The sequence below is a fragment of the Colias croceus genome, chromosome 22, assembly GCF_905220415.1.
Source record: "Colias croceus chromosome 22, ilColCroc2.1".
Lineage (NCBI taxonomy): Eukaryota > Metazoa > Arthropoda > Insecta > Lepidoptera > Pieridae > Colias > Colias croceus.
Window position 1 is genome coordinate 7,477,475 of NC_059558.1, and position 243,793 is coordinate 7,721,267.

Genomic DNA, 243,793 nt, shown 5'->3' on the forward strand with positions numbered 1-243,793 from the left:
TTAATGTGTTTTGAAGGTAAATAAATGCTAATATTTACTTAAATGTCTTTCGTTTTTATTCGTTAAGGTTTCTTCATTTAAATTTGTTAATTTGGATGACTAAGAGAGCATAAGAGAATCGCAAATTGGGTTGACGTAGAGTATCTTATCTCGTGTTTTTGTATCTCTATATATAGCCTTCCTCGATGAATGGGCTATTTAACACTGAAAGAATTTTTCAAATCAGACCAGTAGTTACCGAGATTATCGCATTCAAACAAACTCTTCAGCTTTATAAAATTAGTATCTAGGTGTACATAGGTATAATAAATCTGTAGAAGGGTCAATTCTGTACATTGAAAATATTGAACAAATAAATACCAGGGGGTGTTACAGGATCGATACCAAACCCAAATATGTGTTTAAAAAAATTTTTGTCTGTCTGTCTGTATGTGAAGGCATCACGTGAAAATTAACGGTTCGATTTCGATGAAACTTGGTATAATTATACCTTATTATCCTGGGCGTAAGATAGGATACTTTTTATCCTGGAAAAATACGTAGAAAAAAAATTAATCTTAATTTTTCAGTTTTATCCATAGACGTTGTTCTGTAGAACCGCGAACACACGTTGCGTATTATTTTAGGCCTCGCCGTATTTGGGTCCAATAGATATTTATAAGATATCATTGTCAGAGTTACTCAAAATGAAGAAATAAACCATCCACGCGAAGACCGACATCCGCGCGGACGGAGTCGCGGGCGGAAGCTAGTATAGATAATAATATAAAAGTGACAAAAATATTGACCTCCACATATGAAGAACGAGAACCTTCTCGTACTTTATTTAATCGAATTCCGCAACATTTGCTGCTATTGTTGTGAATTACCTGCCATTTGTTAGCTTTGGAAAATGTTTCAAAGTGAAGCGAAGTCAAACTGAATTGGGTCATGGTTATGTGTCTATATAACTAAGTAAATATATTTCATGGTGTTTCCTTTAACACGCTTTTATTTATTTATTTGTGCTTTATTGTACATACATACCAGGGCAAATAAACTTAGACTATAATTTTTTACAATAATAACACACGGGCACATATGCATGAAAAGACGGCCTTAATGCTCAAGAGCAATCTCTTCCAGGCAACCCTGATTGTAAGGAATGTTGAACGAGTACGCGCTTTTATTAGCTTCACCTGTATGTTTGTATGAAACCGACTCTTTTAGACTTTAAAAATATACGAATCTGTAAAGAAAGTAGGAACTTAGCAAAGATTGGTGTTAATAATATATACTTGTGGTTATTAATTTGAATATAAGATACTAATAATTTTATATAGCTGAAGAGTTTGTTTGTATGAACGCGCTAATCTCAGGAACTACCGGTCCGATTTTAAACATTATTTCGGTGTTAGATAGCGCATTTATCGAGGAAGGTTTATAGGCTATATTTCATCACGCTAAGACCAATAGGAGCTGAGCAATGCGTGTTAAACCGCGGGGCAAACCTAGTCTTAGCTAATAGTCTAAACATGACTTCGACAACGCGGGTGAAGCCGCGGGCATAAAGCTAGTATAGCTATAAATCCAAATAATAGTGACAATTTGGTTCCCAAATAGCCATACTTAAACTAAATCATTGAAACACAAGGGACAGTTTAACAATCAACTGCCAATCCGACTGAATAGTAAGTAGTGACGTCACCAATTTGTTCATTACATCGATGGAAATATACAGGCCGTTAAATGGATAGAAAACGCTGTGTCAACTACTATTATACAAACCAACTTCTAAAATAGTATTTACTATATAATAGGTACTAGACTCCGTTGTGTTTTCTTTAGCTTCAGGAACAATTACTGAAATCATCTTCGATTGTGCATAAGAATTTAAAAAAATTAAAACTTCAATTTTTGCGTTCTAGCTGCTGATAAATTTTACTACATGACCGAGTACTTTTCGGTGTGTATAAAATTATGAAATGTTTATAAGTCAACAACAGTGGGACTGATTATCGTGATAGTGTAACTTAAAGTTAAAGCGTAACATAAAAATATTTGTAGGAAAAAAAACGAGCTTTGTTACAGTGCATTTACGTTTAAAAAGCGAATGCTCATTCTAGCCCCAATGCCAAATTCGATTATTGTAAGCAGGCGTAGAGCATTATAACGTTGTTCTCGTCACGTTGTTAAAGCGTTAGAAAAGATTCTATGCAATGTTCTAATACTGAACAACACTAAATATGAGTTTGCGTTTACACTAAAACAACACGATATAATGCCCTCGTGGAAATAAAGCAATCCGTTCAAAGATATCTTTGAGAATAGTGTGCGAATCTCAGCTGATAAAGTATATAAGGTCTGTATATGTATTGCTCAAGCAGTCTAGCTCTATGTTCGTTTGATCTAAATGCACCGTAAGATTGGAATTTGGAATATAATCTTCGTTCGACGTTCAACTAATTACCATTTTTATAAAACAGCGTCACAAATCCGAACTCGATCTGTATGTTTTCAAAAGCGATATCGAAATAATACTTAGTTCAGGATACATCGCCCATTTTTGCAAGTGACTACTATCAAGCTGATTTTCCGTTTGTAGCTTTATTTTGATGAGACACCGAATAATTTCGTGTACGAAACTCTCGATTGTGATAGCTAACAGAGATAACAAGGATAAAATTTTTTGATGTGATGGTTCTCAAATATTTATTACGCAATTTGTAGGACAATATGTCTGTTGAATTATATAAACATTAACTAAGTGAAAACAAAAAAATCAGCTTGTTAGTAATCATTTATGATGACCCCGTTATCGATACACTTTGGAAAGGGGGACTCTTTGAACAAACCATAGATTTTGTAGGACAAATATTTTTTCGAATAATTTAGGTAATTATCTTGAGATTTAACAAAAAAAAAATCATTCAGTTAGTAATAAATATTTGAGAACCATCAAATCAAAAATTTTTATCCTTGTTATCTCTGTTAGCTACCATAGCTACCACAATCGAGACTTTCGTACACGAAATTATTGGGCGTCTCATCAAAATAAAGCTACAAACGGAAAATTAGCTTGATAGTAGTCACTTGCAAAAATGGGCGATGTATCCTGAACTATAATGCAATATCCAATTTAACAGCCAAATTCCGCAAAACACTTTGAGCGTGATTTTGGTGCTATCTGAAATATGAATCTCGATGTTTTAACCAGAGAGTGAGAGGCTTTATTATAATTTTAGTTGATCCTTAGCTAAAAAAGTTATTTTCTTGTTTAAAAAAAATAATTCAGAGGATTTAGGTAAAGTGTCTAACTAGAAATTCACAGAATATTACAATAAGATTACAATAATCGTCTTGTCTATGAACCAAATCATTTTCTGAATTAGACTTGAAATTCTATGTTCAGTAGAGTGAATTTGATTCAATTTGTTTCTTTATTTAACTATTTTCTTGAAACTAGATTTAATATAACATAATAATTAATTAATAATTTAAATACTCATCAAATAAATAATTTACCGAAGTTATTCATCTATACATACATATTATAAATCTGTAGAAGGGTCAATTCTGTACATTGAAAATATTGAAAAAATAAATAGCAGGGGGTGTTACTGGATCGATACCAAACCCAAATATGTGATTAAAAAAATTTTTGTCTGTCTGTCTGTCTGTATGTGAAGGCATCACGTGAAAACTAACGGTTTGATTTCGATGAAACTTGGTATAATTATACCTTATTATCCTGGGCGTAAAATAGGATACTTTTAATCCTGGAAAAATACGTAGAAAAAATTAATCTTAATTTTTCAGTTTTATCCAGAGACGTTGTTCTGTAGAACCGCGAACACACGTTGCGTACCTATTATTATAGGCCTAGCCGTATTTGGGTCCAATAGATATTTATAAGATGTCATTGTCAGAGTTACTTAAAATGGAGAAATAAACCATCCACCCGAAGACCGACATCCGCGCGGACGGAGTCGCGGGTGGAAGCTAGTTATAAATAAGTTATGTTCAAACCTCGCGCCAAATCGGATCACGGATGGTACTAATGACTTTTTACCTAATAATTGTGGTAATTCAACAACACAATTCGTTCACAATACGTCCTTAAAATATACTTAACTAAGAACGTATCAAAATGGATTCCAGTACAGAAATAGAATACATCCCTTATGTGACGGTTATTTACGTGCCCGCAGCGATGTAATCTTCCATCGTAAAATATTTTCTAACCAAGTATTTTATTCATATTTGTCCCGAATATTATGTAATGTGAAAATCCAACGCTTCTTTAAGGAATAGGGTAAAGACGGAAATTTAATCTTCATGTCAGTACTCTAATATAAAGGGAAAATATTTGTTATTATATAAATGTTTGTTGAAACTCAAAAAATACCTATTTGACGTATATTGTATTGGAATAAAGAAATATTCACGTTTCCTTTCAACATTAGAAACGCCATTTCTGAAGCCTTAGAGCTATTTTTCATACTTTTTTCTCAGTTCAAAATCAAAGAAATCTATAGACCTTATATACTTTATCAGCTGAGATTCGCACACAATTCCCAAAGATATCTTTGAACGGATTGCTATATTTCCACTAGAGCTAGGAAGCATTGTGAAGCATATTCCCGCTACAGGGACAGAAGCCTCCTATGGTTTAGAATACGCTATATACGCTGGGTTATAAAGAATTTTCAGATTTCACTAGTCGCCAAATTATTTACAATTTTGACATGCAGGTTACCTAACGAAGCTTTCTTTTATCGACGTTACTTTTAAATGATAAAAACCCATGAAAAAAATTTCATCCCTTCGAAGTATAACAAACAGACAGACGCACAGACAATAATACTGTATAATACCTGTAAATTTTAATGTAATTATTTATATAAATGTAAAACAATTAAAAAAAAACTGATAGAGGTTAATACGAGAAAAGATAGTACGTTCCTGTTAGCACATTTTTAAGTGAAACCCAAGCAAGATGTTTAATATCAAAAAGTACTTTTACAAACTGTATCAGCTACAGAAAATTAACTTCTACGTGAGCTAATTTAAAGTTCCAATTGCATTGTACTTGCAATATCATGCGGGCAAAATAAAAAGATTTAATTTCGGCGCTGTAGACTTTCGATATGCGGGATGGTTTTATGCAAAATTATAACAATACCTTCTCAATAAAAACTGTAATTTTAATTTTGCAGGTAAAATGCAGTGATGGCTCTGTGGTGAGCACCTCGGACTTGAAATCGATAATTTGAGGGTTCGAGACCAGACGAGCGTGCAGGATATAAATAAAAAGGATTTTTTCAATCAATCATCATATTAATAACATCACCACTGCTCTAAACGGTGAAGTGGGAGGATCGTGAAGAAACAGACAAGTCGAAGATGTCGAAGAATCAAAATTTCGATGACATGTGACATTTACCAACCCTCAGGCCAGCGTGGTGGAATATGAATGTATGTCATAAGAGGCCCGTGTCCCAGTAGTGGGAACATATGCATATATTATGGGCTGATGATGAAATTTATAAAATCTAAATCTTTTATTTATAAGAATCGGATTGAGAAGAATGCACTCAAATGCCTGAAAATAAATGAAGAATAATATTTCAAAGTGAAAGTCTATGAGACTACGTAACAGATTCTCTAAAAAAGGCAAGCGAGCGTAGGAATAAATTAAATTGTCCTAGTTTTCTAGGACACATAATGCTAATCACAAAGTTACATAAAGAAAATCGATCAGTGCAACAGCTGTAAAATAGATTTGCTCTATATTACATAAGGTAATACATCACTTCTCCAACTATAGACAAAGAAGGAGGGCTCAATTCCACAGTATTTTTGGTTTTTAGTCGAATGGGTGCCGATTTTGATGATTATTTTTATTTGAGAAGTGATGCCTTCCGTTTAAACTGGAAGTGTAGTAGGTCCAGTTCTAAAGGCGGTTTATTTTTTGATAAAAACTAACTGTTACTTTAACTTTTATATTAAGTTGGATTCAAGTTTATTTGTAAACAAATGTGCGTATTTAACTGATCAACAATCATATTTAAATAGACAAAATAAAAATTAAACTACGCCACTTACACTAAAATTGCAGTTTTATTGTAATTTGCCCGCAGTTAAAACATTTCGTTTAAAACCTATAAAAGCCTTCTAGTTTCCACTGTTGGCTCCTACCGTCCAAGCGAAACTACTTTTTGAGTGCTTAAGTGCGCCTCCGGGCGTCTGATTGGAACCAATAAACTTTTTGAAACTCCTTCCCGTAGTTTTTAATCTTGTTACATTTCATTCGACTTACAAACGAGTTGCGATTTTGTAAGATTTGCTAAATTCAACATGTTTTACACTATTGGACTGTTTGGATATTGTTGCGTATTTTTTGAACGTTGAATTATGGCCAGAAGTGGTTGTCTGGTAGAATTTGCTGCATAGCGATAAGACCGCCAACTGTGTATTCTTCTAACATTCTCGGAGAAATAAAGAATAAATAAATAAATAAATAAAGATATGAGGTCAGTATTTAGTTGTTCATAATGTTTTTCTTATAAGTTTTCTGCCTAAACAAGTTTGATTTTGAATACGAGTTAGATCATTGGCCAGAAACTATCAAATAAAACCAGATTTCTAAATGATCACAATACGAGATATTAAGGTTCACAAATAAAATTTATTTAAAATATTTTATTTATAACAAATAGGTACATTGCTACGTATTCACTCTGTAGATCTATCAATGTCAAACACATATTAGTCTGAGTGTCGAGCATTCGCAAAGAATAGAAATTGTCTCTAAGGAATTTATGTGTTTCATTTGTATTGTAAGAAAAGTTAATATTACACCAAGCTATATTTATTAATATAAGTCTTTATTATTTATTTACATTTCTAATAAGTTCTATTTCAACTAGCTGTTTCACGCGGGTTCGTTCGCGGGCAATATCATATATTTCTATAGCTTTTAATTGTTATCCTGATACCTATATTACTGATTATTACTGTACAGAATCATCCAAATCCGTCCTGTAGCTTCTTCGTTATACATACATACATCCTGACAAACTTTCGCGTATACATATAGTAGGATAGTGTTAGAATAGGATAAACACTTATTAAAAATGAAGATACTCTATTCATTATTAAAACTAATCCATTAAAATTAATTGTGCACGAGTCCCTTTATTCCATTGATCGTTCTAGAAGGTTCTAGAAGGTTCCAGAAGCTTCGAGAACCTTCCAGTGTCGAAGATTAAGACGTCGCCTAATCCAGGGATAAGTTGGTCAACTGCGTCCATCGCTGTATTGGTAGTTAGGCCGATCGTTTAATTAGTAACCTCGGCCAGGCCTTAATTGTTATTGGTGTGGTAATTGCATGTCCGCCAATTTTATTGAACTTTCAGCAATTCAATGTATTTCTATTGGATACGGATATACGGTGATCCCTGGATTCCTGGTAGTTAATTGAAGTTTTACCGAACTATTAAGTACTCAACTCCAACTCAAACTCAAACAAGTATTTATTCAATTAGACTTCTTTTAGAAGCACTTTCGAATCATCATTACATATTTTTAACATTTACCTCAACAGTTATAGGTAGCTATATGATGCCATTGGCTTTTTTATACGTTTAATAGAAGATAAATATTTTGCACAGGACATGATCTGTGCATACTGCAATATGTGTTTAGAATACAAGATTTTCTATGAGTTGTAAAATTTACCTTGTGTAATTATGAAATAAGACAGTAAGCATTATTGTAGGCAATTTAAAAACGTAATTCATACAACAGCAGTCCAGCCTTTCTGTAATTTAGTTTTCGTTTTTTTGTTAATAAATTAATTTTTATTCGGAAAACCCAATACCAATTGCGTTGTTTTTTATTTGTTCTGTCTTCTGGAGTTTATTTCTTTCTCTGCAGAATTTTTCTGAAATACGTACCTAAATGTTTTGTCATACAGAATCAGCTATCTGTCACTGAGACAAGATAGTAGAGTTAGATAAGTAGGAATAAACAGAAAGACAAGCAAAATACATTATTTATTCTTTACAACTGTAAATTAGTTTAATTATCATCTAGAAGCTATTATTTGACATTCTAATTAGCCACTCTATTTTTAGACGAAACTAATCAGATTTTCGTGTTATTTAATATTTTTTAATAAACATTTAAGCAAAGTCAAGCTTCAATAGACATTCGTTCTTTAACAAAACGCCGTTAAACAAAGGTTTAGCAATTAACATGAAAAATTCTGCTTTAACCCTCTGAAAAGCGTCGAAATTTTTATTGGCTTTTTTTGCCCGTGTTATAATTATTATTTATTGTAAGTATAATAATTGTTTTTGTTCGTGAATACCATAAAGCAATACTGCGGATAATTAGGTGATTTGTTGCTGCACTTTTAAAAATGTATCTAAAAATTTTTTAAAGAGGTAATTAATGTGTGATATTTTCCAAACTTTTAAATCCTTAGGGCGGCCGTACACGGACCGCTTCAAGCAGTTGAGACCCGACGGCTTGAAGCCGCGACGCGGTGAAAATTTCATTCACTGCCGTACACGGACTGCTCGAGCAGTCGCGACCCCTTCAAGCCGTCAACTGCGCGGTTTGTAGCGACAGCTCGAGCAGTCAACGACTCTCTATAGGTATAGGGGGATTACCATGATGTCCTATAGCAATATTATTTCTAGTATGGAAAAGTGATGGCGCTAGACGACCTATATATCGCTGTCATTTTTGCACACTGGATATAAAACTGCTTTAAGATATCATGGTTATAAGCTGATAATATTATCAGAAAAATACCATTTTCTTCCTAGCATTCTATTTGTACAAATTATAAACCTATATTTTTGAATAATAATGAATGAAAAAATAATTGATTGATCTGAATTCCGTCTCCCAATCATTATTTTCCATTGTTGCGCATATTTTCCAAGCTTTGCTTAGTTTTTGAATAAACAGAATTGTTTGTGAGTATTTTTAATTATTTGTTTGCGAGAATTTTATATAAATTCTTTTATTAAAAGTAAGTTTGTATAGGTACTATATTCATAATACATAGAAAAGCTAAAAAGTAATCAAAAGTAAAAGTAAACACATCTCTATAAAATATGCTTTATGCAAATATTTTGAAAAAAAAAATAATACTCAAAATTGGCTTATGCTATAAAAATATACGAAGTAAGTACACTTAAAAATTGGTAAAAATACCTACTTACATACAAAATACCCATGACAAATAATATAGCAACATTGTAAGTCTATTTAAAGGACCTTTTCAGAGACTTCTCTATAATAAGAGTGAAATATAAAGTTTACATTTAATTTCTGCATGTTGTCTTGAGGACATTCGGAAAGTCTGATGCACTCTTTTAGTATGCAAGGGGCGGGCTGTGTACTACGAAACAAAGATGACGTCATAACGCGAATTTGAATTTGGAACGAATATTTTAGTTAAATGTTTTATCTGTGGCTAGTTTTTGTTAGTTGTGCACAAAAGTAGTATATTTTTCAGTAAGTATATTATTATCTACGTTTACAGTTATACATAGTGATTTTTTGTTTCGTGGTTACACTAGTAGATGTTCTTGTATGATTTCTTACTGTTCTATAATTATAATTGTAAGTTAAAAACAGGTAACATAGAATAAACACGTGAGTATATTCTTATTCAGTTGAACAAGAATATATACAATCAATTTCACATACAACAGCTCAATTGGATTTTATTATTGAAATTTTAATTTGGCAAAAAAAAGGTAACTAACTTTAATAATTATTATAGTTTATTATTTAGTGTGGATGTTATGTTTGATATAGATTTTGGTTAACTTGTGTTAAATTAAGTAGATTGATTAATTGAAGTTTGCGAACAAATTCACGACCTTTTTATTACATTAGATACCCAATATTCGTACTTATAAGGCTGTACACCCAACTTATATTTTAATACAACGGTTCTCTTGGGCACACGGCGAGACAATGTAAACCTAACATAGTTAAGTCTGCTATATTATGAAGATTTCAATAAAAACTAAAGTTCCAAGTAATTACACAGCTGGCCAAATTGCCTGAAATGTTCTGAGTTCTGACGAGTGCTGACTTTTAAAATGATAATTGTAGCTTTTAGGGTTTCAGTGTGCTCTTTATTGTAATAATTGTATGCAATTTTAAGCATATAGTCTCCTATATTGAAAACTAACTACTCGGACCGGCTTCGCCCGGGATGATATTTATTATAAGTTTTTCTAATGTAAAAGTTTCAAATTTATCCCTGTTAAGTTCGTTCGTGTGACTGACTAGCCCCCCTAGACAAGTGGCTTTCTATTAGCGTAACGTTTGATAGAATAGATTATGAATGTATGAGATTGACGTAAGGTGTCGATACATTTATCTACAGCTTATGTCAATCTCATACATTAATAATCTATTCTATCAAATGTTACGCTAAACGAAAGCCACTTGTCTAACCCCCAAGTTAAGTTCGATCCTGATAGATGGCGTAGTACCATCGTAGTACACTATACAATTAGACGTTAAAAAATTGGTTTAAAAAAATAATAAAAGAAGAGATCCCCCATCGTAATAAACGTTAATTCTTGTACACAAATCTGAAATTCGTTTTCATTTAATAAGCTCTGAATTAGCCTTCGAGTATCCATTAATTAGACAAACGTCCCCGCTGGGATCTTACGCAGGTGTGTCATGGAATGGGACAGAAAATTGGGTTTGACGATGTTTTGGTTGAAAAATAATTAAAATTCTGTATACTCTGTAGATGTATTTAAAAAATAGTCGCGTAAAATTAAACACATGTAAATAAAGGCTACAGGTATTTTTGAACTTTTGTCCTGGAGGTCATTGATTGAAACTCTACTACTGGAATGAAGAGTCATTTATCGAAGATAGTAGTTTTTGTTGTTTCAAAGAAAGTAAGAAATTCAATTACGTAATACGTTTCAGTTTTTTTAATAATGGTCTCAATGGCATACAAAATTGGACAGACATTTCGCAATTCAGATTTTTTTTTTCTATTTTTTTCCAAATTCAAAACTATCTATTTAAGTATGTGTAAACCGCTCAACCAATTTTTATGAATTCTATACATCTATTTGTATCTACACAAATACTTGAGCCTTTTAATATTTTATACACGCTACTCTCATCAGACAAAATAAAATAAATTATCCTACAAGTTGGTATATTTATATAAAGTGCTTAGTAAGCGTTTTAAGGGACATGGGGTAATGAATCGGAAAGGGACAAGGGTTGAGGGTAACAGGGATGACATGTACGGGATTTACAAAAATACTTTGTACTACATGCAAGAAGAATTCGCATTTCGCTTTTAGTGTACTGAATATTTTACTCTGTGGATTATTGTGTGGTTATCTGCTAACTCAAATTCGAACATTCGTTCATTTATTGAATAAAGATGCGGGCACGAGTTCGGTTCCTACATCGTGAAGATTTTTTTCTATTTTTTTTTAAATTTATATTTACACATTTAATTAAGTTTCTTCTCAAAATATTCAAACTCAATATTATATGCACTCTTGAATCTTCATTTCATGGATTTATACTTAGCTTAACCACCTTTTCAATTTCTGAAAAGGAGAACTCTATAATCTGTATAAACTTATGCCAATTTTTTTGGGTTAAATTAGAGATACTCGAGTTCTAAATCTACAATTTTATTCTGAACCAAAAATGTATTTAACTATTTATTTATTACGTTTAATAGTCCTAAATTTCTAACAGCATACTAAACTGAGTAAAATTAAACAAAGGCATATACTAAAAAAAACATTTATTCATAGATTATCACACATAATAATATAAGATGCACAAAAATTGTAAGAGTCCACAGTTAGTCCCACAGTAACGTCAAAAAGTCTGATTAATACATATTATTACATTATCTCTGGTTAAAACCATGCAAATCCATAAAAAGCCACCTCTTTCATTTGTTACAGACCACTTAACATCAGTCTCTTGCTTGCCATAAAACACACATTACTCCACCCAAGATCTACGGAACCCCCAAATAAATACCTTGTCTAATTAGTGTCAAGCGGAGTGTCGCGAGAGCGCTCCACGCTCTAATTGCTCTCACACACCTCGTCTTGACATAACTTCTTTGTTTCCATTGTTCCGTCTTGGCTTTTTATTTAGGTCTTCTGATTCGTAAGGAAACCTAATTAATGGCTATTCCGGGATGCTAAGTAAGGACTATTCAATGGGAAATTCTTTGAAGGTATACGAAAGACTGATCCGGGCCATGGTTAGCCTGTATAGATAATGTGAGTGAAGTCTTTTTCATAGATTTGTAGAGCAGAAACATTAAGGTAGATAATATTAATTTAGAAAATAAAGAAAAGTATTGAAAATACCTACTTTTAATTCTGCTATAATAAAATGTATGTATATCATATTTAACGGTAACATAACGTATAGATGTGTATAGAATAATTTTTCAAACTCGAATAAACATTCATAACTCTTATTTGCAAATAAACAGCGAACACATTAGGTACCATATTTTAAAAACAATACAATAACATTTTCATACTAAAGTAATAAAAATAAACATACTTAACACTAGCAATTCCCATTTATTACATTAGTGTTCCATATTTAAAAATGGCGCGAAATAAAATTAGCATAAAGAAAAATAAAATAAAACCTCCCATTCATATTTAAGGAGAAGATAAAGCCTGCCATTAACAGTCGTACATTAATAACAAACAATTACAACTTACAGACGCAGTATATAATTCGATTGGATATTGGAATAAATGAACTCTATCTCAAGGGAAAAAGGCGTGTTATCGCATGGCATGTCACTGTATGCGATGATGCATCGTTGCAGACGTCTGTGATTCAATACTGCAAGGAGTGCGTTTTTTAGCGAGACCACCGAACAAAATATTTCAGTTTTTTGTTTAAAGATTTATACAAAATTAAATGAATCCTGTATACATTGTAGATGTATGGAGGAATAGTAATACAGATAAATATTATATTTCAATATAATATTATCATGTCAAATTGTAAACAATTTATGCAGAACTTTTAAAAGCATAGAGTTGAATTCTGAAATTCATTATTTAGAAGAATAACTAAGTAGGTTGATATCCGAGGAGTTACATCTTTATGTGCTCACTGATTTATTATTTCTATTGGGTTAAGGGCCAAGATGCTATTAAAATTTACAACATTCTGAAAAAAAAAATCAATCTTTCTAAACTATCATGTCTTTGCATGGGGTCTTTCGTACGAGCAATCGTACACAATTCAAACAATAATAAAAATAATTATATTTTATATATTCGTATCTTTTATCACATACTTATTTATTCATATAAAACATATCCTTCTGTTCATAAGCATTCAAGCAAATCGGGCAGCCATGAGTCAGGTCGAGGGTCTTCCCTTTGAGAGAAAAACATCCTTCCTGCACATAGACTATATACTTATAACAGAGATTCCTGCACATACAAATGGTTAAATACAATATATTTCTATTTAATCGTTTGTATATATATTACGTATCAATTGTTGTGATTGGTAAGTATTAATTTAGGCAATTATTTTAATTTTAAGTCGAGTTCTAAAAATAAGTTATATACTTGCTGGTTTTTTTTTATTAAATAATCGGTATTCCGTATTAAAATTAATCAAGTTATGTAATTCTCTAAAACAGAAGGCGGTTGGTTTTAATGACTCACTATAATAATAATAATCAACGGTCCCCAATGTAAAACAAGCCTACAATATAATAAAATGTGCCATAACAGATAAATTTGCTTATGATACTGAAAATCAGCGCTTCACAACAAGTGCAGCACATGCTGAGTAGCGACCCTTTTTAGCACCACACTGATTAGGAATAAGTACTATTTTTTTTCTTTTTTAATTTGTTGCTTTTGTTTTGTGTTTTTTTTTTTTTTCCTTTTATTATGTGTGTGGTGTTGAATAAACTTTTCTTCTTCTTCTTCTTCTTCGTGATATGGCTTAGATTAAAACCGACTTTAAACTCCAACACAAACTATAAAAAAATAAATGTAATGTGTTCGAAACGTCGGGTTAAATAACATTATAAATAAATCACGTTTCCAATCCATAAAAAGTTTTTAATTACTACTTTTACTACAGTTTTCCAATCTAATCCTTACACGAAAAGTACAACACTATACTCTTTTATTACAAGTTTATTACCCCAAAAACCACGTTAGTAAACACATTAAGAGCGCGGGTGTTGCCATGACAACGGACAAGTCAGACCTGCCAATTCAATAGATTTATGGGGCAGAAATATCGAGCCACGGTGTAACACACACGGACAACACAAAAACTAGCTGAAGGCACACTTTTGCAGCCATTATTTATGCTTTTCTGATTATAGTTTTATGTCTGTAGTAATATTTTTTTCGCGCCGTGATAGGTTATGCTGTCCTTGTTTCGGTTTAACTATTAAACAAAGAACTAAGACTGCGAGGAAATTTTCTGAATTTCACATGTTCGCAGACATTAGGTACTGGATTCAAATAATAGTTCATAAGGAGATAAACAAAAATTGGATCATTAATAATAACTTTTAATTGCATCTAGAACCATTAATTTTGTACCTGTATCGTATTTTTACAATAGAAAAATCTCATAAATAACGTATTGTCATCACATGCGGCATCCCCTATATTTAATTTGCATTTTTTCCTCATAATACCTTCCTCAAAACTCCGCGTCAATTTCCTATAGAAGCTGTCAAAGTGACATTTGACGTAAGCCGCTACGTCATTCCGCTATGGCGCCAATGTAATATGAAAGTATCTATAGGTACCTCAGATTACAAAATAAAAGACGGATGGAGCGTTGCCGAACTAAACCGAATGATTTATCGTCATTTTCAATAAAGCTATGTGTGCTGTCATTTCGCCGCTGCACTGTACGCACAAGGTGCTTCTGTGTGCGTGTAATGTTACCGGATATTGAAAAATTTCCCAAATTTTTCCCCGACTACGGAAAAAAGAGGGTTATGTTTTTCGAGTTTATGTATGTATGTATAATATTTCTTTGACACGCCCTGCAGTATAAACCCTTGGACCGATTTTGAGTTGTGAGGTTTCATTGCAATCATCTGAATTATTATGTTAGTGGCAGTAGTGACGTAGGCTATATACATAAATTAGCAGTCAAGTTTTAATTTTTATTTTAATATAATTTCGGGTTTATGATATTTTTTTCATAATATTTTAAAAATTATTTTATTATATAAAGTACCTGCCTCCTAAAGTTATATATGGACAAAATAATTAAATTCAATTTTTAATTAAATAAATCACATAAAAAAGAGTTTCAATATTAACTATAATAATTATATTATTTTTTATTTTTCAAAATATATTAATGCGAATAGCGGTAGTTTTTAGTCGAGAATACGGGAAATTTTATTTTCATCATGGAGTTCACATAAATTAAATCGCTAGCGAAAACGACTATGACGTTTTTAAGCTTTATAAAAGTAACAAAATAATGTATTATGCTTATTAAAATAATCTAATAATGATCATGAACCTTTAGTGCACTGTACAAATAATCACATTCACGATCGAAAAATCCAACAGCATTACCCTGAAGATCTTATAACCAATTTACCGTTTTATAATAATAATAATAATAAAAGGGCGTAGGGATGTGACGACCCCATCGCCCACGGTTGGGATATCTATTGTTTACGTGATAATAGATATTCCACCCGTGCAATCAGTCACCCGCAGGACACCTTGTGGCGGGGTGTCGGGGAGTAGCGACCCCGCGGGAACCGAGTGCTCCCGGGGGAGGCCCCTGTCTTCATCTCCGGCTTGCCTTCACCGGCCGGTCGGAGTGAAGCCTGACGAGGACAGGACCCCCACCTCTGGCTTGCCTTAACCGGCCGGCCAGAGTGGAGTCGCGAGAGCTTTTAGCTCGAAGGGTGGATGCGAAGCGTAAGTGGCGAGTGGGCACGTGATGCTGGACCCTCAGGGAGCGCGTGATCGTCGTTTAAAGTCCAGGGACGCCTCTCCACCCTTAGCTGCTCACAATATGTTGCCCCCTTGTCGCACTATTGCAGCGGCTTATTTCGGGGGCCCATACAGTGAGAGGGCGAGTCACCACCTGCCAACATATTTTTACTTTCTTTTAGTAGAAAGGCAGGTGCCATAGTTTCCAATAGTCCCCAAATACCGGCCCATTTAACATCCCTCTCCATAGCCCAGTTTATTTTGTTTTCCATATCTCGAAATAGTCCTACATCGGCCGCGGACTGCCTAGGATTGTATCTCTATAGTGCAGTCATGGGCAGGCTGCGGCTGGTGTCCCACAACACAGTAAAGTTCTCTAAAGGGCCTCTGCGTGTTGGATCCGTGTCCCCACGTAAGCCTTCCAAAGGACCGGGTACCTTCCTTATGATGGTACCCGAGTATTATAGAATGAGATACACATAATAATAATAATAATAAATTCTTTATTTCAGAACAATTTAGTCCCATAATTTACATGAATACAATTTTAATAATTTTTAATACAGAAAAAAAAACCAATGAACACATAAAGCCAATACTTAATTAAATCATAATAATTGAGATCCAAGTTTTATACATACTACTAGTTATATTTCTGTCAGCCAGACTGCGTACAATTTTATTTCTACACTTGTCAACTCTGGACAAAAATGTAGCAATTCTGTGTCTCTGGATGGCATTCAAGGAGTTTACTCTAAAGTTGGTATACATCTCCGAAGCGCTGCAAAATTTGTCGAGCCCCATCAAATATCGGAAGATGTTATTGTGCTCTACTCGAATGCCATCGTATGCTTTTTTGGTGTAATTAGTCCAAAGTTGACAAGTATAGAGGGACTGACAGAAGGTCTTAAATAAATGAATTTTAACGGAATTGGATGCCCTACGAAATTTCCGGATGATCATATTGCCGACGACACAGAGTGCACGTCGTTGTCGTTCAATATCGGCATCATCTTTTCTTTTGGATGTAACAATGTGGCCAAGATACTTAAAGCTATCTACTATTTTAATAGGGTGACCGTTAATGCAGATTGGCGGAATGTTATCCGGTCCCTTACCCGATCTGAATATCAACATTTCTGTTTTCTTTACATTGTACTGTAGACTATGTGAAAGAGCATATCTTTCACATATGCCAACAAGTTTTCGAAGCCCTTTGATTGAGGGGCTGAGCAGGACCATATCATCAGCATAACTCAAATTATTGACATATCTGCCATCTAGTTTAAGTCCAACTTCAGTCCTACTCAGCTCCACAATCAAATCATTAACATATAAGTTAAACAGATCGGGAGAGGTTACTCCGCCCTGTCTAACACCACACGAGAGAATATAGCTGTCGGACAGAGTACTGCCCCACCTAACGCTGTTCGTCTGATTATCATACCAATATGTAAAAAGACCAACAACGTCAGAAGAAACATCACTGCTGCGAACTTTTTTCCATAATATCTCATGGTTCAAGGTATCAAAGGCACGACTTAAGTCTAAAAAACATGCATAAACACTAGTATTCTGATTATTATAACAGTCAACAATTTCTTTTAATGTATATATAGCCATATCAGTTCCCAATTCAGGTCTAAAGCCGAATTGGGCATCGTCAATATTAATATATGGTGACAACTTGGAGTGCAAAATTTTTTCAAGTATCCTGGCCACAATTGTTGCCAGCGAGATAGGTCGATAATTAGCCACGCTCGAGATACTACCGGTTTTATTCTTAGGGACAGGGATAACTATAGTTTTAATTAAATCCTTAGGTAAATAACAATGTTTGAGACAGAGAGTATAGAATTGAGCCAGAACAGGGTAGATGTTTTTACCAGCATATAAAACGTGTTCCATATTAAGAGCATCATGACCCGGTGACTTACCGCGCTTCATATTTTTAATCACCTGAGAAACGTCCTTAGATGTTATGATATTATTACTTAGCTTACGTTTCTCAGTTGATCGTACGGTCTCAGCTGAAGTTGATACATTACCATTTGCATTAGCTATAGGGTTCGTATTAAACTGTGCCCTGAAAAGATTAGCTATAGCTTTAGGGTCTTGTTGTCCATCTACGCATGCAGGTAAAACGTTTTTGTAGTCCATTTTCTTAGTTTCCTTCCAAAATTCAATAAAATTACCGGTAGAATGACTTTGAGCTAAAATATCTAACTTTATTTTGTCTTGATTATTTTGAACATACTTTAGTGCAGTCTTAAATTCTTTACGTGCCGAGAACATAGCATCGAAATAGTATCCCGAACGCGGCTTACCGTAGGACACCCATTCCAAGAAAGTTTGCCTAGCGAGTAGATGAAAATGTTTAACGTGAGCATTCCAACCAACTATTTTATATTTACATTTTTTCCTATTATTAAAACTTCTTTCAGCTGATGATTGCATAACTGAAATAATATCACAGTAAAATTGATCCAATAGTTTAAAATGATTCTTGTTTATACACTTGCTATCACAGTCTTTACATATAAAATTACATTCATTATAATATTTATTTTGTATATTAGTAAATTTTAGTTCACACATTTTTGTATAAATAGCTGTATGCTCTTCATCTCGTATACCCCACATATATTTAATATTATGGTTCACATAAGTATCACATTTCTTAGGTGTTATCACATTTAAATTACAATTTAAGACTAGAGGTAAATGATCTGACCAATAGGAGTCATATTTAATATATATGTTAGTGACTAGAATTTCGGCAGCCGCCGTTACAAGACAGTGATCGAGCCATCTACACGATCCGTGAGATTCGCTTATGTATGTATATGAGGCTGGCGGAAGCCTCTCTATATCTAAACACTGCAGCTCCTGTTCACTACAATAATTTGACATTTCTCTGCCGAATCGTGAGTCAGGATGTGCATTATAATCCCCACATATAAATGCACATTCGGTGTCAGAGGCCTCAATTATTGTAGTAATCAGTGCCAAACATTCAGTAAATATTGGTAGATTTTCTTCACTGTCTGTTGGCATATAGGTTTTACCAATAAAAATGGCAAATTCATTTTCAAAATACTGGCAACATACGTTGAAGTTTTGTATTCCTTCATATCTGTAAAATTATTATTCGTATAAAGAAATAAATCAGCCAAATAATCTACAGAAAACCTGTGAAACGATGTTTCATCTTTTTTTTTTGTTTTCGGGAACAAATTTTACAGCGTTTTATTATTACAAGACAGCATTTTTTTACTAAAATTGCAAACCCATTTTGACGTATTGCATGACATTATATGCGCTATAGCACTGGTGCAGCGACGTATTTGCTTTTGATTTCGTATTTTCTTTGACAAGGGCGACGGGCGGTTGTCATGCTCCATCTGTACTTTATTTTGTAATCTAAGATCTATACATATAATAAATCTGTAGAAGGGTCAATTCTGTACATTGAAAATATTGAAAAAATAAATAGCAGGGGGTGTTACTGGATCGATACCAAACCCAAATATGTGATTAAAAAAATTTTTGTCTGTCTGTCTGTCTGTCTGTCTGTCTGTCTGTCTGTCTGTCTGTATGTGAAGGCATCACGTGAAAACTAGCGGTTCGATTTCGATGAAACTTGGTATAATTATACCTTATTATCCTGGGCGTAAAATAGGATACTTTTAATCCTGGAAAAATACGTAGAAAAAAATTTATCTTAATTTTTCAGTTTTATCCATAGACGTTGTTCCGTAGAACCGCGAACACACGTTGCGTATTATTATAGGCCTAGCCGTATTTGGGAATTGGGTCCAATAGATATTTATAAGATGTTATTGACAGAGGTACTCAAAATGGAGAAATAACCATCCACGCGAAGACCGACATCCGCGCGGACGGAGTCGCGGGCGGAAGCTAGTTAATAATAAAATGTTACCGCTTAGAAAATAAAAACAGGCATAGGATAAAAAGAGCGTGTGTGCCGAGCACACGTGTCAGAAATGAAACTTCTTTGGCAAAATTAAAAGATACCAAAATCGTCGCCTTACTACATGACGTGACGGTATTGCCAAGACGCGATCTTGAAATAAAACTCTCAACCCGCCCTAAAGAAGTTTCAGTTTATTAGGTACCTAAGTACTTGTATAAATAAATGTATTTTCTCCCTTTTTTTACTTGTGACTAACTTTTTTATACAAGGAAAAAAAATGATGAAAGTTCATATGACTAAGTAATTAATGGTCTTACATTAAAACACGAGCGAAACCGCGTGTTAACATTAGTATATTTAAAGCGGCATTCTCTAAGCGAATATAATCCAAAGTTATTTCTTTGTTTGCACACACTGCTACACAACACTCGAAACGGAAACATTGCAATTGACGACGCTATTACCTGGATATAGAGACTTCTAGACGTTACCAAATAAATATAATTATAAATTATTTTATATAATCGGTTTGCTCTATTCTGTGATTTATAAATTTGCATAAAATTTTTCAAAATTTTATTTTATAGGGTCATCTGAATTCTGACTCTTTAACACGCTTGGCTCGATTATGAGTTATGGCCCACTTTAAACGGACAGATTTTATTTAAAATTTATCATACTATTGTATCAAGTATTGATGTTAATACAATAATATAATGAGTTTATAGTTTATATTATGACGTAGGTACCTAGGTATCTTATCTATATGACGCAAACGCAAAGCTTGAGTGGTGCTTATTAAAATTGTATCTATTTATATGCAGTATTTCTTTACATTTAATAAATATTCTAATACTTTGTTCTTTGTTTTAACCGCTATACAATTTTATCACTTCCCTACCTTTTGTCTTCGCGATATTATTTCGCGGATCTCCAAAAAGCAACTAAACGGGATAACGAACGACATCAGCTGGATATGACACGTCATAACATTAAATAACATTTGAAGAGGTCCCCGACGATAAAAAGCCGCGTCTGGCAAATTTATAGATATTCATTTCTTTCGCGTATTTCATGAAGGAATACATTATTGTGTTATTTTTTAAAGTATTACGCTATTTTAGCTTGAGTGAGGTGTTTAAAGTGTTTTAAAACGTATTTTATACGTATTCATTCTAATACGAATGTTTTATGGACTGTTCGGATTTATGCAGGATGTTAAGCAATATATTATTGAGATGTTCAAAGCTTTTGTATTAGTGCAATGCATTATGTTTTTAATTTTATTTTCTTCGTTTTCTGTTTTTTCTTGTTGCTTTACTGATGGAAGCCACCGTTATTTTCTTCTGTTAATATATTCAAATGTAGTAATTTGAGAATCTACACTCGCATTGAATCTATACTAATATTATAAAGAGGAAAGGTTTTTTTTTCACGCATAAACTACTGGACCGATTTTGATGAAATTTGGCACAGACCCTGAGAAAGAACATAGGCTACCTTTTATTGCGAAATATGTACCACGGGCGAAGCCGGGGCGGACCGCTAGTGAAATATAAAATAAGAATTGGTCTTAACAAATTGTATTGTGTTTCTATCAAATTGTTATTAAATATGTTTGATAATTATGCCAAATTAATAATAAAGTATTCAATATTTAGTTTTAAGGAAACAAGGAAAACAATTTTTTGACCTTTTCCTTTATGCTATAAAATTCCCACCAATTGACATTTTTTTTCTATGTAAAGATTTTATTAAATAGCGTATGACATGATTATTAATTATCCGTTTAAATCGAAAAACAGAGCAATTATGTAGTATTTCAAAGCTGTATCTACTATTTGGTAGGGTTACGCTCATGGAAAAATTCTACCATACCCGTGGCCCCGTCGTTGATGCGGCTTGACGGAACACAGTGGGGTTTTGGTCGGTAGGAATCCGACATAACCCACGGCCCCTTCCCCGGAGGCCGTGGGTATCTATGCAAGATTTCCCCACTTAGAAAAAGGGTTACGCTCTACTTCTTTAATAGTAGGATACAACACGAAAAACATTTCACGTACGAACATTATCACACTATCAGAACATAAAAGCACACGCCATAATCCGACGGATTCCCGAAATCCCGGGGGAAATTTCCAGAAGCAATGACATTGAATTTACTACCTGCATTGCTATGCAACGACGAAATAGTCGGTACTATCCTTCTACGTATCTAAGGGTTTAAATGTTTATAATATTTAAATATAATAATGTTTATAACATTTAAATATCATTTAAATAGCTTTTTTTAAATATAATAATATATTTAAAAAAGTTGTTTTTAATTGAGCAAGAGTTAAATTCATTATTCACAGATTTATTAGAATGTGAATTTTATTCATATGCCTATGTAGATGAAATGAAATGAAATGAATGAATGTGTTGTAATATTTGATACAAGTTTAAATTTTGAAAAAGAAACTAAAGACATTAAAATAAACATTATTGTAAAAAATATGTTGTAATGCATCCCTGGTGGGGATCGAACCCACGACCTTTGGATTAGAAGTCCAACGCGCTATCCTCTGCGCCACAGGGACATGGGTAGCCGTCTCGAAATTACCGTATATTACAATTTATGAATTCAATTTGTGAGCAAAATATTTTTTTTTTTTCGAATTACGTTATTTACCTTGTTTCATCAGCATTTTTTACTATGACATAAATATTAAAAACATAATCAAGATCTAAAATACCAAAATCGGAAATACTATTTCATAAAATCCTCCTTACTTAGGTTTCTATAACATTCTTAGATCTCTTTAGTTACATAAAAATTTAAGAATACAAAACGTTACGACTATAAAATATTTTTAATTTAAGGAACAGTCAATATAACTGAAATTTCGGAATCCACGTTAAAATATTATGATATTTTCCATATTGACAGGCTGACATGGCACGGCTTATTTTGCTTGAGTGGTTAAACCGGAAAAAATAAGCCAATTTAAGAGCCTTTATTTACCAAATAAAGTATACGAATACGAGATAGCAGTTAATTTTATTGCACAACAATAAAATATACTTATATTTAGTTCACATTCTTAAATAAAATATAAATATAATAAACTCAAGACATTACGTATTTGTTTAAAGTCCTTTAAATTAGTTCTCAATTCATATTTTCTATATATATATAAATACCAACTTGGGCACTAAGTTGATCCAGCCTGACTGCCGTGCATTCCTGACTCCACCTTTTCCCCCATATTACTCGACTCCGGTTGCATAGATCTTGCCCGGAGTGGCAACGGCGCAAATGTTTGGGCGACGTTGCCAAACGTATTCATGGAGAAATTGATATACTCAACATTTTCATTGCTAAGATCTCGAACTGAATCGACTCCGTAACGGCCGAAATTGAGAAACCCATAAACACTTGTTGGTTCCGTTTTATATACCAAATCCAAAGTCGTATGTTGATCAGATCCATTTATATTATCAAAATTACAGCTTTATTTGATCCGACAAAACGAAACTGTATATTAAGTAACGTAGATTAATTTTTCGTAAACACTACAGTATTTGTTGGCTCCGTACACAAACATATAATAGTTAGGTAATGTTCCATACATTGCTAAATCCGCCTAGACTAGACGAACTCGACTCAGTAACGGTTCCAATTTTGAAATGCTCAAACACTACTTGACTCCGTTGTATATACCAAATCATAAGTAGTTTGTTGATCTGTTCCATTTATATGCACTTGCATGACATTGACGTGGGGATATGAAATTAGGGCTAGCAAAAAATCTCCTGAGTTTTATGGAAGTTGAAGAAGTCGACCGTAATTCAATTGAAACTTACAGAAAACGTTGTGAAACTAAAAATACGGAATCCTAAAAAGATAGATATTTGGACGAACCTTTCGTCATACAGCGACGGTGATAATTCTCAAGTAGTATGCATCCTACAAATAACAACCTACCTCTTGAATCATCAGTAAATATCAAGATAATTATCATAATATTTATTGACGTGTAGCGTTCGCCTTTGCCCTGATTCTGATATCAATCTGATAAAATAATTAAAATGTTAGATTTAGGTCAAACAAATGACGACTCATATTCCTGCACAAATTATCCATTGCGGAGTAAATATGAGTGTACGCAGATCGCCAACACGTTTAACCAGCAGTGGTGCAGTGGGTACTGCCGGTGGATCGCATCCCAATCTATCGAAGCTAAGTTCGTTTTCTACGAGTTCTATGCCAACTGATACTCAAATTACTTACAGAAAACGGAAAAAACCGCTAGAACAAGATTGCAGATGTAGTGATGATATGAAGGATATTCGGTCGGAGTTGAGCCGTATTAGTACATTACTTGAAAAATATGTATGCTCAAATGAACAAATAGTAAAGAAAATTCATGAAAACATTTCTGAGGTAAAAACACAAATTACCGAAATTAAATCTTCCAACGAACAATTCTTGAATTTAATTCGCCAAAATACGAATCAAATCAATGAAATTAAGTCATCAGCATGTATGATAATTACTGAACAAAACATATTGAAGAGTACTATTTCTCAATTAGAATCCCAGATCAACCAGGGTGAGAGTAAAATAAAATCACTGGAATGAAATCTTCAATCAATAAATCAGTCAGCCAATCCATCGGGTTTTACGTCTAAAAATCAACTTCATATAAATGAACACTTAATCAAGGAACTACGGGACAGAAAGAGCCGCGAAAAAAATCTAATTTTTGCTGGTTTCCCAGAATCGACATCTTATAACTCAGAGGAGAGGATATCTAAATACAACTACGAAATTTTAGAAATTACCTCACTAATAAGTTCAGACCTACCGAAGCCAGTAAAAATATATAATTATAAATAACCTTAATTCAAAATGTAGTACAGGTCTTGATGGTATTACTAAGTACAAAAGCAATTAAATGCATCAAAGAAAAATTAAATCATACCTTAAGCGACTGTTTTAACCAAGCCATAAATCAAGGACGTTTTACGGACTCTTTAAAAATAGCGAAGGTAACTCTTATCTAGAAAAGTGTCTCAAAATTTGAACCTGGTAACTATAGGCCAATTTCGGTTTTGCCAAGATTTTACACACGAGATTAGAAAAATATTTAGACTCATTTAATTTTATTTCAGTGCGTCAATACGGATTTCAGCCAAAAAGTAACACTCTGTCAGCGACTATGGACCTAACTATTAAAATAAAACAGAACATTGACGCAAACAATATAGTTTAGGGAGTGTTTATTGATCTACAAAAGGCCTTCGATATCGTTTCTCACGAACTTTTAATAAAGAAATTAACATCCATTAACATTAATGGTAAAGCACTAGATATGCTGAAATCATATTTAAAAAATCGATCACAAATAGTTAAAATAGATAACCACGATAGCATTCCCTTACCAATTACATGTGGCATACCACAAGGTTCGATTCTAGGCCCATTGCTTTTTTTAATTTATATTAATAATTTACAAGATTTAAAGCTAAATGGTCACCTAACACTTTATGCGGATGACACCTGTCTGTTTTATTTTGGTCCCTCTATACATGACATGATAGCGCAAGCACAAAATAATTTAAATAAATTAAATAAATGGTTTCAATGCAATCTACTTAAAATAAATATATCTAAAACATGTTGTATTAAATTCAAAGCTCAGAAAAAAATTATTCCACCACACGCTCCACTTAAAATTAACGGTGTTGTATTAGAACATAAAACCCACGAGAAATACCTAGGTTTGCGAATCGACAGCTCTCTAAAATGGAATTATCACATCGACCACCAAAAAAATAAATTATGAGCACTTCTTAGATCTCTGCATAATATCACTTCTTGCATTCCTCATAAATTACGCCACACTATCTACAGCACGTAAGTAAAGCCGTACCTAATGTATTTAATAGAAGTATGGGGGAGTGCTTACAAAAATAAATTAGCGCCACTTCAAATTTTACAAAGTAAAATCGTTAAAACTATCTTTAACCTTTTTTAACTAAAATAATGAATTTTAAATAATTATACTTTTATAATACGTGTACGTACTACATAAAAACATAAATACAAATATTATAATCTCAACATCAAATCGCCACTATCCTAATAGACGAGCTAGCTATCTTGCCCTCCCGAAGATCCGAACAAATTATGGAAGGCGAACGGCAACATACGTTTCTATAACGGGAATAAATGTCTTTAAACCTTCAAATGGCTAAGGCCGCAAGCGACCAATGGCTGAGCTCGGTGGGCTCTGATTGGCTCATTTGAATCGGATCAACAAGAGCTAAAACGCAAAAAAGGTGGATTTGTATAAAAAGCACGTAATTATTATTATTACTGATGGTGACACTTGTGGCTCCGTTCGGCTCCACATACGAACGGTGGTGTGGCAATGGATCCACAAATACCAACCGGATCAACAAGTGAAAACGGATCAAATAATTACTAACTATGGAGATATCTATATATATATATATATATATATATATATATATATATAGATATATATATATATATATATAGATATCTCCACGGGCACTATGTTGATCAAACGTGCCATATAGTTAGTAATTATTTGATCCGTTTTCACTTGTTGATCCGGTTGGTATTTGTGGATCCATTGCCACACCACCGTCCGTATGTGGATCCGAACGGAGCCACAAGTGTCACCATCAGTAATAATAATAATTACGTGCTTTTTATACAAATCCACCTTTTTTGCGTTTTAGCTCTTGTTGATCCGATTCAAATGAGCCAATCAGAGCCCACCGAGCTCAGCCATTGGTCGCTTGCGGCCTTAGCCATTTGAAGATTTATAGGTAAACCAGAATCTGATGGCAATTAGGGAAATCAAAATTTAGAGTGTGCAACCCTGGGGAAAATGGACTGAACGATCTTGATACTGCTTATTTTTTATTTTGATCTCAATATAATTAGTCACATTACATAAGTGGACAATACTGTTCTTAATAATGAGATATCCACTTAATATTATGTAGGTACATACTTACATGTATAATATACAATTATACATATTACTTTTATACAGGTAATACATATTATTATATTTTACACATACCTATATTTGTATATTCATTACCAGTATGCCATGTGAAAATATCGATATAATGATAATGTAGATCAAAACTGCTTATAATTTTTTATAAAATAAAATAAAAATAAAATAAAACTATGTTTATTTTCGTAAGTATTAACAGATACACACATTATAAAATTGACTTGGACAGCTTGGACTTGACGAATAGCCGTATTGGAAACTCCTGTAATAAGTTTTCATAAAATTAAATTCTAATCAACAAACAATATTATAGTTACCTACATATAATATTTTGTAATTTAAAGTATCAAAACGGGTAAGTCCAATTTACCAATAAAATCTTCAAAATTGAAAATTGTGATGTGTTTGACCCTTCTTCATCGAATGTTTTTCTATAGACATTATAAACAAGACCTCTTGCTTGTGATCGCAGCGGCTTTTTCGACATTTTCGAAGATTTTTTAGACAAAATCCTAAAAATTATTCATCAACTGCAAAAAAGACAAATAATTTGACAAACAATTTGATAGTTGTCAAATAAGTTGCCACATGAAAATCTTTTATTTCTTAAATATAAATATGCCATCAGATTCTGGTAGACCTATAAAGACATTTATTCCCGTTATAGAAACGTATGTTGCAGTTCGCCTTCCATAATTTGTTCGGATCTTCGGGAGGGCAAGATAGCTAGCTCGTCTATTAGGATAGTGGCGATTTGATGTTGAGATTATAATATTTGTATTTATGTTTTTATGTAGCGCTTTGCGGATGAACATACACGTATTATAAAAGTATAATTGTTTTAAATTCATTACTTTAGTGTCGTCGTAGATTTTATTTGTAGAAGTTAAAAAAGGATAGTTAAAGATAGTTTTAATGGTTTTTGTAAAATTTGGGGTGGCGCTAATTTATTTTTGTAAGCACTCCCCGATACTTCTATTAAATACATTAGGTGCGGCTTTACTAACGTGTTGTAGATGGTGTGGCGTAATTTATGAGGAATGCAAGAAGTAATATTATTATGCAGAGATCTAGGAAGTGCTGATAATTTATTTTTTAGGTGGTCGATGTGATAATTCCATTTCAGAGAGCTGTCGATTCGCAAACCTAGGCATTTCTCGTGGGTTTTATGTTCTAATACAACACCGTTAATTTTAAGTGGAGCGTATGGTGGAATAATTTTGTTATGAGCTTTGAATTTAGATACATTTATTTTTAGTAGATTGCATTTTTTTATCTATTTTAACTATTCGTGATCGATTTTTTAAATATGATTTCAGCATATCTAGTGCTTTACCATTAATGTTAATGGATGCTAATTTCTTTATTAAAAGTTCGTGAGAAACGGTATCAAAGGCCTTTTATAGGTCAATAAACACTCCCAAAACTATATTGTTTGCGTCAATGTTCTGTTTTATTTTAATAGTTAGGTCCATAGTCGCTGACAGAGTGTTACTTTTTGGCTTAAATCCGTTTTGACGCACTAAAATAAAATTAAATGAGTCTAAATATTTTTCTAATCTCGTGTGTAAAATCTTCTCCAATATTTTTGACAATACTGGCAAAACCGAAATCGGCCTATAGTTACCAGGTTCAAATTTTGAGCCACTCTTATAGATAGGAGTTACCTTCGCTATTTTTAACGAGTTCGGAAAACGTCTTTGACTTATGGCTTGGTTAAAACAGTCGCTTAAGGTATGATTTAATTTTTAACCGACTTCAAAAAAAAGGAGGAGGTCATCAATTCGGCCGATATGTTTTTTTTTTATGTATGTACACCGATTACTCCGAGGTTTCTGAACCGATTTACGTGATTCTTTTTTGTTCGATGCGGGATGGTGTCGAATTGGTCCCATAAAAATTTTATTCGGATAGGCCCAGTGGTTTTTATTTTATGGGCATTTTTGTCTGTATTTGTAAATGTTGCAAGTGCAAGTTTGAAGTCGGTTGTTTTTAACGCAGTTATCTACTTGTTCTTTGATGCATTTAATTGCTTTTGTAGTAATACCATCAAGACCTGAACTACAGTTTGAATTAAGGTTATTTATAATTATATATTTTTTTAATGGCTTCGGTAGGTCTGAACTTATTAGTGAGGTAATTTTTTAAAATTTCGTAGTTGTCTTTAGATTTCCTCTCCTTTGAGTTATAAGATGTCGATTCTGGGAAACCAGTAAAAATTACATTTTTTTCGCGGCTCTTTCTGTCTCGTAGTTCCTTGATTAAGTTTTAAATTATATGAAGTTTATTATGATTAAAGATTTAATTCCAGTGATTATATTTTACTCTCACCTTAGTTTATCTGGGATTCTAATTGAGAAATAGTACTCTTCAATATGTTTTGTTCAGTAATTATCATACATGCTGATGACTTAATTTCATTGATCTGATTCGTATTTTGGCGAATTAAATTCAAGGATTGTTCGTTGGACGATTTAATTTTGGTAATTTGTGTTTTTACCTCAGAAATGTTTTCATGAATTTTGTTTACTATTTGTTCATTTGAGCATACATATTTTTCAAGTAATGTACTAATACGGCTCAATTCCGACCGAATATCCTACATATCATCACTAAATCTGCAATCTTGTTCTAGCGGTTGTTTCCGTTTTCCGTATCAGATGGCGTAGAACTCGTAGAAAACGAACTTAGCTTCGATAGATCGGGATGCGATCCACCGGCATTACCCACTGCACCACTGCTGGTTAAACGTGTTGGCGATCTGCGTACACTCATATTTACTCCGTAATGGATAATTTGTGCAGGAATATGAGTCGTCATTTGTTTGACCTAAATCAAACATTTTAATTATTTTATCAGATTGATATCAGAATCAGGGCATAGGCGAACGCTACACGTCAATAAATATTATGATAATTATCTTGATATTTACTGATGATTCAAGAGGTAGGTTGTTATTTGTAGGATGCATTCTACTTGAGAATTATCACCGTCACTGTATGACGAAAGGTTCGTCCAAATATCTATCTTTTTAGGGTTCCGAATTTTTAGTTTCACAACGTTTTCTATAAGTTTCAATTGAATTACGGTCGACTTCTTCAACTTCCATAAAACTCAGGAGATTTTTTGCTAGCCCTAATTTCATATCCCCATGTCAATGTCATGCAAGTGCATATAAATGGAACAATCAACAGATCAACATACGATTTATGATTTGGTATATAAAACGGAGTCAAGAAGTGTTTGAGCATTTCAAAATTTGAACCGTTACGGAGTCGAGTTCGTCTAGTCTAGGCGGATTTAGCAATGTATGGAACATTACCTATGTTTGTGTACGGAGCCAACAAATACTGCAGTGTTTACGAAAAATTAATCTACGTTACTTAATATACAGTTTCGTTTTGTCGGATCAAATAAAGCTGTAATTTTGATAATATAAATGGATCTGATCAACATACGACTTTGGATTTGGTATATAAAACGGAGCCAACAAGTGTTTATGGGTTTCTGAATTTCGGCCGTTACGGAGTCGATTCAGTTCGAGATCTTAGCAATAAAAATGTTGAGTATATCAATTTCTCCATGAATACGTTTGGCAACATCGCCTAAAAATTTGCGCCGTTGCCACTCCGGGCAAGATCTATGCAACCGGAGTCGAGTAATATGGGGGAAAAGGTGGAATCGGCAATGCACGGCAGTCGGGCTGGATCAACTTAGTGCCCAAGTTGGTATTTATATATATATATATATATATATATATATATATATATATATATATATATATATATATATATATATATATATATATATATAGATATCTCCATGGGCACTATGTTGATCAAACGTGCCATATAGTTAGTAATTGTTTGTTCCGTTTTCACTTGTTGATCCGGTTGGTATTTGTGGATCCATTGCCACACCACCGTCCGTATGTGGAGCCGAACGGAGCCACAAGTGTCACCATCAGTAATAATAATAATTACGTGCTTTTTATACAAATCCACCTTTTTTGCGTTTTAGCTCTTGTTGATCCGATTCAAATGAGCCAATCAGAGCCCACCGAGCTCAGCCATTGGTCGCTTGCGGCCTTAGCCATTTGAAGGTTTAAAGACATTTATTCCCGTTATAGAAACGTATGTTGCCGTTCGCCTTCCATAATTTGTTCGGATCTTCGGGAGGGCAAGATAGCTAGCTCGTCTATTAGGATAGTGGTGATTTGATGTTGAGATTATAATATTTGTATTTATGTTTTTATGTAGCGCTTTGCGGATGAACATACACGTATTATAAAAGTTTTAAATTCATTATTTTAGAGTCGTCGTAGATTTTATTTGTAGAAGTTAAAAAAGGATAGTTAAAGATAGTTTTAATGATTTTATTTTGTAAAATTTGGGGTGGCGCTAATTTATTTTTGTAAGCACGATACCGATACTTCTATTAAATACATTAGGTGTGGCTTTACTAACGTGTTGTAGATGGTGTGGCGTAATTTATGAGGAATGCAAGAAGTAATATTATGCACAGATCTAGGAAGTGCTGATAATTTATTTTTTAGGTGGTCGATGTGATAATTCCATTTCAGAGAGCTGTCGATTCGCAAACCTAGGCATTTCTCGTGGGTTTTATGTTCTAATACAACACCGTTAATTTTAAGTGGAGCGTGTGGTGGAATAATTTTGTTATGAGCTTTGAATTTAGATATATTTATTTTTAGTAGATTGCATTTATTTATTTAATTTATTTAAATTATTTTGTGCTTGCGCTATCATGTCATGTATAGAGGGACCAAAATAAAACAGACAGGTGTCATCCGCATAAAGTGTTAGGTGACCATTTAGCTTTAAATCTTGTAAATTATTAATATAAATTAAAAAAAGCAATGAGCCTAGAATCGAACCTTGTGGTATGCCACATGTAATTGGTAAGGGAATGCTATCGTGGTTATCTATTTTAACTATATGTGATCGACTTTTTAAATATGATTTCAGCATATCTAGTGCTTTACCATTAATGTTAATGGATGTTAATTTCTTCATTAAAAGTTCGTGAGAAACGGTATCGAAGGCATTTTGTAGGTCAATAAACACTCCCAAAACTATATTTTTTGCGACAATGTTCTGTTTTATTTTAATAGTTAGGTCCATAGTCGCTGACAGAGTGTTGCTTTTTGGCTTAAATCCGCATTGACGCACTGAAATAAAATTAAATGAGTCTAAATATTTTTCTAATCTCGTGTGTAAAATCTTCTCCAATATTTTTGAAAATACTGGCAAAACCGAAATTGGCCTATAGTTACCAGGTTCAAATTTTGAGCCACTCTTATAGATAGGAGTTACCTTCGCTATTTTTAACGAGTCCGGAAAACGTCTTTGACTTATGGCTTGGTTAAAACAGTCGCTTAAGGTATGATTTAATTTTTAACCGACTTCAAAAAAAAGGAGGAGGTTATCAATTCGGCCGGTATGTTTTTTTTTTTATACTCCGAGGTTTCTGAACCGATTACTCCGAGGTTTCTGAACCGATTTACGTGATTCTTTTTTGTTCGATGCGGGATGGTGTCGAATTGGTCCCATAAAAATTTTATTCGGATAGGCCCAGTAGTTTTTATTTTATGAGCATTTTTGTCTGTATTTGTAAATGTTGCAAGTGCAAATTTGAATTCGGTTGTTTTTAACGCAGTTATCTACTTGTTCTTTGATGCATTTAATTGCTTTTGTAGTAATACCATCAACACCTGTACTACAGTTTGAATTAAGGTTATTTATTATTCTATTTTTTTTTACTGGCTTCGGTAGGTCTGAACTTATTAGTGAGGTAATTTTTTTAAATTTGGTAGTTGTCTTTAGATTTCCTCTCCTTTGAGTTATAAGATGTCGATTCTGGGAAACCAGTAAAAATTACATTTTTTTCCTTCGTTGTCGTTCGTTTGTTCCTTGATTAAGTTTTAAATTATATGAAGTTGATTTTTAGACGTAAAACCCGATGGATTGGCTGACTGATTTATTGATTAAAGATTTAATTCCAGTGATTTTATTTTACTCTCACCCTAGTTTATCTGGGATTCTAATTGAGAAATAGTACTCTTCAATATGTTTTGTTCAGTAATTATCATACATGCTGATGACTTAATTTCATTGATTTGATTCGTATTTTGGCGAATTAAATTCAAGGATTGTTCGTTGGACGATTTAATTTCGGTAATTTGTGTTTTTACCTCAGAAATGTTTTCATGAATTTTGTTTACTATTTGTTCATTTGAGCATACATATTTTTCAAGTAATGTACTAATACGGCTCAACTCCGACCGAATATCCTTCATATCATCACTAAATCTGCAATCTTGTTCTAGCGGTTGTTTCCGTTTTCCGTAAGTAATTTGAGTATCAGTTGGCGTAGAACTCGTAGAAAACGAACTTAGCTTCGATAGATAGATTAGGGATGCGATCCACCGGCAGTACCCACTGCACCACTGCTGGTTAAACGTGTTGGCAATGGATAATTTGTGCAGGAATATGAGTCGTCATTTGTTTGACCTAAATCTAACATTTTAATTTTTTTATCAGATTGATATCAGAATCAGGGCATAGGCGAACGCTACACGTCAATAAATATTATGATAATTATCTTGATATTTACTGATGATTCAAGAGGTGGGTTGTTATTTGTAGGATGCATACTACTTGAGAATTATCACCGTCACTGTATGACGAAAGGTTCGTCCAAATATCTATCTTTTTAGGGTTCCGAATTTTTAGTTTCACAACGTTTTCTATAAGTTTCAATTGAATTACGGTCGACTTCTTCAACTTCCATAAAACTCAGGAGATTTTTTGCTAGCCCTAATTTCATATCCCCATGTCAATGTCATGCAAGTGCATATAAATGGAACAGATTAACATACGACTTATGATTTGGTATATAAAACGGAGTCAAGAAGTGTTTGAGCATTTCAAAATTTGAACCGTTACGGAAGTCGAGTTCGTCTAGTCTAAGCGGATTTAGCAATGTATGGAACATTATACCTAACTATAATATGTTTGTGTACGGAGCCAACAAATACTGCAGTGTTTACGAAAAATTAATCTACGTTACTTAATATACAGTTTCGTTTTGTCGGATCAAATAAAGCTTTAATTTTGATAATATATATGGATCTGATCAACATACGACTTTGGATTTGGTATATAAAACGGAGCCAACAAGTGTTTATGGGTTTCTGAATTTCGGCCGTTACGGAGTCGATTAAGTTTGAGATATTAGCAGTAAAAATGTTGAGTATATCAATTTCTCCACGAATACGTTTGGCAACATCGCTCAAATATTTGCGCCGTTGCCACTCCGGGCAAGATCTATGCAACCGGAGTCGAGTAATATTGGGGTAAAGGTGGAGTCAGGAATGCACGGCAGTCGGGCTGGATCAACTTAGTGCCCAGGTTGGTATTTATATATATATATATATATATATATATATAACATTATAATATCAGGATAGAAAGTCATAATATGTACAAATACGTAGGCAATAAAAGACTGTAGCAAAGCTGGGTTGGTTGCTTGTTATGGGTGTACACATAGAGTTTTAAGTATTCATCAATTTGAAAAAAAAAACTGCGTCTGGAATTTTATAAGTATTTTTTACGTAATCAGCGTATGCAAAACTATAACCTCCTTTGAGCTTAGTATAGCAATAGTGGGACACCCTGTATATAAAATATATAGTCTGCACTAACTATCACTCCATAGAAGCACATATAACAGTCATTGTTCTCACTCTGGTTGCTGGCCACCGTTCAAATGACGCCATACATCACTGATCCGAAATTAATAACAGTATATTGAAATAACATGATCGGGAGATTTATGGTGATCTTATTTGAGCTTTTTTTCGAGTTTAGCTGCAACTTCACGCGCGTGTTAGCGTTGTTATATATAAAGGAGACTATGTGCTTATCAAAATAAAACAAAAATTTAAAACAGGATCTATAGATGTTTCTGACTAAATAATTAACATCGACCCATTCTCACACACTTACCCGTTTATAAATTGCGATTGTTTACATTTTTATACCTGTATTCAGCCCTATACCTAACTACTATTATTTCCTTAGAGTTTATTTATGCTATCCTACCTGGCATCCTGTTAGTGTATATCTGTTAGAAAAAATATCAAATAGCGCTTAATTACACTCCAATATTATACACTTTTAGATTCATAAAACTAGCAGTTATTCGTAACACAAAACATATCTATTGTTGTATTTTTATTTTTTATATATGTGCATTGCAGGGATGTTGCGAACATTCGCAATGCACTGCATTGTACAATAAAGTGTTTTTTATTTATTTATTTATATCTACTATCTTCTCAACCCCGAGTTTCAACACGTGAATTTATAGTAATCATTTTATTATCCATACTAATGCGAAAGTAACTCTGTCTGTCTGTCTGTTACTCAATCACGCCTTAACTACTGAACCAATTTGCATGAAATTTGGTATAGAGATATTTGGATACCCGAGAAATGACATAGGCTACTTTTTACCCCGGGACATAGGATAGGTTTTGAAACGTAAACTATGCGGGTTTTTCTTTGAAAACGCGGGTAAAGCCGCGAGCGGAAAGCTAGTGTACTATAAAATAGCTCACAAACTTGGCACCCTAATTCGCATCAAATCATGATTGTTAAGAATGACAAGGGTTGAGCTAAGGGTAAGTTTTGTAACAGCCATCAGTCGGCAGTTGCTCCGTGATTTGTGTTAACGAGACCTGTGTTATCTTTTGCTGACAAGTAAGGTACTTCCTTAGTTATAGTGTTTTTTTATCATTGAAACCGTTAAATACATATATTGATTTGTCACGATGCTAAATATTATCAAGTGAAATGTACTACCTGAATTGAATTGTATACATAGGCACTTTAAGAAGCTATGCCTAATCCTACTAATATTATAATCGCTGAAGTTTTTAAGACTAAATGGATGTAGGTATGTTTGTTACTCTTTTACCCGAGAAGTTTTGATCGGATTTTGATAATAATTTTCATCGCAGTGGTGTAGCTTATATACCAAAACGAAACGTAATGTAGAGAAATACTTACTTTGGCTCACTAGTGAAATAACGTGGCACAGCCAGTAGATAATAAAGGTGTATGGATATTTTATACATAACTACCAAACAACTAAAGTAACAAACAAGTAAAGTTATATATCCGATGACAATTCAAAGTTCATCGTAGTGGGTTCGGAAAAGGCCGACAAAATTAACGACATGGCCGGGCCCAGAAGACTGATCACCTGCGTGCCCTTAAAGAAAATCAATCAGTGAAACACGTCTGAATTACATCTATACCATAAGCCACTAGGGATCGCGTAACTTTTATTCACATTATAGGAACACATACACATACTTATACAAACATATTATACATATTATTATTTACGAGGGACTCTATATCAACTGATAAAGTTCCTTTATGACAAAATAATGCCACAAATATGGCACTACATCGACTGACATATAAATTATAAAGCTATTCTCACAGAAACACTAGGTACTTTGATATTCAGTTCCTGTAATGGCTTAAATGTTATGTAATACTCAGGTGGTGTATATGGTTGTTATATAAAGGGTGTCCCACTATTGGTATACTAAGCGCGATGGGACTTGTAGTTATACATACACTGATCACGTAAAAAATACTTAAACAACAAAATTACGTCAAAATTTTTTTGCTAAATTTTTCCTGAAAATCCATGTTTTCTTCTCTAGCTTCGCGCAACCGGCATATACCGTGCATATACATACCGGAATAAACATTTTCAAAAGTGAGCATTTTGTCTATGAAAACATAATCTTAAACGATAGCTCACGTGCGGGTGGCAAAGTTGGGTGGGTTGCTTGTTATGGGTGTAGACATAGAGTTTTAAGAATTCATCTATTTGAAAAAAATGCTCATGAATTTTTTACGTACTCAGCTTATGCAAAACTATAACCTCCTTTGAGCTTAGTATACCAACAGTGGGACACCCTGTATAGAATATAAATATAGGTAGGTATATTGATCATACACAGAATACACAGGAGTTGAATACTAAATACACATGATAAATAAATAGAACGTTTATTCAAAGCAAAATACATTTATATTACATGGACTCCACATCTATTCAATCACAATATTAACACAAAACATCTCTACAACGCATTTACTAATATATTAAGCTCCATTCTCAGCTTACACTCCACATAAGACTTCACAAATTCTAACACATCGCATAATTACTACTAATCAACTCTACATCTATCGCTAGAACTCCTTACACTGAGCATAAAACCACAGATATAGCTCTACATAATATATAGAGCTTCACTAAGACTCTACATCCATCTCTAGAGCTCCTAACACACCATAAACCACAAATACTCTACATATAGAGCTTTTCTCCGTAACAGGACTTAAATATGCTCCAAGTATTCCAATAAATTATGGAATGATACAAAATAATTTCACAATAGCTTAAAGGTTACAGTCAGGTGGTTACAATATGGTTGCAATATATAAGACGGCCGTAACGAGCTGCCTAGAGCGGATTTATAACGACGGGCGTTCGCTGCTGTCCTCATTTACACCGTAATGAACCTCTCGAATGTTCTGTAAAATAAAAATTACATATCATTATTGAAATTATTGCATACATCGCTGTTATTGTGTTACTTATATTGATGTTATTTATTTTATTAAGGGCTGATTTTTCAATTCTTGGTTAAAACTTATTCATCGAATAACGTATTAAACTACCATTTCAAAAATGTATTTTAATTGTCCGTATGATAGTTTACAGGTGACATTTTAAAATGTTCGTGTAATAATAGGTACTTTATTGGACGGATAAATTTTATCCAAGGATTTAAAAATCGGCCCTGAAAGTTTTAATTTTGATATCTTTTTTCGATTTACAGTGTATCAATAAAATTGACTGCCTTCTTGTTGTAGTGGTTAACGCATGAGCGTAGAGCGGTCCTGGGTTCGATTCCCGGTGTGAACGAAGAAAAATAATTCTCGGTCTGACAGGACACAGATAATCTTGTTCAAAAAGAAAATCGATCGGTGAAACAGATGTATGCATAATGCATCTGCCCCTTACCCCGCACTAAGGCACCACGGGTCTTCACGTATAAAACAAATAGCGTATAAAAATAATTTTTCTACTAGAATAAACCTATTGTGAATTCACAGTGAAATAACACCAGTTTTTCCGACATTTTACTTATGCAAGTATCACAAACCTCAGATTAAACTTAGCAGAAAGAGACATGTTTATTGTACCTATGATTGTACCATTATAAAATCTCATGCACATTGCATTTGTTTCAACTGCATAGATACGCATTCATAAAAGTATATTTCTAGTTATTGCTTGCACAATCTTGCTATGAGTATATTGTGTGTAAAATTTATTCTTAACAAAAATGTTGATAATAAACTTTTATGAAAAAGCGTTGGCCCAACAAATGATCTTCGATGTTTGCCGCCATTACGGCGATTATAAATACAATGACGGCCGATCATAGAGAAGGCCCTCTACACTATCGTGATTGCCTCTACTGGCGAGTACTCTAAAAAAAGAGCGTTTGTGCCGACCACACGTGTCAGAAGTGAAACTTCTTTGGCAAGATTCAAAGATACCAAAATTGTCGCCTTACTCCATGACGTGACGGTATTGCCTTGAATTTTTTTTCTTGGATATTGGCTTGAAATTTTTCTCTCAACGAGCCTAAAGAAATGAAATTGTTTTATTAGAATTAGGCCAGTTACACAACAGTGTAACACATGTCCACTCTCGATGGACCGATAACTATCTACGCCGCGCCGTAGCATGCAATGTAAACTATCCTTTCCGATTCGCATATTGTACATTTTATGAAAATATTCAGCTCTGGGAATACACGAATGTCGATAGAAATTGTAGGTATGTCTTTGGCTAGAAGCATCGTGTAAATTATTGGTTGAAGTACTGACTTTTTGTCATTATAATGATACTAATACTATGCTATCATTTGCGTCTACATTATATTAATTGCGGGAAGATCACTTTGGTTCAAGACAAAAAAAATCGAGGTTAGATCTGTCAATCAATAATTGTCTAAATTGGTTTATAATTTCGCCCATGAAATTGTGACAAAGACACAGACATATATTTCGTAATTATAATTTTTTAACGAGTACGGAGTAATAATGTTTGTTTATATGTCCTGTCTATTCACTAGGTAAATAACAAAACAAATAACGTGAGATTTAAAAAAGACAAAGACTAAAACTTTCCAAGAACTGCCAGTGACATAACACTTAAAAGAAAACAGGAGCACAAAATTGTCCTAATTACACATTCTTAGAACAATTCTAAACTCGACGAAACTTTTCCGTTTAACGACTCTTATAAATTCTTCGACAAATTTATCGAAGACACAGGACACGAAGATACAATTTGTGGTAAGTTTGTGGTATTCAAACAGCTATCAATCATCCATTGACGCTGTAAAACAATCAATTTAATATCTTGTTCGAAGTTTTTGATGGGTGAAGAATGCAAACAATGTGAAAGTTTTGCGAAAAATCTGTTCGCGTTATCAGAGAGTGAAAATCACCAAAGAAGTTCAAAAATACAAAAATCGTCGCCTTACTCCATGACGTGACGGTATTGCCATGACGCGACCTAAAAAATTTACTCTCAACGCGCCTAAATATACACTTCAAAAAAAAATACGCTTTTTCTTTACACACTACAACTGCATTCAAGAGATTATTATTATTATTGATAAAAACGCAAGGATAAAACAACATTATTTTCTCTACATTTTCATACTACATTGTATTTGTAGTACAATTGTACATAAAATAGGTAATCATATTAGTCAAGCGTAATACCATCAAATCTTTTAAAATACACACACAATTTACGTTAATATTAAGTTCGCACCACAAACACTACGTTCATTCAAAATGTTATTAACAAAACAATAAATGTTAACAGCAGCTGCGTCCATAAAGACCAAGTATACGTCCTCATGTGTCTCCCATAACATAATTAGATAAACACTCCCAAACAAACAGAGGCCAATTTAAACAGCAAATAATTAAATTTCCACTCATACATTACAATCTCACGTTTTGTACTTTAATTAAAGCAGCTAAGATACTGAGTGAAGGCAGGGAGGGATTTGACACGGGGCTCTGGTAGCCTTTTCGGTAGCGTATCTGTGTTTAGTATTTATTTTAAAAGCGCTGCCTTATTCCACATAGTATATATCTGTCAACTGTGCTTATTCCATACATTTTCAGCCAGTAAAATATAAGTTTAAAAATACTCGTGTCGCGGATTACCAATTCTCATGCAAATTTATTTTTTCACATCGGGTAGGTTCTCGGACTATGAATCGGACAACATCAATTTTTTATCCTCTAAATGATTACAGTAAGGCTGAACAACAATTGCCGGGCTAGCTAGTCCTACTAATATTATAAATGCGAAAGTTTGTGAGGATGTGTGTGTGCGTTTGTTACTGTTTCACGCAAATTCTACTGAACCGATTACAATGAAATTTAGCACACATATAGAGGGTAACTTGGATTAACACATAGAATAGGTTTTACCCCGGAAATCCAACGGGAACGGGAACTATGCGGGTTTTCCTTTGAAAACGCGGACGAAGCCGCGGGCGGAAATCTAGTAAAATATAAAATTTACATGGTTTAAAAAGAGCAACCACAGATATTGGTGCCGGCACTTCGCTGTAGATACTGCTTTCCGAAATGTTTTGAAAATACAAAAGTGCTTCTAGAAGAAGAGTTATTTAATATTAAAAAAATTGAGTTTCAGTATTACATATACATAATATTATTTGTAAAGGTTTCTATCTGTCTTCTACTAAGTGTGGATATATTTTCATACATTTCCTATAGACACAAACTATTTTCCAAACGGAAAGAATATGTTGGGCTTCTAAGAAAGCAAAAGGTTTAACCAATAACAAAATGTTGTGAATATATCAGTTGAAGCACCAAAATACCCAAATTTTCCATACAAAAACCAGAAAGTTCTCCGCTCGGAAAGTTGTTTGTAAATAAGTCGTATACCTTATTTAGTTATTTACATAAAAATATGGACAATTTATTTGATAAAGTCGTACTTTGAAAATAACTGAATTGTAACCATGGATATCGATAGGCTTTAAAAATTATTTTTACATATTCGTAAAAGATAAAAGCTACGACACTATATATAATACTAGCGGTCTGCCCCGGCTTCGCTCGTACATGTTTACGTTTTCTCTCCATAAGAACCGTCCTTGTACTTCAAGGAATGTTATAAAAAAAGAACTAACGAAATTGGTTCAGCCGTTCTCGAGTTTTGCGCTTACCAACGCATTTAGCGATTCCTTTTTATTATATAAGATTACATAATAGAGAAAAGCTGCCATCAACACATATTTATTGGACTCTCGTTCACGTTGCAGCGTTGAGCGAGTAGAGGCAATCATGATAGTGTAGAGATGTCGTAGATGTTTATTTATAATGGCTATTGGCGGCAAACATCGACTATCATTTGTTGGGCCAACCCTGCCCATTATGAAGAGGGTCCATATTACATTCATAATGCCCCAAAATTTCGGGGCGCCATTTTTTTACGCGCCATTCCAAACCTGTGCAGATATTTGGACCTCGGCCAGTGTTTCAAGGATGCTAATTTATTAATGCTGTAATCGCATTTGTAAGTTTTTTTCACACGGCAACACCATTACAGGACATAACTGCTGCGTGGCATTTTATTAAAAGTTTTAATAAAACGCCACGCTGGTACTGGGCCTGGCTGGTACTTTAATAAAATATATCTTATATTAAAGGAAATTATTAAAACTTTGAACATTTTTTTTTTATATTTACTTACAATTGAGAATTCTTCTTGTCAATGTATGAGTGTAGAAAAGTGAAGTGAATTCGAGTCCTAGGGGAAGACAAGGAAAGTGGTTTTCCTTAGTTGTCCTCAAATACATGCTATTCAAACAAATCATTCTATGAAACAGATGTGATGCATTGGTCCAAACCCTCAGAAGGATTTCACAAAGTTATGATTTTGGAGCAGGGTACTTACCCTTTTCTAAAATCATACGGGACGTGTTTTGAATCAGAATTTGAGAATTAGAAGTCAAAGACAGTTTTATCTTCTCAAAATGTGTCTATTTCAGTTTCTGTACTTACCCAAATAAACTTTATTCATGTTAATACTGTCAACAGTCCTTTTTGAATTCTCGCGAAAAAACCATGCACATGAAATAAGTAAATTAATATTTTTTAATCTGAAAAACTTATGAACTCCAACACAATAAAAATTCGAAAAAAAAAATTCCGGACCATGTATTACAGAAGCACTTTTTAATCAAAACTAATATTTTTTTTAAGTTAAGACGTTATGCCATAAACTCAAACTCAAACTCAAACTCAAACATTCATTTATTCAATTAGACTACTATTTAGTAGCACTTTCGAATCGTCATTACATAAGTAATTTTAACATTTACCACCGATTCGGAAAGCAGTATCTATGGAGAAGAATCGGCAAGAAACTCCATAGTTGCTCTTTTAAAATCATGTCAATATTACATAATATGTAACTTATATCTTTTTTTTTTTTTTTTAACGTTGGGAAATGCCTTTACGCATCCCCCTCGCCAGTTTTACTGTCCAAGGGGGTATGTGGGACTCGCACGAAGCCATACCCACTAAAACCCAACGGTTGCCGTCTATCGTCTTGAACGGCGGGGGTTAACAGCCAGGCCTTGTACCCCCGCCGTCTGTGGCGACTGCCGCTTCTTGGCGGCCCTTCGAGGTCCGGAAGTGGCAATGAGCGACGATATTAAATAATATCGTCGTTTCATTTTCGGACCTAGCCACCTTACGCCGCGGGGGGCTCTGGTTTCCTTGCCGCGAGCATAACTATAGTATGCGCGTATCTACGGAAACCTCCCCCCGCGCTTTTTCACTAAGGTAGTTTACGGCTGGCGCTGGTCATAAAGACGCCTACGCCTGCCGGGTCTGCGCCGACGCAGAGGATCCGCCGCTGGGTCGTTCTCTCGGGCCCTTTCGGCGTCCTCCTTTCTTTTCATAACCGTCGCACAGAAAGTGACGACGGTCTTCCATGCACGGTCGGTGTCACCAGTGACCATAGTCTCTACAAGAGCCCGCAGGGTCAGCTGTGTGTCTGTCCCTAGCAGGCTCTCGAGAGACCTACGCTCGTCTGTCCATGCTGGGCATTCCGCAAGCGTGTGCAAAGCCGTGTCTTGAGGGCTGCTACAATGATGGCAGGCGGGAGCCGGTTCACGACCGATTCTGTGCAGGTAACTGCCAAAGCAACCGTGCCCTGACAGAACCTGCACAAGCCGGTAACTGACCGACCCCCACCGCCTATCCACCCATTCCTTGAGCATCGGGCTGATTGCGTTCAAAGTCCAGGCCCCCACGCAGGACGAGTCCAATTCTCGACGCCATCGGCGAAACACCGCGTCGCGAGCTTCCTGTTTCCATCCTTGGAGCATTTCAGAGGGCAGGTTCTCGTCCCTCTCTCTTGCCTCAGTTCTGCGCCAATAAACTTGTGCCAGGGCAGCGGCTTCAAGATGCCAAGGAGCAGTTCCGGCAATGACACAAACCGCATCATAGGAGACGGTGCGATACGCCCTAGCAACTCTTATGGCTACCACTCGTTGGGACCGCCTTAGCACGATTGTGTTACGCGTCAACAGTTTGTCCGCCCATATCGGACACCCATACAGCGCTTGTGATCTTACCACACCAGCGAACAGTCGGCGACACCCCCAGCTCGGCCCTCCAATATTTGGCATAATGCGGCAAAGAGCCGCTGCCGTGGTGCTGAGTTTGGTGGCCAGTGCCGAAAAGTGGCCCTGGAATGTCCATCGCGGATCGAGCACCAAACCGAGATAATTCAGTCTGGGCCCGATTCGGATGGGCACCCCGCTCACCACGATCTCTTCTCCGGGTGGTGGAGCTCTCCGGTGGCCGTGGAAGCATATAGCCTCAGATTTATCGAGGGCTACTTTTAGCCCGAGGCTTTTGATTCGGCCAACCACTTGTGCCACTCCTGCCGTAGCTCGAAGTCGCGCCTCCCTGAAATCCCGGCCCGTGGACACCACTAGGGTGTCATCAGCGTAGCAGATGGCGCTAACTCCTTGCGGCAGCCCTCCTCGTAGCACGTGGTTGTACCCGATGTTCCACAGAAGAGGCCCCAGTACGGAGCCCTGTGGAACACCGCGTGCAACGCTATGGCTACCCCAACCATTTTGCCTTGGGAAGGCAATTTTGCGTCCGTAGAGATATGAGTGGACGATACGGCGGAGATAAAACGGTAGCTGGTGTCGGGCGAGGCCGTCTAATATTTTGTCCCAAGGCAGGGTATTAAATGCATTGGAAATATCTAAGGATACTGCCAGTGCAACCCCACCTTGGGAGACGCATCCTTCACAGATGTCACGAAGGCGAGCTATGGCATCCACTGTGGAGCGTCCCCGCCTAAATCCGAATTGCGCGTCCTGAAGGTCTGGTCCTATTCCTGTCAGGTGAGTCTGAATGCGGCTCGAGATAATGCGCTCAAAGAGCTTACCCGCTTCGTCGAGGAGGACAATTGGCCTATATGCTGATGGTGAGTCTGCCGGTTTGCCACTCTTTTTTAGCAGAACTAGGCGCCCCGTCTTCCAACGCTCCGGAAACCTCCCGCTCTTAAGGCATTCTGTTAATAAATTACAGAAACGCTGGTCCAGTCCATACGACAGGGCGAGGGACAACACTTTACCGTGCACTCCATCTGGGCCCGGTGTGGTAGTCTTCCTTTTCAGACGGTCTACTGCAGCCTTCAGTTCGGCTAGGGACACGTCCGAAAAAGGTTCATCGCAGTTCAACTCTTCCTGTTCGATGCTTCCAACTCGGCTCGCAAGATCGGTGGCATTAAGACTACAACCTGGGAATAGGGTGGTCACTACCCTTTGAAGCAGCGATGGCTCTAATGTAGCTGTTAGCGGTGGTGCCCAAGGGCGCAGCTTATTCATTACTAGCCTGTAGGGGCGTCCCCAGGGATCCAGGTTCAGCGTGTCTAGCAGTTCAGCCCAGGCTCTTTCCTTCGCAACCGCGATGGCATCTCTGAGAGCCTTTTTGGCGTTCTGATAATTGCTGTATCGTTCGGCCTCCTCAGCAGTAGAATAGTCAACGCGTCTCCTCCTTCGCCTATATTTCGTATATCGGCGTCTGGCGGTCACACAAGCAGATCGGAGCCGCGCATGTTCCATCGACCACCAGTAGACTTTGTTTCGTGGGAGAAATTTTCTCAGCCTTGACATCGCGGCATCCGAGATTTGCGTCATTGTCTCGGCAAACCATTCCGTTTCGGCATCTACATTTATGGTATCGGGTTTCGGACACCACGCCCTGATTAAGGATGCTAGCTCTAGTAGGTGTCCATCCAGGCTCTTAAGGGACCACCTCGGATTGGTCTCGATAGTCGAGTAGGTATCGAGGTTTGTATTCCTCGTAGTGCCTGTCGTAGGGAGAACCTCGAATCTGATATATTTATGATCAGATAAGGTCTCGACCTCCGACAGGACTCGCCAACCTTGGACACGACAGGCAAGAGAGGTGCTCGCGAAGGTCACGTCCACCACTGAGCCACCCAGCATGCGCACACATGTGTTTTCGGTGCCTTGATTCAGTGAAACCAGGTTTTGAGCCGCGAGCCATTCCACGAGGATATCTCCACGGGCATCTGAAGCTGAAGAGCCCCAGGCCACAGATTTAGCGTTCAGGTCTCCAGCTACGATGATTTTGTTAGGCCGACCCCATTGAATCAGGGTGCCCACTTCTCCCAAAAACGCTTCAAACTCAGGAAGAGTTTTATTCGGCGAGAAGTATGTTGCGATAACAACCGTGTCGATGAGCCTAACCGCCACGCATCCATGACCCTTCATATGTTCGCGAATCGGAGGTGAACCTTCCGCTTGTGTCACCACTATGGCAGCCACTTCGTCGAGGTCTCCAATCCAATTATCTCGCCCGCCGGGTACGGCGTAGGGTTCCGATAGTATTCCAAGATGTACTGACCACTGTGCCAGGCTCTGAATCAATAGGTCCTGAGCCCTGGCACAGTGGTTGAGGTTTGATTGCAGAAACAGTAAGGCCATGCTATACTGTAACGGTTTCTACAATCTCCATAATATCTGTTCCTTCTCTCTGGGAGCCGGCAGTAGGTTTAATGGGCCTCCTTTTGGGCGCCTTGTCCGTTGAGCAGCCGGTGCCACCTAAACGGTGGTCTGCTTTCCTGCCAGCAGCCGCACATACTATGCAGTTTGGCTTAGCGGTACAGCTGGCGGCTTTATGGTCTGGCTGTCCGCAGCGGTAGCACAAATGGCTGCGGTCGCATTCCTCAACGCAGCGGTTAGCAACGTGGCCAATTTCGAGGCAGCGGAAGCAACGTAGCTCCCGTGGCATTTGCACCATTACCCTCGCCGCGACCCATCCAACTAGGAAACGTGCCTCGCTGACTTTTTTAGCCGCTGTTACAGGGCAGTTTACCCAGGCTGCGTACAATCCGGTTTTGTCCTTTTGTAATTGGCTCACTCTTATTTGTTCAGCCGAGCATTCGCCTTTTATAACTATAGCTTCCTTGAGGTCGTTCACTGTCACAGACGCATCAAGACCTGACACGCGTAAATCCGCCATTTTTACGGGCCTAGAAACCTTGATGTTTTTGTTCTTAAAGAGGGTCTTCAGTTTGTCTGACAACAGATCAGCCTTCTCGTTGCTGCCAGGTCCAGAGATCTGTATGACAGTCGCTCCCGTGACCGCTTGGCGAAATTTCACGCACTCGATTCCGGCTTCCTTCAGGTCAATTTTGGATCTCGCCTCTTGGATAGCCGTAGCGTACGTTACCCCGTTGGTCTGGGCCTCGGTTGGGATCGTCAGAACGACTGCCGCGGACCTCGGAGCTCTTAATTTAGGTTTTGCTAACTTAGGTGGTTGTGACGCTTTTCGCGATTCCACCGTGTGTCTGGTTAGCCCGGCCTGTTGCACTTTGTTTGCTCTCGCTCTGCCCTTCTTTGTTACAACTGACCATCCCTCCCCAGAGGAGGTGGCTGTAGACACCGCAGGGCGTTCCACGTCAGGACGTGTGGGGACCACCACTGCTGGGGAGAGAGCAGGAGGCGGTTCTTCCATCCGTCTTTCTGAATCTTTTCCCTTCTTTTTATTCTTCCTGTCTCCCTTTTTTTTCTCCTTAATCTCCTTAATTTCTTTGTTTTTTGTCGCATCCTGAGTTGTTTTCGTTTTAGTTCCCCTTAGTCTTGGTCTCGTATCCTCTGAGACTTCAGGACAACTCTCCTGTTGGATATCGGCGATTCGACTTCCTCGTCTATCCACCGCAGTAGGAACGCGGGATCGCGATTGAGGACTTGGTTGAGGCTCTAATTTCTTAAGCCGCGCATCAATCAGTTCTCCCAGTTGACGAATCATCCTGGCTTCGAATTCCTGCGACAGCTCTGCTGGTTGTGCAGAGGCAACCGGGCCCCGTTGCATGAGCAGTCGCATTTCGCGCATCTCATTTTGAAGAAAGTCAAGCCTTATGCGCAGACGCTCATTTTCTGCACGAAGAGCACTTGTTTCATCAGTTAGCGTCCTAAGAGCAAGAGAATCGGTATCTTCTCTTATCGCCTTAGCAGCCTTTCTTAGGTCGGCTACATACGTGGTTTTTAGATGATTAGACGCTTTGGCTATCTTTTCTACGGTCGCCAGGTTGGCCTCGATCCTTTTCCGCACGTCTTCAGTCGCAGTGTTTGCGCCAGCCGTATGCAACGTCACGGCGGGTGAACGCACAGGTTTTGGCTCTGGGTCTACTGAGCCTGATACTCTGGGTTCAACTTCCGCTTGACTATCCTTCTCTGCCCTCAGCGTCTTGCGCAGGCCTGTTCGTGGTTTCCTTCCAGAGGAGGACGCGATGGAAGTGTCACTAGAGCTTCCATCATCCAACCGAGAACGCTTTCGACATCGCCAGAAACGTGACTCCTTGTTCGGGGTGCATAGAGCCTCCCGACGAGTCAAGGGACTCATATTTGTTCGCGAGTTGATGCTCACCATAGAGTTGGAAGAGTCCGACTCTGCGGCCGCATCTGTTACCACAAAAGAGCGGTTGACAGTTCCACCAGTAGACGTTATAGGTGTTGGGGTAGCGCCTGTCACACGTTCCAACACAACGTTACATCTTTTAACCGCCGATTCACTCGGCATTCCTCCTTCTACTTCAAGTTGGGGTTTCATAGTGTACTAGGTAAAGTCCCACGAGCATGGGGGATGTATTCGGTCCACCCGGGAGGTGCCCCCTGTTCCCGGGTAACCCTATTACACCCCGGAGGGCGGGCGGTATCCGGGGGTTGGCCACTTCGACTTGATCCACTCGCCAAGCCACCTGCCACCCAGAGGGAGGCAGGAATTCGACGCCGCGCTTAGGCCCCGTGGGGCGCCCCAACGCCGAATTGGAGGGGTTTTTTCTGAGGTCACCTTCCTCTTGGGCCAGCCGATTAAGGCAAGCCCCCTGGTCTCTACCGTGCCGCTAGACATGACAACGTCACACGTTAGAGGTAACAGTTTGCCCGGCGGAGGGCCAAAGCCCCAATGCCCAGCAAGAGACATCCTCCAGCTAGGCCCGCCGCGCCGTGGTTCACCAACCGCCATCCACCGCTGTATTTCAGCCGCTGGTCTCTAAGGACCTCCTTCAGTGATGCCCATAGGCATTCCGTCAACTCGTGATCTTGTTCGGGCGCATTCATACAGGCGAGCGGAAATAATGGCTCACCACCACCTGCCTGTTGGATGAGCCTACTCCAGGGCCGCATCCCGTATAGTTTTATAAAAAACGAATCGGGAGCGGCACGTGTGTATTCCATATTAGCTTCCCCAAGATGCTGGCTTGCAACCCAGGTACTGAGCCCCCCCGCCACGACAAGGCTTGGAACGATGGGAGGGATGTAACTTATATCTAACTTATACATAATATGCCAAAGAACCGGTCTTTATCGTCCATATATTCCTGAATACTGTAGTACGCTCTCTGAACTAGTACATTTTTTATATAAGTTTTAAATTTAGAACTACTAAACTCTTTAATATTGAGAGGAATTCTATTGTATAGGCGTATACCTTGACCCATAAACGAATTTTTAACTTTAGCTAATCGGAAAAATGGCATTTCAATTCTATTCCTGTTCCTTGTGCCATAATCGTGTCTATCTCCTACTCTTGTGTGTAAGTCGGCGTTTTTGTGAACATGCAAAATATTATTAAATATATACTGTGATGGTACAGTAAGGATACCAGTATTCTTAAAATGATCTCTTAGTGAGTCCCGAGCACGTAAATTATATACATATAGAGCGAATGGCTCTTTTCTGTAAGATAAATATAGTTTCTATATCTGCAGCCTTGCCCCACAGTAGAATTCCATACGACATAATGCTATGAAAGTAGCTGAAATAAACCAATCTAGCCGTATCTTCATCGGTGAGATGCCTTATTTTTCGGACTGCATATGCAGCTGAACTGAGCTTACCTGCAGCGGTGTTGACATGGGCTCCCCACTGTAGTTTCTCATCCAATGTTAACCCTAGAAATACAGTAGACTCAGTAGGATGCAATACCTCCCCGTTCAAGGTAATATCTCTGTTCAACTTTTTTACATTAGGAAGTAAAAATTCAACACAAGTGGTTTTTTTGGCATTTAATAATAAATTATTGGCAGTAAACCATTCAGATATGTGTAAAAGAGCACTGTTCACTTCGTCAACATTTGGGTCATGCCTATCCACATTAAAAATTAATGAGGTATCATCTGCAAACAGAACTATTTCACACCTATCCTGCAAATAATAGGGAAGATCATTGATATATACCAAGAACAAGAAGGGACCTAAAATGGACCCCTGTGGAACACCAATGTTAATTGACGCACCGCTAGAACGTTCTCCATTAACAACTACAGTCTGTATCCTATCATGCAGGTATGACGCTATGAGGTTCTGGGCTTTTCCTGTAATTCCATAGTGATTAAGTTTACGTAACAAAGTACAATGTTCAACGCAGTCAAATGCCTTGGAGAGGTCACAAAATATCCCCAGAGCATTTTTTGAGTTTTCCCATGCTTTATAAATATGTGTTAGAAGTGCAACTCCAGCATCTGTGGTTGAGCGCCCCTTTGTGAAACCAAACTGTTTGGTGTGCAGTAAATTATTAGATGCAAAATGACTACTCAATTGGTTTAATATTAACTTCTCGAATACCTTACTTAATGTTGGTAAAATAGAGATAGGTCTATAATTGTTACAGTCTTCTTGATCGCCCTTCTTAAATAGAGGTATAACTTTACTAAGCTTTAGTAAATTAGGAAATACATTACATACATTTGAAAAACTATAATATCATGTCTGTAGGTAATTAATAATAATTAATGCATTATAAAAACATTGATATCACTACATAGTATAAAGCAAAGTTGCTTTCTCTGTCCCTATGTCCCTTTGGATGCTTAAATCTTTAAAACTACGCGACTGATTTAGATACGTTTTTTTAATAGATAGAGTGATTCAAGAGGACGTTAAAATGAGTGAGTACAAATATAGAAATGTAATGCAGACATCACTGCGGTTAGTAATGGTCAGTGTTGGAATTAATGTTATTATCTCAAGCAATTATATGTGGCTAATCAGTTGACACTACTATACGTCACGCGATCAAGTGAAACGGTCTAGACGTATTGTTAAATGTTAACAGCGTGTCTTTTATTTATTTATAAGAAACTTGCTTTCCGCCCGCGTCTTCGCCCGCTTTGTCTAAAACCTAATAAATTACAAAACCTTCCTCTTGAATCACTCTATCTATGAAAAAAAACCGCATCAAAATCCGTTGCGTAGGTAGTTAAAAGATTTAAGCATACAAAGGGACATAGAGACAGAGAAAGCGACTTTGTTTTATATGTAGGATTTACCTATTATATATGACTACTATTAATTTAGTTTACCTATTATATTATACATAGGTATCAGCGCGATTAATTTAAAGATAAAATTATATTTTAAAAGTAAATCAATTGATGAACTAATTAATTAATTTAATAATAATTAAATTGATAATCATTTAATTACCAAATAATAATAATATTACCAGTCATATTCAAAATAACGATCAAAACAACACAAACAACACCAGCACCTGTAGTCTCGACACATTAGTCGGTAATTACCGACAACTAATTTATAGACCCGTCTTCAGCAATGAAAATGATGTCGCTTAATACCTCTCCCCAATTTGATGGAAGCATACAATGGATACATATTTGTTTATAATTTTTATTCTTCACAAAACTTTCCGTTATGCGTCAAAATATTTATATAATAATAGCCTTGTAGTAATGCATTTTTATCTAAATTAATAACATCATTATTTCAATTCCGTAGATATATGAACAATAAATAAAATATAGATTTCATGGATTTGGAAAATCATTTCTTTGCAACACATTCGAATGTTGTCAAAACAAATAATACTTTGACGTTGTCAATCGTTATGATACCGACGTTTTGATCTCGACAAGATCTCGATAACTAAAGACCTTCTCCCATTACGATACTTCTAGAATAGGTACGATACTCGAGTAGAATACTAGTAAGATATTTTTTCGCTACCCGATGATCGCATATTATGCGACTGAAAAATGACTAAATTCATCATTATTGTGCCTCGTTTTTGTGGGCGGACGTTATATAATAATAATAATTCATTTATTTATTGTAACAACAGTTAGGTCGTTATGTCGAGCAATCAGCGATTCCAGTGACGAAGAAGCTCTTGCAGTTTTTCTTTTTTATAGAAATAGAAGACGGCAACATAAGAGTAGGAAGTACTGGATTCATCCATATATTGAAATAAAAATAAATTGTAGAGATTTGTAGCCGCACGAGAACTACAACTCATGATGATTAGAAATTTTTATTTTTCTACCGAAGAGATACGCGGGAGACGTGACGCAAAAGCGACCAACACGATGAGTCGTGCGATGCTAGTCGCAGACGTGTAGTTACCGATAGCGTAGTGTGCGAGCCTACATACAAATGTATGTGAGTTACTCCGCGGCGACTAGTCTCCGAGACTTACAGGATACTTGAATCGCCTGTGCGTATCTTAATGGGAGAAGGGCCTTACGGTTTGTGTGGGTTTGTAGATACGGTTGAAAATATCGGAAAAATTATAGATTATTATAATCTATATACATATAATAAATCTGTAGAAGGGTCAATTCTGTACATTGTAAATATTGAAAAAATAAATAGCAGGGGGTGTTACTGGATCGATACCAAACCCAAATATGTGATTAAAAAAAATTTTTGTCTGTCTTTCTGTGTGTCTGTCTGTATGTGAAGGCATCACATAAAAACTAACGGTTCGATTTCGATAAAATTTGATATAATTATACCTTATTATCCTGGGCATAAAATAGGATAATTTTATCCCGGAAAAATACGTAGAAAAAAGAAATCTTAATTTTTCTTAATTTTTCCGCGCGGACGGAATCGCGGGCGGAAGCTAGTTTTATAATAAAAAAGATATTTCACACTTCCGATGATGTCCTAGGTATATGATTAAACGCAATAATTTTTTCTCTTATTTAATGTTATTGCAATTAAAATAAAATACACAAATAATGTTTTATTTTTAAGATGGTTTCAAAATTTTATTGAAAACTAGCGGTCCGTCCCGGCTTCGCCCGTGGTACATATTCACGTTTTCTTTACATAAGAACCATCCTCGTACTTCAAGGAATATAATAAAAAAAGAATTAAAGAAATAGGTTCAGCTGTTCTAAAGTTATGCGCTTACCAACACATTTTGGGATTCATTTTTATATTATAGATGTTAAGAAGCCTCTTATATTACTTATATTAAATAAATATTAGAATAGTTTACTGCTATCTGCATTTATTCAGCCTAAATATTCGATAAATTTCTTTCTGAACTTCTAAGATAATAAAATTAAACAGATGAATACAAATAAAATGAAAACGATCCAATTACGAAAAAAAAATTATTAGAAAAATTTAATTTAACAGTTTATAATAGCGTAGTTGAAAATTTGGCTCAAAACCTCTCTCATCAACATAATTCTAGTAACTTGTACATCTGTAAAATATAAAATTTATAGATAAATATTTATATTTAATAAAAATAAATATTTACATTTAAGTAAATCAATTACGTATATATTCATCCTTTGCTTATTAACTGTAATAAAATATACCTACAATGATGCACATAATATTATTGTATAATAAGACAAGCTAAAAATACAAGTGATACAAATTATCCGTTCCGTCTTTAGTTTTAGTTCCGTCCGTTTATATGATGTCTTAAAGATTTTTCGAAAGGCTTCGAATTGAGCAAAATTATCTTGTAGAGCTTTTAGAGTCTTTCGATTAGAATGTTATTGCACTTCACAAATAACGAAATATTACTAAACTAAAACTAATAGCTTTAACTATATAAAAACATAACGCAGATTGATATTTTCTTAGGATATTTGTTATCCAATAGATTTATAGGATTTTTAAGAATATAATTAAAAATCATCCTCTTGAAAATACAAAATTTATATTTATTTTGATTGATTGATGTCAAATGTCAAAAAAGTAAATAAAGAGATTGCCATACATGGAATTTGGATTCCATGAATATGTAATAAATAGAACATTAATTAAACGATTGATATAAAAAATATCGAATTTGATTAAAATTAAATTAACTGCCATGTTTTTTGTGCATAACATGTGCTTTTTTCATATGCAATTGTATTTGTAATAATGCGAAAAATTTATGTAACTAATTTTAATTTACTATATATTCCATAATATCAAGGTAAATTTCTTGGAAAATCAACACTAAATTTTTTAGGTCCATACTATAGATACTGAAAATCGTTAGTTACCGACCGATTTCGGTCGACATCGATGTCGATTAATGTGTTGAGACTACAGGTACAGCGCTGACTCATACAGTCACACCACTCGAATAGTTGTTTTGATCGTCGTATAAATAACGGTCGTATGCAGTTGCGAGTCATTCTTGTCTTGACTTTGGTCGATTAAAGATGTCTAGGAAATATTATATCAGTATTTAATTACGTAATACAACCACGCTTTAACATAGGTACTTTTATTTACAAATAAATCGACGTTAATTCAATCAATCTTCATCAACGAACCGCAGCGCTGTACCGCTCTCGCTTAAACACGGGATCTAGTATAGTATTATAATAGATTTCCGCCCGCAGCTTCTTTCAAAGAAAAACCCGCATAGTTCCTATTTCTGTGAGATTTCTGGCATAAAAAGTAGCCTATGTCTTATTCTGGGTCTTCAGCTACCTACATACAAAATTTCATTGTAATCGGAGTAGTATTTGCGCGAAAGAGTAACAAACATACATCCATCCGCACCAACTTTTGCGTTTATAATATTACTAGCTTTCAAAGAATTAATTATTAATAGGTTTTCAAAGAAAAACCCGCTTACTTTGCGTTCCCGTGGGATTTCCGGGTTAAAACCTATCCTGTGTGTTAATCCAAGTTCCCCTCTATATGTGTGCTAAATTTCATTGTAATCGGTACTGTAGTATTTGCGTGAAAGAGTAACAAACATCTATACTCACAAACTTTCGCATTTATAATATTAGTAGGATTATCTGTGACGGGATTTAGCGTGGCTTCGATAATCTGTACTCGTCGAACAAAATTAATAAATGAGCTTGAAATATTCGACGATTTTGTGCAATGCACTTTGTATAATATCGTGTGATTAGACTAGTTTAACTCTGATAAAGGATAGCGTCAATTATAGGTATTGATGAAATTCAGTTTAAATTTATTTGCAAGAATATACCTGATATAAAATATAGTTGTTATTACAATATGGTATGAAAGAAAACATAATTTGGGAGTTAACATATTGTGTATAGTGAAGCGTGATTTTTATTCCGTAACTAGCTTTCCACCCGCGGCATCGCCCGCGCAGTCAAAGAAAAACCCGCATAGTTCCCGTTCCCGTGGGATTTCCGGGATAAAACCTATCCTATGTCCATTCTCAGGTATCAATATATCTCTATACCAAATTTCATGCAAATTGATTCAGTAGTTAAGGCGTGATTGAGTAACAGACAGACAGACAGAGTTACTTTCGCATTTATAATATTACCTAGTATGGATTGGATTGGTATGAAAAACACAATAATGCATTTGTGTTTGTGTCGAACAAGAAGATTGTTTCTTCTTCCTATAGAAACAATTTTATTTAATGATATTTCATACAAATTACAATATTATGTTAGCCATAAATTTCCGTAGTATGGCAAACAAATTATATTGAACGGTGTCATTCTAAACATTAGAACCTAAAACGTGTTGCAGTATCTTGATGAATTGATTAATAAATAAATAAATATTTTCGGGACTCTTTTCACACAGGGCACGATCTGATCCCATACTAAGCTTTCGCTTGTGTTATGGAAACCAGATGGCTGATAAACATACATATATAATTTGAAATAAATACTTATATAGATAATTAACACCCAGACACAGAGCAAACATCTATGTTCATCACACAAATATTTGTCCCGGGTGGGAATCGAACCCACGACCAGTGACTTGGAAGGCAGGGTCACTACCAACCAAGCCAACCGGCCAGTCAATAGTACTAAAATTCACTTCATAAGAGTACCTTTATAATATATTAAAGCAAATAATGATGAGTGAAAATGATATTTTATGATAAACGAATGTAATTAAATCATGATTACTTAGGACTTGTACAAATCATAAATCTAGACAGTCATATTTATACAGGGAAGAAAGATCATTTGCTTTGGTTGTAATTACAATTATTTTCTATTACAATGTTTTTTCTTTTGTTAATAGAAACAATAATAATCTATCCATTTATTATGTTAAGACCAAGAAGACATAAAAAATTGTATTTTTTTCAAGAAAGTGTGACATTGATTAGTTACTTATTAGGGATGCTACTAAAAAAATTACAAGCTTCGAGACATTGTAATTATTTTAAGGTATATTTTTCGGTGTATTTTGTGTGTTTCCTATTTATAATGGAAGTAAGATAAGGATATCTTATGAAAATTTAATTAAAACTTTTAAAATTATAAAGCTTAAAGTGCATGCTAATATGATGTAAAAAAATTAAAAAGAACATTAAGTGTTGGATAATAATCTATTAAGAGCTATGCTTTAACTACCAGTAGGATAAAAATAAAACCATAAAAAATAAAAAAAATAAATAAAGTATTTAAAAAAGCCATATCTACTATACTCTATACGAACAAACTCACAAGCATAAGTATTATATCCATACCATTACCATTACCGAGTAAGAGACGGACAGACTAACAAATCTCATACATTCCACCCAACGGCGGAAGCTGGATGGCTCCCATTCATCACACCCCATGGTTTTTACTTGAATCCCTGAAAACAATGGATTTTCTGACGTGTTTCGGGAATTCTTTGTTAGCAAGAACCGAAGTGAAATTCACGTTTAGAGGATACCTACAAGTTTTAAAAATACTTTTTTAGGATCAGAAATTCAACATATTTTATTATTTATTTATTTTGCCTCATATTACCTGCTCTGTTCGCTTTTTTACCTTTCCTCTCGTGGTTGCCTGGTAGAGACTGCACTGTGATAAAGCCGCTCTTGGAGCTTTATATTTAATGTCATAATATATTCATTATAATTATGTCATTGTATTCATTATAAATAGAAATCAATGCATTAAAAATATCCACACATATTTTCATGTTTGAACTCAAAAATTACATTTAGAAAATTCATGCTTATAAATTGATTGAAAAAAAGAACAAAATCGATCACGAGGCCGGATTTGAACCCGCGGCCGCGTCTTCAAATCGATTTTTTTATATTCTTTATAATTTTATATTAATAAAGCATTTGAATGCCATAATGTCCATAACAAAACTAGATTTCGAAATATAGCACTGATAAAAACGTATTTACTTTTACAAGCTGTATTAATTCGGATTGTTTCTTCTTGTAAATTCATATCTAGGCTACACCATTTTTGTATTTTAACGGGTTTTAATCTCCAAATTACCACAAAATCAACTGTGAAAAAAAGCAAACAGAAATATACATGCCGAATTGATAACCTTCTCCTTTATTTTTCAAGTCGGTTAAATATCAAAAAGTAACAGCTATATACTATACGTCATAATTTCATGGGGGGGCTTAGTTTCCTAACTGTATGTACGTAGTACATATCTGTCAACTGTGGTATAATTCTCCAAAAAACAAAAATGACATAAATTCCCAAAAGTGTATAATTGATGTGACAAATGAGGCCACTTGGGACACAATATACAGCTTGGGATTTGATCATCCGTTAATTATAAGCTTTGTCACGTCTATATTCAATATTCCACCCTTTGGATCTATTAAAATACACTCTATAGAAATAATTTGGTGAATTCAGTAATATTTTGTGTTCTAAAAACATGTATGATATGAAAAATAGCGTATATACAATATTATAATAGAATCTTTTCATGCGGTTTTTCGTGCTATCAACTTTCATTGTACAATATTCTGTTTTCTATTTCGCTCCTATCACTGTTTATTTCCCCGCCTAGTAGCTGAAATCTATCTCTAAATTTCTATCTATTTAAATAAAATTCATCAAAATATAATTATGTAACAGATAAACACAGAATTTGCTCCCTTCTTAATTATAAAATTAACATAATATGATACTGTTTTGAATATAATATCTTTCTCAATAAAATACCACATCCAAATTTACAAGCTCCATGTACTAACCCATCTATGGTACCTTAAGCTATATCTCACATAAATGGACTGCTCATATTTTTTGCTTGTTTTATTGCCTCGTTGTGCACCTTGTTGACTGCCATCTTTTATAAGATTTATACAGAATTTACTCAAAAATATACGCAACATTTACCTCGTGAGAAATGATATATGAAATACTTGGATATGCGCGATGTATTCATCTCAGATAAGTTGATAAGAATATATTTTTAGGTTGTTTATAAAGAATATGCATAATATCAGAGTCGATAAGAAATTATATTTGACATTGTGTCACTCTATTGTTTTTTCAGTCACAATTAGTGAAAGAAAGAGAAGAAAGAAGAAGTAAAACACTGGAGAAACTAAACTTATACATACTTACGTATGACTTTAAAAATGACTAGAAAAACACTATTTTTCTCGAAATTGAAGCTAAACGATAACATTGATGAGATGCAAAATATTGAAATGGACCATAATAAGATTTTTTACTATTAAATTTTTTATCTTCCAACACACACAAACGGAATGTGTTTCCGTACATTTTTACGCAAAAGCACTAAATCGTTTTGTATAGGATTTAAATACGATAAAGCTTAGGAAATAATCCGCAGTGTGGTTCCGCGTAAATAAAAATACGTATTGTCTATTTCAAAGGTATTTGCTTTATCCCTTCAATATCACTACATAGTATAAAACAGTCGCTTTTTCTGTCCCTATGTCCCTTTGTATGCTTAAATCTTTAAAACTACGCAACGGATTTTGATCCGGTTTTTTTTAATAGATGGAGCGATTCAAAAGGAAGGTTTATATAATTTATTAGGTTTTATACATATTATTTTATGTATAAAGTACTATGTTAGAAATAAGTACTATGTTATAAAACCACAAAACATAAAGTTATGAACTTTAGAATAAAAAGTCTAAAAAAATATCAAGACGAAATATATGAAAATGTGACGAAAATAACATTCATGAATGAAATTATTAAATAACATATGAAGAAAATAGACTACGAATTGAAAACCTTCCATCATTTTTGAAAAGTCGGTTAAAAAGAAATGACGTCATAATTTTCTTTATTAATCATTAGCTTTCCGCCCTGGGCTTTGCCCGCTTTGTCATAACTCAATAAATGATATACTTAAAACCTTCCTCGACTATCACTCTATCTATTAAAAAAAACGCATCAAAATCCGTTGCGTAGTTTTAAAGATTTAAGCATAAATAGGCAGAGATGTAGGGACAGAAAAAAGCGACTTTGTTTTATACTATGTAAGAAAGAAGTGAAGGTCTGTGTAAACTTAGCACCCACACAAGTACATTCGTTTATTAATTATATTATAGTATAAAAAATGAATGCAAAGAAAATCTTATTAAATAATAATATTACGACGATCCGAAAATAATTTCATTGAATTCCATCACAAACGACTTCAAACAGATTTTGATCTTTGATGAGATTAACTATTTGTTCAATATGATTGAATTATTATTAGGTATTTCTTCATTTTCCTTTATATTTAAAGATTTTAACCGACTTTCAAAAAAGTTGTCAGAATTTGTATTCCAGAATTATAAATACCAATTTGGATAGTATTTAGACATTTAATACTTTGAATAGGTTACCTACTTACATTCGAAGGTATCTTTTTGTGACAAAAAAATTATAATTTTATAGAGACCATTGTTGTTTTATTTGCATGAAAATTATTGTAAGTACCCAATTTCTTATTTTAACCCATTGAGCCCCAAGCGGCCCGATCGGTCCCAGACACAATTATAGATTTTCTATTTTGTCTGTGGTTCCGGGGCCTGAGTTATTAATTATTTAGTAAGAAAGGCCTTACTTTATGCAAACATATGAATATTGAATTTACACAATTTGTCTGAATCTACAAAACATAATCATAAGATTCATTAAACATTACACTTCTTCGGTCGTCAAGTTAATCCAACAAAAACCTCATATTTTTAAGTCAGTAATGATAGTCACATAACAATTGAATCTCAGAAATCATTTATCAAAGCCAAAGATTTTTGTAAAATATAGGAAAGCTTTTGAAAAGTTTCGTTCTGTTCTCACGCGTCCAGCGCAGATGTTGTAAGTTAGATTATAGTGTAGGAGCTGGGGGAAGAAATTTACAGACGTCATAGCAATAAAATAAAATATTATTGAAAACACACAAATATAGAGACAATAAGGAGACAATGTACTATTGCATTTTTTTGAACTGGGTTTAAAACAGTTTATCAAACACTTTGATTTCTTTTCATTATGTTGAAAATGTGCTGTGTGTTTTGTATTCATTGTCTTATCTCGAAACATCAACATTTTGATTGATTGAAATCATCAAAGGAATAAAATATTGAAGGCAGCAACTGCGCTGCGCAGACTATAGCCACTCTTCCCAGCTCCGTCTGAGTTGCTGACCTGATATTAAATTTAAAAAATATCTGAAATAATGTAAACCTACATCTAACAAAATCCGTATTTTTTAGTTTATCTGTCACAACTTACAATCCTTCAAAATCTATTTTCATGCTATTAATATAAATTAATAGATACTAAGAATTCTTACCATAAGCATGTTTGTCTCTTTGACAATAATAACCATTTACGAGCTCGATCACGTACGCAGTCACTGTGTCCAATTTAGAAACTTTGCATATATTTTGTTAGCGTTTTGCGAAATGCACTGAAAATGTTTAAAACAAACGTGAAATAAATATAACACATTATTGCAAAAGTTTTGCTTTTCACACGATAAAGTAATGTTTAAACTGGGTTTTATCTGTCTGTCTACGTGGATTCATTTTATGGCTAGTCTATATCTATTTAATTGTCTGAATCTTCTCTATATAGTATAAAACAAAGTCGCTTTCGCTGTCTGACCGCCCTTATGTATGCAAATTTTACTAAGTATATGTAAAATTATAGATATGTATAGAACATTATAGAATTGACGAAAAACTCTATTAGACAATATTGACTTTTTCTGTTGTTTACGCTCTGTATCGTATGTCTTCAGAATTTGTTTCATTGTTGCTACTTGCTATGTCATATAATCTAAAAATAAAAACTTTTACTTTTTGTATTTGAACGAATATTAATCATATAGCTTTTACCTTGTTAGTACACATAAACTAAATTATTAAAAAGCATAAGGTAAAACAACAAAATAAAATAAAAAGCTCAATTGAAACTGAGAAATATTTCATGAATAGAAAAAAATCGATCAGGCATGACTCGAATCCGAAATACGGAAGATAGACGTGGGTTCGAGTCCCTTGTGATAGATTTTTTTCTATTTTTCAAAGGGAACTATATTTTCTATCACCAAAATTTATATTTGTCATCAAGTTGTATCACCTAAAAAATAGATCTATCACCACGAAATATTTTCGTTCTCAGATAAACACTTGCATGTTGCACTTTGTTCGAAAGAAATAGGATTCAATTCAGAGTCATACACAATCGAAAACAATTCGAGCGGTAGCTGACGGTAGCCTGTCAGTCAAAAAATTCAAAAATCCGTCAGTCGTCTTTATATATCGGTGGTAACCGCACGTATTATCTCTGTATGGAATTATATAGAGTTGCTGTTACATACCCTTCTTAGTTTTGTTTCTAAGTTGAATTTTCCGATAAAATGATTATTTACACAGGTAGCAGATAGTAGTGGGGAAAGTGAAAATTAATAAGAGCATAATGAAAGTTCTGATCATTCTACGATATCAGAAATAGAGATAATCCCTGATTTTGTAAATCCTTTGGACTGAGATTTTAATGATTAGATTTCTACAATTTAAATGTAAACCAGTGTTTGAAAATATTTTTTTTAAATATAAACTTTGTCTTATTTTAACCTTCCATACATCCATCATTACGCCAGCTTTAGTAAGACACTTTAATAGTTCTAAGTATAGAATTTTCCAAGTAAATCAATATAACAAATATGTATTAGCAATCGTGTAGCTTATCCTCGCTATTAACTTACTTTAAATTATCGAAACAAATTTCGTTACTTTTCTCTTTTACCATAAAATCGCAATAAAACTCATAATTCTAATAAACTATGCATGAAGAAAATAGATTTAACCACTCTATATACATATCGTCTTCGGAGGCTCGGGGAATATGACAGTTGCCGAACAGTGACGAATTTTTCTATGCGCATTATTAGTTTGGGAGTACTGTAGTAACATTTTATTTCGTTCAGATATTAAATTAATAGTTTTAGTTACCAATTTAATACATCAATTTATAATTTTAATGAAAAAATGATCTAAGGGGCGGAGACTAAATATTGATTATTTTGACTTTAATTATCTACTATTCTGCTAGCCATAAGCCAGCTATTTTAAACCAGCGCTGATTTTTCAGTGGTAATTATTTTAAACAATAAATATTAAATATTGATTATTTTGACTTTGTTTTATTAACTACTCTGCTAAAATTTTTATTTACATATAATTTATACTACCAGTGGAAATTTAGAACCTTGGGAGTCTAGTTAAGTAGCAGAATCTTTTGGTTGAAACGATGATGACAACCCTAATTTTTTATTTGAACTTAATGCAATTTTCTAGTAACATAATATGATTTATTGGTGATCTCTTTAAATTAGTTTGCTTGAATACTTATTAGGACACACCTATTATTATACATACAAAAACATTTATTTGGTACTAGACCTTATATCTCAGGATTTTAGGTGATTTATTGTGGAACTGATTTTGCATTGTTTGGTGACTACATTTTGGTGACAGATCTACTATTTTGAGGACAAACCCTATTATTTAAGAAACACAAAACTAATTAAATTGGTGATAGCTTAAATGATACCCTTTTTTAAACAATTCTTAGTTATAAAGAGCATTTTAATTCTATAAAACTAAACACTTATCAATTTCAATTGAAACTTCCATTTAATTAAACAAGATCACACAAACTACATAAGTAATTATACTAGTATTAGTACATACAATTGTGTTGCAGTGAAACTTCCGAAACAGATAATTGCAAGTCTGCAGGGGACGCGGTTAAACTTCAAAACGGCTGGGTTTGTTCAGAGCTGCGCCGCGACATAAGTGGCAACTGTATTTGGTGAATTAAAATTGCGAAATTACGTATATTGGCTTTATTATAGCCTATAATTTTAAAGTTTTACTCTATAATTTAGTTTCAGCTCGCATTGACTTCCTATATCACTACATAGTACCTATTCATTTCCTATATTACTACATAGTATAAAATTAAGTCGCTTTCTCTGTCCCTATTACGCAGAGGATTTTGATGCGTTTTTGTTAATAGAAAGAGTGGTTCTCGAGGAAGGTTTAAGTATAGGTATAATGTATTATGTTTAAGATAAAGCGGGTGAAGCCGCGGGCGGAAGCTTTATTAATATCTTTCAAAATTCAAATTTGCTGATCGAAAAATACTTACCACCAAACTTATAGGCCGGTTGCAGAGCTTCACCGACCATCATGACAAGCGCAACTGACGTACGCACTGATGGTCGGTAAAGCTCTGCAACCGGCCTATAAGTTTGGTGGTAAGTATTTTTCGATCAGCAAATTTGAATTTTGAAAGATATTAATAAAGCTTCCGCCCGCGGCTTCACCCGCTTTATCTTAAACATATAATACATTATACCTATACTTAAACCTTCCTCGAGAACCACTCTTTCTATTAACAAAAACGCATCAAAATCTTCTGCGTACTAGGGACAGAGAAAGCGACTTAATTTTATACTATGTAGTTGTAAACTAATATTTTATAACAAGACGGATGAAGATTTCACTCTGTGTATTGTTGTCACAAAAACAAAACAAGATCGATTGTATGTATTTTTTGTTTTCTGTTTTTCTTCATAATAAAGCGTGCCTAATAACTAGATTGGAAAACCTTCCAATATATATTTACTCCTAGCATGTTTTAGTACCTATTCAAGAAGTACTGGTAAAATTAGATATAAAAACTATCTAAGATATTCCACCATTTAATTTACAGGAAATGGACGTATTCCCATAAATTTTAAAAATGTAGAGACAGTTGCATATGAGCGTCTATATATTTCTATACTGTTATCAAACTTCTATACTGTGCAAAAATAAAGTGGTTTTTCAAGTGGTGGAAGCTGAAAAGAATATTTAGAGCAAATAGTCACGTTACTAAATAAGCATTTGACATCATCGGTCCTTCATTAATTTTTATTTTGTCGTGTAGCAAATACGTGATTGTTAACGAAAATACTTGCTCCAAAATGCTAACACTAGCAATTAAAAACTTATACAATGCTAAAAACTTAAACAATGCTAACTTAAGTCTGAATTCCTTTAAGAATTATATTCGGATAAGCGAAAATAGCTTTCTTACTTTCAAAGTTTCAAAGAGATGATTGATGTTCTCAGAAGATTATAATATATTTTAAGAACTCACATATATAATTATATATTCTACGTATCTATTTTGATTTAAAAGTTTTACTAATATTTGGTACAGAATAAGGAAGGTAGGTAGGTACATTACGTACGTACTTAAATTATGTTGATTTATTTTTAATATATTTCGCGCTTTGATTATTCACGGTTTAATAATTGATTTTCTTAAAAGATTTGAATTGAATTGAATTTGAAATTATTGGAATTCAGTACCTTTGTATATCTACTAGATACTTTACTGTGTATTTTTTAAACATATCTATCTCCAAAACCTACCCGAAATAAATCTATGAAATGAATTCATATTCCCGTTGCATATTCCAATGAATTATGCTTCGTTTTCAATCCAAGTCCTTGCAATAAAACATTTTACCGACTCAAAAATCCCATGAAATCATCGTCCAAACACCATAACACATAAACCAACAAATTGAAACACATAAAAACACAAGACGGTTCCCTTTTATGTCCTACACCTGCTGTCTATTAATTTTGAGCGAAATTTGTCTTACTCGGAAACTCTGTTACAGGGTAACTCTGTGGGTATATAAAAGAAGTTATGTGTGAAATTTTCAGTCTTTACATGTTTAAAACTTACGTGATAAACCCAAAAATACATATTGTATTTAGTTTATACAATATGCAATAGAATATTATACAGTGTGTGTGTGGTGGTGTCCCACTGTTGGTATACTAAGCTCAAAGGAGGTTATAGTTTTGCTTACGCTGAGTTCGTAAAAAATACTTATAAAATTCCAGACGCATTTTTTTTTCAAATAGATGAATTTTTAGAACTCTATGTGTACACCCATAACACCAACTTTACCACCAGCACGTGAGCTATCGTTTAAGATTATGTTTTCATAGACAAAATGCTCACATTAGCGAAGCGGTGTATGCCGTATGCGCGAAGCAAGAGCAGAAAACATGAATTTTTAGGAAAAACTAAGCAAAAAAATTTTGACGTAATTTTGTTAAGTATTTTTTACGTGATCAGTGTATGCTAAACTACAAGTCTCTTCAATAGTGGGACACCCTGTATAATTAGTTTTTGTGTTTATCGTTACGTAGATATCATCATCATGGTGTGGTATGGTATGCAGAACCGATTACAATGAAATTTAGCACACATATAGAGGGTAACTTGGATTAACACATAGGATAGGTTTTATCCCGGAAATGCCACGGGAACGGGAACTATGCTATAACTATGCACGAACTATATATTTCCTTTCAAAACGCGGGCGAAGCCGCGGGCTCAAATCTAGTAATATATATTAGTAGATTTAACAGGAAGAATATAAGATAGGATTAAAGATATTGGCCTAGTTGGATTGCTTTGTATTAGTCTTTGAAGCAATTAATTAAAGCTGAAAGCTCGAAGCTTGAAGATTATCGATATTTAATAAATTATTAACTCATCCAGATATTAATCACTTATTTAATCGAGAGGTTTTTTAAAAAAAGGAACCAGCTTATAAGTTTTAATTTTAAATATGAAAACTTAATTAATATACTCGTCGTTGAAGTTAATTAAATAAGATTCATTAAAGATATTAATCCAAAAACTTCTCGCAATGTTTCTCTATTTCAAATTAAATAGGACCATTTTGAAGAGCAATTTTAAACGATAACAATTTTTAAAAACGTCCTTTTCTTAGTTTTTCGGGTTATTAAAATTCTCAGAATAAAATCGAATTGAGAATTTTCTTTTTCAGATCGCTCTAATAATAATTAATTAATGAACAGTCATCATTACTTTATTACATACTTTGCTCGATTTTATTGTATTCTGAATCCTAAACTATTGAACCGATTTTAATAAAATTTTGTCATTTAAGAAACAATAGTTTATATCTCTACTAGTGGTCCGCCCCGGCTTCGCCCGTGGTACATATTTCGCAATAAAAGGTAGCCTATGTCCTTTCTCGGGTATCAAAATATCTCCATACCAAATTTCATGCAAATTGGTTCAGTAGTTTAGGCGTGATTGAGTAACAGACAGACAGACAGAGTTACTTTCGCATTTCTAATATTAGTATGGATTACGATAAATAATAGGACTACTTAAGCCGTGATTAGCAACTAGTTAACATTATAATTTATAGTATCCTATCTACTAATATTAATATAATTGCGAAAGTTGTCAACACGAATCATGTAGATTTTTTTTACTTCGCGGGTGAAACCGCGAGCGGGAAGCTATAGTATACCATAAATTTGTAAAGCCCATCGAATTACAGTGGACGCATTTTGACTTCCCTGCGGTTGCGGTTAAACTCAACAATTCAGTTGTTAATTTCAACAATATTAATAAATGTATGTATAGAGCATTTCGAACAATACTGTCTAGTACTAGACTTCGCAAAGCAAATACAATGCAAGTTTCAAATGCATGTACTATGGAAATTCCATAAAATTACCTAAGTGATAAACATATTGTAATGTAAATAAAGCTGTATGAGCATAAACAACAGAAGTAATATAATATGTTTTTGTAAGAAATTTGTATAGAAACCAAGCCTTCAGTAAAAAAATATATTATAATATGTCCATTATGTAAGTACTTAGCTATAATTTTTAAAACAATACAGATAGTCTAAAACCATCAAACAGTTTTTCACTAATCAATTATTATTAAAAAAACTCGAACCAACAAAAATTACAATTATATTGACTACTAGCTGCACTTCGCGGTTTCACCCGCGTGGCTCCGCTCCTGTCAGTCTTAACGTGATTATAGCCTATCCCTTCCGCGATTAATGAATGGACTATCTAAAACTGAAAGAATTTTTCAAATCGGACCAGTAGTCCCTAAGATTAACGGGTTCAAACAAACAACAAACTCTTCAGCCTTATAATCATATTAAGTAGGTACCTATAGATCTAGAACCAAGAGATTTTTAAAGCAACTCACTACCAACGTTACAAATTAACCTTCTTAGCCTATTGCAGAATCCTTTCCTAACCTTTATTTAGATTTTAGAGTAAAGATAATTTACATCTAAATGGCTCCCCGGAGCAGTGTTCGTTATTTCTCGCATCGACGATCTGTCCGGGGGTAACGAAGTTATACAAACTGCGCGGTATACTCGAATGCAGAAATGGGTTTTGATGAAAATATTTTTGGGTAGATAGTAAGATAACAAATAAACTGATTAACAACAGACGTTAAATTATCATCATCATCATCATCATCATCAGCCCATATTATACATTCCCACTGCTGGGACACGGGCCTCCTATGAGGGTACAGGCCATAATCCACCACGCTGGCCAAGTGCGTGTACACAAATATAATTAAATTATACAATACACTATTAAACATAGACTGTTAAAATACACAAAAAGTAAATTATAAGCTATAATATTTATTTTGGGTTAAATAATAGGTATACGTTTTCCATCATCTTATTTTTATTAGATTTGTTATATTTTCAAACTTTTTGTCGATTATCTGACGTAGTTTCCCTTTATCAACCAGTGTGGGTAATATTCAGATTACTTGAACAATTTCATTTATACACGCTTTTCTAATCTCAAACGAATCATTTACCCTATGATTCCTCTGTTCACTTCTATCTATCAGTACTGAAAATACTTACCTTTTTAAACAAACATATTCCGAATACGACTGTACCAAGTAAAGCCGACTCACTTAAATGGGTCGAAGCTATTAAATACACACCGGTTCGCTCGCTAAATACTATAATAAGTCTTAGCATTCACTCAGCTGAGATCAACTTCATTATAACCAATTCTGTTTTAGGCTTCAAAGCGGTACTACCTATTATTATTTTAATATATTTGTGTGAAAGGGCCTACTGTAGATAATTAATTATGGAAGGTGGAAAACCTTGGTTGTTGTTAGAATTTTCCTATACTTCTATAAGAAAATTCTTAGGTATCGTATTATTTGAAGGGTAAAAATACAGATTCTTTAGGAACTGCTCGACTATCTAAAAGAAGTCCTATGCCCGTTTTCACCAACAACCCGTAAAATTTAAGTGTCACCTAAGTCAATTTAGGGGATACCTAACGTAAAATTTGCTTTCACCGACAGATAAGTGTCACCTAAATCGTTAGGTTTGGTAGTGATTTGAAGGGTCCCTTAAACTAAGGAACCCTTACTTAGGAGACTGTTTAGGGGTTATTGGTGAAATCGGGCACTAATATTTTATTTTACTAATCATAGGACATTTTACGCAAAATTTGCTAAATTATTTGACTTAAATTTACTTCGCAAATGGTTAATTAATGGTTTAACTAGTCTATTTTATAATTATAACGTCAAACTTACAGTCAGTAAATTTCCATATTATGCTGAGAAAACTGACAACTTAGTTATTAATCAAGTTTATATTATTAACGACTAAGTATAATGTACTTTATATTGCTATGAACTGATCCCTTGCCGTATTTACTGATCGATTTTCTTTACGAGCAAGTAAGCTTTTTGTATTTCCAGATCGAAATTTATTGACTGAGTAACCTACATTTTTAATTGTAAGGGATATCGAATTGCTCTTATAAAGAGGATATTTAAAAAAATATTAAAAGAGACATTAAATAAATCGTTAAAAAGATGCTGCACAACAACTATTTGTAAAAAAATATTAATTTATATATATACATAATAATACAAATAAAACCATAGAAAACAGCTTATCCAAACTGACATTACAAGCGTAATTCAAAACTAATTTTTAAAACTATCAACACTGCTACTTCTTCTTAAAACTGCTCGTAATGAACTTATTAATAAAACTAAACGCATCAATATTCAATACAGCTAGTTTCCAATAACATCTTTCAATAAACAGGCATCTAGATAGTGACGTTCAATTGAAGTATTTAGGTCGCAGCATTAGACTCCCATCGACCCACTTATAAACCTTATCAAGTAAATGGTGTATTTACATTTTTAATTGTTTCTTGGGCAGAAAGAAACGCTATTTGATAATATATTAAATATTTGAACGCAGGATTCGAATCTGTTGTGTAAAAAACAGAACGTCATTTATTAATTTAGCTAAATATCTATTTAGGCACTTGTAAAAGAAAGAAAATATTACAAACAGTTTATTTATTAAACTTAAATTAAGAAGGTATAACAGGTGATCTTATCGCTTTAGAGCGATTGTTTGCAAAATGTAAAGAATTGAAATTTTTTTATTAAAAGCGGAATTCGAATCTGTATCCTTCGCTTTACTGTGGCGCGTAAGACCAATGGGCATTCCTCAAACGAATTTCTTCTACTCCTTCGCTTTTAACTGCTTGTAGAATACTTAATTTACAAAATAACGTAGAATAATTATTTAATGTTAGAAAACTAACGTTGTTATAATTTACGTTGACACAGATAAATTTTGGCACCGTAGCAAATAGTACCATAGAGAATATCTTTACGTGCTCAGTTTTTGGATGGTTCCTGAAAATCTTTAAAAATAGAGTCTAGTTGGAGTTCTCTGAGTGTTCATAGGTAACTGGGAAGCAAAATATAACATTATGATAAGTTTTAAAAAAGAAAAGATACCTTTTCGCTCTATTATTATTATATTATATATATTGCCTGAATCTGTAGTAAATCTTTCTAGAAAAGTCGGACATTACAAACCTAAATATTAACGTTTGAACACACGCATGAAAATAAATAATAACTAATTAATTTTTCGTGGAAATGACAAGTTTTCTCTGTCAAATCATCAAAGTTTTTCAACATTTACAATTTCACTTACTCCAATAAAAACACAAAACTCAATTGAGCATGCGTAAACTTAACTCAGTCACGTCAAATTTTTCCCAAATGACGTCATAATTTTCCCTTCGGTAATACCCACAACTTCCACGCTTCATTAGTCCAAAAATCCATTTAAACCGCTTTATTACCGCATTAAGTGTTTCATTTTAACTCGCTAACTTAGATCGTTTCGAATTTACTGTTGCAAAAACGATATCACATAATATAATATGTGTAGGCATATCGTTTATTTTTATTAACTCTACTACTTAGCTGCGTCCCACGGTTTTCATCGTGTTTCCTTTTAATCATAATGTTCCCAATCCTTATAAAATAACGGAATAATAGTCCTAAATAATTTTATTACATCAGCTATTTATCAGTTTTCTCGGTCTAGCTGTTCCAGAGATTAATCCCTACATTTAAACAAATAAAAACAAATGAATTCTCATGTCATTCACTGATCCTAAATATTTATATGTAACCTTTATGTAACACTAGCTGTGCCGCGTGGTTTAAAACCCGCGTGGCTTCGCTCCTGTTGGTCTTAGCGTGATGATAGCCTAGCCTTCCTCGATAAATGAGCTATCTAACACCGAAACAATTTTTCAAATCGGACCAGTAGTTCCCGAGATTAGCGCGTTCAAACAAACAAACTCTTCAGCTTTATAATATTAGTATAGATTTTTGATACATGATTTATTTGAAATATTATAATCTTCAAGCTACTTAATATTACAAGTGCTTCTTGTAAAATATACACTTAAAGGACGGAATAACTCACGAATGAAGTTCTACTTTATCCCGCTGTACAGTGCAAGTCATAAAAAAGTTATAAATCCTCTGCAATCAAGAACTAAGTCGTGGACTTATGTTCTCGTCTGATAGAAAGCTACGTTTCGCAAGCCCTAAAGAAACATATTTAGGTGACTTGTTTGTGAGAATCGCCGAAAAATGCTTTTTTGAAAGAACGGTTTGGAAATTACTGTAAAATAACGGTCTTTAAAAAATATATAATAATACTGCTCAGGGAACGTGCTATTTTAAAACACAATATGTACTAAAACTAATAACTTCGCTCGACCCAACGTCGAAAAAACCCCGATAACTATGATATGATATGGTATTTTAAATGTATTGTTAAGTAAAATTAAATATTTTTATAGATTAACTTAATTTTTGCGTAAATTTTGTTCATTAAATTCTCCAGGGAACATGCTAAATTTCGAATTTATGACGTGGACTCCTATAGGTAATTAATAAAACTGATACATCGCGCTATTATGATATTATAGAGCTTTTACGCGACCAATATCCTGGTAGATTATGTATTTTTGAGCGTCTTCTCATTATCTTTTAAGAAAAGCAGATATCTAAAATATTAACAATGCCCTAATTACAAAATATTGTTCTGAAGCGACACCACATTACATTCACGCTACGATTGAAAATTGCTTTCTCGTAGATTTTTACTTCAGTGCTTCCTGTATTCTTTTTTTTTTGTCTTTGCTTTACTTGGTTGGGTTACCTGGAAAAAATGGCTCTGTAGCCATAAGGTCGCCTATTGTGGAATTTATGTGTATTTCATGTATGTAATGTCTGTAATTTAAAATAAAGCTCTCATTCATTATTTCATATGTACATATAAAAAGGCAAAATAAAACTACGTGGTTTATTTTGTAACTTACTGTGGTTGTAAATTTTACTTCATAATTTTCATGTCGAATTTAAGATATCTTAGCAAAACATCGCAATCTATAGAACAGGTGCATAATTTCACTTGAAATCGTAAATTAAACCCGACTCTAGTGTAAGTGGGTTTTAGGAAGATTTAAATTAATTTTTTGTCCGTTAGAATATGGAGATTTTAATAGAATAACTAGGGAATGGTCTATAAAATTTTAGCATTAGGTAGATATGTAAATTTAATAAAGTAACCCAACGTTATTTAAATACAATACTTATTTAAATTATTTAAATACTAATTAAACAAAATTATATTTATTTCTTTATGTAAATTCAGTTCATATTATGTACCTATAGGTAAGTGATAGATATTATTTAAGAAATACGTGTTATGCAACGTTTAAATTTTTTATACTATTAAATTGTCTCTCTTCATAACATAGTATAAAACAAAGTTGCTTTCCGCCGTTGTGTGTCTATATATGCTTAGATTTTTTTCATATAAATTTTTATATATTTTGGTAAGTCTTGGACCAAGTGGGCGCGAGTGGAAAGCTAGTCTTACTAAAAGTTATTTAATACATATTCATTATTCACTACATAACTCGACAGGAACATTCAACCAATTCATTGTAACCAGACATACAATAACCTATTTTAACACATCGACGGAACTAAATTAGAGTCAAACGTATGTACTTTAAATTTATTAACCATTGGCGTTGAAATTATCCCGCGTAATGCATATGGGGTCCTTATCCTGTAATATAATTCTCGTAAGAGGACATAAATATAACCTACAGGCACTAAAACCTTATAGCTGGCGGCGTTTTACGGTTATTTAAGGGTAAGGCACATTTGGATATGATAGTGACGTTAATGGGTAGTGTGTTGAAAACAATATGTTAAACTAACTGCGCCTCGCGGTTTTACGCGGCAAAATCAGGTAATTCTATAGCTAGCATATGTTATTGCGTATATGCGTTAAAAACAACCAACTTCAAACTTGCACTTGCAACATTTACAAATACAGACAAAAATGCTCATAAAATAAAAACTACCTACTGGGCCTATCCGAATGAAATTTTTATGGGACCAATTCGACACCATCCCGCGTCGAACAAAAAAAGTATCACGTAAATCGGTTCAGAAACCTCGGAGTAATCGGTGTACATACATAAAAAAAACATACCGGCCGAATTGATAACCTCCTCCTTTTTTTTGAAGTCGGTTAAAGAAATAAGATACAATAATAACCTCATGAAAACAATTACCGAGAAATTGTTTCAATTAACGTTTATTTTTAACGGAAATCTTTTCATTCGAACTTGGGGAATCCTGCTATAATTTTAGCTTTTAACCCTTTTAAATGTATCTGTTATTTAATTCCTTCTTGCAATTCGGAACAAAAAACACCCGGAACACCATTTATAAAACTTAATTAAGAACGTTTAGAAACAAAAATCCACTTAAACAACAATGGCGCCATTTACAAAAATAATAAACAAAATGTACTCTATTAAGATGACATTTTCATAGCTGAATACAAATTTAGTTTGCCCGTACTGAGAAAAGCTTTTAGCGATAATCCGTTTGAAAGACACCGTGACGTCTTACCGTAGTAAGGTTTATATAAACAGAGCCCGGTACGATTTAACTGCGTACAAAAAATCGCATCCTATTCTTTAGAGTTTAGATTATTACTAACAAGTATGTTACTAACTATTGTGCAGTGGTCAGTGGTGAGAACCTTGGACTTCAAATCGGGTGTTATAACCCATACACGTATCTGCACATGTTATAACATCATCACTGCTCTAAACGGTGAAGAAAACATCGTTAGGAAACCAGCATGCAAGAAGTTGGCCAGCGTGGTAGATTATGGCCTGATCTCTGATAAGAGGCCCGTATCCCTGCCGTGGGAACGCATATGGGCTGATGATGATGATGAATAACTATTTTATAATCTGCGTGGTAGCTTTGTCGCACCTCTTGCCTGAAAATCATCTTTAGTGCATATTATTCATTGTGGTACCGTTAATATTTGGCACCCCTTTCTTCATAAAATCATGGCTTAAAGATCTTCATTTAAATAGACATTAATGAGGAGAGCTTTCCATTATGTTATACAAATGTAACATACTGAATACATTATCCGACTCCTTTGTTATAATATGTTTGTTTTATATTCAATATGCACGCCCCGCGTTAACGTTTGTTTAAGGCCAATATTATGAATTTAGCTCGTTTTAAATATTTTCGCATTTTCAGGAAATTAATCTTATTATTTTCTTTAATTTTCAATTATTTTCATGATATAAACTATGTCGAAAAACGCAATAAAATTGTTATGTTTGCAAACGCCTTAATGGCGCTCAATGGAAGCTTATTGCGATAAATACCTCTTAATTTACCCATAAAATATGTATAATGAACTTTACTCGATTTTCCCATGACCCCAAAAAGGTTTAATTCGTCACTGGGGTAGGGATATCTAATTATTTATGTATGTAAAACCAGAGTGTTTTGAAAATTTATCAGTAAACATGAGATACCTAAATATTGTAATTACATGAATTTCGTTTATATGTATACAAGTATCACTGTTTATAGAATGCATATTTATATACCTAGCTATCATATCCGCTTAAGCATTAAGTTATTTGTATCCTTATTTTTACAAATTTTAGAGATTTAAATTCACTTTAAATAAAAAATATAAACTTTAATTTCAACTCACACAAACACAACAAATAATATTGATAAAAATGATAAATTATACAGGGTTATTTGTAAAACACCGGCAACCTCGCAGGACAAGATAGCTAACATCATAAGTAACAACATTTGATCTACGACTTTTGGCATAACGCAATAAATTATTTTTAAATGATTTTTTAAGCTTTTATTGTACTCTCCTAACATTTGTAAGTCTATGTTCTATTCATTATCGAAAGGACGACGCGACGCCCCCTTTCCCCTCTCGTTCGCTTCTTGTTTACGTAAGTTTCGGAATGCGCGTAGAGTTTATATCAAACGGAAAATTAAATGAATATTTATTTTTGTATGAAAATAAAATCTAACAAATTATCAAAAGTCGTAGAACAAATGTTGTTACTTATGATGTTAGCTATCTTGTCCTGCGAGGTTGCTGGTGTTTTACAAGTAACCCTGTATAAAATTATTCACACAGACATTAGTTGTGGTTTGATGCGCAAAAAATACGCCCTTCAGGACATCTGAAGTATATTCTAGACTAGGCACTAATTTAAGTATAAGATAACGAATTTCAACAATTGTAGATGCATCATCCTCAACAATAATATCATCGCGATAAGTCAAATTCTAGGAAATTAATATCAAATACCGATTAACCAATTCTACGCTTCATGGGATTTGTTAATTAAAGTCACTTCGGCTTAACATTTATACAGAATGCAGGCAGACATAACTAGCGTTCTAGTATTCATAATATTTATTAGTTTTTGCGACAGCTCAATTCTTCGAATAAATAATTTACCCAATTTGAAATTAGTTGAAGCATTGATCGCCAATTTCAATAATGAACAACCTAATCTTTTTATCATAGCTCAACACAAAAATAGAAAAACTGATTCCGAAGAAAGAAATCAGAACGAAAATCTTCATAACTTTAACAGAAAAAAGAAACTTATAAGAAAGATTGTACCACATACTGAAGATGAAGGTAAAATAGAGTATGATTACAAATTGAATGCATTTTATAAACCAATACTTAGAATTCACAAGAAACGTATAAATGACTTAAATTTTGAAGAGAATAACAATGATAATGCATACGAAAACTTATTTCAAGATAATAAATTAAACAAGGATGAGGTTATTAATATTGCGACAAATGTTTATAAAGAACTAGAAGAGAAATATGATATTATTGACAGTGATGCTGAGGAAGACGTTGTTTTTAGAAACGACAATGTAAACGTAGGAAGTATAACAAACCATCAGAATTTTAAACCAGTAAATCCTCATTTCGATGAACTAAATGATGGTGAAATTCGAATAACGAAACAGGTGAATAAAAATAAACAACGTCCTAAATACAACAATGTTAATAACAACGAAGTGTTACAACAATTAGAATTATTAATAGATATTTATCATCACTTAAATAAAATACATTCGAGATCACGAAAACTGAAATCGTATGGAAAAATAATGCCAACTTTGAAGAAAATTGATTCTTTAAGAGCTCATTTTGATAAGTCTGGAGAAGCCAATGATCCTTTAGCTCCAGGTAACGAATTGGGAGAAGATAAACCTCAAAAGGAAACGAAGACTTGGATGCCGTATTATCCACCTTGGAACTATTGGTCGGTAAGTTGATTGTTAAAGGGCTGATAGACGTACGAACTTTAAAGCCGCGGTTTTAAAGTTCGCGTACTTACTCGGCTCGCGGCGGTGACAGACGTGCGAGCCAAGGCGGGCTTCGAGTAAAAGGGGTGACAGACGTACGAGTAAGTACGCGAACTTGTGGCTCGACGACCTTTTTCGCTCGTGTGTCACCCCAAGTACGCGTACTTAAAAACCGTCGAGTAAGTTCGTTGACGATCCAACATGTTTGAAATTTTACTCGAAGCCCGCCTTGGCTCGCACGTCTGTCACCGCCGCGAGCCGAGTAAGTACGCGAACTTTAAAAGGGGTGACAGACGTACGAGTAAGTACGCGAACTTGTGGCTCGACGACCTTTTTCGCTCGTGTGTCACCCCAAGTACGCGTACTTAAAAACTTAAAAACCGTCGAGTAAGTTCGTTGACGATCCAACATGTTTGAAATCTTACTCGAAGCCCGCCTTGGCTCGCACGTCTGTCACCGCCGCGAGCCGAGTAAGTACGCGAACTTTAAAACCGCGACTTTAAAGTTCGTACGTCTATCAGCCCTTTAAAACCGCGACTTTAAAGTTCGTACGTCTATCAGCCCTTTAAAATTTCAAACATGTTGGATCGTCAACGAACTTACTCGACGGTTTTTAAGTACGCGTACTTGGGGTGACACACGAGCGAAAAAGGTCGTCGAGCCACAAGTTCGCGTACTTACTCGTACGTCTGTCACCCCTTTTAGAGAAAACAAAAGATTTTTGTTTCGAGACCGCGCCGTCTCCACCATGGTAAGAATTAAAAATATATCTACGTACCTAATACGTACGAGCGGTAATTTGTTGTTGTTAATCCATACTAATATTATAAATGCGAAAGTATCTCTGTCTGTCTGTCTGTTACTCAATCACGAATACGAAATTTGGTATAGAGATATTTTGATACCCGAGAAAGGACATAGGCTACTTTTTACCCCGGGAAATAGGATAGGTTTTATCCCGGAAATCTCTCGGGAACGGGAATTATGCGGGTTTTTCTTTGACTGCGCGGGCGAAGCTGCAGGTGGAAAGCTAGTAAAATATTATTTAAAAATAAAAACGGTTAGGTATTACCTTCTTACAAAGAATTATTGATTGAATGGAAAAATTGTATTGTACATTGTACAGATATCTACGTTAACAAGACTTAAATTTTCTATATTTTGCTTTATAAAATATGATAATGAATAAAAAAATGATTAAATTATTTCAACAGTCGAAATCTTCCAGCACACAGGCTTTATTTGAGTGTATTTTTAAAGGGAATTAATAATTTGATCATATTAATGTCTTTTTTGCAGTACAAGAAAACTATACATCAGGATATATGCCCCGGGAACCAAATACGAGTAGATCACATGTGCATTTGGATGCAACCGCATTAGGATAGGTAATACAGCCCTATTCCTTTATCGCAATTTTCAATTCATCATTTTAAAAGAAATAAAAATTTGAATGAAAAATCTATTTTTATAATCCTATCTTGTGTTAATGTAAAAAAATAAGTATATTTGCTAAACTTAGTTGCTAAAATAAAGATTCATTTTTCAATATTTTTTTTTTTATTTCGTCTCTACATTCAGAAATAGGTATACGCTAAAAATAGACTAGATAAAATAGACACTAGATTCAATTATACGCAAAATTTAGAGCAATTATCGACAATCTAGATAGTTTTTCATGCCAGAGATATTAGTGTTTATTATTTACATAGGTATGTAAATGTTTTTAAAGCACATAGTTACTTTAATATCAATATATACATTCTGTATGTATCCATGTATAATACAGTTGATCATAACACAGATATTTATTTTTCAAAACTAAGCTCGTTCAAAAAGCATATTGTTAACACTTTAAACAAATTGTATAAAATTTAAGTTTTTACTTTTTAGTTTCAATCTATAATTAAATTTTTATGAAAAATTGCGTAAATAGTGCGTAAATTGCGTAATACTAATGTTTATTTTAAGTTAATTTTGAATTGTTTGAACAAAAAATTTTGTATCTATATTTTTTTAAATGAAAAATAAATAATATTTTTCACAGAACAGTGATTAGCTATCGGTTTAAATGTGTGGGTTTAGCGACAGTGGTTTTCATACTTTATTGCACTTCAATTGGTTTTTACTGTTCTGTGATATTTTTAGTATCTTACGAGTGCGGTCTCTTTGGGTTGTCTCATAAAATAAAACTCAAATTTTCTATAAAGAGTTTATTATACAAAATAATTCTTAAACAAGTAATATCATGGAATGCTGCGAAATGAAATTCGTTTTAGAGATTCAATAGTAACTTAACATAGTCTATGAAATCTAAATAATAGCATCTACAAATTTAATAAGTTTTTCATATATTGTAAAACAATTTGGTTTCCCTACCAATGGTTAGATCTCTACTATTTATTATTTTAACAATTAAATCGGTATTTTATAGTTATAGATGAAATTTTACGTTTTACAATACAGTAAACATTAGCAAGCAAAATGTATCATGCCAATTATCATGCAAATCTATGTGGTGTATAATTAGCATTATCTCTAATCTCAATGATGCAGAAAATTATTAGTTTATCAAGTATTTTATTCAGTTTCTAAACCAAAATTAAATGATGCATTTTCCTTGCGACAGTTAAGTTTTAATATTTTTTATACAAAAAAAAAATTAAAAATGCCACATGTGCATAAGAAAAACGAATCATATGGCCTTACTAATAAAAAGTTAAACAATGGATAAATTTCTACCATTTTCTACCATTGCTATGTCCTGCTCTTGCTCACATGAAACGTCAATCATAAAAACAAGACAGGTTATTGCAATAACTAATCCATTGCATAGCGAATGGGTAACATTTTATTAGTAAGACCGTTAGTGTTTAAAATTTTATAATATTCTCTGAAATACCACTTCTATCACTTTTTTAAACTACAGAGTATTTTATACATATATGAGCAATTTTTTTAAAGTAACGTTATATGAAAAAATATATAGTTAACCTATTTAAAAGCATTATAATATATAAAACTTGACATTTGAAATACTAAAATGTAAAAGCGAGCGTAATTTTGCACTTTATTTATTTTATTAAACTAGAAAATTGTACTTAAATTTATAACAACTTAAAATTCACAGGGATATACAAACTTTTGCAAGACCTTCATAATCTCTTATAGATAGTAAAATAAAATAAGTGGTCATATTATGTTTTATGTTGAATTATTCTACCCGCATTTTCAAGTATTTAGACATTTTTATAACTACCCACATTTATTCAATAATATAATAGCATTCTCTTCATTCCACATAAAACTGACCACTTATCATTACAGTATTTTGAAGTAATTTCACATTAGACTTTCTTTATTCATAATATTTATGCCCCAAACTCACTTAAGGATACCCTAAAACAAGTTTTCGAGAAAATAAACTTAGTGACTTATTCCCCTCTAACTTAACTCCCATAAGTTTACCCCCTTGCTCGTAAACTTAGCAACTTTCTCCCCCCTTTTATTAACTTACAAATCCCCCCTCCACCCCTCACTTATTCATTCATCTTAACTCCCGTAAGTTTACCCCCTTGCTCGTAAACTTAGCAACTTTCTCCCCCTTTTTATTAACTACCAATCCCCCCCCCTCCTTATTCATTCATTCATTCACATAAGCACATAAGTAGGAGCAGCCTGTACTCCACAGTTGTCCTCCTTCATGCTCATAAGCACATATCCATCGTTGCCCCATAAATTGGACCAGGAGTTCTTGATAAGCCAATACTTTTGCCCGTTGAGGATTCCATAACCCACTGCGAGTACAGCATGGTCGAGCTCTTCTACCTTGTTCTTGCTGTAATCAAATAATTATATGGTGAATTAAATTTTATTTCAAGCACACAATCAAAAATATAGATAAACTAGCTGTGCTGTGCGGTTTTACCCGCATTGCCTATGCTCCATCTTAACATGATGATTTGTAGCCTATTTTTATTTATTTGATTTATTTCAGATAATTGCAATATCCATATAATTGTTAGTATTTTGTTACCTTAAAAACTATGTTAGTATTAAAATTCCACAATTAATTATTAACAATACTATATTAAATCATAATGTGCTTGAGGGATTTTAATCCAATGTCTCAAGACATTGTTTTCCATCTGTCCACGAAGAGTCTATATATTGACCCAACCTGTTACTTTTTAGTCATATTTTTATGTAGGTATGAAGATAGTTTAGACTGTCTTATATATAAATCTTATATATAAAATTCTCGTGTCACAATGTTAGTCTGCATACTCCTCCGAAACGGCTGGACCGATTCTCATGAAATTTTCTGTGCATCTCGGGTAAGTCTGAGAATCGGCCAACATCTATTTTTCATATGTACCACGGGCGAAGCCGGGGCGGACCGCTAGTCTATCTATATTATACTTTTTACCGCGGTAAAAGTTCTAATTTTTCTCGGAATTTCCGATGACAGTGTTTTTTAAATTTACATTTATTTACATACATATAAAATGTTATTTACTATATGAAAACTTCTACTTGAAATGCCAGTTGTTTATAGGTTCTATTATATTGTGTGCATAAAAATAAAGTTATTTCGTATCTTAAAACAATAATAACTCACCATTTTGGCTCATAGTACACTCCGTTGGAATAGAAGCTGAAACTCTTGTGACTCGCGTCGATGGCCACTGAAATTGGACCGTGCTTGAAGATTGCCAACTATAAATAAATAAGAGAATTATATTTTTTGGTTTTTATGGCATTCAAATGCTTTATAAATATAAATTTATAAAGAATAGAAAAAATTCGATCACGAGGCGGGACTCGAACCCGCATCCTTCGCGCCATTCCGGGGCGGATGCCTCACCAACTCAGCCACTCGTGACCCGCCTGAGCAATCTAATTTATTCTATTCTTTCAGTTTTATGTGTCTTAATGTGTCTTAATTATAAATTTATATAATAAGAGAATTAATTAATTTATTGTATTATTAATATATTATGTAATGAGAGTTACTTTAGTCGTTGCTAATTTATATTTGTAATTTTTATTATATTTTAAACAGTCAAACGTCTTTTTTTTTAATCTAATAAAGGATTTTTTATTTTTTATTTTATATAAAATGTTTGATATAAATAAAAATCAAAATATTTTTATTATTTTTGGGGGCACATTCATATATAAATTGAATTAAATTAAGTAATAAGTAATTTTGAGAGTTGTAAATTCTTATATCAATTGAATAATATCGAATCTAATATATATTATAAAGGCGAAAGTTTGTATGGATGTATGGATGTTTGTTACTCTTTCACGTAAAAACTACTGAACCGATTACAATGAAATTTACCACACATATAGAGGGTAACTTGGATTAACACATAGGATAGTTTTTATCCCGGAAATCCCACGGGAACGGGAACTATGCGGGTTTTCCTTTGCAAACGCGGGCGAAGCCGCGGGCGGAAATCTAGTAGTAAATATTACTATACCTTAAGTGCATTCTCATTTTTAGTGGTGACATTAACCCATCCCTTGATTGATGTTATCAAAGTTGTATTGTCAATGTGACAATAGCCATCCTGTAAACAAAATTTAAATCCATATTAATATTATAAATGCGAAAGTAACTCTGTCTGTCTGTCTGTTACTCAATCACGCCTAAACTACGGAACCAATTTGCATGAAATTTGGTATGGAGATATTTTGATACCCGAGAAAGGACATAGGCTACCTTTTATTGCGAAATATGTACCACGGGCGAAGCCGGGGCGGACCACTTATCATAAGATGCTTTTTTATTAGATAAACTCATGAAATTTTTATAAATGTTTCAATAAAACTGTATATATTATATCGAGTGAGTCGGTTACATTTATATGTATGTTTATTTATACATATGTCATGTCGACGACGATTTATGTATCTTTGAATCTTGCCAAAGAAGTTTCACTTCTGACACATGTGGGTCACACTCTTTTTATTATAAAACTAGCTAACCGCCCGCGGCTGCGCCCGCTTTGTCTTATAACTTATAAATTATATACTAAAACCTTCATCTTGAATCACTCTATCTATTAAAAAACACCGCATCAAAATCCGTTGCGTAGTTCCAAAGATTTAAGCATACAAAGGGACACAGGGACAGAGAAAGCGACTTTGTTTTATACTATGTAGTGATAGTAGGATTTATCACCTGTCCAAGATATCCGCCATAGTCCTCCTCAGTCGGCAAACCATGCTTCATGATCCACTGATAGGCGCGGAAATCTTCGCCGCCGTCACAACCGTTATTACCGAAACTGTAAAGAAAATACAATATAACTCATATAACTTAATAGACAATATTTATTTTATATATAACTCAAACTCAAACATTTATTTATTCAATTAGACTTCTTTTAGAAGCACTTGAATCGTCATTACATATTTTTTACATTTCGATCGATTTAAAAGCTAGAAGGGCTTTAAGTTATTAATTGTTATTAACAAAATGACTGCTGGTTACTTGAATAAATGAATGAATCCTACTAATATTATAAATGCGAAAGTTTGTATGGATGTTTGTTACTCTTTCACGTAAAAACTACTGAACCGATTACAATGAAATTTAGCACACATATAGAGGGTAACTTGGATTAACACATAGGATAGTTTTTATCCCGGAAATCCCACGGGAACGGGAACTATGCGAGTTTTCCTTTGCAAACGCGGGCGAAGCCGCGGACGGAAATCTAGTTATTAAATATATTTGTATCACGTACATAGAATAATTGATTTGTATTATATTTCCTTTTGATCGAGCGTATAACGTACATGAATAAAATCAAGCACATTATTACACACATAAAGAATACAATACTACTTCATTCTCTAATAACATTTGAATTTGAATTTCGAATATCGAATGTCGAATGTCGAATGTCGAATGTCGAATGTCGAATGTCGAATGTCGAATGTGGAATGTCAAATTTCGAATTTCGAATGTCGAATTTCGAATGTCGAATGTCGAATGTCGAATTTCGAATGTCGAATGTCGAATGTCGAATGTCGAATATCAAATATCGAATTTGAATTTGAATAAACTCACCCCCAAGAACAATCAACGAGCGCTTGCTGGCTCAGTCTAACCAAGTGACCTCCGTTATGCAGAAATAGGGCTCCTTCCACTGCACCCACTGTACCGAAGGACCAACACGAACCGCACACCGATTGATCTGGAATAGAAATCAAATCAAATTCAAATCAAATATAGAAAAATATATTCGAGTTGCACTGAGATGTATGTAATAAAATTAAGCTATTTTTAAACCATTATTTAACCATCATTCAAGCCATTTGAAATTGAATTTCTTTTAAATTCATATGTTAAGGCCGGTTGCAGAGCTTCACCGACCATCAGTGCGTACGTCAGTCGCGCTTGTCATATGTATGGAAATACGCGTGCGTATGATCGGTCAAGCTATGAACGGTTTTATGTATTTCAATTCGCGCTTGTCATATGTATAGATATGACAAGCGCGACTGACGTACGCACTGATGGTCGGTGAAGCTCTGCAACCGGCCTAATTATTTCAATTCAATTCTATTTTTATTTCAATTCAAATAAGAAATAAAGAAATATTATTTATTTGAATCCACAATATTACAATAAACACAATGACACACAAGTTACATTAAATATTACCTTTGGACTAGGTTTAAAATAATGTTTTATTCATAATATATATTTTATTATTTACCTTTAACTGGTGTAACAGCACCAAACAGCCTCCAGTCGAATTCTGGGGGCAGTTTCACGCTCATGTCTTCTAATTCAGCACTGCCGTATGGAAAAGGTAGACCTGTTAACAGAATAAAAAAATAATTGCCCCTTTTTCGTTTTTTCTCTCCATAAAAACCTTTGCAGAATTAGTAGAGCCCTTCTTGAGTTTTACGCTTAGCTAAACATATTTTGGCGATTAATTTTTATTATACAGACTAGCTGTGCTCCGCGGTTTTACCAGCGTGGCTCCGCTTCTGTTGGTCTTAGCGTGATGATATATAGCCTATAGCTTCATCGATAAATGGGCTATCTAACACCGAAATAATTTTTCAAATCGGACCAGTAGTTCTTGAGATTAGCGCGTTCAAACAAACAAACAAACTCTTGAACTTTATAATATTAGTATAGATTCCTTTACGAATATTTTTGTTCTTGCGTATTTGTTTTGGGAATATATGTGTTGTTGCTTTTGTATTTGTATTGTATCTTACTATGTATTCGTATATAATATACATACATTCATACTAATAACTTAGTTGGACAGTAAGACAGAATAAATCATAAGTTCAACCTAGACGGTCGTGTCATTTGCACCAGCTCCCCACACCTCACTTGTATTTATAGATTACTAGCTTTCCGCCTGCGGCTTCGCCCGCGTTTTCAAAGAAAAACCCGCATAGTTCCCATTCCCGTGGGATTTCCGGGATAAAACCTAGCCTACCTCAGTGAAGATGCAGCTTTCTAATGGTGAAAGAATATTTGAAATCGGTCCAGTAGTTTATGCGTGAAAACCATACATACATACATAATTACAAACATTTCCTCTTTATAATATTAGTATAGATAGTAAAGGTTGACACTCACCAGGGTTAGGCCCGGAGTACTTGCGTCCTCGTAGCGCAGACAGTTCATCATCAGTTCGATCAGCCAAGTGGTTCACTGATAGTGTGAAACCACGACGCATTCTGTTGTTTGAGTGAATGTATCTGTGTAAGGGAAAAGAGATTATTAAAAAAACGACGTGTGTCACTCGGGGACTGCCGCGGTAAAGCTATTGCATGCTATGCCTTCAAGCCACACCTCCGCCCGTCGGAGTGGGGAGCGTGAGGTTTTTTCGTTACGGAATTTCTCGATTCGGTCCCCGCGCTCAAGGCCCGCGATAGAAGCTATGCAATAGCTTAATTAATTACTTTTTAACGGATTTTAAACACGATTTATTCATTTTGTTTAACTCAACGTTGCGAACGTTTTTTTTTTACAAAGTTTTTAATAAATTTGCAATCTTGCACAGATAAATACTGTCAAAATGTACATTACGAACTGCGATTATTTTTACGTATATTTTATACTTATACAAATTACAACTCAAGCCTTGACATTATATCAAACTAGCATTCCACCTGCGGCTTCGCCCGCGTTTTCAAAGAAACACCCGCATAGTCCCCGTTCCCGTGGGATTTCCTGGATAAAAACTAGCTTATATTACTAGTGGATAATGTAACTTTCGAAAGGTGAAAAAATTTTTAAAATCGGTCCAGTAGTTTATGAGCCTATTCATTACAATCAAACAAACAAAAGTTTTCCTCTTTATAATATTAGTGTAGATTGAATAATAGTACTTACTTAGAAATATAAACAATAACTTACCTAAGGTTCTGTCTGAATATATTCAATCTCTTGGCGTGTTCAATTTCACTGGCATACTGTTTGCTGTGTTTCGTTTGGAATCTGTAAAAAAAATATTATATTTTATTGAAACAAAACATTCACATATTTCATGAAACTTCAGAAAAAAAACATATTATGAATAAAATATAGTGGTGTCGATAAAACATGACTTGATGTTGCAACATCGTACATTTCATATTTTTAGAAATTTAAAATTATTTTGTTATGCGATAGGATAAATAACTTTAGTAGAATCGGCCATTAGGAGGATATAATATAATGACCAAATGAATGTACGAATAAAAAAACGAGCAAACCTATCGAACTCATCATCAACATGTACATCGTGTACGGGATGTACGAACTCCTTCATCGTTGAACGTAGCGTAGTGTTTGTAGTAGAACTAATAAAACTAGTAGAAAAACTAGTAGAAAAATTTGAAAGATAAGCAGAAATCGTAGGATTAGGATCGTTAGGATTTAGGATAATAGAAATAGTTAAATATGATAGAATTAATGAATGAAAAAACGAAGAAATAAATTTATAAATAAACGATTGTAAGAATGAACGAACAAACCTATCGAACTCATCATCAACATGTACATCGTGTACGGGATGTACGAACTCCTTCATCGGGTTGAACGTAGCGTAGTGCTTGTTGCCGGGGCCCGGGAACGACGTGCATTTGTAGCCTGGAAAAACGATTTAATCATTATATTATATAAGAAAATTTATTGAGATAAGACAATAAAATAAAATAGAACATAATTTGAATGTAGGTACATACATTTTGACGTGACAACGTCTTAAATTAGGTTGCGGCTGGGAGTCACTTATGAAAAAGTGTAACGCTCGGTAACGTTACGATAAGTCACCGAACGAGAGAGAGACGTTGTCACGTAAAATCTTCGCCCGTAAAACCGACTTTACAGGCAACCATTTTTTTTAAATACTATAATAGAATATGTTCATAATGGGTATTCATAATAACTGAATATATTATAGATGTTATAATCAACAAGACTTTTTGATATTTGGAAGGAAATAAACGGTAACTACTTTTTTTACACTGAAGTCGGGATTTCAGCAAGTTACTACATGAATAAAACAATAATTTCATTTAAAAATTACACTATATTATGAAGAATAAAAATGTTACCAAATATAAGATAAGAAATTCGACAGAAAAATATAATACTTAAATACATTGAAAATAAGGATTAATTTTATTTTTAGTTTCCATCAGAAACTCACTTGGATCAATTTTGAAGACATCTTGATTAATATCATCCACATCGTAGTCGGTGTAGTCAATGTAATAATGGTCGTAGTGTGAACCCAGGAGAGAGTTGTAGCCTTTCATTTCGTACCTAAAAGGATAAAAAGTTAATCAAAATCTATACTGAAGCTGAAAAGTTTGTTTACTTAAACGCGCTTATCTCAGGAACCACGGGTCCGGTTTGAATAATATTTCACTGTTAGAGAGTCCATTTATAGAAGGCTATAGGCTATATAATATCGTCACGCTTAGACCAATAGAGCGGAGCAATGCAAAACTCTAAATCGAATCATAAATCGCCTATCGAAAAAAGATCGTCCAAAAAGGTCAGCGCCATTAAATTAAATATTCATTGAAATGAACACCTTATTTCGTGCAATTAATGTTCAAAGTCCATTGTAGAACTTATAAGTAAACTCTGCCTCATAAACGCATAAGCAGACTTTTCCTTCAGACAATTATTGAGCGCGATTATGCCTTGAATTGAACTCGAATCATTTAAAAACCTTATTATACGTATATATTATATATTATATTTGTAGTAATAAACTTCTTTTGATTTCTTCTTAATTAAAATATAAATATAATAATTAATTTTTTCGCTTAAACATAGGTTTTCTTGCCTAATTACTAACCTCACAGGTATAGGTAAGACATCCCCTCTCAAGCTTTTCCTGTACTTCACCCACATTGTGTATTTGTTCACTTTATCGCCGATCGTGTTCACCATCCGCCATTTCGACGTGTCCGAGTCTTGCATCGTTTCGGTGCCTACAAGATTACAAATTATAAGCTACGAGATATTAGTACATATATGCAAAAAATATAATGGGCCCTCATCACAATGGGCAGTATTGGCGATTAGAGGCAATCGCGATAGTGTAGAAGGCCTAAATGTCTATAATCGTCCTCATTGTGGATGTTTTTTCATAATCGCCGTAATGGCGGCAAACACCAATCAATTTGTTGGGCCAGCGCTGCCCATTGTGAAGAGGACCCACTAGAGTGAAAATATATATACACTTATTGGTAAAATAAATTCTAAAAAACTCAAATTAGGAAAAATGACTTGAAATAAGACTTAAAATGCAAATAGAAAGAGATGAAATATCATCACAAAGGAATTGTATTCACTCTATGTCAATTGATTGATAAATATTCTATAACTAGCTAGTCTCACCATTCAAATCCTACGTAAAAAATCAGAGAGCAAGGAATCAGTTACATCCTGAACCCCATTTTTAATATTTAATTAAAAAACCTTCAAATAGTTTGCTTATATCAAGCAACACTGAATAAAATTTAAAAGAGCAACTAGGGAGTTTCTTGCCAGTTCTTCTCCATAGATACTGCTTCCCGAATCGGCGGTTAATGTTCAAAATATATAATGACGATTCAAAAGTGCTTCTAGAAAAAGTCAGTCTGAATAAATATTTGAGTTAAAAAATTGTTTGAGATAGGAATTCATTAAAATATTAAAAACTAGCGGTCCGCCCCGGCTTTGCCCTTGGTACATATTTCGCAATAAAAGGTAGCCTATGTTCTTTCTCAGGGTCTAAAGATTGTCTGTGCCAAATTTCATCAAAATCGGTCCCGTAGGTTATGAGCCTATTCAATACAATCAAACAAACAAACAAAGTTTTCCTCTTTATAGTATTAGTGTAGATAATTGAGGGTAGATTCATCTTGTTTACTTACCGACAAATTTGAAATCTGTCATATCAGGCAACACCGATTGGACGTTGATACTGTTATCACTGCTACCGTTCACTTGTAGGCATGTCTGTTGGTTCAGCACTTGCTCCGTGGTTATTGGTGCTATCTATTAAAGAAAATAATGGAAACTTAATCACAAAATAGAGATGGAAGAAATAGCTTATAGCCAATATATTGTGTACCAACTAAGTACTTTATTTTTGACGAGATTTCCACCCGCGTTTTCAAAGGCAAAACCCGCATAGTTCCCATTCCCGTGGGATTTCCGGGTTAAAACCATCCTATGTGTTAATCCAAGTTACCCTCTATATGTGTGCTAAATTTCATTGTAATCGGTTCAGTAGTTTATGCGTGAAAACCATACATACATACAAACCTTTCCTCTTTATAATATTAGTATAGAAGTATAGACAACTTAACTCGGTATACTTCTTACTACAAAGAAATTTAGAATGTAAGTACTTAGCTGAAGACCCAGAATAAGACATAGGCTACTGTTTATCCCGGAAATCCTACAGGAACAACTATGCGGACTTTTCTTTGAAAACGCACGCGAAGCCTCGGGCGGAAATCTAGCGTTGTTATTAATTTCATAAATTAATAACATACTAGCTTAGTTTCGAACAGAAATACGATAAACTTCTATTAATACAAATATACATCAAAAACAAAATAATCAATGAACACAAGTCGATATTTCCGGTATAATAGATATTAATTAATTAATTATTAAAATGATAATACAGAAAACTACACGTGTTTATGTTTTAAAACAAAAACAAGCAATATTGTAATTATAGAAAAGTCCTGTAAATTACAACATTAATAACTCAAGAACAACCAAATAGATTTCAATTATTTTTAATAAGCTACATTTTTGTCCGTGGTTGGTCGGTGGTTTCAGGATAATTACTTAAGTAATAATAGACATTACGTAGTAAATAAGATTTATATATTTACAAAAAAAAAATTCCAATCTCCAAATATGTAAAACACGAGAACGGCTCGACAAATTCTGCAAAACTTTCGGAAAAAATGTGAAAAGTAGAAATTTATAGTTATGACAGAAAAAACAGGTTTATACAGAACCCTCGGTGAGCGAGTCCGACTCGCACTTGGCTTTTTTTCTAACGTTTATGATAAAGCACAGGGATTGTAATCAACGCATAAAAAAGCAACTAGTAATTAATAAAAGATACAATACCTTGATGGAAGTACCAAACTCCGGGAACACGCTTGCCTCCAGCTGGTACGTCTTGACCATACCGCCATAGTAGTCGATGCGAGACTTGGCATTCTTACGGTCGTACCTGTAATTCATAGAATAAATTAGATTTTTTTTAACTAAAGTACAAGTCAATTCTATTAGGTGTAGCCGATCCGAATAGCTATTAATTTATATCAAACGTAATAGACCTTTTTAGATTGCAAAAAATCTGCAATTTGGAAACTATCTTTTTAACCCATTGAGCCCCAAGCGGCCCCCGATCGGTCCACGACACAATAGATTTTCTATTGTGTCTGTGATTCCGGGGCCTGAGTTATTAAAATTTTGAATACATGATATTTATAAATAAATTATGTATGTCCGTATTAACTATTTGTATTATAATTTTGACTTGAAGTCGTTACAAATTAAATAAAATTTATATTTACGCATATATTTCATCTTCAACATCCTTTACCTTATTATTTATCGTCCTATAAGTGCACGAGAACAATCGTGCATACATTACCTACAGTAAATAATTATCTATTGATTCAAACACACTGTTAGAAAACGCTAAATACAGTTAAATGCCTTGACCTATGTTCAATAATCTTTAAAATGAATGTTGCATCATTCATAAATATTTGTAACTAGCTGCTCCGCGCGGTTTCACCCCCGTGGCTCCACTCCTGTTGTTCGTAGAGTGATGATATATAGCCTATAACCTTCCTCGATAAATGGGCTATCTAATACCGAAATAATTTTTCAAATCGGACCAGTAGTTCCCGAAATTAGCGCGTTCAAACAAACAAACAAACTCTTCAGCTTTATAATATAAGTATAGATAGAACGAAAATTATATTCCGTATGGATTATAAGAACAATTTGTAGAAATACAAAATTTTTAAAATAGTTTGGCCCGTGCCGGGTGTGGCAAACGAGTTCTTAAAAATCTTGAAAGGTTCTATTTCTTTAAAATTTTTACATCTCCAGTATTTAACAGGGTCCATAGGAAATTTCCACCCAGTATATGAATTTAAGTAAATAGAATAATTACTTCGTTATTCAAAGTAGGAAATTTCAATCATATCGCGAAAATATTTGAAAATTTTACGAGCTTTTTATCACAATATGTGAAGCTAAAAGTATGTTAGAATGTAAATTATTTATTATATTTTATTCCAATTCCTATCATTCTCAGATAATCAGTATTTAAAAAATAATAATGGTATATTTTGGGAGATATTTTCAGCAGTGCAGAAATATTCATTTTCTATTGAATACTTGAAATACATTGAGTATTTAATGTAGATCAAAACTAAAATTATTTCTATGTTTGCATTGCCGCAATATTAATTATAGGTATTATGTAGAATATAGGATAGCCTAAAATCTACAAAAAAAATTATTTAGCTATTCAGGACACCCTGTACCTAAATATTTTTTTGTAGATTACACTCACTATCGGTATACTAAGCACTATCGGTATACTACAAATCCCTTCGATTTGTAGTTTTGCATACACTGATCATGTAAAAAATACATAAGCAACAAAATTATGTCAAAAAATTTTTGCTAAATTTTTCCTTACAAGCCGTGTTTTCTTCTGTAACTTCGCGCAGCCGGCATGTACCGCTTCGCTATTGTGAGCATTTTGTCTATGAAAACATAATTTTAAAAGATAGCTCACTTGCGGGTGGCAAAGTTAGGCGGGTTGCTTGTTAGGGGGGTACACTGTACACATAGTTTTAAGAATTCATCTATTGGAAAAAAAAATTGCGTCTGGAATTTTTAAGTATTTTTTGCGTACTCAGTGTACGCAAAACTATAAACTCCTTTGAGTTTAGTATACCAACGGTAGGACATCCTGTATAACATTGGTACAAAATATAATACAGCTTCAATTGATAATTATTTTTGATAAAACATCAAAAAATCTCTTTATAACATTTGTATAGCCTTACAATATTTTGCCACTATTCAAATTAAATCCATACTAATATTATAAATGCGAAAGTAACTCTGTCTGTCTGTCTGTTACTCAATCACGCCTAAACTACTGAACCAATTTGCATGAAATTTGGTATAGAGATATTTTGACACCCGAGAAAGGACATAGGATAGTTTTTATCCCGGAAATCCCACGGGAACGAGAACTATGCGGGTTTTCCTTTGAAAAAGCGCGCGAAGCCGCGGGCGAAAATGTAGTAAATAATAAATGTAACTCTTAATATTCACTACAACACAGTAATGACACAATTTCAGGTCGTAGACCGTAATAAATATCATAATACAATATTTTGTTTATTATTTGTTTAATCAGCAAATCCATACGCCTCATGTATGTAAATAACTGCTTATCATGTGACCTTTGTATAGGTCAATACAAATAATTATTGAAATATCTGCTTCGCTTCAATTGATTTTAAGCGTTAACTATTTCTTTGTTCTTTGCCAATTTTAAAATAAAGTAAATGTTTTCTATGTTTACTTTATTAACTCTTATAATAATTTTAACATACTTTTATTTATTTTGAGCATCTGTTAACTATACCTACTGTATTGTTTCATTGACTTGATAAATCAAATTAAACATAATTATAAAGTAAATTTCACTGAAATATTTGTGAATAATCTTTTTTTTTTTTCATTAATAGAGTAGCCATTCATTTCAATTAAAAAATAAAACTGAAACAATTACATACATACTTCTTCTAAAATTTATGATTCTGACACCTAAAATTACTGTCTACTCGTTTTACTGATTAATTATCTAAAAAAGGAATACCTAGATGCCAAACTGTGAATACAAAAATTATGATACATTCTAAATATTCATAATAGGCATCTACAATAATTCTTACTTTAAAAAATACATAATATCTAACATATTAAAACTATGTGATAAATTCAATATATATTTTTATACTAGCTGTGCCCGCGACTTCGTCCGCGTGGAATAGTGACTGCATAGTAAGTAGTTACTACTTATCTTAAATTATTGAGTAAACACAGACTACCATAAATAATTAAAAGAACTGTAAGTAAAATTTATTACTAAACTGAGCTAAACAATACAAAAAAAAATGCCTTATTAATTTTCTACGTAAAATTTCTTTTAAATTATGTCATATTATTTTTAGGCACCAGGGGGGAGGGGAGCAAATTTCTTTTCCTTCCTTCCTAGTATGGATGTTTTTAACTATGTATCGTGCAGCAACTGATCAGCTTAATCGATACTCAGTTTTTATCAAATCCAGCACAAAATCCAAATCAGATCTTTCCTGAATCCTGTCTCACGCCTGTAGTAACTAAACCGTTTAGACCGTGCAATAAAAATTAAATTAAAAAAAAACAGCGCTACGAAGAAAAGTGCATAGAAAAAGGAATAAATAATTTCACAAACTTCCCGAAGATTTTTAAAAATAAATACCATTTTAAATATTTATAAAAAAAAAACAAAGTCGTCGGGGCTGCCATGCCAACATCATCATAATATACCTCATTATCAAAATATTTGGTACTTAATTTTAAAGATCGTCGGGAAGTTTGTAAAATAATTATTTATTCCTTTCGGTTTCTTATTTTCATGTAATATATTTTTCAAGTGAGCGAGACCTCCATATTACATTCCTACATCATATTGATATCTATAGGTAAGTTTGTTGCTCCTTGACATCTTTTAAGTTGGGCCGTAACCGTGCACAAATTGTAATGGACCACAGTGGCAAAAGAAGTGGTATACTTAGGAAAAAATATTGCCAAGGGCCAGGCCTATGTAGCTTTGAGTAGAGTTCAAAATTTCCAGGGTGTGGCTATCCTCTCGCTCCCGTATCCCCTCTTCTTTCACAGACTTTCAACACTTCCCTTTCCATCCCTAGTAAATGGCAGAACCGATTTTGATGTAAACCATATGTAATTGTACCTATATGTACACGTCATATCCTGTAGTTTGATGCTCCATTTGGTTTATTTATCCCCACTGTCACCCCTAAAAAGCCCTAAATGTAATAAACGGATGAACCGATTTCGATAAAATATGACTAATTGTAATTCACACGTTGCCCTTTCATATTTTGATATGCCGCGTGAGTATATTATTTGACCACATTCGATTATTGTTCATTCCCACTTTTACCGCTGTAATCTAATAAATGGATAAACCGAATTGGATAAAAATATAACTAAGTGTACTTCACCCGTTATGCACTTTTATTTGATATGTCACTTGGGTATATTTGACAATATTCGTTTTTTTTCATTCCCACTTTTACCCATAAAAAGGTATAATAAATGGATGAACCGATTTTGATAAAATATGTCTAATTAAACTTTACACGTCATGCCCTTTCATTTGATATGTCACTTGAGTATATTTTTGACAAATTCATTTTTTTATTACCACTTTTATACCTATATCAAATAAATGGATGAACCGATTTGTTACTGATAGGTCGTTTGATTTCATTTAATATATCACTTAGGTACTTATATTTGACAACTTTCGTTTTTTTCATTCCCACATTTACCCCTATAATAATATACCTAGGTATAATAAAGGGATGAACCGATTTTGATACACTTTATCTAACAACCAGCGTCGGAAAATATGCTGCCTAACTAAAAAAACCGCATCTAATTCGGATTACCTGTTAGCGAGCTACGGTGGCACAAACAGACACACACACACAGACACACATAGCAGTCAAACACTTATCACCCATCTTTTTGCGTCGGGGGTTAAAAATATAATATGACATATGTAATTTAAAGGACATTAATTTATGTATAAAATTTACCTAGAAGTAAGAATAGTTCAAATTTGACCCCCCCCCCCCCCCCCCACCCTTGGGCACTTTCGATATGATCACTTGGACATTTACAGGAATAATAATTGTAACAGATAACTTACGTTTTATCGTACAGTGTATAGAATGCCTTAGCAAATGTTCGCCGTGAATACTTAAATGGTCATAACTTTTTTATTTACGAACCGATTGACATGAAATAAACACTAAATGTTAAATGAAGATTACCACAATATATTAGTGAAAACCGCATCTTAATCGGATAAGCCGTTTCTGAGATTAGCGTGCACGAACATACAGACAAACAGACAAACAGACAAACAGACAAAAAATTTTTTAACTGCAGTTTTGGGTTTGGGATCGATTTAATAATAGCACCTGCTAATTTTTTTTTATATATTTTGATTGTACAGACACGACTTTCCTAGAATTTTATTATATGTATTGATTATTTATCCATAGAGAGTATGAAAACAAATCAAATAAATATCTTTTATAGAAGCCCTTACATTCTATAAAACTATTTCTTCGCATTTAGTCCTAAAGAAATACTATCGATCGACTAGAACTACAATTAATAAGAAAAAACTACCTAGGTACTTACCACGCATAAAACGGTTCGTGTAATTCCGCGTAAGGTATGTTCAACAGACCCTTGACCGTATAAACGTCGTTCCATTGTGGTGGCGAATCTAATTAAAAATAAAACAGAAGCTATGCTTTAATTTGGAACCAATAATATTTCGCTATTTTTTTTTTAGTAGCATACAATGAAACTTCGAATTCTATGAAACAAAAAGAATAGGTAGTGGGTAATTGGATGTAATTAAATGCGTACTACGTTACAAAAACTTGGCACTTATATCAAAATAAAATATAGAAAAACAATAATTAAATGTTTACCTTTGTTGATAAAGCCTCCCAAACAACCGACGAAGAGACATAGAAATATGAACAAAAACATTTTCAAATAGGACCGGCACAACCGCCTCCGATTGCGTCCTAATGAGAATGACAAATGTAAAATGACAACATTGACAACTGACAGTTCATGTTCTTTATTTTAATTGTGACTACACGAAAATATGCGAAAAGTATGCAACGCCATGTAGGTAGGCAAATGGAATTTGGGGCATGAGACGCTAATCGTTTTCCTAAAACAAAAGGCAGAATATTTTAATAATACCCGTGATTCACATTCAGTCGACAAAAGATGTTTACTTTAAAATATAAGATATTAAATCGAGCAATAAGGTGAATCATTCCATTTTTTATTGTAAATTCTATTGTAGGTATTGAACACGTATTGAAGTGACCTACATGCTAGTATACACACTGAGTATACACTTGTGAAGTCTCAACTGAGTCATAACATAATTATACTAGATCATCTTCTTCATAACTCATAGTGCTCATAACCTATCAATGTTCTTTTTTGCAGCCTTAGTTTGCAGCAGCAGCAGATGAGTAAGTGAAAAGTATTGCGTAGTTTGTTTGTTAGTTATTAGTTTAGTTAGTTTGTTTCTAAAATCCAAGCATACATAAAAAACAAATAGAGACAGAAAGACCACGGAAATCTATCTAACATCTATTTAGTTAAATCACAGTTAAATGTAGACTTGATGATTATAATATAGTATTTTGATTTTGATAGTTAGCCTGTGGGCATTGGGTATCATTGTGTCAAATAAATGTCAATGTTATTGTTATACGCAAAACGTCATTACGTCAAATATTTATAAACAAAGTGCCAATTGCCAATTGCCATTGACCCACAACTTGACCCACAAGCAGTGTGTTTTTTATTAAAATCATAACAATGGTTTCTTGTATAAACCCTAAATAGTATAGTATTTTACGTCTAAAGTATTAATTGTGATCGTGCATGTTTGATTTTGTATATAATTCGTAAACATAAGAATAAATCAAACATGAGTAAGAAACCGATATCTTTCGGCAAAATCACATTAAACTTTCAAAAAGAAAAAAAAGACAATGAATCAACGTCGGGCTTCGGTACTTTCGGGCGCACTCCGATACAGGAGCAAAAGGAAATTGAAGAATTATCAGATGACTTAGAAAGTCAGCATGTACAAAAGGTTATGGGTATTAAAAACTTCGGTAAGAAGGCAAAGAACTTCGACGTGGAAGAAATGATGGAACGTGCGAAGAAAACCGCGCAAGAAGTTGCTAAAAAACAGGCAGAGCTGGAGCAAAAGGCTAAAGAAAATGATGAAGTCATAGGTAAGTTAAAATGTTAACTACATTATGACCTCCTTTTACCTAGAACTTTTAATGCAGTATTCTAAATCTCGGAAAATAACTATAGGGCAAAATATTTTCAATATAACATGGGACTCATACTCTATCTAAGTATCTACTATAATATAGAAAGAAATGCCAGAAATGAGATACTAGTATTGCAGGCATTAATTCTCTGACTTGATTGTATTAGTATTTATTTTTAATTTAATTAAATTCCTTAAGAATCAAAATGTAGTTATTTGTATAACATGGTATTGTGATATGAAGATAACTAAAGATTTGCTGCACCTTTTTATGACCTTTTCTATATAAATTGACTCAATCATGTTGAAGAAATATTGATTTAAAGTTTTTATTAATGTATTTTTTATTTAGGTCCCTTACCACCAACCACATCACCAGAAAGTGACAATGAAGAGGTAATCGGTCCTCCAATACCAGACAGTATATTGAAACCACAAAAACAAAACGATGACAGAGATTCTGACGATAGTTACAATGAGCTAAGCGATTCTGACGATGAGGAACTTAGTTTGGATAAACGGATACCTAATTCACATGAGGTAAGCTTATTTAATTTGTGCTTCTTTTATTAATATTACTTGTAATATTGTACTTAAAATGGCATTCCTGTAGTGTATGAATTTTATAGCATGCATAGTTATAGGTCCCGTCCGATTAGGGCCCTTCTGGCCTCCTCCACTCAAGCAACAGCCCAAGCCGAGGTTCGAGATTCCCGTCAAGGGGGGACGCCCTTGTGCATGTCGCTACCAGGGTGAAGCTTCAGTTCACCCCCGCGTCCGCGTTAAAATGTAAAAGCCCTTCTGGCTAACATTGAGAAACACCTTACAAAAAAAAAAAAAAAAAAATAGTTATAGGTTGATTAATTTTATTTTTTGTAGATAAGGGTAATTTTTATTGGAATTCTGTATAGTTCCTTATCACCCTCTGTGAAAAGGAGCTATACAGAATTAAAACCCAAAAGTTGTAACAATGCTTTTTTGCTTTCGACATCTCAAGTTTTAAACATAAAAAACACAAATTTAAAGTTTTAATGTGTAGTCTTTATTTTAATATTAAAGTATTAATATTCCACATGCAATTGCCAAAATTTAATCTTCAAACAAATCATTTGTTTTTGAATTCTTGCTAAAGATGTTGCTTATAGGTAGAAATGTATCACGGCACAAAAGCCGTAGTGGCACTAGCGGTGGACCCATCAGGTGCTCGTCTGGCGACTGGCTCTGTGGATTATGATGTGTCGTTTTGGGATTTTGCTGGTGAGATGATTTTATAATGTTTTATTTTATAATAATAAACATAGTTGAGGTCTATTGTGCATCCTTTCAAGATGAAAGATAGAAAAAAAGAATTTTTGCATATTATAGCTCTGTACACAATTTTTTTAATATTAATTTGCGGCAGAAATGAAGGTATACATCATGGACCCTTTAACATCCATACTTTAATATTATAAATGCGAAAGTAACTCTACGCCTAAACTACTGAACCAATTTTCATGAAACTTGGTATGGAGATATTTTTATACCCGAGAAATGACATAGGCTACTTTTATCCCGGGAAAATGACGCGATCCCGGAAATCCCTCGGGAACGGGAACTATGGGGGTTTTTCTTTGACTGCGCGGGGGAAGCCTCGGGTGGAAACCTAGTAGGAAATAAATCGAAATTAAGTAAAAACACATTACAAACAGGACAAGTGTTTATATTAAAAATATGAATGATCATGTCAACCTGCACTTTCCATGAAAGTCGTAGTTTTGCGTGTGCATTTCTTAGCTCCAGAAATCAAATACATATATTGTATTTTAATTAATCACCTCTCTATCAACTATTTAGAACCTAATTATTTAGTTTTGCTTTTTGTATTAACCACTAAATAATTGTCACATTAATGAATAAAATATTCCACTCTTCAGGTATGGACTCTTCAATGCGTTCGTTCCGCACCCTCCAACCGTGCGAGAATCACCCAATACGTGCGCTACAATATTCAGCAACTGGGGACTCCATTTTGGTTGTGAGTGGTGCGGCACAGGCCAAAGTGCTGGATAGAGACGGGTTTGAGGTGCTTGAGTGTGTGAAGGGAGATCAGTATATTACTGATATGGCTAGGTAAATATATACTAATATTATAAAGCTGAAGAGTTTGTGTGTGTATTTGTTCTCACTAAGACCGCGCGGCACAGTCAGTAATTTTATAAATTGTTTCTACGTAAACATGCTCCAACTTAGAACGCTTTGTCACTTACGATCAGGTGAAACAACGGCCAAATTGTTAACTATCTATGAATAAAAATAGTGTTGTTCTGAATATTATACGCTCAAATGTTGCGGATCACGATTTTTCAATATATTACAATTTTGCGAATAAGTTTATAATATAAAGATTAGTATTCGACATTTTTTAGACAGTGAGTAAATGTTTCGATCATTTACCATTTTCCGCTGAAACAAAGCTAAATAAAAAATAATAAAAAATGTATATCTAAATAAATTTATTTTCAGAACAAAAGGTCACACAGCAGCGTTAAACAGCGGTTGCTGGCACCCGCACGTCCGCGAAGAATTCATGACTTGCGCACAAGATGGCACCCTCAGGTTATGGCTCACAGAAAACCCGAAACAACACAAAGCAGTCATAAAACCCCGACAACAGGGCGGATTAAAAACGAACCCTACATCCTGTGCTTTCTCCAGAGATGGCAATACAGTGGCCTGTGGTTGCTACGATGGGTCCATACAAATGTGGGACCATAGAAAGAACTTTGTCAACACGTCAACATTACTCCGAAACGCACATCAAAAACAGTCAGAAATATCCAGTATAGCGTTTTCTTACTTGGGGTCCTATCTTGCTACGAGAGGCAATGATGATACAATGAAAGTCTGGGATTTGCGAGCGTTTAAGAAACCGCTCAATGTATTTGGGGGTCTATTCTCGAGGTATGAACAAACTGACTGCGGTTTCAGTCCAGATGACAATATGGTGTTTACGGGCGAATCATTACAAAGGAACCAGGATGTAGGGAGACTAATATTCTACAATGTTAAAACGTTCGAAGAAGTATCGCATATAGATGTGACGAAATCTCACGTGATCAAGGCAATTTGGCATGCGAAGCTAAATCAATTGTTTGTTGGTTGTGGAAACGGTGTTGTGAAATGTTATTACGATAGCAAGAGAAGTTTGCGCGGTGCTAAACTGTGTATAGTGAAAACACATAGAAAGAAACAGTCTATAGAAGTGGTTAGCTCGCAGCAAATCATCACACCACATGCCTTACCACTATTCAAGCAAGAAAAACTACGGACAAATAAGAAGAAATTGGAAAAAGATAGGTTAGATCCGTTGAAATCGCATAGACCTGATCTACCTATAACCTCTGGTCAGGGAGGAAGGGTAGCAGCTTCTGGAAGTACTCTAAGTTCCTTTGTAATAAGGAATTTGGGACTTTCCAAAAGGGTCGATGATGATCAGGATCCTAGGGAAGCCATTTTGAAGTTCGCTAAAGATGCGGAGGAAAATCCCTTCTGGGTTGCTCCAGCGTATAAGAAAACGCAACCGAAACCGATATTTTTGGACGATGAAGACGGGCCATCTGATGCTAAGAAACCGAAGTCGGATACTTGAATAAATCATTACAAACATAGTTTTTTAATTATTTTCGTAACTACTATCCCATTAACTGACACCAAAAATAAGTAATAATATTTTTAGAAAAGTACACGGGACGCTGGGTTCAATGTTAATTTGAACGTAATAAGAATGTACTTTGATTCTACACAACTGCCTAATTGATGTAGATAGTTGATAACAAATCACAGCTAGTCAACGACTATTAGAAATGTGCGGGTAGTTGGGTCAAACGTCGAATAAACAACATCCGAGCCCCTAGGTACGATTCGTACGAATGCGCCAAGATTCAAAGAAAAAGCTGCATTTTATAGCATTCAACAGTTAGCTGTTGAATGCTATAAAATGCAAGCATCTTCGGACAGATATTGACAACTATTCATCCACGCAAATATTAAATCGAAAGTTACGTCTAACAATAGCTTATATCGCTCAGGAGTACCCAAAATAAGTCCCATACTTTTATAATTCATTTTTTACAAACACACAATTTGACAAACCTTTTTACATGTGGGTCTGTAAATAAAACAACAAGCGAATTTGAACAATATTTATTTCCTTACATCTAAAACTACAAAATTAAACTAAATTACGCTGTAGCCGCTGCGCTCTGGGGTTCCCGCGTGTCTAGTGGGTTTATTGGCGATCGAGCAGAATTCTGAAAAAAACATCATTACAGAATTTAAAAATAATATTTTTGAAATTCAAATGCAGAATAAAGAAGTCATAAAAGATATTCATTAACAGTTAATTTCTAACTGAAAAAAAAAGAATTAACGATTGAATTCGTTATTTGTTAATTACTTGTCCTATCTGCGCGGATTGAACAGCTGGGATAAAAAAAAACTGTTTAAACATATAATATTACTGCAAATAATATAATGTATGCGAACTTTTTAATGTGATAGTGTCTAGAAGCATAATGTTACAATCTCAAAAAATGACTTACCAATTTCTTAGCTCTCTCTGTGAGAATAGAAAACGCAAAGTGGTTTAGAACAACTCCAACAGGCAAAGCAACACCTTGAAATCTGTATAATTGCTTCACATCACTGTCTGGTGATCCTAAAATACCAAAAAATATTAGAATAATGTAACGGTAATGTATTTATTTGTTTTTCTTTGTGAATCAATTATTGATACATAAGTTTTTTAGAAATTGAAAACAAATAAATTATAACTTAGAAATAAAAATGGATTTTCGAATTGCCACTATAAAAAATAATCGTTGGTTCGCAACCGTCTTCTTGTGGATGTTTGAAAAAGTAAATTCTGTAGTCATTTAATGAACGCGCTAGTCGTTCAGTCAAATAGCAGATTTAACCAGATGGCGTCGATGCCTCAAACCCGACAAATATAATGTATATAAATTTATAAAGAATAGAAAAATTCGATCACGAGGCGGGACTCGAACCCGCATCCTTTCGCGCCATTCCGGGGCATTCAATAGATGGCGCACGGTGTGTCCCTTCAGCCACATAAACTGAAAGAATAGAATAAATTCGATAGCTCGGGCGGGTCACGAGTGGCTGAGTTGGTGAGGCATCCGCCCCGGAATGGCGCGAAAGGATGCGGGTTCGAGTCCCGCCTCGTAATCGAATTTTTTCTATTCTTTATAAATTTATATTTATAAAGCATTTGAATGCCATAAAACCAAAAATATAAATTCAAATATAATGTAACTCACCAGCAATTTTATGTACAGAAGTGATAGCAACTTTGCCGATCTGCGCTGTGTTACTAATCATTGGTCCTTTCGATATATCCACATACTTTCCTATTTTGTACAATGTAACTTTACCTGCAATATTTTATTAAAATAATAAATACAGAAGTGAAAGTATCAGATCATTTTTTATTGATACAAACCATAATTTAGCACTGAGTGTTTTCTAACTTAAGTACATAATCTATACATATAATAAAATCGTAGGAAAGTCAAAACTGTACATTGAATATTTTTTTAAAAGAATACCTGGGCCGTGATCTATAATCGATATAGAAGCCAAAAACATAGTTTTTAGAATTTTTGTCTGTTTGTCTGTTTGTCTGTATGTTTGTCCGAGCTAATCTCGAAAAGTACTGCATAGATTTACTTCAAATTTTGCATGAATATTACTAACAGGACGGGTGAGGCTATAGGCTACATATTATTAAGCTATCACCAACGGGGGAGGAGCTGTGAACCTTTATTTTTCTTACGTATTCCGTGTATTACGACAGCGTACAATCTAAAGACTCATGTTTAAATGTTGGTTTCGAGTAAGCCATGCTATTATCTAGCTTTACAAAATAAAAACTATGTCATTTACGTAATTTGGGCAGAGAAACAGTTAATTAATGAATTTAGTAGTATAAAGACAAATTAGAAACAGCGCCATCTATTAAATGTTATAAAAATCAAATCAATTTACACGTTAACTATTGGAAATTAATAATCAAATGACGCATATATAAATGTTGTTTGACAATATCTAGATTGACACTATAAAAATTATGCCATTTAAGTAACTTGGGAAGAGAAACATAGCTTAAAGAATGTAAGTTGTATAATGTTAATTTTGTAACAGCGCCATCTATGAGATTTCGTAAAAATCAAATCAATTTACATGTTAACACTACTGAACACAATGTTAAAAATTAATAATTTAAATATAATTATGTTATTTATTTATTTAACTCTTTAACCCATATCTTCCGTTCCCTATAAGATATATTTCGTGTAAATAATAAACTACCTACATTTTTTTTAAAGTGAGGGTAGATGTTTATTATTTTAAGTAAAAATAGACACCATTATCTACAGTTAATCTAATGATTGTGTTCCAAAGAGTATAGTAATATATTGTTGTGTTCATTAGTTACAATTTTAAAAATCTTCGTGTTTTATAAATTTACTAGCTTACCGCCCGCGGCTTCGTCCGCTTTGTCTAAAACCTAATAAATTATGTACTAAAACCTTCCTCTTGAATTAGTCTATCTATTAAAAAAACCGCATCAAAATCTGTTGCGAAGTTTTAAAGATTTAAGCATACAAAGGGACATAGGGACATAGGGACACAGAAAGCGACTTTTTTTATACTATGTAGTGATATTTATAAAGCAATTGAATGCCATAAAACAAAAAATATCAAATGCAATCTTCGTGTTTTGTGAATTTTCACCGTCATGCGTTCCCACAAAAGGTAAGTTGTTGTTGTTTGTTGGTAAGTTGTTAAATGAAATGAAATGAATGATTCTTTTATTATTTTGAGGTGCATTGGGAACAGAAGTTTTTGATAAAATTTTATTTGTAAGTAGCTTTTTTTATAGATTTACAGTTAACTTTTGATTTTTTTATTTACAGATTCAATGCTAATAAAATTATATCGCCTTTGGAAGACGATTTCTGCTGATATTTTTACTACACCACTTGAAAATTGATGATTTGATGATAAAGACAGTAGCAGCGAGGATTAAGTGGAAATTAGTAATCATCCGCTTCGTCAATTTTTGACTGAAGTTAATGTCCAACGTCCAATGGTTCAATCATTGGAAGTATCTCGGGAAATTTTGGAGGATATTTTTCAGGAAGGAGAGGAGGGGCAGCCAACCACATATCAAACTACTACGTTTTAGTACCGAAAAAAATGTTATTGCCAAATGAAACGTAAATTTTGCACTCACAACTCAAGTAATGTTTTGAGTTATCAGATAACCGCAAAGTCAAAATTTTATTTTTATTTTGACTTTGCGGTTATCTGATTATAATATTTATCGTTATGGCTATCGACGTACCGACCGTACTGGGATCAGAGTAGGTTAGGTACATGATATACATCAGTAGTTCATCATCCAGGATTGCTTAGAGCATTTTCACACTGAAAAAGATGTTTTCTTTGAATTGTAGTTGCTTCATTTATTTATTTATAATCATTTTACATAATATGTTTTATATTTTATAAATATATCATTTTAATTATTTAAGTAGATAAAATAAATTATGTAACGGTTTTATAAGAAAACACATTATATTTGTTAGGCGACGGTGATTTCTTCCAGGCAAAAGATATTCATCAGCTCAATAAAATTGAACAGTATGTTGTTAGTTATTCTTTAGATTCACAATTGTAATGAGCATTTCCAACAAAACCCTCAAATTTTTTAGTAGAGTTGAGCAAGATAATTTGAAAAATGTGCCGTGTTAAGTATTTTAAAAAAGGTTAGTACGTTGGTAATTATTATTTCTTCTTCATTTACATGTTGTTAGTAAAAATAAACTTTAACTTACAGTCAAAGTAGTCAAAGTATATTTTAACTAATACTACTTAATATCTATTATACTTATGTTCAGTATTTATCTGTATTATTATTGCTTGACAATTAATATATTTTCATGTCGTATACCAAATTATAAACATAAGTTTAATGTGTAATTAGCTGGATTTATTTTTACACACTCACAGACTTATATTTTATGTTAAATGATAAAAGAGTGTTAATATGTAGTGTAAATCATAATACATTTTTTCACAATTAAAAACTTTACTTACTCAATATGAAGACCGTTTGACAAATGATAGGGTGCATCATAATAAGATGAACATGAGCATAAGCAATGACTAGAGTAGGGACGCGAATATTACAATTATATGAGACAAGAACGATTAATAAGTTTGTTTAATGAAAGATTAAGAATTGAAACTATTCGGTCTCTGGAAACGTACGAATAGCGAGAGGCCCGTCTTACTGCAGACAGATTTCGTCATAGTCTTAATGTCTTGAGGTAAACAATCTACGAATTCGGTGGTGTGGTCTGACAAATATAAAAGTGGGTTTGCTTATAACCTCACAATTGATTACAGATCATCTTCTGTATAGGCGATATTAACGTAGTATGTTCTTTTTGTAATGCTTTAAAGTGTAGTAAGGCGAGTCGGCTTTCGTTTGAAGATACACCGGAACCTTTGAAATCACTACTTTTAGAGGAACATACTGTGCAATTAGCGTTTAGCTACTATTATGTATTCTGTGGTGCAATGTAAACTGTTATTAGACAATATTCGCTCTTATAGTAGTGCGTTTCAAATGATCCTTTGGTGCTCAATAATTATCAGAAGATCCGTTCATGCTTACTTTTAAGATACAAGGTCAAGTTTACCATTTGATAGGATCCCTTTTGCCTGAAGGCCAACCTAAGTTTGTTTAAATATATTTTGTATTCGACTACAACGAATAGTGGAATACAAGAAATCAATATTTCTCAAATTTAAAACTGAACTCATTTCACAATTTTAGAACAGGTTAATTCGTATGTATGCAGTTTTAAATCGACATTAGAAGCTTTTCCTCAAGATGGTGATATCGGCACTCAGGAACTCCCTGGACGTGTTATAACGCCCAGGCCACAGTATTACAATTTTTCCTACAGTAGGGCGACGAATGTATTTTCGCATAGCAACGGAGGGGAACTCGCGGGGGGTCAAGTGACGCGGGCCACGTACCACAAACATGCTTAGTTTGTGGTATCGAGCGCGAAAGATAGTCATCGTGTTTTTAGTAAAGTTACTATGTAAACTAACGTAATTTAATACTTACGTACATATTCTATAATGGTGTGCTCAAACTGTTAATCTACATTTAATTTAGATTATTATTTGATATATTTTTTTTATTTATTATACTTTATTGCATTAAAAAAATACATAAACACATATAACAAAGACAATTTTGAAATTGATACTAAGTAATGTAGAATTTAAACCACATTCATGTTTTCTTCAGATTTTAAGATTTTCTTATCAGAGTGTTCAATTTTAATGTAGTTAAATTTTATAAGAGACAATAGGTAATTAAGAAAATTTTAAAATAAAGTGTCACGTATTTTTTTTAAACGACGAATGACGAAAAACGACCTAATCGCGGACGAAGTCGCGGGCAACAGCTAGTAATTATTATAAAGAGAAAGGGATTGATTGATTATTTGAAATTATATAAAAATTTAAATAAATAAAGTAAAGATTAACTATAATTACAGAAAAGGTGACCTTATTTCTACAAAACAATGCAATAAAAAGATTTATTTATCATTTGATAAAAGTTAACTAAACAGTGTTATTTAATAAACTGCCTAGGCTATTAATAAAACGGCTGATTCAAACAGGTAGCTGTAACCCTCTTGCGACAATTGGATATAAGCTGTCACAGTTTATTCTATCATTTCCATAACTATACCACTGCACTGTATGGGTAGGTAACCTTACTTACCATTGCCTGATGCAATGCTCGGTATTTGTCCAGCCTTGTGCTCATCCTTAAACATTTCTAGCGCAAGCTGCTCGCTCACATCCAGCCTCTGGACAGGCAGACCAGCTCGAGTTAACATTACGAACTCCGCACTGAGTGTGTGCAACTCTTGTTGAGTTGGTTTCCAGTCAGGTAGAGTTGGTAAGTCAATGTCATATATGAATGAACCGCTGCGTACTGGAAAACGAAATAGAGTTATTTAGTGTTTAAGGTACAATAAACAACTAGATTTTCAAGCAATAATATATATCCTATAGCAATAAAAACATTAAAATACTTGCCAAATAAAATATACATTGCAATAATTTCAATGTTCTGTTTCAACACTCATAAAAAAGTATCATTCTAAAAAAATATACTAAATCAATCAGTAACTTGTTTATAAACAACTCTTTCTTCAAGATTTTTAACACATATTTTTCTAGCAATATTAATTGAATCCTAGTTGGTAAGCAGACCTACAGTCAACAACCAATACTCACCATCTGGACCAGGAAAGCTATGCAATTTCACAGGAACGCTATCTTTGAAAGCTTTCATCGCACAGACGCCAAGCACCATGGAGCATGTCCTCCAGAATGCCTTGTTCACTTGCTGTGGCTCCGCTACTGTGAAGTTTTGTAACTGAAAATAATAAAAATATATGAATTAATATTGGTGAATGGAAAAGTTCTGTATTTTTCATGAAAGAGTAAGAGGTAGGCATGCAAACAAGCACTATTATTCCTTTTTTAAATTGTCTCGTATTTTAAACAAATGCTTATGACCGAACGTTTCTGAAAAAAAATATACAACAAAAACAGCTGATGTAGGTATAAAAAATTTAAAAGAAACAAGACTTATAAAAGCAAATTAATGATAAACATTGAAAAAGAACAAAACAAATTCTTAAGATAGAAATATAATTCTAGCGATTCCTAATAATTCATCTATACTTAATATTATAAAGCTGAAGAGTTTGTTTGTTTGAATGCGCTAATCTCGGGAACTACTGGTCCGATTTGAAAAATTCTCGGTGTTAGATAGCCTAGCATTAATCGAGGAAGGTTATAGGCTATATATCATTGCGCTACGACCAACAGGATTGGAGCCACGGGGGTGAAACCGCGCGGAGCAGCTAGTTATGTATAAAATAACTTACTTCCAATGTACAACTCTCTGTAAGAGGTTTATGCATGTCCCAATACACCATACCATCGAGCAGAGCCAGAGCACTGCTCTCTGCATGCCATTGACTTAGATCTGAAAGCATTTTACGTTTTATTAGCCCGGCCGAACATGGACTGCTCAAGCAGTTAACGGCTGAGCGACGTACACGGACTGCTCGAGGAGTCGGTTGTGACTCGAGCAGTCCGTGTACGGCAGTGAATGAATGTTTATAGCTAACCGCACGGTCGCGGCTTCAAGCCGTCGGTCTCAACTGCGTGCAACATATAGTTACACTTCACTATCACTATGACAATACAAATATGAATTTACGCACGGAAGATCGAAATCGCAAATACAGCTACTATAATATATTTATGATATGCATGTTTTTAATAAATAGGTAAAAACTTACGCCTAGCACAGTCATACGGCGTAGACATATCTTTATTCATGACCAGTGTACAATCTTTAGGGATACCCTTGTAGTTTACTTCAATTTTCTCGATTCGCCCAACATTTTCTACCTGTCTTTTCTTTTCTAGTTCAAATAGGTGGTGACGGCGTTCAACTGCTTCTTGTGTACTTAATAATCCTATAAATAAAATAAATGAAGTGCAAATTATCAAAACAAAATTGTTCATCGAAAGTTTCGAATTTTTACTTACTTATAGACAAAGGAGACGTCAAGTTTTTATTATATAGAAGAGATTTTGATAAACAGCGTAAATGCTGCTTCATTGTGTCTTATTATATTAATTGCACTATTCTCTAAATAAACAAACACTCAGGTTATGACATGAATTATTAAAATTTGAGGTTATAATAATTTTTGACATTACGAATATAAACTTGCCAGTTAATAAGTAACTAAAAATGAAGTCTTAAAAAATGTAATTTGTATATCAAATCCATACTAATATTATAAATCCGAAAGTAACTCTGTCTGTCTGTCTGTCTGTTACTCAATCACGCCTAAACTACTGAACCAATTTGCATGAAATTTGATATGGAGATATTTTGATACCCGAGAAAGGATATAGGCTACCTTTTATTGCGAAATGTGTACCACGGGCGACGCCGGGGCGGACCTCTAGTAAATAATAATATGATGATGGCCCCTTTAAATAAATTGATTGTATTGGATAACGTGAAAATTTGATAATAACGTGTGCCATACACGTACAAATGCACGGTAAACTATACTCAAATAATATACTTATTTCTACGAAATTAAGTAAAAGAGTAAAACGTTTAGCTATAGCTTTTTATATTGAAAGATCTATAATAAAAAATATTTTATTCTAAGCATGTTATGTTTGTTATTTATTGTAAAACTTCAGTTATTAAAATAATAATAGTTTAAAAAAACTAAAACACACGCTTTTTATAGAAAACCGAACTAAAAAATAGAAAATTTTATCAAATTAGTGTATTGTCATCGGTCCTCAATAAATCTACAAAGTTTGAACGAAATCTGGTCGTTTAAAGTGGGTCAAAATCGCGCCCAAAGAAGTCGGTTACAAACATACAAACATACAGGTGAAGCTAATATAAAGCGTGTAAAAACATTTGAGCCTCAGTTATAATAATTATAACAAATTATTATCCAATAAGAATTTATGTATTGTACACATATTCATTGTTTATAATTTATATGAATAAGACCATATTATAATATAGTTTCCTTGGTAACCTTTCTTTAAAAGGTAATGATTTTTATGGTTATAAAATGAAATTACTGTAAATTATAAAACATATTTTAATACAAAAACAATATACTATCCAACCATTGTCCTCTTTCTTCCCCTGGCTCTTACTTCTTCAAACTTGCTTATAATTTCCTTAATATTACTTTTACTATAACTTTTATAAGCATCAAAGATTTTTGAAAATAGATCAGGACAATCATTGTGTGTACTAATTAAGGCTCTTTCTAGTACATACAAGTCCACACCTTTATCTTCTGCACTAGAATCTACATGAGATAAGCCAAAGTCAATCATTACTAACTCAATATTATCATGATCAAGCCAATTTAATTCACTTGCACTGGGATTTTTTTCCACAAGCAATATATTAGAAGTGGTCAAATCTCCATGAATAATATTGTTATCATGCAGTTTTCGAACGGTTTCACCTATTTTTCGGGCAAGAGCATCGAGGCTGGCAACATCGCCTGTTCCCGATTTTTTTATTTGTATGATCGAATCTTTTGCTGTGATGCTATTTTCAAAATGCTGCATATAAATTCTTCGTCGTTCGAAATCGACTAAGTATAAAGTTGGCGTTTTAACTCCAGCCGCTTTAGCACGCACGATGGATCTCGCTTCGTTTTTTATTCTCTCTTTAGTGATGGTCTCATCTAGGTCAGGATGCCTGTAGTTCTTCTTGAATCTCTCCTTTATTAACGCAGGTTTTCCTAAATAATTACAAATATACAACTTCGCTTCCGCGCCTTGTTTTAGTATTTTCAATTCTTGACACATTTTGAACAAGATAACCTTTATAAGTTTACGCTTTCTTCAATACCCGGCACAGAGCGTTATGTTTGATATATATTTACTTAGCATTGCCTGGAGATCATCATCAGGCAGTTTATACTTTATATAATTAGGTAGGTACTTTACAAGCTTTTCCACGCTTTTTCTTATTATTTATTAATAAGTTATATTTACAAATTTGCCGTCACACTTACCGATACGATTCTGTCATTTGTCAGTTGTCACTTGTCACTGTCAGATACCATAAGTATGCTCATTACCACACGCAAAATTATATAACCAATAGGTATTATTGATTTTATTTTTAATTATTAATATAAATGAAAATAAAAATGATTTACCTACTTCAAAGTATAATTTAATTCATTATTTAATTTTAAGTATTTATGAAAAATATTAGAAGAAGGTATTAATTTGCATAAAAAAGATATAAGTTAAGCCGCACGGGCCGCACCTTTCAATTAAAAACAAAATTATACATACGGATGCTAAAATTTGTAAAAAAAATACAAAACCATTTTATTAATGAAGATGTTTAATATTTCACCTTGAAGAAAGCTCTATTTCATTAAATAGTTTATAATACACTATAATAATATGTACTTCATGAAACTTCAATACCATTATACCAACCTGCTTAATTCCCGCCCTAAATACCCATTCCTGTTGATGTTGATGAAATTTATTAAATGAAATTTTTTAAGCCATAAATGTAATCATCAAGCAAGAACGAAAAATTCCATTCTTCTGCATCTTTTGAAGTGAACAACTTGATCCAGGAAGCTTAATTTAAAATAATTACTAACTCAATGGTTTTTCAAACGCAAAGTGATATCAATAAATACCCAACTGATATCAAGAAATGTTCACATTTCTCTTGAAAAAAAATGTAAGTACTGTATATTATTAAAAAAAATAAAGGTAAGGGTAGTTTAACTGTGGTTTAACAAGGGTTTAACCTTTGTTTGAAAATACAGAGTGTGTAAAAAATATAAAAATAACGACGTATTCCTGTAACTCATGTAAAATCGTATGTTCAATACTTATCATTTCGATAAGATTGTTTCTGGTAACAGGTTTGCCCGCTCGTAGAATTTGATGCATGCACTTGCCGTGTGTAGTGTGTAGTCATTCACTGGAGAAGGGAGTCTGTGTAGACGTAGTGTGTGGGCGTCACATCGGTTGTTGCATTCGTGCCTGTCGGTGGCGCGGTCATTTGGCGTTCAATTCGACGAATCGAAATTAATGGATACAGTGATTTAACAAATCGTTTAGTGTTCTAACGTCGACGCGACGCAGCCGTAAAATATTTTTTACGCTAACAATCAAATCGATACAATTGCTACGTGCGCCTTAAAACAGTGATAACTCCTTGGTGTTTTAAAAAATTAAAAAATGTCAGTGGAAGGATTGGAATACGAGACCATCGTCCAAAACGGACCTAAAAAAGTAAGTTATATTTTTTAAAATTTGTTTGTACCTGGCTGAATTAGTATTAATTAAAAAATTAAGAAAAAATAAATATTGTAGCGTGTGTCTGCGTCTTTAATTAATTTTTTTATATAATTTTACTATTTTATAATTTATTGACTTTCTATTATAATGAATATAGTCTAAAATATTCAATAAATCACGTAAAACACGCATGTTAATTTGTAAAATGCGTTTAAGCTTAGTCATACATGCCCGCCTAGTAGCTATTGAGACGTAAAGGGGGTGAAGTGGTGTTCTATACGTCTGTCTGGGTGCATTTCGGTAGGTATATATTCAATGGCACGCCTCCCAATACCAGGCTAATGTGATAACCGTCTACTACTGTTCTTTATGGTGTAAAAGGCATGGATGCGCTGTTTTGAATTGAAGATGTTGTTTTACATGAGATTAATTTTAATTGAAAAATGTCCTATTTAGTTATGTGATTATTATAATGCTTATGTACATTTTTAAATTGTTTAAATTAAAAATTTGACTTAGCTAGTTAGGTGCTTAAATAATAAAAAAAATACATTTAGAGATGAAGGTTTGACAAGTTTTAGTTGTAGAGTGCGACACGAAATAGGTATTGTGTTTGTAATAAATTTATTAATATTACGATTTATTAGCAAGTGTGATATAAATTCACCGTTTTCTAGAAGAACATATAATAGGAGAAAACTAATAAAAAGTAACCACTCTTACATACTTGCAGAGCCGTGCAGTCGTAAAATATTTAACTAAATGAAACGCACAATTTTATTGCTGTGTTTTATAAACACATCCGGCTCTCGGCTTGAAATTACACTTTGTTAATTTATATCTTGATTTTATAAATCATTTATACTTATTCTAAGAATAAAAAAAATGAATTTTATATACAGGCAACTTAACAATTGCGCTAATCACAAGAAAAAAGAAAAAAAAATCACATTCCATGTACAAAAAAAAGGTGGAAGAAAACACACTCGTAGTTAGTATAAAATATATTTTATAAAAAAGTCATTTCAATTTAAAAAAAAATAACGAAAGTAACTAAGAAGATCTAATTAAAAGTAAGAAGCTCAGTGAGCTCGAGTTTTCGGTAAGTTTAATTAAAACTGTAATAAAATAATTATATTTAAAAACTAGCCTCATCCCGCCATTTTAAACTCACCAGCTGGTATAAAAAAAGTCTACACTCTACAGGATTTCGAAATGACATTATGGACCTACATAACAGATAAATTATACAAATAACTTTATGAATAAATAATAATTAAAAATGTGCAGCTTTCTTTACCAGACAACGCATGTGTTTCTACGAAGTAGCAGTAATATTTTGCAAACGTACCTAGAGGTTATAACCAGCATTGTGAAGTTATCGATTATTAGTTGTTGCCTCGTCCGAGTATGTAATAGAATGACATGTGGCAGTTCATGTATTCTTTAGTTGCTACCAAGAAGCTTAGTTGCTACATAATCGTAACCATTAATATTATCTTGCTATCAGGAAAAATGTAGGCGATCCTTACAATAATCAAAGCTGCCTTGACTCTGCATTTGTCAGTGTTTTACCATCAAACATCCTTACCTACGTTCTATTAAAAAACACAAATCCTTTCTTTCTTTCGGTTACACATACACAGATATTATATAGGTATAATTTACTACACATTCACAAAAATGACAGATTACACAAATTCAACATACCTACCTAGCTTGTGACAATATAGCGTTCTTTTACGCCAAAGAATAAAAAAAATATAATTTTCCAGAATCGGCAGTTCATTAAAGTTTTGCTATAATCTTTTAAGTAAAAAGCTACTGAATTAACATTATTAAATTTAAAACGAAAGCTTGGGAACTATTCGAGTATTCAAATTAAACAGTTACCTAGCTGACGTTGAGATTATTGCGCGGGAAAACAATAGGCGATCGAGATCACACATGACCGTTACTTTCTTTAAACTAGAGCCTTCCTTGACTTCGTCTGAATATATGTTACTTATAAATTCGTTTCTATAAAAACATCCAACATTATTAGTAAGAAATAGGATAATCAAATAGACATTTAAAAATCAGTAACCTCACACACGGTCATAGAGATGAAGATTCAAATGATTCGGGGGTCAATGACCGTGCCGTATGTTAAATTTGTTGTGCCTATTCAAAGATCACCTCCATTTATTATAAAAACTACCTGACTAACTTCGATTATTCCTGTTTAAATGTTAATGTATTTAGGATCGATAAATTATACGAACTGATAAAAATTTTAATTTTGTGTACATACTTAATTATTAATTACTAGCGGTCCGCCCCGGCTTCGCCCGTGGTACATATTTCGCAATAAAAAGTAGCCTATGTCCTTTCTCGGGTATCAAAATATCTCCATACCAAATTTCATGCAAATTGGTTCAGTAATTTAGGCGTGATTGAGTAACAGACAGACAGACAGACAGAGTTACTTTCGCATTTATAATATTAGTATGGATTATTTGTTGATTTATAATTTACGTTAGGCGTGACGTTTTTATTGATTCATTATACAGTATGTCTATACTAATATTATAAAGCTGAAGAGTTTGTTTGTTTGTTTGAATGCGCTAATTTCGGGAACTACTGGACCGATTTCAAAAATTCTTTCGGTGTTAGATAGCCCATTTATCGAGGAAGGTTATAGGCTATATATAATCACGCTACGACCAACAGGAGTTTAGCCACGGGGGTGAAACCGCGCGGAGCAGCTAGTTATTTATAAAGTTATACCTATATATCATATAGTCCATCACTAGTCCATACATAGAAGTTCAACTTAGATCTTACTAGTTATTTTTTGTTAAAAGCTTACTAAGTACTGTTTTGTTAACGAAAATTTAAATAGAAATGAAGTTTATTTCCTAAATAGATAGCAAAACATTGACACAATAAAATAAAAAAACTCAGGCTTTTACTATCCCAAACAAGATCCCAAAGGATTTATGACATCCATTCATTCGTTCAAAAACTTATAAATCGAAATATTTAACTTTTAAATATAATTCGCGAATACTTTTATAGCCAAGTGGCACTTAATTTATAAAATTAAAGCGATTATAAATTGCAATCTTGAGTTATATACCGCTGTTACGTAAGCATGACCTTCCAAATGACCGTATTGGGATCTGGAAGCGGGTCAAGATATACTGGTTTTTGTGAAGTATTGGACAATAAGACTTTATTAAAAGTTCCTATTTGGGATAATGAAGGCCGCTCTTCTTTTGAAAGGGACATTTTTTAATTTTGTTGCTAAGGGCTATGTACTAGGTAGAGCCTGCGGCTTCGCGTGGTATCTGGATTGATAAAATGCATTTTTATATTATCCTAGGTGGTAATCTATGGGTATTCTAGTTGTAGCTAATTAGGTTCATTAATTTTTGCATGTCAGAGCAACAAACATATCAAATTCAATACAGACTTTTATATTTGCAGTTGGTAACAGTTGGCCTTTTAAATTTGCAAGGGTAATGAATAATAAGATTACATAAGTAAAATCAATTTATGTATAAAAAAACATGTTTATTAAGCTCTTATCATGTTTACAAAAAATTGCAACACTTCTTTGCTTTAATTTTTTACACTATACATATCTTTACTCATAAAAACAGGAATTGATCAACTTTATTTGAATTGTGTATGTAGAACTTGAAACAGACTTGCAAATTATCAAAAAAAGTAAAAATCTTTTTTTGTTAAGGATACCGCCGAATTCATACGAAATCTCAATTATTTTCGCATAAAACGAAACAAAAAGTCGACCTCGAAAACATCTGGATTGTGGCCAGTATATATTTTTACTCCTTATGGCTTGAGTCAGACGGAAGTACTTTATTTACTTTTGCAAGTCACTGCTATTCACTGTCCCCTTGTATGAATATCTAATACTTTCTTATGACGTGATAACTTTGTCTTGGATTTGTTCTTTTGTGATATAAAAAAAGAAGTTCCACTGAGTATTTTCTATTAGAAAATTATGACTCTAGCTTTGATATAGTTTTAATTTCGGTGGTAGTAAAACAAAGAAAAAAAAACAGTATAAATATTTATAATTTTTTGTCGGAACTATTAAGCTTATATTATCATTAGAGAAAGCACAGTAAAGCATAACAGTACTCGAATAAATTAAATGCAACAGTATTGATGTAGCAAAATTTGAAGTTTACATTACACTAGAAATTAAAATTAATCGTAACTTAACTAGCCAGCATTTTACATCCATTTTTCATAAAATCTATGCAATTTGTTTTTTTAGTATAGTCTGTTTTACGTATAATTTGTATACAATGGACAAATCGAGAAATGTTCCGATTCTGCGGCCGTTTTTGAACGAAGATACTTTTTTAAATGTTCCATTCCAAGAATTATGACAATGGATTTTTTATAGTCTGTGTATTTCCCGCGCTTTTGCGATTCAGCTGATTTTTTCGTTTTGTTTCCGAAATGTATGCTAGTATTTCAATGGTGGTATAAAAATTGTGAATGAAAACGTAAAGCAAAGGATAGCCTTGTTCTCACAGTTTTTATTGTTCGCGTGTTTTGTGGGAAAACTGATGTCCTTTTAATGGTTATTAAAATTTCTAAAAATATATAGATCTTTATCTGTATACACATGACACAGGTATGTATTTTATTTCCTTCGCATATTTCATTATCGATAAGTAATTGATATCGGATTCTGATATTGATTTATGTTGCAAAGTCATAATATATACTTATAATATGGTAAAATAATATAATATAAATAGAATCATTGATTAGTTATATTAGAATTAAATATCTATAGGTAAGTAGGCATGTAATTTTTTGGCTAAATTTTCATTTATTGTTTATTTAGTTCTTAGGTTCGTACTGTTTCTAGATCCTGCGGTCTCATTTCTAACAATTACCTAGGTCCTAGTGCATACAGACTAGAGTCCTTCACAGATAAAAGATGTTTGTCAAATTTGACATTTAGCTTTGACGCGGGTTCTTCACTGAAGGACCCTCGTGTCATTTGACGTCAGGGGGACTTAATTCCTTGAAACCTTGCTTGAAACAATGCAGCTTGGGTGTTGGTTCATCTTTGCATTATATTTTTATAAGAAAATTTAATACGTTATGTACTTGCGTGGCGTTGGATTTATATACGTATTCTAAGCTTCTTTTAAAATGATTGCAGTTTCACTTGGAACAAGTTTTTAGTGATTTTCATAGCCCTATAATTAGGAAATATGCCAGAAAGTTCATAAATAAATGTTTGAGTTTATTAATACATATTCGGAAAGAAACACAGAATGATGGTAATTTTTTCATATACCAAAACTTCAATTACTACGTATCTATGGTATCTACATCCTATTTCAAAAATAACAATTATTCTGAGTAACTGTAATTACCTACGCCTTAACACAGTAAAAAAGAAACAATGAAGCGTCGCCTTATATCAATAGAATAATTTGAAGTGACAGATTATATTAAATCTTGAATAATTAACCAACACACTTATGAATTATCTAAGGCCATTGATTTGTGAGTAATAAGGTCGATGTACTCGGGGGCGCATATTTTTCATTTGAAGACGAGAACTGAAGAGTTGTTATTTTTTCAAATCAACGTTCATGTTCGATTTTTTTTTTCATCTTTCGTTATAATAACTTAGTTAGTAACGTATTATTTTTGTATGACCATTTCTGCAACCCATGTTCTGTCAGGATGGCCTTGTTTTAGGGATATTCAAATAGTTTACGAAAATATAATCTGAATTGACGAAAATACAAAAAAATAATAAAAATAAATATGAACTGTAATGAGAAATTACTACTACTACTAAAAAGATACTTTCCGGTTCCATCCAAATATCTAAAAAAGCGAGCACTTAAAAATCCCTGTTCCCACAAAAATCTGGGTCATCTCACCGAACAAAGATTTCCTTGTGATCCACATGTGAGAGCACTTCCTTCTATACAAGAATGCTTTTATATTCCAAATTTGGATCTCTGGTTATTGTTAAATATTTGAGGATTTTTTTTATTGGATAAATGGAGTCTCATTTCTTGTAGAAATGACAAAGTTGTTTAGTACATTACTCTTACGAATCTAAAAATATGCACTTTACTGTTATTAAAAAAAAAAAAAAATTTAAAATTAATTATTATTAGTGATAGTTTCACAATACATAACTACCTACATTGGAAATCGCACGTAATATTTTCTTGTATCAACATTTCGATCGATAAGATAAAAATAAATAAGTATGATTCAATCTCTATAATACTAATTTAAAGATAATCAGTAATGACTAGGTAATGAGTATTAACAAATAGTCAACATTTTATATGGAATTCCCATGATTCATCCATTTTATAACACTTTTCTTTTAACCTAATTAATTACCCTACCTACTTTTATTTTACTATAGAAACAAAACAACAATAAAGCTAATAGTAAAATGTAGCTATTATGGGAACTATAATATTTTTTACGTATGAAAATATATTAAACGGTGTTTTAATTAATAACGAATCCATAATAATTGTTAAACAATATTCATTGTTACCTACCTATTCAGCTGTACCTTTATTCCGAACCAATTTCGAAATAATTACAACCATAGTGTATGTTATTTTGTGAAATCAATTTTGTCTGTTAAAAATATTCGTAAAATATTCTCAAATTCTGGCGTTTGTTATCAACATGCGTAGGTTCCCTAAATTAGCGTTAGCTACAGACTACCAGACGTATTCTGCGCCTGAAGGCAACCTAAAACCCAACCTAATGCCGGTTCACACATACCTACGTACGAATACCAATACGACGCACACCTCAAGTTTAGTACAACATTTGAAAATGTAAAATTTTTCGTATATTTTACAATTTTTTTTTACGCCAGGAAGTGTAATACATCGTCAACCATATCCCTCATAATAAGCCATTTTGTGAAAATATTACCTCACAAATGTCCCGTATAATAACTCCAATTATCCACTCTGTACAAGAACTTAATATTTAAGAGTGCTATTTAAAGGGGTGCATATTTTAAATAGTTTTTGTCAACATTCCACATTGCAATACAAGTGGTCGGATTGCGTCGTAATTTTAATTTTTTTTTGCGCCTGAAATCTCTGCAATCATCAAAATATTTTGATGAAAATTTAAATTCATTTCATCAGTATTTTATCTGTTTCATTATTAATTTACGTAATTCATTTAGTAAAGAAAAGTATCTATTTGAAGAAAATAAGACGTAGTTATATAAAAATAATCCTTAGGATTCATTAGGTAAAAGCTTATCTGGGCTATTAGTACCTACTTTACTCTCAACTTATTTTTCGTAGAGCACAGCCAGGCATGTACACATATTTTTATTTTTTTGCATTTCTTATTTATAATTATTGATTTAAAATTAAGTTTAAGTTAGCGTTTGAGTTTGTGAAACGCGTTATCTCTTACTAGCCACAGTATTTCATCCACTTCTTTATTTGGTGCTGGAAACAATGTAGATCTATTAAGATCTATATTGCTATACACTGACATTATATCTTGATAAGGCAATGATTTATAGACCGCTATTGGTTTTAATTTAATTAGTCTGTGCTTATGTTTCTAGTTAATCTGTAAGTAATTTGTTAACTCTTTTTATTTCACCCACGTTTTTAATACCTACAAGTACCCTAGTTATAAAAAGTATAAGTAATTACCTAATAAATATTACGGTTCGTGTTAGAAGAGAAAAGAAATGTGAAACTATGCAAATATCCACTGTATTGGTACCTACTTTATTATTCTTCTCTTAAAAAAATGACAACACCAAAAATTATGTTATTTGACATTCTAAATTCAAATGACGCCGCGCCGCGCCATAGAAAATTCGTTCTATTGAGACCAGTGTCACAATATACAGATACATACAGTAAGGAAACTTCATACAAAATGTTCGAAATGGCTCCCCCCCCCATCAAGCGTGTTTTCGAGGGTATTGAGGGGGATCGATAGTAGCGGGTGATACATCCATAGATTTTGAATATAGTATGGAAAAAAGTTTAAAGTGATGTCAATGTACATTAAATAAATATCGATTGTTTCAGTTTGTAGCCCTTTCAATAAATATATTTGTAAAAAACGTATCTGACTACAAGTTAAAAAGAGACTATTTTTTAATTTCTATAGATATGGCAGCATGAGTTTTAAATTAAGTTGACATATTTTCTACCAAAATGATAGCTACAAATAGTCACTATTAGGAGTCCAGTCTGTTTAAAGGTCGCATCTATTTTTTACGCAATCTAGAAGAGCACGAAAATATAAAAAAAAGGAAACCTTAAAAAAATCTTGTTTAAATTTATGTGCATAATTACGTAAATATTAGGGAAGAAAAGATAGATATTATAATTATTGTATTTTTATCGATACGTGGCGTCTCCACTTTGTCAAGCACTAAGCCTGTCAAACTATTTTCTTTTTCTTCCTAAAACAAAAAGGTAGAGGTTCTATGCTCGTATAATAATAATTTTAATTTATTTTTGCATATTTTGTGTTTTTTAATTTAATTCAATTTATCGTTTTAAAAATAATTTAGTAGGTATACCTACATACAAGTATTGTAAATTCTGGTTTAAAATAATTATTGAATATATGTATAATACAAATATCAAGCATTATAAATAATTTAGGTACATTAAATAGCCTTCGGCGTCCATAACAAAACTAGATTTCGAAATATAGCACTGATAAAAACGTATTTACTTTTACAAGTTGTATTAATTCGGATTGTTTCTTCTTGTAAATTCATATTTAGGCTACACCATTTTTGTATTTTAACGGGTTTTAATCTCCAAATTACCACAAAATCAACTGTGAAAAAAAGCAAACAGAAATATACAGGCCGAATTGATAACCTTCTCCTTTATTTTTCAAGTCGGTTAAATATCAAAAAGTAACAGCCCTATAGCTATACGTCATAATTTCATGGGGGTGGGCTTAGTTTCCTAACTGTATGTACGTAGTACATATCTGTCAACTGTGCCAGTGTAGAGCATTGTTTATTTAGCATTCTCACTTTTTAATTTTGTAAACTAAGGATGAGTTCGCACGATCCTTTCACCACGTGAAAACTAAATTCTCTAAATACCCGTTCGTTCAACTCGCGCGCGTCACATTTATTTTTAATTTCTCGTCTGTTGACCTTCAATCCTTCAATATGGCGGGTGGCGGGAACTTAAATAGCTGAGATTAAGTTCAGGAGTCAGATAAATGGTAAACTAAGTAGTTAGTTTTTCTTAATTCTGTTATTCTGGCATCAATTTTTGTTAATTTTGCCCCCAGCTGCGTTCGCGTTGATTTTACGTTGGGCGAAAGCTCAATATTCTTTCATCCCCGTCGGTAATTTTTTTTGCATACGACCGCGGATGACGGACATCTACATAAATAAATTTAAGTAGTATTTATTCTTTACATGATATTAGTTACCCATTAAATATCAATAAATATACAAAAATACATATAATCAACATGCGTTATCCTCAAGTATCAAAATTTATGTGAAAATTATGATAATGTAAACAACGTAGGTAATCTATATTATCTAAATCAAAACGTTCAATACGTTATTCCATCTATTTGCATACCAAAATTAAGGCTAAATTCAATGTTAAAAGTTTATTGTGATTAGTACTTAAATATCTAAACAAACGTATTTTTTTTATATCCAAGTTAATTATAATATGCAATTTTCTTTAATATATTAACGTTTTCTTCAGAACATAAATGCTCTGTAGATACATAGGTATTACTTTATAAATTCCATAATTCCAGAATTTACAGAGAACGAACTTCCAATACGTTTATTGTAGGTACCTACATCGTTTGGAAGTCGTCTACGGTAATTCATAGGAATACCTGTTCACCTTTATCGAGTTTTTTAAGTATTTATTTTCCAACTATAGTGGTCCGCCCCGGCTTCGCCCGTTGTACATAATACGCAATATAAGGTAGCCTATGTCCTTTATGGTATAAAAATATCTCCATACCAAATTTCATGCAAATTGGTTCAATAGTTTAGGCGTGATTGAGTAACAGACAGACAGACAGAGTTACTTTCGCATTTATAATATTATCTAAAATATCACAGAACTAATCAGCATTGTATAAATAACATTTAGCATTGTAATAATTGTTTGAACAACAATAATTGACATAAACTAACGATTTTCAAAGGATAACAATAGATGTTTATAGAGCCTGATAAATTGTTGATATATTGTGACTAATCTAATGTACATATACTATTCAATTGTTATAGTTTTATTGATGTTTAATAACTTGTTTAGAAGCATCATTTTGTTGTCTTTATAAAATACCTACTTTGTGTTGAACGACGAAGTTAGGTAATTTGAAAAAAAGCCATTTTAATTTTAGTTCAAATTATTAACTACCCACTTTCATTGCGAATTATAATTTTATTAAATTCAAAACAGTAAAGGATTTTCGTAACATTGATTCTTATTTTATAATAATAAAAGTTAATAAAGTTCCCTCAAGTTACAAATTGCAATATCCACTTAATAGGTACCTACATCATAAATATTCTCTTATTTTCAATTTACAATATTTTTTTTCTGAAATAAAATAACTAATAACTAACTGTTTCATAATTTACATAACTAGTACCTATAATGTTTCGAAGTTAGCTACAGAAAATTACATATTTTAAGATGCTTTCGGATGATGTAACATTTTCACTTCAGCGAAAGTGTATTCAGTTGAAAAATATTAATTTTACGCTTCAAGTACTTCCTTAGAACTGCCACCGAGTCTAATTAAATTGAAATAAAGACGTGAATACATTATAAAAAGGGGTTTTACATTGTAGTTTTAGTTTTACTGAGAGAAAGTTTTTACTAGACATTATAATTATTGTATTTTTATTACAGGTAATGAAGCCCGTTATTATTATGTTATTTTTCATGTAAGAATTGCATAAACAATGTAAAACCCGATGGTATATAAAATTATTGATTTGTAGTAACTATGTAGTTAAAAAATAATTGTCTGAAAATATCAATTTTTTAAGATCAATCTGGCCGATATTCGATAAATATTTTATTACGAGAAACTTTCTACCATTTTCTACGTAAATATTATATATTTCATATTCCATAATTTGTATGTAGGTATTTAAGTCAATATGCATTAAAATATAAAACTTAATAACATACACAAAGTTTCTATTTGCGAACAAAAAATTGAAAATCTTAGACTCTATCATGTCTGCCTCTATCAGCCTCTATCATTAAAATAAACCCTGTCAAATGTGCAATAGATAAGAAATAATTAAATGGATAGTGTAATACAATACCTAGAATCTAGATTAATATAATGTAACCAACGGTGCTAAAAGCTAAGTGTTCTACTCTATTTTATATTCACTTAAACAATTACCTACTTGTCAAATATGTTAAGAAAGCCTATTAGGTATATCATTCGTGAATATGTATTGGATTTATTGAAGTGAAACCTCTTTATCGGAGTTGGAAAAAAATTGAGTGTAACATTTTTTCGTTACGCGTGACATTTTTCCGTTACGCGCCATCTTTTTCTTATCCCTACCACGCGTGATTCGAATTTCTGTAAAGTTTCATATACATATTATAGTAAATTATTTTTTGAAAAATAACTCGACTTTCTGAGACGATGATTCCTAATTTCCCTAAAATATGACGGTCCAAAGAATCTTCTAAGAGAAGTCTGATTAAATAAATATATTTTCCAAAATGAAGAAATAAATAAAGAAATGACCAGACAAGAAGGTCATTAAGCTTAAGAAGGATTCCCGCCCAAAAATTCCTTGCAATCTAGATAAATAACATGGAATCACAACCAGTCGTTTCCTTTTCAAATGATGCGTATATGAACAAGAATATAATTCGGTCATATTTAATTCGGGTTAATACTCCGAGTTTCCTGTTTGTTTGTGCCTTGTATTAGGGACAGAGATGACGTCACGATTTATCTGTAGCAGAATATAGATGGTCAAAACATTATGCGTAATTTGTCTTCACTTTTATTACAAACAAATTCATTTGAATCATGGTCATTAGAGCTCAGGGCTCGGGCGCTAATGAATTGAAACTAAAAATCTTGGTATCAACTAAATCGAGTTTTAAATTTGAATAAAACTGGAAGAAAAGATCTTCAATATAAAAAAATATGCAATAAATATTATTATTAGGAAGCATATAGAAGTGGTTCTATGCCCTTTGAATTGGTCCATTTGACCAATGTCAAGGCTATTATTGAAGTTCTATTAGCCTCCATGTACAATCTGCAATGTAGAGGATAATGAAAATATTGTATTTGCTATAATTATTATAGAGAAAAAATAAGACGTTCTAAAAAAATTCCGACTTTTATAAAATAACCAAAGAGGTAATCTAAAAATAATCAAAGCGAAAAACGAAACCACATGACAATGTCCGTGTCACATCGACACGGCAGTTTCGATTTATTCCAATTTATATAAATAATGCAATAATAGAAAATATAAAACTCAAACTATGACCGATCCCATGGAGGGCAGCTACAGAAACCTGCAGGATCATATAGACAAACTGACAAACAACCAGAACAGTATAATAAATAAGTTCGATGTTCTGTCTCGGAATGTTGATGAGTTGAGGCGGATATTAACCCAGTGTTCTGAGAAGCTGGTAGGCTTAGAAGATGCTGTAACAGATAGACGGAAGATGAAGAATGATGTAAAGGTTCTAAAGAGCAGGGTAGATGAGCTATATGCTATCGTGAAGGAAGGAAAGGAAGATGTGTCTGTTAAGAGCGAAGATGTCCAGGATATTGAGTCGTGCCATTCCGGCTTTTCTTGCTCCTCCAAGGTAAAGGCAAGTTGACTTCAATATCGGATATTAAAACTACTTATAATATACTAGCTGCTCCGCGCGGTTTCACCCCCGTGGCTCCACTCCTGTTGCCCGAAGCGTGATGAAATATAGCCTATAACCTTCCTCGATAAATGGGCTATCTAACACCGAAAGAATTTTTCAAATCGGACCAGTAGTTCCCGAGATTAGTGCGTTCAAACAAACAAACAAACAAACAAACAAACTCTTCAGCTTTATAATATTAGTATAGATTTTGTAGAAAGGTAGTAATTATCTATTGTATTAGAAAATGTGTTCTGGATGCTGACCCGCTTTTCTTTACCTATAGTGGGATTAACTAAAGTTGGTTTCAGTTGATTGAGTTTGATGAATAGGTATGCGCAATTTCAGAACCAAATTATCTAAATTACATACATAGGTATACTATTAGATAGTATTATATTATCTGCGCTATTAGTAAGTTAAGAGTGTTTTAGTAATTAGTACGAAATATAAAATTAAACATTATATCTAATCTCGTTTGTAGCATTTCACTAAATAGACATATGACGGCTTTTACTTGGAAAAATTACCCACGACACGGTGTATGCGTGTTGCCATCGTAAAAATTATTTTTACACGGGCCGCCGCGTTGGGGAATTAGAGGATTAGATCATAAACAAATTTTATGGATACGTCATGTGTTTTAAACATATTGATGAGCATTAACTTGGTACATTCATATGGTTTTCATAATTATATTTAAAGTACGCGTGGTACTAGGATTAGAAGCATGTGTCATGCCAATCAAGATTATAATCTATACCTATCTGTGCTCAATTTTATTAATTACAATATTATGTTCTTTTTGAGAATAACATAATAGTATGTTTATCCATTCATACATCGTTTCCTTGGCATTTATAATACATACTTCTGGAGAATATAAGATGGAGTTATAATTTACCTTCATTAAATAGTAGGAAAGAATGTTATAGTTAAATTTAATTTATTGGCAAGTTATAATAGATTTTAAAATACAATGTAACGTAAAATACTTGTAGTAAGTACATGTTTAATCTTGTGCATCTAACTACAGGCACTATGATAAAAAACTGCAACGTATGCATTATTGGGAAAATATTTTTTCCTTGCGCTAAAAGAAACTATAAATAAAAATGTATGTCTATTGTCTATGGAAGTCTTTTTTTATGAATAACATGTGAAGGCATTTTAATTATAATAAAAAAACAGCAGTAATAAGATGTTTAACTTTTTCTTAAGGAAAAAAATTCTGAATTATTGAAAAAAAATATGGCTGGTAACCCTACATATTCGGATCACCTCTCACTGCGCGCACCGTAATGGCGTCTTGTTAATTATTACAATTAAAGCTTAATACTGTTATACAAACTACAAAGGTACTAAATACTTTCTTGTTTGTACTTCGCGAGTTACGCGTTGAAAGAAAATATTTTAAAGATTTAAAACAGGCTGCGTAAATCATTTGTTTTCTAATGAAAACAAAATATGATTTAATTATAAAATATAATGTCTTCAAAATGTGATTTTTAAAGTTTTGTATTAATATGGTTATCGTGTCATCTCTTATTTGTTGTAATTACTTATTTATGAAATTTCTATGCTAATTTTATGTATGTATCTGTAATCTGTATCTGTAATCTGTACTAGTTGATACCCACATCTTCATCCGCGTATTTTTTTTAACAATCCTCAATTGTTTTTTCAAATGAAGTAGAATAAGTTACTCCTGTTATTATCAGCTATCTTTAGTGAAAGTCACATTCTTTCAAGTACAGTTTTAGTGTAAATGAGAGCCAATTAAAAGATAGTGGTGACAAGCCAATTAATAGCTTCAGAGAAAGGCGTGGATAAAAATAAATCTACTTAACTTCTAACTAATAAATATTTAATGTTTGTGTTTAATTTTAATATAACAGCGTTTTATTGACACACAAACTACTTATAAAAACTAAGAATAATAGGTATTAACGAAAAGTTCCCAAAAATCTTAGAAAGATCACTATACCCATAGCCTACTTATATTTAATAACATAATTCTTTGATCATTATTAAAGTATGTATTATTTAATAATGCACTGACTATTATTATTATTCTACGTAAACTGAAACTGTATGCTTTGAAACCATAAATGGTATATTTACGAAAGTACGTGATGGCATGTATTGGTAGGTAACTATTCTTGTTTCTACCATTCTATATATGGAGTGTGTGGATTATACAAGGGGTTCACCCAGCTTCATCTGTGTTACATGGTGTATTTATAAAATCATGTATATAATGCCTACAGGCTAAAATACTTAACCTTCATATGGGTATTTAGGACTTTTACATTTTAGAAACATACCCAGGCTTAAGCTGTTTCTTTCGCTAAAAAATTATCCAGGAAAAAGTAAAGTCGTAATAATTAAAACTGTCCTTATGAACAAATAGACAATCATAATTATTTATGCAAAAAATTGTAATCTATTCGAATTATAACTCACTTTACACGTACGTTCTCACATCCTAATCTCGGTACGAATTCAGTCGAAGTTGGCGCCAACAAAACGTCGTTTAGTCGATAAGTGAGATCGGATAATTGACTGAAGCTATTCGTATTCATTATACAGCAGAGCATCTTCAGATTTCACCACTCTAGAACATGACAGCCGCTTTTGATTGGTAAATGGAGCATAATCGATCAGAACCATGTTTCACGTTGTTTGTGATCATGACACTTTCAGTGGTGCTTTGAGATTTGAGAAGTGCATTGGAATATAGAGTGTAACTGGTACATTTATATAATATGTTCTGTATGTGCAGCAGTTACACTCTATATATTGATGACTAGCTGTTCCCCGCGGTTTCACCCGCATTGCTCCGCTCCTGTTGGTCTTAGCGTGATCATATATAGCCTATAACCTTCCTCAATAAATGGGCTACTAACACCGAAATAATTTTTCAAATCGGACCAGTAGTTCCTGAGATTAGCGCGTTCAAACAAACAAACATAAAACTCTTCAGCTTTATAATATTAGTTTACTATGATTTATAGTCCAAGATGACGATTTTCTATAAACTTCAGTCTATACATACAGTAACATATGTATTTTACCACAAGACACACATAATATTATAATATAATCATGATTCCAGCAAATATTGTTCAAAAGTTGCATTCATAATTTAATAGCATTCGTATTCCTGTCCCTACAGCGTCAAAATAGTTTTTAACCATAGACAAGGAAATCAAATCATCAGAGCAATAGATTGCCGATTCACGGCCGATAAATTCTTTTTTAGCTCTATGTAATTCATTTAAAAACTATGTTGAACACTTGAACATTAAACGGTTTATTTATTGTTTCTTTTTTTTTCAGGTAGCCATGACCACCGGTATAGACAGAGACACGATACGTTCAGCATATGAAGACGTCAGATCTGATGCTACTCCCACCGAATGGTAAGATTTAGAGCTGGCGCGCTAGAGCAACTTTTGTCTCCGCAACTATTTTGTCTCTCCCATCAACTCTATAGGAAGAGGAAGTTGCGTCGCTACGTGCGCGCACTTTCTTACTAGCCCGTAGAGTTGATGGGAGAGACAAAATAGTTGCGGAGACAAAAGTTGCTCTTGCGCGCTAGCTCTTACCCAATTTAGAGGAGAAATCAGCCTATGAAAATCTATAAGTTCCATTGAGCATAGTACACGGAAGGTAGGACACCTGCATAGTGCCATGGTCTTTACAAATAAGGGTCACTAATATCCAACTGTGGTCTGTGAAACATTTATTGAATACGGTCTAGTACATCCTGAGATTAGCACGTTTAAACTAACACTTTAGTTTTATAATATTACAAGCTGCGCTTCGCGGTTTCACCCGCGTGGCTCCGCTCCTGTTGATTTTAGCGTAATGATATGTAGCCTATAATAGCCTTACTAGATAAATGGGCTATCTAACACCGAAAGAATTTTTTAAATCTGACCAGTAGTTCCTGAGATTAGCGTGTTCAAACAAACAAACTCTTCAGGTTAATAATATTAGTAAGTATAGATTAGTTTCCATAGATACAATGAAACATCTTATTTTTTATAAAACTATCTGATAAACCGAGCATTTTCCAATAAACGGTCGACACAGTAACAAGAGTTAACTCACTCAAGTATCGGACGTCAATTACAATATAAACACAGCATTGAATGAAAATTAATGAGCGAATGAACGTTTAGCGCATTCCCGGCTCCTAATCGTGCGTATTTGTTAACGGACAACAAGTACTATTTGTTTAAACTTGGCAACTACAAAATGGATTATGTATAAGGTTGATTTTAAGGTCGACTTGGGGATTACCTCCCAAAGTTTGGTAGCGTCAAAGACTCAAAGTCCAAAGAGATATAAAAAATGATAATCTATTTTTTCAAATTTATTTTTTGACCAGATACTTTCGGATGCATTTTAGAATATTCCGATTATATCTTACAATAAAAGAAAACTAAGTATTTTTTCGTATGCTTGAAGAAGAAGGTTACTCAAAAATAGATCGCACAAATTTAAAGTTCCTTATAATTATAAATACTGGGAGCATAATTGTTTTCTTTGGATACTCAATCTGGCATCTATTTTAAAAATAAAATCAACCCTTAGTAAATGTTTGTTCATAAATAATTGAAATGTTTTATTTGCAGGGCGGTTTTCAAATTCGAAGGCGCCAGGATAGTCTGCTCAGCGCGAGGGAGCGACTTCACGGAGTTTAGGACTCAGTTCTCTGATGACGAGCGGGCTTTTGGGTATCTGAGGTAAGGGCATTTAGAAATTGTTTATAAAATTGTAATGTAAATATTTGAATTGTTTATTTGGTGAGTGCGTACGTAATTTACGATTTGTTATAAAATGTAAGCTACTGCTAATTCGAAGGAATATGCCATATAATCGTTTGATTTCCTTAAGATTGTCTTCAATATATTTACCTAACATAACTAGTAGAAGCGTGTAGTATACAATTTTATTATGTTATTTAATTATAACAGATCAGTTAAAATATTTTTATATCTTCACATAATAAACAGCTCTCTTATTACTATAATAGTTCCACACCATTTTTTTAGCAAGTTTTATTCCACAGGCTGCAAATGGGAGACGAGATGTCGAAACGCAAAAAGTTCATGTTCATGACGTGGGTGGGCCCCAACGTGTCCGTCATCAACCGCGCCAAGATGTCCACAGATAAAGCGATCATCAAAGATATTATATCTGTAAGTATTTTTTTCAGCCTCCATGGTACAGTGGCTGACGCATGAGCGTAAAACCGAGGGATCCAGGTTTCGATTCCCGGTGGAGACGAAAAAAAAACGACGTGTAGCACTCGGGGACTGCCGCGGTAAAGCTATTGCATGCTATGCCTTCAAGCCACACCTCTGCCCGTCGGAGTGGGGAGCGTGAGGTTTTTTCGTTACGGAATTTCTCGATTCGGTCCCCGCGCTCAAGGCCCGCGATAGAAGCTATGCAATAGCTTAAAATTCGGTATCTTAGGACACAGAATTTGTATAGTGCATCTGCCCCATATACCCCACTATAAGGGAACACGGGACTTCAATAAGTATTTTATTTATTTATCTATGGTCTATAAACATTTGACGTATCCATGACGTATCACTTACGTAGACAACTATTTAATATCTGTGGTATTACATGGATTTCTATCCGATTACCGGGAAGCCAAATAGTGTTATAACTTTATAGCAGCTATTTATGTATATACTAGCTTCCGCCCGCGACTCCGTCCGCGCGGATGTCGGTCTTCGCGTGGATGGTTTATTTCTCCATTTTGAGTAACTCTGACAATGACATCTTATAAATATCTATTGGACCCAAATACGGCTAGGTCTATAATAATACGCAACGTGTGTTCGCGGTTCTACAGAACAACGTCTATGGATAAAACTGAAAAATTAAGATTATTTTTTTTCTACGTATTTTTCCAGGATAAAAATTATCCTATTTTACGCCCAGGATAATAAGGTATTAATTATATTTATCATTAATTATACCAAGTTTCATCGAAATCGAACCGGTAGTTTTCACGTGATGCCTTCACATACAGACAGACAGACAGACAGACAAAAATTTTTTTAATCACAAATTTAGGTTTGGTATCGATTCAGTAACACCCCCTCGTATTTATTTTTTCAATATTTTCAATGTACAGAATTGACCCTTCTACAGATTTATTATATGTATAGATGTATTTTTATGTTTAGAGCCTGAACCACTTATTGTGAAACACATATTCTATACAGTTTGTCAAATTATAATTAATTTGACAAACTGTATAGAATATCATCATCATCATCAAATAAATAAATAAATCATCATCAGCCCATATATACGTTCCCACTGCTGGGACACGGGCCTCCTATGAGGGTACAGGCCATAATCCACCACGCTGGCCAAGTGCGTGTTGGCGGATGACAACGTCATGTCGTCGAACTTTTTAATTCTTCGACATGTCGGTTTCCTCGCGATGTTTTCCTTGACCGTTCGAGCAGTGGTGATGTTACAACATGCGCAGATAAATTGAAAAATCAATTTATTTCCTGCGCGCTCGTCTGGTCTTGAGACTCGAACCCCGGACTTATCGATTCGAAGTCCGAGGTCTCACCACTGAGCCACCACTGCTCCACTGCGTATAAAATATAGATTATTATAAGCGTCTTGTTCGCAATCACGGTACAATATCTGTGGAAGTAAAATGTTGCTATTTAGCCACATTTAGACGTGCACTCCCGGAGATTTAATAAGATATTAGCTACATCCATTTACTTTTAATATAATTAGTATGTAGTACCTACCTAACTTACTAATAATATTGTCTTTTTAATTTTGAAGAACTATCATTTCAACCTCTTTATTTAATTTAGGTATTGGGGTGGTTCATGCCAAGAAAGAAAACTTATAACTTAAGTATTATTTATTTACCTACATACTTACATCATTAAAATTAACAACTCCAATGAGTCACATTATTAAATTAGTTACAGCCGTGCGCTGCGTTCAGGAAATATTATTACATATTACAAATTTTCTGTACCTACAGACATGCTATACAATTTCCAATAAGATAATTTTGGGCCTTTGTAAACAGCGAATTCATACAATTTGTCTGCAGTATGAATCAGCATGATTTGGCGAATGGCGAAAAATAACAATCACGTAAATCGGTTTAGAAACCGGCGTAACCGGTGTACCTACATACATAATACTTTTTTTGAAGTCGGTTAAAGATGGATATCAATTTAATGTAATCTTAAATCAAACCATAGAAAAAACAGAAATGATTATAAAAATTCTCAGTATACAGCACTTATGATAAAATATTATTTCATGAAAAGGTTTATCAATATGAGTAAATATTATCTTAATCCTTTAAAAGCACTTTTCTGCAATAAACATTATCTATCAGGCCACAATTAATCAGTTTCATTTAATCTGAAAACTATCTTTGCCTTTATAGAAATTTTCCATCAATAACATAACTGGAAGAATGAATCAAAATGTATTTTTAATACCTATTAAGTATAGTAATATAGGTACAACAAACTAGCTGTGCTCTGCGGTTTCACCCGCATTGCTCCGCTCCTTTTGGTCTTAGCGTGATGATATATAGCATATAGCCTTCCTCAATAAATGGGCTATCTAACACCGAAATAATTTTTTTATTTGTGTGACCAATATACATCTAAACTAGACTAATTAAAATGTGTGAAGAGTTCTCGTGAAGAGCTTACTATAGAAATGATCCTATGAAGTAAGGTCTTTATGTGTGAAACTATCCATCAGACATAATAAAACAACTAAATGATTGTAATATTTTATTTCCAGTTATAAAGTATTAAATAAAGTCGTACAAATACTTTCTAACATTAAAGCCAACAGTTTGTGCAACGGCAGATATAAAATCGTAGCCAACAATGCATTTATACTTTGAGGAGTCTAAATCTATTTCCTTATTGCCAGCAATAAGTTTTAGTTCAACCAGAGTAGCGATCTGTGCTAATAAGTTACTTGTTAGACCAATTTTTTCTTCAAGTATTGCATAGAATATTGCCAAAAGCCTATCTAGGGTGAATACTTTGGGACCAAGCTGTGTATTTAGTTTTTCAGTAATTTTTGCTTTCGCTCTCACTTGTTGTAATCTCTTTCTCTGTTTTCCATGATTTTTCATGAACAAGCGCTTGTCCTCCTTTGGAGGGTTATAGCTAGCCAGATATGCTGCAATCAGGAGGTATTTAGCATAGTATGGTAGCTCAAAACTTTGTGCAAATGTCTTTGTCGACATGAGTTCTTCTTTTAATGTATTCTCAAATTGGTAGTTGTTTATATCCATACAATTGTTGTTCTCTTTACCTGGGGAAGGGATAGCCAGTTTTTGAGTGCTTATTCTCAAATATAGCAGTTCAAGGCTTGTTTTGAGTATTGGAGCAATGTGGCGCCAGAGCTTGGACAAGTCGCTTGCACTGATTTCATTTTTTATAATTGGTTCGCAGTATTTAACGAAATTCACTCTCGCCATGTGCTGCAGTTCGATCAAATCACGACACGGTCGGTAGAACACGCTCAAGAATGCGTTAAGAAAGTTTGCAAACAATTCTGGCTTCTCAAGTTCTTCTTCGATATCACTGTCTATTTCATAGTTACTCTTCAAGTGTCGCACAAATGACTTATGATGCAAGAAAATGATTTTGAATAATTCTTCTTTGTTATAATTCGGGAAATACAATTTTATCGGATCTCGTACACCCATTTTGAAATAGAAATTATCGTATATCAGCTGTGTGACAAATATTGTGCATATATTTAACTTGCACAATTCTTTTAATCTAAGAAATGTACACATTATGCTGTGGTCCATGTTCCTTAATCTCTCTGCTCTATCGAATACCAATATAACTGGCTCATATTTTATTTTTGGGTATAAATTATTTAAGTTATTTATGAGATCTGACAATGAGTCGCATTTTGTATCGGCATCAGATTCTTGAAGTTCGTTTATTATTTCCTCGAACATTATTTTAGAGGTGTAGCATTCTATACAATCAATTATTACATGTTTATAATTTAAATACTCTAATACTTTGTTTACGCATAAAGTTTTACCAGTAGCCATACTTCCACTTAGAAATATACAAGGCGGCAACGGTTCATCGCTATCACCAAGTAGATCAATCAAACCATTTATCTGACTTTCTCTGCATGGCACTTTATTGAATATATCTTGCATTTTATGATTTTTTGCGATAAAAACTCACTCGAACACAAACACGCGAGCAATAAATAAACACACGATAGACAGATGTCAGTTTAATTTGACATTGTACTTCCCGCCAAAGCGTGAGAGAGACTGTCACATGCCGAGCATAGATAATAGAGTTTTAAAGTGCGGCTCTTCTACTACAATAATAATAATTATACTATTTATTTGAATGTTTCATTAAAATTGTATTTTTCTTATTTCAGAACTTTGCTGTGGAATTACAGTTGGAGAGTCAGTCTGAAATTGATATTGATCAATTTAAGGACGCTTTGAACAGGGCTGGAGGCGCAAATTACGGCACCGGAATCAGGGATTTATGAACTGAATCCGCCTAGGCATTACCACAATCGCATGACTGAATTTTATTTGAATAATATACACACTTTTTGTACTTTACAGTATTGTTAGAAACGACCTTGCGTAAATTAAGGTTGTGGTATTATTTAAAAAGCTAAAAAATTGCTCGTAGACTTTTTACAATATTTTCTACTAATTTAAATCTAGACTTAGACTAGGTGACACAAAATTTTAATTAAAAATGTTTATATTTCTACGATTCATAGTTTAAAACTGTAACATCAATAATTTATTTTTATCATGTCGAAGACTAGATTATTTTCTTAAAATTGGATGATTATTTTTTATTTATATATATTGATCGATTTTAAAATAATGATTTTAGTTTTTAACAAAACGTGCAATTTACCGCGTGTATGAAATTGCCAAAAACTTATAATGTTGCCATGTGTAAGGCATAAGTGCATTTATCTTTTGTATTTAAATGACCAAGTCAAAATTTTAGATCGTATTGTGTACAAGACTCAGGAATGATCGCTTTTATATTATACGCATGGATTGCATATCCAATTTTAATACTGACTGGTAAATAAAAGTAACCAAATGAATTTCTTGTTTCATTTTCCCACCCTATCTACCTTACCTTTGATAATTATTTTGTAGGTACTCAATGGCACCACCAGGCTCTTTCAAAAAATATAACGTACAGTTTTTATATGAAAAACGAAAACTATATTATACGGAGCCCGGAGGTAGTAATTGCATTAAGTGCCTGCAAAAATCCATACCACCACAAATTGTCTCTTTCTATATTTGCGTAAATCACGTTAAAACAATTGGGCCGATTTTAGATTTTAACCGTAATAAATGCCTACTCAGCTTTGAAATTCCAAATAGTAAAAAAAAATTATAGGCCACGCAAATTAAGCCGCGGGTGGCTCTAAAATACAAGAACAGCTACTTGTGTTCCTAAATGTGAATAAATTACAAAATAAATGGTGAAGGAACCCATTACCCAACGGAGTAAGGTCGATTCAGTTGCATAGGCAGTATGATAACTATGGCATCTCACCCCTTTTATCTCATCGATATAATAAATTTTAAGATATACCTCGCTACTTTTTTAAACATAATAATTATAAGCATTGAGCATGTAGGTTTTTTCAGTGGGATAAATGAGCAGGTTTCGAAACCATATTTTTGTGATATAAAACTGACTCTATGTAAGTATGAGATCTATTTAAGAATTTCAACCGCTCCCGGCTATTCTGTCACAGCACAATACATATTTTAAGGATCAACTTTAGTGTTTCTTTCAAGTTCTCTGTAGGAGTCGCTTTTCGAACCTGTGATAAATAATTTATTTTATCTTTTGAATATATGCACAAATGTATGCAGTTCAGTTTCCTCTTTTAGATATAATATAAAAAAATAAATTTTTAAAGAATAGATTAGGTACTATAGTAGGAGGGTCCATAGCTATTTTAAAGATGTATATTAGTCATCATATGTTATATTTGCATTTTTTTTTGATACAAGTGAATTAACATATTCAGAATTTAATTTCTACCAAGAATAGTCGATAAAAAACTCGATAGTAATTTTAAATAGGTTTATATCTAGTTTAAATAAAAACTGACACATACTCATATTGAGAGACCAAGAAAGGGATGGGTTTAAATAAAACACAATAAACATTTCCAATGATTTATTCAGCTTAAAAAACTACATAATGGCTCTGTTACAAAATTGGTGTACTATCTATGTTATTACAGTGTACTACAAAATTAGTGTTTTACGATGGTTTATTATTAAAATATAAAATACAGCTATTCCAACTATTTCACAATTATTGCTTTTATTAAAGTTACTTATGAGGTATGTTAGTTATGGTATCCGTTAGTTATTACAAATGTGTATAAACACGACTTTTTATTACAATAATACATGAAAACATTCGATAGCTTGAAAGAATTAAAATATGGTCGTTTATAGCACACATTATTGACAGAAAATCCATAACTAATTTATAAAAATGCAGTAAATTAGAAAAAAATATATAAAAGCAAAGTGAAAGTCGAACTTTTGTATAAATTTTCATTTAAATGCATTTTTTGGTTCCATTAAAAAAACAATAGATTAAGAGTATTTTTTTAACCAAATGTGTTTGAAAACTTTAATATCTGACAGATAGCATAATTGGAAACATAAGCTTAACGTGCGGATAACTTTAACAGGTGTTAGTCAGAGATGAAATAACTAAAATATGTAGAATAAAATCATAAGATTTTGTACTCATTTCATTTATTTGATATTCCTTTCTTTAAAGAAAAGCTAGTTTTAATAATAAAAGAACCATTACAAAAATAAGTGCATAAAAAGGAAAAAAAAATAAGAAAAAATACATGATAAATGTTACAATTAAATGCTTAAACTAATTATTGTATAGTTTTATTTATTATATCTATTTATTTCGTGTTATGATGACATGTTATAAAAAATGTACATCAGTATTATTTTTTTTTGTAGTTTTTATATAAAATATCTCTATTCTTTTACAATATGTAACGATTTTTCGTTATTAAATCATTTCATGTTAAATTTAATGTTTTTTTTTTCAGAATATTTCATTAATTTTTAAAAGAAAAGAAAAGGTTTAGAATTTAGATAGATTGAATACAAAAACTATAAATTGTTTGAACATTTGATAAAAAGCAAAATTAATCTTTAGTATTATTAAGGCATTATAATATTGTACTTCACAACTGCCAGGGGAAAAAGTCATAATTTTTTGTTATAACTTTTATAACATTATTTAGTTTCATTTCGCAAAACAATACCAATCTTAATTTTACTATTATTTCCTAATAATCTTTTTCTCAATATATTTGATAATTCCCCTGCCTCAATTGCCCCGTATAACTAACGCATGGGGCAAAGTGCCTTGAGCAGTTTGCTATTAGTGTACTTTCCAAACAACACTGTTAGGAGACACACGCCGTAGCCCGTTGCTCTTTCGCCCTGAAAATAAAATTATATTTTGAAGTGTCATTTACAGAGAAAAATAAATTAATCCTAATTAACAGTTATTTTTTAAAAGTTAAAGTTTAAAACAGAAAAAATGCAGCTAATAAATCATGAAAAATAAACCACAGAAGAATTTTCAATAAACCCCAGAAGAATTCAAGACCGGATTTTCTTCTTTTATCATATGTGTGCAAAAAAATGAAATCTCTCAATCTTTCAAATATTAATGTAAAAAAATAATACATACACAATGCGCCGGCGCAGCCATATCGACGTGCAGCCAACGGCCGGTCCAGTCGAACCCGAGGTGCGCCAAGATGAACAAACCAGCGCAAGACGGTTGAGCGTTGTTGCGGTCCTGCAAATAATTATTAATAAATAAATAAAAAAGTTATTTCTCTCAAGAGAAATCCTAAAACACTTGGCAATCATATGGAACAGACCTAGCTTAATGCTAAGTTTGATTTGTTCCATATTACTTTATTATAATTCCGATATACAGTTTCTTTATATAACCGATCTACACCGTATTGATGAAAAAGCCTCCATTTTGTACCTTTTACACTATAAAAATTTCCAAAAAATCTCGATTTTGTCCATTTTACACAGAATTTCACAAAAAAATCGCAAAAAATCACAATTTTTCCGCACAAAATCTCAATTTTTCCACAAAAAAAGTGGATTTTTTTTCACAAAAATGTCACTTTACCGCGACGCTGTTCTTCATATCAGCCACGTGGCTGCAGAACTCTGTGAAGTGCAGTTCCGGAGCGAAGGGCAAAGCGTGAGCCAGGTCACCTGATACTAGACCCGCTGATACACACGCCGATTCTAAGTTGGACTTGTTAGAGATGATGGCAGCGTGGTATTTCCCGGTGGCTGTGCCCTGGGGGGAGAAAAGAAAAAAAATTGTTAGTTAAAGGCTAAAATATCACATTTTTACAATATATTTGGTTTACCTTCGTCTAATCTGCATTTAGTAGTAAAATTAATCTAAAAAAAAACCAGTATAATAAATACAGATAATTGAAATCTCATCGCTTGTATAAAGTATCTTAGTAGAAATGGGTTAGCTTGCGCCCAAAAGGACTAACAATTTAAAAAACAAAATATAAGTTAAATATATCAAATGTTTCTCTCACTTAAAACCAATCATAAACAGACATACACACTTCTTTCCTGCTCATATAATAATCGTGCTCATATAATAATAATTATTTTTTTTTACCTGTGCCCCAGTGAGTGTGGCAACATCTACGATGGTATCGGCCTTCAAATCCCGACGGGCGTACACCACGCCGTCGCTTAGCACCAAACGACCTTTAGAAAGGAAAAAAAATATAATTTTCATGTAGTTTACGTGTACATGTAGTTTTAATACAATTTGTCTTCAACACTAGCTAGCATTTTTACAAACTACAGCAACATAAAATATTGTGCAAATATAAAAAATAGGATTTTGAAAGTGCTTTTATGTTATAAGAACACAAAAAATATACGTTGGCTTATAAAAAAAAGAGCGTATATGCCGAGCACTCGTGTCAGAAGTGAAACTTCATTCACATTCAAAGATACCAAAATCGTCGCCTTACTCCACGACGTGAGGGTATTGTCATGACGATAATGAAGTTTCCCTTCAAAATTAAATAACAATTAAAATTACCTTCAGCATCTGTATTGTTGATTTCAACGGTACGTCCAGAGTACAGCTTATGTATGTCGTCAGGTCTGTAACAATATTATTCTATTAATTTAGTTTCTACAGCATAAGAAAATTAAGATTTTGATAACGCTTTTGACAAGGCCGCATTCCATCGATACAATTTTGGTCAACACATCGTTAAAAACATTGTGTAATTGTTTCATATTGGTTGAGATATTGTAACTTATAACCATGGACGCACTATAATCACAAAAACAATCAAACTTATGAAAATATCAACATAAAATGTCCGAGTGGCGTTTTTAAACAGAAAGAACATCATTAGGAAATTGTGCCTAACATACGCATAGGCAGACTTTAGCTCCAGACAACTTTTTATCCTAATTATGCGTCTATCTAGCTATAGTTAATACATAATAATTAATATGTATAAGAATATATATGTCGGCGCAACGACAATAAACGACTACCGTCAAACTACTAAATAATTCTGTGCCTCCAGTGAATAAGGGAATAACTCAAAAACAGCACTTTTCAGGAGAGACAAAAAACTATATATCAACACTAAATCTTTATAACTTCAAATTTTTAAGCTTGTATGGGTAAGATATGATGTTAGACTTTAGTTTTACATATGAACAGATATTGTAACAACCCCATAAATATACTTTTTTCGTGTTTTTTTGTAGTTGTGGCCTTATGAACGAGTACTCCATGGAATAACTCAATGTATTCACATAATTTTTTTTTTGCTCTTTGCAATATAACGACTTATGCCCTAATGCACTATGTTCATAGTCGCATAACACGACTTATATTATTGCCAGTTTTGGTTTTATAGAAATGATGCGACTTATTATGCTTGAAATTTGTGTACTTTATGACTCAATTGAGGCCTTTTAGTGGAACAACCATGCATGTAGTTTGAAAAACGAATAAAATCAACGGATTTTTTATCGTTACTAGATATAATAAAAACAAAACAACATGTAGGTGTTTATGCATTTAACCCTAGAAGTCCAATCTATGTAAATTTAATGTACACCACGGCGAAATAACTTTGTCTTTTCTATATTTACCATCGAATCGCTTCGAAATCCAGAAACAACTCATTAGCCGTCGAGACCTAGCAGTACATAGTTGGCTCATCCCGGTAAATTCCGCCATTTTATAGTAAAGAGGATGTTGTACGTCATTTTGACGTATAATTGGGCTTTTCGTAACTTTTACGATTGTTTAAAAAAAATATCTTGTGATTTATTTGAATATTTTTTTTTCCGAGTCACGTTTTACATATTATATACTATATATTGAGTATAAAATAGGATCCAGAAAACTTTAACACTAGGACGAAAAACCTTCAATTTTAGTAAATGACGATTATTGTCCTCCGCTGGATTTGGTCTCCAAGCAAGAGGATTGGGTGGCTGAAGATGTTGTCTGGAGAAAAACCGAATATGTCATGGTGGTTATACATTGAGGATACAAGCACTATAAAGAGATAAGAGAAGCTCGAAAACCATATTCCTGTATGTTCAGTTATCTTACAGGGAAAGTTATAGGTGGTCAGTGGCGATATTTTACGGCATGATATGGAATTTTAACAATTTCTATATCTTATAATATCAAAATAATATAGATAAATAAAGAAAAAAACAATGAGCCGCAAAGATTTTATGAAAAAATTAAGCACATATTTGAAGGTGCCTTGGATGCAATTAACAGATTTGAAGGTGCCTTGGATGCAAATACCTACGACTTGAAGAGACTACGTGACAATATCCCAATTTTTTCAAAATATATGGTACCAGAGTATCCATAATATGTTTACGATAATGCAGGACCAAAATAGTATCGATATTGCGGATTTTTTTCCTATAAAAAAGGCAAATTACAGTGGCTAAAACGCGATATGAGAGAGAACACAATATTCATAATTGTCAAGACTGGTTATAATTTTTTTTCTATGCGTCTATAATTATAGTATTATTGGTTAGATTAAATTAAAAAAAAAGATTAAAAACTAGTTATTTTTTTTTTATAAAACTTACCCAATTATAAGAAGAAAATATAACATTTTTGTTGGCTTTAGATGATTCAATTATTGTTCTGTATTTATATAAACAAAGAGTATAATATCATATGCACTTATTGTGTTAATTAAAACTGTATTTTTATCTATTGCAAAAAATAGTTAATTTCCATAGAAATATTATTAGTATTTATCCCAAGTTAACTGATAAATACCTTTTTTTTTAATATAAAAATTTATTGTTGCAGATTTATTGAAAAAACGATTGAAAAATATTATTATGCAAAAAGGAATACTGTCCGTTGTTTCCGTGCAGTATTCAAATAGACCAATAGCAACACGGCATTAATGCGAAACTGTCTCATGTCGTCACTTAAACCAATGACACTAAGAGTTGTTCCTTTATGCTCATGTTAGAAAAATGACACAAATGCGATTATACTAAAATAATGTTAGCACGGATGGAACAAAATGAATTAAGTCTTTATTCAAAAAGTATAACTACACATACGTCCTTGTGTTCGTGGGTTATTTTGACTCGAGACGAATAGTTCCTTTGCGATTGCCTAAAATGATGGATAAGGTAACTTATACCGTTAATCACACCCTACTTATACCGTTTGGGTCATTCGAAAAAATGGGTTAGGATGCAGCTAGAGATATGACCTTTTGATATGTTGTGTATTTTGACGAGCTGAATCCAATGGTGCAATAAAAACCAAAGGGAATAACTCGTCTTACTCCCTTATTCACTGGAGGCACAGAATTATAACTAGCTAAAGTTTACTTAAATCTTTTAAATAAGTGGTTAAATTAACGAAATAATTAATGTTTGTTAAAAATGATAAAAATTCATTGCAAAAATTAGAGTGGCAACACTCTCAAACTAATTCTTGTGAGTCATGGTTTAATTTAAATACGAGCGTCCGACGGCACAGAGCACATTCACGCGCCGGCCGTTGGAGCGTTCGGAGCTCTCTCTGTAATTACGACGTGGAATAAAAGGGCAGTAAAAATACCTACAGGCGTTCTACTTCGAGTATGAGCGCCTGCCCTGATGATGGTGACGTCAGAATTGCTGACGTCACTCTTTTAAAAATGGCCTTCGGGCCCTTTCTTCCGTCATCAGAAGTTGGATAGAATTCAAGCTCACTCTTTTTAAATTTTAAACGTTTACGTAGTTTTGTAACGGCATACTGGCGTTTGTGTTTTTCTCGTGCGTTGTGTAAAGTAAAAGTTTGTTACGTGGATTATTGTAACGGGAGTGTGGTTCATCGAAGGAATTGTGCGTGCTATCTGCGCCTCTCTTTGTGATAAGCATAAATCTACGAGAACCTCCGAGAAATCTACGAGACCCTTCGAGAATCTGCCTATGTCACAAATGAGTAGGTGTTGGTCGCATGATACGCGAACGGACTGCTTCTGTCATGTGGAGTGTTTAGTGTTATGTAAGGTCAGTGTGGCCGAGGCAGTGTGTTTTTGAAATCCCGAGATGAACTACCGTAGTGTTGTAATACGAGAAAAGGCGTACGAGGACGTACGATTGTCAATATGGCCGTGTTAGACGTAACTTTGGTTTAGTATTTTGTGGATGAATAGTTGTCATTATTTCATGTCAGAACATGATTAGCTTCTTAGATTAAATAATGTGAGTACAAAAAACTGATTTCTTAATAAAACAGTTAAAATCTACGAGAACCTTCGAGAACCTCCGAGAATCTACGAGAACCTTCGAGAACCTCCGAGAATCTACGAGACCCTCCGAGAAATCTATGAGAACCAACCTCCGAGAAATCTACGAGAACCTCCGAGAAATCTACGAGAACCTTCGAGACTCTCCGAGAACCGACAAAAAACATGCCAAGATTATAACTTGACATTGTTACAGACTTTTACAACGAGGCTGGTGCAGAGCGCGCACCGCCTGTCAGTATGGCCGTGTCGGCGCAACGACAATAAACGACTACCGTCAAACTACTAAATAATTATAACTAGCTAAAGTTTACTTAAATCTTTTTAAATAAGTGGTTAAATTAACGAAATAATTAATGTTTGTTAAAAATGATAAAAATTCATTGCAAAAATTAGAGTGGCAACACTCTCAAACTAATTCTTGTGAGTCATGGTTTAATTTAAATACGAGCGTCCGACGGCACAGAGCACATTCACGCGCCGGCCGTTGGAGCGTTCGGAGCTCTCTCTGTAATTACGACGTGGAATAAAAGGGCAGTAAAAATACCTACAGGCGTTCTACTTCGAGTATGAGCGCCTGCCCTGATGATGGTGACGTCAGAATTGCTGACGTCACTCTTTTAAAAATGGCCTTCGGGCCCTTTCTTCCGTCATCAGAAGTTGGATAGAATTCAAGCTCACTCTTTTTAAATTTTAAACGTTTACGTAGTTTTGTAACGGCATACTGGCGTTTGTGTTTTTCTCGTGCGTTGTGTAAAGTAAAAGTTTGTTACGTGGATTATTGTAACGGGAGTGTGGTTCATCGAAGGAATTGTGCGTGCTATCTGCGCCTCTCTTTGTGATAAGCATAAATCTACGAGAACCTCCGAGAAATCTACGAGAACCTCCGAGAAATCTACGAGACCCTTCGAGAATCTGCCTATGTCACAAATGAGTAGGTGTTGGTCGCATGATACGCGAACGGACTGCTTCTGTCATGTGGAGTGTTTAGTGTTATGTAAGGTCAGTGTGGCCGAGGCAGTGTGTTTTTGAAATCCCGAGATGAACTACCGTAGTGTTGTAATACGAGAAAAGGCGTACGAGGACGTACGATTGTCAATATGGCCGTGTTAGACGTAACTTTGGTTTAGTATTTTGTGGATGAATAGTTGTCATTATTTCATGTCAGAACATGATTAGCTTCTTAGATTAAATAATGTGAGTACAAAAAACTGATTTCTTAATAAAACAGTTAAAATCTACGAGAACCTTCGAGAACCTCCGAGAATCTACGAGAACCTTCGAGAACCTCCGAGAATCTACGAGACCCTCCGAGAAATCTATGAGAACCAACCTCCGAGAAATCTACGAGAACCTCCGAGAAATCTACGAGAACCTTCGAGACTCTCCGAGAACCGACAAAAAACATGCCAAGATTATAACTTGACATTGTTACAGACTTTTACAACGAGGCTGGTGCAGAGCGCGCACCGCCTGTCAGTATGGCCGTGTCGGCGCAACGACAATAAACGACTACCGTCAAACTACTAAATAATTATAACTAGCTAAAGTTTACTTAAATCTTTTTAAATAAGTGGTTAAATTAACGAAATAATTAATGTTTGTTAAAAATGATAAAAATTCATTGCAAAAATTAGAGTGGCAACACTCTCAAACTAATTCTTGTGAGTCATGGTTTAATTTAAATACGAGCGTCCGACGGCACAGAGCACATTCACGCGCCGGCCGTTGGAGCGTTCGGAGCTCTCTCTGTAATTACGACGTGGAATAAAAGGGCAGTAAAAATACCTACAGGCGTTCTACTTCGAGTATGAGCGCCTGCCCTGATGATGGTGACGTCAGAATTGCTGACGTCACTCTTTTAAAAATGGCCTTCGGGCCCTTTCTTCCGTCATATATAAATATATACTAGCTGTCCTGTTGGTCTTAGCGTGATGATATATCTCATCTAACACTGAAAGAATTTTTCAAATCTGACCAGTATGTAGTTTCTGAGATTAGCGCGTTCAAACAAACAAACTCTTCATCTTTATGATAATATTATAGTATAAATTCTTCTCATATAAACCTGGTAGCCAGCGGGCCGACAGCGTTCTCTGCCAGGCACAGTACGGCGTGCACGTTGACGTTAGGCCCCGCACGCACGAGCGTGTAGAACGCGGCGAGCACAGCGGCCGCACCGCCGCAGTCGCCCTTCATGCCGACCATCGACGTCTGTTGTGGAAAATACGTGTTTAGTATTATTTTTGGCGAAAAAAAATAGTTAAATCAGAATTAAAATTGTGAGGTCTGCGATATGACGTACATAATAATATGTATTATTATGATATTATCCGCAGTCAGTACTAACTATCGTCAAAACTCGTTTATTCTGCGCGTAAGCAATAACTTTAACAAGCTATCAAAACAGTTCGATTTTGACTTATTCTGCAGCAGTCCTTACTCAATTAAGCGTCAGTTAGCAAATGAGTTCTTTCGTCAGTTTGGTGGTCGAGTTAATATGTAATTTAATTTAGTGTTACAATAGTATTAGTAATTTCGAAAGCACTTGATTCGTGTGCGTAATCGCTTACATTTGAATCTGTTACATATTTGTGTTATTCTAGTCGTGAGAATCTGTAAATGGCTTATTGTGATTATTATATTATGTGACTACTTTTTAAGAATACAGCTGTAGATTCTCCTAAAATATAAATAAATAAATAAATAAATTATTTTCTCCTTTAAATTTCATTTGTATAAATTACAACAAATTTTTAGAGCAGTGTTTAATCAAGAGATAATTTCAAAAATCAATTTTACAAGTGACAATGAATTTTAACAGTTTAAAAATTAAATGAATAGAACATTTAAAGCTATCACAACAAACACAATAAAAACACAAAGAAAACACATCCCCAAACAACAAAACACGAAAATGCCTCTCATCCCCATTCCTTTCCCTCAATAGCCCAGTCATCCTCATCCCCAACAAAATTCCCTCCCATCCCCGTCATCCCCATCCATCCTCGTCATCCCCACACCCACTCACCCTTGCCTTAATGCTCAAGCCGCCGGTGTCGTACACGATGCCCTTGCCGACCCACGCCACGGTCTCCGTAGCCCCGGGCGCCATGTACGAAAGAGACACGAGTGCGGGAGGTTTGGCCGCGGCTTTCCCAACGCCGTAGATCCCGCCCATCCCTCGTTCCGCGAGTTCTTCACCGCGGATGATCGTCGGTTCGGCGATGTCAAGGCTCTTCGCTACTTTGCATGCTTCCTATGATTAACATACAAACAAAAATGCTTTATTGTGTACCAAAATAATAGGTAAAAAAGTAGATATAAAAAGAGAAACAGAGAACGACAGGCGGAAATAATTTTAATTATCATAATGGATTTTTTTTTTGGCGGATTTCATAAAATAGCAATGTACAAAGTATAGCGTGTACTATTCTTGTAAATAAAAATGTATAATTTACTACTAAATGACAGTGAAAATACGTGGTAAACATTTACAAGTTATATGATACGTAACTTATTATAATATTGTGACTCATTTAGCCTGTAGTTTATTTATTTACTTCATAATATATTAATTATATGGTGATCTACCAATATGTCCATTTATAATTTATATCATATTTTTGCACAATAACCACACAGACCTCAATAAAAGCGTCCACATCCATGATATTAGCGGGCGTGTCTGTTATCTTAGCGGCCAATCTCACAGCATCCGCTACATCCTGTATAGTGCTGAGTTCCTCATTGGATAGAGTACCATCTGTCAAAGCTGATTCAGTCGGACCGACGCCTTCGTCTTCTGAATCACCCTCTATAAGTGAAAATATGTTTTTTGGTTCAATATTTCCTATAAATGATATTTTAATTCAAGGTTTTTTAATGGTTGTTTACAATTAACGAAGGAAGAGATTTTATTGATAACAATTTGTGCAATGGATCTTATAAGAAGGAATGAGGCATTATTTTACGTTTCTGTCGTTAAATTATTGTTGTGAATGTTATATTATAGTTACCACAACGCGTAATATAATTTTGTCACTTAAAAATGGGGAAAGTTTTTCAATTCGAACGCATACAAATTAGCGCATATCTTCGTTATTTATGAACCGATTTGGACTATTTTTTTTTGTTGGAAAGGTCACATCTCTCATCCCCATTACGTGTGTACAGCATCCCCAATCCCCATCCCCATCCCCACTCACCATCCCCGGCGACGCATATCTCGACGGTGAGTGCGCGGCTGGCGGGCGGCGGGCTAGCGGCCGGCGCGAGCGGGGCGGTCGGCGAGCGCGCTGTGTAGTGCGGCACCGAGCGGGCTATCGCCGCGGCGCTGGCTAGCACGTCGCGTTTGCGGCATACCAGCTGTGGGTTTGAATATCACATCCTCGTCTAATAATATCCTGATCATCCTCATGTATATATAATAAGTATAATAGACTAGCTGTACGTTTGAATAGACTTAGCATCCTCGACAATATCCTGATCATCCTCGTGAATATCCTTTACATCCTCACTAATATTATAGTATAGGTAGTTTTGAAAAAATGACATCATAACACAAATAAACATGAATAAAAATATTTTGAGTTTGAATTTAATATTATAAAATAATGTGAAGGTTACTTTCATTTTGCAAAGGAACGAAAGTGAACATTTTTTAAAAGAACCATTGATTTTAACAAATGACTATATCATATTGCAAAATATAGATATATGTATATTGCATCAGATTCCTAAAAATTTATTCGTTAGTTTATCATATTGCAAAATATAGATATATGTATATTGCATCAAATTCCTAAAAATTTATTCGTTAGTTTTACATAGAATACAAAATTAAATTCCAACTCACAACAATATACTCCTCTGCAGCAGACCGCAGCGCTGACTTCACGATCTTCGACAGAGCGTGATTGCGAGACGGGGCCGTGTGTCGCGACCGACGAGGGGGGAGTAACCCAACCGTGGCTCCGCGCGGCCAGAGCTCGGATGTGTCCCCGGGGGACGTTACTGAGAGGCCACGACGCCAGACCTGATGACAAATATATATTTTATGTTTTACTAGCTTTCCGCCCGCGGCTTCGCCCGCGCAGTCAAAGAAAAACCCGCAGTTCCCGTTCCCGTGGGATTTCCGGGATAAAAAGTAGCCTATGTCATCAAAATATCTCCATACCAAATTTCGTGTAAATTGGTTCAGTAGTTTAGGCGTGATTGAGTAACAGACAGACAGACAGAGTTACTTTCGCATTTATAATATTAGTATGGATGTATTGTACATTACTTTTTTTATGTTTTGCGCAAGTATCATTGAATATGTTGTTAGGGTTGAACCTTATTTGTGGAAGGCAGGTTCTGTACATCATTCTTATAAATAAAACATACAATCAACTTCAATTGAGTTTCATTTAAGTATCATGATAAATTTTATTTTGAAAATTATTAAAAAAAGTCAAAAGAAGATATAAGAATAAATACGAATATATAGAATATATAGAATAAGAATATATTTGAATATACTATCTTGTGACATACTACTTATAATCAACTACTTCTTTTCTGTTGGGTGTTTTCATAGTTAGATTGAGTTGTGCAATTTAGAAAACATTACTGATATTTCAGTTATTTATCTCTCTTTTAACATCTGTCTCCATGGTACTTATAATAAGTAGGTTACAGTACTAAGAGTTTAGACAAAAATGTTTTTAGTTTTTATAGTTAATAAATAAAAAGAAAAACCCTTTCCATCATGCATTATTTTTATTACCTGTTGCCTTGTTTTACAATAGAACATAAATTTTTAATTTTAATGCTGAAGTCAATTCAGCATTAAATCTGTCTTAACAATTTTATGATCACATAAAATTATAAGATATATGCACACATGGAATAAACATGTTTATTGAATACTTAGCTGTTACATAATCAGATAGATAAGATTTTTCAATTATAATTAATTTGACAAATTTTTGGAATTACATACAATATGTGACAAAATAAAACATAAATATTAATAAATACATTTAAGCCTGAAGATTTGCTTTTGTTTTCTATCTTTTAGATTAGAAACAAACAAGATCAAGATTATTTTATCTATGTTTTAGTAACAAAACAAATCCAGTCAAAATATTCAGCTCTCTTAACTAGCTCTCAAGTAAAATTTTACAAAATTTCCTACAAAACCGCTTCTTTATCTGCTATCTAGGCACAATAGTACCTTGAAAAATAATATAAGTTATAACCTACCTCTTCAGTAACTCTCGGCTCCAGTTTGCAGCGCACATCTTGCCAAGACAGGGCATTCAGGTGCGCTGGCTGTCCCACAAACAGCACTGGAGCCTGCTCAGGGTCTGACGCGCTCAGACCCCAACGGAACTTGATGGATGCACTGGACATCCTGCACACTGGAAGATGTAGATTTATTTTAGTAGCGAGTTTTAAATTAAGTACATTATACTTAATTTAAAACTCGCTAAGGGTATATTAAACAAAACACATTAGAGAGGTGTTTAGATATTATATTTTATTTATTTACAAAGATCCAACAACAACGTTTTCGATGTTAATATTGGTTATGAATGTACTTGGTTTACAAAAAAGGAATTTGTGTGCATAAGACCATTTTTTCTGAAACATGGAAAAGTGTAAGTGTGTTTATAGGTCAAGCTTGAATATTGAATAAACAGACATAACCTAATATATGCAAACGATGACAATTAACTACATGTAGCGGTCGAAACAAAAATAGATTGGTCATTCACCTGTTATATGCAGCGATATTCTATGTGCACCAAAATTTGTTATAGTCCTCAATAAAATCATTTTGACTTATATAATACAAACATCACAATCAGCGTACAGCTGTGACTTACTAAAAGTTACAACCGCTAACTTTTGAACTTACCTCAATCTATACTGCCCACTGAATCAATCACTAGCACTTCATTATCTTATTTAGCAGATATTATATTTAATTATATAGTACTTTGATCACAAATAAACAATTATACTAATATATACTATAACAAATAAGCGAATTAAATGAAATTAATATTTTTGCTTCGTAATAATGATTTCAGTTCTCTGTGATGATTCTTCAAAGTTTGACGTAAAGTAAACGTTTGTAAACCGCAAACGTCACAAAGAAACTCTAGTCTCTATGGAAAACTCCAACAATATTGTGTTGACCACAGATTATTTTTCCATTTTCGTGGAGTTTTTATTTTTTTTATGAAAAGAAAAACTATATTGATTATTTTAAATATAGGTCTACCAGAATCTGATGGCATATTTATATTTAAGAAATAAAAGATTTTCATGTGGCAACTTATTTGACAACTATCAAATTGGTTGTCAAATTATTTGTCTTTTTTGCAGTTGATGAATAATTTTTAGGATTTTGTCTAAAAAATCTTCGAAAATGTCGAAAAAGCCGCTGCGATCACAAGCAAGAGGTGTTGTTTATAATGTGTATAGAAAAACATTCGATGAAGAAGGGTCAAACACATCACAATTTTCAATTTTGAAGATTTTATTGGTAAATTGAACTTACCCGTTTTGATACTTTAAATTAAAAAATATTATATGTAGGTAACTATAATAATGTTTGTTGATTAGAATATAATTTTATGAAAACTTATAACAGGAGTTTCCAATACGGCTATTCTTCAAGTCCAAGCTGTCCAAGTCATCACATTCACATGGCATACTGGTAATGAATATACAAATATAGGTATGTGTAAAGTATGTATTACCTGTGTGAAAGTAATATGTATAATTGTAACTATATTATACATGTAAGTATGTACCTATATAATATTAAGTGGATATCTCATTATTAAGTACAGTATTGTCCACTTATGTAATGTGAATAATGATATTGAGGACAAAATAAAAAATAAGCAGTATCAAGATCGTTCAGTCCATTTTCCCTAGGGTTGCACACTCAAAATTTTGATTTCCCTAATTGCCATCAGATTCTGGTTTACCTATAAACCCATTGGCCATTGCTAACTCACTAACTTCAGAAATCAATATAGAAAAGCGCGGACATCCACCGAGGTTATTTTAAACTTGAAGAGTATTTAAATATATTAATTATATTCATAGCAATCATTACCAACTATATCATGAAGATTTATAATTATTGTTCTAAGATTTAATATCAATAATAAAAATGAATCCCTATTGAACGTGAGCGTGAACGGCTGGACCGATTTCGATATTCTTTTTTTTACATTCCTTGAAAAACGAGGATGTTTTATATGGAGAGAAAAGGTAATGAACCACGGGCGAAGCCGGGCCGGACCGCTAGTATCTTAATATTTATCGAATGTGTAAAGAATTTTCCAAATGATTATCATACGTCTTGTGAATTTTTTTTTATTTATTATTAGGTTCCTCTATGAATAGAAGGGATAAAAGAAAACAGCAAGACTGTAATTGAATTTCCTTTAATAATTTCTTAATATTCTATTAAACAAAATCACATAACAAAAGTAGTAAGCAGTGTGGTAACTTCTATAACAATATTATACAATATTCACTTTAAAAAGCGTTTTAGTAAATCGGTTTCTAATCTGAACGATAAATATCATATAATTATTAAAAAAGTAAGTTCTCTCTTAAATAAATCTATTTTATCATAAACAAACGATAAATTTACAAGTGTACTGTGTAAAACAATATAAAATAGCGCCAATTACAAATTAAAAAAATCAATACTTTTTAAGAAATATCGCGATATTTTTAATCTTTCTCATTTTTAATCTGTGCGTTAAATTACAGATAAGATGGGAGAGAATTCCATTCCATCGTATGTTTATTTTCCGCAAAATATATCTATAAAACATCAGCCCTCAAAAACCACTTGGACTAACCAAAAAATCACTGCCCACAGCCCAACGCTGCCAAAGTAACAAGCAAATAATTTTATGTTTAAATCTATTGCGTATAAAATGAAATTATTTGTAAAGGCACTTACTGCATACCGAGAACCATTAACTATTATCGAATATCACCAAAGTAGGATTAGTCTGTGAACGAAACATTATTATAATTTGTTAGTTACGTCTATCGTGTAAAACCATAGAGTAACAGTTAATTACCAGAGCTAAAAAGAGCACAAACCGATTTGTGCGCCCATTTCTAGATAATACTTTTGACATATGTCTTTCTTCTTTTTTTCAAATGGCAACTCCCGATGACATAATATGTCAATAAATGGCACTTTTTAGCCTGTCATGTGTTCATCTGTAATCTATGGTTTTAGCCATAACCTATACCTAGTAATTGGAATCGCGGCTCATCTAACATTATTAAATAATGTCATCAAATTCCTTATAAGTCTATTAATAAAAAGCATAATGTCATTTAAGTACGAACGAACGCGTTGGCGAAAATGTTAAATTATCTAAAAACAATAAAAAAACTAGTTTGTTAAAGATAAAATTGTAACGATCAAACGATATTTTACGTAGATAGTTAATTTTATATATTTATAATAACGAAATATCTTGATACTATACATTTTTCTCTTTATACGTATATAACCAGTACCGTTAAATCCTAGCAACCCTATATTTCACTAGCCACAATTTCACATCGAGATTTCTTAATTAATATTAAAAATTTAAATAAATTAATTATTGTAATGTACAAATATTTTATAAAATAATTATACTTAAGGTTGTTGTTTCAGCCGATATTCATTGAAACAAAACAATTCCATTATATTAAAGGTTGGCAATACTGATACGATTTTAGTCATCTAAGTACACATGTGTTTTTAAATACAAGGCACTTTAAATATGTACAAAATAATAATATAGTACCCATTTATAGGATCATGTTAAAACTAACCTAACTCACAATATTATTCAAAATACTGTGAGCTAAGTAGAGATACTTTAAATTTAAATTTCTCACTTGATCCGCATAAATATTTTGTTACTTTCTTGCTTACGTCACACGATTTGAGAGAAAAAGAGACAAAACAAGACTTCATTCCCATATTAAAAATAAACATTTTGTTGAATGAATATCGGTGAAACAAGTTAGTTACAAACTGTATACTACCAAATGTCAATTGAACGTTAAACTTAGCGTATATAATAATAATATTAAAAAAAAAACCATATACGCTAGGTGTACAAAAAATGGATACAATAATATGTAATTTGATTAATAAAAAAACTCGAACAATTTCAAACGTTTCCGTATTTAGTTTCATCTTTTATATAAACAAATAAATAACAATAATTAATTAAAACAACTGTCATCAATGCCTTATTTCTAGTTTATTTACGCAATAGGCCCAAAAGCTACGTGTATGAAAAAATCTAGAACACACCCCATTGTTACACGGTAATAAGGCATATAATTTCGATAAGACATATTCATTTTATTGCCATATACATAAATACAAAAAAGTTTAAAATTACAAACTTAACTGGCAATCTTTTTAAAACGGGATCAATAAATTCATAGAACAATATGTTGTAAAAAGAGCTTCAGTCATGTTCTTACGTTCAGTTTTATACGTTCATGTGTCAGTCAGTTTCGAAGGACCAAAATAATTGTCAAAATTAAAATAACTTAAGTCATTCGTCTAGAAACAGTATGCATTAAATGTAGCATAAAAAAAATGTTTTTTTTTTAGTTTTGACATTGACATATGTCACTGTCAAAGTCTCTAGAGGTACGTGTCAAGGAATCCGTGCAACAAAGGGGCGAAGAGCATTATACGATACGCATTAATTTATTTTAATTGATTTTTCAACTCTTTAGTTAATTATACAACAACAACAACACTGCCTAAACGCGGGAACGTATTATTGTCAATTTAAGTGACAGTTACAGTTTTATGTCGAATGTTAAACGTGCATATATCCTTACTTAGATAACAACCGAAAACCCGTAATTAAAAAAAAAAAAAACAAATTAAAATCTAAATTATAGAGGTTATCATTTTTGAAGTTGGCAATTTTTTTTAATTATTTTTTTTATAGTGGCAACATATTTAAACGACTATAATTCTTGGAGTTTTTCATTCCAATTTATATTTGATTTTTATTTATAATAAATTAGTAAAATTAAAACTTTGCCATTGATTCTATACAAAACAATGAAGTCATAAAAGGATTATTCCATAGTTATTTAAAAGCTCGTTAAAATTGAAAACAAAGCAAAAAAATGATATTTCATTAATAATATCGTTTCTATATATAATTGTATACTTTACGTGTCTTTTTAAAGGCAAGATTGATAAGTAACAAACAAAAAAACGATAAAACCATATTATCACAAAAACATCATTATCACAAAAAAAACACATTTCATTAAAAAAATAACAATTTACTAATAACAAAATATTATAAATGTAATACATAATTGTAAAAAAATTATAACCTGCCCCAATAACGACTTAAATAGCATGTTGTCTCACTCGCTCTATACCAAGTAATCGCATGCTATCTCTTTCGCACTTATCATTCCTCACATTTTTCTATTGGCGCAGATAAAAGTTTTAAAATAGTGGTTTATATGCCATCGCGGTTTTCTGGCAAAGATTTTAGACGTATATTAAATCATTAATAAATAGGGCAACACCTTATTTAATATAAAAAATATTAAGGCATTTTTACAACATATGAAAAATAACAAAATTGAAATTATTTGTATTTATGCTAAACATATAACCTTAATTAGATTTTTATTATAAAAATAATAATCTAATCAAAATTCATAATACTTTATGAACCAATTTTAATAAATTATTTCATAAAATTTATTTTCCATACATCTACCCTCATTACTTACGCTTTATAATAAACTCTCTCTTCAAGGAATATGTAACGCGTGTAATTTATAAAAGAGCAACGCGCTATCTCCCTCCAACGCTTTGATATCGCAATGGTTAGAGCGAGATAGCATAATCAGCCTTGAAATCAGACTGCGACATAACTGAAAAAAAAAACTTGTAACTATGGAAATTTTAAATTGTCCGTGGAATAATTGTTTTTGTAATTGCATTTTCAAACTGTGCGAGCGAGATAGACCTTTATAGATCATCCATCTCGCTCTAGCAAAAACAAAGTTGCAAAAACTTATTTTTTCTTTTTTTTTGGACAAACGTAAAAACAATTTTTTTGTGCGTAATACACGGTAGTCAGTCGCAGTCTGATCACGGCGCGCTAAGTAGTAAGTAGTTTGTAGTAACCGGTAGCGAGTAGTAAGTAGTTAATAGTTAGTAAGCTGGAAGCGGCAAGCACAACCTCTAGCAGAGCACCTCTCGCGAAGTGTTCTGGAAATAAAACAAAATCATATAAGAAAATCATCTATACTTATACTTATCTATACTTAATATTATAAAGCTGAGGAGTTTGTTTGTTTGAACGTGCTAATCTCAGGAACTACTGGTCCGATTTGAAAAATTCTTTCGGTGTTAGATAGCCCATTTATCGAGGAAGGCTATAGGCTATATGTAATCACGTTAAGACCAACTGGAGCGGAGCCATGCGGGTGAAACCGCGCAGCACAGCTAGTAGATAATAATTATCAAGATTAAAAGAACATTAAAAGTTTGTTGTATGCTGATGACGTAAAACAAGCCTGACTCATTTTTTTCCTATATTATGACATTTTTTTAAGAAACAAAAACATTGTTTGACGTTTTGGTAATTTTTTAATGTTCTGCGGCGCGGTCACCAGAGCGACTATCTATGGTGCCTGTAGAACTATTTTATCGTATCCCCTAAAACGCACACCATGCGTTTAACGTAACACATATACGCACGGTCTGTTATGTGGTTATCAGAGCGACTAGCTATGGTAACTGCGGGACTAATAATTGTCGTGTCCCCTAAAAACGCACACACTGCGTTTAGTATCCTGCTAATATTATAAATGCGAAAGTTTGTATGGATGTATGGATGTTTGTTACTCTTTCACGTAAAAACTACTGAACCGATTACAATGAAATTTAGCACACATATAGAGGGTAACTTGGATTAACACATAGGATAGTTTTTATCCCGGAGATCCCACGGGAACGGGAACTATGCGGGTTTTCCTTTGCAAACGCGGGCGGAAATCTAGTAACGCATATACGCACGGTGGTGCGGCGCGGTCACCACAGCGGCGGCGCGGCGAGCAGCGGGAAGCCGGCCTCGCGCGCCTTCCAGTACTCGCCGCCGAACACCCACGTCTCCTCGCCCTCCTCCCGGGATTTTCTATGGGAAATATGCGAAAAATATTAAAAAAAAATGCATGCGTATACTAGTGTACACACGTAAGAAGTGAAACTTCTTTATGACCCTTATTTTTCAAAAAATAATTTACTATATGCAACTTTTTACTTTACAGATATTTCTGTATCGTCCAATCATTTTCTCAATCGTCATTTTTTTGAAGTTGATTAAAAAGTAAAACACGCTGTAGTAATTAATCAACTAAGAACATAACAGTATTTTTTTTTTAATTTTCTATTTCACAGCGCTTATCTATACTAATATTATAAAGTGGAAAAATTTGTATGTATGTATGGTTTTCACGCATAATCTACTAGGATAGGACCGATTTTTATAAAATTTGTCACAGACAATCTTTAGACCCTGAGAAAGAACATAGGCTACCTTTATTGCGAAATATGTACCACGGGCGAAGCCGGGGCGGATTGAATATTTGAGATTGAGTTTGAGTTTATGTCTAAGTTTAATTACAACTTAAGTGTCACTCACCGGAACCAAGCAGGCACGTGATCAACTGTAGTACGACGTCTTTCACGTTGCGCTTGTTCCAACTCAAGCTTAAATTGTTCAGCCGCTTCCACGTCACCTTCCTCTAGGGCGCGCTGGTCCGGCCTGATGGAGAAACATACATACAATTTTACAAAATCTATTTTTACACTTAGCGAATTCACCTTAATGCAATGCAAAAAAGTAAGCTTGAATTTGCTTTAACATTCGTTTTTATGAGTAGAATTTTGACAATCATATTTGTGGACAGTTTTATGTTCGTCTTCGTATGGAATTGTGTTTTTAACTGTTCTTAATAATCGAAAATTTTAAACAAATAATCTGTCTTGATATTAATAGTAGCGCAGATAATTTTGACGTACCTGAACCTAGTGTCAGTGTGCGGCAAGGTTTCCTTCATGCCGGGTTCCATTTCGTTGAGTTCCATCGCGAATCGAGTGAACCCGTAGTATAGCTCATAGTCTGGCGGCATAGTGCCTGTGGACAAATGTTTATATAATAGAAAGTACAATTAGAAATTTTTCAAAATAGAAATAAATCTGCCATAAATATTTTATTTGAACACTTTAATTTTTTGTTAATATCTACATGATTATGAGTAAAAGCGTTATGGTGGATATTGGATTGTGTTGCTTTGTGGCGATGAAGAAAAATAACAACGCATTTTGATCATTAATTAAAATTGACCGACTTTTTATTTGAATCAATTTTAAATTATTCTTCAAAACACTGATACAAAGTTTTTTATTATTCCGTAGGTTCTTTGTGTAAAAATAGGTATGCGAGGAGCGAAGCGACGAGCGTTGAATTAATTCTGGATCACTGCTAGAGTCGAGCGAGCGAAGCGAGTGAGATATTGTCGTGGTGTCAGAATCGAATTAACTATCTCCGCCATTTACTACGAGCATGACTGTACTACGACCGGCTTGATAGTAGCGCACTGTATGCCGTCCGCACTGTTGAAATGCAACTGGTATGTATTCAGCTAATAAAACCCTCCACACTATCTTATACACATAAGCGCTGAAGCGGCTAATCTTCATCACGCCGCGTACTAAGCTATATAACTCCCTAACCCCCCTCCAAGCGGCGGGTGAAGCACACTCGGACATTCTCCCCTGCAGCAGCTCGCAGATCGCCCGCGATACCGCGGGCTGGATCGCACTGCAGCAGGATACCTCCCGGACATGATACCTGGGACCATCTGGTCCCACCCAGTGCCCCGCCTGTAGTTGCAGGCGGCGTTGCCACCACTGAAAGGGGCCATCGCCCCGAACGGTTACCCCGAAGCCTGTGAAGGCTTGCGTCTAAAGCCTTGTATCCACTTGAGCATGCTCAGGCGAATGAGCGGCTCATTTGGCCGAGCCGCTCAAGTGGAGACGCCTGAGCACGCGCGGCCCGAACATGCTCAGGCGTCTCCACTTGAGCGGCTCGGTCAAATGAGCCGCTCATTCGCCTGAGCATGCTCAAGTGGATATAAGGCTTAAGACCCGAGTAGTGGTAACTTCCCCCCCCCCCCCTATCCCCATATCCCCCCACTGACCGGGTCGCCACAGGCAGCGCGCGGCGGGCGGCTCCCCCGCGTGCAGCGCCTCGGACCAGCGCCCGTGCAGCCGCAGCGCTGTGCTGCGCCCCGATAGCACTGCACCGCGCACCTCGTGACGGGTGGACGACCATGAACTCGCCTGTAACAACAATTATTATTTAATATTATGTTTCAGAGAGAGAGAGACAACTACGAGCAACTAGATCAAGTATACGATGATATCCCGGGATGCGACGCAAAAATTCTTCTCGGGGATCTTAATGCAAAAATTGGACGAGAAGAGGTATTCATGCCCACCATAGGAAAATATAGCAAACATGACAAGTCTAACGATAATGGTATTAGGCTTGTCAGCTTTGCATCATCTAAGTCAATGGTAGTCCAAAGCACCAAGTTCCCCCACAAGGATATATACAAAGGAACGTGGAAATCGCCTGATGGTAAAACTGTTAACCAAATAGATCATGTCATAATTGACAACAGGCACAGGAATATTATAGAAGACATAAGAACATTTAGAGGGGCGGATTGTGACAGTGACCATTACCTGGTGGGTATAAAAGTTAGAGCTAAGATAAAAGTCACTAAAGCAAGAACTGTGACACGTGGAGACAATATTAATGTAGAAGAGATAAGAAATGAACAGGTAAATAAAGACTTTCAATTAGAACTAAAAAATAGGTTTGACGGATTAGTGATATCTGATAACATCGAAGAGGCGTGGAACACCATGAAAGAAATAGTGAAGGAAACAAGCCTAAAGGTACTAGGAAAAAAGAAACGAAATAACAGAAGGAAATGGATAACATCAAAATGTGAAGAGCTGTTAAATGAGAGAAGAAAGCTGAAAGTTCAAGCGGAACAGGACAATAAGTGGGAAGACAAATACAATGAGGTACGTAGAAGAACCAAAACGACAATAAGAAGCGCGAAGAGAAAATACTTGGAGGATTCAATACGTGGCATGGAAGATCTAATCACAGCAAACGAAAGCAGGAAATTCTATCAGAGAATTAGAAATTTTAAAAAAGGCTTCCAGCCTGCTTTGCAAATCTTGGAAGACGATGAAGGTAATCTTGTGACAGAGCAGGCAACTATAAAGGACATGTGGAGAGATTACTTTCAAAACCTTTTAAACTGCCCGCCGACTCATCAAGACATAATCGAAACCGAATTCCAAAGCGTTGAAGAAGAACAGCCACTGACATACGAAGAAGTGAGGTGCGCTATTATGAGGTTGAAAAACAATAAAGCACCAGGAATTGACAACCTACCTGGCGAGTTGTGGAAATACGGAGGAAGTGCAATCCAATCCAAATACTTTGACCTACTACAGACCATCTGGAACAAAGAAAAAATACCAAAAGAATGGAATGTAGCAGTTATATGTCCGATCCACAAAAAAGGCTCTAGGAAGAGGTGCACAAACTACCGAGGAATAGCGCTACTCCCCACTGCCTTTAAGATCCTATCCTACGTGTTGCTCAAGAGGTTGGAACCTTATGCTGAGGCCATAATAGGCGATTACCAGTGTGGGTTCAGACGCAACCGTAGTACAGTCGATCAACTCTTCCTCCTCAAACAACTCATGGAGAAAAGGTGGGAATATGCACAAGACATTCATATGCTGTTTGTCGACTTCGCCAAAGCGTATGATAGCGTGGACCGCAGCTCTGTTTTCACAATCCTCAATAATTTCGAAATACCTGCGAAACTGATCAGGATGATACAAGTCGCCACCAATGAGAGCAGGGCTGTGGTAAAAGTAGGCTCGGAAGTCACCAACTCATTTGAAGTAATCACTGGTCTTAAGCAAGGAGATGCGCTGTCACCCATGCTGTTCAATTTAGCACTTGAACACGTTATCAGACACATTATTACACTCGATGGTGGAGTGCAATTGAATGGTCAGCATAAGGTGATAGGGTACGCCGACGATCTTGCGTTACTAGGAGGTAGAAAAGAAGAGATTGTGTGTGCCGCATTGACTCTGGAAAGAGAAGCAAATAAAGTAGGCTTACGTATCAATCACGGCAAAAGCGAATATATGCATATGCGCCGATACAAAAACAACAGAATACCCAGGATCGATCTTGTAATAGGAGCCACTACTTATAAAGGTGTGGACAAATTTAAATACTTGGGATGCACTGTGACCGATACGTACACTAGGGAAGAAGAAATCGAAATAAGGATACAAAATACCCTCCGTTGCAGTGCAGCCTTACACAAAGTACTGGTGTCGAAAATCCTCAGCAGGCGTACTAAAATCCTTATCTATAAAACTATACTAAGACCTATCTTAATGTACGGCTGCGAGACTTGGACACTGACACAAAAAGAAGAAGACAAGCTCCTAGTTACTGAAAGAAAGATCCTAAGAAAGATATTTGGGCCAGTGTTGACAGAAGAAGGGGTTTGGAGGAGGAGGAAAAACTTAGAACTTCAAGATCTAATGGCCGAGCCAAACATCATTGGTGAGATTAAAGCCCAAAGACTCCGATGGCTCGGCCATGTGGAAAGAATGGGGGAAGATCGAGCAGCGAAACGAGCGTACCTGGGACAGCCATCTGGACGCCGTCCTGTTGGACGTCCCAGGTACCGCTGGAAAGATGAAATCGCCAAGGACCTGCGCACCCTCCAGATTGAAAACTGGCAAGAGATGGCGCAGGATAGAGTCAAATGGAGGCTCTTATTGTCGGAGGCCAAGACTCACTTTGGGTCCCTGCGCCACTCTAGTAAGTAAGTAGTAAGTAAGTATGTTTCAGAGAGCAGTGGTGGCTCAGTGGTGAGACCTCAAACTTCGAATCGATAAGTCCGTGGTTCGAGACCAGGCGAGCGCGCAGGAAATAAATTGATTTTTCAATTTATCTGCGCATGTTGTAACATCACCACTGCTCGAACGGTGAAGGAAAACATCGTGAGGAAACCGACATGTCGAAGAATTAAAAAAAAAAAAAGTTCGACGACATGTGTCATCCGCCAATCCGCACTTGGCCAGCGTGGTGGATTATGGCCTGTACCTTCATAGGAGGCCCGTGTCCCAGCAATGGGAACGTATATGGGCTGATGATGATGATGATTATGTTTCATAGCATTCGAATGCTTTATAAATGAGAAATATTAAAAGAATAAAAAAAGAACCTGCATGCTGAACATACGTGACAGAAGTGAAACTTATTGGGCAAAATGCAAGATACCAAAATCGTCGCCTTTCTCCATGAAACTTCACATCGAAATTAAAAAAAAACCATTGGATGGAACGCTTTTAATATTTAGTAAGTTCAATTCCCGGGCGTGGTAAAAGAAATTTCAAAAATATTTAAATACTGTTTAATTTATTTAAAAAAATAAACGATTTTTTCCTTTCAGCATTCTTTTTGTAACCGCTAGTTTTTCAAATACTTCCCCTCGAGTATCGGTCAATTAAGGAAAGCTGGCATGTTCACAGTACTCACACTTATGCAATTTCACTTACAGTATGTTCAAAAATAAATGCGACTCTAGTTTAATTTTAGACTTGAATTGTAAAATGGATGCGTTGTATATAAATATATGCAAATATAATTATGAAAGCTCTCATAATTTACCTGTAAAATTATAATTTAAAAGTAAATCAATTGATGAAGTTAATTATTTATTCTAATAATAATCAATTGGATAAAAGTATTAATAATCATTCAATTATCAAATAATAATTAAATTTCAGGTCATAAAAACAATACAAAAAACACGTGCGCTCACTGTTACATGTTTATTGTATAATTTTCACACTATTGGTTTTAAACTCAAACTCAAACATTTATACAATTAGACTTCTTCTAGAAGCACTTTTGAATCGTCATAACAGTTTAACAGTTTTAACATTTACCACCAATTCAGAAAGCAGTATCTATAGAGAAGAAGAAGAATCTATTTAATCATAATCGTAATCTTCTACTTCACTGAAACTTTTATCGCTCGAAGAACTCGCCGTCGGAATTTCTTAATGTTATTATAAATGAGTCAGTGTAATTATCTACTTTTGGCTCTAATTGAATATATTTTTCCTCATGTTCTCGCGTCTTTCTCCAAACGTCACTAAACATATCCAGACTAATATGGCATTTGCTTCCTTTCTTAATAATTCTTCCACAGTTTTCAAGTTAAAGTTCACATTTTGTGATGCTACTTTCCCTTTAATTATGCCCCATAGTAACTCTATTGGGTTGAGTTCTGGATGGTACGGTGGAAGGCGCAATACACTATGTCCATGATCTTTGAGGATTGCATCAAGTAAAAATTGTGTATAGTTTGGCTTATTTTTTTTAATAATGTGATAACTCTGATAATTAGTAATTTGATTTTAGAAAAAAAAAATGCCGATTTTAATCAAAATTTATATTTTTCTAACAAGATCCTTATCATCCAAATTTTTACCTTGGTGAGAAAAATTGACATTTCTAATGAAAATGAACAAAAAATTAAATGATTTTATTAAATACTGTAAAAATATAGTCTATAATTCTTCCATTTACTGTATCACAAAATTCTTCATAGATTTTTAGATATACGTACCTACTACACCAATAACATCACCCTGTATTTATAAACAATTGCAAAATATGACACATACATAGGCCGGGAGATACTGACACAAAATTTCGGGTCATTTGTAACAGAATGGCGGTTCTACTGAGGTCTTATTACGCAATGACTAAAAGAAAAATGATGGCAGATTTTGGGCGGTATGGCGACCATTTGGAATCGTCCGAAAAGTATGGCAAGGCGATTTTAGTAAATGGCTGCACGACGATGGTTACCTGTGCAAAAGTTAGCCCGGTACAATTGGTTGAATTGTTTTTTTTTAAATCAACGCATTCACGTCGGTATGGCGGACTGTAAGTCACATCGTAAAAGTATGGCATGACACTACCCCCTACATCTTTTTTAAGGGCTATCGGTAAATTCTAAAATTTTTGTGTTACAAATCGTTGGACTTTCGCTATTTATGTGTTTAGTGTGACTAACGCCCACGCGACTAGGCCGCCGGTACCAGCGTTCTGACCATCATTTTTCTTTTTGTCATTGCGTACTAAGACACCTCTAGACCGAAATTCTGTTACAAAAGACCCGAAATTTTGTGTCAGTATCTCCCGGCCTAACATGTGCAATGTGTAAATGTGTTGACGTTCCAGCTCTTCTTAATGGGCCTATACCCATAGAAATTTTCTACCTTGTGTAAAAGAATAAAACAAAAACAACACTTAAACAAAAACATAATTTACCTTAACAAAGTTCAGTTTACAGCTAATATCGGATCCCTGACAAGTGATGTGCATATCGCCGTACTGGTCCACCCACCGCTGCCCTCCGAATAGATTGTGTACGCATGTCGTTACCTGTGTATAAATAGTTCAAATTAAAAAAAAATTAAAATTAAATTGTTTTTATATTATATATCGCGATATAGAGTCGCACAGTTTTTAAACAACAATTCGTGGTTAAACTATATTGAATTTATGACTGAATAATGATAGTTTTTATAACAAATTCACTTTAACAAATACAGTTAACTACGCAGCTATATTACATACCATACACAATAGTAAATAAATAAATAAAATCTTTATTTTGCCAAAAACATTAACTTTACAAAAATATGTACGCTGACTCTTAAACTAGAGGAACTCTGTGTCTTAAGAGCCAGCGTTCCTCCTTATGATTACAACTAAGTACATTTTTTAAAGCAAAACAAAAATTCGGTTTGATTACAAAAAGTGGTAAATTATTATTTTCTGTATTTTGCCAATTATAATAGCAACAAAACGAAATCTTGTTGATTAAATAAATGTTTACATTTAATTGTCTCACCTTATTCCACACATAATGGTCGCCCGTAGTCAACAAGGTAAGATGTACTCTTCCCGCGGGCTGAAACTCCATAGATTTTCCCCAGAACTTAGTTTTGATCCTCGCTTCTTGCCAGAACACCCAGCGGTTGGATTCCGCGTGACACGCTGATATTGGCGGATGGTGGGATACCTGCAATTAATGTACACGATTATAGAAAATAAAAAAATATAAAACGTGTAAGTTTAGAAGTTTTAGTAGTCTTATTTTATTAACAATGGCGTGCTTGTGAAGATTGACTTTCCTTCTATAAAATCATATAAACTTACTTATGGTTAGCCTCCTTACATCACCAAATAAAATTACTTTACCAAGCTTTTCTTTATCTAAAAAGACTGAGCCGTCATGCCAGGCAGATGTAAAACATCGACATTATTTTGTACGAGCAATTTAGTGAAAACACTACTGCATATAGACTATATGTACATATACTTGCCACGGCATGCTTCGCCACGTCAAAAATCGGTTTTACGTGACTATAGACGTTTTACATCAAAAATCTTCACACACATCTGCCGTGTAAGAAACTGGACACAGGCTTTACGGCATTGTCATTTGTCACAGAAGAAACACGCACCCAAAACCAAATATACCTGTTCAGCCAGGAACCTAAACCCCTTATCTTACCTTACACACTCGTAGGTCTCAGCCAGCAGCGGGTTGAACGGTTTAGAGACATGCGCTCTCTCACATATATAACTAGCTATAACTTGCTCTATGGCGAAAGCCAGCACTCCTGTCCGCTCTACAAACTTGCTCTACCCAGAGGCTCTATCTCCCCCTGCTCTACACATTTGCTCTACCTAAAGCATTACGTCGCGTCGCCAGCTCTACATGCTATCATTGCCCGTCCTCCCTGGCTCTACATAGAGCCTTAGCCTCTACCTCTCTAGCTCTACATGCTATCCCTGCCCATGCCCCTGCTCTACCTAGAAAACTACCTCCCCTGCTCTACCTAGAGCACCTCCCCTGCTCTACCTAGAGCACCTCCCCTGTTCTACCTAGAGCACACCCCGCTCACCTGTTCAGCCAGGAACCGGAAGCCCTTGTCCTCCCTCACACACTCGTAGGTCTCCGCCAGCAGCGGGTTGAACGGTTTGGACGCAGCGCGGTGCGCGGACGCAGCGTACGCGCTCACCGCGAACGCGGCCACCAGCGACATGCGCTCTACTGCGTTGTCGCACGCAGCCGCTGCGTCCAGCAGTTCGGAGTATTCGAGCTCTTCGCAGAGACGCTGTTATGCGGTAATATACCATTATTATTTCTTTCTAAATGCAACGACATTACAATTTTTTTTTTGTTTGACATAAAATAAAAGTGAAAAGTTGTAGAAATATAAGTTACGACCCGATTTAAATTTTAATAAGTCGAATCAGTCAGTTCGTGTGCGTTTCGACGACGAGACAATCGTCTGCATGAAAAAACTAATTTTTTAATTAAGAAAACGACTAATTTAATTTTCTGTCAGACATCTGTACTAAAAAGTAACTGAATAAGAAGTTTGAATCACCAATTATATTATATGAACGAAATAACTTAGTCATCTACATATAATATTAGAACTAAATAAGTAGTTAGTGACACTACAATAGAGAAGAATCATCATTATTATATTACAGAGAAGTAAATATATTATTCAATAGTGGAGAATTATACAATAAAAATGTAGAACTAATTTCTACTTACCTGCAGCATATTAAGCGGCTCATTGATCGTCACGGGCATGGATATCTGACTGAGGTCCTTGCCAATATTCTTGTACAACAGGTTCCACAGACTGGGTCCCCCGGGGGTGGGCCTTGGGGCGGGCAGTGCGCGGCGCCGGGACCACTGGCCCGTCCCGCACGGGGCCGTCTGCTCCGCTGATACCACTGCTCGAAGGGTGAGCTATTTATTTATTTGCTATTGTGTGAAGATTCCAAAACGACATTCTATCTTCAAAAACACACTAACACACGAAAATTTTTTTTAATAAACATGATTTAATTGTCGTAAGCGAAAAAGAAACTAAAGTCAATTCTGGCTAATTAGTCACAATTCAAAGGGTCGATCGCGTTTTTAGCCTATCCACATATTTTTTACTTTTAGGGCCGATTTTTCAATGCTTGGATAAAACTTATCCGTCCAATAAAGTATTACACGATAATATTAAAATGTCACGTAAACTGTCAAATACGGGCAATTAGAATACGTTTTTAAAATGGTAGTTTTATACATTATTCGACGAATAAGTTTTAACGAAGGATTGAAAATTCAGCCCTTAATATATTGGGCTATGTCGGATAAGATAAACAAATACAAAAGTATCTGAAGAGTACATAAAACTAATCACGTTTAATAATTTATCCAGCTTCCTATATATAATGATAATGTGAATAAAAAGATCTAGATACCTACCTACCATACCAACACAACATTCGATCTTCAAAAATTCATTCTTATGTCGGATAACATGACCATTGACCAAACACAAAACTAAAAACTACATAAAACAATTCTCACGCCATCCTTATAATTATTGATAATTATAAACTGCACAAATTAACACATTAAAATCGTCTGATACTACTTTTAGCAACGAGATTATGTTTGTTCAATTATATTCTTTTTTTGATGTTATTAAGAGAAAAAATTTATTTCTTCTTTAAGTTTACTTGCAATTCCAAAAATTTCGACCTCTTTCCAATACTTTTATCTCCAGTAAACAGTCAATCAACAAAATATTTCAAACTTACTGGCAGCATCGCTGTTATCAGAGCTAGCGGATCCCTCCTCACTGCTGAGCGATCCCGCTTCTGATGACGAATCTCCGTCCAATTCTATCACACCTGTCTGAAATAATACATATTTTTATAAAATACTAGCTGTGCTCCGCGGTTTTACCCGCGTTGTTCCGCTCCTGTTGGTCGTAGCGTGATGATATATAGCCCATAGCCTTCCTCGATGGGCTATCTAACACAGAAAGAATTTTTGAAATCGGACCAGAGGTTCCTGAGATTAGCGCGTTCAAACAAACAAAACAAATAAACTCTTCAGCATTAAAATATTATAAGTAGAGATAAAAAATAGATTTACGACAATACGTATTGTATAAAATAATAATGAATAGTGTTCTAAGCATTTTAGTTACTAGTTTATTGGTTGACTTTGAATATTTATCGCGACACTATAATAATATAAAGTCTCGACTCACGTCTTTGGGATAATATGCTATTGAAGGTTTTGTGTAGTAAAAGAATTATATATATAAAAAAAAAACTCATCAAAGAACATCAGATACGTAATACTGTGTGTGTTTAAAAACAATGTAATTTTGGTTTATAACTCGTTTGTAGTAAATAAAATATTGTTTCACGTAAAAATAATAACTCCTTCTTGCTCACCTCATCAGCATTAATAATCTCGTTCTGTTTAATTTCGCCATTGTCATGTTCCTCCGCGTCAAAGAACTCAGACGCGGACACGCACGACGAACTGTAACTCAGCGAGTGCTTGAATTGGTGGTTCTGTGAAGTGCATCATCTTTGATAAAGTGAAAATCGTATGTCGTGTTGTATTTTGTATTGTATTCATATCAAATCGATTTCATGAGTTTAAAAGATTTTCTAAAAGAACATGGATTGGAATTAATCCTATATACTTCTATATCTGTATGCTTAATGTATGTTTATTTGTTACTATCAATAACAAAAATAATAAAAAAAAACTTGAGCGATGTCAAGGGATATCCGGATGGAACGAAGTGTTAAGTTAGAGAGAGACAGACAGAGAACCACGCGCACGCCACACGGCATACAACTCTAGCAAAAAGTGTCGTGACAACTTTTCGTAAGAATTTTATCCGTCTAGCCCCCTTTCACAACGCGGGATAAGGAACTTCGTTCCAAAAAAATCTGTTTGTTAAATTACTATTACCTGTTTGTATTAAGAGGCCTACACCACCGAAACTAGCGCCACCGAACATTTTATTTTTTTACTCCTTAACCAGATCAAATTTAAAAAATCTAGCTCGGTACTTTGCTAGTATATTACTTGTAGTATTTTTGGTATTACTTTTCACTATTCTAACTGTTCATTATTCTAGAGAACTTTTGATTACCGCCAAAAGTGGCCACTTTTGGCGGTAATCAAAAGTTCTCCTAATTTACCGAATGCAAAATAATGAAAAGTAATACCAAAAATACTACAAGTAATATACTAGCAAAGTACCGAGCTAGATTTTTTAAATTTGATCTGGTTTAGGAGTAAAAAAATAAAATGTTGGGGGGGCGCTAGTTTCGGTGGTGTAGTCGCCTTAACACGAAAACATTATCATAACTATTTGAATTTCCATAACACAACGCTTGCTATATTAACAACTATACAACATTACTAGCCTTGCCGCGCGGTATTACTCGTCAAGTATTATCAAAATCGTATTATAAAATAGTAAGAAACACATCCATTCATTCTTTAAACTGTGAGAGTTTAAAATAATCATCGATATGTTACATGTGTGTATACTATATTATTACGAAGATATAGTAAAAAATAACTCACATGATCCGAGTTGGCCCCCATGGAGGAGATCTCAGCAAGGTCAGACGCGTCGTGTATGCGCGACAGCCGCGACCGCAGCTCTGCGCGGGACACTTCGCACGTCATTACTTATGCACTCGCACTTAGTGTTCAGTGTTTACACTATGTGCATAGTAAAAAAAGAGAAGTAGGCTAACTCCCGGCGTTTAGGAGCGCACCAGGGTTGTCACTTGTCACATTGATATCCTATTACTATTATAAAGGCGAAAGTTTGTATGTATGGATGTTTGTTACTCTTTCACGTAAAAACTAATGAACCGATTACAATGAAATTTAGCACACATATAGAAGGTAACTTGGATTAACACATAGGGTAGGTTTTATCCCGGAAATCCCACGAGAACGGGAACTATGCGGGTTTTCCTTTGAAAACGCGGGCGAAGCCGCGGGCGGAAATCTAGTTTTAAATAATTGTTTAAACAAACACCGACCGCTCACAGCAATGGCGCGGCCCTCACGAGAACGTTCCATGAGAAGGAACCGAGCGGCGTTGTGTGCGTGTGTCAAGCTTGCGTACGTACATGAACGGGGGGCGTGGCTAAGCACTACATACAAACGCCGCGATCTACCTTTGTTCTAAGATAACCTACTTCTCTCTTTTTACTATGCTATATTTGTAGTGTAAGTATGTGTGTGTGTAAGAGTGTATTTGGTTAAATACAACAGGCCATTTCAGCTAAATTGAATATATGCTAGGATATATAGGCTATGGCGTTCTTACGGCAAAACTGATCATGCAGTTTTTAAAACAAAACAATACGAACATCATTAGTAGCTCACATCATTTTAACAATCTGTTCAAAACTTTAATATAACTATTAGAAGACAACTTCATTTCGAATTAACATTAACATCAAAATCGGACACCTAGATCCAAACGTCCGTCTAGTTGTCACCATCAAAAAGCATTTAAAAAACTTTGAATAAATATTAAATTCTTGGCCATCTCTTATGTAACCATCAAAGCATATAGAAGTCGAAATTTAGCACCTTGATCTAAATGCCACACCAAGGTGTTTGAATAACTTGGGAAACAATATTAAATACCTAGCCATCTTTAATAGAGTTATAAAGAAATAGTGGTTGTTATATCTCTCACCAGAATTCTGTTGTAACGCAGTGGAGAGGTTCGTACGTAACGCCGCTACAACTCCACTGGGCGTGGTTGTAGTGTCCGCCGCTTCCATGGCCGCTCGGAGACGGCCTCGTTCACATACCTGTGTTGGGAAGCTAGTTTTTTAAAAAACCTATACATTCCTCTCAAATTTTATACACAACGTCTCCGAGTAGCAAAGGAATCGGCAAATTCTATAGCTTTCTAGACCCTTTTTATTGGGTTATTTTTAAATGAAAACCTATACAGGGTGTCCCACTATTGGTATACTAAGCGCGAAGGGCCTTGTAGTTTTGCATACACTGATCACGTAAAAAAAAAATTAAACAACAAAATAACGTCAAAATTTTTTTGTTAAATTTTTCCTGAAAATCCATGTTTTCTTCTCTAGCTTCGCGCAGCCGGCATATACCACTTCTCTAATGTGAGCATTTTCTCTATGAAAACATAATCTTAAACGATAGCTCACGTGCTAGTGGCAAAGTTGGGCGGGTTGCTTGTTATGGATGTACAACATACGAGTTTTAAGAATATGCGTCTGGAATTTTATAAGTATTTTTTACGTACTCAGCGTATGCAAAACTATAACCTCCTTTGAGCTTAGTATACCAACAGTGGGACACCCTGTATAGGTTTTCATTTAAAAATAACCCAATAAAAAGGGTCTAGAAAGCTATAGAATTTGCCGATTCCTTTGCTACTCGGAGACGTTGTGTATAAAATTTGAGAGGAATGTATAGGTTTTTCAAACAGACGTTGTTATACCCTATTGCCCCTTTTTCATATTTTCTGTCCATAAGATTGTGCCTAACAAAAACTTAAACAAAAAAGACGTGTGGCACTCGGGGATTGCCGCGGTAAATCTATTGCATGCTATGCCTTCAAGCCACACCTCCGCCCGTCGGAGTGGGGAGCGTGAGGTTTTTTCGTTACGGAATCTCTCGATTCGGTCCCCGCGCTCAAGGCCCGCGATAGAAGCTATGCAATAAGCTTAAAAATTGCTCTTATTTATAAAGCATTTGAACTTTTAAATATTACAGTTGACAATTCCTCACCAGTGTAGCAACAATACTCTTCAAGCTGGTGACCAGGTCCTTGGCCAGCATGGTGAAGTCCTCCCGCAGCTGGTGGTCTGGCGTCAGACTGGTCAGACTGGCCGGAGCTGCGTTCAGGACTTCTGCACCTGGTAGCGATTGAGGTCTGGTTGCTGCACATGCTGGAAATTTATTATGGGGATATAAAAATTGCTTTTTTGACGGTAGTAGGCAAAACTAAAGTTATACATCTATATCTATACATATAATAAATCTGTAGAAGGGTCAATTCTGTACATTGAAAATATTGAAAAAATAAATAGCAGGGGGTGTTACTGGATCGATACCAAACCCAAATATGTGATTAAAAAAATTTTTGTCTGTCTGTCTGTCTGTCTGTCTGTATGTGAAGGCATCACGTGAAAACTAGCGGTTCGATTTCGATGAAACTTGGTATAATTAAACCTTATTATCCTGGGCGTAAAATAGGATACTTTTTATCCTGGAAAAATACGTAGAAAAAAAATAATCTTAATTTTTCAGTTTTATCTATAGACGTTGTTCCGTAGAACCGCGAACACACGTTGCGTATTATTATAGGCCTAGCCGTATTTGGGAATTGGGTCCAATAGATATTTATGATACTCAAAATGGATAAATAAACCATCCACGCGAAGACCGACATCCGCGCGGACGGAGTCGCGGGCGGAAGCTAGTACTAAATAAATGTCTCTAAACCTATATAATTTAGTAGTGAATATTATATTATTTAAAGATACCTTTGACCAGACATAGATCTTGTTTTTATCTGGTCTAGTAGTGTAGTAGGTATTTATTAGTTTAATAAAATATTACTAACTAATTGGACCTATTTTTAATAAAATATACTCGTCGATTCCTTGTAGCATATGATTACCTATCATTTTAAGGTTAGGGAATAGGTTATTTTATTTGTAATATTAAATACCTAAAAAGGGATGTAGTATGAATTAAAATTTATAAAATACCTAAATGACACAGTTAACTACAGTTTAATATGTTCATAAAGTACCTTATTGAGACAATCCTACCTCTTTTGAAGTAAATTCATTATTATGAAAGTAAATATATGTAATGAAAAATATATTTTTCATTAATTTGAATTCCCGCGCAATCTGACCGAAACATCAAAACAGTAATTTATAATTCTATGTTTGAGTCTAATCTGTGGTAAAGAAAACTTGAAGGTAATCTATGGATCTCACAAAAAGCGCTCGTCATTGTGGATAAAATTACTATTGATCCTTTATTGTGATTTAATTAAGAAACGACACAATTATAAACATTAAATGTTGTTTCTTTATTTACAGGTACGATCTTGTGTTAATACTAAATGTGAAATTCAACTAATGAATACTAAATGTGAACTATGTAAACTAATTACAATAAAACTTTATTTACAGAGAAACTCAATTGTGTTTTGTGTCGCCCAAAACTTGGGAAAATACCTTATAAAACAACATTTATTGTAAGAAGATGGAAAAATTAAAATTTATGTTCCAAGTAAAACCAACAACAGATGGAAAGTCAAACTTTATTGCCATAACCTCAATTGCCACGCAAGATGACAAAGTCTACTTAATCCCTGAAGAATATCAAACAATATCGTTTCATAAACATATCTTAGCCTCGAAAAGCTTCACCACTGTGAAAAATACATTAAAAAAACGATATCAAACCAGAAATGTTTGGATAAAAACTACAGAGGATATTTTAAAAACATATGTTGATGAGGACGGCAACATGATTTTCCAGGACCAATTTCTAGAGGAAAGTACCCAAGAACAATTATCTTTTGAGAGTAAAAAGTATTCTGAAGATCCTGTAATAAAAATTTTAGAAAAATTAGTTGAAGATCAACAGAACAAAGAAAAACAAAGTGTAAAAAAGTTAGCCGAGAGATTTGTTATTGAAAAGTTTGACGGAAGAAACTCAAGTGCATATGAGTGGATGAATGTATTTGAAAAAGAATGTACAAGGTTTGACATAATAAAAGATGAAGAAAAAATTGAAATCTTCCGACTATTTTTAGAAAAATCATGCACTGATTGGTATTCTTCCATGATGATAAAGTTAAGTCTACACTCCGAATGGTCAAAATGGAAATCAAGTTTCTTGCAAACTTATGCCAATAAAGGTTGGACATCTAGCAAGTATGCTTTATCGTTCAAGTATCAATCAGGATCTTTACTAGAGTATGCAGTGAAAAAGGAAAAACTTTTACTCGAGATAAGGAAAACAATGGATGAAGGCACCCTAATTGATATAATTGCTGCAGGCTTACCAGATTTTATAACAGATAAAATTAACAAAGAAGAAATTTTACATACAAGCAATTTATTCAATGAACTAGGCAAATTAGAACATCTGGTCACAAAGAAAAAAAATATCTTCAAGAAAAAAGAGGATTTAAAGCCAATTAAAGAAAAATGCAGTATATGTGAAAAATTAAAAAAAGGCATACGCTTTCATTCAGAAGATTCCTGTTGGTTTAAACAAAAGACAAATATTGAAAAGGATAAAAAGCAAATAAAACTTATAAACAATTCAGAATTAGAATGTGAATTACAGTGTGAAGACCAAAAAAACTAATAGTGCCGCCATTGATCAAAATAAAATTAGTACTCAATGAAAATATTGAAGTATTCGGAATCTATGACTCGGGGTCTAATGTCTCATTGATAAACTCAAAATTATTAAAGATAAAGAATGAGGATACCGGTCTCTCCAACAAGACAAATTTAAAAACGATTAATGGCGTTAAGAAGGCAAATGGAATAATTACTCTTGATGTTGGCATATTTGATTTGAAAAAAAAAATGAATGTTTTTGTAATAGACAAAGAAAATTTTGATTATGATTTTTTAGTGGGACTAGACTGCATAAAGGAATTTTATCTAGTTCAAAATGAAAACTTGGAAATTAGCCAGAAAATACCAATACAAAGAAATGAAATTGTTTCTAAGGAATCAAATAAAAGAAATACGGATTTTAAGAAAATAAAATCCGAAAATTTAGTAAACTTCAACGAAGACTTCAGTGAAGAAAACTTCAAAATTTGTATTAACCATCTGGACTATCTGGAAAAGGCTTTGATTGATGAATTAATATCCAAAAATAAAACAGTGTTCGCAAAGGACAAATATGACATAGGAAAGGTAACTGATTATGAAGCACACATTGATCTGCTAGTAGAAAAATATTGCAGTAAAAGGCCATACCGTTGCACAATGGAAGACAAAAAAGAAATTGAGAACCAGGTAGCAAAATTATTAGAAAAAAATATTATAGAAGAATCATATAGCCCATTCGCAGCACCAGTCACATTAGCATTTAAAAGAGATGAAAACAAACGATCAAGATTGTGCATAGATTTTCGTGACTTAAATAAAATAGTGGTACCTCAATCACAGCCATTTCCTCTTATTGAGGACCTCATAATAAAAACAAGAGATTGCAATTATTTTTCAACTCTTGACTTAAATTCAGCATTTTGGTCTATACCTTTGCGTGTTTCAGATAGACACAAAACTGCATTTGTGACACAAGAAGGTCACTATCAATGGACCTGCTTACCATTCGGATTGAAAACTTCTCCAGCCATCTTCCAGAGGATAATGTGTAATATAATACGGAAGCACAAGCTCACAGAGTTTACGGTATGTTTCATTGATGATATTTTGCTATTCTCAAAATCTTTCTCGGATCATGTCAGGCACCTAAAACAACTATTTCAAGCAATTAAAAGTGAAGGTTTAAAACTAAAATTCTCTAAATGCACGTTTGCAACAGACTCAGTTAAATACTTGGGTCATGTAATACAGAATAACTCAGTCAGGCCACTGAAAGATAACTTAGTATCAATAAAAGATTTTCCAACCCCAAAAACTCAAAAAAATGTGAGGCAATTCTTGGGGAAAATAAATTTCTACCATAAGTATGTGCCAAATATAGCAATAAAATTAGAACCATTACATAACCTTTTGAGAAAAGGACAACCTTTTAACTGGACGAAATCGTGCCAAAAAACATTTGAAGAAATGAAACAAATATTGTGTTCTCAACCAATATTAACAATCTTTGACCCAAACTTACCTATTCACATATACACAGATGCCAGTATACTAGGAGTGGGAGCTGTCCTAAAACAACCACAAGAAAACAGCGAAGAGAAACCAGTAGCATACTTCTCAAAGAAATTGAATCAAGTACAAAAAAGAAAGAAAGCTGTTTATCTGGAATGTCTTGCAATTAAAGAATGTGTAAAATATTGGCAACATCTATTGATAGGTAGGAAATTTATTGTCTTTTCCGATCACAAGCCACTGGAGAATATGAACATAAGGTCAAGAACAGACGAAGAATTAGGTGATCTGTCATACTATTTATCACAATATGATTTCCAAATTAAATATTCTCCTGGAAAATACAACACTGAAGCTGATTGCCTGAGTAGGAATCCAGTCCTCGAACCCCATGAAAACCAAGATGAACAGTTAAAAATAGTTAACACAATAACACTAGAAGACATCTTAAAAGATCAAATAAAAAATGAATATATACAGTGCAGAAAAGATAAGTTACAAATAAGGAACAATGTTTACTACAAGAAAGTAAACAAAAAAGAGAAAATAATTATATCGGAGAAATTCAGCTTAGAATTTATGAAAAATGTCCATACAGATCTTGGTCACATAGGAATTAAACAGATGCAAAGAATGATTAGCTCAGTGTATACAGCAGAAAACATGTCAAAAAATATAAAAAGTATCTGTGAAAATTGTATAGTATGTTTAAAAAATAAATCAAGAGGACAAAATAAATATGGATTGATGTCCCACTTGGGTCCTGCTACAAAACCTTTTCAGATATGCTCTATTGATACCATTGGGGGTTTTGGAGGTTCTAGATCAACAAAGAGATACTTACACCTGCTATCAGACCACTTTACTAGGTATGCATATATTTTAACATCAAGCACTCAAAACGCAAATGATTTCATCAAACTGATAAGAAACTGTGCAGAAACAGATGAGATTGAATTGATACTCTCAGACCAGTACCCAGGTATCAATTCAAAGGAGTTCAAGAATTTTTTGGACGAAAAGAATATTTTATTAATTTTTACTGCAGTGAACTCTCCTTTCTCAAATGGCATAAATGAAAGACTAAACCAAACGCTAGTCAATAGAATCAGGTGCCGGATAAATGAATGTGAAACAAAAATAGCTTGGTCAACTATAGCCCACAACTGTGTAAAAAATTACAACGAAACAGAACACACTGTTACAGGGTATGCTCCAAAATACCTACTCTATGGCACAGATGTGACAATTTTACCAAATGAGCTGAAGCAGGAGAAGACAGAATACAATTTGTTCCAGGCTAGGAAAAAAGCTCTTGAAAATACAATCAGATCACATGATTACAACAAGACAATTTATGATAAAAATCGCAGACATATAGACTTCAAAATTGGTGATACCGTTTTTGTGGAGAATGGAAACAGACTTAATAGGAAGAAGCTTGATGTATTAAAACTTGGGCCCTACAAAATTTTAGAAAAAATATCAAAGTCAATTTACAGGATAAACACGGATCATAGGAAGTCAGAGTCAAATTTTTTCCACATCTCGAAACTAACGCCAGCCCCTGGCTGCACTTGAAGAGTATGTATGTTAAGCTCATTATTTTCTCTTTGGGAGGGAGATGTAATGAAAAATATATTTTTCATTAATTTGAATTCCCGCGCAATCTGACCGAAACATCAAAACAGTAATTTATAATTCTATGTTTGAGTCTAATCTGTGGTAAAGAAAACTTGAAGGTAATCTATGGATCTCACAAAAAGCGCTCGTCATTGTGGATAAAATTACTATTGATCCTTTATTGTGATTTAATTAAGAAACGACACAATTATAAACATTAAATGTTGTTTCTTTATTTACAGGTACGATCTTGTGTTAATACTAAATGTGAAATTCAACTAATGAATACTAAATGTGAACTATGTAAACTAATTACAATAAAACTTTATTTACAGAGAAACTCAATTGTGTTTTGTGTCGCCCAAAACTTGGGAAAATACCTTATATATATATTCTTCACATCGATTAAGAAATTTTCCTAATAATAAAATCAATGAACATAATTGTTCCATGCTCATGCATCTTATGTTTCTATTTGATAAATAAAAAAGTACGTGACTTTAAAAACCTTTACTAATGTTTTATATACAATGCATAAAATAAATCATTGGAATGAAGCTTTAATGTGAATGCATTTGATAATCTATACATAAAGAGAAAAGGTTTGTATGTTTGTATGGTTTTCACGCATAAACTACTGAACCGATTATAATGAAATTTAGCACACATATAGAGGGTAACTTGGATTAACACATAGGATAGGTTTTATTCCGGAAATCCCTCGGGAACGGTAACTATACGGGTTTTCCTTTGAAAACGCGGGCGAAGACGCGGGCGTAAAGCTAGTCATGTAATAAATTAAAATGTATTAAAGATATCTTCTATTTACAGACTAAATATATTATATATAAATAAACATTAACTAAAATATATCCATTTATTACTATTACAAACTGTTTGGAATACTGATAGATATATTTTTATTATTAACTAGTAGTCCGCCCCGGCTTCGCCCGTGGTACATATTTCGCAATAAAAGGTAGCCTATGTCCTTTCTGGGGTATCAAAATATCTTCATACCAAATTTCATGCAAATTGGTTCAGTAGTTTAGGCGTGATTGAGTAACAGACAGACAGACAGACAGAGTTACTTTCGCATTTATAATATTATAGTATGGATTATAGTTTAGATATATTAATTTTAGATATATTACTAATATTATGTATTTTTAAAAATTCGATATTATCTATTATAAATAATCCTGTATTATATAAATTTAACGATGGAAACATATTCTTTTTAGTCTACTGATATAACCTACTATAAATACTTCGCAATTATTTACATTAACTAAACCAAATGTCTACAAACGTCGAATAAACTTTACTCACTCTCACAATCTTGATATTCTCTTAGAAATTTCATAACACACAAGAAGACAGTCCTTCCATAAGGCACTATAATTCCATCACTATCACTAGACATTATTTTGGACAAAATTTATTCAAAATATACTCATAAAAACTGATTTTATTTTAATTTTTTTTTATAAAAACTGAATCCTTTCGATATAAAACTTTAACTAATTTCCTTCGAGAACAAAATCGTATTGATTTATTATTTGCTACAATACAGACAAAAATAAACTCTATTTTCTAGTGTATAAGAATTATATTTCAATAGCTTTTATAAGAGGTTATATTGAGATAATCAACAGATCCATCTTATCTTTGATAACGCGGAAACTGTAGAGATTTACTTTGAACGTCATTAAAATTCAAAATAATATGTGTTACAAATCGTATAGTAAGCTACTAGGTGGATAACCCTTTTAGTGATTGAAATTGGAAAATAGTGCATTTAGTATAAATATTTTATAGCGTTGTAATATAATTATGATAAAAAAAGATGTGAAGATTTTTAAACAATATAGATCATATTGGAAAAACAGTTGTAAAAAAAGTTGTACGTATTGCATAAGCCCATAGTTTGCGTATTATACTTGTATTTGCGATATTTTTAGGCTGTATTAATAACCTTAAACGCACTTAATAAGAATTGAATAATGTGTTAAAATATTATATTAACATATTAATATCTAATAATCATAAAAATCAATTTAAGAGATTTGATATTCATATTTCAACGACATATTTCTTATGTATGATTTCATGTCCTTGAAAACTAAAGCATGCGCGAAACCACTTCGCTGTGTATGAGGTGTGAAAAACCGAGAAAATGTAAATAAAATAAAACCTTACGAACTAAAGTGGACGCCAGAAAAGTAGATAGAAACGCTGGAATTAAAGATAGAAAATTATTCATTAGTTATTTTCATTTATCGTCACTTAAATAACATGCACATCTAATATTTTATATATTTCATGTACTAATGTCAGTAAGCATTATTGTTACATAGCAACCATGCTACCGTGCATGAGACGCCATTTTGTGTCAACAACAAGATGGCGGACTTACCCATTTCGTACAATCCTTGACGGCACAATTCCCAACATTAAAGTCTACATTAAAACACAAACACGTCTAGGTAGAGTTTAATTTGAAAAACAAATAAATAAATTTTAAAAATAAATAAAAACAAATAGGTAATAACATGATCTAACACTAGGACTTGCACACATCTTGACAAGTTGATTTTGTGGTGCTTTGAACATCCAACGTTTAAACTAGAAAACAAACACGCAGTCACACTCATGTTGTGGGTTGTAAAAGTTTATTTTATGGAATTGTGGGTATACAAAAAAATAAATATTTTGTAAGAAATAGGATCTATTACTTTTATAACCCACGGAAATAAAGAATGGACTAAGAACCATATAAACAACATCACATTGAGCACAATTTGAAACTACTATATACTCAAAGGAAAATAAGTATAGAAGCATTATTTATTTTTAAATATCCAAATTACAGACGCATTTAGACATTTAACTATTCATAACTGTAGAAAAAAAAATATCTGGCCTATACCAGTCTCTTTCGTATAGGTATCTTTCATTTACTACTGAAACAAGCTTAGATCATAGCTTTAAATAAGAATTATTTTACATATATAGTTAATTATATCCATTCTCCACACCGATTAAACACAAAAGCGTCTACACATTTATATACAACACGGACGAACACACAGACAATCTATTTTATATAAATATTTACCTATAGGCAGAGACGCGGCGGAATTGGGTACAGAAGACGAAACTCCTCCAGGGGAAGGGGGGGCTGTTAATGTTGATAAGGCCTGGAATATGGAAAAATAAATTATTTTACATTTTCCGTTTATCTGTGGGAAAAGTAAGAAGAAAATAAATAAGGTATTTAAATAAGGTAATTAAAGTATTTAATGTAAAAAAATCCAAATTATCAAACTCGGAAATAGAATAAAACATAATAAAAAGAAACAAGCAGCGAAAGACAATTAAAGTATTAAAGTTTTTAATAAAGCGTGCCAAATTAGAAAGAAAAAGTCGCTTAGCTATTGATTATGAAAGAAAAGGGTTTTTTTTACGTCTATAAGTATTTAACTACCTCCAGAACTACAACATAAAACACAAAAAGACATGTTTTAATATTAGGCGACCATTACAACTATAAAACTTGAATCTTCGTCAGTCGACTAGAAATAAAAGAAAATGACTTAAAACGGCTTCTCACGTACCTGCAGCAGGAGCAGTTTTGGACCTTTAATTGGCTCCTTAATTGTGATGTGTAAAGGCAAGCAGGGGCAATTTAGAGAACAACAGAAATTGCTCCGACCTCAGACCAACCGAGATTGTTCCAATATTGCCCCTGCGGCAGGTTCGTGAGTAGCCAGCCTTATTAATGAATGGCATTGTATTTAATACCTTTAGAAACTCACCATATGAGAACTAGATGGGTCTATATAATGCTGTCCCATCTCAACGGAAGTGCATTTGCTGTTTGATTTCTTTTTCCGTAAGCCGAATTTGCGTCTGTCCTTTTTGACGTTCGGCGAAGCGCCCTCTATTGAAACCTTTAATAAAATAAACAAATCATTTTTTTTGTATAATATTTTTGTATAATATTTTTGTATAATATTTTTCATTTCATTCTTTTTGTATAATACATATTTTAAAATACAAAGATTATTATCAACGATAAGGTTCAAATAAGAATGTCTATAAAACCCACTTTTAATATCAACTACAGTGAAAATAACATTGGTTTTATAAATTTATAAAGAATAGAAAAAATTCGATCACGAGGCGGGACTCGAACCCGCATCCTTCGCGCCATTCCGGGGCGGATGCCTAACCAACTCAGCCACTCGTGACCCGCCCGAGTAATCGAATTTATTCTATCCTTTCAGTTTTATGTGTCTAAAGGGACACACCGCGCGCCATCTATTGAGATGATTTAACAACCATCACAACCAATATGAAGCACTTTTCAGTGAATACAATATTGTAACGATGGAACACGACCTTTTCTTGAATTTATATTGTATATTATGTTCCATCGTTACAATATTGTATTCACTGAAAAGTGCTTCATATTGGTTGTGATGGTTGTTAAATCATCTCAATAGATGGCGCGCGGTGTGTCCCTTTAGACACATAAAACTGAAAGGATAGAATAAATTCGATTACTCGGGCGGGTCACGAGTGGCTGAGTTGGTTAGGCATCCGCCCCGGAATGGCGCGAAGGATGCGGGTTCGAGTCCCGCCTCGTGATCGAATTTTTTCTATTCTTTATAAATTTATATTTATAAAGCATTTGAATGCCATAAAAACCAAAAAAATATAACATTGGTTTTGCAAGCGAAAATAGTCCCTATAGACTAATCTATAGGTACTTTACGATAAGAAATCGTACTACTACACTTACTCAAATATATCTTATTGTTGTCAACAGTTTATATAAATTATAACTTAATCTATGGTCAATAAAAACAAATTAATCTGGATTATTTAAAAATGAAAAGAATATATTAACTTTTAAATTTAGAACATCCTTTCAACGATCACAACACATCGACTTCCACTGGAGCAATTTTGTTCATCTGAAAAATATGTTTATTTTTGTATGGTAAAACTTTATTTAAAAGTCATCTATGGTTCATTTGATATAGTACTGTTAATATAAACATTTAGCCCAAAAATCTGCGAAAAGATGATAGAAATTATGAAAATAAATAAAAAGATAACAATTCTCTTCATTCAAACCACTATGAATGTAATAAAATAATGAAATTATACAAAAATTTCATGATTTGAGAATAATAAATCACTATAATTTCTCATGAAAACAAACAAATTTCACTTTCACACACACACACAAAACTCACCCACAGACACACACACACACGATTTACTTCTAGTAATATCCACAAATTCAAATTGAATTCATATTCCATTTCAATTCAATTCAAATTCTATTCAAATACAATTCATTTTGCAGAAGTCCAGCGTATCAAGTCTGGAAGGTTCTATATTCACCAATAACGACCAGTTCACACACACACACACACGATATCCTTCTAGAAGCTTCCATCGAAGTACTCACATCAGTATCATGGTGCGTCTGCTGCTGCAGCTCGAGCGTATCCAATAGCCGCTGCAACTGCTGCACTGATAGTTGCGCTTGTCCGAGCTCCCGGGACACATTGTCGAGGGGCCCACCTGATTCTGGAATCGACTTTATTGCTTAGAAATAGAGTTCAATTTTCAATGGCTATTGTATACGTAATAATAAATGCAAGGCGGGTTATTGATAGTTGTGTGGTAGTTAGTACGTTAGGACTGTTAGGAGTTAGGAAAAATGAAGGGTAGTGTTGCATTTTTTGCTATTTTGTATGTAAATTGTAATTTCGTATTTAGGTATGTAATGTTTTTTGTTGTGTGTTCTCTGTGGTGGTGATAGTTTACATAATTCTTATGTTCAGTTGTGTTACTATAATTTATTGCTATAAATGTAGTATCAGAGTAGTATAGTCTGTTTGAGTAAATACAAAAAATGGAGTTATAGCGGGGATGTGCATGCAGTTATTCTTATTAAAGCAAAAAGAACATTCTCAACACAAGTTACAGTTTAATTGCATGTCAGGTGGAAAAGCAGTCAATGTATTATAAACTTTATTTTAAACAATTTATTAAATGTTAAGCAGTAACTTTTTAGAGAAGTACAATCTGTTTTTTCCATAATTTCTAATCATTAAACCACAAAGTTGTTGTAAGTTTTTCAAGCAAGCAAGCGAAATTTAAAATTCTCCATCCCTGAATTGATTACTAGTGATCTATCAACGCACAGCCCAAACCTTACCGCATTTTTTTGATCAGTCGTATTTCTCAAATGTGCGTCAAATTAATATTATGTATTAGTTGAAAGCAATTTGGGTATTTGGAAAAATTATTGGGTGGTAGTTTTATCTATAAGTTTAGAAAAGTGCGTCTGTAAAATTAGTAAGCATTTTGGGCATTTGAAATAATAATTGCCTGGGCAACATTTAGCGATAAATTTGGAATTTTACCTATAATCCAGCTAGCCAATCTGCCCCCAGGCGTGCCTGAGACGAAGCTGGCCTGCGGTCCCCGCAGCGGCCCTGACGTGGGACTTACCAGCCCTGGGACAGAATATCGGGGTGAAGGAGCGGGGGACATTGAAAACTGATCGAAGTTTCTACATTTTATAATAATATTTGGGTTCTTTTTTGTATACGGTCTAAAAGATTTTCTAATTTTCTTAATTTGTTGGGTGTTATGTAACGTGGGTTACATTTTGAAGGTAAGTTGATCAAAAATGTTTTATACGTAAGGTTACGGACCTAAATAAAATCGAATTGATGATAATATTTCTAAGATTAATACAATGATAATTTGGGAAATTACTGTTTTTAAGCGCTGAAATATAAGACTACAAATAGCCCGTCATAATATCAATGACATGACCAATCATAAATATTGATATTATTATGTCATAAATACATGTCATAATATTAATGATCATCATAATCACTGATAGCCAATGATAAATTTGAAAGCCCTTATCTTGATTCCTTAATCTATGACTCAGTTTTCAATGTCCGGTAAACATCTTCACAACGCATTTTGTTTTAAAAACTTAACATATGTATTACTGACTGTTTTATAATCCAAGTAGGGAAACTGGTAATTATAATATTTAAACGAAATGCGATATGTTTAGGATAAAATCGTGCATAAATGTTCATAAAGGGGTATTCATTCAAATGTATAAAGGAATTCAAAATTGGTAGATAATTATCGAGGAGATTAATTGTTGAACCAATTGATATACTTTTTCATGTAATTAAATATTTATATGTATTTAACTATGAAAATGTATTATGACATGTCGAAAAACCTAAGTCTATAAAAGCGAAGCTTACTAAAATAGTAACCATGCTTTTTAATGATTCAACAATCACATTACTAACGCTACAAAACCTTTTAAGAATAGATTCATGTAGAGGTGCCAAAACTTTACTGTGCGAAAGAGATATCGATACATAATCGCAGCCGTGTAAGCGAGATAGCCATAGTTTTGTTACTATCGAATCGATTCTTAAATTATTTATTTTCTAACTAGACTAATTTTATACTTTAGAGACTAATTTTCTTATATAATTGAAGTCTAAAGGGAGTTACAGGTATTTATTATTATAGTTACGCAGAGTACATACATGCTACAAATATTTCAAATTATGCTTAAATAGGTCTACTCTATAGGTTTCTAATATGTATAACTTTATTAACGTAGGGACAATATAAAGCGGTAAGGGATTCGAATTAGAAGTCCTACTTTTAAAGTGACTACAGAAAATGTTGAATATTTTTGTAAAATGTTTTCTTTTCTATAAATGTAAATCTCAGTTCCTTAAAAAACATTATGGTTTATGTATCATATTGTGTTAAATTGTATAACATTGTACGACATTACATTGTTTTGAGTGTAAATGAGATATACAAAATTGTTTGACCCTTGGATCATAATGTTCACTTATCTGTTTATTTTCAATGTCATAATTATTAACATAAATACAATAAATAATAAGGATTAGTTATAACCAATCAAATTCTATTTAAACGGAGAATATATTATCGAATACTACTTTTATATAATAAAAAGAAAATACTAGGCACTAAAACTAATTCTAGGGTTAATTCTTATAATTTCTACAAAGGAACTAACTGAATCTTATAAGAAGACTAACCAGAGGAATAGGAAGGATCACTGGAACATCTGTAGATCGTATTAAGATCTTCGCTTTTCTTACGACCCCGATCGATATCACATATAGACGCACATTTACTTGGCTTAAACTTCTGACTAACGAATAACTGGTACACCTTAAAATCCGGCCCATTTTTAGTCCTAATCCTCTTATAAATTTTCTCAGTTTGCGACTGTTTAGATACCTTAAATGATGGCGATAGTAAAGATATTTCTTTGATCAAATCGTTTCTTACTTTGGTCGATTTCATTCTATCATGTTTAACCTTTTTCGATGCCATGTTCTGTGAGCCTTCATAATTATCCGGCTTCAGAATTCTAAAGTTCTGTGAGCTATCGCTTTTGGCTAACATGAATTTCACTATGGTGTTCATAGCACAGTCCCTTGTACAAATCTGTCGATACCAATTTTGGTTGGACACGGCCTTGTCAGATCTTATTATGTCTTCGTCACTCGACTGACTGGCATACGACGTTGTTTGAGCACTGCTCGTATAAAAGATAGATTCTATCTTATCTTTTTTTACAATTTCTTTTTTGACATTAGCTTCATTTGTACTTTCTGGAACATTTTCAGTTTGCAATTCAACGTTTTTAAATATGATACGGGATGCGCTCGTCGCTTTGTCGCTTATAATTTGTTTTACAATGTTACTCGTATTCGTTGTTGTTTCTTTGACATCTTTAATAACTTTGCAGTGAGTTTCGTCGCATTGAGTTTCGATGTCTTCAACGTTTTTACTGTTGCTACTCTCGTTATAAATTTTTCCTAGCAAACTCAAACCTTGTATTTTACCAGAGTTCAATACAGTTTTTTCATGCTTCTTTCTCAGTTTTAAATAAAACGCGTTTATATCTTTATGCATGGTTGGTAGGTTTTTGGACAGTAGTGACAAATTTTCTAATAGGAGTAATATGAATTTCTCGTCAATAGCTCGAGGTTGTCTTTCAAAGATAGCCATTTCTTCGGGATAGTTGCTGGGTGAGGGACATGGCGAAGCATCATTCGGATTTGTTTGTGACGACTTTTTCCTCGTTTGGAAATTTCCTACTAAACCTTTTAAAGATAAAAGATAACAAGATTGCGAATCGTCAAATTCTACGGCGTTTAAAGATTCCGGACTATTTCTCTCAATTTGCTTATGTTCTTCAACTATTATAGAACTTTTACTTTCATGATCTTTTCTGTATGCCTTAGATGTTGCACCACTACTGCTTAGATGTGGTTTGAATGTAAGTCTTTCTGTATAATCTATGTTATCTTCAGTGCTACTTAAATAGGGCTTAAGTTCTATATGATCTTGAGGAGGAATATTTAGTGTATCGGCTATGGGATGTACTATTTCTGATTGTAATTTAGCTTTAAATAATTTACTAGAATCTGAGTTGGTTTCAACATACTTCGGGAACCAAGAATTATTTATAACATTCTCACTGTTCGGTCTAAAGAATGGTTCTACATTTGTTTCTTTTTGCTGTTTGCGAATACAAATATTATTTGTTTTATCCATACAATTTGTTTTATCTATAATAATGGGTTCTGACATGTTAATGGTATTAAATGTTTCTTTTAAATGTTGATCAATCTCTTTTTTAATAATTTCACTATTTACCTTGATTTTGTCACTCTTTTCAATATTATCACTAGCATCATTCTTTCTCTTTTTATCTTTAGAGAAAATTGTCGTTATTTTATCGAGTACGTCCTTTAAGTATAATTGGCCAGGATCAACGCCTTTGCCTGTATTCACGTTTTCTTCAATAAACTCTTTAGTTGTAATGCACCTAGAAACTTTCTTTTGGACACTCTCAGTTTGGACATCGCATAACGGTTGCACATTATTTTTGGAATCTTCTGGAGATATACTTGACTCTGTCATACTGTGGCTACTGTGCAGTAAATCTAGATAAGCATTTAGAAATTCTTTAGCCACAGTTGCAGGCATGGACGTGTCGCTTATTAAATGGTGAATTGTATCTTGTATTTTGGCCAATTCGTTTGAAGAGTTCGAATCACACGGATCGTTTTCAGCCGGTTTATTTAAATCTTTTTGAAGAGACAGTTTGTCTATGTTATCTATAAGTCGTTTTGTTATTTTAATGTCTCTCTCTTTATTTTTACTGCTACGTACTGTTTCGCAGATGTATACAGTACTTTTAAGCATACGTTCCAATTCTTGTATTTGTCGGTCTTTATCATTGCTTTCGTTAAATTTTGATATTTGCTTCACCGACTTGTTGAAATTTTTATTTGAATTGTAAACGGGTATTTTGGATGCTATTTCTTTAGGTTTGATTCCTTGATACTGAGTTTCTTTTGTGACACTTTGAATATTGTAGCTGGATAAATTTTCATCCTTCGTAAAGTGTTTGTTCGATTGCCTATCTATTGATTTGGCTGGCATTATTTCTTGTCTAAATTCATCAATAGAAGTATTTTTCAACCAATATTCCAATAAACATCTGAAGAGAATTTTGATAGGATGTACATCGGTTGGGACCAATTTAATATCGTATAGTTCTTTGACTATTTGATGAATATAATTCTTTATGCTGTCATCACCATTGATAATAGGATTCGATGAAGGTATCGTCTCTAAAACAGAGGTTATTAGCTTCTCTGTTATGAAATCATACTCGTATAAAGTCATGGCATCTTGTAAAGATTTGTTTTCTTTGTTTTCGTTGTTTATTTGGGCTTGAAAGTTCTTTTTCACAGGCCCATGTATATGGGCGCCTTCTAGTATATTTTTGATACTTTTCACCGTTGGATATTTGCCCAATAACATGCACCTACTCAATGGTCTTTTGAGTTTCGGTTCGATTAATTGATTTCTGTATTTGACAAGATTAGTGCATTTGTTGCTTTTGCGCATGAGCGATTCGGGCGCTTTATTTTGTTTCTTATTGAAAAAGAAGAAAGCGGGCATTGTGCTCGTATCATTTTTAGGTGTTTTAGTACATTTTGTTGGACTATTATTAATTTCAATTTTACACGGACTGTTGAACGGTATAGTTTTAACTTGAGAGTTGAGCGAGTACTTGCATAGCAAAGAAGACTGTAGTCTCATAGATTTAGCGTCCAATTCAGAACTGTTCATTTGTTTTTCCGTATCCGTAGTGTAAAGGGACAATATTGGTGATGTATCGTCTTTAGAATCATTATTTTTATTTCGTGCTATACAATTCATGGAGCATAAACTTTGATGTTTCATGTAATCTCCGATATTTATATCACAAGGTTTTGCTGTAATAGTTTTTATATTTAGCGGAATTAGGATATTAGCATCTGGAATAGGATTGGTCCGGGGCGATATGGAAATTGGACAAATAATAGTTTTTATGAACGGTGCGCTCTTATTAGTTTCTTCTATTGGCGAGAGTAATTCATAACTTGACGTACCTTTGGAAAGGGATTGAGGAAAGTGGATATAAATTAATTTAGAATATTGAAACTATATTTCATTAGAAAATACCTAGTCTCAAGATTCAAGACTTTGGAAAAATTAATTGGATTTTAAGGAACGAAAATACGTAAAAAAAAAAATATGTAGTTCTAATATTATTACGAAATTCTTTCAACTATTAGTTTGCACTATATTCCTGACTTTTTAATATTATAATAGATTAATCTTAACTTACGTGACGAAGTATCTGTTGGCGGCAGATCTTCTAACGGCGCGTGTATTTTGGGCACAGACTCTCGCGCACCGAATGTTAACAAATGCTGCCTGTATAACCTATAATGGTATGGAAGAATGGTTATTAATCTAGAATTGTATGGTTATAGTTCTCAGTTCTGGATAGTTGGATAGCTAAGCTGAATTTTTTTTTTAAGTTGTGTATTCAAATATCGTCAATTATAATTTACTGAAATAATTTCTTTCTCAATCGCTGTTTCCATAGGTGTTTTCTTGAGAAGTATGTAAAACTATTAGTCACGGTCAAGAGTGTATCGCGTTAAGAAAATATTGAGTCATCTGTTTTACTACAGGGTACGGGTATATTCACCGAAAAATATAAATTCAATTATTGTAATTAAGTTGATGGAAACAAATTGTTTTAAATCACAAAAAAAAAAAAAAAACGGAATAGACTACCTACAGTTATGTCATACGGATTTAATGTAATTTAGCAACAACGGATCGTGGCCTATCTAATGAATGCGTGTATATGTGTGTGTGTGTGTGTGTGTGTGTGTGTGACGTCACCCACCTGTGTGCCGTGAGCACGGCCAGCCAAGTGCGGAACACGTCGGGCGTCTTGGCCCTCAAGTGGTATATGAACTCGTCCGCGTCTATGTCTATGCGGCGACGACGGGCCTTCGCCGATATCACTGAGAGACCCACGTCTACGGACCCGTGGAGTCGGCCCCGGGCCACGTCGGTTGGGGACCGCGCGTATACTAGTATACCGGCGTCGACCACGAAGAAACGCTAAATAAAATGACATAAATAATGTTAAAAAATGCACTCTTAAAAGTGTCGTTATTTCGGTAACACTCTATAGTCTATAGAGTGTCATTATTGCACGAACTCTGTATAGTGATCTTATTTAAACGAAATACGCTCATTAGAGTCATTAGATAGATGACTGAGAGACCCACGTCTACGGAACCGTGGAGTCGACCCCGAGCCACGTCGGTTGGGGACCGCGCGTATACTAGTATACCAGCGTCCACCACGAAGAAACGCTAAAAAGATAGCATATAACACAATAACATAATGACACTCTACAGTGAAATAATGACTAATTATTATCGAGTCATTATTTCACTGTAGAGTGTCATTATTTCGGAAAAACTCTATAGATTATTACTATTTCACGAACAGAAAAACGAACGAAAATTAGAGAAGTTCAACAACGAACACATGAAGAAAATTAGACAAATTTACAGGTAACATTTTATGGACAAACTAGATATTTTAACAAAATTATTCTGAAAAATGTAGTATTTTGATAATCTCTCGCTATTCTAACAAATCGAATAAGTACACAATTTCCATACAATACCCTAATTTACAATATGTACCTTGTGCCATCCTTTAAGCGGCCACTTCCTCTTCTTATGCAAGTACCCGTTGAACACTTCAGGCCGCTTTTCGAATCGCTGGCCGTCTTTTAACCCCTCTAGCACCTCCCACTCGCTGCCGCGGCGACGACTTCTGTAATGGGAAAATAGTTGGAGATCAATGTTTTTAGGTTCATCATCATCATCATCATCATCATTATCAGCCTATATTTGTCCACTGCTGGACAGTCTCAGTCAGTGTTTTTAGGGTACACTACGTAAAATAACAAGGTAACTTTGCTGATTGTTTGACCACGTTTCCACATTTCATGTGACTATAAGACATAATATTACCAATGATAACCAATTTGTTTGAGAAATTTTTAATCCTGTCATGTGTTCGACTTTTTTCTATTCTTAAAAAAATCTCATATATAAGGCATTCGAATGCTATAAAATTAAAACTTTATATCAAAACCATTTTTTTCTAATTCTCATGTAATTGTTAACAGAACACATTGCGAATTTGGCATTTACACTTAACAGATAAAATAAAAATAAATAATTTTTTATTATTATTGTATTAATGAGTCATTCTTCATATCTCTGGCTTTTAATATAAATGAAAAGATAGATACCAATTCTGTTATGTGTAACAACATTATCACCAACTGAATCTTAATCATATACAAATAATCAATATCTTCCTATTATAACTATTGATACGACAAATCCGAAAAGATTACGTACTGCCCCCCTAGCCAAGTGGCTTTCTGTTAGCGTAGCGTTCAATAGAATAGACTACGAATGTATGAGATTGACGTAAGCTGTAGATACGTTCAATAGAATAGACTACGAATGTATGAGATTGACGTAAGCTGTAGATACGTTTATCTACAGCTTACGTCAATCTCATACATTCGTAGTCTATTCTATTGAACGCTACGCTAACAGAAAGCCACTTGGCTAGGGGGGCTGAGCTTGACTCGCCAATATTGCTTTCCGAATTTAGTCTACTCTGCTGAAGTCCAATTTATGTATCCACAACACACCTTTGGAACTGCGTGTCAGTTGAAATCACATATTTTATCCCACATACTTCCACCTTCTATTCTTATAAAGCTATAGTACAATTCAAACTTAATGGCAGCTCGGAACATCGTACGATCCGATGCGCAGAAAACAATTTTTGGTATTAGCGTTGGACGTGCGCACCCGCACTCGCACCTGCACCTAACTTCCGAACCGCTATTAAGTTTGAATCGAACTATAATCATTATTCGACAATATACCTTGCGACATTTTCCCTTGCAGCAACTTCGTATAACCATCACATTATACTCACCCCCTAGTCTTCCCAGCTCTAGGTGGAGGGGGTAACGGCCTCACAGACCGCTCCCCACTGTCCGCGGACAGTGATGCCGTTTCGCCGGAGCAGTCCGAGTCGGACGGCGCCCGTCGCAACGCTGCAGCCCGCCCTGCAGCACCTCGGCGTCTCTCCCCTGGAAATAACGTAACAATGCTATAAAAAGCAATGGTGGTAAATGTTAAAACTATTATGACGATTCAAAAATGCTTCTAGAAGAAGTCTTATTGATTAATAAATGTTTGAGTTTGAATGGCGACTTAAGGTCTCAGCACACATATGGGATCGGAAAGGGATCGTAACCGTAACGCCTTTCGCCTCGCTGTCAACCAGGCGTCAACCTACCGTATGCACGTGACGAAAGCGTATCAGCAGCGCCTGTACGTCAACTCGACTACGGCTAGGCGACACCGGCGTTACGCCTAAAAACGGTAAGTACGGCAAGTCGTAGCAGGCAGAGACGTAAGCGCGGGACGGAGAGACGTAAGCGCGGGGACGGAGAGACGTAAGCGCGGGGACGATGAGCCGTTAGCGCTGGAATTGCCAGTTCGGAGCCTGTTCGAGGGGAGGCGATTACGTTACTATTCCGATTAGTGTGCGTTGCAGTAGGGAGTTTAATACAAACCATTCTGAACGGCTCGAGGCGATACGGTTACGATCCCTTTCCGATCCCATATGTGTGCTGAGACCCTTAATTGTGAGGACCTCGTATTTCAAATCGATAAGTCAAGGGTTCGAAACCAGGCAAGCGTGTAGGAAATAAATTGATTTATCTATATGTTGATAACATCACCACTGCTCGAAATGGTTAAAGAAAATATCGTGAGAAAACCGGCATGTCGAAGAATCAAAATGTTGTGAATTATGGCTCATAGAAGTCCTGTGTCCCAGCAGTGGGAATATAATGGCCTGTTGATTATGATGATGTCATAAGTAAAAAGGTGTAGATAGGTTACCAACACAACGTTTGTACATCAAAAACAGCACACTAACGCACACACTATTACACGTCAGAGTGAGATGGCATGATTCATCTATAGTGAGCGAGAAAGAGACAACTGAAGTAAATAATAAGCCTACCTACACCTTTTAACTGCTAACATCATTGGGTAAAACTACAACGCTACGATAAATATCCACTGATATACAGTTTAAACTAGTTCAGGAGCGGGGTAATTATTTAATTATGTACTCAAACATTCTACTATGAAGAAATAATAAATATAAGATAGGGAAAACTGACACAAACTGACTGGGTGACATAACAACGCACAGCCCAAGCAACGAGGATTTGAAATTTGAAATTTAGAAATTTGCTTCATATTAAAGGGAGGTATTAGTACAGAACTGAAACGAAAAAAAAAAAATTCCTCCGGGATTTTTGAAAATTAAATTTCTGTGGAAAGGAAAAACGGTTTGTATGGTCTGTAACGAATAAAATTTAGATCGAAACAACACAAATCAATTCCGATTATTCGCATGGCGTTTACGATACCACAGATTGCAAAGACAGACTAAACTAAATGGGCTTATGACAGCTCATGTTGGAAGTACAGAATGTACTACGTAAACATTATACAATTTTACATAACTTGTAGGTTTTTATAATATAGTATTTATAGTCAAGCAAAACGAGAAGTCTTCTTGTACGACCATAAGACCTTTAACAGTCGGATCGTTCATACAGTGGAGTCTATTTATGGTAATTATTACATGAAATTCAGGCATCCAAAATATACATTTACAAAAGTTTGACTTCACTACATAGTAGCATAGTATAAAACAAGTTCACTTTCTCTGTCTCTATGTCCGTTTGTATGCTTAAATCTTTCAAACTACTCAACGGATTTTGATGCGGTTTTTTTAATAGATAGAGTGATTCAAGAGGAAGGTTTTAGTATATAATTTATTAGGTTTTCGTCAAAGCGGGCGAAGCCGCGGGCGGTAAGCTAGTAGTAATACATAATGCAAAGCTGAGTGGGAAAGATAATTCAGTGTATTTTTTAACTTTGTCCTCACAAAGTTATCGTCAACGTGGATAACAGATAATAACTCAAGGAATAAAGGGACTTCTTGCAACAAGCTGACCCTTATTGGATCCCCACTATATTGAATTTTGGCAGAATATCATTCAGTTATTGAATGCTCATAGGCGACATATTTCACCATCTGTGACGTATCATATTATATCCCGGTCTCCCTGCTCCCAAAATTATATTACTTTGGCATTCCTATCACTTTCAAACGACTTCAAAAAAAGATGGAGCCAAGAACTGACTACAAGACTGTGTGAACGTATTTTGATCATTTTTTTAATTCGAAACCTGGTGCTTCTCGTCTTCCATTTAAATTAGTGACAAAAAGGAGAGTGAAATTAAATTTGGTCTAGTTCTGACAAACTATTATGTTCTGTCTATTCCATACATATATTGCAGTAGCTATATAATCTGCACGCAAAAATCGCATAACGTCATGACGCGCACACCTAATCCCCGAGACAATGCCAGGCATCCGCGAATCGTTACACTTGAAGGTTGCAACCTCGACAAATGACGGACGGTAGAGCCCCGAACAGGTGAAGTACCTATATGAATTATAATATGAAGTATATGTAGCTTAATGTTTTATTATGTTATATTGTGTGCACCTATTTGTAAGTCAGTCTTGAATACACCTTATAACCGAACGGTTGTTTCATTTGAACTCCAAGCCTCTATCCATACTTCATGGCGACCCTAGCCAGTTCCTAGAAAAATGATAGCGCGACGCCGGACACCGGGCGAAAAGTGCAGAGTAGCCGCATGCCAGTGTGCCTTATGGCACTAGTTTTAATCAAAATGATTATTATGACGACAACGTCCAAAACGCGAAATAGTATTTCGCAAATAAATTAGCATCGAAAAACCAAAATGAAAACGAGAGATAAAAGAGAACATAAGGAAATCAAAATTGGCCATAAAAGGTGAGAAGAATGCGTCTACGGGTGTCAGCAGCAGGCAGGCGCGATCCTGAACGTGAGAAGCAGCAGTTTAAAGTGGGTGCCCCCTTTCCCCCAAATAAATTAAATATACCTGTGTAATCTAAAATATGGTGCGGTTTGCGTCGTGGTGTGAAATTGTGATCTATGAGGTTTAAGTGTGAAAAATAGTGCAGTTAAAAGTAAAAATATAATTAATCTATAATAAATAAATTTTAAAACAAAAGAACATTGGACCTATAAAATATATTTTAAATTAATCGTGTTTAAAAATGTAATAAACAGTTCGTGGAAGTCCAGTCGACATGCGATACGCTATGAAGCGTCAGCAGAATGCTATCGTAGCGTATGTAACTGTGCTTCGAATTAGATAGAATTAATTTTAAGTGAATGAAATAATATGATACTACTTGGTTTGTATTGAGTCTATTTAGTTTGTATCTTTAACTTTAGGGTAAGATGTTAGTTTGTTATGGCCGATTTAATACTTAAAAATTATGATAAATTAAAAGAAATTAGGCGATATCTTATACAGAAAGGGCAAAGTAGATATAAATGTACTGTTACGCCTCAGAAGTTGCGTGAGGCTGAAGAATTGTTTAAAGATTGTGAATTAATATTTTCTAATTTAAGTTTTAGTAAAGGTGAAACTGAAATAGTTACAGAAACTTACAGTAAGTTTAGATTATTGTTTTCTGAAGTGTTAGAATTGTGTAAGGCTCCTAAACAAAAATTGTTCAAAATGGATTTTGATTTAAAAACTGCATGTGGTTTAATACCAGTTTTAGACGATAAGGAAAATACAACGAAACAATTGATTGATGCTGTGGAAATGTATGCTGACATGCTAAATAGTGCGGGTCAGTCCTTATTAATTAAATTTATTTTAAAAGGTAGATTATCTGAAAATGCTAAGCTACGGGTGAACAGTGATTATATGACTGTTACGGATATGTTACAGGATTTTCGTAGGAAATTACTGACTTCAAAATCTTTTACTGCTATACAGGATCAGATACGATCCTTGAACCAAGGTTTTAAGTCTATCGACGAATACGGTACACAACTTGAAAAACTTTTAACTGATTTAAATATTGCACAGGCTGATGGTGACGTAACTAAAATGAACGTGTTGAAACCGATTAATGAAAAAATGGTTGTAAAAAAATTTGCAGATGGCTTGAAAAACGAGAAGGTCAGTACTATCATTACAGCGCGAAACTACTCATCGCTGAAGGATGCAATCCAGGCTGCGAAGGACGAGTCTAGATCGTCTACATCCAGGCCAGCCGAGGTAATGAAGATGGCTTCTACAAGAGGTACGTACTATAATAATCGTTCGTATTTTCGGGGACAGGGCAGAGGCCAACCCCGTGGTCAAGGGCATTACACTTATAATAGCAACTGGGGTAAATATCAAAATAATTATAATAATAATTATCGAAGCAACGCGCCCAGATATCAAGGGTATTCGAGGCCTTTTCAATATACTCCGCGCGGTAGAGGTCATTATAACCGCCGTGGATATGCCAGGCGGGGAGTAAATAATCGTGGGAATTTGTTTACCATCCCCCAAAATGCCAATGCTCAGGCTTCTTGCAATTCGGAACAAAGTAAATCTAAAGAAAGCATGAACCAGTTTTTTCGTGATGAATAATTTTATTTTTGAATGTAAAAGCTCAGCCAAATTCGTAAATTTTTATAGGAATGCACAAAAATATGTTTTATTATTGGATACTGGAGCGTCCATATCTGTTATTAGAGAAGAGGTGTTACCAAAGGGGTCTCAAATCTTTTATAATCAGTTAGAAGTGAATGGAATTGGTGGAAAAATTAAATCACCTGGCTATGTACATTTAGAGATACATGACATTAAAAGAAATAGATTTCAAAATAATTTTTACGTTTTTAAAAACTTACCTATTGCAGTTGATGGTATACTGGGAATTGATTTTATGACTAAATATAATGCAAACATAGATTTAGGGAAAAATTTGTTGACGTTGCAAGTAGAAGATAAATTTTGTACATTACCAATTCACAACAAAGTCGAATACAGTAACTCTTTAGTAATACCTCCTCGAAGTGAAACTATTCATTATGTTTATTTAAACAAGGATATGGAAGGTGATTGTTTTGTGAGTGCGAAAGAGATTAAGAAAGATGTGTTTTTAGCTGGAGCTATTGCTCGACCTAAAAATAAAAGAATCCCTATTAAGATTTTAAATACTGGAGAAGAAGAGGTTAGATTAGACAATTTAGAATTAGATGTTGAATCGCTAAATGACTATAACATTTTAAAATTTAGTTCGTGTGAAAGTAATCATAATAGAGCCAGTACTTTGTTGTCTTTAATTAATTTACAAAATTTGAATAAGGAAGAGAGGGAGTCAATTGAAAAAATATGTACCAAATATTCTGACATTTTCTTCTTACCAGGAGATAAATTAGAAACTACCAATGTCTGTGAACACTCGATAAAATTAAAAAACAACATTAATCCTATTTATACTAAACCGTATAGACTGCCTCAATCTTTAAAACCTGAAGTAAATAATCAAATAAATAAAATGCTTCAGAATGATATAATCGAAGAATCCACTAGTGAATGGTCTAGCCCTATTTTGCTAGTTCCAAAAAAATCTGACGGCACTAAAAAGTGGCGTTTGGTAATTGATTTTAGGAAACTTAATGAAAATATTGTCGATGATAAATTTCCATTGCCTAACATTACTGATATACTGGATTCTTTGTCAGGTTCAATATATTTTACTCATTTAGATTTACAGCAAGGCTATTATCAGGTGAAATTAAATTCTGAGAGCAGAAAGTACACGGCATTTTCAACGAATACAGGACATTACCAATTAAAACGATTACCGATGGGACTTAAAACTTCATGTAGTGCGTTTAGTAGAGTTATGTCGATAGCGATGTCAGGTTTAGCTTTTGAGAAGTGTTTTATTTATTTAGATGATCTGATTATATTTGGACGATCACTGACAATGCATAATCAAAATTTGATAGATGTATTTGAAAGACTAAGAAAGGTAAATTTAAAATTAAACCCAGCTAAGTGTCAATTCCTCAAAAAAGAAATATTATATTTAGGTCATTTAGTCTCAGCAGAAGGAGTGTCTCCTGACCCTGAAAAGACAAAAATTTTAGAAAAATATCCAGTCCCACAAAATGCAGATGAAGTTAAACGGTTTGTTGCTTTCTGTAATTATTATAGGAAATTTGTACCAAATTTTGCGACTATTGTCATACCTTTAAATCGCTTATTAAGAAAGGATGCAACTTTTGTTTGGGATTCTACGTGTCAAAATGCGTTTGATTATTTGAAAACTTCACTAATGACTCCACCGATATTACAATACCCTGATTTTTCTGATTCAAACGAATTCGTTTTACAAACCGATGCGTCTGATATGGCTGTAGGAGCCGTATTATGCAATGGGAATATGAAACCAGTAGCATATGCGAGTAGACCGTTAAATAAAGCCGAAAAAAATTATCCCGTTATTCAGAAAGAATTAACCGCTTTAGTTTGGGCAGTAAAGTATTTTAGGCCCTATCTCTTTGGTAGAAAATTCACAATTATGACAGACCACAAACCATTAATTTATTTATTTGGTGTCAGAGACCCATCTAGTAGACTAATAAAATATCGGTTAATACTTGAGGAATATGATTTTAAAATAGTGTATGTAAGAGGCAAAGACAATGTTATCGCAGATGCATTGTCAAGAGTGGTTATAACATCAGATGAATTAAAGAGTGTGACTGAACAGGTTTTAGCAGTAACAACTAGAGCACAAAAGAGAAGGATGGAAGAGAATAGTGTGAAAGAACAAAGTGCGCTTAATAAAGACCCTGACGCGTGGCCTGATCAACCACGAGTTGTGGAATTATTAAGACAGCCGAGTGATTCTATAGAGATGAAGCTAGTGGAAGGAGATATTATAGAAAAAATTAAGAAAGAAAACATAAAGATAGAACAGAAAGATTGTTTTGTGTATGTCGAGAATAAAATGGTATTATTTGTTGATTTAAGCTTTAGATTGCAATTCTCGCGAGCCGAATTTGCAACTAAGCTTAAAGATTTTTGCGAAAGGATAAAAGTAAAAGAACTATGCATAGTAAAAGATGATAAAAATGAAGAATTTATAAAAGGAATATGTAGTGAGATAAAATCTTTAAAAAAATGGAACGGGCCCCGTATATGTATTTTAAAAGGAGTTGAAAGAATTTTTGATGATAAGGTAAAGCAATTCATACTAAATGACTATCATTTGTTGCCCACAAGTGGACACGCTGGAATGACTAGAATGGCGAATAACATAAAAAGAAAATATTACTGGCCAGGAATTGATTTAGATATTCGTAAATATGTAAGTAAGTGCGCAATGTGTCAAAAAATGAAGCAAAGTAAGTATACTAAACAGCCGTTAAGTATTACTACAACAGCAAAGACAGCGTTCGAGAAAATTTTTCTTGACCTAGTTGGTCCCTTAGATAGAGATGAGTTAGGTAATTGTTATATTTTAACTCTCCAATGTGAGTTAACCAAGTATATAGAGGCATATCCTCTACCTAACAAAGAAGCAGTGACTGTAGCTCATGCTTTAGTAAGTAATTTTATACTTAGATTCGGTGTTCCCAAATCTATAGCTACAGATAGGGGTACGGAATTTGTTTCCCAGGTTATGGAACAAGTGTGTAGTTTATTAAAGATAGAAAAACTGACATCGACAGCGTACCACCATCAATCAATTGGTTCTCTCGAAATAGCTCATAAGCATTTAGGTGTATTTTTAAGAACTTATTGTACGAATAGTAGTTATTCTTGGTCACATTGGCTACCATTTTGGTGTTTTAGTTATAATCGTAGATCCTACATGGTATGTGAGGTTAAACGTTCTCAACACTATTTTCCTATGAAGTTTTATGCAATATTAGGAGATTATATTTACAATAAAGCAAATAAAATCTTAAACATATATTCTATGAATAACTATAAATGTAAAAAAACAGTCACAGAATGGTTACAGAAGTTGTCTTATGAATCCACCGAAAACTTACTAAAGATAAAACTATAATTAATCTTGTTTCACATATAAAAATTATAAAATATATATAATTTGTTTAGTATCTAATCAATTACATATTAATTTATTAAAATTATAACTCAATATTTGTTTATTTTATGTACCTATTTTTTGTATTTTTATTTATTCTCTTTTTTATTTGTAATTTATTTGATATATTTACTTTATTTAATATTTTGACACACATATACACACACCCACACACACCTACACACACACACACACACACACATTACTCATAAATTTAATTTTTTTTTTTTTTTATATTTATTTAATAATCATATTTGTATAATATGCTTGCACATACCATTTATATATCTAACTAGCTCACTTTTCAAGTTTTTTGTTTTATAAAAGTTCAAATGACTTAGGGAGAAGCTGGTGCCTGTATATACAGGCTAGTTCTTCGAACTAAGCCTAAAACGGGTGCCACTTATACTTTTTAATTGTGAACAAAACTATATTGAATATGTCCATGTTTATGTCTATGAAAGAATAAGAAATAAACGATATCTCTCTCTTATAATACTTGTGTTAACACGCAAACTAAATACACACCTTTTGAACTTGTTTTCGGTAGACAATGTCGTTTACCAAATAATTTAGATAAAAATGTAGATCCTCTTTATAATGCTGATGATTATTGTTTAGATTTAAGATATAAATTGCAAATTGCATTACGAGATGCAAGAAAGAATTTAATAGAATGTAAGGAAAAAAGAAAAGATTATTATGATTTAAAATGTAATCCTGTATCTTATAATGAAAATGATTTAATTTTAGTTAAAAAAGAAAACTCTCGTAAACTTGACTGTGTTTATGATGGACCTTATAAAGTTGTAGAAGATATGGGAGTAAATGTTAAGATTGAAAAGAAAGGAAAATTAGATATAGTACATAAGGATAGAACAAAAAAGTATGTTACTTAGAATAAGATAAATATAGTACATAAGGATAGAACAAAGTGGTTCTTACGTAGAAAAAACATTTTTTTTTCTCTTTTTTTTTTCTTTCACCCCCGAAGGTGAAGTACCTATATGAATTATAATATGAAGTATATGTAGCTTAATGTTTTATTATGTTATATTGTGTGCACCTATTTGTAAGTCAGTCTTGAATACACCTTATAACCGAACGGTTGTTTCATTTGAACTCCAAGCCTCTATACATACTTCACAGGTATACGTGGTTTGCATAATCACACGTGCACACTTGGTCGTGATTTGGTCAAATTTTTGGATTTGGGGTTAAAAATAACGTGAATTGTTGCAGTTGCTTACTTGGAGACATTGTAAGAGTATTGTGACAAAAGAACAAATGTCATCATCATCATCAAGCATGGTATGGAATGGTAAATTCTAATCTAATTTTTATGGTATGATATTAAAAGGGGGTGAAATATAATTGTTATGGCAAGACAGATATTATGTTAAAAGATGATGAATAATGTTATCTATCTACAATAGTTTTATTTGAGTTTTACTGGGAATTGATACACATAACACACCTGCCTATATTTTTCTATATAAGATCTGTGATAAGATGTTCATCTGTTGTTTACAAACAATCCGTAGGTTATATATTTCCGCATTAAAACAATTTTTATTAGTGATCGAATAACACTATCTCTCTATGATTATAAAAGTGAAAGTCTATGACGATAGATGATTGAACGTATGTAATAATATGTAATATCTCTTCCCGTGAAAACAGGTGATCTTTCATATCTGTATACATTGAGATTATAGCCTATATTATAGCATACATGTTACATCTTACTAGGGAACAACACGAGAGAAGTAGTGTGCTCTAGCTACTACACAATAAAAAAACAACGCTACCCACTCACTCTTTCTATTAAAAAGAACCTCATCAAAACCTGTTGCGTATTTTCTAACATCTAAGCATATACAGACAGACAGCGGAAAGCGACTTTGTTTTATACTTTGTAGTGATAATAGTATATGTAATTTACGCTATTATAATACAAGTGAAGCCACATGCTCTATCTAGTACACATAAACTCACGTTTGCTCTCGAGTCGAGTCGGCTCGGTGGCGACATGCTTCAGGCCCGTTTGATTTGACATCTCCTTGCCACTAATGTTCCTTGCTAACCATCTTAATTCTGAAACAATACATGGTAATCATCAATTTATTTATTCTGTAAATATGTTTTATATACTAATATACTTTATTTTATTTAAGAGCACTAAGGAGTGTTATACGAGCATGTCGTTTGAACAAAAGATAAAGAAAGATTACTATTTTCTTATGTTTCTGTATTTACATTTAGTTGTTACATACTTCAATGGATTAACAATGCAATTTACTCATGTATTATTAAAATTGTTGGTTTTTTTTATCACATGCGTATTTTTTTTCAAGAAAAGATGTTTATTGACAAAATGCAATGCGTACCTCGACCTATGAAACTTCACATATTAAACTTATTAACTCTGAATAAAATATAAGGCAGGGCATACTCGGCCTATTCGTTACTATAATAGGTATGTAATTTTGAAGTTACAACCGCGCGGAATTAGACCAGTGAATACAAATTACAAATATGGAATTTCTCAAAGGCAATTAATTCGTATTGTATTTGTATTAAGGTTTAAATTGGATTACTCTTAATCTTCCTGAACTATTATCACGGACGTGTTTTTCTTAAAGGGCTATACATATCTACGAGCACACTATTTTCTATTATTTTGCTTTTAACCGTATTTAATCTAATCTTAGTCTTTCTATGAAGCATGGTTTACGTAAATGGATAACGATTATTTTTATAGTAGGTAACCACTTCTGTAATCTAATCATTGATATATTGAAAAAGAAGTAACATACTGTAATTTACCGAAAAATTACAAAACATATATATAAATCTCTTCTTGAATCACTCTAGCTCATTTAAAAAAAAAATTATCAAAATCCGTTGCGTAAAGCATACCTACTTAGACAAACAGCGTAAAGCGACTTTTATATTACGCAGTGAAATCCAAAATATAAGTCTTCCTTATTTACGTCCGTCCCGTACCTTTCACTAGATTAAGGGTGCTTTAAGCTTTTCCACCAATAATGTGCCAATAATGTGCCAAGGATATGTAGCCAGGAATGTGTTTTAAAATAACCAATCATATCGCTTCATTTAGTTTGAAGCGTTTAGCGTTTGAAGCGATACTATTGGTTAATTACAAACACATTCCTCGCTACTCATCAAGGCACTCTTCAAATAGCAAACCACGAACAAATTCGCGAGTCTCAGCTTGTACATATTGCAATACGTAATATTTACCTATCACACGGAAACAATCCACTGTACTATCTAATCATCATCTAAACACTAACATTATGTGTGTGTGTGTGTGCAATTGAACAAGATACTTACACTAAAAGTATTTGTGTGTGTGTGTATCTGTGTCAGTGATTACTTGTAATTATTACTCATTTATTGCTTTTGTAACGTCTGAACGGGCCATTATGAAAGATACGTAAATAAATAAGGCCTTGAGACACTAAAAACGTTATGGTTGGGAAATGTTTCCGATATGGTGCGTTTAACTAAAAAGTTAAAAACTGTCTTAATAGATAATGAATAAGGATTTAAATAAACTTAATTGCTTCATGTACTTTAATACTTATTTGCTTGAAAAACGTAATATTTATAAAGAGGCATGGTGCATTCGGAAGTCGTGGATTCGCTCTATAGGTACTGATGATCTAAGATTTGCCTAAAATTATTGCTTATTCTTTGACAATAAACAATTGCACACAGACATAAAAACATGTAAGGTTAATTATCAATTACACGCATATTCAATAAATGTTTATACATAATTGCCGATATAATCTAGCAAGTAATATTTAATTCAATTATCGCGACATAATAGCAAAGATTTATAATTAATTAATTTCATCAGCGATCATCCAGGCAGGAGAATTTGAAAGCTAGTTTAAATATTGATTTATTTATTTCACTTTTATCATATTGAACAAACATAACTGCATTAAAGCTTGGTATAGTTACATAATAATATCGTTAAAAGTTCTAAAAAAACACGCTTAAACTTATGAAATTACTAGGTTTCCGCCCGCGGCTTCGCCCGCGTTTTCAAAGAAAAACCCGCATAGTTCCCGTTCCCGTGAGATAAAACCTATCCTATGTGTTAATCCAAGTTACCCTCCATATGTGTGCTAAATTTCATTGTAATCGGTTCAGTAGAATTTGCGTGAAAGAGTAACAAACACACACACATCCTCACAAACTTTCGCATTTATAATATTATAGTAGGATAGGATTGTCTGTACATAAAAATAAAGTATTGTGTGAATTAGGTTATAAGGGTTCCGCGTTCCGCACGAATAGAGTGCAACTAGCACTACATGCATCAAAAATTCATATTCTTTCCTTTACTATGTGTTGAAAGCTGAAAAGTGAAACTACGAGTACCTAGTTCTAACGAATATAATATCAAAGAAAGTCGTGTGTATGACTTATAACTGAAAGACGGACAAATGGATCGCTTGGATTAGGATAAAAGCTGTTATAATTTTGAAAAAACTTACAAAAATAACCTATCCTACCCGGACGGAGACGGGCAATCAGTTTAAAAATTTGCTTTGAACTCATTACCAAATTATAAGAGCAAGTGTAATAATTTGACATCCAATCGACCAGGGGCCTTAGACAAAGTAACAATTACAAAACGATAACGAAGTTAGAAATCGCAAAAATGTATGGGATTGACATACGCCGCGTTAGATCACGTGGTCTATCTATGTCAATCCCATACATTTTTGCGATTTCTAACTTCGTTATCGTTTTGTAATTGTTACTTTGTGTAAGGCCCCAGGATACACGCACGGATAAAGAAATAATCTTTCTATCCGGATATCCGAATCACTGTAATATCCGCATTCCGGATATTTGGGTCACCCTGAGCCAGCTGTAATGTCGACGAGACCATCCGAGATTACCAACAACTTATTTGTTCCATTTTTACGTTGGAAATAGAAAATTCGCGAAGTACTTGCATCGAAGAAAGAAAAATTATGCTTATTAAAGTATGACGGTAATTACAGTTGTAACTAGCATTCTTTTTTGTGTTTTTTCATGGAAAGGTACCGGTTTTACTGATTGAAGTGACAAGTTTTGATTGACAGACTATTTGACATGTAAAGATACCCGGAGACATGTCGCATAAAACTTTTTGAACATTTAATACACTTAGCGTATTTTCAAACAAGTATTACTGTACACAAAATAATTTTACAAAAAATATGTGCATATTTAGCAGTAAATAAATTTACATATAATATCGAATGTTTTGATGAAAACATAATATGAATTCATTAATTACTGATACCTACTAAAATGTTCATACAAAACTGGTTTGAGGCAATAAATTTTAACTGTTTGTTGTTTTAAAACAAACTCAGTAGACCAAAGTTTGTAAATAATTCAGTGGCTTTCATTCGTATTCGTCCTTACTATTTAGTATGTAAATACGGGTTTCCACGAAAGCCTTTTACGGTATTGTCTTTTAGGATCATGAATGTGTCCCAAATTGTGCCCGACTTTATCACAGACTACAGGCTTGAGGCCACTCTTAATATTCATTTAGGTATAAACTATTGAATATTAAGATTTAAGAGAATAAACCTTTAAACTTGTATATTTATTAAATAATACATATATATATATTATATAAAAAAAACCTAAAAAACAGGCTTAAACTCATGAATTTATTATATTGTCACTGATCATTGATATGGGTACAAAGTTTGAATTAAATCTGCCCGTTTAAAGTGGGTCAAAATCGAGTAAAGGAATCGGTTAAATTACAAAGAGGTGAAGTAATAAAAACATGATAATAATTCGATTTTCTTTCGTGCTGTTCTTATTTGACAGCTGTAGAAATAATTATCAACACTGAGAGGTAGCGCGCAAGAGCAACTTTTGTCTCCGAAACTATTTTGTCTCTCCCATCAACTCTATGGGGAGTTGCGTCGCTACGTGCGCGCACTATGTTACTAGCGTGAATGTACGTACGTAGCGTGGAAAGAGACAAAAGTTGCTCTTGCGCGCTATCTCTGAATCATACGATAAGCAAGGCGATTTGATTACAAAGTGCTCATTAATCTAATCTATGTTTATTTAATAAACATATTCATTGAACCGCGTGTAATAAAAGCGTCGTAGAAAAAATATAATTAGTCAATAATAGAAGGAAACAGCTGATTCGTACTGAGCCAAAAGTGTGTCGACGCTGACTGAAGTTATTTTTGATAATAGATTGCAGTTTTATTTATATAAAAATAGTTGCGTGTATCTAGTGATTTTTTCTGTATGATCTGTACTATTTTTGCTGAAAATAGCTAAATTTGTGGATTCATGAAAATGTGGTAAAAAGTTTGTTGAAAATTTTGAACAGTGTAATTTAAAAATACCTATATATAGCTTTTGGTATATGGCAATGGTATATTGTTTATGTTTTAGAATTTGTTACAATTCTGAACTACTCAAAAGTGCTTGAATTTGTAATTTATGTTTGAATGACCTTGCAGAATGTTTTATTTATATTTTCATTTCATAAAATTAGTTTTGTGCTTTTTACACGCTTTATATTAGCTTCACCTGTATGTTTGTAACCGACTTCTTTGGGCGCGATTTTGACTCGTTCAAACTTTGTAGATTTATTGAGGACCGATGACAATACACTAATTTGATAAAATTTTCTATTTTTTAGTTCGGTTTTCTATAAAAAGCGTGTTTTTTAGTTTTTTTAAACTATTATTATTATAAACATTTGTATTTAATTGCGCGTAATGTTTTTCTCTATTTTAAAGTTGGTATAGACTTCAAATACCCTATTTCATTGATATCTTGTATAATATAGAAATACTATTCTAGAAATAAAATTTAGGTTAACATATCCATACCGAGCGCTAGAACCGTCAGCGGATTTTTAATCTTCATCGTTGCTGCAGCTTCCCTTCAGGCGCTTCTAAAACATTCCCTTTGAAACATGCTCCATTTCAGTACAAAACAGTCTCAATTCTCACATCATACTATATGTATATATTTTATATGAACACAATAAATAATATCGCTTTGTCTTTTCGCCACAGATTCTCAATGACACGATAAGTATTGTATCTTGTTTTATCTTATAACTGACACGTTTGTAAAACTTGTTTTAAACTAAATATTTTATAAAAATATCTCTGGTTAATCTTGTTAAAATCTTATTGTAAAAACTCGCCGACCAATAAATCAATTTTCGCTCGTCTTTTTTCTCATCAAATACAAATATGACCAATCCTTTTTCCTCACAGATAATATATACTATATATAATTTATAATTAGTTTCACTTGATAATAGCAAAGAATTTGTATCACGAACTATAACAAAACTTTGCAAAAGAACACCACTTTTTCTAAACACGATAGCAGTCCCTAATTTCACTTTCCATACTGTCGTTACACACTCCTAGTATTAAACAACAATAAACAACAAACAACAGTCCGCTCACATTAATCACAACACACTGGTTGCATCAACGTGTTCTAATCAATTTCATATCGAGATTTGATAAATTTCCACGTGATCCTTATCAAACGTGCTTCAAGGGAAAATTGAAAATTTTGTCCATTATACATAAGTTAGTATTAAATACATAAGTGATAGTGTCGTTAAAGTGTTTTAAGTGTGTTAGTGGTACTGTTTGGATTAGTATATATCGTAAATATATATTATTTATATTCCTAGCAATTATTTAATTTTCTATTATTAATGATTTCTATTACCAATATACGCAGTACATAAGTCCTTGATGAGTAAGATACAGATGCACTTTGCATGTTTCCAAATAATTAATAAACATTACGTTATTACATTTAAAAAAAAAAAATCTATCTTTTGTAGTTTTCTGAACGTAAGCTCAATTCATTATTCAGACGTAGAGTTGCTGTATATCTAACAAGGTGTGTGCCAACTGCCAACACTTTTTACAGCCGAAGGAAAAAACAAGATGCAGAATTACATTTCAAAGGTCCCCGTGTGTAAAGGTTTAATTAAAACCCACTCTCGTTTAAAAGGTACAAATCCGAATGTAAAAGCGCCATTTAAACATCAAAACGCTTAGTTCTACGGCGTTGAGTGTAAAGACTAAAGACCCTTTTACGCTAAAAGTTTTGCCTACTCAATATCGGTATAAGACCCTTACCAACTAAATGACCCGTAAGAATCTTGGCAACCATTTAAATACACCGTGATCGTTTCGTCTCGTCTATAAGATTCGATTCCGGATGGAAATATCGTAAAACAAAAATATACTGGATGTATAAAATACCTAAAGTCTGCTGAAACCCAAAGTGTAAGGCAAAGTCCCAATTAATTGCGTAATCTGTAGTTTCCTACTTTTCATACTTCAACCTCTTTTTACAGCAAGTACAATTTCGTTCATCTAATGTGAAAACTACATACCTATCTACTGTTACATGTTATAAACCTGAAACGTTTGCTTCAATATATTAAAACCTACCTACTGGTGTATATTGAAATATTATTTTTATGTTAGATGTTCGAAGAGTGGTAAATGGTAAAACTATGTTATGACGATTCAAAAGTTCTTCTAGAAGAAGTCTAATTGAATAAATGTTTCAGTTTGAGTCGGATAAATAGCTCATTTACAAAGCAGATGAAGCTACGTCGGCCAGCTCAACAATAAGGCTTTGGGTAAGGAATAATACCATTTTGCCTGATCCAGGCAAGATCCTTGGATCTTCGGATTCTAACAAAAATACAACGAGATAATTCATTTGTTACACACATAGAACAGAATCTACTGATCGAAGTGGTAGAGCGGAAAATATTACTTTATTGAGTGGACAATTGTTTATAGTTGTCACGCAAGCGCATTTAACATCATTGCATTTGGAGTTAATATTATGGCCATGTTTTGCAATGGCCGTTTATTGGTCACTGCTTTATGAGTTAAATAGAAAAGGTAACTAAGATTTAGTTTCTATCTTAATACCTATTTTGTTTTTAAATAACTTCAGTTATTTAGGCGCGACTGGGAAACACACATTCAAACTGTCCGGCAAAAATACTGACCTTAATCAATCAGACAGATTTTAATCAATTTTAAATCTAATAGTAATTAGTCTTAGCCAACGAAGATTTATGATCGAAAATGTCACCGATTTTGCCCCACCTATAATTATCTAGTACCCTTATAACCTAATTACCTACGTTGGGGGATGTACCCTGTACCTATTAGCTGGTCATTAAATTTTAAAGTAGGTTAATACCTACTTTCAAATTGATATAATTATCATTGAAGAATCATGACAGATTATTTTTTAATTAGAAAAACTAAGATTTTTCATTATTTCACGTCAATTAACCAAACCATCTGGATGCATTAATGCTATATTATACATATATGTAATGAATACAATGATTTTCTTTCGTATGACATAAACAAAACAGTCAGTTTTTAATAACATCGCAGGCCGTTAGAAATTCATAAAAATGCACCCAAAATCACGTGGCCATATCACTTACGTCACATCCCTTAATAGACACACTCACACACACATCGAAATAGGGTCATTAACACGATCGCATAATAAAATTTATACACTTTCTCAATATTATCGTCCAATAATCAACAGAATCACTTTGAAGTCGGCAATAGACTGTTTATTTATTTTGAGTATCGTGTGATTCACTAGGTACATTATGACCTAACGACCATGATGTCATACGCATAGACTAGAGGTCGTTACTTGTATACGTTGGGAACATATTTCGTTAACTAACACTTCCTGCATGGGAAGGTTGTTCGGTTTAGTTGAAAAAGTTTGGGATACACCTGACTTAAGTTGAAGGTCGATTGGATCGAAATATTGGGCATTTCGAAAACTGTAGAATGGGGCACTTATAAAACTGTAGGTACCCACTCCACATATTTATTCGTCTCAACGTGGTAAGTTAAACTTAATGAAATAGGTCGTTTATACGCAGCATGCGTTCATATCGTAGTAATAGCCTTTCCGATTAGACTTAATTTCGGACGATGAAGAGTTCCCAAGTACATATGAAACGTATTTGGCTGAGAATAGTAGATCAGAGTTTAAATTCAACATGTAAAAGTATTTATTTATTTAATTTATTTATAACACTTTATTGGACAAACTAAATCATAAAAAAAATAACATTATTACAAAAAGAAAGGCATCGTTCGTACAAGAGGCGGCCTTATGGCTAAGCAACAATCTCTACCAGGCAGCGTGATGGGAAAGAAAATGTATGATGTAACATTTTTCAATTAAAAATATGTGGTGATTTTCAAAACTATTATTTGGACGTAAGTCTGTTTATATGTTTTCAGAGCTTAAATTATAATTCTATGGATTTCGTGGTTGGTAACACAAAACTATTAAGCATGTGTGGTAGGTATATTACTACATAAAATGTTGTTCATATAATATTTTGCATAATATCTAAACGTTTTCTGCAGAACTGGACAATTTACTTAATGTACTTTACGTGACTTAAAAATTCAGCGAAGTTCAATAACTATTTCCCACAAATAGATTTGTTACTGCTCTAGGAAGTGATTCTCTAAGGAAAACATTTCATATATTCAACATCACTTAACTCCATTACTTTGTAACTTGGAATCAGTGCTGTAAAAGTAATTGGAAAACCTCAACATGCAATTGTTACATACTTAAGAGGTCATATATTGTTCTATTTTCCTTATCATGTAGGTTACTCTGACCTTGTTGCTTGAAAACAATTAATTGCAATACCTGCCATATATGATACAATCGCAATCAGCTATTTTTATGCTGATTTTCTATTTTTCTCTGTAGAGATATGATAGGCTTAATTATAATATTTATAATTAACTATTCAATACACTAGAAACATGGCTTTGTTATTGATAATTTTCTTGGAAATAGTGATCACATTGTTTTATTAATAAAATTTGTACACCTTTTTAACAAGCATATGTTTTATTATTGGAGAAATAGCAGTCACCCCGGGTTCGCCCGTGGTATAGCGCCCGGCAAACTTCTTGGCCAAACAGTAGCGTGGTGGGGGACAGAAGTTTTCCGGGCGCTATACATGTTTATGTTTACTTCAACGAATATAATAAAAAAAGATTTAACAATATTGGTTCAGCCGTTCTAGAGTTATGCGTTTTGCACACCACCACATTACCATACCAACACATTTTGCGATTCATTTTTATATTATAGAAGATTAGAAATATTTTAAAGTAACCTTGGCAATGACAATGACCCGAATAAGAATTTAAAACTTGAACCTTTTTGGAAAAAACATAACAAATGGTTATATTATGCACACTTTTTGTGTTGTTCATAATATGTTTTTCAATCAAGCCACTGCTGAATACATTTGGTATGATATGGAAACAGTTTTTAGAACGAAACATGTATAAAGCAAGTTATTCTATACATGGAAGAACAATATCTAACTATAATATTCTTAAAAAAATTTTTACTAGCTGTTCCCTCTCGCTCCTGTTGGTCTTAGCCTGATGATGTAGCATTCCTCGATAAATGGGCTATCTAACATCAAAATAATTTTTCAAATCGGATCAGCAGTTCATGAGATTAGTGTGTTCAAACAAACTCTTCAGTTTTATAATATTATTAAGATTTAAATATTTATAAATAAAATATAATATTGTTATACACATTGGACATAAAGTACGAAAGGTGACCTTATCGCTTATCAGCAATTTCTTCCAGGCTTACTACATGTACAGTTAAACAAGGGTGATAATCCAAACTCAAATTTACATTGTGTGCAGGATACATTATCTGTATTTTTATTGGTTCATTGGACCCATTAAGTGACTAAGTGGGTTAATACTTGTGATAATCTGTTAATAATAATTAAACACATTGAAGTGACAATACAAGGCTATATGTTACTGTATACATTTTTTTTTTCTATTTCTTAAACAAAACAAAAAATGAAACTTGATATCCTAATTTCTTTAAGCCTAAAATGTTGTGGATGGATATATGATACTAGCTGCGCCCTGCGGTTTCACACGCGAGGCTCCACTTCTTTTGGTCTTAGCGCTGGGGCAGCTAGTCTATACTAATATTATAAAGCTGAAGAGTTTGTTTGTTTGTTTGATCACACTAATCTCGGGAACTACTGGTACGATTTGAAAAATTCTTTCGGTGTTAGAAAGCCCATTTATCGAGGAAGGCTATATATCATCTTGTTGAGACAAACAGGAGTTGAGCACTGTGGGTAAAACCGTGGAGCACAGCTAGTTTATATAATATAAAATAAGATTTCATTCATATTTAATTTGGGTCAAAAGACAGGAAGAAGATTATTACCTAAAATTATTATTGAAGTAAATTATGATATATAATTCTTTAGTATCATTATTCATTATCATAGAATTATAAAAAAAATTTAGTAGTATAATAATTATTTTGATTGTATGAAGATAAATGATGACTCATTGCTATGAATAAACAGATAAGATCAAAATTTATTAGTTTACTTTAAGTCTTACATATTGTGATTACCATTTTATATTTTGTTTCATTAGTTCTTAGATGTGTTTGTAGAGAAATAAACAAGAACAACAAGAAAATAATTTATGAGTTTAAAATTATAGGTATTTATTTATTTAAAAAGGTGCACACTACAGCTGAAAATTTTGACTGGTTATACACAAATTTAATAACATGTTGCGGTAAAATGCCAACTATAGTTTATGATGTAAGTAAGTATACAAATCTATCCGTTTTTATTCTTATACATTTTCAGTTTTTGGTCGATTTGAAATTAATGTAAATTATTCCCAGTGACTTGTATAAAATTAATTGATTTTAATTTTCGGACAAATGTCTTACGAATATTTAATAACCCATTCAATTCGAATCTTTTGTGCATTCGAATTTCGAACAATATAGAATAATATTATCGGGGTTGGCTTTAGAAACTTGCGGCACGAATTTCGGCGTGATTTTAATTTTTTTCGATCGATAATAATGCCCCGAAACATACATTAGCGGCTTTTCGTGCGGAAACTTGTAATTACAGAGAAATCTTAATTTTAATTTTTGAGGTTATGTTCAAAATTGTTTGAGTTGCATTCACAAAACTACCTACAAGAATTGTGTTTGAAAGAGATAACAAATGTCAAAATGTACATTAAAAACCATAGTTCCTTCATAGTTCATTCAAAAGCATGTTGCTGAGGGACAACAATTCATACGGATTATAATTGGCGAGTAGTATATGATTGGGGCAACATGGGTATGTAAAAAAGTTAATCACTCAGACCCAGACAACCCATTTGCATTTGTTGCCCCTGATGGGACTCATACTCAAAGAATTGAGTCCCAGTGGCGTGTTGTATAGAGATTTTTTAAACTATAACCACCCAAACTTCGATGATATTATTAAAGAATATAATATGTGGAGACGCTGATTGGAAAAAAAATAAAATTGATCCATTCATTGCCCTTGTAAATTGTATCAAACATGTATAATTATTAAAAAAACGTTTTTTTTATTGTATGTACATTGCACACAAATTGTTAGTAACAGAACCGAATCTGTCCACCCCGACTCCACGTGGTACTTGTCTGTCATACACTAGAGTGTATTAAAAAAGTCGGAGGCGCGGAGGAGCGTGGCGCCCGCGTGTGCTGAGGAGCAGGCAGAGTCAAGCGAGCCGGAGTGGCTGAGGCTGGTCGCCAAAGGCGACCAAAAAGCCGAAGCTACGAAGGCGAGTGAAGACTCCTGCCTGCAACGAGGTACACGGGGGCAAGCGCCACGTTCTGCAGCGCCGGAGCAGTCAAGAAAGCCCATAATCTTCAGTATATTTCTAACTACCTACATTTCACTACATAGTACAAAACAAAGTCGCTTTTTCTGTCCCTATTTGCCTATGTCCCTTTGTATGCTTAAATCTTTAAAACTATGCAACGGATTATGATGCGGTTTTTTTTAATAGATAGAGTGATTCAAGAGGAAGGTTTTAGTATATAATTTATTAGGTTTTAGACAAAGCGGGCGAAGCCGCGGGCGGTAAGCTAGTATAAATATAAATTCAAAAAAAAATAGAAGGGGGGGTTTCCGCACCCCCCCACTTCACAGGGGGTCTCCCCTTATCTCCCCCCTCCCTTTCCCTCCCCTACCCCCCCTTAATTCGTGCCGCAAATTTCTAAAGAAATACCTATTATCGTTCAATATTTAAACATACGATCGAAATGCAATAAAAGTGTAAAACAAATAAATATATCAGATTTGTAAATAATCGTACGTTGTAATTAGGCAACATAAGCCTTCAAGAAACCAGTTTTGCATCATTCAGTCGCAATTGTAACCATTCCTAATCATAAAATATTAAAACCAATGTCGCGCCTTGAAGTGTTAGGTGTTCGATGTAACGATTTATGTTTAGTTATATTTACTATATAAACTACGACACGACACATTTTTGGCTACTGCAACAGAAAACTGACATGTTTAATAACAAAAAATGTGTAATACTTACGTAAGACGCTCTAAATAACAAATCAATCTTAAATATTATAGACGGAATTGATTTGAGGTGATGCGACGATTTTTCTAAACACAAAATTTAGTATATTTATAAATCACACTGCGAATTTTAACAAATTAACACGATACCACAATGTACGACGCGTAGTTAGGATATCATTTTATTAGTAAATTGATTTAATTTCGAAAGAAAACCGCGAGAATAAAGCACCATTTTGAAGGACTAGGAAAGATTGAAAGATTGTCAAGGTTTTCAGCATTTGACATTATTTGCGTCAATGCGACATTTAACTTTTTTAAAACCTACATGATGTGATACCAGCTTCAAAAAAACATAATATGACTCCTTGATTTGTACTGTCTATGGTTTATGTAACAGTGGCACCACAGAACAGTAAGAATGTTCTTACTGTTCTGTGAGTGGCACAGAATTTAATATAATTTGATTATAATAGTACTACGTACAGAAGGTTCACTCCAAGAAGCTTAGGTATATCCCTAACAAAGTCAAAGTTAGGCATAAATAATAGCTAGCTCGAGGTTTTCTCGTTACGGAATTTCTGGATTCGGTCCCCGCGCTCAAGGCCCGCGATAGGAGCTATGCAATAGCTTATACACAATTTTGCCTAATAAAAATTCAAAAATAACGTTTATATTATCATGTAAGGAATTCAGGAAGAAGATATTATAAGGAACTGGAACGAAAAGGGAAAATTAAAAGAAACAAATTAGCAGACTACGTATATATTTCCGTTTCATTACCCTCATTAATATTGCTGATACTTTTCCACGCAGCGAATTCCGGCTTAACTCCATCCTCGCCAAGATAAAATGGATAGCTTTTACTCGTCGCTAAATAAAAAATACCCTGCTTATTGACATCTATGTCTGGGCCCATGACATTAGTCACCAAAGGAAATTTATCATAGCACATTTCATCCCTAGCTTCTTGGATATTTTTGCACTTTACAGCTATAAATTTCGTCGGATTCTTCATAGCCATTGCCCAGAGCGCCAAAACCCTGAAATGGCTGCAAGTTGCGGTGCACGGAAAGAAGTTTATATCAGCCGGTTGGAATTCCCCACCATTAACATAGAAATCTACGTGTCCCATTCTATTCGCCATGCCATAACCATCTATATTTGTATGGATAACTTGAACGAAATCTGCGTTGGATGCGTCAAGTCTGTCTGTAGATTTTAGGGACCTAAAGCATGGTCCTGCAGGTTCTAAAGCGGTTATTCGGGATATATTTCTTCCCGTGAATAATTGGTAGTTTCGGGCTATGTAGCTGACTGTTTGACCGCCCAGACTGAAGCCTAGGAGTTCTAATTTGGAAGGATCTAGGCCATATTTCGATAGTTCCACTAGAATCTCTGCGACGTGTTTGCCTACTGGCCGCATCAGGCGCGTTGCTCTGAAAAATAAATATGATATTTGCATGAGTACATTGAGTAGGATGTGTTACAAATGTGCACGATTATTTTGTAATTTTTTTTTAATAATTGAAAATAATTAATTTCCAGGATAACAATATAGGAGACGGAGACAATAATTAAAAATGACGGAATAAAAACGTCAATATTCTCTATTTTTTGTATTTCAGAAATACAAAATATCAATTGCGACGAAATTTTATTTCTTTGAAATAATAATATAATCTAACTTCTAAGTTTAATAATGTTCTAAAATCGAAACTAAAAAGGTTGCAATATAAGAACCGAAGTGCTTGAAAATAAATGAATCCCTATGGTTTGGCATATTGCCACTTTATTGTATTTACGTTCGTATATTTCTGCTAGGTACTTATCATTTAACTTTGGAAACATTAACATCCGCATTGTCCTCGAAATTACGCTGCGGTTTTCTGGGAAATATTTCTTTTGATATAAATTTATTGTCGTTATTCATAAAGGATTGGTAATTTTAATGAAGAGCCAATTCGAACATATGTTCGTTATGAATGGGAGATCTCTTAAAACAAATATCTTGGCACGACTAATATTACAATTGAGAAGTTCGAATTGTTAAGTTTATGTTAGTTATGTATTAAGCTCTCATTCGACTTTAGGTAGGTATGTATTCGTGTGAATAAATTATGTAGATATTTCAGGCTTTCAGATGCTGTTTGTTGTTAATACATATATGAACTACTACCTACTTGTTTTAAATAAATATTTAATGTTTTAATAACACTAGAGTTAGTAATCCTACTGAGTCTACTGTATTTCTAGGGTTAACATTGGATGAGAAACTACAGTGGGGAGCCCATGTCAACACCGCTGCAGGTAAGCTCAGTTCAGCTGCATATGCAGTCCGAAAAATAAGGCATCTCACCGATGAAGATACGGCTAGATTGGTTTATTTCAGCTACTTTCATAGCATTATGTCCTATGGAATTCTACTGTGGGGCAAGGCTGCAGATATAGAAACTATATTTATCTTACAGAAAAGAGCCATTCGCTCTATATATAATTTACGTGCTCGGGACTCACTAAGAGATCATTTTAAGAATACTGGTATCCTTACTGTACCATCACAGTATATATTTAATAATATTTTGCATGTTCACAAAAACGCCGACTTACACACAAGAGTAGGAGATAGACACGATTATGGCACAAGGAACAGGAATAGAATTGAAATGCCATTTTTCCGATTAGCTAAAGTTAAAAATTCATTTATGGGTCAAGGTATACGCTTATACAATAGAATTCCTCTCAATATTAAAGAGTTTAGTAGTTCTAAATTTAAAACTTATATAAAAAATGTACTAGTTCAGAGAGCGTACTACAGTATTCAGGAATATATGGACGATAAAGACCCATGGAGGGTTGTCGCGTAAAAACCACAGGACAGTTCTTTGGCATATTATGATATATTATGTATAAGTTAGATATAAGTTACATATTATGTAATATTGACATGATTTTAAAAGAGCAACTATGGAGTTTCTTGCCGATTCTTCTCCATAGATACTGCTTTCCGAATCGGTGGTAAATGTTAAAAATACTTATGTAATGACGATTCGAAAGTGCTACTAAATAGTAGTCTAATTGAATAAATAAATGTTTGAGTTTGTTTGAGTTTGAATGACGTCAGAGATTAATTAAAAAAATAGAGTCGGTAGTTTAATGAGTTCAACTTTCAAGACTAGACGATAGTGTCAAAATTAAATTGATTTTAAATTTATCAGCACATTATCCACGTCACCACTGTCCTAATCCGTGAAAGAAAATATTTTGTGAACTTGTTCATGAACTACTAAGTTCGAACAACGTTTGACGCACTTGATCTAAGTGGCGCATTATGATTTATGCCCTAAGTTCTGACTGTCCTGTTGAACAAAATACAAATAATTATAAGCTAATTATAATACAAGTGATAACTGCGTTAAAAACAACCGACTTCAAACTTGCACTTTCAACATTTACAAATACAGACAAAAATGCTCATAAAATAAAAACTAATGGGCCTATTCGAATAAAATTTTTATGGGACCAATTCGACCCATCCCGCATCGAACAAAAAAGAATCACGTAAATCGGTTCAGAAACCTCGGAGTAATCGGTGTACATACATAAAAAAAGTACCGGCCGAATTGATAACCTCCTCCTTTTTTTTGAAGTCGGTTAAAAACGATTATACTTACAGATAATAATGTACTGTGATGATTATAAAACGATTACTTGAATACTTACAGATAATAATGTACAGTAGCGAATCTTTGGTTATCAATAAGGATGACATTATACCCCCTTGCAATGTATTCATTGGTCAACAGAGAAGATATTGGGAAATTCGTACTGTCCAAATACCCGATCGCTACCACTATAGTTTTTCTGAAATATGTATGAATTAAACGTAAATAAGCGATATCAATAAATACATAAATACAGCTATTTGTACCTATTTAGTAGGTACCCTAAATTAAGTACATAGGTTTGATAATTTCATTTACTGTAGGTATCTAACTGTCTACAAGAATAGGAGAGGGTATTTTTTTATGTGCTTGGAAAATTGGAGAAGACGTTTGCACTGCAGTCTACAAAATGTAAGCTAAATTAGGAATCGTTATTGTGGCCATTTAACTGGCTATAGTTTTGGTTTATATATTCTTAACTAGGCTGTAAAACAACCTGTAAAACGAATTTATAGGTACTTTTACCTTTGGAAATCTACACGAGGATCCTTGGCAATGTTCTTCGCCGTCCAGTAGGTATATTTCTGCCGACTTCCTTGCCCTTGAACCACAAAATGTAAGTACCTCAACTGACTGCGAGGTATGGATGCCGGTTTTGTTGATCCGGGACCTGGAATTATGTTGTTATCAGTACCTATTAAGGATTATTTAGAATTTTTCATTATTGTGATATAGATACGGTAGGAAGTTTAGGTTCTTCGAATGCATTGGCTTTGTAACGTCATCGGCATAATAATTGTGCTTGCTTTTTGATAAGTTCTACGTTTCTTTTTGTACATTATATAACAGGTATTAATTTTTGAGTAAACTTTAGGTATCGTATTTACATTGTGTTGGAGTGAGTATTTATCGAGGAAGGCTATATGCCATCTAGCTACTATCTAGATAGAGATATGAAAAATCTTGCAATAATATTTTGATAGCAATTTCAGTTGCGTGGGCTCGGCATATTGTATAATGCCGAGAATTCTGAATCAGACATTTAGGTTCATTTTTTTTTAAACTACACAGGTATAGCAACATGACGGTTTTAAACTACTTATTACTAGGGCATTTTGGACATTTTTTTTAAACACAATGTTATAAAAAATGTTTATGTGATATTTTCCGTTTATTAATAAGTAAGGATTACCTACCTACTTTTTAGAATTTCCAAAAAAAAATATCATAGTCGATAATCGTTATTCGTTAACTTATTCGTATTAAGTGTAAAGATTTTAGGGTTTTAAAATAACTTGAAAGTAAAGTACATTGAACAACTTAAAGTCCAACAGCTATTTAGATCTTGTTGCAGCTTATGAAATAACCCGTCGGCTCCAGTCAACTATGTCGCACTTCTATTTTATCTGACTAATGTATTTAAAAGTTTTTATTTTCTTGTATGTGTATTTTCAGCTGTATCTTAATCATTTTTTTAATTATAGAATAGTAAAAAACCAAGTTACGCATTATTTAAAAGAAATGTAAGTAATTGGAATTTTGATAAAATCTCTTCTTCGTGCTCTATGCAACGCAAGCTCTATGTCAAGGATTCACAACTAGTATGAACTTTATTATAGAGAGACTTTTAATTGCATAGAAGAGCACGTCTTACCATAAACAATGAAATTTTCTTTATGAATAATAAATAATAATAATTGAGATCTAAAAAGAATTTATAAACACTCATATAGATATTTATGAATGAATAACAGAAATTTGAAATTGAGAGTTATTAGTAAATGTTGTAACTAATTTATACAATTCTAATTATTTGAACATACATACATACTGACATCAAGCCTTTCGGATATCCTATTTCCGCCCGCGGATCGTCACATTTCACACACAAATTAAGAATAAAACACAAAAACAAAACACGCACATGACACATTTTCAAAAAATCATCTTCGGAAAAAGTTAAACGACTGCCATCATTCAAGAATCAAACGTTCCTTGCCATTGGCATCTGCTATAGTATTTCCCTATTTAGCGAACAATGACAAAATAATCCGTGAACATTTTTCAAATTAACGCCGACTAACTCGTGTCCTTTGTCATGATACAATGGCGCGAAATTTAGATAAAAACGCACAATGTTTTTTTTTTAAGTGGCTACGGCTGCATACAGCCAGGTTTCGAATGTGTCTAGTGAATATACGTTCTCTATGGTCATATCAAATTGTAGTAAGCGGGTCAGAAAAGTACGTACCTACTTAAGGTTATCTTTAGGAAGAATAATTATTTTTATGAAATACGAGAATCTACCAAAAATGTAATTTGTGATGCGTTTGTAGATAATATATACCTATTATTGAAAATTTATTTTTTGATTGTCGTAAAGGAGAGCGGGAAACGTTTGTTTTTACAATATTGCTTCGCTAATTAAATGACTCTTCATGAATAAGTATACGGGTAATATTTTATGTACCTAAATAATATTTTTTATTTTTGCTACCAACTACTAAAGTTGTTTACTAGATTTTGTACGCTACTTTCGTATTTTCCCACTCTATCTTTCATGTGCTGTTTATCAACATTACAGTAGGCCTAGTGTGAGTTTGATCGAGTACGAAACGTTACCTACTATCGCGTCTGCGTCACAGCCGAATTAGTATGGGAAATCGAACAGCGCCCCTAGCGGACGTATGGGGAAGCTTCGATTCCCCATACAAATTTCGCTGTGACGCAGACGCGATAGTAACGTTTCGTACTCGATCAAACTCACACTAGGCCTACAGGTCTCGGTAAAAATTTGCCAACATTAGTATTCAGTAAGCAGAGTGTGATGAAACACTATAAAATAAGATTTATTGTTGTTTTTCTTAGTTTTGATCACATTACGACAAGGTTAAAGATCAAGTTCTTACCCTTGACCACGTTCGATGTAAGATTTTCTTGTAAAGTCTGGCTATTTTAATTTACCTTTTTTTTTACTGAAATCTGTAAAAAAATTAATTTCCCGGACTATCATATCAGTTGGCTTTTAATAATGACTTTACTTAATCACGGTTGGTTGACATAAATTGTTTTATTATAATTTTCTTATCAAAGGGTTGCAATTTTCGCGTTTCATGTCTTATGCTTTATTTTAAAAAGTGGATTTAATATGCAAGCTAATACCTTTTAAAAATCTGTTCTTAATAATGCATCCGTATAGGTAGGTATTTAAAATCCGTTTGTTAAAAAAACAACAAATTTGGAACTAGCAACGATTATTTCTTCACAAAGCCATAGTGTTGCTACATACACACTACACAGATTATTATAGATAAAGAGTATCTTAATAAGGATCGCGTGCCACTAACGTAAGAAAATTGTTACTTTTATAATAATAAAAGTGTAATTTACGTAGGCGTTATGTGTTGCGTTAAAATTCTTGTTATTGTTGAAATTGCAGTATACAATGTGACAATATTTAAATAGTTTCTTGAAAATTATTAAATTTTCTAAAGCATTACTTAGTACTTATAGTAACTAGATAATGCAAGGGATATAATGTTCTATGAAATAATCATGTGTATAGGTCCTAATATCCGAAGAAAATAATTTAATTTAATATCCTCAGATAAGTAGGTAACTGTTTAGTAAAAAGATTTTTTTAAATGTCTACTGATATAATTATCTAATGATCTAATAAGGAAGTTTATTAATTTAGACGAGTAGGAAGAGCTCGTAATTAAGGGAATGTTTTTTTTATTCGTTAAAAATATTAATAAGTAACATATTTCAGTACCTGCATAATATTTTTTTACGCTCTACCTAGAGGTAAAAGACGATACCTACGGAACTATGAATAAACGTTATAATATAAGAACACACACACAAATTCAATAATTTATTAAACATTATCTAAAATTGACATCAATAGGTACATTCACTTGACAATCTTCACACGCGATCCCGCTCGGTTTACATGGTCTACCCTTACACAGAGCTTCACCTTTTCTGGGATATTGGGAAGGGGGGTGCGGAACGAACCAGGGTTTATTAAGCTTGTCTAAATATGCTGTTTCTAAGTCAGTTATCTTGCCTTTTGGAGCTGATAGAGATAATTGTAGGAGAGCCAGCACGATTAGTACCTGAAAGATTGTTCTAAGTTTTATTATGTTTTTAGTTTTGTTAAATCTATGTTATATCTATTTTCTATCTAACTAAATACTACTAAAAATAAACAAATATCAAAAAAATATGCAGAGAATATGTAGAGATATGCAAAGAATAAAACATATCTGAAATGTTTATTAATTGTAAAAAAGAGCGTGTGTGCCGAGCACACGTGTCAGAAGTGAAACTTCTTTGGCAAGATTCAAAGATATTAAAATCGTCGCCACTCCATGTCGTAAATTTTACTCTATATGCAAGACAAAATATGTTATAATTTATACGTAGGTATGAGTTGTACCTAAATGTCAATTATAATTAATTCCATTTCACTTAATTATTGTAGAATTCACACGTCGTAAAAACTAGTAATAATGAAAACGAATGATATTCAATACATAATATTTGAGGAAAACAAATACGTACGATGTTGTTTGCGTAGCTTTTTGTTACAAATACAATGAATTACAAACTCACAATTTATTTTTAATCAAGGAAAAATGAAAATAGTTGATTGAATACTGTCAATTGAGAACTATTGTTTAATCAGCAAAGCGTAACAGACATACATACACACATTTCGTAAGAGTATGGTTACTACACACTTAAACAAAGTAATATAATAAATACTTACAGTTATTTTCATCTTGTCATTAAAATAATAATTACGTATTGAATGATTGCTTCCGATAATCACAGATTATTAACAAATCTCACAGACTTATATACGAATCGGTACCGTAAGTGACCCGAATAATAATATTTTACCGGTTATATTTAACAGTTATTCTAATAAAGGACTTCTTTGTTTATATTACGATTTACGAACAATGTCAAAAAACGCGGGAAATTCATTGATTGTTTGTGAACGAAAGGTGTTTTTGATAATATTTTTTAGTAAATATGGTTATAAATTGAATTAAAATTGTTTTAATAAGCAGGGTTTTACCGTATATGCTAAGTATTAACACAATGTAACACAACGGAAGTATGAGTCAAATTATATCGTTGTTTATGTTGTCGATTTACTGGGATTTGACTGTTATCAGCTGTCAACAAAAACAATAAAAAAACCAGTTTAATTTGAAACCAGATACAGCCAGATACCTACTGAATCGATGTTATAATTCAGAAGGCATTCATTCATGGCAGATGTTCGGGAAATGATGACTTACTAAATTGTGAAGTATAAAGTGGGTTCAGACTTGGTTCAGACGCTTGCTATCAAAGTGACATTCAAGGAGCACAAGCATGTGCCCGTGTTTATTTGTTTGTAGTACAAACTTTGTACCGTACGTAAGCGCACAGGCTGCTTGCCGGCCTGCATGCCGGGGTGCTTACCGGGCTGCTTGCCAGACGTCTGAAGTACCATAATATGGTAATTTATTAGTATGCAATAATAAAAAGAAATCAAAACAAATGTCCTATAAATATTTAAAATCTAAACTCTAGAATCTAAATGTGTATTCTTAATTTCTACTCCTCTATTAGTTGTTGGCTATGCCAATAAAAAGCCATACATCGATTGCACGTGTTTATTTACGCTAAAACTTAAAACTACATCTAAACAACAGGATATATCGCATTTGCCATCACATGGCAGTTATTGTTCGTAGCTGATATTAGCATGTACCCGTCTTCTCCCCACTGCTCCCCCCAGGAGTTCTTGATAATCCAGTAAAGGTCGCCATCCCTGACTCCGTAGCCCACGGCAACCACGCCGTGGTTCTGTGGTCGGTTGTTGCTAGAATAATACAATACAGTACGGTATGATACAATAATTATCGTAATATAGTAATTACATTAACAATAATTATCGTAATATATTACACTTGAAGTTCTCACAAAATTCAAAGAAAATAAACTTTTAAAATGTTAGTAGCCTTATTGCTGACTAGCTTCCGCCCGCGACTCCGTCCGCGCGAATGTCGGTCTTCGCGTGGATGGTTTATTTCTCCATTTTGAGTAACTCTGACAATGACATCTTATAAATATATATTGGACCCAAATACGGCTAGGCCTATAATAATACGCAACGTGTGTTCGCGGTTCTACAGAACAACGTCTATGGATAAAACTGAAAAATTAAAATTATTTTTTTCTACGTATTTTTCTGGGATAAAAAGTATCCTATTTTACGCCCAGGATAATAAAATTATACCAAGTTTCATCGAAATCGAACCGTTAGTTTTCACGTGATGCCTTCACATACAGACAGACAGACAGACAGACAGACAGACAGACAGACAGACAGACAGACAGACAGACAGACAGACAGACAAAAATTTTTTTAATCACATATTTGGGTTTGGTATCGATCCAGTAACACCCCCTGGTATTTATTTTTTCAATATTTTCAATGTACAGAATTGACCCTTCTACAGATTTATTATATATATCGTTTATTTCTTATTCTTTCATAGACATAAACATGGACATATTCAATATAGTTTTGTTCACAATTAAAAAGTATAAGTGGCACCCGTTTTAGGCTTAGTTCGAAGAACTAGCCTGTATATACAGGCACCAGCTTCTCCCTAAGTCATTTGAACTTTTATAAAACAAAAAACTTGAAAAGTGAGCTAGTTAGATATATAAATGGTATGTGCAAGCATATTATACAAATATGATTATTAAATAAATATAAAAAATTTTAAATTTATGAGTAATGTGTGTGTGTGTGTGTGTAGGTGTGTGTGGGTGTGTGTATATGTGTGTCAAAATATTAAATAAAGTAAATATATCAAATAAATTACAAATAAAAAAGAGAATAAATAAAAATACAAAAAATAGGTACATAAAATAAACAAATATTGAGTTATAATTTTAATAAATTAATATGTAATTGATTAGATACTAAACAAATTATATATATTTTATAATATTTATATGTGAAACAAGATTAATTATAGTTTTATCTTTAGTAAGTTTTCGGTGGATTCATAAGACAACTTCTGTAACCATTCTGTGACTGTTTTTTTACATTTATAGTTATTCATAGAATATATGTTTAAGATTTTATTTACTTTATTGTAAATATAATCTCCTAATATTGCATAAAACTTCATAGGAAAATAGTGTTGAGAACGTTTAACCTCACATACCATGTAGGATCTACGTTTATCAGTGCTGTTTAATTCAAATTCAAGTTCCTGGTGTTTTCTTAAAATAAGTTGCAGCAAAAACAATTGTCGCACTGTCAGGACTTGGCATTTTTTATATAAATCTTTGGTTGGATAATCAATTGGCCTAAAGGTCATGACTTTTAAAACTGATCTTTGTGCTCTCTCAATGGTAAGCATGTTACTCTTAGCCATGCCACCCCAAGCAGATATTCCATAATTTATTAAGGACTGGCATAATGTAAAGTATATCCGTTTAATGAGGTTGAAGTTCATGATGTGACGGAGATTTTTAAAAATAATTATCAATTTACGAATGCGGGCAGCCAGAAGTGTTGCATGTTTATTAAAATTTAGATAGCAATCAACCATAACACCTAGATACTTAATGGAATCAACATTTTGAAGAGTTATACATGTACAAGATAGTTTATCATGGCAGAAATGAGCTTTAAGTGTTAAGTAACTTGAATGTCTTATAGAATTTTTGTTCATGCCAAAAGTTATGTATTTGGTTTTATCAGAATTAAGAGTCAACGAATTAGATAGCAGCCAATTACTTACGATATTTAAACCAGACTGTGAATGTGAAAAAGCTTCCTCCCACGTTCGACCATCAAATATTAAAACCGTGTCGTCTGCATAAGCTATTATTTTGCCGTTTTCAAGAGATAGATTTGTCAAGTCATTCATGTACAGTAAGAATAGCGTTGGACCTAAAATACTTCCCTGCGGAATACCAAAAGAAAGCGTTTGTTCGGTACTAATTAAGCCGTTTAGTTTAACAATTTGTGTTCTATCGGTTAAGTAACTTTTGAACAATTCAAATGGTTTACCTCTTATACCGACATAATTTAGTTTGTTTAATAGCAGGGGCATCGACACCGTATCAAAAGCTTTCGCGAGATCGAGGAAGACGGCCACACATCTTCTATTTATATCAAGACTAGCCACAACGTGATCGATAAGATTGTGTAGTGCGTCCGTCGTTGATCTCGATCTGCGAAAGCCAAATTGATTGGGTGATAAAATACAGTGCTTCTCAAGGTAATTAACTAAACGTGTATTCATTATTTTTTCAAATATCTTTGAGAGGCATGGGAGTATCGATATAGGGCGATAATTATTTACAGAACCTCTATCTCCCGCTTTATATATTGGATGGATAATTGCTTTTTTAAAAGTGTTGGGGAAAGTCCCAGAAGACAAGCACAAATTAAAAATGTACACAAGGGGCTTAACAAATATAGGTCTATATTGTTTAACTATATTGGCTGGGATGTTGTCCCATCCAACTGCACAATCACTTCGAAGAGAGACTATCAAATTGTTTATTTCTATCTCGTCGGTTTCATAGAAACAAAAAGAATTAGAAAAATTGGACGAGGAAGGAAGAGTCGCATCAGATGTATTATGTGAAATCTTTTCTGCAAGTTCCTTACCAATATTAGCAAAATAATAGTTGATACTATTCAACGTTTCAACCGCATTTTCAGAATTATTAAGTAAGTCACAGCCATTTTGATTTCGAGTATTCATGTGAGTAAATTTTTTTATGCAATTCCAAAGTGATTTATTGTTATTACTTGAGTTTATTATAAGTGTTCGTTCATAATTTCTTTTTACTTTTTTTAACAATGCGTTACAAAAGTTACGGTAACGTTTATAAGTGATAGATAAGTTAAGATTATTAGGCGCTTTTTTAAATTTTTTTTGTAGTTTATCCCTAAATCTAATGCAGCGAAGTAAACCAGGAGTAATCCATGGTTTGATAATTTTTTTGCGGCAAGAAATTTGTTTCGTAGTTGTAGACTGTTGTATACCCTGAGAAATAAGATTAGTGAAATAAGACGCGGCTAAATTAGGATCCGTTATTGTGTATAATTGAGAAAAATCTAATTTATCAAAATAATTACTCAAGGCATCATAGTTGGTTGTCGTTATAATATATTTAAGTTCGTTTTTTGGCCTATTTTTAGAAAAAAAGTGCAAACAAAAAACTACTGGGTTATGATCGGTGACTAAAGAATCAATAATAAAAGTATGATATAACTCTTTACTTTTAACCATAACATGGTCTAAACAGTTGTTTGATCGGGTTGGCAATAAATATATATAATGGCATATGTATATGTCGTGGTCATATCGTAGATTTGATCATTTCATGATATGAGTGGCCATTTCACGAAATGGTCGCATATCGTGAAATGGCCAACATAGTTTGATCAGATCGTTAAATCGTCAACGTTTCACGATTTGGTCATCCACATTTGGCCAGATCGTATAAAATATATAGAGTCCATAAAATATTAAAAAAATTCAGAATAACTTTATTCTCAAAACTTGTTTAATGTCATTTAAGTTAGCGCTGCGGCAGCGGCCGGCGAATGCCAGAAGCGAATCGTTTTTGCAATAGAAAACAGTTAGGTTAGGTTAGGTTAGACTTTGATAAACAACGCACGAGCCGAGCGAGCAAAGCGAGCGTGCCGCGGCAGCGGCCGGCGAGTGCCAGAAGCAGATCGCTTTTTAAAAAACAAACAATTATAATAATATAGTAGTAGTTTCTTAAATTATTTTATTTAAGTCGCATTTTTTCTTAAATACATATAAGATATCTACATTTTCCATAGTACTCGTACCTCTTCGTCGTAAATTATTTGCTATGACTTTCTTCATAATATTGTTATTAAACGAATTAGGAAGTTTTTAACTGCGAATAATTTAATTTTCGCCAGCGGCCGCCATCTTATCACATAAACACAGAGCTTGCAGCGCCTCTACCAACGATTAATGTAACTATTTTACGATATGATCAAATAATTTTGATCATTTCATGAAAAAACCGTGCGTTAATTGGCCATATCGTGAAACGATTTCTTATCATTGATCTGCCCAAACCACATCATGATGTGGCCAAACTAAATTGGCCATTTCACGATATGCGACCATTTCGTGAAATGGCCACTCATATCATGAAATGATCAAATCTACGATATGACCACGACATATAGATAAGCGATACCTGCCACTTGCCAGGCAACCTAAAGATTAATTTATAGAACCATGAGGAAATACTAAGTAAGAGGAAATACGAAATAAATATCATGCTAAATGTTACTTATACTTTCAAAATTTCAATTTTAGAAGAAACAAATCAAACAAACAAATTAATGTTAAAATTTGTTCAGCTATTTAAGTTATACGTAGTGACACTGATATCTTATAAATATGAAGATAAATAAAACAAGCTATTTCCGTAGATGACGCTGAGTGGCCCGTACTTGTACAGTGCGTACTTCATGGCGTTCACGCTGTTTGGGGGAACTAGACCGAAGCCGCGTATTGTGTATGTGTCTGTCACGTTCTCTACTCACCAATCAGGTTCATAAAAGATCCCATTAGAGTACATCATCATGTTGTCCCCAGCGTGTACGCCCACGCTGAGTGGCCCGTACTTGTACAGCGCGTACTTCATGGCGTTCACGCTGTTTGGGGGAACTAGACCGAAGCCGCGTATTGTGTATGTGTCTGTCACGTTCTCTATGTGGCAGTAGCCGTCCTGGTGGAAAGATTAGTTATTAAGCTTCTGGATATGTTCTTTACGTTATGTAATAACTTTTAAAGGCTTTTCTATATAATATAAATGACTTAGGGAGAAACTGCTGTCTATACGTATACAGGCAAGTTTTGATTTTAGCCTGCAACGGGTGCCACGTATTCATATTTCAGATACTTTATCAGCAAGTGGTGAAACTGGCCTTTATAAAATGATAGATCACAAATCTATGAAAACTTTTAAAAATCACAAAAAGATGTGTCGAATGTTTCATCGCGATACGTACAGTAGAACACAGGTCGTTAGAATAAGAAACTGTAATTTCGTCCACCGAGTGTTCCATATTATACATATGTTTATTTTGTAATCCATTTATTTATTTTTGTAGGAGGTGATTGTTTTGTAATCCATTAAAATTAAACTGATGCATACATACCTCAGCCATATAAAGATCATATTCTTGTTCAGTGGGAATGCCATGCTTCAACACGTATTTGAAAGCACCCTCCAAATCTCCGCCATCACAGCCCATACTGTTATATCTGGAAAAAGGTTCACAATTAATTCCAAAGAAATGAATGCATTTTGAAATACTAAGTTGAAATATAACTTAAATAAAATCATGTCATTTTCTAAGATGAAATTACGCTTTTACTAGCGTATAGCTACTATTATGTATTCTGTGTTTTTACGAGAACCTTCTAATGTAAAATTATATATACATGAGTAGCATATAACTGTGATATAACGGTGCATTTGAATCAAACGAGCGAATGCTTCTTCTAACCCCACTCTATCAAATTCTTTTAGCGTAATCAGGCGTAGAGCATTCTTTCGTTGTTCTTAACGTGTTCGAAAAATTCTATACTACGCAATGTTCGAATACTGAACAACACTGGGTAAGAGTTTTCTTTTGCACGAAATTCTAAAAAAGATCACGAGGGAATGCTTTAGCTCTAGATCTATGTTCGTTTGGTGTAAATGCCCCTTAATAGGTATGTTTCATATTGATGGATGGATGGAATTTCATCAAATTTCCTGCATAAATTGCTTGTGAGCTGTAACCTAGTTTACAAACTTACATAGCCTAGTTACGTTCCTGCAATACTTCGAGCTACTATTGACCAAGTTTGACCTACTATAATATCTTTTACAAAGTTTATTTATCTAACAACTAGCTTACAGCCCGCTTTGTCTAAAACCTAATAAAACCTTCCTCTTGAATCACTCTATCTATAAAAAAAAACACATCAAAATCCGTTCCGTAGTTTAAAAGATTTAAGCATACAAAGAGACATAGGGACAGAGAAAGTGACTTTGTTTTATACTATGTAGTAATTTAATACACCGCATTAAGTTAAAAATATTTACAAGTACACAACAGACGGATTAATACAGTACATAAGCTGTCTTATCGCTTATCAGCGATCTCTACCAGGCTGTAAGGGATAAGGAAGGTAAAATAAATGCTACGCGAGCGGCTATGAAGCTCTCTTATTTAATTGTGAAGAAAAACTTATTAGCTGACTTCAAAAAAAAGGAGGAGGTTATCCGTTCAGCCGGCATATATTTTATACTTTTTTTAAAGTAATAGAATATGTTTTTTTATCCTTTTTAATTATATAACTTTTTATATTTAGAGCATGCATAACAGTTATGTTCTTTTATACAAATAAAAAAGTATTGTATTTAATAACAATTTCTTCGTATAAATAATCAACTTACTCCCAAGCACAGTCCACCAGCGATTGCTCACTGAGGTCCAATCGTCGGCCTCCATTGTTCCGAGTAAGAGCACCTTCCACGGCTGCAGTGGTGCAAAATGCCCAGCAGGAACCGCATGAATCTTGATCTGTAGAAGGTGTAAAGGTATAAAGGTTTGTATGAAATTTTAAGGAAACGCTTTAGATGTTTTGTTATTGCATTTATATTTTTGTAGAGTGGTAGAGTTGTTTGTGCTCAATCCACCAACGGATCTGCAGTTACCATGCTAAATTATACGCCCATCTTAACCATTGTAAAAAATTTCAGCCCGAAAGAAATTATAGATGAAATTTGCACCTGGCTGGTGGATCATTTATATAAACTTTTATTATGTAGGTACCTAAAACACATAATATTCACATCAGCTTTGGCTCAAAATACGCCGTTATTATTTGTTTTGTTGGGATTTTTAATAAGCTCAAAGCATTATAATTTATCTTATTTTATTTTTCCATATTTTGACACCTAACACAATACCAAATTATCATTGTTCAAATTACTCCTATCAATTATAATGACAAGATATTAACATACTTTTAATTTTACTAATATATCCCTCGATTCTGAGATCAAAGTTTTCTGGCAGATCCTTGACCATATCTTCAAGTTCCGCTTCAGTATACTGGAAGGTCTCTGTACCCTGGATGTGATTGTTAAACCTCGTAGCTGTTAAATATCCCAGTTCTTCGGGAGTTTTGTCAGAGAATTCATTGATGCCCATTCTGTAGCTCAATTTCTTTTTATTGTGTTCTCGGACTTTTCTAGAATAATAAAATGGGATTTTAAAATAACTTAGTAAAGTTTCAAGTAGTAGTAGTAGTGTGGCATAAGGTCTAAAAATCTGTATTGCATGTTTATAAATAAATGAAGTAAATAAATATTTAGTAGAAAACAATTTTTCGATCGTAAAGCACTCTCTGATGCTTCGCATCGTCGTGCAAAACGTGTTAAAATCTAGCATAATTATATATTTTTTGGGCATATCTGTTCGCCGATTATTCAAACAGATTGTAAATAATATATTATCTGACTACTGAGTTCATTTTTGTTTTTTTATTTTAAATAAATTATTAATTACGTTACTTACCTCCAATTATCTCTGAATATCATTTTTCTCAATTCATGTTCGCTGACTTTGTAATTTTTGTTGTGATGTTTCATAAAACTGAAATAAAAAGTAACTTTAAGGACAAAATAATATATTGTTTTATTATGAGTTCTTAAACACAACCAAAAAGTTAGTAAATTGAGTAGTAGGTACTTATATGCTTATCTAAATAAGGATACTACTTAATCATTTTCAACGATTTATATTTTTTACTAGCTGTGCCCGCGACTTCGTCCGCGTGGAATAGTGACTGCATAGTAGTTACTAATTAACTTAATTATTGAGTAAACACGTACTACCATAAATAATTAAAAGAACTGATAGTAAAATTTATTACCGAACTGTGCTAAAAAATAAAAAAAATAAATGCCTTATTAATTTTCTATGTATTTCTTTGACATTATGTCATATTATTTTTAAGCACCAGGGGGGAGGCGAGCAAATTTCTTCCTTCCTTGTATGGATGTTATTAACAATGTATCGTGCAGCAACTGATCAGCTTAATCAATACTCAGTTCTTATCAAATCCAGCACCAAATCCAAATCAGATCTTTCCTGTCTCACGCCTGTAGTGACTAAACCGTTTAGACCGTGCAATAAAAATTAAATAAAAAAAACCCAACGCAACGAAGAAAAGTGCATAGAAAAAGGAATAAATAATTTCACAAACTTCCCGACGATCTTTAAAAATAAATACCATTTTAAATATTTATAAAAAAAACAAAGTCGTCGGGGCTGCCATGCCAACATTATCATAATATAATATCATATATACCTCTATAAATATTTTTTTTTAGAATGGTACTTAATTTTTAAGATCGTCGGGAAGTTTGAAAAATGATTTATTCCTTTATCTTCGTTGCTTTGGGATTTTTTTTTTAATTTTTAAATTTTTAAACTTCTGTTTCTTATTTTCATGTAATATTTTCAAGTGAGCGAGACCGAACTATCAAATGTACCTCCATATTACATTCCTACATCATATTGATTTGGGCCGTAACCGTGCCCAAATTGTAATGGACCACAGTGGCAAAAGAAGTGGTATATTTAGGAAAAAAAAATTCCAAGGGCCAGGCCTATGTGGCTTTGAGTAGAGTTCAAAATTTCCAGGGTGTGGCTATCCTCTCGCTCCCATATCTCCTCTTCTTTCACAGATTTTTAACCCTTTCCTTTCCACCCCTAGTAAATGGCAGAACCGATTTTGATGTAAACCATATCTATACGTAATTGTACCTATATGTACATTGTACACGTCATATCCTGTCGTTTGATGCTCCATTTGGTTTATTTATACCCACTGTCGCCCCTAAAGTGCCCTAAATGTAATAAACGGATGAACGGATTTCGATAAAATATGACTAATTGTAATTCACACTTTGCCCTTTCATATGCCCCGCTTGAGTATATTATTTGACCACATTCGATTATTTTTCATTTCCACTTTTACCGCTGTAATCTAATAAATGGATTAACCGAATTGGATAAAAATATAACTAACTGTACTTCACCCGTTATGCACTTTCATATTTGACAATATTCGTTTTTTTCATTCCCACTTTTACCCATATATAGGTATAATAAATGGATGAACCGATTTTGATTAAATATGTCTAATTATACTTTGTACACGTCATGCCCTATCATTTGATATGTCACTTGAGTATATTTGACAAAATTCATTTTTTTATTACCACTTTTATACCTATATCAAATAAATGGATGAACCGATTTTGATAAAATTTGACTTATTGTTACTTTCATTTGGTCGTTCACTTTCATTTCACTTTTACCCCTATATACCTAGATATAATAAATGGATGAACCTATTTTGATAAGTACACTTTATCTAAGAACCAGCGTCTGAAAATATGCTGCCTAACAAAAAAAAAACCGCATCAAATTCGGATTACCTGTTAGCGAGCTACGGTAGCACAAACATGTATTATACACATATAGTTGTCAAACACTCATCACCCATCTTTTTGCGTCGGGAGTTAAAAATATAATACGACAATCGACATAATTTAAAGGACATTTTATGTATAAAATTTACCTAGAAAAAACATAATTCTAATTTGACCCCTTCCCCCCTACTACTTCAGCTTACCCCTCTCCCCCCCACCCTTGGGGACTTTCGATATGATCACCTGGACATTTATAGGAATAACTGTAACAGATAACTTATATCGTACACTGTACAGTGTACAATAAATAGAATGCCTTAGCAAATGTTCGCCGTGAATACTTAAATGGTTATAACTTTTTTGTTTACGAACCGATTGACATGAAATAAACACTAAATGTTAAATGAAGATTACTCCAATATATTAGTGAAAACCGCATCTAAATCGGATAAGCCGTTTCTGAGATTAGCGTGCACGAACATACAGACAAACAGACAAACAGACAAAAATTTTTTTAACTACAGTTTTGGGTTTGGGATCGATTTAGTAATAACACCTGCTAATTTTTTTTCCATATTTTCATTGTACAGACACCGCTTTTCTAGAATTTTATTATATGTATTGATGATGATGATGATATGAAACTAGCTGTGCCCTGCGGTTTTACCCTTAGTGCTCCGGTCCTGTTGGTCTTAGCGTGATGATATATAGTCTATACTCTATAGCGTATATATCCTCGATAAATGAGCTTTCTAACACCGAAAGAATTTTTCAAATCGGACCAGTAGTCCTGAGATTAGCGCGTTCAAACAAACAAACAAGCTTTATAATATTAGTATAGATATATATCTTATAATATAAAAATGAATCGCAAAATGTGTTGGTAAGCGCATAACTTGAGAACGGCTGAACCGATTTCGTTTATTCTTTTTTTATTATATTCCTTGAAGTACGAGGATGGTTCTTATGTAGAGAAAACGTAAATATGTACCACGGGCGAAGCCGGGGTGGACTGCTAGTTGATAATAAGTTTACCTATCGAAAGCTTCATCCACATGCGAGGAAATGTCAGGATGTAATAATTCCAGCTTTTTATGGAAGTCAATTACTGCTTCCTTCGCGTCTTCGCAGTCTTTGTCTATAAAAAATATGTAGAATCAATATTTGTAAAAATAAATTTTATTAATTATCTGACATCTGGAAAAATATATGATAGGTACTTGACTGTGTTTATAAATTTATTTTTTTTGTCAGTTGAAAGTTATTAACCACTTATTAACAGACATAAATTACTGAATTCAAAAATTGAAAACAATTTTTTTTAGAATCTTTTTTTTAATGATTTAAACAAGCCTCTACTTTTACTCTATGCTTAATTTTAATTGCAGTACAAAAACACCGCATAATTTTTCAAATCGGACCATTGGTTCCTGAGATTAGCGCCATCAAGCAAACAAACTCTTCAGCTTTATAATATTTGTATAGATAATTAAACATACCTTTTTCCACGTCCAATTTGGACACATCTGGAGCGCTATAGTCGTGAAATATGGACACAAAATGTTTGGTCAAAGCGCCAGTTGCGATAATACGCTTCTTTCTTTCGTACCTAAATGAAAAATACGTGTAATTTATTTATTTATTATACATTAAAAATACAAACTTATTAAGTTTAGGAATGTACCAACAAAAAAATGTAATTCGAAACCAACCAAATTTAAACTCAAAAATTTGTTTTATAGAAACCTCTTATGGATATGTTTTGTTTATCATCTGTTAGTTAGTTAAAATGAAAAATTAAAATTTGACTCAAAAATAGTTAAAAAGGCTAATTAATAAATTTGCCAGAGTCTAAAACTAGCTTTTAAAACCTGAACTTAAAGTTTCAAAAATATACATACGATACCTCAAAGGCAGATGATAATTGCCTTCACGATATACATAAAGAACATCGTCGATTCGTCGACCATATTCGTCTATTTCTGAGTTTTTCCATATTTCCACGTCTTTCCCGTCAAATGTAGTATCACCTGTTAATGATAAGATTAATTAACTAGAGAAAATATAGAATTATAAAGTTTATAACGGATTTAAAACGCTATTTGTGATCCGCGAATCGCCTTTGCGTAAGTAATAAAATGTAGCGTGAAAAAATTCGTAATAACATCTGTATTTTTTTAAATTGTAAATAACTTGCCTAATTAAAATCAGTAAATTATCTTAAGTTTATAATAAATGTATATTACTTAGGTAAAATCAAAGCAAAAACTCTAAAATATTTTGTATAAGTACTTACCTATATTATGTTATTTAACAATAGAAATATGTCTTATTGAAGTGAAACTTCTTTAGGCATGTTGAGAGTAAAATTTCAAGGGCGCGTCATGGCAATACCGTCACGTCATCGTCACGTAAGGCGACGATTTTGGTATCTTTGAATCTTGCTAAAGAAGTTTCACTTCTGACATGTGTGCTCGACACATACTTTTTTGATGTATAATACTAACCTTCATACGTGAAGTTATCAGATGGTAGGAAATTAGTAACTTCCTCCTCTAAAGGCATCCGGAAGCAAAGCCTATAGTTTTGCTCTTCTTCCGTCCATACAGGAAAAGACTGTTAATAATAATAAAACAAACAAATAAATAAATAATAATAAAAAAACGTTTTAATAATATTATGGTCGTTAAAAAGATTGCATATCGTTAATAATGGTCATTAAAAAATTGCATATCGTTAATCGTATGACACTCATTCAACTAGTCTTCCTTCAATCCTAATTTTATGTAATACTAGCTTTCCACCCGCGGCATCGCCCGCGCAGTCAAAGAAAAACCCGCATAGTTCCCGTTCCCGTGGGATTTCCGGTACAAAAAATCAATCCTATGTCCCGGGGAAAAAAGTAGCCTATGTCCTTTCTCGGGTATCAAAACATCTCTATACCAAATTTCATGCAAATTGGTTCAGTAGTTAAGGCGTGATTGAGTAACAGACAGACAGACAGAGTTACTTTCGCATTTATAGTAGGTATTAGTATGGATGTACTCTATAAAAAGGAAAATATTAGGAAACCTCGGCATCTTACAAACAGATAATTTTTTAGGGTTCCGTACCAAGAGGGTAAAACGGGACTGAGTGGTACTGAGAATTCAAAGTTTGTCTGCTTGTCCGTCCGTCTGTCGTCAGTCTTTTTTTACTTTTATTTATTTATTTGTCCAATATACCTTATATTCGTATCCATCTTCGTCTACATTACTCCCGATGTAGTATTGAGTTACAGTTCCATCGTAATAATCAATTCGGGATTTATTGTGTTCTGAACTGTACCTGTAATTTTTCTTTCTATTTTATAAAAAAACTTGGAATAAAAATTCAATTTCTTTTTCATAGGTTTTGGTTTTGTTCGAGGAATTTTTTTTTATTTTTATTTTAGTTCATTGAAGTCGCGTTATCAAAATAAGTAGTAGATGATGTATGTGAATCATTAAATTGTGTATGTATGTGCATAAAGGATAATGAAATGAAATTTTCTTTATAAATATACCAATATCATATTATTAGACGCAATTAAAAACTTAATTTTATATTATTATCAATATACAAGGGTGCTTTTCCACCAGAGATGTGCGAGGATGCGTAGCGAAGGATGTGTTTGTAAAGAACCAATAGTATCGATTCCAATGCTAAAGCGATATACAGTGGTGGTCACATAATTAAAGACACTAAGAACATTTTATACTTCCCAAGACACTTCTCTCAACATTTTTTTTTACACTACCATTGGAACTTGTTAAATAATTTTAAAATATTCAGGTATGTGTTGTCTAATGCTAAACTAAATTTTATCTACAAAACTTGTCGGTTTGTTAGATTTTATTCGGTTCATCCTTACTACTAGCAGTTTAAACCTAGCAAAGGTCTGGCCATATAATTAAAGACATTAGACTCGCTTATAAGAAATATAAAAAAAATATTATTTTAATGAGATTATTTTTACAACACAAATACCTGACGTATTTACAAAACATTTGTACACTTTTCAATATTTGGTTGCATGTCCTTTGGCACTAATGACGGTTTACATCTCTTGGGCATGGAAACAACTAGTTTTGTTCAAGTTGCATCACTAAATTGGTTCCATTCTTCGAAAATGTTTTGCAAAGTTAATCGACGTTTGATGATCGCTTTGCCGCGACTTCTTTCTTTCTTGATTTCATAAGTTTTCGATCGGATTTGAATCTGGACTGTGAGGGGGCCAATCCAAAACAGTTACAGATTGGTTCCTTAACAAGCACTTCACTACTTTTGCTGTGTGCTTAGGATCATTATCGTGTTGAAAAGTCCAAACAACAGGTAAATTTTCCTCTGCATACACAGCATGGATTGCTCTAAAATACACTTGTACTGGAATTTGTCCATATTGCCTTCTGTCTTTTTGACAGGTCCAACACCAAGTCCAGAAAAACAGCGCCACACTTTGATATTTCCACCCCCATGTATGACTACTTTTTAGAGTATCTTGGATCCATTTCCTTATTGAGATGGCGTCTTACATATTGTTTTCTGACAGAATTAATCATATTAATCTTAGTTTCATGCAGAAACAGCACATGTTTCCATTCTCGTTCAGTCCAGTGTTCGTATTTTGTAGCAAAGTGAAATCTTGCCTTCACATTTTGTTTTTTCAAAAGTGGTACTTTCCGAGATACTCTTCAGTGCAAGTTTTCCTCACACAGTCTCCGTCTAATTGTGCTTGCAGACCCCCCTTCAAGCCTGCTGCACCATACAACTCTGAACTGTATCAGTTCCGACCCTTTACATGGATCTTTTTAGCCAACAACACCATTTTTTAATCTTTCGGCCGAGTAGTTTCACTTGGTTTTGCTTTTCTGAGTACGTTTTCGGTCGTGTGGAACATCTTGACATATTTAATAGCATTCATAACTATATCCTTGAAACAGTTTAATTATCATGAAAGTTAGAAATATTTTTTCTTGCGGAGGAGTCGCAACTCTTGTTTTTAACCATAGTAATTGATATTAAAACTATTAAACGTATGAATTTTAATTTTAAAAGTTAAAAATAACCAAGAAAATTATAGTGTCAACGATTTATGAAATTACGCGACAAAAGGAAGTAAAGCACAATGCTGTTTCTTTTTATTTAAAAAAAATTTAAACTCATTTCTTGTTGTCTTTAATTAAGTGGCCAGCTATACGTACGTTAACAAAGTTTGTGTTACATTCCCACAGAGAGCAAGTGTCGAAACTAACAAGGAATATAACTATTTTTTGTCCCTCATTTTAAAGAATATATTGTCTTGTATGGTTTAATAAAAATAATACTAGATTAAATACCTTTTTCAGATAATTGTACTTCCTAATGTAAATATTTTATGGTCAATTAGAGGGTGTCTTTAATTATGTGACCACCACTGTAAATAGGTTTTTACAAACACATCCCTCGCTACGCATCCTCGCAGATCTCTGGTGGTAAAGCACCTTTTTTGGTGTGAGAGTTCTAGAGAGAACCAGGCAAACCTAATTTATGAGAATTTTATGATATAAGATATTTTTATATTTACCATATTTCAAAAGGTTCTATGAGTCCAGTTGTAAGACCAGTCCTTTCGCCTTTGAAGTGGTACTCAGGTGGCCACACCAACTCCATATTATCTCCGAATTCTAAAAGAAATAAAAATTAAATTTATGTTTATTAATGTGTTCATACTGGTTGTTTATAAATAAGAGCTGTTGATCCTGTTTCTATCATAATATTTAAAAACTCACGTTTATACCCGTGGGCGAATTGAGTAAAGCCAGTATTTTTTTTACTGGCTTTACTGGCACTGGCACATGAAACTACTATTATTAACTTTCGTGTTTATAACATTATTAGGATATAATATAGTAACATTACAAATTTGGCTTGAATAACGACGCAAATTTTCACGTAACAGTGTATCAAAATAAAGATAAAATTAAAAGCAAAAAACTTACCAAAAACATGAGAGAATCCGGTGTCAAAAACTATAGCTGCTAGGATTAGTGTATACAGGGAGGCCATGGTCGCTCCTCTTGTGAAATTTGACGATTGGGGATCTCATTTAAATACGCGATCCTAATCATATTAAGCCTTGTTTGTAATGGTAGAGCTTTATGAAAAACTAGATTTCCGCCCGCGGCTTCGCCCGCGTTTGCAAAGGAAATCCCGCATAGTTCCCGTTCCCGTGGGATTTCCGGAATAAAAACTATCCTATGTTTTAATCCAAGTTACCCTCTATATGTGTGCTTAATTTCATTGTAATCGGTTCAGTAGTTTTTACGTGAAAGAGTAACAAACATCCATACATCTATACATCCATACAAACTTTCGCATTTATAATATTAGTAGGATTGCACGAAACTTCTGATGGGTTTTGGGCAGGAAAAAGCAAAGATTGTTAAATAAACTTAAGATTCTTTATTAGACGATGCGCGTAGTACGAAGGGTAAAGACGGAAGAGAAAAAATTATAAGATGACACATAGGTATTTGACATACACATTTGTTTATACAAACTCTTTTCACCAACACTGGCCCTTAAACAAATGTGTAGGTACATAATTATTATACAACATTAAACAAGTTTAGTTTTTACAATTTAAGAATTTAACAAATTTATTGTAAACCTAAACACGTTACAAACTTATAATGCTTTTCTTTAGTAAGTGGTTTTGTTAAAATATCGGCAGTCATTTCAGAAGTACACAAATAATTCAAATTAACAATATTATCTTTTACAACTTCTCTTATAAAATGATGCCGCACATCTATATGTTTCGTACGAGCATGATACATAGGATTCTTACACAATTTTTGTGCTGATTGGTTATCATTAAAAATCGTAACAGAACAATGCCTACCTAACAATTCATACAACAGAGTTCTTATGAATAACGCTTCTTTACAAGAATCTGATAGAGCCATATATTCTGCTTCTGTGCTAGAAAGAGCGACTGTTCGCTGTTTTCTATTTTCCCACGATACAGAACATTTCCCAATTTGAAACACAAACCCAGTGTACGACCTACGATCGACCTCACACGAAGCCCAGTCAGCATCAATATACCCATTGATGTCTAGACCACTTCTACTAAAAACAAGTTTGTAGTTTACAGTACCCTTTAAATACCGTAGTACGCGTTTCGCGGCCTTCCAATGACGCTGATCATAACAATCATTATACTGGCTCAGCATGCTTACCGCGTGCGCGATGTCTGGCCTGGAGCTAACTGAAATATAATTTAAACAACCAATTAAATTTCTATATTCCAAATTCTCCTCCTTTTTATCAGCCTTTACAAGTTTCAATCCCGATTCCATTGGAGTTTGAGCTGGCTTACAGTCAGTCATATGAAAACGGTCTAAAACATTCTTTATGTAACTAGACTGATCAAGATAGATATTATCTTGGTTTCTTGTGATGCGCATACCAAGTATATGGCTGGCTGGCCCTAAATCCTTCATTTCGAATTCTTGCATGAGTTTCTTCTTTATTTCAACTTTCATTTGTGAATTTCTGGTTGAAAATAATAATATATCGTCCACATACAACCCAATGATGACTAATTCTTCACCATTTGATTTAAAATACACGCAGGGCTCTGAGGACAGTCTTCTGAAACAAAGTTTTGTAACCAACACATGGTTTATCTTTTCATACCAAGACTTCGAAGCTTGCTTTAGGCCATAAATTGCTTTATGCAATTTATATACTTTATGCTCACAGCCTTTTACTTTATAACCTTCCGGTTGTTCCATGAAAACTTTTTCTTGCAAATCTCCATTTAGAAAAGCAGTTCTTACATCCAAATGATCGATATCCATCTGCTTTTCAGCTGCTAAAGCCAATAATATGCGAATAGTGGAATATCGAACCACTGGAGAAAAAGTTTCCTCGTAATCAATTCCATAGCGCTGTGTAAAACCTTTAGCTACCAATCTGGCTTTATACTGCTTTAGATTTCCATCAAGATCTTTCTTTTTCTTAAAAACCCACTTGCACTTAATCGGTTTTTGATCTTTAGGTGGATCAGTTAATGTCCAACATTTATTTTTAATAAATGATTGATACTCATCAGCCATTGCTTTCTTCCAGTGAACAGCTTCAGCCCCTCCTAGAGCTTCTTGAACTGTCTCTGGTTCATCTCCAATGCAGGTCAGCATTGCAGTACACGCACTGTCATATTCCGATGTATCCATCGCATCTTCAAGTGTCGATTCACCTGGAATGTAAGTGACATCGGAAGGATCAACAGAACTACTGCTGTCAGAGTCATCTAACTCAAAAATACACTGTCTTCTGGGATTAGTTACAATCTCATTTTCTTCCCCTTTTTCTGGTGATAGTGAATTTTCAGACTGTGCCACTTCAACATGAGAATCATTTGAGTTTAAATTCTCAGTCTGTAAATTATTTATCATCATGAAAAAATCACCATTTTCACATTTTTCAGTGTTTTTTGTATAGAATTTGTTTTCAAAGAAAGCAACATTCCTTGATTTAATAATTTTGCTGAGATTCTCTGGATCAATCAATCTATAACCCTTACTATTTTCACAATATCCTACAAAAATGTAAGGTTTACATTTTGAATCTAATTTCTTACGATTCTGTGTCAAGGCATAAACCACACAACCAAATATACGTAAATGGCTAAGATTCACCTTCTCATTAGTCCATTTTTCCTCTGGCGTGCTACCGTAGACTGCTTTTGTAGGGGACCGGTTCTTCAAATAAACAGCGGTATTGACCGCTTCTGCCCAGAACTGCCCATCTAAGCCTGCGTCTCGTAACATGCTACGAGCCTTCTCGACGATTGTCCTGTTGGCCCGCTCAGCAACGCCGTTCTGCTGAGGCGAGTGCGGTATGGTAGTCTGGTGAATGATGCCGTTATCCTTCAAATATTCCTGGAATATAGAATTGACATATTCGCCTCCATTATCCGTCCTCAACAATTTTATTTTTCTATTGGTTTGGTTCTCCACCATTGCCTTGAAATGTTTGAAGTTATCGAAAACTTCACTCTTATTTTTCAGAAAATAAATCCATGTTTTCCTACTACAATCATCAATAAACGTGAGGAAGTAACTAGCACCACCGAAAGATTTCACTGGCATAGGCCCGCATAAATCACTGTGTACAACACCTAACAGTTCATTTGACCTACTTTGTGCCTTCTTAGGAAAAGGTAATTTGCTAAGCTTCCCCTTAACACAAGCTTCACATTGACTGAACTGTGATTTATCATAAGTAATACCACTAGCCATACCTTTCATTAACAAATGCATACTCCTCATATTGAGATGTCCTAGTCTCCTGTGCCATGTCTCCTGCGTAACAGAGTTAGCAGCCGCCTGGAAACTCAGCTCAGTTTCTTTCTTACAGCTCTCAGATGCTTTCTTCTGCACTAAATCTTGAGCTTCTGTATTTACCTTGGTAGTCGCAGATTCTACACTATTCCCTGAAAACATAGAACAGCCACCACATCCTACCACACACAGATCACGCTCTCTAACAGATTCTGCAGTTTCTAATTGATAAACACCATTTTTATGTACAGCTGTAGCTGCTAGCTTTTTACCATAGAATATATTACAACATTTTTCATTAAAAATAACTCTAAAACCCTTCCTAGTTAACGCACTGACTGACAACAAGTTTGTAGCTAAATTCGGTACATGATAAACTTCACTGATTGTTTTGATGCCTAATTTCAAATTTACTTTTACATCACCACGACCAGCGGTAAATAGTTTTTCACCATTAGCCACCTTGACTTCAGACACATAACCAGGAACAAAGTTATTTAGTATATTCCTGTCATGACACATATGACTACTCGCACCAGAGTCTATTAACCATATATCATTCTGCACACAAGCTGATAATGCTGTCAATAGTAACTGGTTTGTTGAGCTCTCCGCCTTAACTGGTTTCACAGATTTACAGTTCCTCGAGAAGTGACCAAGCTTCTTGCACTTAAAGCATTTGATTTTCTTACGTGCCGCCACCAACGCTGTTGAACTCGTGTCACCTTTTTCATCACGTCGATGCTTCTCCTGCATGAGCTTCGCTTTGACCACTTCACTCGACAACTTGATATTAGAATTTTCAAGTGCCATTATGAGTGGATCAAAGTCTTGAGACAAGCCACTCAGTAAGAGAACTGCAACGAAATCGTCTTCCAGAGGTGAACCAATATCGTTCAGCTGTTGACTTAGGTCGCTAATCTTCGCAACGTACGCTTCCATGCTTTCACATTCGCATAATTTTGTTGCAAACAAAAGACGAAGCAAACTCAGTCTCCTTGACAACCCCTTGTCTTCGTACGCCTTTTGCAAATTAATCCATGCATCCCGCGCCGTCTCTGCGTTCCTTACATGCGTAAAAACCGAGGGCTTTACTGACAAACAGATCTTAGCAAGAGCTTTCTGAGATCTCTTCATATGAGCCGCATCTTTGACATCTTCAGTTTTATCTTCCGAAACGACGTCCCATAAGTCCTCGTGAATGAGTAGCATTTTCAGTTGGAACTTCCAATTACTGTAGTTTTCTATGCCGCTCAACTTCTCCACAGGAGTTAAAGTCGAAACCGATGTCGATGTCGCCATTTTTACATGTATGGACGGGCGTTTTAGTTTATTTATAAAATTACTTTTATTCTGCCAAAA

At 33.7% G+C, this 243,793-nt stretch overlaps 11 protein-coding genes, 1 long non-coding RNA gene, 1 other non-coding gene and 1 pseudogene across 21 annotated transcripts; 4 read left to right on the forward strand and 10 right to left on the reverse strand.

Annotated features, from left to right (window-relative positions):
* Positions 1 to 22,450: 22,450 nt before the first annotated feature.
* Positions 22,451 to 22,523, reverse strand: Trnar-ucu. Its single transcript has one exon. It is a non-coding gene; the product is annotated as a tRNA-Arg (tRNA).
* A 52,757-nt stretch (positions 22,524 to 75,280) lies between these two features.
* On the forward strand, positions 75,281 to 77,699 carry LOC123702019 (putative uncharacterized protein DDB_G0282133). Its single transcript, XM_045649666.1, has 2 exons — positions 75,281 to 76,205; positions 77,544 to 77,699. Exons 1-2 carry the CDS (start codon positions 75,285 to 75,287, stop codon positions 77,625 to 77,627), a joined length of 1,005 nt encoding a protein of 334 aa, XP_045505622.1. The 5' UTR covers positions 75,281 to 75,284; the 3' UTR covers positions 77,628 to 77,699.
* A 743-nt stretch (positions 77,700 to 78,442) lies between these two features.
* LOC123702010 (digestive cysteine proteinase 1) lies at positions 78,443 to 95,728 on the reverse strand. Its single transcript, XM_045649649.1, has 15 exons — positions 95,595 to 95,728; positions 95,296 to 95,383; positions 89,878 to 89,983; positions 88,656 to 88,779; positions 87,593 to 87,728; positions 86,933 to 87,048; positions 86,256 to 86,370; positions 85,657 to 85,737; positions 84,874 to 84,995; positions 83,987 to 84,088; positions 83,335 to 83,461; positions 82,441 to 82,546; positions 81,737 to 81,826; positions 80,866 to 80,963; positions 78,443 to 80,082 (listed from the first exon to the last, which is right to left on the reverse strand). Exons 1-15 carry the CDS (start codon positions 95,653 to 95,655, stop codon positions 79,896 to 79,898), a joined length of 1,659 nt encoding a protein of 552 aa, XP_045505605.1. The 5' UTR covers positions 95,656 to 95,728; the 3' UTR covers positions 78,443 to 79,895.
* A 748-nt stretch (positions 95,729 to 96,476) lies between these two features.
* Positions 96,477 to 100,629, forward strand: LOC123702009 (gastrulation defective protein 1 homolog). Its single transcript, XM_045649648.1, has 5 exons — positions 96,477 to 96,935; positions 97,332 to 97,519; positions 98,125 to 98,236; positions 98,896 to 99,091; positions 99,485 to 100,629. Exons 1-5 carry the CDS (start codon positions 96,623 to 96,625, stop codon positions 100,608 to 100,610), a joined length of 1,935 nt encoding a protein of 644 aa, XP_045505604.1. The 5' UTR covers positions 96,477 to 96,622; the 3' UTR covers positions 100,611 to 100,629.
* A 520-nt stretch (positions 100,630 to 101,149) lies between these two features.
* LOC123702015 (39S ribosomal protein L39, mitochondrial) lies at positions 101,150 to 108,857 on the reverse strand. The gene is made up of 8 exons (XM_045649660.1): positions 108,713 to 108,857; positions 108,460 to 108,639; positions 108,040 to 108,140; positions 107,381 to 107,522; positions 106,860 to 107,075; positions 102,301 to 102,414; positions 101,563 to 101,678; positions 101,150 to 101,271 (listed from the first exon to the last, which is right to left on the reverse strand). The coding sequence occupies exons 1-8, from the start codon at positions 108,783 to 108,785 to the stop codon at positions 101,203 to 101,205; spliced, it is 1,011 nt and encodes a 336-aa protein (XP_045505616.1). The 5' UTR covers positions 108,786 to 108,857; the 3' UTR covers positions 101,150 to 101,202.
* Positions 108,858 to 109,790: 933 nt separating this feature from the next.
* On the reverse strand, positions 109,791 to 110,752 carry LOC123702017 (EKC/KEOPS complex subunit TP53RK). Its single transcript, XM_045649663.1, has one exon. The coding sequence runs from the start codon at positions 110,531 to 110,533 to the stop codon at positions 109,826 to 109,828; it is 708 nt and encodes a 235-aa protein (XP_045505619.1). The 5' UTR covers positions 110,534 to 110,752; the 3' UTR covers positions 109,791 to 109,825.
* Positions 110,753 to 111,706: 954 nt separating this feature from the next.
* LOC123702018 (coactosin-like protein) lies at positions 111,707 to 135,129 on the forward strand. 2 transcript variants are annotated; one of them, XM_045649665.1, is made up of 5 exons: positions 111,707 to 112,001; positions 128,296 to 128,378; positions 129,600 to 129,710; positions 130,037 to 130,166; positions 134,428 to 135,129. In XM_045649665.1, exons 2-5 carry the CDS (start codon positions 128,302 to 128,304, stop codon positions 134,542 to 134,544), a joined length of 435 nt encoding a protein of 144 aa, XP_045505621.1. In that variant the 5' UTR covers positions 111,707 to 112,001; positions 128,296 to 128,301; the 3' UTR covers positions 134,545 to 135,129. The 2 variants fall into 2 exon arrangements, with proteins under 2 accessions (XP_045505621.1, XP_045505620.1); XM_045649664.1 differs by having other exon boundaries at positions 111,708 to 111,997.
* On the reverse strand, positions 132,625 to 132,728 carry LOC123702047 (annotated as a pseudogene).
* On the reverse strand, positions 132,770 to 134,278 carry LOC123702012 (origin recognition complex subunit 5). Its single transcript, XM_045649653.1, has one exon. The coding sequence runs from the start codon at positions 134,189 to 134,191 to the stop codon at positions 132,803 to 132,805; it is 1,389 nt and encodes a 462-aa protein (XP_045505609.1). The 5' UTR covers positions 134,192 to 134,278; the 3' UTR covers positions 132,770 to 132,802.
* A 2,139-nt stretch (positions 135,130 to 137,268) lies between the features above and the next one.
* Positions 137,269 to 150,060, reverse strand: LOC123702011 (probable aminopeptidase NPEPL1). 3 transcript variants are annotated; one of them, XM_045649652.1, is made up of 12 exons: positions 149,843 to 150,060; positions 149,185 to 149,342; positions 147,794 to 147,973; positions 147,144 to 147,303; positions 146,583 to 146,752; positions 145,967 to 146,194; positions 145,004 to 145,149; positions 139,212 to 139,276; positions 138,777 to 138,868; positions 138,258 to 138,434; positions 137,796 to 137,906; positions 137,269 to 137,542 (listed from the first exon to the last, which is right to left on the reverse strand). In XM_045649652.1, the coding sequence occupies exons 2-12, from the start codon at positions 149,332 to 149,334 to the stop codon at positions 137,444 to 137,446; spliced, it is 1,578 nt and encodes a 525-aa protein (XP_045505608.1). In that variant the 5' UTR covers positions 149,335 to 149,342; positions 149,843 to 150,060; the 3' UTR covers positions 137,269 to 137,443. The 3 variants fall into 3 exon arrangements, with proteins under 3 accessions (XP_045505608.1, XP_045505607.1, XP_045505606.1); XM_045649651.1 differs by lacking the exon at positions 149,843 to 150,060 and adding an exon at positions 149,700 to 149,829 and having other exon boundaries at positions 145,973 to 146,194; XM_045649650.1 differs by lacking the exon at positions 149,843 to 150,060 and adding an exon at positions 149,700 to 149,828.
* Positions 142,605 to 144,756, forward strand: LOC123702020. Its single transcript, XR_006752803.1, has 2 exons — positions 142,605 to 143,869; positions 144,167 to 144,756. It is a non-coding gene; the product is annotated as an uncharacterized LOC123702020 (long non-coding RNA).
* Positions 150,061 to 151,375: 1,315 nt separating the features above from the next.
* Positions 151,376 to 214,067, reverse strand: LOC123702005 (oxysterol-binding protein-related protein 3-like). 6 transcript variants are annotated; one of them, XM_045649640.1, is made up of 25 exons: positions 213,830 to 214,067; positions 201,273 to 201,371; positions 191,136 to 191,292; positions 189,812 to 189,944; positions 188,995 to 189,215; positions 188,422 to 188,519; positions 183,059 to 183,151; positions 182,095 to 182,216; positions 180,428 to 180,562; positions 179,728 to 179,809; positions 178,809 to 178,844; positions 170,881 to 171,041; positions 169,811 to 169,928; positions 168,673 to 168,764; positions 167,517 to 167,639; positions 166,869 to 166,965; positions 165,820 to 166,007; positions 165,155 to 165,367; positions 164,095 to 164,265; positions 163,509 to 163,622; positions 158,239 to 158,380; positions 157,058 to 157,172; positions 156,678 to 156,800; positions 156,053 to 156,170; positions 151,376 to 155,242 (listed from the first exon to the last, which is right to left on the reverse strand). In XM_045649640.1, exons 2-24 carry the CDS (start codon positions 201,331 to 201,333, stop codon positions 156,068 to 156,070), a joined length of 2,898 nt encoding a protein of 965 aa, XP_045505596.1. In that variant the 5' UTR covers positions 201,334 to 201,371; positions 213,830 to 214,067; the 3' UTR covers positions 151,376 to 155,242; positions 156,053 to 156,067. The 6 variants fall into 6 exon arrangements, with proteins under 6 accessions (XP_045505596.1, XP_045505597.1, XP_045505595.1 ...); XM_045649641.1 differs by lacking the exon at positions 213,830 to 214,067 and adding an exon at positions 208,795 to 208,909; XM_045649639.1 differs by lacking the exon at positions 213,830 to 214,067 and adding an exon at positions 206,189 to 206,787.
* Positions 214,068 to 214,565: 498 nt separating this feature from the next.
* Positions 214,566 to 219,650, reverse strand: LOC123702014 (pancreatic lipase-related protein 2-like). The gene is made up of 4 exons (XM_045649659.1): positions 219,309 to 219,650; positions 218,007 to 218,151; positions 217,540 to 217,680; positions 214,566 to 215,255 (listed from the first exon to the last, which is right to left on the reverse strand). The coding sequence occupies exons 1-4, from the start codon at positions 219,412 to 219,414 to the stop codon at positions 214,574 to 214,576; spliced, it is 1,074 nt and encodes a 357-aa protein (XP_045505615.1). The 5' UTR covers positions 219,415 to 219,650; the 3' UTR covers positions 214,566 to 214,573.
* A 3,495-nt stretch (positions 219,651 to 223,145) lies between these two features.
* LOC123701994 (pro-cathepsin H-like) lies at positions 223,146 to 239,145 on the reverse strand. Its single transcript, XM_045649626.1, has 13 exons — positions 239,078 to 239,145; positions 238,663 to 238,762; positions 236,303 to 236,405; positions 235,586 to 235,694; positions 234,985 to 235,108; positions 234,578 to 234,687; positions 234,114 to 234,216; positions 231,154 to 231,231; positions 230,601 to 230,827; positions 230,028 to 230,154; positions 228,739 to 228,844; positions 228,121 to 228,305; positions 223,146 to 223,368 (listed from the first exon to the last, which is right to left on the reverse strand). The coding sequence occupies exons 1-13, from the start codon at positions 239,142 to 239,144 to the stop codon at positions 223,188 to 223,190; spliced, it is 1,620 nt and encodes a 539-aa protein (XP_045505582.1). The 5' UTR covers position 239,145; the 3' UTR covers positions 223,146 to 223,187.
* Positions 239,146 to 243,793: the final 4,648 nt, after the last annotated feature.

Excerpts from the sequence above, each read along its gene's own strand:
- LOC123701994 (XM_045649626.1), bottom strand. The coding sequence starts at position 239,144 with ATGGCCTCCCTGTATACACTAATCCTAGCAGCTATAGTTTTTGACACC. Across the intron at positions 234,688-234,984 it reads AATTATCATCTGCCTTTGAG|GTACGAAAGAAAGAAGCGTA; the intron begins GTATCGTATGTA and ends TTTTTCATTTAG. Across the intron at positions 230,828-231,153 it reads ATATTCAGAGATAATTGGAG|AAAAGTCCGAGAACACAATA; the intron begins GTAAGTAACGTA and ends TTATTATTCTAG.
- LOC123702019 (XM_045649666.1), top strand. The coding sequence starts at position 75,285 with ATGCAGGCAGACATAACTAGCGTTCTAGTATTCATAATATTTATTAGT. Across the intron at positions 76,206-77,543 it reads CACCTTGGAACTATTGGTCG|TACAAGAAAACTATACATCA; the intron begins GTAAGTTGATTG and ends TCTTTTTTGCAG.
- LOC123702018 (XM_045649664.1), top strand. The coding sequence starts at position 111,944 with ATGTCAGTGGAAGGATTGGAATACGAGACCATCGTCCAAAACGGACCT. Across the intron at positions 129,711-130,036 it reads CGGGCTTTTGGGTATCTGAG|GCTGCAAATGGGAGACGAGA; the intron begins GTAAGGGCATTT and ends TTTATTCCACAG. Across the intron at positions 130,167-134,427 it reads TCATCAAAGATATTATATCT|AACTTTGCTGTGGAATTACA; the intron begins GTAAGTATTTTT and ends TTCTTATTTCAG.
- LOC123702014 (XM_045649659.1), bottom strand. The coding sequence starts at position 219,414 with ATGTGTCATGTGCGTGTTTTGTTTTTGTGTTTTATTCTTAATTTGTGT. Across the intron at positions 218,152-219,308 it reads GAAAGGCTTGATGTCAGTAT|GTCCCGGATCAACAAAACCG; the intron begins GTATGTATGTTC and ends ACATAATTCCAG. Across the intron at positions 215,256-217,539 it reads GCTACTGTACATTATTATCT|AGCAACGCGCCTGATGCGGC; the intron begins GTAAGTATTCAA and ends TTTATTTTTCAG.
- LOC123702012 (XM_045649653.1), bottom strand. The coding sequence starts at position 134,191 with ATGCAAGATATATTCAATAAAGTGCCATGCAGAGAAAGTCAGATAAAT.
- LOC123702011 (XM_045649650.1), bottom strand. The coding sequence starts at position 149,760 with ATGATTTTATTGAGGACTATAACAAATTTTGGTGCACATAGAATATCG. Across the intron at positions 139,277-145,003 it reads GTCGGCCCGCTGGCTACCAG|ACCTGACGACATACATAAGC; the intron begins GTTTATATGAGA and ends ATATTGTTACAG. Across the intron at positions 138,869-139,211 it reads CAACAATACAGATGCTGAAG|GTCGTTTGGTGCTAAGCGAC; the intron begins GTAATTTTAATT and ends TCCTTTCTAAAG.
- LOC123702015 (XM_045649660.1), bottom strand. The coding sequence starts at position 108,785 with ATGAAGCAGCATTTACGCTGTTTATCAAAATCTCTTCTATATAATAAA. Across the intron at positions 102,415-106,859 it reads GAGCATTGCATCAGGCAATG|GTAAAGTTACATTGTACAAA; the intron begins GTAAGTAAGGTT and ends AAAATATTGCAG. Across the intron at positions 101,272-101,562 it reads CAGAGAGAGCTAAGAAATTG|AATTCTGCTCGATCGCCAAT; the intron begins GTAAGTCATTTT and ends TGTTTTTTTCAG.
- LOC123702009 (XM_045649648.1), top strand. The coding sequence starts at position 96,623 with ATGAGTAAGAAACCGATATCTTTCGGCAAAATCACATTAAACTTTCAA. Across the intron at positions 97,520-98,124 it reads GGATACCTAATTCACATGAG|GTAGAAATGTATCACGGCAC; the intron begins GTAAGCTTATTT and ends TGTTGCTTATAG. Across the intron at positions 99,092-99,484 it reads TATATTACTGATATGGCTAG|AACAAAAGGTCACACAGCAG; the intron begins GTAAATATATAC and ends ATTTATTTTCAG.
- LOC123702005 (XM_045649637.1), bottom strand. The coding sequence starts at position 185,741 with ATGGCTATCTTTGAAAGACAACCTCGAGCTATTGACGAGAAATTCATA. Across the intron at positions 180,563-182,094 it reads AGACGCACCATGATACTGAT|GTTTCAATAGAGGGCGCTTC; the intron begins GTGAGTACTTCG and ends ATTTTATTAAAG. Across the intron at positions 169,929-170,880 it reads AGAGTATTGTTGCTACACTG|GTATGTGAACGAGGCCGTCT; the intron begins GTGAGGAATTGT and ends TTCCCAACACAG.
- LOC123702010 (XM_045649649.1), bottom strand. The coding sequence starts at position 95,655 with ATGTTTTTGTTCATATTTCTATGTCTCTTCGTCGGTTGTTTGGGAGGC. Across the intron at positions 84,089-84,873 it reads GTACTCCGGGCCTAACCCTG|GTCTACCTTTTCCATACGGC; the intron begins GTGAGTGTCAAC and ends TTCTGTTAACAG. Across the intron at positions 80,083-80,865 it reads GTGTACTATGAGCCAAAATG|CAAGAACAAGGTAGAAGAGC; the intron begins GTGAGTTATTAT and ends ATTTGATTACAG.
- LOC123702017 (XM_045649663.1), bottom strand. The coding sequence starts at position 110,533 with ATGTGTCAAGAATTGAAAATACTAAAACAAGGCGCGGAAGCGAAGTTG.